Genomic DNA, 274249 nt, shown 5'->3' on the forward strand with positions numbered 1-274249 from the left:
GTGTTAAACTATTGGATTAAATGAAATTAATATATAAAACTTACAAAATACAAACTACAAAAGCTACTTCAACTATCATTGGTCCCAATTATTTTTGAGAGGCGCATTATAATACTATAGTTGGTGGACTTAATTATGATATTAATATAAAGTACATATTCTCCTGAAGTATATATTTATTAAAGTAACAAAGGTGTAGCTTTAATTATATTTCTCATTAAGGTCTATAAAAGTTAATTAAGAATACATAATTAAATAGATGGAAACTAACAAGATGGAGAGAAAGCTAGACACCATGCAAAAATTTGATCAATGCATGGTTGTGTCGTGATGTTCACAAACATGTTTATTTCATTGAATTTTTATTTGAAATCGTGTTTATATAGTGTTATGTCTTTCGTACAAATGGGAACATATAGTCTAAAGAGAAATTACACTATATTATGAGAGTAATATATAATTGATTCAATTTCATCCGGAAACCAAATGGTCTGGTATTGGAAGGCAGTGGTGGAGCCACATATATTACATATTGGCACTTCTTGGCTTTTATGCTATTTTACTTATTTATATTTTGATATTTTTAGTCAAAATTTTGGTTCTGTCACTGCTGAAAGGAATTCAAGTCAGATTCAAAGACAAATTTGGAATTTAAAGTTTACGTGTTCTTTTAATGACTTCAAGCTATTGATGACTAGGTTTACAATTTAAATATTTATATATATAAACAGTGGTTAAGCAAATATTATTAGGGTACGTAAACCTATATTAAGCAACACTTTAAATTTGTCCCTGCCCAATGGGACGTTATAGAGGTGAAAGTTAATTGAAGCAAATGAATTGAAGTGTTTTTTTTTCTTAATTGATTTAGCTAGTTAGCGTTTGACCATAAATTTTGAATCAGATTTTAAAAATTTATCATCAAATATCTGTTTGATCATGAAATTTGATCAAATTTTAAAAATTTGATCTTCAAATATTTTCAAGTTCTCAAAAAATTGAATCATACCAATTTTTGAGTTTTTGGACTTTCACTTGCAAAATTTTATTTATATATTTTTTCAAATAAATATATGTCCAAACAAATTCAAAAACTCAATTTTTCAAATTAATTTGAAGTTTCAACTTTAAAATCTATAATCAATTATAGGATCGATCTTGGGATTATAACACAATAAAAATGCATTATATTAAATCGTTGCGACCATTTATTGTTTGTGTTTTAAAAAAAGAAAAAAAATGAAGTGAAAAGAATACATTATCACACAATTCAAAATAAATAATCAAGTACGTAGTAATTAATTAAGAATATGATAACTACTTAAAAAAATGTTTTTTTTTTGTATTGAGAATATAAAATATATTTATATAATTGAATTGTTTAATTATATAGTAATTACAAGTAATCTTTTATGATAAACATTACTCGGGTAATTGAATTGTTTAAATTGTGTATGTAATTTAAATTCTAAGGAATAATATTGTGTATGTTTATATAAACATTTTGTATGTAATTTAAATTCTAAGGATACCAATGGAATTTTGGACATATAAATCCATTTACACTTAGATCTCGATCAAGACCTAATTCTTAATCATTGGAAAGTTTTATGCAACTTAATTACTACTTCCGTCCCATATTAGATGGACACTTCCAATTTTACACGGTGATTAAGAAATCATTAATACATTGAAAGATTTTATCATTTTATTTAAATTGACATCCTTAGTAAGATGCTCATCTAATATGGAACGGAGGGAGTAATTATTAGACCATCTTAATTTTGTCTAATTTTATCTAATTAAGGTATAAGTTTCATAAAGCTAAGTAAGAGAATATGATACGAAGAAATCATTAATATTAGAAAGTAGATTGAACTGATGTTTTTCCATTGTTAACATTTGACCAAGTGTCCACAAATTACTTCTTCATGAAGAAATAATTTATTTATTTTTTAAAAAGGAAACCCACCAATTAGTTACCAAATATAAATGTAAATAAATGCTAGTTATATTTTCAGAATATACTGTTATGGTAAACATTGATATAATTAATCAATTCACAAATCTCTGACTCGATTTGCTAAATAGTTAGTCATTAATTGTGCAATAGAAGAAAAAAAATATACGTCATAATTAAAGAATGTTTTCACACAACTAGTATAAATAACCCTATGATTGTGTGATTAAACAAAAACAACATAATATGGGTAATCCCATGCTATTATTAAAGATTTTGAACCTAGACTTGTTTTGACTAAAATATTACTCCCTCCGCTCATTTTTACTTGCCATGTTTAACTTTATGGGAGTCAGTTTGACTAATTTTTAATTTGGAGCCAAATTGAATTAGGTTAATTTCATATTTTATATTTTAATTCAGCTATTCAAAAACTATATGAAAAATATTATAACTTGCAATTATTCTCATATTAATATGATTTGAAAAATTCATCTTAAAATATTGGTCAAAGTTCATACAGTTTGACCCTAAAAAGAAAATATGACAAATAAAAAAAAAAAAAGTGAACAATATAACTTGTGTAATCCTAGGTTATAATTAAAGATTTTGAATCTAGACTTGTTTGACTACAATATTACTCCCTCCATAGATTTTTACTTGTCCTATTTCGCTTTATGAGAGTCAATTTGACTGATTTTTAGAGTCAAATTGAATTACGTTAATTCATTAATTAAAATTTTAAATTTAGATATTCGAAAACTATATGAAAAATATTATAAGTTGTCGTTCTTCTCATCTCTTAATATAATGAAAAAATATGTTAAAATATTGGTCAAAGTCATATAGTTTGACTCTAGAAAAAACAAAATATAGCAAGAAAAAGTGAATGAATGAGACAAAAACAATATATATAACCTGTGTAATCTCACGGTGTAATTAAAAAATGTGAATCTAGACTTGTTTTGACTATAATATAGTAAGGAATATACTTTTTTCCCCACTTTAATTCCTATAAATAGGCTCAAAATCTTCCTTCATATACTCCCTCTTCTCCGACAGAAAAAATAAACTGTGGCAAAAGAAAGAATTTCCTCTCCATAAATATAAGGTAATTTTTTTTCCTTTTTCCTTCTTCTTAATTTGTATGTAATTTCCATTAATTAACACAAGCTTATGATAATTAAGCATCATTTGTTTTGATTAAATCGAAATGTTACTCTAGCCACATATGTGGATTTTCTTGATTTGGGTACTTTTTGTTTGGTTAAGTATTTTTTATTAGTATTCTTCAAACATGGTTGTTGTAAACTTCTTCACCAAAAATGTCAATGTTTAATGAATTATGTTCAAGTCTTTAACTACTAGAAATTTAGTTTTATGAGTTATACCATATTTACTTGAACTTTTTTTGACAATAGTCGTCAAGTTTAATTAGATCTTAGTCCTACTATACTCTATATATTTTGATTAATTAAATGAGTGAAAACCTTAAAAGATTGGAATCCAAATCGTTAGAATAATCGATATATATATATATATATATATATATATATATATATATATATATATATATAAAAGATGGTCTAGATATTTTTTTTTGTTTCAGATTGACTGAAGTTATGGAATTGGCAAGACTCTCATCTATTGAAGGTGGAAATGATTTCTCAATTGAGTATGCAACTTGGCTGGTAAGTCTTTTTAATATTTTTTTTATCATAAGGTGAAAATGTTAATTCTGATTATATATTAGTAAATCTAACTTTGATTAATCAAAGTTGAATTTTGGAACAAATTAATTAATTCATTCAGGTGGAGCATCCTTGTGCATTGGAAAAATTTGAAGAAATGATGAATATAGCAAAAGGGAAAAAGATAGTAATATTCTTGGATTATGATGGCACTTTGTCTGATATTGTGCCTAACCCTGAAGAAGCTTTCATGACTGACAAGGTATATATTTAATTAAATTCTCTCAATTTTAATAATTTACTTGTCTTGTTAATTTTTTGTATTTGAATTCTCTCGAAATTGTATTCACTCTTATATAAAAAGTATTTACTTGCAATTAGCCAATTCAATAGAGATTATCGGTTTTATTAAAGGAAGATCAAATTTTTCATAATCTCATAGTAATTCTCCACTTTTTGACCATATATATATATCCTTCTTTAATTATAATAGTAAGATTTATAACTCTCATCTTAACATTCATTTCTAGTCAAGACATTTAAAATTAGGTAAAAGAGGGAGTGTGAATTACTTACTTAATTAAAATGCATTTACGTGGAGAGAAGAATGGGATATATATATATATATATATATATATATATATATATATATATATATATATATATATATATATTATATTATATACACTCCCACTAGCTAGGTTTTCTTTGTTTTTTTAGTAGCAACAATAAAATTTTCTCTATCTAACTTATAGATCATGCGTGTTCGAGTCGTGAAATCACTCATTAATGCTTATATTAGGTTAGGTTATCTACATCACTCATATTAATGCTTTGTGCACCAACCATCGATCGAATTGCCCTTTTGATAGTTGCTTGAGATTGGTTTATATTAATACATATATGATCAGTGAGGGTTTATATAACTGAGTAGAGGCATCAAATCTATGTCAGTAGTTTCTATTTTGACAAAAAATATTAGTTTAGGTCAAAATTCTATACTTATGTTAAAAGACTTCACTTAATATATATAAAAATGATTTACCAACGTCTCCTATATTAAAATCCAATACTCATAAATTTAAATACAAATACTGAATATGTTTTTGTTACCGACTTAGTCTTGTTTGGAATTAAAGTATAATTGTGGTTGTTACATCACATGTAAATATCTCTATGGTATTTATACAACTTTTTGTAATTATTGAATTAATTGAGAATTTAATATAAATTGCAGATGAGAATGGCGCTACGTGAAGTTGCTAATCGATTTCCTACAGCAATTATCAGTGGACGAAAACGTGAAAGGGTTTGTATATATTTTACTTACTTTAATTATTAATTAATCATACATAAAATTAATAATTTAATAAGTCAAATTATAATTAGATATGATTAATCCTACTTACTTTTTGTGTGTGTGATTTTAGGTACAAGATTTTGTACAATTGAAAAATGTTTATTATGCTGGAAGTCATGGACTTGATATTGAAGCTCCCTCATATTCAACAAATTCAAATGAAATGGTTGTTTTTTTCTACAATGAATTTTAATTGATTGTGTGTATTATCTGATATTTCAAAGTCGTTAATTCATTGTTGTTGGGAATTTCAGGATGATAAGGTTGTTCTCTATCAATCTGTGATTGAGTTTTTGCCCGAAAAACAGAAGGTATATATAATGATTTTCCAGTTAACTTGGAGTTGAAAGTTTTATAACCTTTCTTGATGGTGAAGTGCACATATTTATTTAGAAAAAAATAATTACTATTTTTTTTCAATAAATGTTTCTTAATTTCTTTCTCTAAACATTTTTTTCCCTATGTATGTTTCAATTATTAGATTCTTAATCTGTTGACTGAGACAACTAAAGGTATCAAAGGGGTCAATATTGAAGACAACAAATTCTGCATTTCTGTACACTACAGACATGTTCACTCAAAGGTATATTATTTGCTACATAAATCTTAATTTGCATGCGAATTTTTTTCAATAAATATTAACTTATGAACCCATAATTATTTCCATATTAAGAATTTTACATGTTGATTAACTATGAACCCAAAATATTTTAGGACTTTGGCGCAGTTGAGAATATCATTTCTGTTATCTTAAAAGAACACCCAAACTTTCGTGTATCAACAGGAATAAAGGTAATCTTTTTTCAATGAATTTATTAAATATTTATGTGTTATATCCTGTTTAGTCAAATTTTATGTTAAATTAACAAAATTATACAAAACATTTTTTTTAATTAATAGGTGTTTGAGATAGGACCAAATATTGTGTGGAACAAAGGTCATGCATTGGAATATTTCTTAAAAAATCTTGGATTTGGAAACTCTGATAATGTCTTCCCAATATATATTGGAGATGATCGAACTGATGAAGACGCTTTCAAGGTAAATTATATCTTCCATTTTGCATAAAAATATCTAAACTTCAACGTGTTTGTTTTTTAAAAAATAAAATTTACATATTCAAAAATATTGCAGGTATTGCGGAAAAGAGGACAAGGTTTTCCAATTGTTGTTACTGCTACTCCAAAAGACACCAAGGCTTTGTACTCTTTACGTGAACCAAAGGAAGTTATGGAATTTTTGTTAGGTCTAGTGGCTTAATTTGGAGCAATAGAAGCTTTTAGTCGATTTAAGTTTAATTAGATGTCTTTAATATAATATCTAGTTAGGTGATCAAGAGGTCACAATTCTAATATTACAATTGAACGCAATTTATTATAAGTCATGTTTGACTGTTGCAATATTCATAAGTCGTGATTAATGACTTCTTGATTCAATAATGTGATTGTAAGTTTATATTTAACACAGACAATTTATATATAAGTCGCATTTTGTTGAATGTTATATCTACATTGCTATTACTGTGTGTTTGGTAGGGAGGAAAATATTTTCTTTCCAATTTTTTCATGTTTAGTTGATCAAAATATTTGGAAAATTTTTTCTCTAAGAAAACAAGTTCCTTAAAAACACTTTCCTAATAAAATTAGGAAAAACAAATCGCATAAATGACTTCCAAATCTATTATCCCCCCCCCCCACCAACTTAATCCCCCAACCTCCACTCGTTGACATTCCACCCTCTTCCACCTTGGAACTCCCACTCCCTATCTCATCTCACTACAATAAAAATAACTTTTATCGGCAATAAATATGCATATTAATAAAAAGGTGTTAAAACATTTACTGGCTTTACCTACATTAGTTAATTGTCATTAGATCTAATGTCGCCATAGGCTTTAACGATATTGACAAAGAGTGTTAATTGCCTATAAAAAGTCTTTTTAGTGGCAATTAATCTATTGTCGTTAATTAATTGCCGTTAAAGATCATTTTTGGTATTCTACCTCGCCTCTATAATGTTTTAAATATAAATGCTCTTCGAATAATATTTTTTACTTATTTACCAAACACTAAAGAATAACTAAAAACGCACACTTGTTTTCCAATAAAACTTTTCTAGAAACTGATCAAATAAAAAATAAAACTACAAGCACTATGGATAACAATTTCCAAAGAGAAGGAAATTGCAAATTCCATACATAGACTATATATTATGCTCTTCTTATTTGAATTAAAAAACAAAACATGAAAATGTAAGATATCTCAACTTATTAAATTATTCAACATTTATTGCATTTGGAGCTTTTCAATCCAAAAGTTGACAGTTTGCTCTTTCCAAATGTTGTTCTCAAGGTACAACTCATAAAAGCTCACTTTTCCTCCCACTTCAATTGTCAATGCTGCTGTACTTCTAGTACCATAACATCCCTATATATTTACACACACAAAAAGAAGTTAATAAAATGCATGAAAATTGATTATCCAAATATCAAACTAGTTTGAGTTAAATCATATGTACACTTCTATATATCATAATTTATCAACCTTTATCCTCATATATTTGAGTTAGTTAAAATCGAACAAACAAATTATTCATAACGTTAAAAAAAAATATCAATTACCAGTGGAGTGTCAACTTCGACGAAAATAGAGCTAAGTCCCAATTCCAAGTCTGTAGAACAAATACGAGGCAATTTGCATTTATCAGCTTTGATGGTGTCTCTCATCAAGTTTTCTATCATCTCTTTGACGCAAATTTTTTCGTCATTCGCTTCGTAAGCATCCAACATTTTGTCGAAATTCAATTTCAATCTCTGAGCCTGAAATTAAAAACCAAAAGCATAACATAAGCTTCGATATATATAATTTATGTATATCGACTAGAGTCGATAGATATTTTGGGCCAAACCGGCCCAAATTTGTAGAAAGCCCATTAGAATTGTTACCTTGGGCCAGGGAGAGTCCAGTTTTGCATTGGACAGCACATGTATACCTGGTTGTACTTCTTGTATTGTCATGGGCTCACCTTTGGGCCTATTTGTTACGTATACCATTTTTTTAGTTTCAATATCTGCCAAAATTAAATTAAACCCATTGTATTCATTCCCTTCAATTACCAACTCCTTTGCAAACTCCATTGGGCTTTTTTGGCTCTGCACATGGCAATCAAATTTACAATATTTAATTTCTTTTAAATTCACCATATACTACAATTATTGCAATTGAGCGAATGATATTTTAGAAAGAACTTCTCTAACTCAGTAAAATCTGCGTACATTCCACAAGTGAGGTGAAAGTTCATTGAATATGTCGTTATTATCACCATATACTACAATTTAAATCTTGATCTATTAACCATATACTTCATAAGGACAGTATTTAACGTTATTTAATCTTGATGAGCTTGATTCCTAATGTTCTAAACTTCTAGTGGTACTAAACTCATAATCCTTTTGAAATTATAGATTCAAAAATCTAATATTAATTGAAAGTTGATGATTTTGACACATTTGTGTTTTCATTAGAATTCAAAAACTACATCTGTCATGATGTCGCCTTTCCTACTAAATAAATGTACAAAAATTCTTACATTATTAGGAATTTCAAAAGTAAATATAAATAATTATCAACAATGTAAAGTAAAATTAATAACTTTAGAATTGAGGCAAGTAATGAACTTAAACAAGTTAAATTGCAAAATAATATGATTTTCTTTTTAATTATATATATTATCAGTACGTATAAGTTAAATGTAGTAATAAATGATACCAAAAAGAATCTAAGTCTAAGATTCTTGGCCTCACATGACTTGATAAAAGAATCATATGTTTAGATCTCATCTTTCTTGGATATAATAAATCAAAACAAAAACTTACATATACTGACTGTTAAGAACAAATAATAATTAGATGTAATACGGATGCTAGCAAAGCAAACCTTGAATGACCATGAGTAAGAAGACAAACGAGAAATATACCATAAGAGAGATAAACATTTAACGTGGTTGGTCAACTGACCTACGTCCACAAGAGGAGATGAGCAATCCACTATAAACATGAGAGTACAAATAATCGAGAGAAATAACCTCACACAATTCACTCGGAATAAAAAGAGACACAAAACTCTCAAAGCCCATTAGGACTACATTGTGAATGCTACCAAGTTAGAAGGAATAAACCTCTATTTATAGAATCATTAACCTTTTCCTATAAGAAAAATGACCAGCCAAATATGGAGACATTGTGTTTTTCTTTTAGGAAAAGAAAAATCTAATTATACTAGGAAAGTCAGGCAAACACCTAACACTGACAATGTAAAAATGAATATATGTACCTGAAGAAATCGAACGGGTAGATCACCTCTGGTTTTGGCATGAGGGTGTGTATGAAGTTCCAAAACATTAGTAAGAAAAGCCAATTTACCATTTCTTGAAGATGCCAACCAAGTGCCACCACCAACTTCATCTTTACCACCAACAATTTCTCCATCTTCCCACCAATGAACTTCCTTTGTTGGCCTATTATGATATTCATCTCTATTCAACAATAATACAAATGAATATCTACTATGTGCTTGCCAAATAAACACTGCTATACACATCCTAATAATTTGTTTTACTTTGTATAAAATAAAAACAAGAATAAGATGAAGATGATGTTTGTAGTCACATGGTTTATATAGTATACTACTAGTCGGTCCTTATTCTAGTACCTACGGGCGCACTACTAATTTAAGTTTTATGACTTTAATATGTAGGTTCTTTTATCATTATTATTATTATTAAACTCAGTATGCCTTTTTAAAGTTTAATATTAATTTTAATTTAAATAATTTTTTACATATAAATATATATAATGTGTTAAAAATATTGGATTCAGATGAATTCGAAATTACAGTATTATTAGAAGTAGGAGGGTATAAGTCAAACCGTCAAGTTAAACTGAATCGACAAATCAAATCAAATAAACAAAAAAAATTGGCTTGTGGTTTGATTTGATTGGTTTGACGTTGAAAAAAAATAAACAGATCATTATTGATTTGATTTGGTATTAATAAAAAAAAAGTCAAATCGAATCATAATCAAATAGACATAATATACATATATAATTTTATATTTTTATATACAAAAAAAAATATTTATTATAATATGTTTTGTAAGTATTTTTTAAATTAGTTTATAACTTTCAATGTCTACATATATTATTTCATATCTGGGCTTGCAATAACTAAAAAAATTTAATGCGTTGTGTCTTTTTATGAGTTTTTGATATGTTTTTTCTAAGACAATGTCTTGAAGGTGCCATTGTAAATCTTTTATTTTTTCAATTTTATTTATTCAACTGTTTTTGAGATGTCATTAACTAATATAATCATACGATCAAAAAAACAATTTTTCGACACTAATTCACACGATCAAAGGAATAACCTCTTCAATTTGATCTTTTTTTTTTTATCATGTACTTGTAAAAAAATGGGGAAAAAAACAGAAAAATCGAAAGAATAAACTAAAATCAAAATAAAAAAAAATCAATGATAAATTAATTTAATTATAAATTTAATAAACTCAACAATTAATTTAATTATTTTTTAATAAAAAATCAAATCAATCAAACCTATATAGCCCCTAGCTACAAGCTACACTAATTAAAGTAGATGAAGATAATTAGTTGACGGCGGTATTCCTGAATATTCTTAATTAGTCAAGTTGATATATATCTTGTTCTAAGTCGAAATTTAGATACTAAATTTTTGAAGTTATGTTATTAAATTTATTATCTTTTTAAAATTATGACTGTTATAAGATCGTCGATAAAATCGGTGTTCCGCTATACAATTAGCTATTATTTTAAAATTTTAAAATAATCACTATATATTTTAAACTTCCAAGTAGTAAAAAATAATTATTTGTCATTTTTTCACCACTTACTTTAAAATACTCGAGTACTACTAAGAATAGGACGGCACAATTATTAACTACTATAGTATATATTATGTTTGGTTCTTCAAATTGTATTTGGCTTTTTCACTGGATATATATATATGAATTTAGCAAGATAATGAGTCTGTCTATCGATCAGTTCGGATAAGTTTAAAATATCCATGTTTATTGTTAGTAATTTTTTAACCTATGAAGGCGAGTGTTGAAGTAATGATAAAATTATTTTTATGTGATTTATAAATTATAAGTTATAGGTTCAAATTATTAAAATATATTTTAATATTTTATTAGAATAGATTATATATATCACACTTTTAGATATATGTCTTTACTTTAAATCTTGCGTGAATAAGAAATATTTATTTTGTGCACCTAGTTTTGCATATATAGCCAAAAAAAAAATCACAATACCGCTGCCAGCTCCTAGTTCAAGCTACAAGTTTATCCCCTCCTCTTTTTTTTCCTTTTTTTTTTCCCACTTAATTTTTTGGTATCTAGTTTAAAATTTTAATCAATTTGAATTAAGTAAAACTCAGAAAAACTATGAAATTTATCCCATTTAACCCTTAAAATCTACTCTATAATTAGGAGCTAGTACAAATTAAACCAAAAAAAAAACACCTCCCATTTGAGACAATTACTAAAGTTTGGTAATCAATCATTCTATTAATTAACTTCTCCCTCTTTTGTTGTTATATTATTATTGTACTTAGTACTATTACTTTCTCACCTAGCTTCTTTTCAACTAAAATGTCAGCTATTCATTATTCTGGCATAAAAATTAGTAACTACTTCCTCCTCCATAATTTACGTGGCATTGTTTGAAAAATCTCAAATCAACAATTTTTTTCTTATTAAAATGTTATTATGTGTCTTTTAGGTATGTAGAATTATCAATTATTATGATTTGCAATATTGTTTATGCAATATTTCATATCATCAGCTTCTGTCAACAATTGAGTCATATTAAGAGGTAGGGGTGGGCCGAAAAAATATTGGGAGAGGTGATTAGACACGACATGGCACAACTACAGCTGACCTAGGACATGACCTTAGATAGGATGGTGTGGAGGATCCACATTAGGGTAAAAGGCTAGTGCATAGTCACGGTAGTCTATCGCATTAGTAGACGCTTTAATACACTATAATTTCTTATTCTCTGATGTCTGCTATTAATTATTACTTTCCGTACTTTTATTACTTTATTTTATTTGTAGCGTCCCCGTTATGTGCCTTATCATACAGCTTTGAACTTATTGACCTCTTCACTTTTTAGCCTTATCTAACGTCTTTGTATGCTTTATTAGGCTGAGGGTCTCCCGAAAACAGCCGTCCTACCTTGGTAGGAGTAAGGTCTGCGTACAATTTACCCTTCCTAGACCCCACGCTGTGGATTACACTAGATTGTTGTTGTTGTATCCATATTGTACAATTATCATATGTCATCACGTTAAAATCTAATAAAAAACTTGAAATAATCTATGATTTCTTTTTTCATATAAAAAATTGTTCAAGCTCCTTACCATAGCAATCTTGATAGGGTACATTCCGAAGTGAAAAACAATAGCTTAACCTTTCTCTTTTGGGGCCTAGGGAATTCGATCAAGAAATTCCACCCGACGACCTTAGAAATGGATGATTTTGATGAATATCTGACCTAGCTTGTCTCATGGACAAATCTTCAAAATCAAAAATAAAAAATAAAAAATTGTTAAATTTAGGAAAAATTACCCTTTTACACATATTCTAATACCATATTTACTTATATTCCCTATTATACCCAAAAAATTCAAAAATCCCTCCTTTTCCTTTAACTCTCTCTTCCTCACTGATACATCACTCTTCCTCCCTAAATCCTCGCCCTAATTCGCTCCTCTTCATCAGTTTTTGAGATTTTGAATTTATGAGTACATCTGTTACTCAATTTCAAGGTTCTAACTAAGGTATATTTTAATTTTTCCTTATATGGAATCTCACTTCATCCTCATTCAATCTGATTTCTCCTAAAATTTGTATCGTTTGATTTCTTTTGTAAATCTTTGAAAAATCTTCTAAAATTGATATCATTTGCTTTCTTCTGCAAAATCTTTCTGTTTTTGTAACTCATATCTTCAATGATGCATATGGAATCCGTTCATGGTCTCAAACAGTCAAATAAAAATCAAGAAATTCTTATTTCACCTGATTCTGATTCATCTTGGGAAGGTTACGACAAGGTTACATCCAAACATCGTAACGATCCAGCAGTAATGGATAAGCTACGTGAGAAATTGAAGTCGAACGCTCCAGTTAAACATGCACCCAAAGAACTAGACAACAAGATTGAATGGGTTACAACACGCCTTAATCTCCCAAAGGTATGGGTTCAATTAAGGTTTTTTTTAATGAAGTTTTTATGAAGGTTTTTTGATTCTGATACATATCATTTATGTATCAGCTTATCATGTATCAAGCGCTAACTCTTCTGATACATAGTGTGTTTTTTAAAAGCTATTTGTTTGGATATTTACTACTTCTGATACATCGTGTTTAAGTGTCAGTTTCTATTGTATCAAGTTTTAATGATTCTGATACATCTATATTTATGTATCAGATTATAATTTATAAAGCGTTACTGCTTCTGATACATCTTCTGTATGTATCAGAATCTCATGTATCAAATATTTTAATGCATATGATACATCGTATTTATGTATAAAGTTCAAGTTGTATTTAACCATTTTTCATGTCAATGCAGGGAATGGAATACGCCATCAAGAAGATCCCATCCCACCCATTGAGATTCGGCACGGCATATAGGGCTAATTTTCTTGATGATTTTGAATCATCGATTAATTGATGAAACGCGAATTTTGTTTTGAATTGATGCTCTGTTGTTTTCCTTGGAGTCGATGCTCTGTTTTTTGGCTTGAAACTTCATGTACATAACTGTTGCCTTCTTTAACCAATTAATCCCAATAATTAGATCAGTAATTGATTTAAAGAGTCAATCATACCTTATCTCAATCTACTATCCACAAATAGATGATGTGCATTAACTACTTTACAGCTAAAGTTGATGTATCAGATACATAACTTATGTATCAGCAAAACTGAAAAAATAATTAAAAACGACTTCGATTTGAATTGATGCTCTATTTTTTCCATTCGAGACGATGCTCTGTTTTTTTGCTTGAATCTTCATGAACATAAAAGTTATTTTTTTAACAAATTAATCTCATTAATTAGATCAGTAATTCAATTAAAGAACCAATCATACCTTACATTAAGATATTAACCATAAATAGCTGATATGCATTAAATATTCTACAACTAAAGTTGATGTATCAGATACATAACTTATGTATCAGCAAAACTGAAAAAAAATTGAAATCGAATTTGGTTTGAATTTATGCTCTGTTTTTGGGCTTGAATCTTCATGTACACAACCGTTATTTTTTTAACCAAATTAATCTCATTAATTAGATCAGTAATTGATTTAAATAACTAATCATACCTTATATTAAGATACTATCCATAAATAGATGATCTTCATTAATTATTCTACAGCTAAATTGATGTATCAGATACATAACTAATGTATCAGAAAAATTGAAAAAAAAAGGAAAATCGGGTAATTTTGATACAATGAGGGATGTATAGTAATTAGACTTTTCCATTATGGGATTTAGGTAAAGTTTATTTAAATTTATGTATCAAATGAGGTCAAAAATCCGAAATTCATTAATCTTCAAGTTCAAGGTTATTCTCCTAAATCACTCGAACTCAATTATGCAATGGGCCTGATCATAAATCTGTATTAGAAAAGCCCAATATTCAACATGCACATGCACACTAACAATTAACAAGGTAGTATCATTTTGTTTGGGCTGAGATGATTTTCAGCCCAATACCAATATAAAGAAGTTATGAATGAAGATGGCCCAGAGGTGGAGAGCACGATAAGTATCGCTTCATTTTTAAGTAGGGATTACACAAATTTCACAGTGTCAAGAGTTAATTATATCACATCTTTACTCTTTTATAAATAACAAAAATCTCTTAAATTTGGTGGAATCCGGATACATTCCAAAACGTCGCGTCTCGATTTCGGATACATCACTCAACGTCCTGATACATCGCGTAGAGTGATGTATTCAAAAATATGAGAGAGTATAATTTTTTTAAATGGTGGGAAATTTTAGAAAATATAATAAAATAAGTTATGTATTTGTAATATTTCATCTCCAAACTAGAATTTTTCAACACTAATACAATTAATCAAATCTTAAAATAGATACCAAACTTCAAGTAAAAAGAACTCTAGAATCCGTTCAACTCCCTTTTCTTTTGCAAAAGATAAAATTATATGTAGAAATCTTCTATCAGAATATGAGTTCACGAATTTATAATTTTAATATATGTGATTTTAAGTTTATCCCATCATTTTAACAAATTTATTTACCACAATATCATATATATGCATATGTAGGCGATAGGTCGACAATGTTCCAAACCATTTTGAAGAGATATTTTCTCGTTTTATCTTCCATATGTACTTTTTGACATCTTTAGCGAGTGTTGGTCATATTTAATTTTATCAATCATAGATAATCGCACATTTATATCTTCATAACAATATCTAATAGATATACACGTAAGATTTTAGTAGCCCAACATTCATTATCACAAATTAAATTTATCTTTAATTTTTGTAGGCATTTTGTATCACAACACTTTGAGTAAAACCTTTTTAAATCTCAACTATCTGATTTTAATTATATAAATAACATTTCTATCTAGTGCATTCTACTATCTTGAAATTACAAGCCTAATAACTCTAAATTATTTACATTTTGGACTGCAATCTCATCTAGTCTCTCACGTTAACTTCAAAACAAGAAATGGAAAACAAACTAACATATTATAAAATATACAATGACAAAATATTAAGTATAAATTATAATCCAACAGAGAGGGAATATTATAAAATACATACTAACAAACAATAGCCTCGTTTTAGCTAATGTGACTTCACTTATCTTTTTATTTTGTTAAAAAGTATGTATTTCATCTCCAAATTTATAAATAGTTTAAATTATACTTTTCATTTTCTATAATCAAATGAATGTTTAACATAATTAACAGGAATATCACAAGTTTCCAATTTTTGTTTTGTTCCTTGCTAATCAAATAAATTCTTATAATTAATACTAATAGTCTTTAGTATTAATCGTGTAATTTCTCATATTTAAATGTCTTTGTATTATCTATGATTTTCTATACTTTGATTATTGTATTTTTTTAAATTATATTCTATCTTTTCGAGATACGGTAACATGTTTTCTATTTTGTCACGACTTCTTTCCTTTTTTTTTTCTAATCTGCTTTAAAATATATTTTTTTGAGTCGAATGTTTATCAAAAATAATTTTTTTTACGTCCAAAATAAAAGTAAAATTTATGTGCACTCTATCTTCAAACTCCACTTACGAGACTACGGTGGTTAAAGTTGCGTATCGGTCGATTTTAGTTCGATTTTGAAGTTCATTGATTCGATTTATTGGTTATCAATTTATAGACACGCTATAAAATCATTTATATATTGACTTATCAGTTATCAATTTATTGGTTATTTATCGTAATCGATTTAATCGTAACACAAATGAAAATCATTAAAAATCACTTAGAAACAGTGTGACAAATAAAACGAACCATGCAAATAAGTTGACAATTGCATCTTGTTCAAAATCAAACACTGACACATTATAGAATAACCGAGAGTTTGACCCAACCAAAAAAAAAAGTACAAACTAAATCGTAAGTTAAAGACTTTATATATCGAATAGTATAAATATAATTTATTAATTTACTATTAATTAATCCATAAAAAAAATTCTCAAATCATTAAAAAATTAATAACCCAATAATAAATAAAATCAAAATTATTATTAAAATCGACAAATCAATAACTCATGAACAAATCAATAACTAAATGAAGACGCTAATAAATAGGAGTCACGAGTTATAACGCGCGTGAGTGAACAACTGTTTCGTCATATTAATGTAACGCCTCGGTGACGCGTTACCTTCAAAAATATTTTAAAAACATATGAAATTAAATTATAAAAAAAGTATAAGGATACAAAACAAAATAAATAAATAGTTTTTATAGAGAGAGAAAAAAAGTGAGAAGAAGTTGTTAATGGGTAAGGTAACAACAATAGCGAAAACAACAAGAGAAACAGTAGCCATAGCCATGGAAATGAAGAGAAAGAAGAAGAAAGGTAGGCCATCTTTAGCAGATCTTTCAAAAAGAGAAAATAATAAGCCCTCTGTTGTTCGCCGTTCTTCTCGCCGGAACCCTAATTTTGAGTCAAATTCTCCGCCACCGGAGTTTGAGGAAGAAGACGAAGAGGAAGACGAAGACGAGGATGAGAGGAAACAGAAGAAAGTCAAGTTGGTTGTTCGTTTACCTCAGCAATCGAATCAGAATCAGAATCAGAATCATAACCAACATTTAGAGAATTCGTCTTCTGCTGCTGATTCAGAACCTGAAATAGGCGATAATCATGAGGTGTCTGTTGATACAACGAAGATCAGCTCCGTTGATCGTAGATCTGATGACGCTGTTTCTGATCTGGTACTGTATTTTGTATTTTGGATTTCGGTGGTGATTTTCCCCCAATTTTAATTTTTTTTGGAGGGGAATTTAATTTATTCAAAATTAAAATTAAAGCGACCTAATTCAATGTATTTCTATTTATGGAAAAAAATAGGAAGAAGATGGTTGTTCTTCTTTTTTGTTTTTTTTTCGTGGGAAGATTTTCTGTGCCTCGATGTGATCCTATAACCTTTTTTTGGGATTTGGCGCGTAACCTCAACGCCCCTTTTTTTTCTTCAAGATCTCAATGTTTTTTGACTCGGTCTACATTTTTCTTCTATATTTTTACCTATAGAATTGATTTTTCCTATTTTTTTTACTATAAATTTGAATTTGGGTACTTTCTAGTTTTGGTTTATTTTCCCTTTCCAGTTTATAATATATATATACTTCTTCTTCTTCACCATGAGTTGTTGAGAAAGTTGAAAGATTGGTCCTTTTTTCAGTTTTAGTTGTTAGTGTTTTTCACTTGTACTTGATGTGTCTTTTTGTGGAGACATTTTGCTCCATTATCAACTTCAAGGAGACCCTTTAGTGTAACTTTCAGTTTTTATGTATCTCTTTTAGGTACCCACTTAAATTTAAGTTTATAATAATTGTGCTAAGAATCCGTATTGTTGTGTTTAAATTTGCAGGAAGAAAAGCTTTTGACAGTGACAGACACTCAGCATGGTTACAATCTAATCCTTTTTAACATTCTTCGAAATTGACAGAAAAAGGGAAAATAATTGTTGGGAATTCCTAGTAAAAGTTCGTTTTTTATGAATTTAATTTGCTGATGTTTATTCGTGGACAGAATCCCCATTGGTGTCTGGACCCACAACACCTTTGCCAGACAAAAAAATATTGGTGTTCATTCTTGACAGACTTCAAAAGTATGTTTTTTCCCCTTTTCTCTGTGGATATCCTTGTATTTCTTGTACTTGAGCTGTTTCTTTTGGTTCCATATTGTTTACTTAAGCATTAGCTTCTTTCAATAATAAAAATGCAGGAAGGACACTTACGGTGTATTCTCTGATCCCGTTGATCCGAATGAGGTACTTTTCTAAACAGGTCGAGTCGTGTTGAATTGTAACTATATCCTCTATAGATGTTGAAATAATTTCCTTGCAGCTACCTGATTATCATGAGATTATAGAGCATCCGATGGATTTTGGAACCTTAAGGAAGAAACTTGATGGAGGACTCTACTCACACCTGGAAGAGTTGGAGGTCAGTTATGGATTTGCCAAGCTGAACTTTGTAGCACTGTTGCTTGTATTTGGATTATAATGGATTCAGTTTGGTGACACCTTTTATGGTCGATTGATTTGAAATACCTTCAATTGCAGTGTGAGCTGAGAACAGCACCCTTAACTTTCCTGTTAGTATATTTTTGATTCGGTTATAAATGGTTGGAGAGTTTGTTAAAAATCAAAGAAAAGTGTAGTAGATAAAGGAATATTAAGAATTTTGCATTACGTTTGCCAGTATGATGTTGCACTGTTTTAGGAATAATATCTGGATATGTGTAAGTTTAGAGAAGAGTGAAAATAGTTGGCATGTTTTACATTTGTAATAGGAGAAGATGGAGGGCTAGGTGAGTTTTCCTAAAGATACCACAGAAATACTCTTCTTTTTGGATTTTGATGGTTAATTGTAGTGTCCAACAGTATTCTCTTGCAGCAGGAAACTATAATACTAACACCGACTCTGTTTTTCATGTTGTCCTTTGTAAAAACTGAAGCTCAATGGACTTGTTTCTTTTTCTCTCTCTTTGTTGAGTTTGTCTTTTATGTTGGTGTAATCAGCCTTTTATATAAAATCTTTTGACTTAATCTTTGGGTGTTCAATTCTTATTGATCTCTTTCATTATTTGAACTTCATATGTATTTTCGTGTTTAGCGTCGTGAGTTGGTTCTTGCTGAAGAAGCCAAAGAGTGTCTAATATTTTGCATTCGAAATTTGGCACTTGCTTGCTGGTGAATGGAATACTCTATATTGTCAGTTAACGTTCTTCTCTATGATGGTTCTTTAAGGTGGCCAATAATTTAATATCAGCTTGTGCTAGAATAGATAAAGAGCTACCTAGTGGAATAAAAAGCAAAAAAAATAAAAAATATTCCTAAGATGTAAAAAACACACCAGCACATTCTTAACGTTACACATCAATAAAATTGTACTCTTATCGGAAAAGAGAAAATTAGAATGAAGGCCAAAAGAAGATGGCATATACACAAGTCTCGACATTCGAAGTTTTGAGGATTTGGAAAGTTATGTTGTTTTACAATTACTTTCACTGGATAAAGTAAAGTTTGTTGAATTTAAACACAGATCTTTTCATATTTCTTGCTTCCTATGTTCATTTGTGATGCGTCTATCTCTCTGATAAATCATTTGGGTGTGATTTAGTCAGTTGGAGGGGATTTTGTTCATGTTTCCACCTCTCAAAAATTGTTGTTAGAATATAAACAATTGAATATAATGTTGAAATCACTGACACTATTCTGATTCACGCAGGCTGATGTTTTCTTGATATGTTCAAATGCAATGCAGTATAATGCTGCAGACACAGTTTACTATCGGCAGGTTTGTTTAGCATCCTTCTACTCCTTTTTTTGTTTTTTCATTGTTTCTGATTTATCCTTAACACTTCCTACTGTAGGCACGATCCATTCAAGATCTGGCGAGAAGAGATTTTGAAAATTTGAGGCATGAAGGAGAGGATGGTGCGCCACAACCTAAGGTAGTTCGTAGAGGCCGTCCTCCAAGCAAAAACCTCAAAAAGTCTGTTGAAAATTCACCAATAGATCGTGTTGTCCCTGAGCATTCTTCAGGTGCTACTCCTGCTAGTGGGGATGACAAAGCTATTGGATCTAATTCTTATAATCTAAGAAGGGGGCCAATGTTTTCTACCACTGATGCATCTTTTGCCCATCGCTCGCGTAATGGTGAAAGCTATTCTGAATGGTCAACTGATTGGAATAATGAGTTTCCAGGTTTAAACTTAACACCATGTTCAATCCTCTTCAATTTTTTTAGATGAAAAATGACTAATTATCTTGTTGATTGCAGCTAATATCTTGAGGGCTGACATGAAGTATGGAAAGAAACATTTTTCTATTGATGAGAACAGGCGTGACACATACCAACAATTCCATCCTTCAGCTTCCTGTAGGGAGCCATCTCTCCTGTGGAATACTGACGGAGATATGAAGCAGTTAATGGCTGTATGTACCAAGAGCTGACACTACTACTACTCTATTTTTAAAATTTTTCCTTTGCGATCAAAGAGTATAGGGAATACTTAGCTCTAGTCTTCCATTGAAATTACTCATTTCTATCTGTTATAACTTACATTTTTTTTTTCTTAAAATCAAGAAAAGCATGTCCAGTATTTGGCTTCTACATACTGGCCCACTTTGTTTGTCCAATTTCTACATTGACTTATATATTATCTATATTCCATAATTTAGTTTACTTCATAGGACAGGTCAGGATAAGTCAAACAACTGGAGATAACCAGTTCCCTGCCTGATCTCTTATCATTCTTTTGTTTGTCATCGTCTCCATCCTCCTCCTACCCCCATAAAGTTGCTTGCCAACCCAAAAGCCTTCTTTATCTCTTTGCAGAGATGTTACGTTAGTCTTTGCCTTACCGAGACTAAAAATGCCATCTCGCTTTATTACAGGTAGGTGTTCATGTGGAGCAGCATGCTTATGCGAGAAGCCTTGCAAGATTTGCTGCAAATCTTGGGCTTGTTGTTTGGAAAGTGGCTTCTAAGAAGTTGGAAAATATTTTGCCTCCTGGAGTAAAGTTTGGTCCTGGATGGGTGGGAGAAAGTGGAGGGACAATAGAGCCGTCGGCTTGTCCAGCAGGGATCCAGAAGTCATTTGATAATTCGACAGCTGATCACCATTCTAGTAGACCTGTAACACCAACACCTCCTGGATCAAGTTCTGCTGTAATGTGCAATCCTTCTGCTGAAATCATTGAAGCTGTCAAGAGATTGAATAGTCAAAATGAGCTTACCAGACAGGGTTCTGGTGATGGGGGTTTTTCGTGGGTAAATCCTGCGTCTACCCCAGCTCCACAGAAAGCTTTCCTTCAGCCAAGAAACGGTTTCAATGGCATGTTTGGGCATGAGTCGTCACCTCAGGCGGAGTTGTCAAGGTTTTCTGCATCTAAAGGACAGGCAAGCCTACAAGAGGCCAGTAGGCCTAATCAAGTACTTGGAATGCTTCCAGGAAGAGAGAATCCATTTAATCCTACACTTTCTAACCATGTCACTTCAGCAGAAAATAAGTTGTTAGAAAGCTGGGCAACATTGTATTCTGGAAATTCATTACCACAAGGTAAAAATCCCGACTTTTGTACAGAACAGAATGTGAGGCTTCCTGGTGAATCAGGGCCTGAATCTTCTGTTCAGCAGAGGAGCAGAATGTCAGTTCCACCTGACCTGAATGTACAAGTCCAGACGCCGGGATCCCCTAGTGCTAGCTTACAGATTGGATCCTCGCAGCAGCCAGATTTAGCATTACAACTCTAATTTTTATTAAGCCCTGTTGTTCTCAAACGAGATAGAACACAGGTTTCTATGATTGACAGTTGCCTGAAATTCAGGGCTTCATTGTAGTAGGAACTTATGGAAAAAAGTTTGTACAGATTATGTTTTCAATTTTTTAGAGTAAATCTAGGGTTTTTCTTAGGTAAGATTTTGAAATTTTGAAACCATGATCCAAAATAGAACAAGTGATCATTGGCTTGTTATCCAACTGCAGAATATATTCTGCAGTTTGTGACAACAATAAACTCCTTTCCATCAGGGCATACATTATTAGCTTGTTCACATGAAATTTGTTCCTAAAGGAAAAGAGGGACTTCTTCATTTTTCTCTCCTCATTTCTTGAATGATGTTACTCAAAATAATAGTTCAAGTACAATGCGAAGTCTCACAAGTGGTAGAGTGTACGCAGATTTTACATTTACTTTTGTGGATAAAGATACTGTTTACTAAAAGACAAACAGTTGAAATAACTAAACCCAAAATTCTGACTTTTCTTCGTGAAGTGATATTAACTAAACTCTAATAAATATTATTACAAACATTTAGTTTCACTCATTGATGACCTAAGTTTTGCAGTTCTTTAGCTTAAGATTTGCGCTTTAATAAATTTTCCATAGTTTCAATCTATGTTTAGACTTTTAATTATTACTATTCCAAATTCAACGACATAATTTGAACCATAATTTTTATTATTATCTTTTGTGAAATCATAAATATAAATTTATAAGTAGTGTAATTCATTTCTTAGAAAATATAAAAATTCAATTATTTTGAAGAATGAAAAAAATCTTTTTTTTTTACTTAATATGGAATAAAATTCACTCAAATTAAATTCTTCAATTATAAAAGGCCAAATCTCCTCCTTTCTTCTTCAATTGAAATTCCACCATTTTCCTTCTTCTACTTATACAGACTATATGCATTCATCCAATAAATCACCATTTTTTATGACCTTTCAATTCCTAAACTCTAAAAGTGTCTTCGTTTAATGGCCGGAAAATTATTTCGTTACAATTTTCTTTACATTTTTAGTTTCTTCTTCTTCTTCGCTACTCTCTATCACCATTTTCTTCAAAATGATTACTCTGTTGTTTTTTCCGATCAATTTTATCCCACCACTATAACTTCCTCCATAGCCAATTTAGTTCTTCGTGGAAATTTCCCCTCTTCCTCTTTTACTATTCCGTCTCTTTCAATTCTCATGCCTGACTGGGAAATCTACGTCATCGTTGATTACTCCCCTCTGAAACCCCATCCTCAAGATTCTAATTTTTACTGTATTTTTGATACAGGAGAGGAAACTCCGGCGGTTTCCGCAGCAGAGCTTCCATTTCCGGCAAGGTGGGTGTTCAAGTGCAATTTCCCAACAAGGGCTCGTCGGAGTTTGCCTTTTAAGCAACCCATGTTGAGAGGTTCTTCTGTCAATGGTTATTACCGGAATTCACCTTCGCCGGAGCTGTTCCGGTGGACTTTTCTCGTCTACGATTCTCTCACAACTGAAAGCGACGTCGTTCTATTCGTTAAAGGTTTGAACAAACGCCGGGGCATTAATCGTAAACCCACGGAATTCAACTGTATTTTCGGCGACGCCGTGAGAACCGCCGTGACGAGCTCGATACAAGAAGTTTTCCGATGCAAGCTACCGGATCATTTCGCCGGGAAAGAGCCAATTAAAGTTTCAATTGAAATTGTGGGACCCACTCCGGCAGTGGTCCCCACCGTAGCCTATTATACACCGCCACGTATAATTTCTAGTTCCAAAAAAGCTAAGCTTTGTGCTTGTACAATGGTGTACAATGTGGCTAAATTTTTAAGAGAATGGATTTTGTATCATTCAAGAATTGGAGTTGAAAAATTCATACTATATGATAATGGAAGCGATGATGATTTAGCCGCAATTGTTAATGAGTTAATTGAAGAAGGCTATGATGTAAAGACTCATTTTTGGCTATGGCCAAAAACTCAAGAAGGTGGTTTTTCCCATAGTGTCATTTTTGCAAAGGACTTATGTTCATGGATGATGTACATTGATGTTGATGAATTTGTATATTCTCCATCATGGTCTAATTTAACTCAACCATCAAAATCATTGCTACCTTCTATATTACCAAATTTAGAAGATGAGAAAAATGTTGCACAAATTAGCATCCCTTGTTATGAATTTGGACCGTCGAATCAGAAGGAGCATCCAACAACAGGATTGATACAAGGCTACAATTGCCGGAGAAAAACAGAGAATCGACATAAGTCTATAGTATTACTGTCTGCCGTGGATCAATCTTTGCTCAATGTGATTCATCATTTTAAGTTGAAGACGGAATACAATGTGAAGAAACTGAATGTTCTAGAAATGGTGGTGAATCATTATAAATTTCAAGTTTGGTCTGAGTTTAAGGCGAAGTTTAGGAGGAGGGTGTCAACTTATGTTGTCGATTGGACTAAACCATCGAACCTTGGTTCGAATGATCGAACTCCAGGATTAGGGTACAATCCTGTTGAGCCTATAGGTTGGAAGAGCAAGTTTTGTGAGATATATGATAATGGTTTAAAAGATTTGACATGGAGATGGTTTACAATCGAGTCCCTTACCCCATCGGAGTATTACAATAGGTCCGACTAAATGTGACACTAGAATTTATCATGATAGAATGCAACATAGTAAAATAGCTTTTCTTTGATTCTTATAGTTTTCTCTTAATTTGTTGTTCTTTTGATTCTTTTTGAGTGTAAGTTGATGTATAATTGTTGGTTGCAATAAGTGGGATAGATTAGGAATGCCTCTTATTCTTCTCAATAGAATTTACAACATTAATGTTACTATATTTTTTTCATTAATGGAGTGTTATGTTTTTGTTTTTGTTCTTTTGAGTGGGTACAATTAAATAGAGTGCACCGCTCCTATTATAGTAAGACTACTAATTAATCCTGTGTTTAAACTTTAAACTATAGTGATTCCCATTATTGAATTGGCTCTTTATTACTACTACTTAATTAGATCCTACAGTTAATTAATTTGGTGTGATAAATATTAACTAACATCAAACATGGAAATGTCTTTTTTAATGTTAAGTAACATGAAATAACGTATATAGTAATACTGTATATTCATGGTAAAATCTGGAATTAGTCTCCAATACAATACAATATAGCATCATCTTAAAGAGAGGAAATAATTCTCTATATACTCACTCCGTCTCGAATGATCTGTTGTGTTTTTTTTAATCGTCTTTTAAGAAAATATTAATTGGGAATAATTTTGATTATCTTATCCTTAATCATTATTCATTAAATATTTATTCTATTTATATGTCAACACCCCATAATTAAAGTATTTATACTCTTCAAGATAAAATAATAATTAAATTTTATCTTAAATTTCTCAATGATAAATAATTCAAGACTACTATTTTTAAAAATTGAAATAGATAATTTGACAAAGAGAATATTTAATCCACCATGCGTTGATGTGATGAATATAGTTTTGTGAAAGAAAGAAGTCAAGAACAATACTATGCAATATGGGTGGTACTTCAATTGTACATAAAGTAGCAAATTCCTACAAACTTTATGCTAACTTGTAGGAGTAAATTTGAAACTTTTTAGCTCTTTATTTTTTCCCTACCTAGTTCACTTCACTCTCTCAAAAGTAGATCTTATCCTTTGATTGTACAAAAAGTTTGGTCCCCTTAAGTCTAGACTTTTGGGTTTTCAATTTAGTGGTTCCACTAAATTATCGTATATATTTTTCCCAACTTTACAAAGAAAATCAATCAATCGCACCAACTTAATAATTCGAATTAAATTGAGAGAAAAAATCGATTAATGATTTGGTTTGGTTTAATTGGTATTGAGAAAAAAATTTGATCATAATTGATTTGATTTAATTTTAACTAAAAATAAATAAAACAGAACCAAACCATCCCAATATTACATGTACAAAATGATTTGGTTTGATGTTTCAAAAATACGACAACTCAATTCATGTACATTCCTATATCTCACCCTCTTCAGACCCAATTATAAAATTACACCTAGTACGATATTGTTTGTTGTATTGTTTACATTAGATCAAGTAAATTTAACTCAGAGCATTAATTAGATTGAAGTGAATAATAACAATATAAACACAAAAAAGAAAAATAAATAAATTTAGAATTGGGCCATGATTTGATTTGCCAACTCTCCTGCATGGGCCTCATCCATGCTGCAGGCCCATTAACTCATTCCTTTGCATATAAAAGCCCAACTAACTCATTCTTTTTGTATATAAAGGCCCAAAGATCATGACTAAGTTAGATTTGGGCCTACTTCAACAATCTTAGCATTCAGTGTGCAGCCCAACTGAGAGGCCCATATTTGCACCATATCACCTCTAAACAATTATACGGGCCGAAGTGCACACATATTCGATTTTGAGATCATCATTTAAGTCATGCTTTTAGTGCGTAAAACTTTACAAATCTTACCGATTTCAAAAAATGAACACATATATTAAATATCGATGTCCAGATATAGTACCACGTGAAATTCTTACAATTATATGACATCTTTTCTTTTCTTTTGGCCTTTTGAGATGATGATTTCACCAACAGTTATTAGTTAGTGTTACGTAAATCTAATAATCGAAATGTTGTATGATTTGATGATGGTTTCACTCTCATATTCAATTATTATGTAAAACTGTGATCATTTCAAACAAAATTCGAAGTAATTAAAAAAAAATACATTTTCACAAACTACTATTTATTTCACCTTCTAATAAAGCATTTTATTCAATTCATCTTCTACATCAATTTTTAAGTTTAGAGAGAAAATTTTATGTCAAACATATCTACAACAACAATAATATATTAGTTATAATCTCGTAAGCGAAGTTCGAAGAAGATAATATGCACGCAATCTTATTTTTACCTTATATAAATAAATAATTATTTATATATACCTTAAATCAAATAAAATATATCAAAAGTTCAAGATTAAATTTTGAAAGTAATATATTCCAATTGAATGAATTATGAAGTATGGTCCCATCTCCACCTAAATATTAGGGACCCCCTAAATTCCATGCAGAATCAATAACGGCGCTAACGCGTTTCTAGATCATATTTGTATATTCCTTAATTGTTATTATTATTCCAAATTATTTTTAAAAACATATTCTTCAATAAATAACTTCTTATTTTTTTCTTTAGTCTATTTCACAAAAAATAATTGTTATAAATTTTTATATTTAATTTTTTTAAAATTTTATATTTCATTAAAATCAGATAAATAAATTAAAACGGAGAATCAAAAAGTCTGATTGTCGCAACTGTTGTCTGTAACTAGGAAATAAATGGACCAAGAAGGACGGGAGGGTAAATCAGTAATTTACATTCATTTCCCTCACCCAAACGTTTAAATGCATTGCCATTGAAAACGACCTGCAACTATAATCAAAGAGTGAGCTTTAATGCCCCATTTTTTCCATCTTTTGCTTTAATCAAATTTTCCCCACTTTAAATCTATACCCAATAAACCGCACTTAAAAAAGATTATATTTTAAAAATAAATTAATTTTTTTTGGTGGGTGGGTGGTAAAGAAGGGTTACCGCTAAAGCTGGCGTTGAATGAGGAGCTGGAGGAATTTTTTCTGAATTTAGGAATTTTTTTGGTATTTTTTTACTTTATATTTTCATAGGATTCTTGAAGATGACAGATATTTAGGACCCATTTTTGGTTTAATGTTGTGTTTTTTTAGCTTGGTTTAATTTTGGTAATTTATTTAAATTAGGATTGTTAAAAAGTTAAGATTTTTCCTTTTTCTTACGTGTTTTGAACTGACTTTTTAGTCATAGAAGATACTACCAAATATTTAGGACCCATTTTTGGTTCAATGTAATATTTTTTTAATTTTTTTTACTTTATTTATATTTGTTTGGTTGTCTTTATTGTATTTGCAGATCTATGAATGTGAAAGCTTCAATCTTTTTTCTCTAATATTTTTTTTTCTTCATAGAATAATTAGGTTTTTACATTTCTAGAGGGAAAAGGAATCGACCCTTTTTGTTCTTATTTCTTCTGAGCTTCAAAATCCTCTTTCTTTATTTGTTTTTTGGTCCTTTGAACTGTTCCGTTCATTCTGAAGCTCTTATATTGTAATTCTAGCAAACAATTGAGGTGGGGTTTTGTGGTTTTTGAAAAAATCTGTTTTTGTTTGTGAAGTAAAATTGGTTAAAAAAGCTTATGAAGAAAAAAATGGGCTGCTTTTCTTGCATGAGCCTTAATCGTAAAGATGTAAGAGATTTTGATGAAGATATGGGTTCAAGATCCATCAAATCTTCAGGTTTGCTTCTTAGATTTTCCTTTGTTGTTATCTACTTGGATAAAAGATTCAATTTTTAGCTTTGGATACAATGTAGGAACTACTGTCATAGTATAATTTTTGTTTATCATTGTTGCCTCCGTTTCAATTTTTTTGTCTTGTTTTGACTTGAAACGAAGTTTAAGTAAGTTAAAGAAGATTTTGAATTTTGTGGTGTTAAACATGTGACTTTGTTTGTCTTGTTTTGACTTTTAACAATGTGACTGTTGAAATTAGAATTAAATAATTGTTAGAAAAGATAAGGAAAGAGATTATTTTTTTTGAAACAGACTAAAGAGTAAAGTAAGACAAACAAATTGAAATGGAGGTAGTATTTTTTTTGGCTGTCACACAATGTGGTGTATGTATGTTTATATCAGTTCCTGTTTTTGTGATTCTAGAACTGTAAGGGTTGTTAGATACTTTATGTTAGTAATGTCTGAGATTTGAATTGCATTTGGGAGATATGGAGTTTGATCATGTTATGTTTTGAATTATGGGTTTTGTTGATGTTTAGGGAAAGGTAGAAAAGGATGTTCGTTAGGAGGGAAAGGTGGGGAAAGTAACAACCAGAAGGGCAATGTCGCACGCGGTTTCACTTTTAAAGAACTTGCCTTAGCAACCCAGAATTTCAGAGAGGCTAATCTTATTGGTGAAGGCGGTTTTGGAAGTGTGTACAAGGGCCGTCTTGAATCAGGCCTGGCAAGTTTTCTACTTCCGCAAGCACTTTGGCTTTTGATTTTCATATATCATGCTAACTTTTTATTCCCTGAAAAGGTTTATTGTTTGTCATTCTACCTGCCCGAAAGAAACAGGGGAGGGGAATGTTTTGCATAGATGTAAATTTGAATGCTATGTCCTAAGAAGTTGAAAAATTTCTATGATGGGCTGCACTTGATGACCATTTATTGTTCCTTTTGTTCTTTTGATCTTGTGAACAGGTTGTTGCAATCAAACAACTTAATCTTGACGGTCTTCAAGGAAACCAGGAATTCATTGTGGAGGTCCTCATGTTGAGTTTACTACATCACAAAAATCTTGTTAACTTGATCGGATACTGCACTGATGGAGACCAAAGGCTCTTGGTTTATGAGTACATGCCAATGGGTAGCCTGGAGAATCATCTTTTTGGTAATTTAATTTCTTTCCACAAGTAATTTAACTGTTTGATTTCACTTCTTTATTTACCCGAGTTTTGTTAGTCAAGTTATTTTCTTCCACTTGCTTCAAGGATGTGAATCATGAAATCTTGATCCTATGTCTGTAAAAGATTTCTCATATTTTCAACTGCATTCTAATACTATTATGGCTATATTACATGACATTAGCTTTTGCTTGCACAAGATTCAAACGTGAAATTGAGATTACCGGCCTTATATCTTCAGGATTGCTCTCATTGGTAACTGTAGTGGAAGGTGCTGGACAAGATCAAGTCCTATCTGTGTGCTTGAATTAGTATTTTGTTATGAGTGACGGATAATTTTTATATACTACTAATTTCCCTGTAATCAAATAGTATTTCTTCTAATTTTGGAGTTATCTTGCTTGATAGTGCTGTACTCTCAACAGTATGATGTTACTATTGAAATTGTAGATTTGGAACCCGGAAAGAAGCCACTGAGTTGGAGCACAAGACTTAAAATTGCTTCCGGTGCAGCTCATGGACTTGAATATCTTCATTGTGAAGCAAATCCCCCTGTCATTTACCGTGATTTGAAATCTTCAAACATATTGTTGGACAATGATTTCAACCCTAAACTGTCAGATTTTGGACTGGCAAAGTTGGGACCTGTTGGCGAAAACACCCATGTTTCGACACGAGTGATGGGAACCTATGGATACTGTGCCCCTGAGTATGCCATGAGTGGAAAATTAACTCTGAAATCTGACATCTATAGTTTAGGTGTTGTGTTATTGGAGCTAATAACAGGGCGAAAGGCTTATGACAACACTAGAAAGGCTGGAGAACAGAACCTTGTTGTTTGGGTGAGTTTATATTATCTGGTGTACCTCCATATTAATTTCCGTCTACTTATAGTTCCCGCTCAAATATTTTGCACTATGGTTTTCAAATTTTACAATCTATATTCAATAGATAACCTTAATTGCTTGTTCATTGCCGTGTTTCATGTATTTGAACTAAGCTGTTGCACATTTTACAAACTAATCTTGTTAATTCTCTTCCAAAATTTACACGTTGAGCTTGTCAGTAGATTGGGTCACAACCTGATTCCAGTAGATTATTTGCCGCTCTTTGTACTTCAATTGTTGTATTTTTTGGTTATAGTTACTGTGCAGAATGATTTGGCAGGTTTTCTATAGTATTTTGCCATGATTTCTTTAATTCTGTTATTTCCTTTTCTGTACTGCTTTTATCTGTGTCCCGGGTAGGGGTAAGGTTTTCATTGGAATTTGGGGTCTCACGTAAGAATTTAAGTAAAGTAGTCTGCTTAAAGAGTTTAGCCGTCATCTCAACTGAAATAATAGCTGTTGATGAAACTTTAGATCTTACTAAATTCAAAGTATTATGACAGTTTTTAAGATACGTCATCTTTGATCCCATTCTTTCTTTAGCTTGCACCCAATCTTTATATTCAGATTCTTGATCCGAGAAATTCTTTGTTTGGTTGCAGTCTCGTTCCTTCCTAAAGGACCGGAGGAAGTTTGTTCATATGGTTGATCCTTTGTTAAGTGGTCAGTTCTCTGTGCGCTCTTTGCACCATGCAGTTGCAATTACTGCAATGTGTATCCAGGAGCAAGCCAATTTTCGCCCCATCATCAGTGATATTGTTGTCGCACTTGACTATCTTGTCTCACAAGCAGAAAGATCTGATTCACAAGGAGGTGGTTCACAAACTGGAAACCAAACACATCATCACAAGGAGAATTAAACTTCAGTTCAAGAAAACAAACTTTTGTTCCATATCAAAGCCTGTTCACATCAAATTGCTAAAGTTCATGATGAGAGCTGCTGACAACATAATGGAAGTGGAGGTGCATCTTTGTTTGGATGTCATATTAGAGAAGTATTGAGGTAAGAAGACATCTCACATGCAATGTGCTTCCCCTGAATATGATGAACTGTAAAGAAGTTGCACAAAATGTTAACAAAATACTGCTGTTATGATTTTGTTCCAAGCGAAAGTTAGTTAAATATATATATCTGACCCTTTCACTGTATTGGATTTGCTTAAGGTAGGTTAATGGAGATAGTTTATAAACGTTCTTTTACGCGTCTCTTGTCTACATATTTTCTTTTTTCTCCTCTTTGGTGTTTTGGATTGAGGAAGTTTCAGTTTCTTCTAATCTTTGTTTATTATAAGAACTTTGAAATTGATATGTGAATATTATACCTTCAACTGCTTGTGTTGCAAATTTGTTGAAGGTGAGACAAATTTGATAATTGTGGACTTCTATGAACAGATGCAAGTTGTAGTAGGTGGAGCTATAGTATAGTGTGGGCTGTTTCATTTCTCACTTGACTTGTATCCACACATGTCTAATGTTCTTCTTTTGCTATCATAAAAGATTTGTTAAAATGACTATAAAACTTTTTGGTGTTTCAGATGATTTTTCCTTGAGTCAATGGAGCAAGAAAAATGCAGGCTTCTCTTCTCCCTGTATTTTTGCTGCAACATTGGTCAAGATTGAGTCTTGTTTCACATTATTTTGATATTCTTAAACACAACTTTATGGTCAGGGCCAGTGACGGAAGTCAAAATTTTCACTATATTATGAAAATTTAACACGGAAAGAAGTCAAAGGGGATCAACATATACTATATATACGTAAAATATAACTTTAATCGTGTATATACAATTTCATTTTATTTTCCATTGAAGGAGTGAATCCCTTGGCCTTACCTGGCTCCGCCTGGTGAGGCTGTTTATTAATTTGTTTATAGAAATAACCTAATAGTAAGGCATGATGGAACTCTTTTTTATAAGAGTATCTACCACTTATAGATAGTACAAATTAATTAGATCCATTTCTAATCAACAACAGTTTTAGATAAATGTTGGGCTAGCAAGTTAGGGGCCGTTTAGTTGCTGGATAAGGATTGAGTTATTTATGTATAAAATGCTGATAAGTTTTATCATGTTTGATAGTATTTTTGTGTAAGGTATAAAATTCAACACACATAATACTATGTTTGGTTAGAAAAATAAAAAATCACGCAACTAATACATGTATAAGTTATGAATCAATTTTTGTATTTTTTTATGCGGGCAGAAGATGGAATAAGTTATACCTGAGTAACTAATACATGAATAAAAATACAAATTGACAACTTTACCCTTCACTGCTTTCTTCTTCACAAATTTTCACTAACAATGGCGTCTATGGGTGGAAAACGCTTTTCTTTAACCGGATCAAGCAGCAGAAGAAAGAACGACGGCGTATTAGCTTGAATTTCTCATTCATCCATTGTTACAAAGGGAAAGCAAGCAGCTTGTGGTGCGACTTGTGTGGGGAAAAAACTTGCGAAGAGTACTGGAAAAGCTGCGTGGCTTGTTGCTAACTACGTTTTTGGTTCTGGGTTTGCTGTTAATTATTGTTATGGATCGTGAACAGCAACTGAATGATCTTGATCTTCAACAAGCTAGTCTTCTTGGTGCTTCCCTTGTTACAACCCAGAATTGATTTTGTTGTTGTTTTTTCTTTGTTTTATTAAATCCTGCATAAATAACTAAATTCTGTATAAATATATCCTGCATTATTAATACATGCATAATTAAATTCTGCATTACTAATATCTGCATAACTCTAACCAGCAATCAAACGACCCCTAGTGATTGATTCAGATAAGTTTTACATTGGTGATTAGCCTATCACAGCCCTTTTTAAATTAAACAGATTAAATGGATGAACTAAGCTAGTATTATGGAAGAGTGCAATATTATAATTCACATGATATACTGATGATACTCTAGAATTATTTTTTACATACTTTATTATTTTAAAGTCAAATGCAGCTAGTATTTTATAATGGAATACATTGGAACCAATGAATAATATCAATGACAATTGTATATGTGAGATGACATGAAAAACAATAAGCCATAAGTGAAGGTAGAACACTAAAAAAAAAATGGATCTTGGTATTTGATATTCATATCAGGATATCGAATTATTTAAATTTGCTCACATAAGGACTATTATAGCAATAATAATAACAATAAATTCAGTGTAATTCTTAATCTTTTAACAAATTGTTCCATATAACACGGTTGATTATTTAACCAACTTATCTTTAAACTTTGACGACACCTTCTTTTATCATTTACGACTTTGAATAAGTGTGATTAAAGAAGAAAATATCCCCTACTAAATATTTTTCTATCTTGATTTGAGTTTAATACAGCTCATATCCAAGATTAAAATGTGATACATAGAATTTAGTCCATAGTTTTACAGAGTCAACCAATTCACACTTTCTCTTCTTCTAAGAAATTTCCTCTAGCTCCCGACTTTTTAATTTAAATATGAATATATATTCCACAATTTTCAATCTTTCTCTACTTAATTATCTTAATTTTCTCTAATATTTATCTCTGTTTGTTCTGTTCAATTCCCATTTATTGAAATAAAATAATGTTTATGATGTGTTTCACGTTTTATTTTGACATATATAGAAATTATTTTATTATAAAGCTACATTATTATCATATCAATTTGCCTGATTTAATTTGTATTTCTTTAACCAACGACAACATATTCATTATAATTATAAAATTGGAATATGGTAGACTATAAATCTTATATCGAAAAAAGAAAAAAAAATACAAACAGCACTTTGGAAAAAAATATACAAAAATAAAGAAAACATCAAAACTAATAAAGAAAATATCACGGAGCAGAGTAATTTGTATTCCTTTATCCATAAAGTCAAAATGTTAGAAAAATTTCGTGAGACATGTCTGTTGAAAAGAAGTATTATAAAAACAAGATAGTAATAAAATTAAACTCTGTAAAGTAATGATTTAACGTTTCTTGTTTTCTTTCATTTTCTTGTCTTTTTTGTTGAATAATATGAAATTCATCACATGATTGCGTCATTGATTACACATGAAATTCGATAGAATGTGAAAAGTATTCCCTTCGTTTCATTTCTATTTACGTGTCACAATTTTAAATTTCACATCTTTTAAGAAAATAATCAATGAACATAATTAATCATTTAATTTTCATATGTTGATTAATTTATAGTTAATAACGCTCAAGAATAAAATTGAAAGAATAGTATTATATGTATTAATTTTGTTAAATAACAAGTAGTAAAAACTATTTATTTTTAGTAAAGACGATATATAAATAGGGAGAGCAATTTATCCTCCCAAATAAAACATTATCAAACATTATTTTGTTTGTTAACGTTGACAACTTATTCAAAATGTGTGCCAATTGTGTGAAAAAATCTGTTTAATGAACTTTGATAAATTTGGATTCGTGTCGAGAAGACTTATTACAGAAAGGGTAATTAACCGTTAAGGCGATTTCATACCCAATATTCGTATCTCGAAATTTCTGATTAAGGATGAAGAAGTAAAATAAATAGTATATTAGCTATTCTTTGTATGTTAGTTTGGAATTTTCTTTTTTAAAAAAATGGTTTTTGAAAAGTAATCAATCTTTTTCCAGAGGCAAAAATTGGCTGACAAAATAGATTGAATTTCTATAAGTCAACGGTAATGTTTTTAATTATTAAAAATCTCTAAATTAGCAAAGATAATTTACGGGTTTAGTCAAGTTTGAATTTTTATTAACCAAAAGGGATAATTGCACTTGTAAACCCTTAATATTAGTAGTAAATCATAACTTTGGTCCTTGTAATATTTTCACTAAGTATATTTTAATGTTGGCTACTTGACTTTATCAAGATGTTTGCTAGCTTTTTTTTCCTAACACGTCTAACTAATTGTTGTATTAGTTAATAATTTATGATTAAATTTATGAAGATTAATAAATATAAGAATACTAAATAATAAAATGCGCTTAATAAGATTCCAATTACCAAATCAGATTATTATTCTTAATATTTTAGTAACGTAACACTAAAAGTGCAAATTTTTACAAATGACCTCGAAGACCCTCGTATTTGGCTCTGTTTGTCATTCGGATCCTTCTACTCACGATTTTGTCAAGTGAATAGTTAAAGTTATTAAAACGTATTATTTTAAACCCCTTCGATCATGAGTTTCTCTCAATCGCGCTGATGTGGATAACACATCACTACCCACATCAGATAAAAATTGTCACATAGATAAAAATTGCCACATCCTTTTAATCATTACAAATACAATTTTCTAAGAAGAAAATTTTAAATTCATCTCCAAAATTAGTCTTTTCAAATTAATTATCGGAAAAAATGTCTCTCCGACCACTTTATTCAAAAATAATCACCGCCAACAACTAACAAGTTGTTTGCTGGAAGATCTATTGAAATTGAAATTGGAGTAAAAAATTATCTTTCTTTTCTTTCTTTAATTAACTAGAATAAGTCTTAATCTTTCACATACTTCTATTTTTTTTCCTCTCTTCTAAACCTTTTCATCTATTTGTTATTTAAATCTTGTCTTCCCTTCTTCTTTTTTTTTTTTTGTTTTTTATCTCTTGTAAATCTTTTGTGTTAGAAGAAGAAAATAGAGAAACAAGTAGATGATAGAAAGAAGATGGAGAAAGACAAAAGAAGTGAAGAAGAAGTGGGGAGGTAGGAGGGTTGGGGGCAGCGATGGCTGCGGCAAAGAGTAAGAAGAAGAAGAGAAACAGTGACCGGAAATGGGGAAGATGTGGATCTTTTCTCTTTTTTTTTTATTTATTAAATATCATATTTTTCTTTTTAATTTTAATATTTTTTAACTAAAATTTTGTCTTCACTTACTTTTAAATGCGTGTAATCATGCATTTCATCCAATTCAGCAAATAAATGCCACATAAATTTGGTCAATGGTCATAAGGATTTAAAATAAAGCGTTTTAATAACTTTAAGTGTTCAATTGACAAAGCCGAGAGTAGAATGGTCCAAGTGACAAACAGAACCAAGTACAAAGATCTTTCAGCTCATTCCACTCTAAAAAAAAAATACATAACTTTTCTCACATATCGTGCAAACACTATAAGTTAATTAATGAAAAAAAATAAAGTGACACCTAAAGTTGTTTTGAATTTTTAAAAAAGACACATTAATTATGTGGATGTCCTATTACCCCTAAATAATTTTAAATTGATATTATTAAAAAAAAAATCCACCTGGCATAGAGTGTGTATACACTCTCTCAAAGAACGTGAGCAACCGAAAATAATGAATATAATTTTATTTTTACAAGTATTTTGTTATAAAATATAATTTCTTGTTTTTCTTATTATTTTTCCTTTTCTTTTTTCTTTTTTCTTTTTTCTTTCTTCTTCAAAAATTCATTGTCATCTCCATTGGAACTCTCCACTTTCAATGTCACATTTTTACCATAACTCCACCCTCCTTCTTTTACTACTATTAGTTTCACTCTCTTCAATTTTAAAACTTTATCTAAATATTTTTTACACTTCGAATAATTTGATAAACTCATTAAATTTCAAGATAATTAGGAGGTATCAGTTCAAAATTATTTAGGGGGTTAATAGGACGCCCGCATAATTAAGATGTCTTTTTAAAAATTGAAGACAACTTTAAATGTTACCTTATGTCTTTCTCTTAATTAATTATTTTCATACAAGATGTACATACATGCATGTGTTACACATATGTCATTACAGCTTCAAAATGTTCCCCCTATTTTGGGTAAGGGACAACATATAAGCCAAAAATAAATGTAAATAGTGTGAAGTGTAAGTAGTGTACCCATTGAAAATGAAAATTAAGTCCCAAATAGATTAATATAGTAATGAATAAAAAATAAAAATAAAAAGTCCCATTGACTGAGTCTAATAAACCAATTCTCATCTTAATATACTATCTCTTTCATTGGCCATATATTGTTTGAGCTAACACGACTTTATTAGAGTACTAATGGTGTTGACACTATTTTTTCCTCCAAACAAGATTATATTCAAATTTTGGAAAATAAGCATGCATTAAGGATGTGTTTGATACAAAAGAATTATTTTTCATGGAAGATTTTTCTCGTAAAATAGGTGAATATTTTACTTATTTTTTTAAATTTGATATGTAAGTAAATTAAAAAATATTATTCTAAATGTATTTGTATATAATTTAACTAGATAAATATTATGATAGAGGTATCGTGTGTGGGGGATGTGTTGTGGTGTAAGGTACAGTATTTTACGAATAATTCAAAGATTATAGCAAGGTGGTTCGCAGGGGAAAAATTAGTCAATCATTGATTTGTTCAAGCACATAAAATTATTTCCAAATTCAACAATTTGCCTTGATATTTTTACTAACATATAATTTTGGTCAGACTTTTAAATATATGCAAACTGTAACTATTTGTAAAATGTAATTTACGTGTATTCTAAGTTAATTGAGATTACTAATTATCTGGAAGTTATCAGGTTATTTGATAATCCGATAAAAATAGTATCTAAGCTGATATTATTGTTTAAAATTTATTAATTATACAAGAAATTACGTTGGTAATATATATAACTTAATTTTATTGGTCCCTCCTTCCTTTCCTTTCCCCTCTTAAACATTATACATGTATCTGGTTATAATTATATTTATGACCCTTGCAATGGGTCAGAATGTGGACTAATATTATAATTTACTTTCTGGATTTAATGGGAGTATAAAGTCAAAATTTTCTTTTAAATTTCAAAATACTATTGCTTGTTAATTCTCTGACATATTCTTTTAATTTTAGAAAGTACATATTATCTACGTGTGTGACGCGGTATAGTTGACTTCTTATTATTTTTTTATTTTATTAAAAAAGTTAAAACGCACCTCTTTTGAGAAAAACTAACAATTTTTTTTTTAAAAAAAACTCCTACATTCAGGTATCTTGTCTTATAGAACAAGTCAGAGCAGTAATAAGATTAATTTTATTATAGATTTCAGCACTTCTATTTAAATACATAATTTTTTACTTATAAAATTCATCATCTAAAAAAGTTTTTCAATATTTAAAACTTGTCAGCTAATCTAACTGAATTCATAAATCATTCCATCCTTAAGGTCTTAGTTTTAATTTTTGATAATGATAAAAATCTTGATAAAGAGCGACTTTTTCTTTAATAAGATAGAAATAATGCTTAGCTATTCGAGGAAATGAGATCTTTTCATCACTAACAAAATAAATAAAAGACAATGATTTTTTTCAATCTCATGTGTAAAATAAAAAAAGATTTCTTATATATAAAAATGAACTTCTTTAATAAAAGACCATAAAACTAAAAAAATAATTACAAGTGATGTACAAAATGCAATCTCATCCTTGAAAAATAATAGCCATACAAATAAAACTAATTCAAGATAATATTCTTAAGTTTCACCTCTGAAAATCTGAAACTCCATGACAATACTATTTTGTTAGAGGAAATAAAAAGTCACTATTAATGAATTTTATCTTTTAATAATAAATCTGACACGATGCAAATTTAAATCACTGGTGGCCCAATGAGATTGAGAAATTATCACAAAAATCAAAAGAAGTTGTTAGAGAAACTTATTGGGCAAGAAAATAAAGGAGTTGGCTGCAAATGAAACAATAGAATTAAATAAAGTGGCAATACTTTTTTTTTAAAAAAAATAATACAATATAGTCCTTGTGTTTTTATATACAATGTGGATATAAAAGAGGTATCCCAATTTTCATTTGGCTAACTATCTTTCCTCCTTCTTTCCTTCTCTCTTTCTAAGAAATTAATTCACACCACTACCAAAAGAAAACTAGAAACTATTCACCATAAAGATTCTTATTATTTAGTAGCAACAACACACAACTACTTCTCCCAAAAATATTAGAGGAAAAGAACAAAGAAAAAATGGGAAATTGTTGTCACAAACCTGTGGATGTTGTTCCTTCCACTCAAGTCAGATACAATCCATCAGGTATTTTAGTCTGTTTCAGAAAGAATATTTTTAATTTTTATATTAGAAACTCTCGTATTGTTGTTATAGCCAAAAAGAAATGTTTGAATTCGCAAGTTCTAAGTATACGTTTGGTATATATATCAAAAGTTTTCGTTCATCAGCTTAAACTCCATACTTGATCAAACACTATCTGAAAGGAAATGTAGGTTGAAAGCATGGGCGAAACAACCCTTCACCGGAAAATAATATTGTAGTATATTTATAATATAAGGTCGAAATTGGTTTCTTATGTACATATGTTGATTGTTGAATCTTCTTGATTTCTTCCTGTGTTCACTACTTTACTTTATATTTTGAATTTTGATTCGTGACTACTCAAGAGTATCTTTTGTTTCCTAATGTGCCATAAAAAAGTTTTATTTTCTCCTAAATGAAAATTCTCTTTGTTCCGTAATTTGTTATTGTATGATAAAAATGTTTATGTAATTTATTTTTCAATCCTTTGCTAGTAATCAAGAAAAATATTAGTACACCTCCAGCAAGTAACACAAGGACGGTGGTGGCGGAGCCTAGCGGAGATGGTGGTTATTCGGGAAAAGTGGAAGTTCCGGCGAGTGGAAAAATAATTACGCCAAATTTAAAAATGTTTACTCTAGCGGAATTGAGGAGCGCTACGAAGAATTTTCGCCCCGATACCGTGCTAGGAGAGGGAGGATTTGGTACAGTCTTTAAAGGATGGGTTGATGATAAAACCTTTGCACCTTCTAAAGTTGGAGTTGGTATGCCAGTTGCTGTTAAAAAATCTAATCCTGATAGTGAACAAGGTCTCAAGGAATGGCAGGTATATAATTTCTTACTATATATATCTTCTTCGACTTTTCATGTATTTATAATTTTTTGAAGTATGATATCTTAAATTTATTAGACCGTCTAAATTGGGTAAACCCCTTGAAAGAACAAGTGGAGAGGGGTGGGAATATGCAATACCTTAAATTACAAGACCTTTGGTTATTTGTGCAAAAATATACACTTAACAACTAATTTTTGCTTTAAAAATGCTCTTTCCAAATTTAGAAATCGCGTTGGGTTGAAAAGAATACATAATCTTAAGATTGATCCCAAAATTTTTATTTGTGAAGAAAAAAAATTAGTGCTTATCTTTGACGGGTGTTAATTCGACCATCGCACTATAAGAGTGGTCCATGCATTCTTTTTATTCATGAAGCAATAATGTTGATCAGAATATAATTTCTTCCATTTTCTCCCATTTTTTACGTTCATTGAAAGCTAGGGATATACATGCTAGCATGTTCCACCAATGGGAAATTGACAATTGACTGCAATAAAAGCCAAACACTAAAGATATTAAATTTTATGTTTATAACCAACAAAATAGACCCCTACGAAGTCAAACTTGTGCTTGATTTGAAAATTCAGCTAGGTTATATTATTATTATATGCATAGCGAAGCCGATTTATGGGTTATATAATTTTGATTCAAATTTTATATTTATCTTAAAAAATTTATAAAGTATGTATAAATTATTAATTTAGAATTCAAAAAATAAAAAGATGACTAAAATTTTAAATTCATAGCCCTTAAATTTTGATTTCGCATTTGAATATATTGTATGTGCCCTTTGAAATTGATTTTCTCAAAAAGTATGAGCTTAAATAGTCTTCTACATACATACATCTCTTGATTTTTTATAATTATCTATAGTTTTTTTTTTTTGGTCAAAATAGAAGTTAAATTCATTGCCCTTAAAAATGATTTGAAAGGGCAAATTTATTAAGTCAAACACAAGGAAAAAGCCTCTCGACTGCACTCATATATTTCAATTGATAGAAGTCTAACTTGAAAAGGATTGGATCTATTAATTTGAACGAACAACGCAGAAAAATAAATCTTCTTTTTTGACTTAAAACAAAAATTAAAAGTAACAATTATATTCGATTCGAAAATCTTATTGGTCGCAAGTGATTCATTGTACACTGGCAATTTATAATTTGGTTGAGGATGCATTTATTTATTATGGCTTAGATTGAGATATCTAGAAATCAACGGTATGAGTCAACTTTCTAATTTGAAATAATAAAATAATAATTGTCAACTATTGAACAGTTAAATTAGTGAACTGTTACATTAAATACAAATCATTACATCATCAAAATAGCGATAGCTATAATAAATATAAAAAAATCTGTTATTAATTATTGTCTATAGAAAATTGATTATTTAATATTTGTTTTTGCAGGCTGAAGTAAAGTTTTTGGGAAAATTTAGTCATCCAAATTTAGTAAAACTAATTGGATATTGTTGGGAAGAAAAAACATTTCTTCTAGTATACGAACACATGCAAAAAGGAAGCTTAGAAAGTCATCTTTTCAGAAGTAAGCTCTTTATAATATTGTTCAAATTTTATTCTTTTAACTCGATTTAATTTATATATACTGATATTATAAAAAAAAAAATCATTCAATTATATTAGAAGAAGGTGCAGAAGCATTGTCATGGGATACAAGGCTAAAAATAGCAATAGGAGCAGCAAAAGGACTTGTTTTCTTACACACCACAGAGAAACAAGTTATTTACCGCGATTTTAAAGCTGCCAATATTTTACTAGACACGGTAATTCTTTTTTTTTTAAATAGAATATACATAAATCTTATTTCAAATAATATTGTTTTTTACTGATAAATGTTGGTTTGAATTATTGGGACAGAATTATAATGCAAAGCTTTCAGATTTTGGACTAGCAAAAATGGGTCCAGTAAATGGTGACTCACATGTGACCACAAGAATTGTTGGCACTTATGGCTATGCTGCCCCTGAGTATATGGCCACTGGTAATTTATACTACTCCCACTTTAATTAAATTTAGATTTGTACGAGGAGATATATCCCTAGCTTGAAATTTTAATTAAAATTGAAAAAAATACTTATGAGTTACTATGTGAAGGGAAATTAAAGCTTAGCTTTGACTTCTTAAAAAAAATTATATTTTTGGCCCCAAACTTTTCTATGTTCACTTTTGCAAATTTGACCTGGTCCTGGTGAAAAAAATCAACGTTTATTAAATGTGAACTCCTAAATGATTTATTTATTAATATTAGCTGGCAAAGCTAGTATCAGCCACTTTTTTTTTGTCTTTATATTCCTTATTCTAATTCTTAAAAAATATTGAATCGTATCATTTTTTTGTTTTTTTATTGAAAAAGTCTTGATTCCTACACCTTATTTGAAAGTCTTATCATTTAGATTATGTTTCTAGTTAAAAATATAGTCTTTAAAAATTACTCTTTCGAATAACGCTAAGACTCAGGTGTGTTTGTGTTAGATTGTCCTTTAGTATTTTGCATTAACTTAATCTTAAAGATTCGGAGACAAATTTAAAAAAAGTCTATTTTAGTAAACAATTTTTCAAAAAAGAGACAATTGACGAAAATTTCACTTTATTTTTGGCAGGTCATTTGTACGTAAAGAGTGATGTATACGGGTTTGGAGTTGTGTTACTCGAAATACTTTCGGGCCAGAGAGTACTGGATCTTACCAGGCCCAGTGGACAACATAATTTAGTAGATTGGGCTAAGCCCATGTTACCTGACAAAAAGAAGCTAAGGAAATTAATGGACCCAAGATTAATGGCCCAATACCCATTAAAGGCTGCATGTCAAATAGCACAAATTATATTACAATGCCTTGAACCTGATCCAAAAAATAGACCTTCCATGGAAGAAATTTTGGAGTGTTTGGAACAATGTGACGGGATCCAAATGAAACCGCAAGTAAAAAATATGACGAGAAATCACAACCAAGGAGGGCATCGGTCGCCTCTCCACGTTAAGAAAACGAGTAGTGGTAATGTGATTGGAAACCAAGGCTATCGAGCTCATCCGAACCGTAGCTATTAGCTATTAAAACTCGAAAGGGAGATCAAGTGGAGTTCAATGGTTATATGGCCTATTACAAATGTTCTTTTAGTTATACAATCAATTTCACGAAAGATCTTTATGATTTGTGTGGGCTTTTGTTTATCATAGGCCCATTCCAACTTTAGGCCCAATAGGTGAGGCCCATTAAGGGGGCCCACTAAGACCTGTTGGTAGTTTGAAATGGTCTTAGGTCATCATGAGAAAAGCTGGCATTTGTCTGTATTCAGACTGAGGATAGTCAACTTCAACAGAAAAAAGGAATTCCACTTATCACTATAATTTTTTACTTTTTTAGAAGAAAAAAAAAGCTTTTTTACTTTTTTGAATAGGTATGATTGTATTGCCTTTTGTCTGTATATTTTAAATTTTTTGGATCCATTTCTAAAGTGATCATGTATCATATTCTTAAGGTCAATATTGATTTGCCTTTATAACTTTCTTGTCTTTATCCCTTGGGTCACTCTCACCTTCTAAGAAAGGGCAAGTATATTCATTTTAACAAGTATATATGTATTAGGGTGTGCTCGATATATACATAGAATTTATTTTTTTAATTATCTCATGCTCGATTGGTCAGGATAATGACTTACCTATGTCAAAACAAGTTCTACAAATTGTATTCCACGTTGATTGTTTCTTTCTCATCCTCCAATACACCTCATCTTCATGTTCATACCCCTTCATTCTGACCTCTAGTAATGCTTGTCTAAAACTAAACAGAAATCTTAATTAGTCGAGCCACGAAACGAATACTGAAAGTAAGAGAATGTGTTGAGATACAGTTGCTTGAAAAATACTCAAAAAGTGTATATAAATGATTTAGAATGCAGTAAGAAATGATTAGAGAGTGCAAAATTGATCATTTTGGGCCGGGTAGCTCAAGGGTCTTTTCAGCAGTCCATTTACTTGCAGGCCCTCTAATTATTTCCACATACTTTCCTATATAGCACGTCTATAGGCAGAATTCATCCAATTTTTTTTTACGTTCATTTTCTTAAATAATATAATATATAATATTAATCATCATTTCTCATTTTCTCCTCTTCTCTTTATCTTTCTCTTTCTCCCTTTTTTAAAAATAATAATTAATTATTCTAATTTAAATTTAATTTTGGATTGGATATTAGGAAAATGATGATTTTACTATTTTTTAAATTAGCTGATTTTTTTTTATTAAATACATATATAATGCATTCCTAACACAATAAAGAAAATAAATATAAATAATAATTATAATACATTTTAAATTTAATATATTATACATATTATAGGCATATTTCAATGCACGTGATGAATATATGACTAGAATATTTTTAATACAATAATATATTCCGTTAATAATAGAAAAAATTAAAAATAAAAATAATATTTTTTTTAATTCAATATATTATGCATATTATAGGCATGTTTCAATGCACGTGGTGAATATATAACTAAAATATTCATAATACAATAATATATTTTAGAACCATTAATAAGAGAAAAAAATAATTATTATAATACATTTTAAAATTAATTTATGATACATATTATATGTATCTTTCAATAAATGTGGTGAGTATATAATTAAAATATTTTTAATACAAATATATTATAAGTATTATATGTGAATTTTAAATATTTTGGTATTATTTAAAATTAATTTTAAATTAAGATAATTAATTATTACTTTTTTAAAAAAAAAAGAGAAAGAGAAAAGAGAGAGAAAAAAATAGATAGGAAATAAAAGAAGAACAACACAGAAGCAGAAAGGGGGCAGAAGGGGGGGGAGATAGGGGGGATAATAGGTTGATTTTAGTTATTAATTAAGATAAATATGTTATAGATCGTAATAAGAGTTCATTTATGTAAAAAATTCTTTTTTTTTATTGAAATATAAAATTTAGAAAGAAAATATTTGAATTCTATAATTGAAAAGTAAAAAAAAAAAAGTGAATAGCTTTTGATCAAAAAGGAAATATTATTTCATAAAACACATAATTTGAAAAAAAAAAAAGGTATGAATAGTATAACCTCCATACGTTTACCCTTAGTTTATTACGAAAAAATAGTTTTTTCAAAAGGAATTTGGTTTAGCAAAGTTGATAAGCACCAAGTATTATAAGCAGTTACATATATATATAAAAAAATAATTAAAAAACAGTTGATTCATTGCTAAAATTACTACTTTTTCAATGACTCTTTTAATACACAATCTATGAATACATGTTTAGTAATTTTATAGTAACCATATATTATAAAAATTCATATATACATCCTCTTTTTTTCTTTTTTTTTAAAAAAAAATTGGTCAACTTTAATCAATGCCGCCGGAAATATTATGAAGATTATAGCATGATGAATTTTATTCAATTAAAATTTAAACATTCTCTAATGAATACTTTTCTCCTAACAAAATAATTAGAATATAAAATAATCATTTTTCAAATCCCAAAGCTAAAGTGATCTACTAATTACAGAAACATGCGTCTAAGTGTGTGCAGTCCCTTTAAGAATAAAGTTGAATTTGTATAATATTAGTAATTAACTCTTCTTAAACTAAAAAAATTGAAATTCAACCCTCAAAACAAAATTTAAATGAAAAAAGGGACCTCCATGCTTAATCATTGAACTATTGAGCCCATAGATGTAAAGTTGTCTTCTTATAAATCTTTAGGGATTAATAAACATTAAAGCCCATGATGTTTCAACATGATCAAAAGTACCTATTTAACATGCTATTCTATCTTGTCATAATTATTACTATTTATCAAATCTGTTCCATTGCATTACATACAGGGATTTTGTCATTTAAAGTTGATAATTATTTGTTACACAAATAATTTACATATACTATTTTCTTCTAATGGAAGTAAAAAACTTAATTTTAAATTATTTATTTTAAGTTTTTTATTAAAAAAAAAGGGTAATACATATAAAGGTATATTTGATCCTTCTCATATATAATTTATTTTTTGATTCAACAGTTAATTTGAATTTATTATTTCGATGGTCAAATTTATTTTTAACACTACTTTTATTTTATAATTGCACCAATTTTTTTTATAGATACAAAAACTAAATTAAAATATAACAACAAAAAATTAGTTTTAAATTATAATATAGCTGCAAAAAAATAGGTTTTAAATTTTTCTCTTTTTTCCATTCACACTTTTTTTAGAAACTCAAATAAAAATAAAATAAGAATTAGAAACTCAAATAATGATAATCAAAGAAGTTAAAAAATAATTCATGTGTGAAAAAGATTATATATACCCTAAACTTTGCTAACTAAAAAATTCACATGTATGGGTATATATTTTTATTTTTATTTTTTTTGGTTTCTCAAAAGAAAAAAATGCCCCATACATGTTTTTTTAAAAAAAAAATTAAAAATCATTTTTTTTTCACTTTCTTAAGATGAAAAGGATATATGTGAGCTATTTTTGTAGCGATGGAGGATAAATGCGAGCAACTTTTGTAATAATGGGGATATATGTAAGTCATTTGTGTAACGAAAAATGTATATATATGAGTCACTTTCATAACGGGGATATCAATTCTAAATAACAAAGTTGAGGGATATATCATGATCTTTTTCCATGTATATATTTATATATGTTGGCTCTATATATTATTATTATGCGGTAATTGAAAAGTCTTGTTTTGCCCTTCAGCTGTAATTTGACGATAATTTTAAATCATAATCAAAATTTGAACGTATGAAATCGATCCTTCCATAATGGAGCTCTGTTAACCTCATTACAAATATCAAATAATTTAGTAATAACGAACTGAAAATATAATTAAGCGACGAGCAAAATAAGATTTTTGCTCTTGTTAAAAATATAGTGTGGACCCTCATTGATTGAGGTATTCAGTGTGAAAAAAGATATAATTCCGGCTATATGATTAATAATTTCTTAAAAAGAGATAAGTGTAAGATTTTGTTTGTTTCAATAATGCGCCTAAAGGTTTGGTCAATATTTTTTGTTTGTTCAGATTGAATATTGGTATCACTTGTATGCTAGTAGTTTTAAAATGTTTCTCTTTGTTCATATTGAATCTTAATTAGTACTTTTTTCTTTCATTTTACTTGACTTTTATATCAAAAAAGAACTATTTTTTTTTACTTATTCATCTTAACAAATTAAGAGAGTTTTATTATTTCTTTGGTGCAACTACAATTTTTAATAGTAATAATCATATAAAGTAGTATCAAATCAACAAGGATCAAGTAATATAAAACAGAAAAAAATATCGACTAGTCAAGTTTATAGTACTGTGATTTTCAAGGGGCTTTTTCATGCATGGTCCTTCTTGTTTTTTTGTTTTTTTTTTCCTTTCTCATTTTCACTTAGAGGCGTATGATTTCCCTAGTGTGTTACATATTTTGGAGCAAATTTAAGTGAGATGGTATTATTATTATTATTATTCACTATTTATTTTGCATCTGAACTTTGTTGAAACTAAATTTGACAGCTTGTGAAATGTGAATCCTTACAAAATCATTACAGCAGTGGAATTTTTTGTTTTTTTTCGACAGATATATATATATATATATCCTTTTCGGCTGAAATGTTCGACATTGTAGTTACACATATTGTCTCTAGAAGGTATTACACAATATAATTGTAAAATGCTATTATATTGTGTATGAGAAGAAAGTATCTTCTATGTATAAAATTCTGAAACTTCTCCTCTAAAAAAAAAGATACTTAAGAAAGTGTTTTTTTTTTCACCAGGAAAATATTTTTAACGTAAAATATAATTATAATAATATAAAAATTGAAGATCGTAAATTCTAACACTAACAATGCATGAAACTTTTTTCGAGAAAAAGTTCTTCAAGAAACATCGATCTTCAAACAATAGTCATAAATAGCTTGCTTTGTTTTTTTCTGCAACTTTAGACCTAACTTATAAATGTTATTTGGACATTTATTCGTGACATCATTGATGATCGGAAAGAATCCATAAGTATTGTGGCGGAATAGTAATTTCTTCTTTAATTAAAAGTTTTGGATTTGAGTCTCTCTAGTACAAAGTATTATTTGTTAGAGAGTATTTTATCTATAAATATAAAACTTTTTTAACACGACTCTTAATTTAATTGGATTTCAATGTAAACACTGAACTTCAAATGAAAAATCAAAAGAAATAGATGACTTGAAAGGGCTTCGAAGCATGTGATAAAAACTTATTTGAATGACAACTTGATATATTATTAATGTTAAGAAAAAGAAATACAACAAACTTTCTAAAGATAACAATTATATATGTAGAATCTTCGAAAACTCAATTGGACCACAAGAACATGACATGCTTAATCTAGTTAGGAAAATTATATCTCAATTATGCAGATTATGATGTGATATGAATTTATGATCAAATTAGAGAAATAATTACCACTTCCAAATACGCTGAATATATAGTCAATTATATATATTATAGTACATTGTATTATTATTTGGTATATTTTAATTTCATTATTATCATAAACGTATACTATACTGTACTCCATGATTTAATTGAGATGTGTTTGGAACATTCTGTTTGAAAATTGAAAGTATTTATTGCATTAGTGATTTTATTTTTGGAGTTAGGAAGGTCCAGGTACTCTACTATTTTGCAGAGTTCCAGAAAATAACCTCTCTTTTTTTTTCCAGTCCAATTTAAATAGGAAATCTATTTTCATTAATGGATACATTTACTGCTACAGTGTATTAATTAAGCTTTCTATGGTTATTGGAAGTTGATGGGCGGTTGCTACTCATTTTCCAACAATAATATAGTCCAAGTGAGGTTGGTAGAATGTACAATGTCACCTAGATTGTTTCGATAGATCATCGATTTAAAAAAAATAGAATTTTGCTATTGATTTTTTATTTTTTAGTAATAATTTTTTTTTTTGCTATTAACAAAAAATATATATGACACAAACACGAAATAGATAGAGAGTTACTTCTCCACAGCTAATTTTGTTTAACCCAATATTTCAAACTTGTTCAATGTTTAGTCATTTTTAATGTAGAAATTATATTTTAATTAAAAAAACACGATTAAAATACACATAAAGTTTGAAACTTGGGTAAGTTTTCGCATTTAGATTGTGAAATTCTGAAACCCATGAATTAATTTTTGGATTTGACTTTGTAAATATTTGAATTCTAAAAATCATCCTTCAGAGTTGTTTCCTATTTTTCTTACAAATATTACTTTTAAATTTAAAAAAGGATTACTTTTCGATTACATCTGCCAGGGTAGTTAAATTTTGATTCACCGTTCAAAAATTAATCATCCCACATGATTTTTTAGATACAAACCGATTTATCTTTCAAAATGGAACTTTTCAAAAAAATAAAAATAAATTAATTATTATTTATGGTTTTGAAAATAAATATAGAATATTAATTGACAAAAATAGAAGGATCCACTACTACTCTATATTTTCCTTAAGTACATACAAAAGTTTTTAAAACAAAGAAAAGGGAAAAGGAATCGAGATCGCGCGGCACAAGGAAGTACAAAAAAGAATGTAACACAAACGACTTTTGAGCCAAAAAAATTGACAAGTGAATTAGGGGAATTTGAGAATTTGAAACGTACACTATAAGTTAATTGGCTCCTCAAGGCCCGTTTTAACATTTTATGAAATTGAATTTTTATTTAGATATATAATATGAATTCTTCAAAAAATACATTGTCAAAATTTCTTCAATTTTTACTAAATAAACATTCATATCGATAAATCATCTATTTCTGTAGTAGCGTATGGGTTTAGAGGTAATAGGTGCATGATCCGAGGCGTGGGCTGGCGAGCCCCAAACAAAAGGAATAAACGTGATGATTAACTTCATATGAGTGTCAATCATTTCCCCTCTCTTTACCCCCGTTTCCATCTCACTACACGCCCCCTCTCTTCTTTCTCACTCCCATTTTTGTTGACAAATGAGGTTTGGTCAGGTAGTTGAGGGTTGATACAAATATTAATAATTCTCTTTCTATTGAATAATGAATCATAAATGTTATTTGAAATATTGATGACTAACATGCTCTGTTTTGTAAAATTTAATTAATGTTCTCTCTGTCCATCGATCAATTACTCCTCTTTGACTTTATCCCAACTTAATTAATTCGTAACAAAATAATCTTACAATTTTCTTTTTCCATTTATGGTTTATGATGGCTATAAACATGACTTAGAGCCCGTTTGGATTGACTTTAAGTTGGTCCCCCTTTTCAGCTTTTGGACGTGTTTGTCTAATGCTAACTTTAAGCCAGAAAGTTCTTAAAGTCAATCAAAAATGAAAAGTTAGAATTTCTAACTTTTTTTTTTCTAAGTGCTTAAAGTCATTTTCTTTGACCATGGAAATTACTTTTATATCCCTTATATTTTAACTAAATTTCCAAACTACCCTTTTTATTCTTTTAACCCTAAAATTCACATAAATTTCCTTATTTAAGCACTTTTATCCAAACACTCAACTGCTTTTTTATAAAAATAACTTTCAGCACTTTAAAGTTCTAAAAGCACTTCATACGTAAAAGTTACTTATTTTAAGCTCATCCAAATGGGCTCTTAAACTCTAATGTGGATGATTTGTTTATTGAAGTAAATCTTATCGATGGACGGAACAATGACAGAGTCACATAGGTTCAAAGGTGATTAATTGAATAATTTTCGCTGAAAAATTATATTATATTATATATATAAATTTTAAATATTATTAATAAAAATTTTATCCCCTTTCTTTCTTTTTAAAAAACTTTATACATATTAAATCTAAATTAATTGAATAAATGAATATCATATACCATATGAAACACCAATAAAATTGCAAAATAATATGGGAAAGTTGTCAAAAGAAATTGTGATCATTTATTGGAATAAAGGTCATGTCCCACATATTTACAAAGTTACATCCATCATCATTAATCCCACTAACAAAGCTTCCCAACTTGTAAGTACCGATTTTGCCCCTTTGTATGTATCCAACATTAAAAAGAAAAACAGAATAAATAAGCTCCAGTGATCTATGTTAAGAAACAAGGAGAGACCAAAAAAAAATAAAAAATACCGTTCACTTTTATTTGTCATATTTCATTTTTTAGGGTCAAATTGAAACTTTAACTAACATTTGAAGACGTATTTTTTTTATCATATTAATATGAAAAGAATTGTAACTTATAGTATTTTTCTTATAGTTTTTGAATATCTAAATTTTAAATTGAGTTAATCTAATTTAATTTAGCTTTGAAGATTAGTATAATTACGAAATGTGACAAGTAAAAATGAACGGAGGGAGTAATTAAGTGTTTGGTACGAGAAAAATTATTTCTCCGGAAAAAACATTTTTCATGATGAATTTATGTTGTCATGTTAATTACACACACTAATATAATTAGAGAGAAATTAAAAATCCCACAAAGTGAGTGTGGTGGTTGAACAGCCGAAAATGATATTAAAAAAAAATGACTCAAATGTTTGAACTCCTTTGGTGATTCTAGAATTGACAATGCACTCACTCACCTATCTATTATTTCTCTTGATCGTTGGTTTTATATTTGATGTTCGATATTTTTTTTGAGACGTTATTTATCTAATTAACATCGCATAATATTATTATTATAAGGAAAATATTCTTTAATAAGGTTTTATTTTTTTCATTTTCAAAATTCAAATATTTTTAATTAAGAATGAAAGAATTTTATCCGCGTCAACACGATTTTGTTGGTGGTTTTAATTTGGTATATGAAATTTAGTGGGAAAATTCCAAATTTTCATATCTGCCATACACGGGTGGTTTGGACCTAAAATTTTTAGTGCTCTTTGCAATTTTGTCCACAATTACAATTAACTAGCTGTTATGGACGACATGGAAAAAAAAAATCAGCCATATTCAGTGTTATTCATTACCCCAGTTACATTATCCACTTAAAGAAACTTATCTATTCTTCGACTAATTCACATGGAAGCAATTTAAATGTTCAACTTGAACCTATATGACATGCTCAATCAATAAATTCACTTCTGTCATGATATATTTCATATATTACCCTAAATAGATGTGATATTTATAGAATATGATTCACTTTCAAAAGGTACGAGTGATGATCCGGAGGGAGCATTAGATGTAGATTTCATATAATTGTAAAAAAAATTATCATTATTTTTTTCAACAGCTTGTAAGTCTGAATAGAGGAGTGGGTACCTTTTAGCTGCAACATAAATGACAAAAAGTTTTAATTAAGTCAGATAATACGCCATACCACTGCACATATTACGGTTTTTTTTGTTTGTTTTTGGGTGTGTGAGTTGATTTTTGTCAATTAATTGTATAGGTGTGGAATTTCAATTTTATCAAAATTGCTGATATAAATGTCAGGTGACGAGACGTAATAGGATAAGAAAATGATAGGAAACTAAAATTCTTTTCCTAGATTAATTATTAACTTGACTTGATTTATAAACCCCCAAAAAACAAGTAGAAATTATAATTATAGTTACATTAATTAAATAATTAAAAGCTTTAGTGGCTTACAGCAGAAAATCAATTAACATGAATTGATTAAAGAAAAGCAGTCCTCCTAGTATTCCTCATGATTGTCTCTTAACTGTTAATAACTTCTTGTATGAGTTAATCCGTGATTTAGTGGCAATTTAGTACTAAACCAACTTTATGTGTAGGCGTTGAACTGTACAACTAAGAATATATGTCTGCCTCAATATCTAATATATCCAAAAAAACATTTTTTTAATTGTAATGTCCGGCTAATTTACGCATATCTCAATTAATGTGTCACACCAATAAAAATATCGAGTAACTCTATAAATTATAAATAAACCATTTGTTACACCCCACATTCTTGAGCTCAGAATGTTTCTTAAGCTTCATAGAAGTATCATGTGGGCCGGATAATCTACGACACTGTCAAATAAATCTAAGAAAAGGAGAATGAGATACCTCATAATAATAGGGAAGAGTGGAAATAGAGTTATAAGAATCCGGAAAGAGTTGGAGGCCAAGTAATGGGTCGTAGGACTCGACTTGATTGCGTAAGCTACCGACTTGGACGTCTTACATAACTAAGCTACTTGAGTACACGTCGAGCTTAAGTATCAAGGAATGCATAGGCTCTTGAAGTAAGACGAGATTACGAACTCACGAAAGAGAAATAAGGAAACGACGCGCCTACTCGAAGCAAGTAGATGATGCACCTACTTGGACAAGCAAGTGATGCACCTACTTAGGGTCAAGTATCTGATGCAGCAGCTTGGGGTGGACCCTACTGCCACATGGCACATGTGATTGGCCGCATAGATTGAGGTGGCATCCTAGGAGGTTGCCACGTGTCATCCCTAGGGGGCTGCCACGTGGCACCTTCTAAAGGGGTATATATATATATATGTTATGTGACTCTTAAGTTCAGTTTCTATCCAAAACATCAGCCAAAGGTGAAGAAAAAAAAACGTGGAGAACAAAAAAGGGAAGGCAACCATGGTTTGGAAGAATTAAAGGTAAGTTCTTCAAATTTTCCTCTGTAAATTAATTATCTACGGTGTTCCTCAACCACGTGGAGGTGTATATGTGTACCTTACGATGTCTACAGAACCATATCTTCAGTTTTACACTTGGAACAAACAAGAGAAAGTTGAAGAAACACGTTAGAGGCAAGAAGAAAGGGGGTATTGGTTTGGCCCTTTGGAGGTGAGCCTTCGAGTTTCGTTCCGTGAGTTGTTTATTTAAGATATTCCACGGTTATATAACGGTATTTAATAGCATAAAATCGCAATTTGGGGCAGCGAAGAAGTGGCACAAACAGTCCACTCCGTTTCAGCACGCCAAGAGATTTCCGAGAAAAGTTTTGGCGAGTTTGGCCAATTTCGGGTAAGGTATGACCTTTCCTTTCAATTTGAAGTTTATGGTGTTGTTATGAAGTGTATTATATGTTGTGTTAGTGGCCGTAAATATAAAAATATCATAGAGATGCTTGACGTTAGAATTAACCTAATTTGAAGTCGCTATAGTTTTAATTGTAGTCGAAATAAGGTGTTATGCGTGTGAGGTGCTGCTGCAGGTGTGGGGTGTTGTGTTGCAGGGCCTAAAATTATTCTTAAAGGGGTGTGGGAGCTGCTGGTTGCAGCCATCCGACCCTCTATTTCGTATAGTTAAAGGTTTTGCAAAATGGAAACTAGAAACCCTATTTTGGTATCGTGGTTTCGAGCGAGTAATTTGCAGTTTGTGTTGTATTATGTTGGTGTGAACTGCTTATACATGTGCTACGGGTTGTTTTTATTGGTTGGATGTAGTTATTAGGAGTGTAATTGGAAATTCGGATATGGCATATTATAGGGGAGGTGCTGCCCGATTTCCGTTAACTCCTTAACTAGTTAAGGAACTAGTCGAGAAGACGAGCGAGGAGTTGAGTTCTATGAATACTCATATGTAACCTAAGATGCTGGAAAGCTAAGGGTTGTTGATACTTGCATTAATTTCATGTTACCTAGGTTCAAGGAGTGACGAGGCGAACGGGATAAAGAGTAACCCGTAAGAGGTATGTAAAGCTTGTCTCTCTTTTCTTTTGGGCATGTCTTAGATTTAAGTAACAAATGATATGTGTATGAAGCCGGGGGTAATTCTATTCATGAGCTCTAAACATGATTCATGATTCATAATTCGTTCTCACTTCTGAATGTTAAGACTTTTAAAGTAAGTTAAGCCCTCATTTCTCAAGTTTTCTATATGCTGAAAAGTAGTATATGTAAAGTTTATCTCTTTCTTTCTTTTGGCATGTCTTCAAGTTAAATAATGAATGCGATAAGCTAGAGGGTAAATCTACTCATAAATACCGAGCATAATCCACAGTTTTTATGTACTCCTTGATGAAAGCACTCTTACAGTAATCGAACTAGGGCTTCTCAAGCCTTCCATACGTTAGAAAGGGATGGGTATGTGAAGCTACCCTTTCTTCTCTTTTGGTATGACTTAGGTGTAAGTATTATGTATATAAAATTGGAAGTTATTCCACTCTTAAAAACTCTAAGTGTGAGTTAAGGCTCTTGTTCACTTTCTACTGATTAGAACTCCTGTAACAAGTTGAGTCATTACTTTTCAAGTCTTCCATGTGATAGAAAGTGGTACATGTAAAGCTTGTCTTTTCCTACTTCTAGAAAGACTTGACTATAGGTACTATAGAACATGGATTTGGAGATAGCTCCACTTATAGATTCTGGACATAACTCATAACTTGTACCCCCTTTTGAATGATAAGGGCCTTGAAGTAGTTAAACTACGACCCTTGAGCCTACTATAGGTTGAATAGTATTGGGATGTGTAAGCTCCTATACCTAGGGGCTCTTGAACATGCTTTATGGTGATATCTAAGGGATGTTTGATATGTTACAGTTTTTTACGTGCACGTATATGCATTATGATATATATGGATCGGCCCGAACGTACCTCAACATATTTTGCTATGTAAGGATCGGCCCGTACGTTCTACGACATGTTGTGCTGTTTATGGATTGAGCCATTGTACCTCGACATTGTTACACGATATACGAATCGGCCCGTTATTTCTCGGCATTATTATGCGATATGCGGATCGAGCCGTCGTTCCTCAACATTATTATAAGATATATGGATCGGACCGTCGTTCCTCAGGCTGTAATTTCTATATACATGGATCGGGCTGTACGTTCCACAATGCTAATGGTATATATGTTCTTATGATGACAAAATGATGTAGTTGTTACACAAATCCTCGAACGGGCCGGATACAGTACGTAATGATAGTATGTATACCTTTATTTTTATAAGATGCAGGTGCGGTAGATAGCTAGATGTTATACTTGCCCCTACATCCCTATTTCAACTGTTGTCTCAGTTATGATGTTTTATGCTTTATATACTCAGTACATATATCGTACTCACCCTCCGTTCTCCGGGGGGCTGCGTTTCATATCTGCAGGTATAAATATTCATTTCAGGGATCCGCCAGCTTAGAATTTCCACTAAGCTATGTCAGAGGTGATCCACTGTTCTGGAGCCCAATTTTTGGTGCTGCTCTGCTAATGTATACATTTGTTTATTCAGGGGTACGACGGGTGCCCTATCCCGCCATATGTTACTGTTAATATTCTTAGAGGTTTGCAGACATGTATGTGGGTTGTACATATAAGTTTTGTTCAGTTATGTGCACATGGTGAATGGCAAATGTTAAGACGTTATAGCAGCCTTGTCGACTTGCACGCCTTTTTATGATAAGATACCGATGAAAGTGGCTACATGTACATAGAAATGATATGACCCACTGGGGTTCTTATGTATAGTTCTTATATTGATTGTTATATCTGATAGTTAATTATACGGGGGTCTAGGTCGAACCCCAGTCGCGGCCTACGGGATTGGATCGTGACACCATTCTTGGAGATATCTTGTAAATATGACTTTAATAAATAAGAATAAAAGGAAAACCTAAAATGTTTCAACATGATGTAACATAAACGATTAAGTATCTATTTGGAGTTGATAGCTGTTAGTAATCTGTATTGTAAAACGTTGAAACAGTAACAATAATTTCTGAAAATAAAAGACAAAAACTGGACAGAAACTGAAAAAAAGAATAGTACCTGAAAAATTATGTAAGAAAAAAAATCGAGCTCACTGAATGCACAGTGTGTCCTTAAGGAAATCATCTTCCTCAATGTACCCGAGGTTTTTAAAATCTTTCCTCCTAAGATAAAACGATTTACTCACCAAAAATAGCGGTACATCAAATTAAGGTGACTGCGAACCACTCGAAGGCAGTATATCACATATTTTTTTTAAGAAGTGCAGAAAAGAATAAATATATAGCTTGTTTGCAGCTTTTCAAAAAAGGTTGCAACCTTTCGGAAAATTCTGCCTGTTTCACGGGTCAAGATTTTTAATTAATTAATTAATTAATAATTAATTATAATTAAAGAAAATTTAGTCCAAAAAAATTATCAATCAAATCATTTGGCCGAAACCGAGACCGAGCCGAGCGACGACGATGACGGCGCGAAGGGAGACCCTTTTCTTGACCCTTTAGCAACATGAATGTGTGCTTCTACTTTTAAGTAGAAAACCTTTTCTTTCCACCACTTATGTGAGACAAATGCTTATTTCATAAAGCAAGAGGGAACAACTGGTTTTTTTCTCCACTTCTTTTTCCCTCCATTTCCCAATCAACCTATCAATTAAACCCAACAATTGCTGGTTAGAGTCATGCGTGATTAGTTATAAAAAAATTTATATATTATTTTATGTAGGCATCAGTTAATTAGAATCTAGTTATTCATGTATTATGAGTTTGAGAAAGTCTGAATTTGAAAATATTTGTGAATGATATGATAGATTAAAATTCTCATTTATGATAATAATAATAATAATAATAATAATTTACGGCTATAATATATTTTAGCTCTTCGAATTTGGAATGAAAAATCATTGATTTGATGGATCGTGATCCTTTTTAAAAACCAATAATATAATTGCGAGTCTTTTTAAAAATTATCTACATTAGGGTAGAAGGCTAGTACATAGTGGTTTTATTCTACCTTATTCGTAGGCGTATTAACGCACTATGATTTCTTGTACTCTGATGTATGTTATTTATGGTATTTGTGTTATTATCCAATAATAATATGTACTGTTTTTTTTTGTGCTTTGATTATACTATTGTCTGGACCGTTTTCGTCATTTACTTATTTACTCTAATATTCTTGTCTGACCTTTTTCTATGCTTTTATTGAGCCGAGGGTCTTTCGGAAACAGCTTTCCTACATTGGTAGGAGTCAGGTCTGCGTACACTTTACCCTCCCCAGACCCCACAATGTGGAATTTCACTGGATTGTTATTGTTGTTGTTGTATATTAATGTAAATTGAAGATACGACATATAAAGAAGTAGCTATAGATATTCGATGATTAGTTAATAATACATCGTGTGGGCTTAAGATGTATCCTCTGTATACAATATATTATGTAATAATACAATATATAAAGAATTAGATATTCTTGGATTTGTTAACGTATATCTAGACATAAGAATAAATTTTATATATATTCATCCTTTTAGCTTACGTCGAAACACGTGTGACTAGTCTCTTAAATATTCAAGAGTTGAAAACAAACATTAATTCCCAAATATTTATACTATTAATAAAAATAAAAAAAGGTAACACGCAAATGTAGGGGAATTAAATTAGAGGTCATAAATATATACTACTATATGTTTCCTTTCAATTTTTTTATTAATACTATTGGTTTTAAAGTCACTGTCACCAAAGTCAGTTTGGAGAATTATACAAGAAATGTAGTGTGAAAGTTAATGGGAATCTTATCCTTAATTATAATTGCTTCAAAGTATCAAATTAACTTTGTTTTTGAAAGTTTGTAACCAATCTTTCATGTCTCGTGTTCACATAGTTATTTCTTTTGGTATTCTATTCTTTTATCTTACTTTATTGTCCTTTTCAAAAAATAATTATAATTACTCTCTCTTCAATATTGACTTGATACATTTTTAAAATAATAATAAACAAAATGACAATTTACTATTATCAATTTTTGACTATATAAATTAAACGCTTTCGAAAATGCATAATTAAAAAATGACTATGGTTAATAACAAAAATAAATTAGAAATTAAGTGATAGATTATCTCTTGATTTTCTAAATGAACAAGTAAAAGGTGGACATCTACTTTTAGTATTATAGAGATAGACAATCAAAGTGGATGGAGGGAGTATTCAATAGTCGAAATTCATTGACCTGTTAATTATTATTTGCACGATAGAAAATTCATTTAAAAAAATGTGCCTTATCAAAAATCAAATAAAGTAAAAATATATATTATCGTAATAATATAGGTATATATTTAAACACATATCATGTATTTTTTAATTAAAAAATACGATACACAAGTAAGTTTGGTGAACTAACTATATGCTTTACACGAGCAAGAAAACTATAAGCTTAACTCGTATATTTAGCACTTTCTAAGTAGTGATGTTAAATTTTCCAATTTTATCAAATCAAAATGACTTTAATCCTCCTCCTCACACTCACACTCACACTCACACTCACACTCACACTACTAGTTTGTTGTAATGTTGTTTGGATGATTGTTATCTATTTTATTGTATTGCATTGTTAGTTTAATGCATATTTTGATTGTTGCTTAAATTTTGTTATATCATATTATTTAATTTTATCGTTAGATAACGATAAATAGTTTTATTGTATATAATTAAATTTGGTGTGATCGCGTTGTTATTTTTTTTTCTTTTCTTATTTTGTCTCTACCTTTTATTCTTTACCTCTTTTTTATAATATATTTATTTTTTAAAATTATTGATATATAATATTATGGAAAAACAATATAATTTATTCATCTATATATTTATTAAAATAATATAATTAATACGATATATGATAAAATAATATGTATGAGTGTAATCTCTAATCAATATAAACGGTAAAAATTGTCATGCGCTTTTACATGATGATTACTCAAATCGCAAAAAGAAGAAATCATACGGTTTCGGTTACGCGAGCCTTGAGGAAACATAATTAAAACGCAACCAGACAATACGTAACCGAAAGCAAGGCTAATTTCGTCAATCCACTTACATTAGTATTAAATTTTTATTTGTAGTACTATACAAAAGGGGTTTATCACGGGACCTCAAACTATATCTTATATATTTTTTTCAATAGACGTAAAAATAATTAAAAGAAACAGTTAAAATAAGATTAAAGAAGTTAATTGAAGATTTGATATGTTTTATTTTGTACTTGAATAACTATTTATATAATAATTTTTATTATGTGCGAATTCAAATTTAATCGAGTAATTAATTCGATCAGAGAGAAAACTTGTGAAGTTCCAGACTGGAACAGTTTGTAGAATATAATACTAGTGGCAGTATAAATGGAAAATAGACCGAGTACTTTAATTATCCTTTTCTCCTATAAATTCTGCGAGTGCTAAACATTCATCCTTTGACTCTCTCTTTCTCTTTCTGGTCTGTACAGAAAAGAGACGGACTTTTGTACTATAAGGAGTAGTTTAACAGGGGAGCAAAATCTTCAAAACTAACCGGAGGAGTTTTTCCGGCTCCAGCTCCGGCAATGGAGGAGTTCTCTTCTTCTTCTTCAATAGGAACAAGAGCAATAGTGTTTCATTTTCTCAGGATTTCTTTCACTATTTCGCTCTTTCAGGTTTGACTCATCATCGTATTTGAGCTGAAGAAGAACGATTTCGCCGTTAACTGAAACCTATTTGACTTCGCTTGAGTAGCAGCATATTGTGTATAATGAACGAATACTCGCGAGTGAGAAGTTGAAGAAGGACGCTTTTCACTGTTGTTTGTAAAATTTCTGATTGGAAACAAAATGATTTTCGTTTTTTTTTCTTTTTCTTCTTTTTGATTTCCGCTTTTCAATTGAAAAGTTTGAATTTGGTTAAGTAAATTAGCTGTTTTGTATGGCTTCCTTTCTTTGATAATCTGGAGCTTTTTACAACATGAATCACATATTGCTAAATTTCAACCTTCATGTGGAGTTTGAACAATGTCGTCTGCATTTCTGGGCGTATTTCAGTAGTATGTTAGTATTTTCGTTACTTCTACTGAATTGTGCATAATCTCATTAGAGACATATCAGATTTCTGCATACAGAGAGAGATGCGTCGAAAGTTAATGCTAGGCATAGACCTTTTTGATGCAATAAATGAAAATAATTTATATGATTTGAGTAGTTTTGAAAATCTTTTTTTGAATAGAGCTGAGTTACAAGAAAATTTACCTGTGCAGGTCTTGTTTATTGGTTATACAGTGACTGCACAAACGTCAAATTCCTCTGGAATGTAAGTTTCATGCATTTCTATATTTAAGTGAATTTTGGTACTGATATCTTTTTTCTGCTGTAAGAGAACCTATGTACATTTGGATCCCAAGGTAGCCAGCTGCCTTCTTTTTATCGAAATGGAAGGATGATGATTCTTGATTTTGTTTGTAAAAATTCCTAGTCTTGGTTTCGATTTTTCCAGATAATACTTTTCGTAGACATAACCAAATGATTGCTGAATTTTTCCCATTCTGTGATGTTTCTGCTGGCTTACTTTAATCTGGTTGACAAATTTCAATTCATGTGACTGACATTCAATGTTGGTCAAGTTAAATTAGTTCTTATCTTTATTATAATCATGAGCATCTAGGTAAAAGCTAATTCAGTTCCTGTCTTTAATAATTATACAAGTTCTTGAGTAGATGAAGTAGATGGTTGAAACTCTTGAATTTAATCTGTCTCATTTTTCATGAATTTTATGAAGTGCGAACCGTTCTAGTTTGAACTCTTCAATTTTTTTACTTGGTTAGACAAAGGCATGCTGAACGCTATTGCGCTATGTATGATATTTGTGGAGCACGCAGTGATGGGAAAGTTCTGAACTGTCCCTTTGGTTCCCCTTCCGTGAAGGTAAATTCTTTTATTTGCTTCATCATATTAATGGAGGTTTGGTGGCTATCCTGAGCTGGCCATTCATAATTGTTGGCCTCGACAAGATCTGGCCCCTCTCATTCCTATCATATCTGTCTTGCTGACGTGACTTCCCTCCCATTCAAAAGGAATAAAGGAAATCATGCATGCTTAGATGCTTTAATGTGGTTCTTTTAATTGTTTTACTCCAAAACTGTTTGGATAAATTATGTTCGCCTGATATTTTAATGTTACTATGTACAATATCTTGTGCTTTGCAGCCTGGTGAGCTACTTTCATCAAAAATTCAAAGTTTGTGCCCGACGATAACTGGAAATGTCTGTTGTACGGAGACTCAATTTGACACCTTGCGATCACAAGTCCAGCAAGTAAGATTTTTATGGTGTAAGACTTTTCCATAATATTGATTTTATTTTGGATCTTGTTTGCTCTCGCCAGCTCCTAGTGTTGAGAATGCTTAACAGTAAAGATAATCAGGAGTAAAATTTTGATAGCTCTGAGTTATGTGTAAATAGTGACAGTTCTCTTCTCCAATTCTTTCTCATTTTGAAATCCTCTTCATCCCCTTTCTCATTTTGAAATCTTTTGTAGGCAATTCCCTTTCTTGTGGGCTGTCCAGCATGCTTGAGAAATTTTTTGAATTTATTTTGTGAACTTACATGCTCTCCGAACCAGAGCCAGTTTATCAATGTCACATCTATTTCCAAGGTAAGTTCTACCTACATGGCCATTTTGTTATTTTTAATTTCGTCTACACTGTGTACCAGTTGTTTTAAACACTTCCAAGGAAAGATGATTTAATCTAAAATATCATGTTTTGTATGTGGCACCAATTGTCCTAAATTGCTTTGAATAGGCAATTCATGATTTTCTTGTTTTCAGGTCAAAAAGAATTCTACTGTCAATGGAATTGATTTTTTCATAACTGATACTTTTGGTGAGGGGTTGTACGAATCTTGCAAGGATGTAAAATTTGGTACTATGAATACCAGAGCTATAGAGTTCATTGGTGCAGGTGCTAAAAATTTCGGAGGTAAATTGTCTATTCCCTGGTTCCTGACTTTGAAATTTGAATATATGCATGTCTTCATCCTGCCATGCCTCAGTATTTGTAGTTTTTGGCTTTCTGTTACCATTTTCAGGAGGGCCTGTTGCATGGGGTTGAAGAGGTCACACACACACACTGTTGCTCTTTTTTTTTTTTTTTTTTTTTGCGAGAGAATTGGGGTGACGTGGCTAACAATATGTTATCTTTTATCTTGCCTGTAATCTGCATGCTGTGCTGACACTTAATTTGGCAGAGTGGTATGCATTTATTGGAAGACTAGCACCTCCTGGAGTCCCTGGATCTCCATACGCAATTAATTTTAGACCAACTGCTCCTGAGTCATCTGGAATGAAACCTATGAACGTGTCTACGTATTCATGCAGTGATACATCACTAGGCTGTTCATGTGGTGATTGCCCTTCAGCTTCTGTTTGCTCAAGTTCAGCTCCTCCTCCTGCTCAGACAGAAGGTTCTTGTTCAGTTAGAATTGGGTCTCTCAAGGTGAATAGAGGCCCATTATATTGGGTCACATGACATATTTGCTTCTATAGTTTATACACATGATGGCTCAGATTGAATTTCAGTGCTGAGAATAACTTGTAAAATCTGTCTTTTCTGCATAATTAGAACAGCAAGAAAAAAAAACAAGTTTTATGCAGTTCCAACTCCTGATTGGTGCAGGTGAAGTGTATTGAGGTTGCTGTCACAATTCTGTATGTTGTATTAGTCTCCGTTTTTCTTGGATGGGGCTTTCTCCATAAAAAAAGAGAAGAGACTCCGGTTTCAAGAACAAAGCCATTGATCAGTGCCACTAGAAATGGTGTCATCCGCCAAAGCAGCAGGCAAAAGGATGAGAATATTCCCATGCAGGTGAATGCCAATTTGCAATCTCTCAGTGATTTGTTTGCTTGTCGCCTTTCTTACTTTCCATATAAGTGCTTCTTTCCTTTACAGTTTGTCAAAATGTGAGTTTGGTGAATCATACATATCTGTAAAATGTGTCTTTCCTCTTGAATACCCATCTTAGATACTTCTCCAGTTACATGGAGTAAAGAGTCTGCCACCTAACACCATTGAGCATGGGCCAAAAGCTGTAGTTTAAATACTGTAAAAGGTGGCTGGGCTCTATATGCTTCTTTCATTAATTTTTTTTTATAAAAATTGTTGTTCTATTTGTTGTAATAGTTTATTAGTTGACTTTTGGGTCGTAGCTCGCCTGATAATGGGTATTTTCACCACGAGATATGCCTATATCATCTCCTCATGTTTATAATTCATTTGAAATCTTCAGATGCTTGAAGACGTCCCTCAAATTTCAAGTGGTGTTCAACTCTCAATTGTACAAGGATATATGTCAAAGTTCTACAGGTGATTCACTGTGCTTTTACTCATTTATGACCAGTGATTGGTTAAGTATTGTTCTTCCAGAAATGAAACGTTTGTGTAAACAACCCCTCTTTTCCAGGAGATATGGAACATGGGTGGCTAGAAATCCAATCCTTGTATTGTGTTCATCGTTGTTCATCGTCCTGGTGCTCTGCTTAGGCCTTTTCCGTTTTAAAGTTGAGACAAGGCCTGAGAAGGTATGATGTGTCTTAGCTGTCTAAATTTCCTATTAATATCATTTCATCCACTTAACAAGATTGTATTTGTTTGTATATACCATTGTTTTAATATTCTTTAATTTGTTGCATTACACATGTCCTAAATTCCACATTGGTACTTTCAGCTATGGGTTGGCCATGGGAGTAGAGCTGCAGAGGAGAAACTATTTTTTGATAGCCACCTTGCACCATTTTATAGAATTGAGCAGGTTCTGCTTCATTGTGCTTTCTGCTAGATACTTTTGTCATTGCCTCTATGTTGTTAAGTTAGACTTGGTAAAATATTCACGATTGTAGTATTCAATAGTTTACCCTTTGGATCCAGTTACAGTTTGAATGTACTTCAAACTATGTTTCTCATGTCTGCCGTTTTTACTAAATTAGTATCCTTAAAACTCAAGTAGCCGAGTCCCACTTTTCCCATTTATCAGGGTTAAGGGAACTTTAACGTCTCTTCTCATTTTCTTTCCTTTTTTGAGGTTGGGGTGTACTGAATGACCTTTGAATCTCATGGAAATTACTATCACCTTATAAAATTTGCAGCTCATAATTGGTACAATCTCGGACGCAGATAATGGAAAGTCCCCTCCTATTGTTACTGAAGACAACATGAAGTTACTCTTTGACATACAAAAAAAGGTAATTCATCTTCTTGAATTTTGTTTTATACTCGGAGGAATCATGCTCCCTTTAGTTACCTGCAAGATGAGTGAACATCTTTTGACTTCCGCTTTATGGTCTTGGGCTTCACATAATTTAAGCAATTGAGAATTACTCTATATTCTTAATATTTCTTCTTTTCCTAGAAACTAAGTTTGCTCCATGTTGAACAGATAGATGCAATCCAAGCGAACTATTCTGGCTCAATGGTATCTCTGCCTGACATTTGTATGAAGCCACTTGGCACAGAGTGCGCTACTCAAAGTATTCTTCAGGTACAACTATAATATATCTCATTGTAAAGCAAACATTAACTGAAATTTCTTATCGCGATTAATATTTTAAGACAAGTTCTCTAGTTTGTTGCTGATCTCTTACTGAAGAATGTCCTGATCTGAAGATTGTGTCAAACATTGAGTACTTAAGGGAGAGAAATAAGAGAAGTTCCTTGGGCTGTGAATGATCTTTTTTGCTTTCTCTCTGCTCTTTGATTGACTGTAATGCCTCTCTGAGTTGAACATGCCATTACTTAGATGTTGTCTGCTGTATGATTTTCAGTTAACTTCATGTTCTTCCTTCATTGTCAAAATGTTATCTATTTATCTAATCTCTAGTGATTCGTCTGCTTCTGTTAATTGTCCATGATGGCAGCTATTACAGATGTCTGTTGTCGACATCTCTGAGTTTCCCTTAAAATGTACTTGCAACTGATTCCCACTTATGTGATGTGCAGTATTTCAAAATGGATAGCAGTAACTTCGATAGTTACGGAGGTATTGAACATGTTGAGTACTGTTTTCAGGTATGTTCTGATCTAACTTTGTAATGCAGTACTGATTTACTTTTACTTTCCTTTTCCTTTTGTCTCTGGTCACTGTTATAATATTCTTCTTCTTCTATGATTTACCGACTTTACCCCTAACTTGCTTTTCTGGTCCACATTGTTGTTTGCTGCATCCATTCAACTCCATATCATAGCAGACTAGCATTAAGAGTTGCTACTGCTGCCTGGAGATATATTGTGTTGTTTAAGCATGGATAAAGGTAGAGCATATTCCTCATGCACACATCAAGTCGAGATATCCATGCTCAAATTAATTAACTGCAGAAATTCTGGGATTTGAATGTGTGACATGTTTGAATAAAAACAAATTATATCAGATCGACAGCCCTTTTATTTTAATCAGCAGATGATACCCAGGGACCAACCCAATGCATTTAACTCTAAACCAAGCATATCCAAATGTTCATGGTATCCCGAGTATCCTTATAAACTAACTCAGTGCTATAGACTCTGTGATGCCGTTGTTTCTTTTTTCATATCCATCCTGAGCTCAGGAGAGGAGTAAGTTGCTTCAAATTGAGTGGATAAGCAAAATAAGAGAGGTCCTTCAGCTTGTGTCTACTCGGGGTTCTTATGATATCTCTCCACCATGGAACCTGGATATTCAAACAGCTTAAGTTTGTAAAATCAGTCAATTCTTTTCGTCTTCAGAAGAATATTAAGAAGCGAACAGCTACGAAAGTTTGGCATTGGAGTTTAAAGCACTGGAAATAAATCAATGTTCTTAGTTTTCCTTATAATTTGTGCCTCAATCTTTGACATCCACTTTCATTTCATACTTCTTCACAGCCTGAAGCAACAATATTAACGCTCATGATCAATCTTCTTTTGCTGTTTCCTTTAGCATTATACTTCAGCAGAGAGCTGTTTGAGTGCTTTTAAAGCTCCACTTGATCCAAGTACTGCTCTTGGTGGTTTCTCTGGTAACAATTACTCTGAGGTACCTCTTTTTTCCCTTCGTGCATTAAATTCGTGATTCAAATGACTGATCACAATGTTGGTGTAAGTTGTAACCTGATGATGTAATTTTTCTGTGGCAGGCTTCTGCTTTCATTGTGACATATCCTGTGAATAATGCAATTGATAAAGAAGGCAACTATTCTAAGAAAGCAGTGGCCTGGGAGAAGGCTTTCATTCAGTTAGTGAAGGTTTGCTTGTTGTACTATGTTCCTTTCACTAATGATTCATGCTACAATGTGCATTCTAAGAACTCTAAAAAGCTTGACAACATTTTCTTTGAAAAGATAAAAGTACGAAAAAAAGAAAGCTTGATAACAAGAGGAACCATTGAGAGATACTAAATGAAAGTTTGAGCATCCTTTTCTAATTTTAAATTACCTTTGACTATGTGGTCTAATCAGTTCTGATACTATGGGCAGGATGACATCTTGCCAATGGTGGAAGCAAAGAATCTGACCCTTGCCTTTTCATCAGAAAGTTCTGTTGAGGAAGAGTTAAAAAGGGAGAGCACAGCAGATGCTATTACTATCTTGGTAAGTGAGTGATCCCTTAGAGTTTCATATTTATTTTGGCATGTATTCCTGACTCACCTTAATGAGTATTATATCATCCACTTCCTCTGTTGCTCATCTGTTTCTTTTTGTACTTGCTCTGTTCCAGATAAGCTATCTTGTGATGTTTGCGTATATATCCTTGACGTTGGGCGATACTCCCCGTTTCTCTTCTTGTTACATTTCCTCTAAGGTACCTTGCTTTTGGCCTTGCATGCCATCAACCATAAGTAATACAGACTCATGACTGTAGTGACTTTTACTATTCAGTCAACACATTTTAGATTTTTGTAAAAGAACATACAATGAAAATCAACAATAACGTACTCAATGGTTTCTTCGACTTGTTCATTCTCACTAGAAAGATAGTGTTTATATTAGTCCTGTTTGCCTTTCTGACATTTGTTCTGAATTTGATGGATTGTTGTGTTCCAGGTATTGCTTGGTCTTTCAGGAGTTATACTTGTTATGCTCTCTGTTCTTGGATCGGTTGGTTTCTTCAGTGCAGTAGGCGTAAAATCTACCCTCATTATAATGGAAGTCATCCCTTTCCTTGTCTTGGCTGTAAGTTGAATTTCGAGAGTCTCCTTTTTTTTGACTTTGTATGTCTTTATGTGTTGATCCTTTTTCTTAAAAAAATTTACTTATTAACCTTCCTTTTGCTTTATGGTCATTTTGAATCACCATATTTTCTCAGGTTGGTGTAGATAACATGTGCATTCTGGTGAATGCTGTTAAGAGACAGCCAATGGAACTGCCTTTAGAGGGACGAGTTAGCAATGCTCTTGTGGAAGTTGGACCATCAATTACATTAGCCAGTCTTTCAGAGGTTCTAGCATTTGCAGTTGGAAGTTTCATTCCAATGCCAGCATGCCGCGTTTTTTCCATGTTTGCAGGTCAGGAACAGCCTGATTCTTGGTTTAGAGAGTTGCTAATATTATTTGAATATCTGCCATCCCTGCGTCTGGGGCTTCTCTTATCCCTTTTCTGTTTTTGTCCTGCAGCATTGGCCGTTTTGTTGGACTTCCTTCTGCAAGTTACTGCATTTGTTGCCTTGATTTGTTTTGATTTTTTGAGAGCTGAAGATAATAGAATTGATTGTTTCCCATGTATTAAAGTGTTTGGTTCAAATGCTGATCATGAAAAAGGTAAATCTGGGAGCTTTTCATCAAGCTGTCAAATTTTCTTCCTATCGAATGAAGCCCTTATATCAAATGATTTTGCAGGTAATCAACAGAGAAAACCTGGATTGCTGGTACGGTATATGAAGGTAATGGATATATGAAATGTTTCTAAAATTCCATCCATTGTGCTCTCTGAACATCAGCTTATGATCTCTGAAATGCTTTTAATGTTATCTAGTACAAGGTTTGTTTAAATTTTAAATGAAAAGGTTGCATTCTCATATAAACTTATATACAATCATGTGTATCGATCAACAATAACATCTAAGATTGTTTTACTTTTCTATTACTATAGATGTTTGATACCCTTCGGGGTGACCCAGTGCTTTGGGCTTGGGACTTCTATGTTGGAGGTCTCAATTTCGAAACCCCTTGCCTGCGAAAACAAGGGGTTTGCCTTCTGGGTCGAGCTCGTCGCATCGGTTTGCCTAGTGTGGATTACCTCTCCTGTGTGGTTTGCGAGCTATTGCATAGGAGCAGAGTTTTTATTTGATCCTGCTACACTAACTTTACCCTTCAAAATCATACACTTTTAAGTTTGACCTTGCAAAATTTAAAAATATGACTATCAGGAGGAACTCTGAAGATATTGCTCATATTGCAGCTATTATTTCAAAGATATCTATGAAGTACTTATTTACATATAAGCCATATAAGATCTTGAAGGACTGGATATTGTTTATGATTTCCATTGATTCTTTTTTTCTTCTTGATAAGTAAAATGTCATGATAAAGGGGAGATTTGAAATCTTGATTAAGAGGACTTCCGTTCTACCAGATCTGTCATGTCATCTGGACATGGCTGAGTATTGTAAGGGGAAAATATCACTATCATCTGCATCACATACAGAGATGTGCTCCGTTTCCTCGTAAAGCCTGTGATTTCTTTGTCTCAACTTTAGTAGTTATTTCCCAAGCCATATTTCTGCTCTTGCTTCCTTTCTTTTTCCAGCACCCAAGTAATGCCTCCTATGATTTTAATCGATTATTTAACTCGTGCGTCAACATTTTGACCTTGCGATGGTAGAGATCTTGGTAGCTTTATGGGAATTCTGTACATCTTGGTAGCTTTATGCTGCTGATGATCGTAGAGTTCTCTACATTTTATATCTTACACTAATTGGCGATCTTTGATAACTGGAGCTGTTTTAACTTGTATTTGTTAACAGATTTGATTTATTTTTATTTTTTCGGTTTTAGGATATTCATGCCCCCATCTTGAGTCTCTGGGGAGTAAAACTTGTTGTAATATGTGTCTTTGCTGCTTTTGCATTGGCGAGTATTGTAAGTTGCACCACCTTTTTACTATGTAATCTTCATCTCTTTCTACTGGTTTTATTATATTGAGCAACTTGGTAAGGAAGTTTGATCACCTTATGCTTATATCCTTCAAGGCATTATGTACAAGGATTGAACCTGGTTTGGAACAACAAATTGTTCTTCCCCGCGACTCATACCTTCAGGTTTAGTAACCTAAGTAATGTGCATTTACAAATCTGGTTTTCATAGAGTTTCTAAGTATGATATATGTTATTTTGTGCAGGGTTACTTCAATAATATCTCAGAATACCTCAGAATTGGACCACCTCTGTACTTTGTTGTCAAGAACTATAACTTTAGGTACTAGGAATAACATACTCCTTTTATTTAGCAAGATGCTTCTCAATATGCTCACTTGTGTGTTGTTTTTACCTTTCCTTAAATTAGAGAAATTGTTATTGGAATTATTTTGCATGCCTATGGCAAAACTCTTTCTTACCCTGTTCAAACTATGAACAAATTGCTTGGTAATTGGCTTTTGCATGAATTAAATGTCAGAACTTTTAGCTATTGTTGCTGGCAGATGTGAATGTTGAACTCAATAGTTCTAATGATTGAGAATGTTATTTTACTTTCTCAGTTCTGAATCAAGACAGACAAACCAGCTATGTTCTATCAGCCAATGTGACTCCGATTCTCTGTTGAATGAGGTAACACTCTTGTTCCTTTTGACGAATCATGTGATTGAAACGCTCTCGAGTCTTGTGAAATGGAGTCTTCCTGTAATTAAGCTGCATGTAGAATTTGTCTCTCATCATCCTGGATGGTATATTTTCGGTAAGTTTTTCGGCTGCTGGGTTGGGGAAGGGATAGCACTTGGTTTATAGCTGACCCCTAACCCCTTAGCTCATCCCACTTAAAGATCGTGTGCCTTCTAAAGTTTGTTGCATATGTTCTCATTGATGCCACTTTATGGTTTGGCCATCTTTTTTTCTTGAGGAGATAATTTTCCTCAGCTTGTTCTGCGTTACTTTAGCTTAACTTTGTATTTCTGCAGATTTCCAGAGCATCTTTAGTCCCAGAATCAAGTTACATCGCTAAACCGGCTGCTTCATGGCTTGATGATTTTCTTGTTTGGATATCTCCAGAAGCATTTGGGTGCTGTAGAAAATTTACAAATAGTAGTTTTTGTCCCCCTGATGATCAGGTACGATTACTTTCTTTCTTAAGAAGCATCTCCAAATAATTTACAAAGAGTTTTTTTCTTAATATAATATCATTAAATAAAATAGTTACTTATTAATACTTTAAAATAATAGTAATAAATTCTCAATATAAGCATCTTTTTCCTTTCAGCCCCCTTGTTGTTCACCCAGTAGTGGCTCCTGTAGCTCGAATGGAGTATGCAAGGATTGCACAACGGTAATCCAAATAACTCTTATCTGATATACTTTGTTATGTATGCACAACGGTAATCCAAATAACTCTTATCTGATATACTTTGTTATGTATGCTTTATATTACAATGTGCCAATAAGCAAAATGTATTCTTCAGTTTCAAATATCTTTTTTACTTTGGCTTTTGAGAGATACTTTTGGACATAATCCACATCAAGCTTGAATCATGTGGTGAATACCTCAGTTTCATGAAAATCATTAAGCCAAGAGAAAACTGTTGAATTGATTAATTGACTGACATTTGGTATCCTTCAGTGTTTCCGTCATTCAGATTTAGCAAATGGTCGCCCTACAACTGAACAATTTCGAGAGAAGCTTCCATGGTTCCTGAATGCGTTACCTTCCAGTGATTGTGCTAAAGGAGGCAATGGGGCATACACCACTAATGTGGAGCTTGAAGGTTGATTTATATGTATATTTGGTTGTTTCTGTTGAGCGTGATGTAGATCCTTGCAGTCAGTAGCAGTTGTTCCACTGAATCAGCTCCCATTAATTATATCTTTATTCTTTTTGTTTTGTTCATCAGGCTACGAGGATGGTATAATTAAAGCATCAGCCTTTCGTACATATCACATGCCTCTTAACAAACAGGTATATAATCATTCACAACCCTTTACCTTATAGTTCACTAAACTTTGTCTAGGGGTCCATGTGTTTGATCTTATCCCGTCTTCTTCAGGTTGACTATGTCAATTCTATGAGGGCTGCACGAGAATTCAGTTCAAGGGTTTCTGATTCTCTAAAGGTAATTTCTGAACACAGCATAATGAAGTATTGGTATCATTTTCAGGAGCTTAACTGTGAGGTCTCTTTTTGTTGTCTGTACTGATTTTTTTTAATGACAACTACCAAGATTATCTCTTTCCTTTTGATTTGTTCATCTATCAGCTTATACATTCTGGTGATAAACTAATGGTACCAAAAGGCATGTTATAGTTGTAATATGAAAGTTTTAGTAAGTTTAGGTGAAAAAAAATCATTGTGGAACTTTCAAGAGATTCTGGAGGTTAGATATTTGTATATCGTGTCTTGCAGATTTTATATAACTAGAAAATAATTATCTGTACTTATAAGATTCGAGGTAAAAAGGAAGAACAAATTAACATTGTGGCAGAAATGGAAATTGTGCCCAAGTGAAAGAGTTTTACACCCTACAATTAAACCCCATAATAAGCTGCTTCTGATCTGTGATTTGTCCCATTTTCTTCTTCCTGGCAATCACACACTTGGCATGCATTTCCATAAAAAAAGTTCTGCGTATTAGACATGACTTAACTCTTTTTCTTGTGCAGATGGAGGTTTTCCCGTATGCAGTGTTTTATATGTTCTTTGAGCAATATTTAAGCATATGGAGGACAGCCCTAATTAACTTAGCGATTGCTATTGGTCAGTGTTGTCTCTCTGCACTTAATTTAAGGCACCTTTCAGCTGTTGTATGATATAACTTTGACTATGTGGATATTATGAAATCTTTTTTTCTCCTTATATATGCTGGATATCATTTCTATTTGGAAGCATTGGGTAGTTTTAAAATGACTAAAATCATTGAGAGACATTAACTATGTATTTTTTTTTCATTTTCAACAGGGGCTGTATTTATTGTATGCTTAGTTATCACTTGTAGGTTAGTAGATTATCTCTTGGAATGTTATCCCATTCCTTTCCTTTCTTGGTTTCTGGAACAAAGCACCTTTGTTTTTTGTATCTGTAATATTAACTCTGTTTTGTTTGACCTTTGTTACATCTAGTTTTTGGACTTCAGCAATTATCTTGCTTGTGCTGACCATGATTGTTCTGGATCTTATGGTATATTTTCTTCTTTGAACAATTGTTTGAGTTCATATCATTGCACCTGATTTTTTCTCTCTAGCAGTGACATCTTATATCGTTTTGCAGGGAGTAATGGCAATTCTAAAAATCCAGCTCAATGCTGTATCTGTTGTTAACCTTGTGATGGCCGTTGGTATTGCTGTTGAATTCTGTGTCCATATAACACATGCCTTCTTGGTTGGTCTTCTATCAGAGTGATCTATCTGGTCTACTTTTCTTGTTTTTAATAATGAGAGAATGAAGTTCAACTTGAGTAGGTTAAGTAAGAGAATACTGTATATTAAGCAAATATAATTGTCTCAAAGGATTGAGAAGGGAATCTGTGTCTGAGTGAGTAGAATGACTAATAGGTTCAAGTAAATCTTTATGCCTCTGAAGTGAACTGTTTGAATGATATCTTTTGTTATCAGCAATGAGCCTCCTGCAGCGAATTATACATGTGCGTCAAACCTTAGCTTGGGGTGTCAATTATGACCCCACTCTTTCTCAAAAAAAATAAAAATAAAGATTATGACCCCACTCATGTAATAGGAAGTCAAAACATCTTATTTGGCTCTATTTCCCTTTGAGAAAGGTTCCATGTTTTGTTATCTTATTGTATTTTCCTGTATGTTCTGTTAGAGTCAGTGAGGCACCTATAGTTCTCTCCTTAACATTCTTCTGCACGTTATGCAGGTTAGCAGTGGAGATAGAAACCAACGCATGAAGGAAGCACTGACTACTATGGGCGCTTCTGTATTCAGGTCTGGCATTCTCTACTATCGAAGAAGCTAGAGTGGATTATGTCTTCTGATCTCTCCTTATGTTGGAGCGCGTAAAAAAATACATTTGATTTTACTGTTCCATTTTATTAATTAAGTGAATCTATCTTCAATGGTCAAGTCTACCTTTTGACTCTTATCAATTTGATTAACAATAGTGTGTCAGCATGTTTATAAACAGATGTAACTACGAGTCCTTTCTAGAGCAGTAATTAAGGGCTAGCAGGATATTGACATGATATGAGTACATTTCCATGAATGTTCGAATTTTAGGACATTATATAATATAAAATGAGGAGCGGTCAGGACTATGGCTAGTCATGTCAAAACAAATTTGAAAAATAGTAATTAAATGGACCTGTAATGAGCTGTTATAACAAACTAGAAAAGGATCTAATTCCATTCAACCTATGCCTACTGGCACATTGAATAGCTAATGGGCCTAAAAGGGCACGATGGATTTGAAGCTGTTATTGCAACAGAGGAACACAATGAATATCCGTCTTTTAAATGTGGTAGATATTGAAGAAAATATATAGCTGTCAAGGAATTCTCACTTTTGTTCTATTCTCATCTTTTGCAGTGGTATCACGCTTACAAAGCTTGTTGGTGTAATTGTTCTTTGTTTCTCAAGGACAGAAGTTTTTGTGGTATGTTTGCTTGCATACAATGTCATAAATGGAGTGAGCTACTTGTTCTGGTTGCTTCACCTTAACTTACATTTTGCAGGTTTACTACTTTCAAATGTACCTGGCTTTGGTTCTTCTTGGTTTTCTACACGGGCTCATATTTTTACCTGTAAGTGTCTTGAAGTAATAACATCCTCTTTTCTTCAATATTCTGTCTCACAACCTTTTATTGATGCGCTATTAATTGTTACCCACAATCTTTTTCCTAATCTTGATTTTTTACCTAGTGATTAGAACTAGTAAGTTCCGGCATTTTTCTTTAAGAAGCAAACGAAAAGTTATGCAAGAAAATGTGCTAAATAGTGTTGCTACACAAAAAATAGATGTCTGGAAATAATTCATGGAGATTTTGAAATTGACGCAAACTTGGCTATGCCTTCTAAGTAGTCCACTTGCTCCTTTGCAGGTACTATTAAGCGTTTTTGGTCCACCATCAAGATGTGTGCTTGTAGAGAAGCAAGAGGATCGGCCATCTACATCTTCCCAGTTCTAATCTAATCAGGTGTAAAAGAGTCTCCTCTGTAGGAAATATATTCTTTTTTTTCAGAAGCCATGACTTGATGTTTGATCCATGAGATAGCTAGCAGGATAATTGGTGATCTACCTACAGCACAATTCTGATACAAGCTAATGCATACTTTTGTAGGGATACATAATCTTTTCTTTTTCTCTAGATTTTGGGTTGAGAGGGGGGGGGGGGGGGGTAGTAGAGGGAGCCCTTGACTGTTCATGGCTGCATGTATAACCTTCTGGAGAACACATCAGAATAGTTTCGTTAATTGTACATTAATACAATTATATTCTCTGTAAAAGAAGTAAAAAAGAAAGGTATATATACATATCTTTTGTTTCTCAGTCTTCATTGTGGCCTTTTGGTATCTCTTTACTTTCTGCACTGCCTCGTTTATTCATGGAAGTTTACCTCTTGGAGTGTTTATGTGAAGAGACTTCAGTTTCTTTTTTGTATTTTTATTTTCAAATCCTCCACTTGAAATGGATGGAAATTTGCAAGAGAGGCTCACTTAACAAAAATATGGACATATAATGGATGGAAATTTGCAAGAGAGGCTCACTTAACAAAGCATGGAGTTATCTTGCTTTCTTTAGGAATCTTAATAGGATTTTACAGAATGCTACAAATAATCATCTCTCATTGGAAATTGATTGGAGGCTGAAAAATCACACACTTACAGACATTTCCCATACTTATTTTATGCATAAGTTTCCCCAGACCCCATGTTGTGGGATTTCACTGGGTTGTTGTTGTTGTTGTATTTTATGCATAAGTCAGATAGAAATCCTCTCAACATTTGCCCATTATGCTCAGATCATTATTTTTTGACCATTAAAACTTCTAACAGCAGATCCCAAGTATGGTACAAATGTGCAATATAGAATCAGAATCAGCAAAGAGAGAAAGGTCAAATTCTAAACTCAGACAAGTGAGGGTTGCTCAGTTGGTTAAGCACCTCTACCCACGACCGGTAGGTCCTGGGTTCGAGTCACATTGGAGGGGAAGTGTGGAAACACTATAAATCCTCCAAAATGGGGGTAAAAAAAAAGAAAAAAAATAATAATTCTAAACTCAGCATTTAAACTTTGGGCAATAGGTTCATCTGAACTCAGTATTTTTGACACAAAACCAATATCATACGCAAAAAATAACTAAAATTTTAACAAATTATTTATTTGAATTATAATGAGTTTTAAGTACTCTAGATAAAACAATAATAGCCTTACGGCTCAATACTAATTCATAACAGTCAAAGGGATTGACTAACATGAAAACTCAAACAGAATGAATTTACAATTAAGCAACCAACATTTCTTCCAGTCTCATACCAAATCTAATCCTAAAAGGAAACTATATTCATTTTGGCAACTACTTGCAACTAGGGGGTATACCAGTTGTCTACTGTACTAATATAGGACTGCTGCTACCTAAAGAGCTTCCGAAATGATGCTGTGAATCTTGAACTAAGATGAGCTTGATCATTTGGGAAGACATACAAACATCAATACATTCTTCCAAGTCTGCATCGCATGTTAATAGAACCCACTCGGAGTCATCATCCAAGTACTTGAGTTGAAGTCCACTAGGATCATCTATGCCAAACCGCCTTGTAATTTCTCTCAAAAGATCACTGTATCTCCAACTGTTTTGCATCCGAAACCTAATCTTTTCTTCTCCGTGTGTTACTTTTACACGTGGAGCTTCTTCTTGAGATATCGATGGACTCTTATTCACTAGAAGGCTTTCTGATTTAGGATTCTCAGCGACACAGGCATGGCTTTGAGATCTTGGTATGGTCTTCAGTGCTTCACTTGATAAATGAAGCTCTGGTTCACTTTTAACCCTTTTCACTGCATTACCTACAGACTCTTCCTGTACAATTACATCTTCATCGCCAACAATATTCAAAGGGTGAGATTGTGGCTTTGTCCCGGATGAACAACATTGACTTGAACTTGAACTTCGGCTGCAGGAAGAGGTGGGCGACTTAGATGCATCAGGATTGGGGCTCGTAATGCATCCCTCTTGTTGCGTGTTCAAGGCTGTTTGATGTTCATTCGACTTTGAGACTGCAAAAGGGCTCATTCTTGATGCATTTGGAGATGCCAACTCTGGGAAGTTTGAATAGAAGGACTCAATTTGTAAAGTGCCAGAGGCACCCTGAACGGAATCAATAACACGTTGGATCTTTTGTAAGGAGTGACCAACCTTCTTGATCTTTCGAGAAGGCCAGCGTTTAATTCCATGCTGCCTGCATATCCTCTTCAGAGTGGTAGGACAAACTGTATTTCAAGAGAGTATAGGTAAGGAGGGGAAGGAAGAAGCAGCAAAAAACAATAGGATCAGCTTAAAAGTTTAAAAAATATATATGAGAAAGTAGAGTTATAAGTGCACACAGCGAAATTTGGATCTTATCCATGAAAATTACTCCCACCGTTTCAATTTGTTTGTGTGGTTTTGACTTGGCACAGAGTTTAAGAAAGTAAAGAATACTTTTGAATCTTGTGGTCTTCGATTAAAGATCGAATGTACCAAAATGTCCTTTAATCTTGTGGTTTTAAACATGCCATTTGGAAAGTTTCAAAAAATGTTCTTTTTGAAACGGACTAAAAAGAAAAGTACGACTAAGACAAACAAATTGAAATGGAGGGAGTATTAAGTTACTTACCACCAATGCTCTTTGCAGCATCTTTTAGGCTACCAGCAAAATACTGCTGAAGAACTTGCAAGGTAATAGTCTTCTCAGCCTTCGCACGTCTCCTGTCTCCTGTTCTACCCAGATTTCGAGAGACACTCTCCTCATAAGCAGAATTCTTACGGTGCCTAAACTCCACCGAATCTTTCCTCAGCATTTCATCTGTTTTTTCATCCTGGAATGCAGACATAACAGAACTCTCCTGGAACTCTTCGTCACAAGAGGTCCACGATGTCCTTTCTTGAGAAGTTTCAGTGTGCTCTTTATGTTGCTCAACTGTGTGGTTTGCCACTTCGCCCATAGAAACAGTTTCTTCCTGCAACTCTTTGTCTGTCACAACCCTCAAAGTCCGGCAAACATTTTGTATGATGATTGATAACGAAGTAAGCATTTTTCTATGTTCTTCAGGACTTCTGCAGTCTGAGGGTAGAAAGAACTCCAATACAAAATCAGATGAACCAGTTGAGATACTACGCAGACGTATAGCTACTGCAGCTTGCAGTCCAAACATTTTTGCATAATGAGAAAGTGGATACTCCGACTTGCTGTAAGAGGTAAGATCAGCTGAAAAGCATGGTTGATTAGTCATGAATGCTCTCCCAACAACACCCTGCCCTTTGAGCAAATGGTGCTCAGAGCAAGCTTCATGAAAACCTTGAATGCGGGGGTCAGCTACATAGCAAGCAGAATCCTCTGTGGAAACACAATGAATAAGGTTTTCCTCAGAATGGCGGCAACCCCCTTTGCCTTGTTGAACGCATGGAATCCATGTCTGAGCTAACGGCAATCCATGTGTCTCACATGCAGACTTCAGAACCTCATGAACTTCAGGTAATGCGGCTTGGTAGCTCAAATCACATACCTGATAAAAATATCTCATATATCATGCTGAAAAAGATTATGGTCTTCAAAAATACAATATTTTGCAAATTCAGACCAATTACCTTGGCATCCTGAGCAGTTGAAACTTCAGAAGTCGAGAGCTCGACAGCCTATTAAGAAGTTTGGGAGAATTTCAGAAAACTGGACCCTCACTATATTTACCAAAGTGTGGACAAACAAGCAATTTCGTGTGGAGAACAAAAGCAAGACTCACGCACACTAAATACAAACACCAAAATATCGTGATAAACAGAATGCAGCTTAGGTACAATCTGACCCCTAACCAAGAGCAGTAATGAGGATTAAATAAAGGACAAAAACATCAAATGATTAGAGAAATTAGCAAAGTGAAGATATACAACAACAACATACCCAGTGTAGTCCCACAAAGTGGGGTCTGAGGAGGAGAGAGTGTACGCAAACCTTACCCCTACCTTAGAGGTAGAGAGGTTGATTCCGATAGACACCCGGATAAAAAAAAAACAGTTCAAAGCAATCCAGAAAAAAGAAGTACAAGAGACAACAGATAGTAACAATAGTACCTAAAACAACAAATAGTAACATAATAGTACTACAACAAAATAATATTATAGTCGAAGTATAAATAGTAATAGAAATCAAAGGACAAGAAACTACAAGAGCAATAATACGACTACAAGAGTAATATTATCGTTTCATTCTCACAAAAAAAAATTAAAAAAACTACTATTGTTGTCATAATCTCTGTAACTTCCATCGAATTTATATTCATTTGGGGATTGATGTTTCAGAATTCAGCTTGAGTCTTTGTGAACTATATTTTTATACATGAAGCACATAAAGATATAACAGATTTGGAAGCATATATGCACAGAATATAATACTTAGCATGAATAAACACATGCATATATAGTTCCACTACTTAGCGGAGTAGGGTAGTGAAAACAAATTAGAGGGAATTGATAGTTTCTGAGAGATAAAGAAGACAAACCTCAAGAGCTTTGCACATACTTTCAAGGTCTGAGCGATACTTGATCTTCTGTGTGGTCATGACAACTTCAATAACACCCAAGCAGTTACGACTGCCTTGTTCAAATACGGGAACAGCAAGAGTGCCACGTACATCATACTGCTGTGCATGTTCAACACGCGGATATTCTTCACTTCGGAAGAATCTAACATCCGGCGTCCACTCAGGAACTTTATCTGCAAACACTCGTCCTGGCAATCCAACAATCTCCTTGGAATCTTCATTTGCAGGAAATTGATAGTTTACAGAGACTTCACGGTAGTTAGCAAGCTGAGGGCAATTGAGGTCTAGTAAGAAAGGTTGATCAGTTGTGCTGAGCACACGCCTGCCATCCCTGTTTACTGGTACCCATAGTTGAAGAAGGATATCCTTGTCCCTCGAGCAATCTCTTATGTACCCGAGTGCCCAAAACAATCGATCCATTACAGACGATGAAGCTTTGGGTCCAATCCACCACCTTTTGTTCAACTCAGGAGCTTCAACAAAATGGTTTTCAGATAGACCTGAAGTGCACATGGCATTGTTCATATTCTCACCAAAAGACTGAACTTTAGCATAATTTAGTTCTTGGCAATGGTTTGTCGACAAATTCTCAGTTAAAGATGGCCTTTGCTTTTCTTGTTGGGCATCCTTTGATGAGATTCCATTAAATTCTACATTGCTGGCATCTATAGTTGTAGGCCACATAAAAGAAGAGTCAAATGGCGTGTTGAAGATGGTTGGACTATGTTGCAAGAATTCATTACCATCAGTAGTCTCCAACCAACATCCCTCTAAAAAGAGTCCATCCATGTAATCCAAATCCATGAGATAATCAGATGGGGTTGTCAACAACGGATTCGAAGGAATAACGCGTTCATCCATTGAATCAAACCTGTCTTCAAATTCCAAAGATCAGTACTGTACTTGATCCAAATTTTTGGTAATCACTAATCAGTCCTTCTAGATACAATCTAACTTTAAAAAGCTCCAGTCTTGAAAAACCAAATCTGCCAAATTTATGTTCTCACTGAGAATCAGCAGTAAAGCAACAAGGATAGAGGAACCAAAGAATATAAAACAAAAACAACAAAAAGAGGATATTTAGCTCCAAGAATCAAATATATGAAGAAATCAACATATTCCACCAAGTTGGGTTTTGTAATCTTGGTATACATATCTTATTCCAAAGTAAAAAAAAAGTAGAAGAAGAAATAACCAGCTACCACCAAAATATAGATCTATACAACAGTGTCTCAAGCAAAAGAAAGTTGCAAGAAATGAGGCCAAAAAGAAGAAAATGAAAACTGCACATCACTAGATTACTATGTACATGAATAGGCTTACATAAAATTCAAGATGAACTAGTTATATGTATGAGACATAAAGGCAAAACTGTTTCTAGCCATAGGAAAGTGTGTACAAGATGATTTCATCCAAGTTGAAAACATAGACAAAAGATGAATAAGAAGAAGAAGAGGTGGGAGGAACTCACTATGAAAAAATGATTCTTGGATATTCCAATTTGCAAAGGTCAAAACTTTGCTGAGAAAATTTTCTTGTGGTTGTCTAAGAAGCAACAACAACATCAGCAACAAAACAAAAACATATGTAGGGACTAAATGTCCCTCTTTAGATCTTTCCTCTTGAAATCCCCTCCACAACCCACAATCACAAATTATTCTCTCTCTTTCTATCTATTTCTCTTACATATTCTGTCATTAGCTCTTTTGAATATGATTCCCTTCAAGCAAAGTCTGCCTACAAGAGAAGATTCCACTTACCAAGTACTGACCCCACCACCTAATCCCCCACCCCCCACGCCCACCCCACCCCAACCTAACCTCTGGGGATTCCCATTTATAAAGTCAACCTACAAATCAAGAAACAACCCCATTTTAATCCAAAACTCAAAAAAAGTAAGTAACAAACATTTATTAAGGTAAAAAGATTTGATTTTTACAATCTTTATTAGCTCAAGAAAACTCAAAATGGGAAAAAATATTTGATTTTTATAGACTCTTTAATAGCTCAAGAAAACACAAAATGTAAAAAAAGTGTTTTTTTTTTTGGTGGCATTGTGAGTAGAGAATTGTGTGTTTGCCACTCCCCTATTTACCCCATTACTATATTTAGATGCTTTGTGACGTCCCCCCTCGAGAAAATGTTAAAATAACAATCAACTTGCAATTTTGCAAAAAGGAAAACAACTTTTTTCTCACGCGCAGCGAATGTCGCGTGTAAAAGTGACGTAAGAAACTTCAAGCACAAAATAAGAGAATGTGATTGGGGCGTGCTTCTACTCATAATTAGAGCGCGTGATAGATTAGTAAGAATTTATTAATAGTTTAATGTCTTAAGTATATGGGTAATCAGATTCATGACAACATTTTTGTGTAATTTTAGGTAGTGTTAATACAAATCTCAACTCCACAACCAACAACACATTAGGACCACGAGGACCACATTTAGGAAGACTTCATTAATTCCAAGTTGAAATTAAATTATATACTCCCTCCGTAATATATTAGATGGACATTTCCAATTTTATACGGTGATTAAGAAATTATTAATATATTGGGAGATTTTATCATTTTGTCATTTGTTTATATCAATGCAATATACATAGACTATTGAAATAGCTAGTATTGAGAATTGTTTGCATTCAAAAGACCATATTAATTGTAGGAGTAAAATAGGAAAAATTTAATTAATTCTATCTTGATTTATTAAGTGATCGAGTAGTATGAAACAAACATTTTTAGTAAGATATCCATTTAATATGGGACGGAGGGAGTACCAATTATTATACTCCCTCCGTCCATCTTTACTTATCCACTATACTAAAAATAGATGTCCAACAATACTTGTCCAATTTATGAAATCAAGAGATAATTTACACTTAGTTTCTAATTTACCTTTATCATTAATTAGTAGTTATTTCCGTATTGCATTTATTATATTCAAATAGATATATGGTAAAAATTACCTCTCTATTTATAATTTCTTAAGAATTGTACAAAATCAATAGTGGATAAGTAACAATTAACGGAGGTAGTATTATATAAAAGATAACTATGAGTTCTCACTCACTATATAAAAAAATTCATTTAATTGATCTAGGTTAAGAATTAAAATGTAATTACTTTGTACTTTTGGTTTAGTGTGTGTCATTAGGAGGACTCGCATGAATTGTCAGAAAAGAATATAGTTTAAATTTTTCAAAAAAAAAAAAACAATGGATAAATATTACTCAAAAAGAGATAGAATAGAAAAATATATAAGCATGTGAAACTCCATTGAAATGATAACCCATCTTCTTCTTGTCAATTTCCCTTTTTTTTTAAAAAAATAATTACACATTTTAGAGTGATTTTTTTTTTGACTAATTACCATTATTATTCTGCTTTTAGTTTTCTTCTTACATGTTACTTTTGATTATAAATTATAAATCCTTTCTTTCCTTGACTACAATTATTGTTGTTCTTATTATTTAATTTACTGTCTTATTATGTCTAATATTCTAAAATTAACCAAAAAAGCGACTCCACTTGGTTGAGTATTATTTATGAATGTAATTAAAGAAATGGAACCAAAGAATATGTAAAGAAATAGCAAGTTGTTCCATCATACTCACTTTGGAATCATCACTGTCCAAATTAAAGGGCCCTTCACATGCTAATCCTCCAATTAACAGAGATTAAGTTTTCCTTAAAACTTAATTAACAAGGAAATAGAAAGGGTTTAACAATATATAGCAATTCCGAACTTGTGACACTTGAAACGGATAATAATTAAGTTGTAATCGGTAAATCGTATTCAAAATGTAATGAATGAATAAATTGGTGACACTATCGTTTAAATTGTAACAAATAATAATTAAGTTGAACCGATAAATTTTATATGTTCACATTGTAATAAATAAAACAATAAGCTAAGTTATTTTAGAGTAACGCATATAACCTTATTTAATTTGAATTTTATTTATATTCCTTGATAGTATAAGATTCTTTTAACATCTTGAAAAATGAAGGAAAGCTGAAAATCAATAGAAACCCATTATATTTATAGGGGATAATGTAAAAATTATTTATACCATAGTGTAAAAATATTGAATTCATATTTTTATTTATTTATTTGTTAAGTTAAAGAATATTAATTCCTACTCTGGCCGATAATGAAATTCCATCCACACAAAACATTTTATAAAAAGTTTGTTTTCTTTTTGGCTTCAAGTCAACATGATGAGCACTATCTTTTAAATTATATACTGCTACTGTTTTTAAAAAGCATTTGGGATCATACGTAATCAATATATGACCTAAACAAATAATTAAAAACCCAAAGATTTGATCCAAAATATATATATATTACTTTTTGTATGTAATAACTTTTTTTATTATAATATCACGTATTTTTTCTTCTCTCTAATAAACTCTGTATTTCATCAAATTAAGATAGGTAAAATTAAAAAAAAAAAAGAGAATATATATATATATTTTATACGACGATGCTAGGCGAGATATAAAAATTAAGAAAGAAATGTTTTTGGCATATACTAAAAAGTAAGCTTTGATTAGGTTTTACTCTTTAGTGAGTTATATGTGATACGAATTTAAATTATATTAATCAAGCTAATAGATTTTAGACAAAAACGACTCGACCTGAATACCATACTATTAAAACAAAAAAGAAGAAGGTATTTTTAGTACTTATAATATCAACCATGACATGATATTTTATGCCTATAAAAACATAAGTATTTGCTAAAGGTATATTTATAAATTTAAAATTATATTATAGCAACTTGTGGGTAGCTATTTGATCAGCAATATTTATTTTTATATTGCTTCTACTATCAAATTACTCTTAATTATAATTACTCTTAACTTATGACGTATCAAGCCTATTTGATCTGAAAATTAAATTTGATTGTCTAATTGACCATGAGTTTTGTTTTTTTTCATTTGATCTTTACATTGTAACTAATTTTTAAACTATTATCTTAATATTTCCTCAATTTGCATGATTATATATTATTCATAGAATATAAAAGTCAAATTAATATCTTATACTCCATAATCAAATGATATCAACATAATATGATGAGTATTATCTTGTATAGTTTTTGCAATTTTTTCGAGAATTTTAAATGCATTTCAATTAACCATCCAAATAAATATGAATTCGGTTCAATGTTAATAAAGTAGATATGGAAATCATAAAGTGTATGCAGACTTATCTCAGAGGTAAAGACGTTGTTTTCAATAGACTCTCAATTCAAGAAAAAAAAAACAGTCTTAATTATCTCGCTAGCTTAGCCCTCAATCCATGTATGAAAATCTTAAACGACCCATCTTAAAATGAAAGCAGAATACATTGAACTAATCTCTTAATTAAATTTTCCTGTTAGATACTTTTGAATGTAATTTTGTAAAAGTTTTTGTGCATATTCTTTAATATCTATGACTTATTCTAAGTGATTCACTTATCTACGCACACATAATAATTTTAATTGAATCTAAATCTTATAATATTATTATTGAAGAAAGTTCGTTGCCCACGTAGTAAGTTGACAATATTAAGAGTTGTACTTGTTGTGGAATCGTGATTACCTATGCTATTAGTTTTAGCCCCAACCAATAATATTAGTTTTAAGTGTTTGTATTGCAGTCTTCAACGCTTATCTTCTTGCTTTGACTTTATCTTACGATATTTATGTACACCAAATTATCATAAAGATTGATTAAAGACTATATTAATGATAATTGTGGACAGATTTCCTATTGTAAATGGTCAATGAGGATTCTGCTAAAGATACCAAAGCAAATTTGTGATTCTGCTTTATTCTATGTATCGTATATCGATTTTTTCAAAGATTAATAATTTAACACATTAGGTATCGTGACAATAATAAACATATATAGCTGATGTGGCAATGATTACTCTCTCCTCAATACGGTGGCGTACATAGAATAGAATTTTGTGATATTATCATAGTCACTCTAGACATGTCGAATTATGATTTTGTTAGCCTTCAAAAAATATTGTCAATCTTTAATAATAAGATTGCGTTTTGACACTACCATCCGGGTTCAATCCCGAAATTTAGTTGCGATTACCTATACATTTCAATTTTTTATTTTTTTTTACATCGTTATACATAGTCCAAATAAAAAACGATAGAGTTTAACTGAATTCGCAAAATCCGCCTTATATCCATCATTTATTTCTGAAATGGAACAGCTGTTACCACCCCTTTTTGTTCATTTCTTGATGTATTTGCTTTTTTTTTTTTTTTGATAAGGTAAATATATGGCAAGGATGGTTAAGTTTTAGCATGTAAACTGGGTGAGTGAAACAAAGTATAATAGAATGAAAATGATCAAAATATAGTACTTGAACATACAACTTTTAACTTATTTAGAGTTCCAACAATTACTACTAAGCCTCAGTCCCAAACAAATTGAGGTAGGCTAATATGAATCCCCATTCCTTCATTTAAGCACAGAGGATTGAGAATTAACATACAACCCAATCACCAAAAGAGAATACTCTATCAAAAGATGCACTGTTTTCTTGGATTACTCCTTACAGGACACAACACATTTGAATATACTGTTATTGCCTTCACATTGGAGGCGTTACATTGAGACGAGATGTGATTTTCTGACCAAGAAACTTGTCAGCCAGCAGCACATTTCATGCAAAGGATTGTAATATTTATTTCTCTCAGTATCTATATGGGCCGCGACTAAATAAACATCTAAGGGAAAGAACTCAGACCTGTGTATTTTTCATGAGTGAGTTGAGAATCGAATAGAGACCTCAATCCAACTGCAGGTAGATCTTTCTTTTCTTGCCTGCAATAACAAAGCCAGCAGATAAATAGAGATGCTAAAAGCCCCACATATGAAAAGGAAAAGAATACAATGAACAGGACAAACCAAAATATATTTCCGGTGGACTTCAATAGGGAACGAACTCCATGAAACATAGCCTCATTAACTACATTTTCATATGTAAAGGGAAGCTTGCTGATCATTCATCATTCAAGCTCTTCACATTAACAGAGTTATCACTGGTGCCATCATAGCCAGGCACGTGCCGAAAAGCATCAGATAACTTAAGTTTACTACAGTTGGAACTCTATGGGTGTGTAATCAAAGCTGACGACAAGAAAAAAGCGCTAGCAGAAATGGAAAATATCTATATTTTTATATGGACTTGATGAGGTCTGAGATCGTTTGGACAAAATCCAAATAATGAACCCAACTTGACAGCAGATGCTCGTGATTACCAGGGTGAAGAATAAATAAATGAAGGGCCATCTTCACACTCCCCCGTCAACAAAATGATCAGAAAACAGGACTAGGAGAAGTGGGCAATATCTATATTCAACAGTGGACTGGATGAAATTCAAATTGGTTGGACAGATCTGTCTTATGAAAATCGAAGTTCAAAATTTCAAGCTGAACAACAAATAGACAGAGTGTCAACTGCCCACGCTATTCGATCAAGACACATGGAGGAAAAGTGGAGAATATCAATATTCTACAGTGGACCAGATAAGGTCAAAAATTGGTTGGTCACAACTCAAACCTGATTTATGAAAATCGACTTCACACCAAAAATTCAAGATTCTCAACATCACTAATAAAGTACAGAGTGGATCACCTTGTTGTGCTTCGTTGTCAAGACACAAGGAGGAACTGTTTAATTCTCTGCATAACAACAAGGACCAAACCTTGACAGGAAATAATGCAGCATCCAGTTAAAACATCACAAGAGTTAGAGTAATCCACACATGCACCATTAAAGTAGTGTAGGAACCAAAGGTCATTTTTCTTCACAACATGGTGTCATAATCAGATTGAAGTACCTACTCCTGCCTTTCTAAGTTCACATATACATACATAACACAACAACTAGTGTAATAACATGCTTGAAACCCTTTTTCCCTGTGTAATAGATAAACATTTTTACTTTTGCAATTCACTAAAAGATTACTGTGCCAACAATTAGCAGGGGAAAGGTGCACTATACCTCTTCATCACGATACATGAAATTCATGAAACCTTCATGGTGATTAAAGTGACAAGCACACTTCGGAGCATATGCTGGTGGCTGCAGATAGTTTGGCTCGAGGCAGAGTCTCTTGGTATCAGAGTATGAGAATTTCCTAGTCAGGAAAATCTTTATCATCCGAATAATAAATACCAGGGACAACAATGACAGAGCAAAAAGCAAGCTGCTCGTGGACTAGTTGCATGTTAAATAGTCAAGGAAGATTCTGCTACGATACCAAACATTTCTTTGTTGAGAAAGATAACAGTATACTAACCATCAGCACAAAGGCTGTGTTGGAGTCATATTTATAATTACAAATGAAAGCAGAAGTGTGGCCTTGTTCTCTTACAAGAATCCTAATAATTCTAATAAGAGTTTTAGTTTCCTCACCACTGTTTTCTTCACATCAAAGTTAAAATAACAAAATACAATTCATTTTCATTCTCTGGATGGAACTGCTTCAATCTTCAAAACACCTAACCTTCATTTTCTTCCACACAGTCCACCATATGCATGCTGGGGTGTTCTCCACCACTTCTTCTGACTAACATTACCTCCCACATTAATCCAGCACATCATAAGATACCAAACCATTTCTGAATCTGCTTTATTCCATTGTATCGCATGTTCTGATTCACTGTATATCAATCCAATTTTTATTTTTTTTAAGAAAGTCAATCAAATTTTAAGTCTCAAGTCTCAACAATGAAAAACTACACACTACCAATACCAAAAATTATACAGATTCGCCACATATCATTCAAAAATGAGTTTTCAACAATGAAAAAGTTCACCCTTCACCAAAAGCAAGCATAAGCATCATCGCAAAAACTAAGTGTATTCTTCATATATAGAGTGACCAATATGCAAGCTACTTTATTTAACCATATTTAGTGATAAACAATGATATTTAATTATATTTAGTGATCATTAATAACTGCAATTACACTCTTAATGAATTAGATAGTAACTTCATCATAACAAAGTGTATTCGTCCTAAATGGAGTGATCAATTGATTAATTTGATGTGAACTATTTCATTTAACCATATGGAGTGATCGACAATATTATTTAACTATATTTAGTGATCAATTAATACCTCCAATTAGATTCTTAATAAATTAGATAGTAATTTCATCATGATATATGATCAACTAAGTGTTATATTATCCCAACTACAAATTACAAACAATTATAATAAGCCCACCTTTGGGCTTCAATCACTTATGCACCACTCTATACTGTCTGCATTCTTGACATTGTGTTGTCATTCATCAAGGTGTGTGGAGTTGTCACACTAGTGCTGATTATCAAATGCTCAATAAAGGCAAGTGAGTATGATGCGCACGCGACACTGGTGTCATTTCGGGGAAAATTCTCTTTCCGCCCATTAAAACTCCATCGTTCATTGAGCAAATTTTTTGGCAAGTGATTAAACATGTCACTTTGCTTCAATAACTTGGGAAACAATTCCAAGACACATTCAATCCGACAGAAGAAATCCTCCTCTGTATAAACAGGAATATTGCATCATATACATTTATGACTCCCTCTTCGATCATGATCTCAAGAGTCACAAATGTTTTTTATCCAAGTTTATCACTAAATATAGTTAAATAACATTATTTATCACTAATCAAATTAGTCAATTGATCACTCCATTTAGGACAATTACACTGAGTTCCAAAATTTAGGTGTTGGGAGTAGCTGATTACAGGTATTGGTTATTCAGAAACCATTGGAGATACCTACTCTTTGAACTGACAGAGGTAAATATAGAATCTAGAGTTTGTGGGTTAAAAATGAGTGTGATCTTATATGTACACATTTTAAATATGTTTTGCATATATATACACACACAAAAAAAAAGTAGATTCACTTTGCATACATACACACACACACACACACACACGTAGATTCACAAGAGAATTGTAGGTTGCATTGAAAGTTAATCCTGTTATTAAATACAATTACAAGATGGAAAGACATGTTGCTATCCTTTTGCTCATTTCTGAATGACTCAGATTTCAGATGTTTCAAGGGAAAGTAACTTTTCGGAATGGTTATTAAATGACCCTTGAAACTCTCATTGTCAGTTGATAAGAAGTTTAAGCTACTACTCGTATTTATCTTACAAGTAACAATTTAGAAAGCCCAGCATGTTGAAGTACAAACAGTTCCTTAATGTAGAAAAAATCCTCCCGGGAACATCAGAACACATATGATTTGATTAGTCCAATTGCTGTTTTTCAATAAACATAATACAAACTACAGAAGTTGTAGACCAACCACAACAATGCTGACGAACTGAATCCCACAGACAATGTGAATTCCAGTTACTTCTATGATAATAGAGCCCTAGGTGCAAGAGATAGCAAAAGCTGTTCAGGTCTAACTACGGTCAGTAATAAGCCTCTTTTTTCATTTTGGGAATAAAATACCAAAAAAAAAAACTTTACTTAGAGAAGAATGTTGCTAGCAGGAAGACTGAATAAGAAGATACTTGGGCAGCTGCTTGAAGTGCGAGCGAGAATAGCTAATTCACACCCTTAGAATCTGAAGCTTGTTGGAGAAGGCAATGGCAACCCAATCAGGCTGGGATGAGGACCACTGAAGCTGCTCGATTTCCGCACCTGCAGTATAAGCCAGAATTGGATCCAATCCACCTTCTATTGGCTGACCCATAGAAGAGAGATCCCAAATAAGCGCCTGGGAGTCGTCGCCAGCAGTACAAATGTGGCAAGAGCTGTGAGGAGCCCAGGCAATGGCATTCACACTAGCCTGGTGCCTCTGTAGTTCCACCACGGGAAGTGTAGGGAAACGAATGTCCAAAACTACAACCTTTGCACTGTCCATTATTATGGTGGCCATGTACCTAGGATCCTGCTTGTTCCATCCAAGGCGTACAAGAGGGGTATCCGGCTCGGAACTCTCATAGATTATCGTAGAATGCTCCTTATCACGAAGATCAAAAACCCTAACGGAGCCATCAGCTGAAACAGAAGCAAAAACTCCAACACCACCCCAAGCAATATCGTAAACCTCCTTGTCATGAGCAATTAGCTGGGTATCCACAGTCTCCCTCTCAATATCCCATATAGTGCAGGTAGTATCGATGCTCGACGTACCAATTCGCCTCGGCTCAGCTTCATTCCAGTCAAATGAGGTTAACGGGCCGGAAAACTCACTGTTCCGGTTGTTATTAAGTAGGCTCTTGATTTCAACCCGACTATTATCACTAGCGACCCGCCAAATCCGAAGATAATCACTGGATGTAGCGATAAGGTCCGGCTTCTGGCACTCCTTATCAGGTATGAAGATAACTTTAGTAGGCGGATAGGGGTGCTCAAATGAGAGTTTCGGGTCGGACCGAATCTCACCATTGGAGTCATCAAGCTGCACAATCTCAACTCGGTTCGGGTACTGCTCAAGCAAGCTAGCGATGGCGAGACGGTACTTCTTATCCTTGCGAACACTCCAATTCATAGCGTATATGTGCCATGGAGCCTCGTAGGTGTAGATCTCGGAGCGTCTCTGCTGTTCGTCGGAGCCATCTTGCTGGTTCGGATCGCTGCTCGCTCCCATTTCTGATTTCTTCCGCCGCCGACCGAATTAGGGCTTGAAAGAAACAAAGATTCGGAATTTAATTGATCGGAGAAGAAGATTTAAGAGCCTAGTCCACCACATATATATAATTTCAGAAATTGCACTTTACTCCTTTAGTTTTACTAGTGTTTATGCACGTACGGCTATTTCATGTTAATTAGTAAAAAATCAAATTAGGAATTGCACTTACTCCATTAATTTTTACTTTCAAGTGTTTCATTATGTAAGCAATTCAATCAATTAAATATATCAACTCTTTTTAATTATATATTTAGGCTGCAATAAGATGTAAAACCTCATATATGTTAAGATTGATGGTATATTTTGAAAGATATGATATATTTTACATTATTAACTTATTTGATACGTATGAACACGCATAGAAATTTTAAAAAAATATGAGTCAAAAGTGTCTTATATGAACGTTTTCTCATATATTCATGTTCTCAAGTATTCTACTGTCGATGAATTCAATCACAAAATAATGATAGATAAAGTTTAAATGAGATGAAATTAATATACATATTTTCTTTTCGATCAGATTTTATAGGTGGGATAAAAACAAACTAATTTTGAGAGAGAATTATAAATGAGTTAAGAAGGTCCATCGACATGGTGTTTTGTGTTTCTAAAATAGTACTCATAAAATTTATAGGTGAGACCCCATCTTCTAGGTGAGACCCCATCTTCTAGTAGTTTAGAACATTTCTTTTTAAGAAAAGAATTAGTAATCGAATTCTCCAAATTATTTTTTTCAAAGGTCGATGCTTTAACGGGAAGTGACTGTAAATTAGTTATCAATATGTATATCCATCCGCGGTGAAATGCACTTCAAAAGGTAGAACATAATGAAACTGAGTAAAGATACTTGAGACTAAAACGTTTAATTTATTCAAGTGACGGCAACGTCAGAATTAATACAAGAAAGTTTGTTTGGTACAAGCATACAACCCCAATCACCAAAACAGTACACAACCAAAACAAACATTGTTTTCTTGGATTACTTCTTCACTACAGCAACACATTTGGATATACCGTTTATCACCTTCACATTGTAGGCTTTACATTGAGACGAGATGCGAGCTTCTGACCAAGAGACTTGTCAGCCTGCAGCATATTCATGCCAAAACAAACATTATTATCAGTGTGTCCTTCAGGATAAATGCGGGGCTAAAGAAACATGTAAGGGAAAGAACTCAGACCTGTGACCAGTATGAAATCCAAACACTGCGAATTTCATGAGTGGCTCGAGGATCGGATAGAGCATCAACCCATCTGCAGATAAATCTTTCTTGCCTGCAATCACAAGGCCGGCAGATAAGTACTTACTTGATAGGTGTGGTAAGTTGGTGAGTGAAAATAGCAAAGGAACTAGACTACCTGTCCGGTGCCCAAGATCTGTAATGTTCTCCTGGCTGCTTGAAGTTGTTCTCTTTCTCAATGATGCACTGCAATAAACTCGTCACGGTTTACAATCAAGACCACATGGAGGAAACAAGACTAGATAAAATGGAGAATATAGATATTTATGAAAATCAACTTCGCACCAAAAAACAAGATTTTCGATGTGAACGATAAAATAAACTGTCACCTTTTCACGTTTTCCTGTCAAGACAGGAGGAGGAATTGAGTACTGCTCCGCATGACGACAAGGATCAAACCTTGAAGGGAAATAATTGACCTGTAAAAGCATACAGCATCAGGTTAAAACATCAAAAGAGTGTGAAGTATCAATGCACGCACTCTTAAAGTAGTGTGGCAACCAAAATTCACAACTTGGCTTCATAATCAGACCAAAGTACCTACTCCTGCCTTCCTTAAGTTCACATAGACAACTGAACAACCAGTCTAATAACATGATTAACAACCCCTTCTCTATCCTTGTGAAGTGGATAAATATTTCTACTTAAGAGAATCCACTAAATATTACTGCACCCACAATATGCATAGCAAAGATGTACTATACCTCTTCATCACGGTGCATGAAATTCATGAAACCTTCATGGTGATTATTGTGATGAGCACACTTGGGAGCGTTAGCTGGGAGCTGCAGATAGTTTGGCCCAAGACGGTGTCTCTGGGTATCAGCATATGAGAATATCCTAGTCTGGAGGAGCTTATCATCCGAATAGTGAACACCAGGGACAATAATGGCAGGGCAAAAAGCAAGCTGCTCATTCTCTGCAAAGAAGTTATCTATGTTCTTATTCAATACCAAGCGACCAACTGGTTGTAATGGCAAGATGTCCTCAGGCCAGATCTTGGTTACATCTAGGGGGTCAAAGTCGAATCTGTCTTCATGATCAGGATCGATAGTTTGGATGAACAGTTTCCACTCGGGATAGTTCCCAGCAGCAATTGAATCATAGAGATCCTTGGTGGCGTGACTATGATTTGCTCCACCGACCTTAATAGCTTCTTCATCCAACAAGCATTTGACTCCACAAGTTGGCTTCCAATGGAATTTCACATAATGTGCTTTCCCAGCTTTGTTGATCAGCATGTAGGTATTAACACCGAAACCATCCATGTGCCTGTAATCTTGTGGGATACCCAGATCATCAAACAGGAAACTGAACATATGAAGACTCTCTGGATGGTGAGAGAAGAAATCAAGGATCCTCCAGTTCTCCTGAATGTGAGTCTTTGGATTTGGTTTTAGTGCATGAACCATGTCAGGGAACTTCATTCCATCACGGATGAAGAAGACAGGGAAGTTGTTTCCAACCAGATCAAAGTTACCCTGAAATACAAAAATGAGCACAGATGCAGAGGTAAAGAGAAGTGCAGTACGTTTGTTCAGCAACACGAACAGAAGACAAATACCGATTCAACAAAAACAATTCATGAAAGCAGCACATTCATGTTCAGCAAACACAAAAGAAGTGCAGTGCCTTCACTGTTCAGGAAACAGAAAATGGCCATTAAGTAAATGGTTATTTACATCAGATAAAAATCATGAGAACAAGAACCAGGGAAGAGAAGAAACTTGATACACTTAATTGATTTTGAACACTCTCTTTTACAAGTGAATACTCCCTTCAACATCGTATTTTTTCGAAATCAATGAGTGACCAAAACCATTCCAATACAGCACCACATAAATGATTTTATGATCTAAGCATGGTGTTTGGGCTTATAAACAGTTGCAGTTGGATTGCACTGAGATTGAGAGAGTGAATTGAGACTATTAATCTGAACAAAAGTGTTGCTGTCTAATATTACTCAAGAGGAACAACCAAATGGAAAATCATGCAAATTAAGCATCACTAAAGGCTCAAACCAAACACTTCTCATATAGAATATTTAACCTTACTTCAACCTGTTCTATAAATCAATTGCTGATTCCAAAGCCAGGGAGAAATTAAATATAAGCTTGTGTTTCGGCAATGCTCACTACTTATCAGCTTGACAGGCATATGATTTAGGGTACTGATAAATAACAATCTGTAATGAAGACATTGCAAGAAAAAGCTAGCATCTGATTAAAAATTACCTCTCTGGTGTAAAATTTTACAGCGAATCCTCTAGGGTCCCTGAGGGTTTCAGGGCTTCCACGCTCGTGGATAACAGTAGAGAACCTCACAATAACAGGTGTCTGGACCCCAGGAGCTCGAAGAAAATCAGCACATGTAAGATGGGATATATCATGTGTGACTTCAAAGAAACCCTTAGCACTGGCACCTCTGGCATGAACAACGCGCTCTGGGATTCTCTCACGATCAAAATTGGCAAGCTTCTCCACCAGATGATAATCCTCGAGAAGAATTGGCCCTGAAAAATGAATAACGTGTTTCAATATTCTTATCCATGGTGCGAAATCCACTAGAACTGGAAAATGATGCAAATTTTATTCTGATATTCCTAAAACAGAAATCTACAGAATTTTATTTGTACTGATCTCATGAAAAGCACCTCTATTACACAGGACATATTGCATGATTTGAAAGATGCAAGGAGCTCTTTAGCACTTTAATCAAGTTCTACCAATTCTTGCCTGCTTCAAATTATTCAAATGACATAGAAATAGTGAAAAATGATAGTCTTGAAGTTCCCATCATGAATTGTTTCCATCTTTCTACCATCTACATTTTCTATCTTATTACACTATTTTCTGCTGACTGTTATGAACGATGTTACTCATACTATGTTAAATAACTCTTCAAAAGAGAAGAGTTTCAAAGCGTATGTCCAAGAACAAAAGTAGTAAAGCAATTCATTAGTTGCCATTCAATAACTGACCATCTAGATAACACTTTTTCTAGATCAGGTGACACATTCACTTTCTGACCTGATTCAGAAATATAAATAGGAACATATGCACCCAGAGATGAAAGACACTATATTGTCTCAACTTCTATCATCTTAACCATTAAAGTAGCTAACCAAATGCATGCCCCTAAAACAACAAGATATATCAGACTGGAATCTGGTATCCCTCGCGCACAAAATATTACAAGCTAGAAGGAATAATTGTTCTTATCAATCAACTAAGCCTTAAAATACCCAAACTAACTTCTGTGCTGTCAACTTATCAATCTCCCTTCCTTTACAAGGTCGGGAATATATTCTTATACCAAAAAATAGAATAAAAAAGCAAACTTTACACACCAGAAGAAAGATAAGAGAAGGAAAAAAGTACCTCTAGCTCCAACAGTCAAGGAAGAATTGTTGTTATACACTGGAGCACCAGAATTTGTTGTCATGAAAGGGGAATTGGCAGCACTTGAAGGACGATACTGCATCAAATCTCACAATCATTAATCACGAACCTCAAATGTTCACATATAATATATATACCAACCAAAAATCCACCGGAAACGCAAGTAAGTCTAGTTCTATCAATTTCCAAAAAGTTGCACTACCAAAAATATAAACAAAAACTAAACTATCTTCCACGAATACCCTTACCAAACCATAAAAGATACGAAAACAGGAGTTAGATTTCTGGTTACTCAACTAATAGTTATTATCTCGAATATCATATCAAACTACACACACTAAACCAAACTCTCTTTTAAATCAACAAAAAAGAGACCCAAACCAAAACATAAAACTAGGGCAAAATGAGCTTCAACTGCCAAATTAAACCAGAAAAACTCAAACAAACCAAAAAAAAAATTCGAAATCTCAATTTCTCCGCATACATCCTACGCATACCACAATCAAAACGTAAAAAAAAAAAGGAAAACAAATACGTTTCACACGATAAATAACAATCCACAAATTCAAATTTAACAACTAACAAAAAAAAATCCTTTTTTGGAAAATCAAAAGAAATCATCAGCAATCATACAGATCAAATTTTTAAAAAAATCTATAGAGTACAAAAAAAATCTTCAATAGAAATTGAACAAAAAAAAATACCTTGTAAGGATCCATGGCGAAAGAAGAGAAGAGAATTTAGACCGAAAGAGAGAAAACTGAAGAAGAAATTTGCTTTTTTTTTGAGGGGGGGGGGGGTGTGTGAAAAAAATAAGTGATTTGATATTTTATATATATAGAGCTTGTAGGGCCATTTTTCAACCGCCTAAAACTCTCCTTTTTTTGGCTCGCGTTTCTATTTTTTTTTTCATTTAAAAATAATATCCACTGCTTATCTACTTTTTTTCTTATTACGAGTAGTTTTTTTTTCTTTTTTTCTGGAAGTGAATAAATTATGTACCAAAACATGCAAAAAAATATTATCTTATTTGGAGTTGTAAAATTACAAATAATAATAATAATAATAATTACGTCTCAATTTAAATAAATTACTATCGATTCTCAGTCCAAATAAAACTGAAGAGTTTGAATTATAAGAAAATAAATTTTATTGAATCTGTATAAAATATATTATCTGTTACTATAAAAGTTTGAATTGCAATAAATTAATTGTGTTAGATTGTTCTCTTACTAGTAGATGTCACCTAACTCTTTAAGTATGGATTACACATAATCTTCAAATTTAGTATAACCATATCTCTAATCTCAAGAAAATAAAATAATTAAAAGAAGAGGGTCCACAAATCATATTTTGTGCTTTACCCAATCATTTTTTTCCTCTTTTTGTAGGGTTGATTAATAAATGTCTTTTTCTTAGGCCATAATTTTAATTATTTCTTTTTAAAAAAATACGTAACTATAATTCTTAAAAGTAAACATTAGACTCTAATTAATATTTAATTACATATTGCTTAATTTTATAAAATAAAATATTAAATTATCATTTAATATTTAAAATAATTTTTTTTTATAACAGTTTCCTAAGAAATATATATTAATATAAACGTGTGATACAATAAATGAAATCTGAAACAGCGCAATTATTTTTTCTTATCTAACTTTTTGGAGTTTATCCCAAAGCCAATTCAGCAACCACTTAAGGACCATTGATGGGCTGGGCCTCTGTGATGATGCCACGTGTCAAATTGGACCTAGAAGTGCGTGCACGGCCCAGAAATATTCCAAATGGGCTTATGAAAGCTATGTTGGACCTTTTAAATGGGAACGCAGCAGAATTGATAAAATTCTGTTCATGGGGATTAGTACAATATGGGCCGTTCTGCTCAACAATATTACTAAATAAGTCCTTGTAATTTGGATTATTATGATTAGTTGTTTCTTTTTTAGTGGTTGAGACCAAATCAGTACCAAGTAGAGTTTTGAATATACTTATTAGGTACAACAATTTTAGTTAATTCGAGAATAATCAATCATATGAAAGGATGTAAAATAGGCAACTTTGTTTTAAAATGTCATTTCATAGTCATTACATTTTGAAACAACGATCAGAATGTAATTTCATAAATGAAATTTATATCTAGGTTGACTTTATCCATATATATTATCACTATGTGTAATTCCACAAAAAAAAAATTGAGAGAACAATATGTACATATGTAAACTTTACCCTTACTTTGTGGCAAGAAAAACACTTATTTTTTATAAATTCTAGACTCAAGTAAAACATATTCAAAATAGGTAAGAAAATGGATATGATACTAAAGAAGTTATTTATAGTGATTATTATATTTAGAATGATACAACCAATTGTATCTTTACAAAATCTTTTACTTCCTTAAGAACCTGGCTATAATGTGATTTGACCAAATTCAACAAGTTACTATATTTCCCACCTTGTATTTTTGTTGACTCGAGGCATTATCAAAAATAATCTCTTTACCTTACAAGAGAGGGATAAGGATAAGGTTTATGTATGTTATATCTTTTCTACACTTCACTTGTGAAGTCATATAGGTATGTTGTAGTTACTATCTTTTCCATATTAAGAGCCTATACTAGTGTTGACATTTACCAGCATTTGACTTCTAAGTTGTTTTAACTGGGTAAATGTTTTCTAACTGTCAGTGTATATAACTTTACTTTATAATACTCCATCAAGAATATGCAAACTTCAAATATGTGGATGGAAAAATGTACAAATAGTATGAACTGATTATACCCAAAAGAATACCAAAGTCCAGTGTTTGATAACTTCTTGATCTCTAGAGGGCTAGCTAATCAAAGGAAAAAGCTTGCTATAAAAAAAAGACTATTGATGTCTAAAGAAGCCAATGTCCAACAGCCTCCGCTCAAGATCTTGTCCCTCCACCCGCGGAATAGAAGGCTGAAACCAGGCCATGCATCATTGCAACACGAATTATTGCCATTAGCTTCGTACCCATCATTTCTTAGTTGGGACTAACGGAACTGTCTGTGTTAAGCTGGAAAACAGGGTGGATTTTCCCAAAACATTTAAGGCCTTCACTCGTTGCATCTCCTTTCCTGCATTGAACATAGAGAAAGGGGAAGTTTTATTGAACTGTTCAAGTGTTGGTCGCTTTTACCTGTACTTTCTCAACAGATCTGAAAAATGTTTAAAACTACCAACAACAAATGGATACCATTAGTGTGGATAAAGAACTCACAAGGTAGTAAGGTTCAAGGCATAACTTGACTCATTTGAAGCTAGTGACGATTATGTAAAGCTTTGAAACCATATTGCAGTCGGGACTTCCTCATTGTACACATTACCACATAAGATGGCTAAGTACCTACCTCCAGACTCTCATTCTTAATGTTTCAATTAAATCACCTCCTAACCAGTGGCGGAGCTAGAATTTTCACTAAGGGAGTCCAACATATGAAGAAGTAAACACACGAACAAACCGAATGGATTCAACATTTACTATATATACATAAAAAAATAATCTAACCATGTATAAACAGGTTCATCCTTCTGTTTTATTTCTTTTGGATTGGGCCACTTTTGGGCCTGATCCATGTATAGTTGCTGGCTTCCTTTATAATAAATAGGCACCTTTGCCCCACTTTTAAATTATTTAAAAAAAAAAAAAAAGAGGCTCATCCGAACCCCTCGGCCCTACCTGACTCCGCCCTTGCTCTCAAGGCAGGGGAAGTACATCTTGCATAGAGCTTCCCCACACAAGCAGATCATATTCCCACTCCCACATGCCTTAGTTGGAATGGTGGGGAAGGGGATATTAAACTCTATTATAAGCATCAGAAGTCGAACAAATACTCTTCCTGATGGAATTTGAATTTATAATAACATGTCATGATAAAATGTCATGCACTGGAGAGTGTTGGGTGCTTGATTCAAACAGAGACAGGGTTGGACTTAGTGTCCAAGTCATGGATTCATCATAATCCAGTAGCTTTGAATCCTGCATGATACAAGTACAAATAATGGATTCCGAACCCAGTATATCAAATGGATGTGGTAGAATTTCGAACTCCAAACTCATGAAATTCAAATCTTGGATCCGACTCTCTAAACTGAGAGAAATGATTTTCTAGTTTAAATTTAAAGGATAGATATCTCACCCACAAGAATTACTTTAGAGGATTCATGTATCTAAACTAGAGAAAGAGACCTTGAAGATCTAAAATAATTTTTGGTAGCAACTAATGAAATTTCAGAAAGGGTCGATTTGAAACCAGCCTCAATGTCTAAATGGATGTATCGACTCAAACCAAACTCCAAACTGCTAAATAATCCCCACCAAACATCTCTAGGAGTCATTTTGTTGCAGAATAAGTCTGGAATACATGGAGTAAGCTCAACTGCTCAACACTTGATTTTTTAAAAGTTCAACATCAAGTTACGTTAGCCAAAATGAAGGAGGAGATTGAACTAGCCAATGTAACAGCATCTACCAAAATGCAAGAGGAGAGTCTAAGGACTTTAGTAACCTTGAATAAGGTCCACTCAGACATAGTCCCACTTTTTGACTGATAATCATAAATACATACTCCTTCCGTTTCAGTTTGTTTATCTGGTTTGATTTGGCACGGAGTTTAAGAAAGTAAAGTAGACTTTTAAATCCTATGGTCTTAAACTAAAAATATGTAGAATGTACCAAAATGTCCTTTAATTTTATGGTCTTAAACATGCCATGTGGAAAATTGAAATTAAAGAGTAATCAAAAAGGGAAAAGAGGCATTCTTTTTTAAACGGATTAAAAAGGAAAGTGAGACAACAAATTGAAATGGAGGGAGTATATAAATACACATATCAATAAAAAGCAGGCTTTCACCAAATTAAGCAAGGGTTTATTTGCGACTAAAAGTGAAGTTTTATTATGCATGCATACATCTAACCATGTGAACCATTCAGAAACTCCCCCATCTATGAAGGGTAGGGAAAAAAACCAACAGTTGAGTGTCAGCTTACCTTCCTCTATTGTCAACTGGATAGCCCTTTTCTCCAAGTCAACAGCATGTCTGCTAAGCTCAGGTGGTGACACACGCAGAAGCACTGACAGAAACACAAATCATACAAACAGCATAAACAGGAGTCAAAATGAAATTAGTCAACAGCATGTCTGCTAAGGTCAGGTGGTGCCAAACGTAGAAGCACGGATAGAAACACAAATCATACAAACAGCATAAACAAGGAGTCAAAATGAAATTAGTCAACTGCTTATAAGCTATGTAGCAAGACTCTAAGACTCACTCTGAATGTAATCTGCTTGGTTCGCTTCATCACACTGTTTCAGGAACTTCTGCAGACGAATGAAATGTTCTGTCAATTGCTGATCATCCTCCACCTTGACATCCAACGTATACATTGGCTGGGGAGAAAACTTAGAAGAATCAATTTGAGCAGCATGAGAGTTGTGGGCAGCCTTGCCAAGAGAATTAGGAATTGACGGTCCACCATGAGAAAATGTCATCATAGGTGTCAAATGGTTTGGTGTTGCTACAGGAGGATGACCATTACTACCTTCCCTCTGGTGATTTTGTTTTTGAGGAATTATCCTCTGCAACTGACACAGGTTCTTTGAGTGAGTAGCCTCAACAATTTTGTCCACATTGTTCTGAATTCTTCCTTTACCTAGTTCTAGCTCAAATCTTCGTCGAGCATTTAGTATATTGTCATTTGTAGCATTGCTGCTCAAAGATATGCTAGGATTGGTATTTGAAGGACGCTCAGGTGTAAGCCTCTTAGTTCCACACACCCTAGTTGGATCTGCAATGGGTCTTGCCCCTAAAAAATGTGAATTTTCTTGATGGTTACTCATCAAGCTACTTTTTTGATTCTGCACATCTCTCAAAGCTGTCTTTCTTGTTACACCAGGAAGCTGCTTATCCAACGCTGGCATACCAGTTCCACCAGTGGTCACACCACTATGAAGGGGCTCAGTGTTGATCATTTTGAGATTATTCTCGATACCCTTCGGAAGCAGAAAATTATCAGAATGAAGCCTGATCAGAAAGAAAAGATGAAAAAATATCATACTCCACTACCATAGTGTTACAAAGACTCAAAGAAGATGATAGAAAGAGAGAAAAAAAACAGAACTGGAAAAGAGGTGTTGCTATCTCGGACAGATTTTACCTATGTGAAAAGGATTTATCATTGCCTTTCAGTAAAGCATACTTTATACACTGCACGGCAATCTAGGAAGTGGACTTTATTCTTACAACTATACAATATTAAATGGTATTTCCAGGGGATATTATACAAGTGTTTTACAAATGGAGGGACGGGGAAGACACCAGAAACTACCAGAAAGAAACAGAACTCAATTCCTTTAACAAAATTTTGGGTGCTACCTAATGATATAACAAGTGATGTTCTGAAAGAGAAGAAAACAGTGCATCAGCTAAAATATAATTGCTTATACTTTTTTGTTTTATGGTCCAAAAGTGAAGTAGTACATGATACAAATCAGTTACTCCGAAATAGACATCATCAGCTCCCTGTGTAGTTAAGTGAACAAAAGAGACAGAACCAGTACATATGAGAGCCTGGAGAAGTGGGTCCTATATTAGGAGAAAGGCCCACTGATGAATGAATGTCTTAATAACTGAAGATAAAGATACCAATATACCACCTCTTGTTTGTAAGAAGTCATCATCTAGTACTTAATAAAAATATAAGTTAATTTCTTCATGTTTGGTTGGTCAAAATCATCAGAACACTTTTTCTAGGAAAAATAGTTCTTTAAAATTGAGGAAAATAGCTTCCCTAATAGAAGTAGAGATGACATTTCAAGCTCATTGTCTCCTCCCCACCCATCAGCACCCCCAAACCCCACCCCATCCTACTCCCCTGTGTTTTGCTATATACGTATAAATGCTCTTAAGATGATGTTTTTTTTGCTTATTTACCAATCACTAGAAAGTAAGTAACAAAAAAAAACACTTGTTTTCAAAAGGAAAACATTTTCCTTCATACCAAACACACCCTTTAGTATAACTATTTCAAGAACATTGATTGAAAACCAATTCCATGAGTAAAAGAAGTATATAAAATTACTATAAAGCTAAAGCCGAGAAGCACTCATTAGAGCTAACTCGTACAATAAACGTATGGCTAAGCAAATACAGATCTGTATCAAAATATCTAACAGACTCCTTAACACAAATTCAAAATTCATTTCACTAGAAAACCATAATTTTTACATCTAAGGCCAAAAATGAACATACATTTCCTGTCTATAAACAAATAGCACCAAATAGATAAAAACATTTCTCGGCAAACAAAAATGCCAAATACCCACAAACCACTTCAATAAGATGATGAAGAGCAAACAAAATTTCTAAAATTCAAAAACTAAAATTCAACTTAAGACAAATTCTTTTTTACTTCATACTCCAAAAAGGGGAAAACCCAAAGCACGTACCCATTACCGAAATTAAACCAATAAATTTTTCTATACACAGAAGAATCTACTTCCCGGACCTTGCTAATGCAGGATGCTTTGTGCGCCACGTTGCCCGGAAGAATCTACTTAATTTGCAATACCCAGAAAACAACCCCAACAAGGCTAATCCACTAAATCTTCGTTTAAAACAAAATCCACCTCCGAAAATCTTCAATTTTTGCCCATAACCATGAATGACAAATTAAAGAACACATTTTTCAATTTTCTTCATATAATTTACATTAAAAAAATCAAATTTCAAAAAAAAAAAAAAGGTTATGGCAACAAAGATCGAAACGTTTTGGTAGATATATCGTAAAAAAAGAGTGAAATTGTTGAAAAAATACTTACTGTAAATGGTGTAAATCAGAGACTGTGAGCAAAGATGGAGAGACGGCGCCAGTGAGAGGGGTTTCAAAAGAGGCAACTTTGGCTCCAAATATTTATTACTCCCTAAGAAATAAATAATTATTTCATTTATTAAAATCATCATAAATATCTACAACAACTTTATCACTTTTACCGTTCTGTCCACTTTTATTCGTCCGCTTTAAATTTTATACATCTTGTAAAAAATAATAATTAATATAAATATTTTACTTTATATTAATTAATATTGTTAATCATAGGCCTAAAAAAAAATAAAAAAATTGAAGACAAAACATGAAGAAAAATATTTTTTTATTTTAATATGTTAAGGTGATAAATAAAAATAAAAAATATATTTTTAATTTATTGAACAAATAAAAGATTGTGGGGTAGGGGGTATTTCCTAAATGCCCCTAAAAGTAGTTAATTTACTTGATTTGACATAATCCTTGACCAGAATTTTGATTTATTCATGAGACTTTAGTGACTTCTTTGTTTTATTTATTTTTTATTTACAGAAATGGAAAGCAAGAGAAATGTTCTTTAAATAAAACTCTTTTTCAAATTATAGAAATTTCAGGTACAGTATTGGTGAACAACTATAACAATAATAACAATATAAGCAAGGTAATTTCATAAGTAAAAAATAGAGAAAATAGAATATATACAAATTTTATCTCTATCTTTATTGAATAAAGAAATTTTTTTTATAGACACGCGACTCAAAAGTTATTTGTGAACAACTATATAACATAATATGTACCCATTTTTGAAGGATCCGCCACAAAACTCTCTTGATTTTTTGAGAGTTTGAGTAATATAGATTTCGTCACTATTTTCGTGTGACTATTTCTTTTAAAAATTTTGAACTATGTTCGGATCAGTTTGTACATATTCACGAGGAGCACGACTGTTCTAACATGTACATCTTATCTCACACTGATATGGTTATCAAATTCACGAGAACCATGATTATTCTAACATGTATATGCTATCTCAAACTGATATATATATCAGATTCATGAGAACCATGACTATTCTAACATGTACATGTTATCTCACGCTCATATAGTTATCAGATAGAGACGAATTCAAGATTTATATTAATTGATAAGTTAAACTTACCACTTGATGTTACTCTTGCTTATTATTGTTACTGTTTTTTTCCTTCTTCTTTCTTTGAGCAAAGCAAAGCACCATCTTTATTTTCTTGAGATAGTGATAAAATATGCGTACACATTAATCTTTTCAGACGCCATGTTTGAAATCACATTAAGCTTATTGTTGGATCAAATTTTATTTTTAAAAAAAATTATAGTATTTTTTCACATATGTATATATCTATTCTATCTTGAATATATTTGGTTCAATTAAACTTGTTGACTATATATTCCAACACAAAATCACATAGTTAGGGGTGTTCATGGTTCGATTTGAGTCGGTTATTGATTAAAATCATAACCAAACCAATTTAATCGATTTTTAAATGTCTAAAACCATAACCAAGCCAAGTAAAATAATAACCACCGGTTTGGTTCGATTTTTACTAGCCGGGACAATTCAAATATTCTCTCTCTACATTCTTCAAATTTCTTATGATGTTCTTATTTTCTCACGGCTCACGAGAGAGAACTTTGTTGCATATTGAGGGAAAGACATGCTGATGGCAAATCAAGTGGACCAAACTTGCAACGCAGTTTAGATTTAAAAAAACAAGTCAAATAGAGGTTTCAAAATACAAACAACTTTGTCCATTAAAATGAAAAAAATTACATATTTAAACTAAACTAACCAGAGAATCCATAATATAATCAAAAGTACTTCGACCATCTTAAATTAATAATTAAAAGATATAAATTATCTTTAATTATTTATGAAAAACTAATATTATACATATAAATAATTATAAATTTTATGTATATAATTATCGGTTTGGTTCGGTTATTTTTTACTATAACCATAACCAAACCAAATATTATCGGTTTTTCAAATTTAAAAACAAACCAATCCAAACCAAACCAAATGCCGATTTTTTTATTCGATTTGGTTAAATTTTCGGTTTGGTTTTGGTTTTAACCAAAACTGTGAACAGTTGTACACATAATATGTGAATAGTAATTAAGCATTTAATTGTTTGCACTAAATTAAAATTACCAATGCGAAAATATTTTATTTGAGTGTGGTTGTCGACTAATTAATATATTTTCCATTTTTAATTGTCATTTATTAATAATGTAAAGTCAAAACATTGAACTGTTAAAATTAACTCGCAGGCTAATTTGTATAGCCTCCAAACTCCATACCAAATTGCCTAATTGTTTTTCCTTAGGTTATAAGTACATCTAGATTACCCTCTATATTGGAAAACCTAATATAAATTATGACGTGGATTTAGAATAGCATTTCACTACTTTCGGCTCGAATCATTTATACATATGAACAAAATTAAAAAAAAATATTATGATGAAATAGATCATATTTTTTCTAAATTCATCGACTCTAAGTTTTGAAATTGTCTTTGCTACCATTTATTTTGGAGTGAAAGTAAATAAAAGTTGCTGCAAAAGGGAGTCAAGAATGGCTGCCAATCTGCTGCAAAAGGGAGTCAAGAATGGCTGTCAATCTGTAATGAAAAATGTATACACGTTTTCAGCAATTAAGTCTTCAAAGGCTGCTGGCTTCTTTGACAAACGCGTAGAAAATTAACGCGTAAATTTTCTACGCGTTTTCATCCTCCTATAAATAGAGGACTTCCTGCCCTCATTTAAATCATCCCAGAAAGAGAGAGTAAGAATACAAAGAGAGTTTTACACCAAGATAAATATTGTAGTCTTGAGTGTCCTCTTTAGTAGTTGTTCCTTTTACAAGAGAGAAGTGTTAATTGTTGTTTTCTCCTTGTATTTAAGAGCTGTGTACTCCATATTTTATAGTGAGATCCTTCTACCCCGTGGTTTTTCCCTTCTATCATTTAGAGGGATTTCCACGTAAAATTCTCGTGTCCAATTTATATTCATTATTTTCATCATATCAAACTTTAGTTGTGGTGCTTCCTCCCCCTAACAGTGGTATCAGAGCCCTCGGTTATTCTGTCTATTTTATGCGAAGGTACTATCTGTGAATAGTAACTTTTCATGAATAGTAAAATTCGGTGAATAGTACTATTCACGTGAATAGTAAATTCGGTGACGGTACAATTTGTCACGATTGTTCACAAAAATATTCAGAAACGATCTAGAAGGGTGTGAAGCAAATAACAATGTCGAGTACAACAAAGTTTGGCGTTGAAAAGTTCAATAGGACTAATTTCTCATTATGGAAAATGAAAATAAAAGCGATATTGAGAAAAGACAATTGCTTAGCTGCAATTGAAGGCAGGCCCACAGACTTTGTTGATGACAGCAAGTGGAACGACATAGACAGCAACGCAGTTGCTGATCTACACTTGGCACTGGCTGATCAAGTGTTGTCTAGTGTAGCGGAAAAGCGGACGGCGAAGGAAATATGGGATACTCTTACGGGGTTGTATGAGGCCAAGTCTTTGCATAATAAAATCTTCTTAAAAAGAAGATTGTATACTCTTCGAATGGCAGAGTCCATGTCAGTTACTGAACATATCAATACTTTGAATACTCTGTTTTCGCAACTTACAACAATGGGTTGCAAAATAGAGTGGACTGAACGTGCGGAGCTTCTACTTCAAAGTCTGCCTGACTCGTATGATCAACTCATCATCAACCTGACGAACAATACAGACAGTCTAGTTTTCGATGAAATTGCAGCTGCTGTCTTGGAAGAAGAAAATCGGCGCAAAAATAAGGAAGACAGACAAGCAAGTTCGCAACAAGCTGAAGCTTTGATGATGGTGAGAGGAAGACCAACGGAACGTGGCCCCAGTGGGAGTCACAATCATGGCAGATCTCAATCAAGAAGTAAGAAGAATATCAAGTGCTACAACTGTGGCAAGAAAGGGCACTTCAAGAAAGATTGTCGGTTCAAGAAGAAGAGTGAACACCCTGAGCCATCAAATGCTCAAGGGAATGTTGCATGTACCTCGGATGATGGCGATATTTTATGCAGTGAGGCAATATCAAATAATGAAGGCAGAAAACGTTTTGCTGATGTCTGGATCATGGACACAGGAGCAACATGGCACATGACTTCCAGGAGAGAATGGTTCCATCAATATAATCCTATCTCAGGAGGATCTGTGTTCATGGGAAATGATCATGCTTTGGATGTTATTGGTATTGGGTCCATCAAAATAAAAATGTATGATGGCACGGTTCGCACCATCCAGGAGGTACGACATGTAAAAGACTTGAAGAAGAATCTATTGTCTTTAGGACAACTAGATGATAATGGATGTTCGTATAAGACTCATGGTGGAGTCATGAGAATATCCAAAGGAGCGCTTGTAGTGATGAAAGCAGAAAAACTTGCTGCAAATCTATATGTGCTTAAAGGTGAAACACACCAAGAAGGAGAAGCATCAACCGCGTCAGCAAGTTCATTTGAAGAATCAACGATGATGTGGCATCGTAAACTTGGCCATATGTCGGAACGAGGTTTGAAGATTCTTGCTGAGCAAAAACTTCTTCCAGGGCTCAAAAAGGTTTCACTACCCTTTTGTGAGCATTGTGTTACCAGTAAGCAAAATAGACTGAAGTTTAGCAGTTCCTCTGCTAAAAGCAAAGAAATACTAGATCTGGTTCACTCTGATGTCTGGCAAGCACCGGTGGAGTCTCTAGGAGGAGCGAAATATTTTGTGTCATTTATCGACAATTACTCCAGGAGAAGTTGGGTGTATCCAATCAAGAGGAAGACAGATGTTTTTTCAGTTTTCAAAGAATTCAAAGCGCGGGTGGAACTTGAATCTGAGAAAAAGATCAAGTGTTTGAGGACAGATAATGGAGGAGAATACACTGGTGATGAATTTAATAACTTCTGTAAACAAGAAGGTATTAAACGGCAGTTCACTGTGGCATATACTCCACAACAAAATGGAGTAGCAGAGCGGATGAACAGAACCTTGTTGGAACGGACAAGAGCTATGTTGGCAACTGTAGGGTTGGAAAAACCATTCTGGGCAGAAGCAGTCAAAACCGCCTGTTATGTGATCAATCGGTCACCATCAACCGCAATTGATCTGAAAACACCAATGGAGATGTGGACAGGAAAACCAGCTGATTATTCTCGCTTACATATATTCGGAAGTCCTGCTTATGTTATGTACAACACCCAAGAAAAATCGAAGTTGGATCCAAAATCCAGGAAATGCATTTTCTTAGGGTATGCTGATGGAGTCAAGGGGTATCGCTTGTGGAATCCCACAGCCCGCAAGGTGGTAATCAGCAGGGATGTTGTATTTGTTGAAAACAAGATACAAGCAAAAGAAGGTAGCACTTCAAAAGAAAAATCAGAGACTACTACAGTTGAAGTTGAAGAAATAGAAGAAGTTCCAGTTTCTTCTGAAGCAGCACCAGAGCACGAAGAACAAGAGCAAGCTGAGATCGAAACTCCAAAAGTTCGACGGTCAACTAGGGAGAGAAGAGAACCAGCTTGGCACTCAGATTATTCTATGGAGAGTAATATTGCATATTGTCTATTAACAGAAGATGGAGAGCCTTCAACCTTTCAAGAAGCTATGAAAGGCCAAGAATCATCTCTGTGGGTGGCAGCAATGCAAGAAGAAATTGAAGCTCTTCATAAAAATAAAACATGGGATCTTGTTCAATTACCACAAGGAAGGAAGGCCATTGGAAACAAATGGGTCTACAAGATCAAACGCAATGGTAATGATCAAGTGGAGAGGTATCGTGCAAGATTGGTGGTGAAAGGATTCGCTCAGAAAGAAGGTATAGACTTCAATGAGATATTTTCTCCGGTGGTTCGACTCACAACAATTCGAGTGGTCCTGGCGATGTGTACTACATTTGACTTGTACTTGGAGCAGTTAGATGTCAAAACTGCATTTCTTCATCGAGAGCTTGAAGAAGAAATTTATATGCTTCAACCAGAAGGTTTTAAAGAACAGGAAAAAGAGAACTTGGTTTGCAGGTTGAACAAATCTCTATATGGTCTCAAACAGGCGCCGAGATGTTGGTATAAGAGATTTGATTCCTTCATTATAAGCCTTGGATACAACAGACATAGTTCAGATCCTTGTGTTTATTACAAGAGATTTGTTGATGAAGATTTTGTTATTTTGCTGTTGTATGTTGACGACATGTTGGTAGCAGGCCCCAACAAAGATCGTCTCACAAATTTAAAGGCACAGTTGGCTAGGGAGTTTGAAATGAAGGACTTGGGACCAGCAAACAAGATTCTAGGGATGCAAATTCACCGAGACAGAAATAATAGGAAGATTTGGCTTTCTCAAAAGAACTACTTGAAGAAAATCTTGAGACGTTTCAAGATGCAAGACTGTAAGTCAATTTCTACCCCACTTCCTATTAATTTCAAGTTATCCTCAAGTATGTGTCCTAGTAATGAAGCAGAGAGGATGGAGATGTCTAGAGTACCGTATGCATCAGCAGTGGGAAGTTTAATGTTCGCCATGGTATGTACAAGACCTGACATTGCACAAGCAGTGGGAGTGGTTAGTCGGTACATGGCTAATCCTGGAAGAGAGCATTGGAATACTGTTAAGAGGATCCTGAGATACATCAAGGGTACCTCAGATGTTACAATGTGTTATGGGGGATCAGACTTTACTGTTAAAGGTTATGTTGATTCAGATTATGCAGGTGATCTTGATAAAAGCAAGTCCACCACAGGTTATGTGTTTACTCTTGCTGGAGGAGCTGTAAGTTGGATTTCAAAACTGCAGTCTATCGTGGCTACATCTACGACGGAAGCAGAATATGTAGCAGCTACACAAGCTAGCAAAGAGGCAATATGGATGCAGATGTTATTGGAGGAGCTCGGCCACAAACAAGAGAAGATTGCTCTATTTTGTGACAGTCAGAGCGCTTTGCATCTTGCAAAGAATCCGGCATTTCATTCAAGGACAAAGCACATACGAGTTCAGTATCACTTTGTTCGTGAGAAGGTGGAAGAAGGCAGTGTGGATATTCAGAAAATTCACACTAATGACAACCTGGCAGATATGTTTACGAAGCCGATCAACAGTAACAAGTTCATATGGTGTCGATCTTCTATTGGCCTAGCAGAAACGTAATATTGTAGTAGTTGGGTAGAAAGGATGGTGTGAAGACTTAATTGATTCTCAATTAAATCTTCAAGTGGGAGAATGAAAGTCAATAAAAGTTGTTGCAAAAGGGAGTCAAGAATGGCTGCCAATCTGCTGCAAAAGGGAGTCAAGAATGGCTGCCAATCTGCAATGAAAAATGTATACACGTTTTCAGCAATTAAGTCTTCAAAGGCTGCTGGTTTCTTTGACAAACGCGTAGAAAATTAACGCGTAAATTTTCTACGCGTTTTCATCCTCCTATAAATAGAGGACTTCCTGCCCTCATTTAAATCATCCCAGAAAGAGAGAGTAAGAATACAAAGAGAGTTTTACACCAAGATAAATATTGTAGTCTTGAGTGTCCTCTTTAGTAGTTGTTCCTTTTACAAGAGAGAAGTGTTAATTGTTGTTTTCTCCTTGTATTTAAGAGCTGTGTACTCCATATTTTATAGTGAGATCCTTCTACCCCGTGGTTTTTCCCTTCTATCATTTAGAGGGATTTCCACGTAAAATTCTCGTGTCCAATTTATATTCATTATTTTCATCATATCAAACTTTAGTTGTGTTGCTTCCTCCCCCTAACATGGAGTCGCTCAAAATGTAGCTCACTTCCTTGGGTGTATATTTAGCCATGTTACATCTCCATGTTTTTTTGAATTTTTATAATTGAAATATCATAATTAAGACTTGTTTTATGTTAATAAAATCTTGAATTTACCAAAAATAAACAATTACCTACCAAACTCATTTTGATATTGGAGTTATTTGTACTTTTAACTATATTTTCTTCATAATGTGTCAACAAAATATTTTTGTGGGATAAAATAATTTTGAGACTAAATAATCTACTTATTACCAAATGCAGGTTAAAATAATCGCATAAAATATCCTAAGATTTCTTATCCCACCAACCAAACTACCCCATATTGTTCTGTTCCCATATTTGCTGCAAAATCAATAGTAACATAAAAATAAAAGTTCACACACTAATTATAAATGAGCTTTTCCTTAAGGGGTTTGATTTTGCATTTAATAATTTACAAGCTTTCAACAGGAAAAGAAGAAAAAACAATGTACAAGGAGAACTAAACAATATTTACAATCTCAAGAACACACATTTTTCAAGAATTCTCCATTGATTTGCATTAGTCACATAAAAACAATCACATCCATCTAATTAACACTAGATTGTAATGAATGTTCACAATCTATAAATTATGTTGTTCGGACTCTCGAAAATTGTTGATGAACCTGTGTCGGATTCTCTAAAATGCACTAATTTTTTTGGAGTATCTGACATGCACCTGTCAACATTTCTGAAAGAGTCCAAGCAACATATATAATCTATGATCATACCTGGATTACAAGGAGAAAGATTCCTGCAAAAATTCTTCTAACTTCGCCTTGAATTGTTGCAGAACGTTTTTCACAGAGATAACATTTTTTTTCTGAGGAGACACAAACCATCAACGAGCTCAATTAGCACTCGTGTTTTCTCTCTTTTTCTTATATGATATAATATATATTTGGACATGGATCCGAGTTGACCCACATGAGCGAGCCAAATTCAATTCCACCTTAAGGAGATGTACATTTGAACTTTGCATTCTCAATATGGAATCTGCTCAGTTTTGGTCATAAGTTGTAGTATTGATTTTGCTTTCCTTTGTCCGCGATCAGTTCCCTCTGTACCTATCTCTACTAAATATTCATATACGCCATATTGAAGGGCAGCAAGCATAAGATTTGAATTATAGGTACTTAACTCTAAAAGCACAGCCACTGAACATTCCTTGTTCTTGGGAGTGCCATCCTTCATCAAATTTACAAGAGTTTCGATGAACGAAAGCTTTCCAATTTCCTGTCTGCCTTCTGGATGAGTCACGAGAATTAACAATATTGACAATGTCTCATCAACCATGTCTAAGTGTTTTTCCTCTAGTAGTTGAAGTAATGGTGCTACAATCCCAGCTTGGATCGCGATGCTTTTGTTTACGTGGTTGAAACATAGATTGAAGAGTGCAGTAATAGCATCTTTCCTCCCTCTGATTGTTCCGTTTTTTAACAGATCAATCAACGGTGGGATGCCATTTAATGAACCTATAGCTACTTTGTTTTCGTCAAGCATTGATAAGCTAAATAATGCTGCTGCAGAGTTCTCTTTAGCACCAACACTTCCATTTTGCAAAATCTCAATTATTTCAGGAATCGCATTTTCTCTGGATATAAGTTTCTTGTTTGATTCATCGATTGACAAGTTTAAAAGAGCTGTCACAGCATGTTCCTGGATTTTGGAATCCGGATAGGAAAGTAGCTGCACGAGCGGTGGGATCCCTCCATAATTGGCTATCAATGTTCTTTTCTCTGGATTTTCTTTCGAAAGCATTCTTATCTTTGTCACAGCCTTTCGTTGCACTTCTAAATGACTAAAAGATAGGTTTTTAATCAACGCCAATAGCTTTTCATCACTTCCAGCAGAAGGACTTTCGGGGATCGTAGGAAGCTCCTTTGTTGGAAGTTGAAAGTTATTTTTCGAACACCACTCTTCAATTAAATTCTTTAGAGCAAAGTTTGGTGCCAATGACAAATGTGTCAAAGTTTCCCCAGTTTTTGGACATGTATGATGATTTGAATCCAACCATTGTTGTATACTCTCTCGTTCATACGTCTGCAATAGATCACGAGTGAAAAAAAGAAAACGAAAAAGATGCTATACATATAGAACAATTAACTGGTTTACTCACCAGTCCAGTTGAGATAATAACCGGATCTGTCATAATCTGTAATGTGATCGGACAAAGAAATTCGTTTGGGATAGCTATCGAGGTTGATTTGTCGAGAGCTTTAGGCATAACAGGTTCATTACAAGAGCCAGTTTCTTCCATCCCTGCTAACTTTTTCAATTTGTCTAGAAGATCAACGATTCGTTGTGTGTTCTCAGCATTGTGTGATCGTCTTTCTTTAATCACTTCTTTTACTGATATCATTTCAGCCTTTAGATCCTCAACTGTATGCAATTCCAGTTTTTTCGCTAGCCTTTCAATACTAGCACTATCTGCATTACGATCATTCTCCGTGGACAATGATACCATCAAATCCATTGCGAGTTCCATATCTTGAGTATCAATTCGCTTCTTAGACCTTTTAAATTGAATGATCATCAATTCCACCTGAAATGTATCGGATAAGTAAGAAAACCACTTATTTTTCCAGAAAAATACTTTTCTTCGTACGAGGAAAAAACTAACCTGTTCTTTCTCTTCATCTGAAATACCAAGTTCTTCGTAAGGCATTCCATCCAAAGTCTGGCTTAATTTTTCATATACAGAATGAAATCTCCTTATAACAGCCTCACTTTCCAAAGCCTGCATAACAGCATGCGAAAAACCAAGAAAATCAATCCCCAAAACATGTAATATTGCCATTTCTAAACTAACTTAAGCTTCTAAACTAGGTGCACACATAAATTAATTGGTACCATAGCATGTCGAGAAATAGAATCAGGTGCACACATGAATGGGACATAATATAATTAAGTAATGTCTAAGAATTGATTTCTCCAACTTTTTAGATACGACGGTCACATAGATTAATTAACATGTATAATAATAAAACATAATGATGATTATAATAATAATAGAATTAAGGATAAAATTAATTACCAGGTAAAGCTTGCTACCACAATGACAAGTTTTTAACAATTTCTTAGCAGAATGAAATGCCTTCTTCATTTTCACCAAACATTGGATCCCTGATTCAGGAATTTTTCCTTTGAAATCTCGAATTTCTTCCAAAAGGGGTAATAAAAGTTTCATCCTACGTACAAGATTACGACTTTCCTTTCTTTGAGTCCTCCTAAATTCTCCGTAAGAACTTATAGTTTGAATTATACCCATAAGTTCATATACCAACTCTCTTTTATCTATAGGGGTTGTAATTAGATTTGATTGATCATTTTCTTCATCCATTTTAAACCCTTGTTCAATATCTTCTTCTCCAGCTGACACCATTTGAAAACCTCCAAGAAACAAAACCAATAATATTAAAAATCTATGAATTTTGGATTCAATAAATTATAGGTTGTTTCATGGAGGAAAGAAAAATCAAAACCCTAATTAATTAATTTCGAAGAATTTTTCAGGATTTGATTTTTCTCCTTTTTTGGTCAATGTTCTGTCTCTGAAAATTTGACGCGTTACATACGGCTCTGAATTTGAGGAAAAGAAACAAAATTTGTGCCTTTGAAAATAGTACTTACTATATTAAGCTATAAGCGACACGTCACCATTTATGGCTTAACTTGACATATTTATTATCCTAAGCGATTCTATGCAAATACGAAATAGAAAATCCGACTAGAAGTATATTTAAGATTTCAACGCTTTACAAGTCACAAATTATGCCACACTGTCCAATTTTGAGAGTCAATTAATCCAGATGCGAGTTCGTAAGTTTTATTTTAATAATAAAATAATCTCTATCAAAACATAAAATTTTAAGGCTCCAATTCAAGATCTTTGATTTATAATGATATTAGAGATAGGGATGGACAAGGTATTGTATTTTAAAATTCGATATATTTTCAATAATTAAGAACTAAGAGTACTATATCATTATCATACTAAATTAGCTTGGTATGATTCGATATTTCTAGTAACAACTATCTTTATTAAACAATTCCACGAAAAGAGCATTTCAATCTAGCTAAAGATGCAAAGTTTAAACAACATTACCTAAAATTAAGCATAGTCTTGTTATGCTTTCACTATGATGCAAAGTTGAAAAAATATTACTAAAAATTAAGCATAGTCCTTATTTTTGGCTTTACAATTTGCTGATACATATTTATATTGAATAATCTTGAATATAATATATGGATTTCATATAATATTACTATAAAACTACAGTGCTGATATATGATATTTCGATATTTATTTTATAAATATCAAAAAAATTAAAAAGCATATCATATACCATAATAATTATATAGCAGTATAGAAAATTTCGATTTTAATATGATATTTGATATAAATCATACAATGACACTCGTGGAGGGGTATGTACTGCCTTTAAATGTGGTACACTATAAGTTTAGTTCTTCAATAAATATTTAATAGCTAGTGGTCCGAGTTTTTGACTAGCACTGTCTAACGAATATAATTTTTATTCTAAACAATAAAACATTCAAATAGCTTATCTCAGGTTTATACATCCACAAAAGTAATTCAAATAAATAATAATTAAAAAAAACTTTGAAACGAAAGACTTATTTTTGGGTATAATTAAGATAAGGTAACTAATATTTTAAATTTATAGCACATTATTTAAATTAATTCTTTGAATTTGGTTGAGTATATGAGGACAAATAAATGACGCAACGCTTCAGCAGATAGTGCTTGAACAAATTTATTCATGACAATATTTAATTTAGTGAGAAATGTAATATATATAAATTCAAACTCGTGATTATTATTCAAGCTGCTCGATAAAATTGTGAATCAACTAGATCCGTCTAAACTGTATGAATGGATCCTTCAATTAATAATTATTATAAGATAGATTTTTATATTCTTCATAGGCTTATAATTTAACTAGAGAAACTAAATAGATAGATGTAACATTTAAGCAACTAATGCTTGCAGGATTTCATCCATAACAATGTTTTTTTGTAAATTCGCGATTATTGTTCAAATTGACATTTGATAAAATAGTTGATCAATCTGCCATCAGACTCGTCCAGACCATCTTAATAGCCATCACTTAATAAACTCGTACAATATCAAATCTAAACATGATTATCCTTTTAATGAACACTATTTTAAAATAGAGTTTTGTATTCTTCAGAATCTATTAATTAAATGGAGAAACTAAATAAATAAACCTGACACGTAAGTTGATAATGCTTGTCGGAATATATTCATGCCAATGTTTTTTTATTTATGAGTATGCAACATAAATTCAAATTCGCAACCAATATTGTTCAAGCTGACGTTTTGATAAAATAACACCTTAATAGCAATTATCTTAATAATCAATTCTAAACACGAATAACAATTTACCTATTAACTAGTACTTTCTCTGTTTATTTGTACTTGTTGAATATTGACATAACACTTCTTTTAAGAAACAACAAATATAATAACAATTTTATTATCACTTTTTGAATATTATAAAAAAATGACTATAGTTAACATAAATCATGAACTTATTTTTTAATTTTCTAACTGAACAAATAAAAATGAACGAATGGAGTAAAACCATAAAAGGATAAAACAGAATTAACCATAAGGAGTAAAAGTACATAATATGATGATTAGGAGCAAAAATTTGAAAGAAGGGGGGGGGGGGGGCAAAGATGACCGTTAGGCCACAGCTCGGAACTTCGCGACCTTTCATCCAACGGCTATATTTTACTAGCCGTTACTTTCAAAATATAAAGAAGAAAAAAAGAAAAGAAAAGAAAAGGCGTGGCATGTGCAGACATATATCCGATGTTTACGATTCAATTCTATATACCCATTTCTCAAACTCTCTCTTTTTAATGAACCCGACGAAGAAAATTCAATAGAGAGACTTTTTCTTTCGGAAAAATCTTTGATAAGTTCCATGGGGTTCTTCTATTAGTAGTCTTTTTTTGATTTCCGGGATCTTTTCGGGTTGTTTCCACTCAAAGATTTGATCTTTTTTCGTCTAGTGTTAATCAAATTTGCAGGTTGTTATTTGGGTTTACATGAAATGAAGTTTTTGTTATGTCCAGCTTGATTCTTTATGATTTTTCTTGGTTTGATTGTTGTTTAGATTGATGGGTCATTCGATTTCTCAATTGGGTTTTTGATTTTCTTTTTGTTTTGTGGATTGATGTAGTGAAGATGGCTGGATCAGATGAGAATTACCCAGGAGTGATCAGGCCTTCAAATCTTCAAGGTGAGTTTAGTTTCTTTTGTTCATGTTTAGTGTTCTTGAATTAGTGTTTGGGTTGTGTTTATTGATTTCACTGTGATAAAACCTAATTTTTATGAATTGGAAAATGTATGGTATTGTTATTTAGGGGGATTGAGGCCTGGTGTTGGAGGAAAAGTGCCTGGAGGATTGGGGCAAAATAGGAGGGCACTAAGCACAATCAATAGGAATGTAATGGGAGCTCCCCCATTACCCTGTGCTGTTGTCCACAAGAGAAATGGCATTACTGAGTAAAAACTTCTTAAACCCGAGAACTCGATTCTGTTTCTATTTTTAATCTTGATTTCTCTACTTGTTTTAACTCTTCATTTCTTTTTAGAAACAAAGTCAATGCTGCTAACAAGATCCCTCCTGTTCCGATTCATCGTCCAATCACAAGGTTTGACTCTAATTCTCTTGGTTGCATGATACTAAGTAGATGTTTGTCCATGCTCTTACACCTGATCTTGATTCCTTGTTAATTTGTATGTGGGGTTATTGACATTTCAGGAAGTTAGCTGCACAAATAGCAAGCAAACAGCATCAACCAGCAGTCGAGGTACACTTTCAATCCCCTCTTGGTTTATTTTAAAACTGAGCTTCTGTTAACATTGTATTTTTCCATAGGTAACAAAGCCACCAGTCCCAGTGCCACCAAATAGAAATGAATCAGAAGACTGCATTATTATCGATGCTGAAGATTACAAGACCAGTGGTCATTCAGCCGTGCCAATGTTTGTGCAACATACAGAAGCAATGATGGAGGAAATTGATAGGATGGTAAACTGATATGATTTTTATATCTTGATTCTGAAAGTTCTTGTGGATTTCCATTGATGCCGTTTTATCTTTGATTCAGGATGAGGAAATAGAGATGGAAGATGCAGAAGATTGGTCAATTGTGGACATAGACAGTTTTGATAAAAAGAACTCACTTGCAGTAGTGGAATACATCGAGGACATCTATGCTTACTACAAGAAGGCTGAGGTAGAGATGTTATCTCCACTCTCCATATTTGTTTGTAAGAGTTTTTCGTTTGTTTATAACATGTACATGCTCATTAGGATTATGGCATGTTGTAGAGCTTGCAGAAGTGTCATATTTTTCACCTTTTTATGATCATTAAGCTTAATAGATTGCCACATTACTCACAAAATCTAATCTAATTCCAATAATAGATACAGAACATAGAATTTAGACATGCACACACGGTATGCTTAGGCTGTTTCTGTTGTGATGCTAATCTATCAATGGATGATTATTAATTCAATTTTGATATGCAATCTGGAAAGAGAAACGGAGGTGTTTACCCTTTTTCTTTAATTGCAGATCGCTAGCCGCGTCCCTCCAAACTATATGGAACAACAATTTGATATTAATGAGAGGATGAGAGGCATCCTCATTGATTGGCTGATTGAGGTATACAGTCTTCTGTTGCGTGTCATTTCTGAATGTTATGAAGTAGAATTTTGGGTGTTTTTAATCGTCTACTCCAATTTAAAGGTACACTACAAGTTTGAACTGATGGAGGAGACCTTGTATTTGACTGTGAATCTCATCGATAGATTCCTGGCAGTTCGGTCAGTGATTAGGAAAAAACTTCAACTTGTTGGAATAACAGCTATGCTTCTTGCCTGCAAGTATGAAGAGGTTTCTGTACCTGTAGTGGAGGATCTTATTTTGATCTCTGACAAGGCTTACACCAGAAAAGAAGTGCTTGAAATGGTTAGTTAAATAAGAGACCAAAATCATGAATCTCCATTTTGTTCTGGCTAGCTAAATGATTTCAACCGTCCACAGGAAAAGTTGATGGTGAATGCCTTACAGTTCAACATGACAGTGCCTACAGCATATGCGTTTATGAGGCGGTTCCTTAAAGCCGCTCAGTCTGATAAGAAGGTCGGTTAAACTTCTTTGCTACGTAGAATGAATATTATATGAAGAAGTAGCAACATTCTGAATCACTGCACATATAACTTTTTGTTAATGTTTAAATCAGGTGGAGCTCGTGTCGTTCTTCTTGATTGAGCTATGTCTAGTTGAGTATGACATGCTTCGATTCCCACCATCAATGCTTGCAGCTGCTGCTATCTTTACTGCACAATGCACTCTCGGTGTGTCTAAGGAGTGGAATAAAACCTGTGAGAAGCATACCAGCTATGTTAAAGATCAGCTTTTGTAAGTATAATTTTGATGAATATCTATTTATTGACAAATTAGACAGAGATGTTTGATTGTGTGTCCATCAATTTTCTACAACAGGGAATGCTCGAAATTGATGGTTTCTTTCCATCAGAAGGCAGCAATTGGGAAGCTTACTGGCGTGCACCGGAAGTACAGCACTTCTAAATATGGCTATGCTACTAGATGTGAACCAGCTTCTTTTCTATTAGATCATGGTTTTAGGATTGTCTAAGAGGGAAGAACACATGATGGAACTGCATGCTTGCAGTAGTTGATGAGCAACATAAGTTGCCCCAGGCTCTGGGGGGAGGGGAGGGTGTTTGAGTTCTTTTGCTGCTTGAGAGAACCATGCTTTTATTTGTTTATTTGGTCTTTCATTGTACATTGTTGGTAATTTGTGAAACTTTGCTTTTTACACCTTCTCTCTATACATACACTTAACATTATATAAGACTAGAAGCTTGTGGACACCCTATGTCGTTAACCTACTATATAAGTAAAGAAAAAGTTAGAAACTACAGTTTCTTTAGTGAGAGTATCGGAAACAACTTTTGATGTTGTTGAAGAATAGATAGACATATGCATCCTTTCAAGACAGAGAATATGATGTTGTTGAAGAATTGACATTGCATCCTCTAAAACAATGAACTTTATTAATAACTTATGACAAAATATGTAATTCAAATTAACTCATGGAATTTGTCAAACTATTTTTAAAAAGATTTTTTCTATAATATAGTCATAATAAGCAAAGAGTTATTTGTGATCGACACTTGACTGAAAGAAAAAATAACGGTAGTGTTGACAAAAGAATAATTCCGTTGCCGGGACTTGAACCCGGGTCTCTCGGGTGAGAGCCGAGTATCCTAACCAACTAGACTACAACGGATGTTGCACATTTTAACGTTATGTTTGATTATTAAACCAATATCTTCGCCAAGTCCCATTAATTGATCATAACGATGTCGTGGAAATGCTAAAAAAAAAATTTCTTTGGGCAAAAAAAAATCTAATAAATACTTGTATAAAATGAATTAGACATGTGCAAATTTGAAAGTTTGATTATGAAATTTTTTTCACTTCTTTTTTGGAGTTAAATTTAGAAAATACAATTGTTCATAAAATTTCTAAATTCAACTTCAAAAATAAGCATAGTCTAATTATATTCTATCTTTTTCCTGATCACACTTATAAAACTACAAATGTATTAATGTTGTATAAGGTAATACGGTAGCTCCACTTGGTTTCATATATGTCTTAACACATTTTAGTTGATGATTGAAGGGACACATCTACTGAGCTGTACAGAGTAGAGTTCCACTTCAGCTTGACGTGGATGACAAAGACAACTACAAATAGAAAATCTAAACTGTACGTAATTCTCAATGTTTTTTGTTTAGTCCCACCTAAAATTAGCTATTATCCATGAATTTTTGCTATTTCCAAAGAATCAAATACCCAAGTTACAAGGCTCTTTGTGTTCTGTCACTATCCAATCAAAATCCTTATTCCAACTTATCTTCTTTTGTTTTGTTTCCTTGTCTGTGTATATAATTGCTGCATGTGACAGTTGATTTCTTTGATCTACTGATAGAGATAGCTATATATCAAGATATTATGAGGTAATAAGCAACCCCACCATGCTATTTCTGTATTATTCTTGAAAAATTCCTGCAAAGATCAGATTTTCCCCCTTTTTTGGACCACCCTTTTGCTGGATGCTGAATCTTGTTACTGATTTTCTCTCTTCTTGAAATATTGTGGTCATTTTTCTTCCAAGATCAGTTTTTTCCCTTTTTTGGACCTACCCTTTAGCTAAATGATGAATTTTGTTGTTGATTTTTTCTATTCTTGAAATATTGTGGTCATTTTTCTTCCAAGATCAGATTTTTTTTTTTTTTTATCGTTTTTGGACCTACCCTTTTGCTGTATGCTAAATTTTGTTGCTGATTTTCTCTATTCTTGATATATTGTGGACATTTTTCTTCCAAGATCAGATTTTTTTCGTTTTTCATGATACCCATGTGCTGGTTATTGAATTTGACTTTTTTATTTTTTTGGGTGTGATCTGGCAATGAGGATAAGAATGTGGTGCAATCACAAGTTGTAGGCTGATTTTTTTTTGTTTGATTGATTGTATGGTGTCTGTAGATTTCTGGATTGTTTTCAGATGGTGACCTTCCCAACTATCTCATTAATCTTTTCTGTAGATTTTGAGATTTCAGAAGTGGCACCTGATATATTTAGAAATTGCTTTCAAGGACATCTTTTTCCTTTTCTTTATATCTTGCTGTCAAATGTCAAAGCCCTTCCTGGATCCCATTTGATGATTCTTGCCTATCACAATCTATTGAGCAATTTTATTTTTTTTTGGTTACTATCTGTCAGAAGCTATATATATAGCTCATTTTTCCTCAATCTTTTCTCATATTGACTATTAATCCTCTGGCTAAAAATATGGTTCATTGCCAGCATTATTGTGAAGTGAGTAAAGAAGAATTGTTTCCTCCGGGAGAAATGATGGAGAAGAAGCAGAATAAGTTTCTTACTGTGGCACCGTTCGAGTGTGCCTGGCCTAATGATCTGAGATTTAGAGAAGCTGGAAGAGGTTGTGTAGCTTTTGATGCTTTTGCGCATAATGATGTAACAGTCGTTTTCCGGGAGCAGGTAGGGAGTCAGCACTATCACTACAAAAGGGATAACTGTCCACACTATACTGTAATCATTGGTAGTCATAGGAACAAGAGATTGAAAATCGAGGTTGATGGAAAAACGGTGGTGGACGCCGCTGGTGTTGGTCTTTGTTGTTCTTCAGCATTTCAAAGCTACTGGATTAGTATCTATGATGGATTGATTAGCATTGGCAAGGGAAGGTATCCTTTTCAGAATCTTTGCTTTCAGTGGCTTGATTCAAATCCCAATTGCACCGTTCAGTACGTTGGTCTTAGCAGTTGGGATAAACATGTTGGCTACAGGAATGTTAATGTACTACCTGTCACACCAAATCATTTATCTCTGTGGAAACATGTGGACTATGTTGAGCATGATTTAGGAGAGGATGATTTAGAACAAGAGTTAGAAAATGGAATTGCTAATTATGAAAGTTGGGGTCTCGGAAAGTTTCTTGAGAATTGGGAGTTATCGGATATGTTTTTCATTGTTGGAAAGGAAGAAAGGGTTGTTCCAGCTCATAAGTTAGTTTTAGAAGCATGTGGAAATTTTGGTCTTGGTTCATCAGTTGAAGAAGTTGTTCACCTGCCAGACATGAGTTATTCTGTTCTTCATGCACTTCTTCAGTACATCTACACTGGACATACTCAGGTGAGTCCTAACTTTCTGGAGATTTCAAACTATTATCCTTCCATTATATTGTCTGCTAAACATTGGATAACATACCTAGTGGTTATTACTTTGTTGAGTTTCAGGAACTAAAGAACAGAAAAAAAATCGTGTTTACTATCCAGACAAGGAATTAAATCAAATGTTTCAGATGGAAGAATCAAAACTTATTTATCAGACTTTACCATGAACTCGTTTTTAAAGTTTGCTCGATGTGACTTTTGTGTATAAACCAGCTTTTCTTTTATTTTGTTCCTCTTCCTATTGTCGAACTTTTTAAGACTATCGACTTCAGCCAAATCTTAAATCAAACCTACCAAGCGTGCCTCGAACATTATGCATTCCACTGAAATCAGCCAAATCTTAAATCAAACCTACCAAGCTTGTCTCGAACATTATGCATTCCACTGAAATAGGTATAGATGTGTGTTGTGCGCATGTGTATGGGATGTATATTTCCATAGTATTGTTCTATGCAACTATTAGTTTGCTTGAATATTTATCTTATAGTTGCCGATTCGCTTCTATATTTGAACATTGTAGATTTTGGAGTCTGATCTCTGCTCATTGAAGTCTTTGAGCTTACAATACAAAGTGATGTCATTGGTGAAGCAATGTGAAGAGATCCTTGAGCGAATTATTTCTAATAAGCAACTCGTTGACTCAGCTCAGCTTGTAGACATATTTTATCCAAGCTGGCTCCAATGCAGCAAAACTTTTCCGTATGGGTTGCCAATTGATAGAGAAAGGCTTGAACGCTTCCTCTCGACTGGAGAGTACAGTGATCTAGACATTTATGTTGGAGTTCATGATATTGCTTTGCGATCACATAAGGTGATCCTTGGGTCATGGAGTACTCCTTTCACAAAGGTAATTAACATTGTTAACAGCTTCTCTTTGACTAATTTGTCCAGCTTATTGCCTTTAGTAGGAAGTAGTATGTCAAATCCACTAGCGAAAAGTATGATTTTTGTGTCTTAAATCCTGTGAAAATTTCTGTTACTTTCTCTCTTCATTAGAGAATTTCCTGACTACAACATCCTGGTTCCACCATTATTACCAGATGTAAGGTTTTAGTTGCGTTGAATGGACCTCTGCCTTGTTTCTTCAATTCTTGGACTAGACTAGGATAGATTACACGTTCATCTGTTCTGAAGTTCAAATTCAAAGTCAGCAAGTTTGTAGTGGTAACCTTTTTTATTGAGCATTTTTTGTTGTATAAATGTGAGGTTCTTAGAGAAATCATTCCCATAAGAAAAGAAGATTTTAAGATCAACATGTTAATATGGATTGCTTCAATTTCTTAATTGTAGTTAGCACCTTGAAATAACAGTACGAATTCAGAATCTATCATGAATCAATATCCATACACTATGTGTGCTAGTTCTCTGCATTTCTTTCTTGCATCTTTGCAACTCTGTTTAAAGCAAAAATTTCAGTTGTGTTATTTAAGTAGTTTAATGTTTATCTTCTGCATGGCTTTTAGAATACTGAGATTTTTTTCGAATTGGCAGATGTTTACAAATGGAATGAGGGAGAGTGTTTCTTCAATGATCTGCTTAAAAGATGTTCCTCTTGAAGCATTCAAGATTATGCTAGAATTCATGTATAGCGGAGAACTTAATAAAGAAGCTACTGCGGGAATTAATACCTTGTTACTTCAGCTACTTTTACTAGCCGATGAGTTTGGGGTGACACTTCTTCATCAGGAGTGCTGCAAAATACTTCTGGAGTGCCTCTCAGAGGTAATCTTGTGATTCTCTCTTCTTTCCATACATACTTCCTCTTGTTGCTAAACCTGTATCTGTCATATGCATGTTGAAAGTGCTAAATGTCAGACTACAATTAAAAGAGTGGAGAAGTGATGCAGTTTGGAGTTGTGAGCGTGAGCAGAGCCGTTTTATGAAAATGAGATATAAATATTAATACCTTTCATCTATACATTATATGCAGGGATGGAGTTCTATTGGAAGAAGGTTCAAGAACTTTTTCTATTTTGCCAAGTTTAGTGGACGAGGAAGAAGACAGTTTGGAAAAGTCTTTGGGTCGTGATCTGTGACACTAACTATTGATCTTTGTTGCAGGACTCAGTATGCCCAATTCTTCAAGTGATATCATCTGTTCCCTCATGTAAACTCATCGAAGAAACCTGTGAGAGGATATTCTCCATGCACTTTGATTATTGTACAACTGCAAGCATCGACTTTGTCGTGTTAGATGAATCAAGTTTTAGCAATATCCTTCAGGTGATTATCATTCCCTCCTTATACATGAATAATATGAAGAATGTTGCGATTTTTTTGTACTTAAACAAGTATCTTCACTTGGAGAAAAAATCTGGATTATCTAGTTGGATTAGATGTCTGCAAGGGGGAAATATTTTTTGATTACAAAGGGGGAAATATCTTTTGCAAACTTTACCAAGTACAATATAATTGTGGGTCATATTTAATGTTTCATCCCTTGGACAGAAGAGTTCAGATGATAAGATCTTTGGGAACATTCTTGATGAGGAAGAATATATTAAATTCACTTTATTTAGAGATGCACTAATAAATTTTATATGCCATTGAATTGGCAGTATACCTCTCTCACGATAAATGATCTGTTTTCAGCATACAGATTTGACGGTGACATCTGAAGAGAGAGTTCTCAATGCCATCTTGCTTTGGTGCTTACAAGCAAGAGAACTGCATGGATGGGAAACAGTAAATGAATTGATGGTAAATTCAACACCTGAGATCCTTTTCGGAGAGAGACTTACGTCTCTAAATGAATTTCTGCATGTTGTGCGGTTCCCTTTACTTCCACTTGATTTGCTGAATAAGGTATATACCTTGAAAGTACCTCACTTCCCCGTCATTAAAGATTAATATATACTATAGTTGGCCTATTGAATGTTGGCTTTGTTGGGAATCCTGCAGTTTGAACGGAGTAGCCTTAGCCAGCAGATTCCCACTTTTGACCATCTGGTATGTTGCAATCCTTTAGAGAAAGATTACATGGCATGGACTAATACATTTATAATATTTAGTATCTTTACTCATTTCGATAGCTTTGGAGAATAACTCGTATACTATTTACTAGGTTAAAGAGGCCATAAGATTTCTGGAATTTGGGGTCAACGATTTTCAAGGAAGCCAGAGGTGAGTATACTTAAAGGTTTAATTAAACCACCCCGTGATCATATGGTATTGCAATATCCTCGAAGGAATGACCTAGTATATTTAGCATCTAATAATTGAAGGAACTATTTATCGGTCTGTATGCGTGCTAAACCTGTCTATTTCAATTGGAGGATGACAATAAAAAATGTCTAAAAGCTGACGCTGATGAACTGCTGTATCTTATGATAATAGATTTCAGCATAGAAAATCAAGTTTTAAGGAGCTGCTCTACATATGCGATGGAGACAGCAACGGGGTCCTTTATTTTGCTGGCACATCATACGGGAAACACCAGTGGGTAAATCCTGTTTTGTCCAAGGTAAACCAGCAGTTGCAATATGCAATTTACCTTCTTTCTTTGACTTGTTAATGTTCTCAAAAAATATACAATCGTTTGCCATCTCATTTTGTCATCTGTTTAACATGGGTAATTCATGTTTCAGAGAGTTATTATCACTGCAAGTAGCCCAATTTCAAGATGCACCGATCCTAAGGTGTTGGTATCGAGGAACTTCCAGGTATGAATAAGATGACATTCAGTTAGTGTGAAGGATCTTCTCCTTTTAGATTGATTGGAGAAAAAAATATGTTCTTTTGTTCCCTCTCCCTCTTTTATTTTTCTCACCGATGGCATGAAGAAGATGCAGTAGGTACACAAAAGAGTGTGTTAGCTCCATAATGTGAAGGATGAAATATTTTTTGTTCTCAGGGTACATCTGTTGCTGGACCTCAGATGGAAGGCGGAAGAAACAATTCGTGGTGGATGGTTGATATTGGTACGGATCACCAGGTTAGATTTATTGGTTTGTGTATAATTTAATTGTGTGTGTACAATGGCCATAGAGGAGATGAAAAAAGTTTTTGTAAAATAAGATGTATGTTGTAACCTAGACAATCACTTGTCCGTGCTGATTCTCAAATTCAGCTTTATTTTGTAATTGACTTGTGAAAATGAACATCGACAACTTGCATTTCTCATTGTAAGGGCATTGCACGATAACATGGTTGTCTAGAGTAGTGCTGGTTAGTATACTTCGTTGAACAAGATATTAAAAGTGAATGCTCATCTACTTTCTTTTCTTTTTTTAAACAAAACTTTTTGGTGTTGCGGGGTTTCTCTTTTGGTTTCGTTGAAAGTTCTCTCTCTCTCTCTCTCTCTCAGTTGATCATTCTCAAACTGTGCGTCAATACCCCTGATTGATTTTCCCATTTGGTATTCAATTAGACGATAAAACATCTGATGCATTTAATATTTGATGAATTGATGCAGCTCATGTGCAACTACTACACATTAAGACAGGACGGATCAAGATCATTTATCAGACGCTGGAACTTACAGGTAAACAGTGCACACAATGTTCACAAACCAGCATACATGTCATCTCTCGTAGATCTGTGGATGTACTCGTCTATAGATTCTACATGTACACGGTGTTAAAAGTGGAGTTACAATAACAAAATTTTACGCACTGCATTTTCAGGGCTCTTTGGATGGGAAAAGTTGGACAAACCTTAGAGTACATGAAAATGATCAAACTATTTGCAAGCCAGGTCAATTTGCATCATGGCCTATTACTGGTCCAAATGCATTACTTCCTTTCAGATTCTTTCGAGTTCTCATGACCGCTCCTACTACAGACGATACAAACCCATGGAACTGTTGCATCTGCTTCTTAGAACTCTATGGCTATTTTCGTTAGCTTGCTATCAGTTTGAACATAGTTTTTTTGTCATATACAGTCAAAATGTTGTATGGTTTTGGTATTCCTCAATGATGTTTTACAGTGTTATGATATCATTTGTACTTCTGTTAGGTGATTAAAAATGTTTCTTTGCCATAGTCGATTGACCTCGTAGCGTGCCATGGATAATTGTTTGCAGTTTTTGGAAACTATGGTGAAAGTTTTTTTCTTGCTTATTACATTAAACAGAAACCAGAGGATTTGTTGAATCAGTTTTTTTCGTCACATCATCATAATAAACCTCGAAAATCAAGGGGAAAGTAAGCTTTTTTTTATCTCCTCAGTAAAAGCGAAAATCGAAAGAACCAACTCAAAATTCACTTACAATATATTATAGTTAACTATATATGCAGATCGACCTAAAGGTGATTTCGAATAAAAAATTAATTTTGCCATCAGCTAAATTATAAGTTTCGAATCGAAAGAATAATTTTCTTCCTAGCTAATTTACCGTAAGTGATTGAGGGCATGGATGTAAAGGATTATTATTATTAAAAGGGATCTGCATCATCACAAGTGAAAACAGATGTACACAAAACTTAGACCGTTCATGTTCAATCAACTTTTGGAGGTAATGAAAAATCCAATTTTTTGTGTTTATAATTCCTGAATTTTAGAAAATACCAATTTTCAATAAATTATTTATGTATATATTAAGTGGATTTTTTTTAACTCAAAAATATATTAAATTCAACATTTATTATAAATATATAAAATAATTTAAATTTTAAATATATCGTGTAATTTTTTTCCGCCTCGACCCTAACAAGATAATCATATGAACGGTGGACATTACAATTTTCAATATATGCCTTGACATCAACAAAATCATTAGTGTAGTTGACTTGTAGTTGCATTTTAGTAAAATGCTAATTAACGATCCATATTAAACTTCTCATTAAGTGTGATTAGAATTTAGAACTAGTTATTAAACTATATACTTTGCCAGCTATGAGTGATTTGATGGCTCATAATTTAAAGTTTTCCATTTCAAGCTAAAATTGTCAATTATTCTAGTGTAAACTTATGCACTCAGTGTAAAGTTAAAGTATTTATACAATCAAATCAGTTAAAATTAAAGATAATTGCAAATAATTTTATTTAATATCTTAAAACAAACAATAAATAACATAATTATACCGTCAATATATATATAACTTAAAAGTTAAACAATATGAATTGGTACCTAAATATAATACATATAAGCCATATCAATATATATGCACCCTTATTTCTATCTTATGAAGGCAAAATAAACTATTTTCAATAGTCGCTCGACTCAAATACTCATTCATTTTTATTTAAAAATCTCGATTTCAAAATTTGAATATAAAATCACTTTTATTAGAGAGCACTAGCTATCCTCCATAATGTAGGAACAAAATAATATATATATAAGTGTTTACCTCAAAAATGATATTGGACTCGTCATTGTTAGGAACATTTTACATCTTAATGTAGGATTTTTTGATGCAAATTTAAATTTAATCGGATCTTAATCAATACTCAACTACAAAACCAATTAAAAAAATACACTTAGCCTTCAAATAAACCGTTAACGTGCATGAATTTCATTCGATGGAATAATTTGATCACGTGGAGGTCCAAACAAGTAGAGTTATAAGAATAAACTGACAAATTAATTTCTTTCATTTGGCCCACTACTGAATTTTAAAGATATTCATTTTTCATCCCTTTAAGTTCAATTTGATTGCCAACTATATTTTATTTTAGTTATCAAACTTAGACTAATTATTGTACACAATTTGGATAAATAAATTATTTTACACAATTTAGATAAATAACTCTTTGATCGTATAAGTATAAATCAACAGCAATAACATATTTAGTGTAATTCAATAAAATAAAATTTAGAAAGAGCAAAATATACGCAGAACTTTCTCATACTTTTGAAGTTGAGAGGTTGTTTCCGATAGCCTTGGTATATGAACATAGATTCCACAAGATAATATTAAGGTGTTTTTCTTTCATTTCCAAAACTAGTGGGGGTCTTAGAGAGATATTGATAAAGTGAAGGACCACAAAGTGTCATATGTTTTTTATATATATAATTAAAAGCCATTAAAATGAGGAAATCAAGAATCATCAGTAGTAGAAGCAAAACACTGTAGTTTAGGCTCTTAGCTGAAGAAGAGTGATCAATGGAGATTAATTTCAATGCTTTCTCAAAACCCATTCAAGAATCTTTTCCATCTTCGTCATCCAAAGTTTTTCCAGGGGTAATTTTACTAATTTCATGTAAATTTCTACTAATTTTAGCCTTTTGATTTCATTTTCCTTGATATTTCTGGATCATCTCCTTAAATTCTAGTTAAATGGGGTGTCTTTTTGTTTTTTTCCAACATCAATATGGAAGAAAAATGATCCTTATAGAGCCTTATGTAAGAATATTAGTATCATGTGACAAATTTGCAAGATGGTTGAGTGTATAAAATTGATAGATGGAAGGGGTTTGTGTGTGTCTGGGGGGAGGGGGGAGGAGGCTATATTTAGAAAGAGTGTTCTAGGATGTTATGGAGGACACATTTAGAAGGTTGGTTAGGTAGTTGAGTGTTGCCTAGCTTATTCTTCGATACTAGTAGTCGTGGTATTACTCTGGTAGTTTCTTGTTATTTGATCTTTGTTATTATTTTCTGTTTCTTGTACTTTGATCATCGTATTATCTTGTTGTAGTTATTGTTCCTTTGTAAGAATGCTTTGACATGGTTCCTTTAGTGTTTTGTCATGGCTTCTTCATTCTCGTTGCTTTGACATGCTTTTATTTGACCTGAGGATCTATCGGAAACAACTCTCTATCTCCCAAGGTAGATGTAAGGTCCTCCCGACTTCACTTGTGGGATTACATTGTGTTTGTTGTTGTAAATTAATTATGTTTACATAATAAGTGGATTTTAAAACACAAATATAGGGTCAAGGCCAAAATTCTGAACCCGCAGGCATGCTTGTAGGTCCGTCCCTGGATAGAAGAGGAGGAAAAGTAAAAGATATACTTTAGTACTCTACTACCCTATTATTAGATTAGAGGGTCCATTATATGACCAGGAAAATGATAAAAATTGTTTCTTTATGAAAGTTAAGATTTGATATGGGCTTTACTGGAAACAGAATAAGCTCTAATGCTGAGATAGCTACTGAAGTTTGTTTTTCTAGTTTCTTAAATTTACCAATATTAGATTAGTTCTCTCTATCCGAAGTTAGCGCTCTTATCGCACGAGTATCTTCTGATTACCTGGTTGTGATGTTTCTATTTTTTACATATTTTTTTTTTGGTGTTGAACTGCAATTGGAAGTGTTCTATCATATGAGATGGATAATTGAGAATGTGTTCTTTGTATGGATCTTGAGAAGCTCAAATGCTACTCCAATAATTTCTGTAAATTCAAATTCATTTTTGGCTACCACGAGATTAGGATATGCTGCATTTACTTGTTCAATTATAGTGTAAGATTTCTTATGTTCTCAAGATATCCTTGTAACCTCAAGAATTTCTTTGACAGGCTTCTAGAATTAAGATATGTTTTCCTTCTCAACATATTACTGGACTGAAGTTTGGATCTCAGGAACGGTCTTGGGATATTTCTTCCACCCCAAAATCAAGAGTTAGAAAAGATGAAAGGGTATGTTTGATAATTTGATATGGTTGCACGGATAATATAGAAATGGTCGAAAAATTCTGGACTGGTGTTCATGCCATATTTGATCTGTGCATCGTGTGGAGGCGTAAAACATGTGTTACTTAGTCCCACCAATTTATAGTACCTTAACTTGGGAAAGAGAGCTCTTTACTCCCGTGTGCATTTGTTATTTTCATTACAATTTTTATGACCATGGTGTTTCCACATTACCAACTTCTTTCATTGTGATCTGAACTGTTTTTTCCGTTTGCATTTTAGCTCCATTAATGCCTTTCTTCCTTTTGATATAAACTAACTGTGGTGCATTGCCTGCCTAGATGAAGCACAGTCCAGCTATTTCTGCTGTTTTGACCGATGACAGCTCGACAATGGCATCCCGAGAGGAAGACGTTGAGACTGAAAGTATTGACCTCCTAAATTTGGATCCAGCTTTGGAACCTTATCTAGATCACTTCAGATACAGAATGAAGAGATATGTGGATCAGAAAATGCTCATTGAAAAATATGAGGGAGCCCTTGAGGAATTCGCTCAAGGTAACAGCCAAAAGTTGTGCTTTAGGCAGTTTGACCTTATTTTGGAAGATGACTTGTTTATACCTACTTTGACTTTGCTAGAGAATTTTGTTTACCTGGGAGTAAGTACTGGCTCCATTTAGGTGGCATCTGGCCATTTTTTCAATCTTTTAACAAGCTGTTTGTTTGGGTCTTCAAAAACCAGACAATTTGTTTGGAGAAGTGAAACATCTCTGAGTGTTAGTGGCGGAGCCAGGATTTTCACTAAGGTGATTCAAAATATAGAATATATGCACACAAAGAAGCTGAGTGGATTCAACATTGTACTATATAAACATAAAAAAGAATCTTAAAGCAATTTTACAGGAAAAAAATCTTCCTCTTGTTGCTTTACAATTCTGTTCTACAATCATGTGCTACTCTTTCTGTTCAAAATAGCTTCCTTAATATTAAAATCATGATACTTCTGTTGAGATTTAGCAGGTTTCTCTTGTGTAAACTGCTCTCTTTTTTCGCAGGTTATTTAAAATTTGGATTCAACAGGGAAGAAGGTTGCATAGTCTATCGTGAATGGGCTCCTGCTGCTCAGTAGGTCCTCTTCTACTACAAAATATTAGTTTCCATCATCATAACAGATTTACCTATTAAAGCATGGTGTTGCAGCATCATTGGCTTTTTGCATGTTCTAATTGCTACGAAAGTTCTGCTTAACCCATCCACAATGCAGGGAAGCAAAAGTTATTGGCGATTTCAATGGATGGAACGGTTCCAACCACATGATGGAGAAGGACCAATTTGGTGTTTGGAGTGTTAGAATTCCTGATGTTGACGGTAACCCAGCCATTCCTCACAACTCCAGAGTTAAGTTCCGTTTCAAGCATGGTAATGAAGTTTGGGTAGATCGTATCCCTGCTTGGATAAAGTATGCTACTGTAGACGCCACAAATTTTGCAGCACCATATGATGGTGTCTACTGGGACCCACCACCTTCAGAAAGGTTTTGTTATTCATACTTTGAAGCTGAATTTTGAACACCCCCATCACAGGCATTTAGATTCATGCGCTTACTCGTCTTTTTTATGTAAGACATTTTGAAATGCAAAAACTAGAATAATGTGTCTTTACTAATTTGGACTTGATCTATACTTTTCCCGTAACAAAATGAGTCAATCTATTAGTGCTTGAGAACTTACTACTTCGGCAATTAAACAGGTACCACTTCATATACCCTCGCCCTCTCAAACCCCAAGCCCCACGAATCTACGAAGCACATGTTGGCATGAGCAGCTCTGAGCCACGTGTAAATTCATATCGTGAGTTTGCAGATGATGTTTTACCTCGAATTAAGGCAAATAACTATAATACTGTCCAGTTGATGGCCATAATGGAGCATTCTTACTATGGATCATTTGGATATCATGTTACTAACTTTTTTGCTGTGAGCAGTAGATCTGGAAACCCGGAGGACCTAAAGTATCTGATAGATAAAGCGCATAGCTTGGGTTTACAGGTTCTGGTGGATGTAGTTCACAGTCATGCAAGCAGCAATGTCACTGATGGCCTCAATGGCTTTGATATTGGCCAAGGTTCTCAAGAATCCTACTTTCATGCTGGAGAGCGAGGATACCATAAGTTGTGGGATAGCAGGCTGTTCAACTATGCCAATTGGGAGGTTCTTCGTTTCCTTCTTTCCAACTTGAGGTGGTGGCTAGAAGAGTATAACTTTGACGGATTTCGATTTGATGGAATAACTTCTATGCTGTATGTTCACCATGGAATCAATAGGGGATTCACAGGGAACTATAATGAGTATTTCAGTGAGGCTACAGATGTTGATGCTGTGGTCTATTTAATGTTAGCCAATAATCTGATTCACAAGATCTTCCCAGACGCAACTGTTATTGCCGAAGATGTTTCTGGTATGCCCGGCCTTGGCCGACCTGTTTCTGAGGGAGGAATTGGTTTTGATTACCGCCTGGCAATGGCAATACCAGATAAGTGGATAGATTATTTGAAGAATAAAAATGATGAAGACTGGTCCATGAAGGAAGTAACATCGAGATTGACAAATAGGAGATATACAGAGAAGTGTATAGCTTACGCCGAGAGCCATGATCAGGTATTACAAATTTATTTCTACACTAAACAATTCTCTGAACAATTGTTAGATAGAATCCAAATATACGTCCCAAAAATGTAAAGTACTTCTTTTGCCACGGGCTTCAGAATATTGGTAGCCATTGAATCTCATGATAAGTTATTTATCAGGCTTTTTGATGTTCTCTCTTATTTTGTCTGCTGGAAACAGTCTATTGTCGGTGACAAGACCATTGCATTTCTCCTAATGGACAAAGAGATGTATTCTGGCATGTCTTGCTTGACAGATGCTTCTCCTGTTGTTGATCGAGGAATTGCGCTTCACAAGGTTTGTCTGTTTCTATTGCATTTTAAGGTTTATATTTGTTAGTCATGGAGATTCTCACACTCTTTGTGAGGTAACCACTAAACGTAGTGTAATCATTTAAAGTTTATTTTAAAATTTGTTGCAAACACATAGTTTTCAGGGTTCTGATGGATTATACAATTTTCTGTTAATCATTTGTGTTACTTATTCATGCTTTTTGTTTCTCTTTTTAATATCCCTCTTATTTTGAGGTCTTTTTTTTCCATTCACTTTTAGCTTCTAACCGCAGATGATCCATTTTTTCACGATGGCATTAGGAGGAGAGGGATACCTCAATTTCATGGGTAACGAGGTACAGCTTACAGCTTTAGATATTTTGTGATAATTACAATTAGTTTGGTCTAGTGGAAAAAGATGCATTCCTCAAAAATGGCCTGAGCTGTTGAGCATGCAAAGGGGTAGAAGCATAGAGAAAAACAGCACGATGAGTATTTTCATTGTCTGGGGATTTCTGATATGTTGCGGAGAACAAAAGTTATTTTAGAAAAGTACATTGTTTAATCCTTTTTTATTTAGAAAATTAAGGTATTGCATTTGCAAGTGTATCTGTTTTGGAGTAATTGTGAAATGTCTGACGAACTTTGTTGCAGTTTGGCCATCCTGAGTGGATTGACTTCCCTAGAGAGGGCAATAATTGGAGTTATGACAAATGTAGACGCCAGTGGAACCTTGTGGATAGCGAACACTTGAGATACAAGGTTCAGTATTTTGCATTGCAGCTTGTTAAATATCTGTTAATTTTTAGATGGCTTACTTGTAAGTCTACTTGGCTCAGGAGAGGATAGCTCTCTTCATCTTGTCTGCTTATTTTTCCAAAGAAAAATTTCTGATTTTCGTTTAGAGATCCAAGTATTAAATTCATATACACTAATTACCGCCTCGTTTACTGCCAGTAAAGCCTTGATGAGCAGCTTAAGTTGACTCTTTGAAGCTATAATTTCAGGCTGCCAATCCATGGCCTGCTATATTTGTTGATACTTTCTTTTTCTTTACATGAAGTGATACTAATTGAATGGCCTAATCTGATATCTATATTTCTCCGTCTTTCCTCCCCCTCATGTTGAAATGCAGTTCATGAATGCATTTGATAGAGCTATGAATTTGCTCGACGAAAAGTTTTCATTCCTCGCATCAGGAAAACAGATAGTAAGCAGCATGGATGATGATAATAAGGTACAATCATCTAAAGTTGAAATGTTGGGCTTATGAATGCTGTAATTCTATCCAAGGACAAGTAGAAACCTTTTTACCTTCCATTTCTTGATAATGGATTTCATATTATTAAATCCAATAGCTAGTCAAATTCGGTAATAGCTATACTGATTAGTTACTTCACTTTGCAGGTTGTTGTGTTTGAACGTGGCGACCTGGTATTTGTATTCAACTTCCACCCAAAGAACACATATGAAGGGTATATATGTTTACTTATCATGAAATTATTGCTCTGCTTGTTTTTAATGTACTCAACGAGTTTTATGGAGAAGTAACTGAAATGAATCATTTTCACATTGTCTAATTTAACCCTTTTTCTGATCCTCACATGATGAAAACAGGTATAAAGTTGGATGCGACTTGCCAGGGAAGTACAGAGTTGCACTGGATAGTGATGCTTGGGAATTTGGTGGCCATGGAAGAGTAAGGAGTTTGCTTGAATAACTTTTGATAATAAGATAACAGATGTAGGATACTGTTATCTCGCCATGGAGAACTATAATTGTCTCACCCATGTTTAGTTGCATAAAATATCCCGACTCGTGGACAGCGTTACCTGGTACTTGTTAATCAGCCTTTGTTTTTGGGCTTGAGTCACTTTTGGACTCTCAAATCTTTTATGTTGACCCTTTTTATTCAATAAATGGGTGTGACCTGCATTTTATTTTTTAAAAAAAAATAAAAAAAAATTTGGTACCTGTTGCTAGTGGTAGGTGGTAGGTATCCCATGGAATTAGTCGAGCTGTGCGATAGCTGACCCGGACACCACAGTCATAGAAAATAATAATATCCGACTCTCTAAGTTCGAAGTGTTTGAGCATCCTGCCCTCCCCCTGTGTTGTTTTGTTAATTCAAAAAGGGGAAAACTATTTATTGATGATCTTTGTCGTCATGATGACATACAATATATTCTCATGACAGGTTGGTCATGATGTTGACCACTTCACATCACCAGAAGGAATACCTGGAGTTCCAGAAACAAATTTCAATGATCGTCCAAATTCCTTCGAAGTGCTGTCTCCTGCGCGCACATGTGTGGTACAGTTCTTGCCGCGACCTCCCTTTTTAATGTGGTTTTGCTCATTAGTTATTTGAATGCATGGAAATATTTCCTGAAAGACCTTAGTGTACACATGTTAACTATTTATTACCACAACAATCACCAGTTAAAGGCTTAAAGCCCTCTGAATACTAATTTGAAAGGTAGGAATAGCCATAATCAGATCCAATTAATCTTCTCTGTTTTCTCTTTTTCCCACAACCCATGCATGTAGCTTGCTCTTACATAAAAATTAGGTAAATAATCAAAATTGAAGTTGACGGGAACTTAAAACCGCCCTGAAGTATAGCTAGGAATAGTCATAAACTCATAATCATATCCACCTTTGGCGTCTGCGCTATATAATAAATTCCAAAATCTTCTCTTCTTTTTTTCATAATCAATGTGTGTAGCTAGCCGACCCCATCTTGTTTGGGACTGAAGCGTAGTTGTTGTTAAAACAATGCGTGTAGCTTTCACTTATATGGACAACACAACTATTTGTGCAAGTCAAAAAATGCAATATTCTTTGTGCAGCTTTATATTTAGGATAGTTAAATAACAAATGAATTTGCTAGTAGAAAAATAGTAGGGAAAGACAATTTTTATATTGAACTAAGTTAACATCATTCAACTTTCTTTTTGCTTTTTGCCTCTTCTTCGCCTTGTTTGTGAAGGCTTATTACAGAGTTGACGAAAGCATGTCAAAAACTGAAGATTACCAGACAGACATTTCTAGTGAGCTACTACCAACAGCCAATATCAAGGAGAATGACGAGAAACCTAAAGATTCACCATCTGTAAAAATCAGTAACATCGGTCAGACTGTTGTAGTTTCTGTTGAGGAGAGTGACGAGGAACATAAAGATTCACCGTCTGTAAGCATCATTAGTGATGTTGTTCAAGCTGACTGAGATGATTCAGATGCAAACGTCTGGGGTGATGACTAGCTAGTCAGATGGTTGATCGACCCTTCTACGTGGGTGATCTTGGTCCACGTATGATGTCTTCAGGATGGTAGCATCGACTGATATCATTGTAGTATTTTTTTGTTTTGGTTAGTATTTCCTCTATGCATATTATTAGCATCCAACAAATGTACTGGTTGTAAATAGAATAAGTGCATTTGCATGTGTATGTTTCTCTGAAATTTTCCGCAGTTTTTGGTGCTTTGCCTTTGAAGCCTAGTACTAGTATTTATATGTTTATAGTGCTATTATGTTATTGAGTTTTGTAATAAGAAAGCTAAGAACATTCACATCTATAATGTTAGTAGATTACAGTCTCTTTCTGTTCTTTTTGGTTCATGCTTTCCAAATCCAAAGTCATCCTAAAGGCTTAATACATAGCCAGTCGCTCAAACTTGTCAAGATATTTCATTTAGACACTCAAATTAAGTCTTGTTTCAATTGAATACCTCAATTTTTAATCTAAGTGTTTTAATTAGACATATTCAATACAAATTTTGAAATTATTTTTGTGTGTTCTCATTCATTTATTAGGTAGTTATGTTAAACATATGAAATATGTCATCTCCTTTTATTATACGCATTCGCCTAATAAATCATAAAACCTCATGTGTTTTTGATGCATACAATTAAATGATATGACATATTTTATGTAGTTAACTTAATTAATAGACGAATGAAAACAAGTGCAATTTTTTTTTTCAAAATTTGAACTAAAAGTGTCTAATTATAATATATTATTTAAGAGTTGAGGTATTCAATTGGAACATAACTTGGTTCGAGTATCTAAATGAAATATTTTTGCAAATTTTAAAGGGTCAATCTTTTAAATTTTTCAATAAATTTTATTTCGAGACTTATTCTAATTAAGCATTTAAACCCATGATGAAATGTTTACGTTAGACACTTTCTGCTCAATTTTTTTTTGTTCCATGTTCTCAATCTTTAATTATAAACATTAGCTTTAATAAGTCAAAAATAGATTGATTTTAACTGATATTGATGTATATAATTAAGAGAGGTATCATATTATGTTTTTAACTTATTTCTGAAAAAAATTGAACCATCTAATAGAGATCAAGATTTTAAAAAAAAAATCTAAACACAATACCAATCGGGTCCCGATTAGAACTCTCGGGTCAGTCTTGCTAATGGTGGATTGATCTCTGTAAATGGGTATATTAGCATTGAACTGAAAAAAATTTCAATTTTGAGATCAAAAAAATGGGGGAGAAGAACAAGTACAGTATAATTATACCCACCTACAATGAACGCCTCAATATTGCTCTCATCATCTACCTCGTCTTCAAGCATCTCTCGTAAACACTCTTTTTCTCTCTCCCTTTTCTTTTTTGCGATCGCTGATGTTAAAGTTCTGTCATTTTGGAAATTTTTGCGTCCGGCGAAAATGGTTTTTATGATATATCAAAAAAGAATTGTTTTTTTGTTTTCATATTCGATCTACTGTAAGCAACTTAAATTTGGTATGAATTGGACTTGTGTAGAGGAATTTAATTGAAATTGTGTGAAAATTGTTACTTTTAAGGTGGTTTGTGTGATATCTCAGCAGTGATAAATTCGATTAAGGATGATCCATATGAAAATGGTTATCTTTATCATCAAAATCAAGAAAAAGGGTAGTCAACTGTACAGGAGAGAAATTAGAATAGAGTACAAATCAAAAATGGAGAAGAAAATAGGAGAGAATGAAGAAAGAAGGCAAGAGAGTATATAGAAGAAGCGAAACAGAGATCAGAGAGAAAGATTCGATGATAGAGATCAGTATAGGAATAAAAAGGGAGACGGGAATGAGCAATATTCACATTTCCAAATACTTTCTTTCTCCGCCCTAGCTTACTGTCTTCTTTTTTTTTGTGCGTGTGTGAGAGTGAGTGAGATGTTCAGTTACTCCTCATGTGCTACCCATGTGTGGGTTCATAATAGTTTGATCGAAATTTGAGTTAGATGGACAGGAGCATTTGTAAAGATTGTACCTTTTAAGCTGGTTTTTGTGGAATTTAATATAGACAGTTGGGAGTTTTCGTGAGGATTGTAACTTTTTATATTTGTTTGCTCATTGCTAAGAATATTGATACTGAACCACGAGACAATAGGCTTTGGCGAAGAAGACATTGTTATAGAGATTGAATTATATAGATGTTGGATCCTGTTTCATTCAACCGCATTGTTGTTTATAGTGGTGCAAAAAAATGTACACCATGACGATCCCATTTTGAGGACTAAAAAAGTCATTTTTCCCTTGTATTTGAATTAAATCTCAGATTATTTTTTTCTATGCAGTATTTAAAGGTGATAAAATCATGTAAATGCATACGCAGACTCTTATCACAATTTTGTTTTTTCTTGACTCAGGGATGTTGATTTCGAAATAATAGTAGTGGATGATGGAAGTCCAGACGGCACACAGGATATTGTTAAACAATTGCAGAAAGTATATGGAAAAGATCGTATTGTTAGTAGTTTCTTACTTCACCTAGTTGTTGCACATTACACTTCCTTGATCATACCTATTTATCGTCTCACTTTGCTCATTTCTCTTGTTTGCTACAGTTATTGAGACCTCGACCTCGGAAACTTGGTCTAGGTACTTCATTTTAATATGATAACCATGATTTAATATGATAACCATGATTTTTTTTATACGAAGATGCTAGCCATGAATAGTCTCTGACATTCCTCTTATCTCAGGCACTGCATATATTCATGGTTTGAAGCACGCGTCAGGCAATTTTGTTGTTATTATGGATGCGGATCTTTCTCACCATGTAAGTAAGATTGAAATTAAGGGCTTCGTTTGGTTTCCTTTTTTATTTTGTCTTTTTGTTGGAAAATGTCCTTTATCTATTTTGTTGGGAAAGGAACAGAAGGGGGATATGTGGTTTGTATTGGGTTTCTTTTATGCTTGATGTCATGGAAAGAAACGATTCAAATTGCTCTGGTAATTCACGGATCATCCACTGTTTTGAGTGTGTATATCGAATAATTTAAATTTATTTTGTGGATTAAGCGTTATTTTTCACGCCCTCAGTGTTGCACTATTGCATATCTTCTCTGTGCCTGCACTGATGTACTTTCCCCTGCATCCAGCACTCCTCGATACAAGAACAAGGGACATCTGTTCCTTGGACAACTGAAACTTGATAGTGTAGGACCAAAATATCAGTGACTTCCTGAATTTAATTATGTGACCCCATATATGATTAGTCTGTCTCACAATTAGACTCGGATTCTCTTTTCTTTTTTCCTCATCTTTCCTTTCTCTTTGCTTTTTTCATTATTATTTTTTGGTTGGGTGGGATGGGGTCTCTGGAAAGCATGTGTTAATGTTGAAGAGGCATAAGGTGATGCATTTTCTGTGCACTGATACCTTATTAGGTGAATGTATGAATCTTTATACCAAGCTTATTCTTTTGTTTGAATTTTAAATTTTATTGTTGATTCTTTTATACTCTTTTTTACAGCCAAAATACCTGCCAAGATTCATCAAGTGAGTATTTGTTTTCTTAAATTTCAGTTGTCTTGTAACGGTGAGCACTAGAACTATAATTCAATTTTTTCGTCTAGGAAACAAATGGAGACAGGTGCCAATATAGTTACTGGAACTCGATATGTTTCTAGTGGTGGTGTACACGGATGGAACCTTATGCGCAAATTGACGAGTAGGGGAGCAAATGTCCTTGCACAGACACTACTTTGGCCGGGTGTATCAGACTTAACTGGATCCTTCCGGTATGGTTTCACTTGGACGTAGAGGAAAATCGGTAGTTCGACATCAATTGTAATGAGTGTATTTAGAAAATGTACTTTGCATAAGGGTTTGTTTAGATTAGGATTACCTCTTAGTGTCTGGACTTTGGCATGGAGAATAGAAATCTATTAGTATGATGGATTGGAAGATAATAATTATAATTGATCAAGACATCTTATTATTCTACAAACTTAAAACCATAAGGTAGGAAGTCCACATAGAAAAGGAAGAAAGACACCATACTTTTGTATGGGAAATTGATTTGGTCTCAGGTATCATTGTTTTGTATGTGATTTTGTTCTTAAGAAACTGAATGGTCACATGTTTTACTGTTAAACTAGAGCTTCCATTTCCCTTTTATACACTGTAATGCTCACAACTTTTGTAATTTGTATAATTGGTGTCTGAAACTGAATTGGTTGTTTGAAGGCTTTACCAGAAGTCTGCACTAGAAGACATCATAAGCTCTTGTGTCAGTAAAGGATATGTTTTTCAGATGGAGATGATTGTCCGGGCTTCAAGAAAAGGTTATCGCATTGAGGAGGTAGCTACAGACATGGATTTACTGTTGAATACTAATTAATCCGCTGCATTAGCATTTGTTTGCACCAGAAAATCTTATCTCTTTTTGCATCGTGCTATTAACTGCATAATTTATGATGTCCTAAATGCTATTCTAATATAAATAATGATGCAACCTAATGGCAGTTGTCAAGCATTTAGTTGTATGCTCTCAAACCCGCACTCTCTCTTTTGAATGCTCTGGCGAAATTCGTGCATTTTTTGTACTCTCGCTCTTTGTGTTTTGGCCTCTGAATCTGTTACACTTTGAATGAGTGGTCCTTGCATTGCGATAGCCTTTCAACTGAGGTTTTTCATTTTGAGATTTTTTTTGGGGGGGGAGCGGAGGAGGGGGGGGGGGTTTCAAGTTCTTGAAAAGATCTCAGTCTTTGTCAGCAAAGTCATTCCTTTTTGAGGTGAATTTGTAATTATCAATGGAGATTCTTTATGACAGGCATCTTGAACTGAGATTCTTGGGACTTAGTTCTGTATCTGAAGTTGGTCTAAGTGACATAAAGTTGAAGGTAGATCTGCTACCGAGTTGGCTGATATTGGTGCTTTGTTTATTTCATCATGTGATTGGAATGGGGAGAAAGCGTTACCAGCCATGTAGAACTCCAATGTTTGGTTACAGAGTACCAGTAGCTAATTAAGTCTTATTTCTGTTGGTTAAATTCATTAGGGTCACTGTGATTAGTTAGCTGTTGAGACATGAAAAATGCTGGAGACTCAACTATGTCCTTCTCAGGTGTTATCACCTTTCTGGGAGGAATGATGATGAGGAACTGTCTACTCCTCCAAGGTACACCAAAGTTATTGTGATGGAAAACACCAGAACCTAGAGTATTTTGGTTGGGCTTCAGGGAGTTGTCAAGAAGGCTGTTTGGCTTGGTGGTTGGCATTGACTGGTCCTGAAAAAGGGGTTGAAGTCAAACTACAAGGAAATGCATTGAGTGTGCAGGGGATGAAGAAGGTGATGATTATGAGTTGAGCAGTGGTTCAGACATGGGTGAAAAAGAAAACCATAAACTGGTGGTTGAGTACAGAAATGTGAGCCGTGGCAATTGTAGAGAAGTTGAACCTAACTATTTGCAATCGAGGTTGAACTTGGCAAAACTTGGAACTGGTTCATTATGAAGGTACTGGCTAAACTTCAACCTTGCACGTATTAGCCCTAACCCGAAAAAAGAACACCTGTTTAGTGCTGTGCAGCTGCCTTTCTTGGCACGACGAGGTACAAGTGGTGGTGGAATTTGTCCGGGCAACCAAGAGAGACTACGATCAGCTGAGAAACATTGATATTTGATGATAGTGAAAGTTGAAGGTTGGAATTTCATCTGCAATATATGCATATAGAGAACATATTATGAACCTCAAGTTCAGACAATTATAGACTACTAATGGAGACTGGGAGCTTCTTTGGTTGCTATCCCCCAATTGTCTCTCGGATCCTAACCTTGTATTATGCGGCTGTGACTTTGATATTTATAACCTTTATTTCAAGAAAAATAATTATTCGACATGCAGGAATATATTCTGATTCTTTTGCTGCTATGAGAGCTCTCTTCATTGTCATTATTATTATTATTGTTTTTCCTCTGTCAATCACACCCACCCCCACTCCCACTCCAACCCCAATTTTTTTGCTCTTTTTCATGTCAGGTCTTCACAAGTAGGCACCGCACCTGCAACCACTTCATTGTTTGGTTTTATTTGTATGTTGTACTTTTCATCTTTTCAAAGGTTAGCCTGAATTCAAGTTTGGATTTTGCTATTTGTAGGTTCCAATTACTTTCGTCGATAGAGTATTTGGAAGTTCTAAGTTGGGAGGATCTGAAATAGTGGAGTATCTAAAGGGCCTTCTGTATCTTCTGGTTACAACTTGATATGGATAACAAGCTGCATGATCAGAGAAGCTGAAGATTTACGTTGTTTAGCAACCTGTGACATTTTGAAGACTTGAACTAGGACCATATAACAAATTCTTTTTTCCTTTTGCTTCGCTTATATGACAAAAATTTTGATGAATGAGCTATTATATGTTGGAAAGAGTGTTTCTGCAGTAATCTTCAATGCTACTTTGGCTTATTTTTGTGGATGCTGCTTTCCAGTATTGGGTAGTACACTTGTGCAAGTCGCATTGATTTCGACATCTGTGAATTTAACTTGCATTTTCCAGCTTATATAAATGTCTACCTCTGGCGGAATTAGTGAGGGAAATCTGGTGTCCTGAAGTGGAACTCCAAGTGTGATGTATGAGATGAATATATTGGTTAGTTTTGTTAAGATTAGTTGGGGCTTCTCATTTTTCTTTGTTCTTCTTTCCTTCTTTTTGTCTAAACTTGCTCGTGTTTACACAATTTGCTTGTTACATTGGCTTCTTCCTTTTTGTAGAACAAATAATTTGGATCAATAAGACATATTACCTATGAGATAAATTGATTGAAAATAAACAGGATAAATTTTTGTTTTGGAATATGAAGATTGCATGAATAAAATGCACAATAAACTTAAAGATGCAGCACAAAAAAGAAAATTCATATAACCATCACCCATGAAAGTGAACTGAAGCTATCAGCTACATAGCTTCTTCATTGTACTTCAAACATCAAACACCCTAATCTGCATATTTTGCCACAGAACTAAGTAAATTTGCCATCCACGTCCATCAACAAACTACTATTAGTTTTTTTGTTCAATAGAAATCTATGGGGGGGGGGGGGGTTATCAAGCATCTGTAGGAGGTAAAATCAAGTTCATTCCAACTCAAATTTTCCCAACTCTTCTGGCTGCAGTTCTCCTCTCTGATAACCCCACAGACTTGTCCATGCTGATCGGCAAAGGAGGCTTCTTGTTCTCCTTACTAGCTGTGCTTCTCAAGAAATACCTCGGAGTTTCTCTCCTCTCTGCAATTGGCGTAGAAGCAACAACTGATTTCCTCGCGCTTTGGAACTTCTTAGGCTCTCCTCTTTTCTTGGAAGATTCAACTCTAACTCCCAAATCATACACTGGTTTCTTCTCATCCCCGGTGTCACCGCCCTTCTTCCTCTTCAATCTCTCATTCCTTCTAGCAGAATACTCTTCATAAAACCTCCCCCTTTCGAATAAAGGACTCCTCTTTGAATTCAATGAATCAGAGTTATCAGCAGCATTCACATCCTCGTTACCAAATTTGTTCTCCACCATTTTTGCCAAAGCCCTTAATTCACAAGAAATGGTACGGTACTCTGGACGAAGTTCCCATTCTTCTACACTGCTGCTCGACCTCCTAGGCAACTGAGTTTTTGCCAAAGAACCTACATACAATATAAGATCTTAGCCTAAGTAAAGAGAGAACATCAAAATTGAGAAAGAAAAGGGTGTCTTAGATTTTGTGGTTGTAGTTCCAACTACTGTAGTAAGTATATGAGTATTGTTCCCTGTTTATATTCAATGTTTTTAGCCAAAAGAGATGTCCCCAATAGATCCATCTAAACCAGAGAAGAAAACACAATAACAACAGCTATGCCCAAATCGGCTACATGAAAAATCTCAAAAACCCATTTTGTTTTGGTAACAAGGGAACCACAGCCGCGCTCTGGTTAAACCTCGTTCCAGTGTATAGCTCGCAAATAACACAAACCACACAGTAAATGTAAACCACACTAGACAAGCCCAGGGGCGATATCGAACCCAGGACCTCAATGGGATCCCCGCTCAACCCAACTCGGCCACCAACTTTTTTTCTTCTTTCCCCTCAACACCCATTTCTCTTCATTCCAATACATACAAAGCTCAAAAAAGGCAAAGGGGGTCTCACTTTTTTGTCTACCAACTCTAAATGCAGTACCAATTGTACAAATACTCAATAGTACCCATTTCTCTTCATTCCAATACACACAAAACTCAAAAAAAGAAGCAAAAGGGGTCTCAATTTTTTATCTTCCAACTCTAAATAAAGTACTAATCATACAAAACTCAACAGTCAACACCCATTTCTCTTCATTCAAATACACACAAAACTCAAAAAAAGCAAAAGGACTCTCAAATTTTTCCTCCAGCTCTAAATACAGTAACAAATATACAAATACTCAACACCCATTTCTCTTCATACACACAAAACTCAAGAAAAGCAAAAGGGGTCTCAAATTTTTACCCATTTCTCCTCATACCAACACACACAAAACTCAAAAAAAGCAAAAGGGGTCTCAAAAATTTTGTCTTTCCAGCTCTAAATACAGTAGTACTACTAATTACACCAAATACCTGGTGGGGTTCGAATGGAGTTTGGAGTAGATTGAAGAACACGGCGATTCCGAAGGCCAACAGGTGATCTAGTAGCAAGTGGGGGTTTACGGTTTGATCTCATCATCATCTTGGACATAAAAACCTAATCAAAACTCAAAATTCTTAAAGGGGAAAACACAGAAACTTAAGAGGCGGCGGAAAATTGTGAAAGAAGAGAAAGAAAATAGTGTTTTTTCTTGGCTTAGTGCTTTGAGCGTTCTTGTATGGCAATAGTTTATTGTTGTTAATTTTTTGTCCTTTTTTAGATGAATTTGAATTTGACCGTAAAGTAGGGAGGAGCGTTCCAACGGTCAAATTCAAGGATCGGACGGTTACAAATCGTCTGATATAAAACAAAGAATTGATCAACCTTGTGCTCACGATTTTGCGAATCGAATTCTTAAATTCATTAAAACGCAATATTTTTGTTTGCTCCATTTGTCGATTGGACATTTTAATCACAACTTTGAATCATTAACTCATTAAAACACAATACTTTAAACATATCTGATCATTGACCAAACTTATGTGACAGTAATGTTGTTGAGTTGGACAAATGTGTGTAATTTAAAAGTGAGTGAGTATAATATAACATTAAAATCTCAAATATCTCCAACACCAAGTCATCTCAAAAAATAAATTCAATCTTTTTCTCTTAGATCATCCAATTCCAGATCCTTAAGCACCAATTGTACTATCATCCAAATCTTGTTAGTCCACGAAAAATCAGCCTTTTAAAAGAAATCACTCGCTGAAACTTCGTCGTCCTTTTATCACCTTGAAGGGAGGTTTAAAACTGAACTCTACATTGATTGAAACGATCAATGAGTTGGTTATGTTACAACCAATGTTAGTTGTCATCTAATCGAGTTTCTAAACGAACCAAACCTCGAATCGATTGGCCAATATCTTCAAAGAATTAGCTGCAGGGGAATGTGTGACAAACATTCAAATTAATGTTTATGAATTTGGTGTATGTATAACACATAAGGTTCTTGATGGAGCAGGGCTTGTACATTTCTGAAAAATTGGGCTGGATTAGTACAATATCCTAATTTAATGGCAAATTAAGAGACACATCTACGACAATGTGGAGTTCATTGTTCAAGAAGGCAAATTTTGTCACAAAAAGGTTTCATCTTCAAGATTGTAAGCCCCTATCTCTCTCCATTCATCTCCTTGGGAAAATATATTCGTCCAATCATATGTGAAATAGATATGATTAGGCTTCACTCCTACTAACTTAGAAGAGTCTACGGAGATCGATGCATTACACCCCACAAATATTGCTTTGTCCCCCAAGCTTTTAATCTCTTTTGCTTCTCCTCTGATTACATCTATTTTGAATAGTCGAAATTATTTGTCTTCCACCCATTTGGTACATTTTTTGTAATCATCAATTGTTGAACAAATATGAGTTCACCTGACACCTCAATGAGAAAGTACCGTCTTGCATCAATCGATAAATCCACTATCTGAACAACCTCTCGTGGTTTTACAATATGCTGAGGATTGGTAGGCTCTGGGATGTCAATAACTGAGACTAGGCACTATTATATTTGTGTTTTGATGATTTAACAAATTATGGGACCTAGTAAAGGGATCTGATCCCATAAGTAACGTCGACCCAAGACAGGAAGGTGGAAGTTAGCTGTAAAGCTGCAAAAGCTGAAGAGGTAAGTGGGCACAACAACAGAGGTTCACATTTGTGTTTGATGATTGAACACATTATGTGACCTAATAGAGGGACCTGGTCCCATGTGTAATGTTTGTCCAGGCAAGAAAGTGGAGTACAGCTGTAAAGCTGTAAAAGTTGCAGAGGTTGGTGGGCGTTGCAGCAGAGGTGAATATTCTCATTATATGTATCAACAAATCATGGGACCTGATAGACGGACCTAGTTGCATAAAAACAGAATGTCAACAACATAATGGATACTAGTTATAAAAGTTGTCACTGCCTGCTGTGCAGAGGATAGCAGACCTGCTCCGCCAATCAGAATGCACGAGGTTGTTTTTGTCCCTACGTTAATACTTATCCTTGGACAAGAAACAACCAAGCTTTTACAATCAAGTCAATACACAAAGTAAGAGCCATTTCAAGGAAGAACAACTTCCTCAAGGCAGCAAGGGACCTAATTGAGCTTCTTTTGAAGAATAGTTTTTAGGTTATTGCTTTGTTGTAAGTTTGTATCTTTTGTGCTAACTATTGTAAGATCAGTTCCTACACTATAAAGGAACATTGATCAGTTTGTTTGTCATTTTGACTTCATTGCTAGAGTTAGCTTTGAAGTGGTTAGAAAAGTCTACATTAACCTAGGAGTGGTTGTGTAGTGGGCAATATATGTATTGCTTAGTTTCCAAGTCATTGCTAGAGTTAGCCTTGATCTACTTCAGCTAAGATTTAGTTGGGGTAGTGGGCAATAGAAATATTGCTTAGGCTCAATGTCTTGTGATAAAGTTGTTGCAAGCCAAGGGGTGGAGAGGGTTAGTATCTAGTTACAATAGGTTGTAATAGATAATTTTGTTTTTGCACCTTAGTGAAGATTGGTTGCTAAACCCTGTGGGACAGGTCGTGGTTTTTCTCCCCTGAGCAAGGAGGTTTCCACGTAAAAATCTTGTGTGCCCTTTACGTACATTATTTGTCCTTACATTGTTATTCTGTTCAGGGACCTGGTTCCTGAGTGACAGTGGACGCATCCATTCTAACAGCACCACCCATGGTTGACATAGAGTTGTCCATTAAAGAATTGGATATGGACAAATGCACCAGTCTCTTCAAGAATATGAATTTTGGTCCAACAGAGGTCTCCAGGTCGCCAAAAAGCCAAACGGTATGTAGGGAGACCATAGCAAATTATCAGAACATAGTCAGATGTTAGGGACGGGCTAGCAGATAATACAACATGGTTGATGGTCACAAAGAGACGTTCTGATCCCTGATCTCTCAAGCCAGTAGGCGGAGGAAGCTGAATTTGGGCACGTGAAAAAGGGTGCAACAAGGTCATCTCTCCTGTACCTGTTGTATAGTTCACAGTGAAAAGCCATCCCTGCGTTGGAAACACATTCTCCCTCTAGCTTCTGGGAGGAAAACTCTGCAAGAAATTTTCTTCTTGGAAAGAGAGTAGAATTTTCAATAATCGTCATCCACATTAGCAGCCAGCATAAGCAATGGAGCTTGAGGTGCTAACACATCAAAATTTTCTTCGGTACCAGCACATCTCCATGATTTACAAACAACACCAAATCTAATGAAATCCTCCATCACTGTAACACGCTTTGCTATCATAACAAGTAGTTCATATGGAAGTTCTGACCAGCTCGCCATACTTTCCAATAAAAGGGATGAATGCTTTCTACATACATAGGACACAAAAAGCTCATTTAATCAAGAGAAAAGTTTCATCAACAAAGCTAATAAAAACAGATAAATCCAATCATATTGAACATTTCCTCAGAATTGTTAAAAGAGAACAGATACAAGAAAAGAAGACTCATAATGAGTTGTAAGGAAGCATCTAAAGATCTCTTTCAAATCATTTTCCCAAATAAAATAATCCTCAAGGACATTATCATATCAAGAAAGTAGAAAAACATCTACCTCTGTGAGTAGTCAAAACTAGTAGAGAACTCAGTGCAGAAAAGTATTTTGAGTATTCAATGAAAGAAGTCAGCAGCCTTCCAGCAGGTGAAAATTCAAAAAGGTTCTGCACAAGAAAGCTCAAGCATACCAAGCAGTTCTCAGTTGGAGCAAAACTTAAGGCTCTCTAGATGATAAGTTTATGTACTACAAGTCCGGTATAACATGTCTCTGCATTACTAATCTTGCATTATAATCTCTATATAACTTGTCCTTAAACCAAACGACCCCTAAAAAAATAGTTTCTGCACAATAAAGATGTCAGGAATTCTTAATTTGTGAAGAAGATAGGTTATTGAGAAAAGTTTAAATTGACACACTAGAAATTGCTGGAGTAGAATGTAACTCACGAGTGACATATTCTATTTACATGGATCACTCAAGGTCCAAGGATATATTTTATCAGGAAAGTGAACTATCTTTGACCTGCTTGTTTTAAGGCTAAACTGTTGCCCAATATTTAACATGCTATTAAATGGCTTATATTGGCATCTACATTACTAAAAAGGATCCCTTTTAGATGTTCTTTATCATTCTTGTCTTAATTTGAATCAAGCTGCATTATAAAACTAGTTTGAAAAAACCAAATTCAGTTTTTTGTATAATTTTAATTGAGTAAGTCAAATATTAGAGTCTCTCAATTGTAATATAATTGTTGAACCCTATAAATAAACTTATAATTTAGTTGTTAGTATGTTTTCCTTGCCATACACTTCACTTGGTTTACCCTCTAGGGTGCGACCCTACTCGCTCCCTGCATGATTGCGCACCTGGCTGTAGGTATAGATATGTAGATATGGTTTATACTAAAAAATGACCTAGAATCATATTTACTTAGAATCAATGGACCATTCTTTTTAGGGGAAAGAGCCAAATTTACCCTTCTACTTACAAATATTAGTCACATCTATCCTCCATTACACTATGTGGCTAAATCTACCCATCCGTTAACAAAATTTCCAATATTACCCTTAACCCTAACAGACTCCCCTAATTCCCAGTTCCCAGTTTCCTTGTATTGAGAACACTTCTACATCAGAAATTTTTCCCTTTCAATGTTCAACGGAAGACTGCATGATGAGGACGTAGACTAGGAGTGGGTAGCGCAATTCTGTTGGTACCAAAGCTATTTATTAGTCATCATAATTTTGTATTACTACAGTAAGATTGTGCGATGACAATTTACATCTTAATTTTGTATTACTACAATAATAATTACTCTGTCGGTGAATGCATCAAAATATTCTTCTTTAATTAGACCGTTTATATTATATTACTAATATTTTGATGGCTATTACCACATTTAACTGAAGAGGGATTGAGTCCTCACAACATAAACTAAGAAGTTAGACTAATGGAGGCTGTCATCCATGTCTTTCGATATTTTCATATAAAAGTTAACAACTTAACATGATATTAGTTACTAATATCGTTAATCTGTACTAACATTAATACACAATAAAAATTCAATATTGTGATTGTGATTGTGTTGTAGTTGAGTTCCTGTTTATAATTATGGGGATATTACAGTGTTTTAGATAGGAGGGTGTGGAGGACCCACATTAGGGTAGAAGTCTAGTTCATAGTCTCGTTATTCTTCTCTATTCATAGGTGTAGTAGTGAATTACGATCTCTTGCGCTTTGACTTCTGATTTCTGTTATTTCTGTTATTATTTATTACTTTCTATGCTTTGATTACTCAATTTTACCTGTGACGCTTTCATTATTTATTTAATCGTTATTTGTTATTAGTCTTTATTTATTTGTATTTATTTGTTATCTATTTGTTATTTGTTTGTTGTTTTTCTCATAAAGCTTTTAATTTTCTATTCTTATCTAACATTTTTTATGCATTTATGCTTTTACTGAGCCGAGGGTCTCCAGGAAACAGCCGTCCTACCTTGGTAGGAGTAAGGTCTGCGTACATTCTACCCTCCCCAGACCCCATGTTGTGGGATTTCACTGGGTTGTTGTTGTTGTTGTACAGTGTTTTAGAGTTCTCTCACCTTGGTGTTGCTTCTAATTGTGTTGTTCTACACCATGTGAGTAGTAAACAACATACCCAGTGTAACCCCACATACCTTTTAACACTAGGCTACACCATGTATGTAGTAGAATGGTAAATTTAACCTTTTTCCCTTCTTTTTTAAGGAGACTTTTATCAAACAAGTGATGTGCGTAGGAAGACAAGCAAACAACAGAGCATTATAGTAAACAGGACATCTACATATCAATAAAAATGCTACTAATCTAGTATAAATGAAACATAAATCAGTAAATTGGAGGCTGAGATTCGTAATACTCACAGAATACACTTCTCTAATTTCCGTGATTGCTCTGTAAGTAAAGGGGAATATGGAAAATCTAGGTTTCGAATTAAGAGTAAATTTCTGACGCGGAAATCAACTAAAATATGGAGCTTTTAACCCAGCCGGAAAAATACTCACTTCTTTTTAATAAATAATTATTAATTTTAGAAATATTTTTTATTTATTATTATTTATAGCAATGCATAGTAAAGCTGTGATAAATCTACACTATATATTAAAAGTGAATTATGCATGTGATATAAATGTATTATAAGTGTTTTTAATATATATGATGCTTGTTTATTAAGAAAATGACATAATGTATTATAAATGTATTAAAGTGTATGATAAATGTATTGTTCATCAATAAAAATTGTATTATAGGTATTTTATAAATTATTCTCTTTAATATGTATTAAAACTATATTATAAATATATTATAAGTGTTTACTGAAAATAAAAATATTATTGCTATAAATGGTAAATATTTTCTTAATATAGTACTCCCTCCGTCCCATTTTAGTTGTCATGATTTCCTTTTTGAAAGTCAAACTATATGAATTTTGACTAACATTTTAAGATATATTTTTTTATCATATTGATATGAAAAAAATTGTAACTTATAATACTTTTCGTATAATTTTTAAATATCTAATGTTTTACTTTATAATATTGAGTTAAAGTAATATAATTTAACTTTAAAAATTAGTCAAGTTGACTTTCGAAAAGCGCAGCATAACAACTAAAATGGGACGGAGGTAGTATAGCTATGTAAGTTTCCCTAATTTTATATATGGGGGGGTGGTATTTAATTTTTGCCATTTAAATTGATGTTTTTTAATTGTTATTATTCAGCACTTTAAGTAATAGAAAAGTAGTCGAAAATGTGCTTGACATAGAAAAAAATCGCTAGGCAAACGTTTATATTTTCATATCATAATATAACACAAGTTAACAAGTTATGTCGCTTAATTTCTACTGGACTTATGTTGTTAGAGACATAAGTTCAATTCAGAACTCACAAGTTATTTCTTATTTGGCATAATTTAGTTCCTACATTACGTATGTTAATAGAGACATAAGGACTCTAAATTTATGTCGAGGATTAGATCCTACACAATTAATATCGGATAACTTAATATAACTTAAAAGAAATCAATTAAAAAAGTCAACATTGGACCTAAAAATATATTCTACATAACTCGTACAATAGCTACATCTTCAATAGAATCTAATTTTTTAATTGGAACATAAAAATATATACGAAAAAAATACTAAAGTTCAAACAAATATTATATATTGAATTCATAATTTTAATACTATTAGTCAAGTGTGCGTGTTTTGCATGTGTGTATCGCGTTAATTAATAATAAATCTATATAAAAATAATGAATTGTTATATGTACATTATATCATTAAGTATAATAATAGATAGATAGATGAAACATGAAAATAGTTCAAATATTATATGAAAATTTATTATATAGATAGATAAATAAATAAATGTATGACAAATAATAATTCAAAGCTATCATAAGTAATAATACTTATCACTTATTTTATAAAGTAAGAAAATAATGTAGCTAATATTTTATTATAAAGAGAAATAAAGAACTTTCAATGCATTACTTCATTACTTGAATCTAATGTAATTGTGTACTATTTCCTTTAAAAAGATGTGAAAAATTTGTTTAACAAAATTTTATAAAAGGTAAAGTTTAAAATTGATTTTAAACTCCTAAAAATTTGGTCTCCCTACTTATGTAAGATACAACAATGATTTAATAAGAATTTTTTAACAATTATCAAAGTTCTAAATATTAAAAAAAAAATTATTATTTTTACGGAAAAAATCATTTTTTCTCAACTTCAAATTTAGTGAGGTTAGACTATGTCAATTTTGTATATTCATTCAATGATTAACAACAATAACAAGAAGAAGAAAAAGAAGAAGAAGAAGAAGAAAAACAACAACAACAACAACAATAATAATAATAAACCTTTGATTTTTTTGACTATTTCATTCGGTGGCAAGATGCTTGTTTCGTCAAAATTTTTAATCAGAAATAATTTTCATGTGAAAGAGAAACACAAGAAATTATCAAAAGAGGACAATCAATTGTCAATTGTTGATTATGTATAATTGATATATAACCTTCAAAGATATTAACTAAAAGAAATAAATAAAAAAAGATGAGGATAATGCAGGTAAGAAGACGACTTGAATCAAAATTAAAATAAAAAGAAAACGTAAAAATTAAAAAAGCCAAAACCTTATTATAAAATTTTTATCACCCTTTATATAGGTATCACCTATAAAAAAAATTCTTATTTGGTTAAGGTAGTAATTTAGTTAAATTAAAATTTTAATTCCATAATCCAACCTTCATGGAAATTTCGGTGGGCAAACTTAACTCCAATTCTCAATTGGAATTGGAACAATTCTTTGCTGATCCGCAAAGTCCTTTATGGACTAACCAAATAATTGGTAATAATTTATTTATATATCATATATAAATAAATTCTAGACATATTATATTTCTCATATAAGATAAAATTTTAATTGATTTAGAAGTGTTAAATATTATGGTTTCTTGTCTTAGATTAAATTGGAACTTTAATTAATTTTAAATTTAAAATATTAGGAAAATAATTAAATAATAATTACTCAAAAAAATAGTGAAAAGACGATTTTGTATAAATCGGAGCCTTTTAATAAGGGGCAAAAAGTTCAAACAACATTATTAAGGACTTTCGTGCTTTTAATATAGTATAGATAACAAGTTCAGTATTAAAAGGTGCTCATAAACTTGGATTAACGAGACAAATGACTACCATCTTAAAAAGCAATGTGATGCACAAAACATACCGCATTAGTAGAGTTTGGGGAAGGACCACCCCGATGATAAAAATCAGTTTCCAACGTATATAAATTAAATCCAATTCAATAAAATATCTACAATAATTTCATTTCATAAGAAACATAGATTTTTTCCCCAAAAGCTATATTTATATATATCAAAGCACCAAATCTTTCTTAATCACTCACGAATTAGTGAAGAGATTAATAAATGTCGTGTCTAATGTACTGTAACGATAATGCCAGAGAGTAAGACTAAAGCAGATTCTGCAGTTTCCTCATGGTGCAGCGGCAATTTGTCATGTTGGTTGATTCTGAATGTTTGGAGTTGAGTATAATTCGCACGATTATTAATATTTTTTTTAAAAAAAAATATACTATTAAAAAAAAATTATTACCATCAATATGAAACTTTTTTTGCACACTCAGTATTTCCTCCCTCAACTAAATACTACATAGTTCTTCACCACGTCTCATGAGTTTATTTGGAGATTGATTGTGTATCACCTACATTATCCGAATATTTATGGCTATCAAAATCAAAGTTGACATATTTTTTTCTAAAGTACTCAGATTGTTTAAGATATTCTTACATCTTTTAATTATAGTACGTAACTTATTTTTCTAAACGACTACCAAGTATCGATATAAAATTTTGCTTGCGTACCCAAAAGTCAAGACTCACAAATTGGACTAATCTACATAGACATTGCCATCAAATGTGTGGGGTTCAGCCCAACTTACGAGATGCTATTTTTTCAGGGAGTCCGACTCTTTAATCGAAAAAAAGACCTGAGGGAGAAAAAATACACCTCTTGTTTGAAACTTCAAAAGGTGTGCAAAGTTTTCAAAAGAAAATATTTGTGATTGAAGAAGAAAAAATACACCTCTTGTTTGAAAATTTAAAAGGTGTGTTTTTTTTTTAAAAAAAAGAAAATCTGCTTTTGAAAATTGGCAACCGGTCCATTAATACATCGTTCAAAAATTGGACAAAGTTTTCTATAATTAATGATTCCTTTTTCCAACCTTTATGTATAGGACAAAGTTTAATAAAGATGCTAAGTAGCATCTATTTTGTCTCCCTAAAAAACTTCTTTGTAAGCTCTTCCAATTGTTCAACTTTCAAAAGCCAAATATGATGAAAGTTCAAGTTATTTCAAGAGAAAATATCCAACCTTTATCTCCAACACCAAATCACCTCAAAAAATTCAATCTTTCTCTCTTAGATCAACTCATTCCAGCTCCTTATGCACCAATTGTACTCTTTTATCCAAATCTCAACGACGTTCGCGTTTGCGAAAAATCAACATTGTTAAAGAAATCACTAGCTCAAACTTTGTCATCCTTTTATCCCCTTGCAGGGAGGTTTAAAGATGAACTCTCTATTGATTGCAATGATCAAGGAGTTAATTATGTTACAACCAATGTTAATTCCCATCTAATCGATTTCCTAAACGAACCAAACCTCGAATCAATTGGTCAATTTCTTCCTTGTCAACCCCCTTTTAAGGAATTAGGTGCAGGAGATTGTGTCACTAACATTCAAATGAATGTTTTTAAATGTGGTGGAATTGCAATTGGTTTATGTATAGCACATAAGGTTCTTGATGGAGCAGGGCTTAGTACATTTCTAAAAAATTGGGCCGGACTAATCCAATGTCCTAATTTAATGGCTAATTACTTTTTCCCTGCTGAAGATTTGTGGTTAAGAGACACATCTATGACAATGTGGAGTTCAATATTCAAGAAAGGAAATTTTGTCACAAAAAGGTTTGTTTTTAATGACTCTGCTATAGACAACCTTAAAAGAATGTCAACAAGTCCACATATCAAATATCCTACTAAAGTTGAGGTTGTCTCATCTTTCATATGGAAATGTTTAATAGCTGCATCCAAAGAGAAAAATTGTTCTAATAAGAGCTGTAATTCTTTGCTAACACATATAGTGAACTTGAGAAAAAGAGCAGCACCAGCTTTACCAGAGAATATTCTTGGAAATCTTATTTGGATATCTAGTGCAAAAAATACCGCGAAACGTGACATGAAGTTGCCTGATTTGGTGAATAAAGTAAAAAAATCTATATCAAGGATCGATGATTGTTATATTAAAAGGCTACGAAGCGATGAAGGGTGTAGTCTGATGAGAAAGTCTCTAAAGGAGATTGGAGATTTTTGCTCAAAAGGTGCAAATCACTATGGTTTTAGTAGTTGGTGCAAGTTTGGATTCTATGATATTGATTTTGGATTTGGAAAACCAATATGGGTGAGTACTATAAGTTCAAAGTGTTCATTTTTCATGAATCTTATTATACTTATGGAATCAAGTGCGTGTGTTGATGGAATTGAAGCATGGGTGACTTTGGATGAAGAAGAAATGAACATGTTAGTAGGTAATCAAGAACTCTTGGTTTTTGCTTCCATTGACCCTAGCCCTCTTCCTCTCTACCTTCCAAGGTAGGGTTTCTACGCACACTATACCCTCTTCAAACTCCACTCGTGGGATTACACTGGGTATGTTGGGGGTAAGGTTTGTGTCCCCACACGTGGGGATTATATTGGATATGTAGAAATAAGGTTTGCGTACACTCTACCATTTTCAAACTCCAGTCGTGGAATTACACTGGGTATGTTACCTTGTTGTTGTTGTAGACCCCTCTTACTGCTTCAAGTTGAAGTCTTTGGCCTTAAAGATGTAAATATCCATGGCTCACTTCAACTAAGTTCAAATATTCCTCTCCCTCCTTCTAACATTTTACTAATAGTGAAATGAGTAGCCTTTTTCTTTCTTTTCTGTAATTGCAATAAAGAATCATGGACATATAAAAATAAACACTGAATAACAATTGCAAATACTAAATAGTAATACTACTGAATGTACATATACAAGAGCACCTCCTTGGACCACAAGAGATAACAAGAACTTGGAGGAGAAAACATCCCACGTTCGAGGCACAAATCATCCCGCGTTCACGTACATTTCAAGGGATGTGATGCACATAGTCTACCCAAGCATTAGTGACTGTTTTCAAACAATACATAACATATAGATCACAGAGAAACAAGTCTTTACACATTAAACATTATAGCTAGAAGGAATTTTAACCGGAAGATATGCTGAACTTGACAAAAGAAATGGGTGCAGAAAATGCTTCATGATCTATATATGACAAATGACGAGTATCATGAACTATTTATTTTTAGTAAGTATGACAAGTAATTAGGAACGTAGAGTGTTATCGTTGTTTTGAATTTGGTTCAAACATGTTATTTGTCGTAAATGAATTAAGGAAATATAACAAATTTGCCGTGATTTGAGTTTAGATCCAAAATCTACCCTTATCGTTAGTGGTCTAGCTTAGGGATGTGGTTGGTTCGGTTCGGTTTTAAATGTTATCGATTCGATGTGCCAATATAAATTTGAAGATGTTGACACCCAATTTTGATCCTCCACAACGCAAATTAGCTATCGAATTTCTTTGAATTTCGAACATTTTTGAAACAATTAGCTTTTATAAAAATAAAAATATTATCATGTTATTTCTAACTATTTTTATCTTTTTATAAATTTTAGTATAATGTACACATTTCTATATAACTATATCTTTGATTACTATTTATGTGATTATTTGAAAATCAACTCAAAAAGATTTTATTTTTAACTAAATACAATGTTAGTTAGGTTAGTTTAATTATAGTTTATAGTTTTGAAATTTTTAGTTTTTTCTAAAAAAAAAATCTCAATCTCCCACATCGAAAAAAGATTTTGGGGTTTTTGGAGCCTATATAAAGGGTCATATTCTCATTAAGAAGAAGAAAGAAGTAAGATGTTCTTTTAGCCACCCAAAGTTAGAAATTTTCTTAACTTAGTTAGGATTTTGGACTCTTGTCCCCAGCCTAAAAGTTATGAAAATTTCTAATTTTCAATCTATATTTTCCTTCTAGGAAAATAGGAGATTGAAATCGAAATTTAGGCTAAAGACGGAGTTCTTACAACGTCGAACCCACGAAGGTTCGAGTCTAAATTTTCAATTTTTTATTTATGGATTGGAGTTCCGTCAAGCTCTTGGATGGTGGTGAAGTCGTCTTCCGCTCGTCGTCTTCGGTCTCTCTGCCCGAAGAGAGATAAAAAAATTCTCAGCTTTATTTTATTTAATTATTTCATATTTTATATTTAGTTGATTCGTACTTTTTTTTAGTATGTATTAAGAATAGTTAGATTAATGATAGAAATTTCTTATAGTTAGCATGTGTTGGACTAATTAACTAGCATGTGATAGAATTATTTCATGAAAACACTTAGTTTTGTTCATTATTTTTTCAGGTAGTTTTCTTTGACAATATAGATTTTCATGTTTTCAATTTTTTTTCCACATGATTTAGATAATAAAAATATGCTTAAGTTATTATTTAGTTAGAACATTCATGGCCTGATTGATTTAATTCTTTCTTTAAAATTTTAGTTAGTAAGAGTATATATTAATTTTGTGTCTTTTAGTTACTTGAATATATTTCTTCTTTCCATTTTTTTGTCTACATATAATATATGTTGTTAGTCACCTCTAAGATGCCATCAATTTGATACTCAACATATCATGATATATTATTTGGTTTAGCTTAAAATGAGTAGATGCTTATGTAATTTTATATTGATGCATGTGATATCGATTCGAGTCCATCTTTGGACTCCATCCTTGCATATTGTTGAGTTTTGAGTATCCCATCATCTTGCTCAAATTGCTGAAAAGTTGATACATGAAAAGAAAGCTAAACATTCATAGTTTGAATATTGATATTGGGCTATATACACGAAATACAAGTGGAAAACAGTATCGTATACACTGATATACAGTATTTATACAGTCTGATATGCAAAAAAAAATATTGTATACACTAATATACAGTAAATATATAGTCTGATATATAGTGATATACAGCAGATACAGGGAACAAACATGTGGTATACAATGTGTATACAGTTCGATATATAAAGAAATAATATTGTATACACTATATACAGTGTAGGGGAGCCTTGAAGTAACTGGTAAAGCTGATGTCATGTGACCAGGAGGTCACGGGTTCAAGCCTTGGAAACAGCCTCTAGCAAAAATGCAAGGTAATGCTGCGTACAATAGATCCTTGTAGTCAGGCCCTTCCCCGGACCCTGCACATAGCGGGATCTTTAGTGCACCGGGTTGCCATTTACACTATATATAGTTTGATATACAGTGGAATTGTGCTTAAGGCCCAAAACGCAGATAACCCAACAACTTAGTCCAGGTGTACAGAAATTAAGTGTCAGACAATATTTTCATGTGTTATTTATTGTTTATTTATATTAATTCGGATTATAATAATTTATTTACTTATGTTATTTATGCTTGCTAAGTTATTAACATGAATTTGTTTATCTTTAGAAAAATTTAATTAAGTTAAAACAAATTAAATAACATAACAGTAGATATGCTAAATCATTAAAGATATGGATTATTGATTTATCGCTTATCCGTTTAATTACAAATTATCATTATCGAACAGTTACACAAATAACCCATTACCGATATTAGTTTCAATTTGATCTTAAACAAAAGCGAACCTTTAAATTAAAGGCAGAAAAATGTGGTATGAAACTGGTGGCTATATCAAACCGGTGCTTAACCGGGGGAACTTTCTATGCTCGAGTAACATAGGTTTTTTTTTGGCCAAACCATCAGTGACTCCTTAAAGTTGGCATCAAGTTTCACTTAAACACCTTAAGTGGGCGATGTTCACTTTAGACATCTCATGTAGGGTCCCGCTGTATTATTTTAACACTTTTTGCTCACATGGCAAAGTAAGTGTCATACACTCCACAATAGCGTGTGAAAGGCTTCATTTAGCCATTTTTTATTTTATTTTCTCTTCTTATTCTCCATTTCTCAAACCACCATCTCCCATTATTTTTTCAAGCTTAAACTCCTTCAATGGAGGTCGAAATTTTTATTCAAATCCATTTTAAGCCATTATTTTTCTTCATTGTATTATTTTTCTAAATCTACCATCACCTCCCTCCACTTTTTCGCCGGAAAAATGGATACCAACACCCATATTTTATATTTCTTCTCACCATAGCCATTAATTTTATCACTATCGTAAGAATTTTTTAATTATTTTTTTTCAAATTTGAAAATCGCACCACTATCATCTTCTCATTTCTTTTTTAGATCCAGTAATTATAATTATGAAAAAAATAAAAATTTAAATCTAATGAAAATCCTAAAATGAAAAAAAAAAGTAGGGAAGAAATTAGGGGTTCACGGAGGTGCTGGGAAAGTTTTGGAAGAAAGGAGGAAGGAAGGGTGAGGTTTAGAAATATGTATTTATTATTATTATTTATGGCTGAAATTTAGTTTTTTTTCTATAATGTATTTTTAAAATATTATTTTGCACTCAAATGCCACGTGTTCTTTTTTGATTAGTTATAGTGTCAGATCATTCGCGAGTGTGTTACACACACTGTGTAATTTTAGTTGATTGTTAAAAAATGTTAAAATGACACAGCGAAACCCTATATAAGGTGTCTAAAGTGAACATCGCTCAGTTAAAGTATCTAAGTGAAACTTGGTGTCAACTTTAAGGGGCAGCGATGGATTTGACTTCTTTTTTCTTGTTTTGACGAAAAATATCGAAAATACCCTTACGATAGATAAACACATAAAAAAAGCGCGTTAGGAATGCAATTTCTAGTCTCATATGTTTTTTTTAATAAAGTCTTGTTTTACATGTAAGTTACGAGCAAATATATATTAGGAAAAATCACCTAATAAGAAACATCTAATTACTCTGTATAATAACACATTGATTATCATTGCATAAATGCTATAACAAAGTCAAGGATTATTAATTTTAATTCTAATATTACTAATATACTTGTGTTCATTTTAAATGAATTAGCCAAATACAATCTACTCATCAAAATCATTTCTTAAATAAATTAGTTAAACAAAATTGTTTTTTTTTTCAAAAGCACTTTTCTAAAAATCACTTACTTTAATAAAAGTGTAATATTTTACTTTTTGAAAATCAAACTATGTAAATTTTGATTAATATTTTTATCAAATTGACACGAGAAAAAATTACAATTTGTACTACTTTTCATACAGTTTTTGAATATTTAAATTTTATTTACAAAACATTAAGTTGGTCTAATCAAATTTTGTTTTAACGATCAATCAAATTGACCATCTCAAAAAGCAAAACATGACAATTAATTTGTGACGGGGAGGTATTTAAGAGTTTTCAACAAAAACTTAAACTAGAAGTCTCTGGTAAGAATGGGAGAATACATCTAAGCCCTCTAACTTTATGTGTATGTGCAAGTAGACATTTAAATTTGTATAGAGTTGAACATGACATAATACACATAATACACCACGTAGGATGTCGCGTAGGACGCCAAGTAAGACACGTGTGTTTACTTGTTCAACTTTATGCGACTTTAAGTATTTACTTATGCATACCCAAAGTTAGAGGATATAAACGTCAAATAAGTCCAAAATTAAAGAACATGTTTATGTATTATATATATTGTATTCAAATTCTTAATCTAATTATTTAAAAATATGTTTTAATAAAGAGATAAGTGTCAAAAACATACCTAAACTATTTTCCTTTTTTGAGTTTCATATTTAAACTATTAGGAGTGTGAGTTTCATACCTAAACTATCATTTATTAATTTGAGAAACACATCTCTCTCTTTTATTCCACTCTTGTCATGGTGTGTATACTACATTCTCTCTTTCATTTTAAAAAAAAATTGTCACATCACAATCCACTTGAACAAAATATTTCACATTGACAAAAATTAAACAAATTATTAAAAGTTAAAATTAAAGATTAAAGTATTACTATCCCCTCCCACTCTTCCAAAAAAAATAATTATAAAATAAAATATAAAATATTTTTCTTATCCACTCCACCACTTGCTCACACCATAACCCCCCCCCCACCCACAATGTTTTTTAGTTTTATTTAAAAAATTTAAATTTCTTTTATAAAAGATTTTTAAAAAGAATTCTTAATTCACCCCCCCTCAAATAATAATTTAGTTATTATTTTAATTATTTTTTCAAAGAGAAATTCTACCCCGCACCACCCAATCTCCTGCTTCCAAAAAAAAATCTCATTTGTGTTAGATATACACATATGATTCTAGAAAAGTATTTTTTACTTGCGACAAGACTTTTCTTAAAATATAATTTTTATTTCTGTTATATTTGGTACGCAAGTAGAAATAATATTTTTCTAAAAAAATATGTACATATCTAACTCAAAATGAAAAAAAAGTAAAAAAATAAAAAATAAAAAAATTAATAGCGGAGGGTTAGATGGAGTGGGTATAATTTTTTTTTAAAAAAATAAAAATTATAACATTTTTTAGAAAGGAGCGGAAAAGGGGGTGAAGTATGAATTTTTTTTAAAATATTTTACATAAGAAATTTTAAAATATAAAAGGACGGGGATTGTCTGGGCGGGGGGGGGGGGGGGTGAGTGGCTAAGAAAAATATTTAATTTTTTTTTAAAAATAATTTCTTTTTTTTGGGATAAAAATACTTTATTCTTTAACTTTTAATTAATATTAATGGTATCTTTAATTTTTGTTATGGTAGAATATTTCATCAATGTGAAATGCTATGTGACAAGGTTTTTGACAAAAATAGAAAGAGTAGTGAGAGTTTTGTGTTTCTCAAAATAATAAGTGATAATTTATGTATGAAATTCACACTTTCAATAGTTTAAATATAAAATTTAAATAAATAAATAAATTAAATATATTTTTGACACTTATCTCTTTAATAAATAGTTAATATAGTTGACACAAAAAAAACCAGGAGCTCTCCAAAAAAGAAAGAGCAGGTAATAGAATAGTTTATCTCAACAAAAAATAATGCAAACATTATAGCAATTGACTGAATTGCCCCAAAACAGCCAAATACAAAGAGACAATGATACTGGGATTGGATCATGAATAATGGGAACATGCTGAGAAGAAAGACCAAGCAATCATAGCCGTTGATCTCTACAAATCAATGACGCCCTGACCAGTGTCGTCTTCTTCCCATCACTGCCGGCATCTCTTTTCTTTAATAATTCCTAAGTTTTGGGGTTGTGAAGAAACCAAAAAGATTTGGGCTTGTCGAGAAAAAAAGAGGTGATATTTGGGGTTGAATCAAACAACAAAAATCACCGGATGTTGGTGTCTGTATCTGTAATATAAATGGGGTTTCGTCGTCGCCGACGTTTGTATTCGTTACCCATTTCGCCGTTAATCTTGTTTGGAGTTGTGTTGATTGTCCTGTGTTGTTCGTTTGTCAATGGAAATTCTAATGCCACGCAGATTCCTATTACTCCCATCAATCACGATCTTTATCATACAAGGTAAATATTTGATTTTTGTGATCTAATTTTGGTAGTGATTTGTGGTAACTAGGATTCTTGAATGGTGTAATTAGGTTAGTAGTTGAATTTCTTAAGAGTGGAAATGAACTTTTATGGATATCAGTTTCATTAAAGCTGTGCAATTAATTCAATTTTGATACAACTATATTAAGAAAGGTGAGAACTTTCTTCAACTGAGGCCGACTCCAACTGATTTGGGATTGAGGGTAGCTGATTGATTTGGAATTTAATGAAGGTGGGCTAGGAGATTCTAGTTCACAATGAATTTTTGGTGATGTTAATGAATGTGAGTAGCTTAACATCTTATTTGACTGAAGTGAATCTTTATAGATATTAGTGGGAAAAGGCTGTATGAGAGGCTCAATTTTGATTGCTGAACTTTAAATGTTATGGATCAAGAAAGGTCCTTACTTGTTCCACTGCTTTTGTACTTTATTTTTTTTTTAAAAAAAAAATGGGAGGTGGGGTGGGGTGGGGAGGAGGTGGTGAGGTGATCTGTGCTTCAATTTTCAATATATTAATTTATGGTATCTTCTAGGGGAGCTTTGTTGGAAGAGATAGAAGCGTTGGTCCATAGACACCCAAGCAAGCTCTCTGTGAGTTTCCCCTATCTTATACCTTTTCAAACTTTTGTCTTGGGAAAATTGAATTGAAACTACAGAAATATGCATCTTCTCTTAATATCTCATCTTAATTCATATTTATGCAGATGGAGACATTTTCCACTCAAAACAAAGGGTATCATGCAGAAACAACTGTAGTTACTTATTGCCGGAACAAGAAAGACTGTGATGACAGGTCAAAGCTTAGGATCCTTCTTGTAAGTTTACTTTCTCTGGTCCGTTATTAACTTTAGAATATTGTACTACCTTCCCAGGGTTTCCTAGTTAAGATAGTTAACTTGTAAGGAAAAATGAGAGAGGAGGGGAAGTAGAGTGTTATCTTTGAAAAGACTATGGGGTAAATGCTTTTCCAGACATTATACTGATTTGGTCTTTAGTTAGAAAATCTCAGATTGGTCATTGCTGGTGTTTTTGACAGATAAATTGCTTGTGTTCCAGAGTTTTGGCCAGCATGCGAGGGAGCTCATTACTACGGAGCTCGCGTTGCGGATTCTTTCCATTTTAAGTGAAGAGGAATTCTTATCTAGTGCTTACCCGCTTAATTTAAATAACACGCTTGATAAGCTTGTCATAAAGGTAAAATCCTAGTCTATTTGAAACTCACAGTCAAATAATGTGAGTAGTTCATATTTGTGAATCTATATTTAAGTTGTTGAATCAGAGAATTAAACCACTCCTAGTTGAACAGGATCTATATTTACATTCATCCCCTGTTCAAGTGTTTAGGTTCTCAGCTCTTTTAGTACCCTTCTAAAAAATCCGGCAGAACTCCTTTCATTTTGAGGTTCTTCCATTGTGCACACCTGCTGATGCTGGTGTGATTTTGTGATCCCATCCTCCAATGTACTGAAGCATTTTGTCTAGGAGATTCTCAATTAGTCATTTTCTGAAATCTTTATCACTTTAAAGAGTAACCAAATTCTCTTGAAAACTAATGTTACTTGGGAATGCTTTTATTCGTCTAATCAGGTTATTCCAATGGAGAATGTGAATGGGCGTAAACTTGTTGAAGCAGGGGATCTCTGTGAAAGAAGAAATGGTATAGCTATTTATCTTGCCAATCTGATCACGGAAATTAACTCTATAGAGAAGTACCAAGAGAATTAGTTTCAAACCTTTTTTTGGCAGGAAGAGGAGTTGATCTTAATCGGAATTGGAGCGTGGATTGGGGCAAGAAAGAGAAGGTTTGGTCTTTAGACTCCATTGGTAGACGATTCGTTGTGTTTAGATATTGTGTCTTCTTTACTGGTGTATGGACAGGCTGTATTCCTTTTATTGTAGGTTTTTACTTATGCCATCTTGGTGGTGCTAAAGTAATATTTGCACTTAGTACCAAATTAGCATTGCTTTACTGGATTCTTGTGTATATGTTGTTTGTGTTTACTAGTTCAAATTGATGCAGCTATGTGCTTATACAGCTCTTTGTCCCTTTGATCTTTCCTTTTCAGGATTATGATCCCTATGAAGAGAATCCCGGGTCTGCCCCTTTTAGTGAGCCCGAGACACAAATTATGCGGAAAATATGTGCATCATTTGAACCACATGTATGGGTTAACGTGCATTCTGGAATGGAGGCAAGTATGCTTTTGTTAGTATGTCTTGCTGCTGTTTGCGTATCTGAACTTTTCTGCATATAATAAGGATACCATTTACAAGCTTTCCTCGTGACTCATTTTAAAATTTAGGGCATAGAGGAGACCTTGTAGGACTTTCCCAGACATTTTGCAAGGTGCAGCTCCTTTTAATAGATTATAGCTTGTGCCTGATCTTCCCAAGATTCTGTTTAGGTAAAGTCATTAATTCAAACTACAATAGGATGATCAACTTTAATTATTTGAAAATTTGTGAGTATCGACTCTCATAAATTAACTGGTCAAAGTGAACAAATAGACGTATGTCAGGAGTAAATTATTGTCTTCATGTTTATGATGTTTTTACTGTTTTTGGTATATTAAAAATCAAATTTCAGGATCACAGAATTATCTTCTTCATCTCTATTCAAAGAATAATAATGTTTTCTAGTCTCTTTGTGAATGAAATACTTATTCTGTGCTGTTCATGTAATTATTTTCAGGCTCTATTTATGCCATATGATCACAAGAACACGACTCCGGAAGGATTACCTTCTCAGAGAATGAGATTAATGCTTGAAAAGCTGAATCGTTTTCAACTGAATGATCGTTGCTTAGTTGGATCTGGCGGAGGCTCTGTCGGGTTTGTATCACTTACTCATGACTTTTATGTTTAGCTACTTGGCTTGAGAAAGGAACACAAGTGCTTTCCTGTTAGATATATGCAATATGCTCACCATTTATCTAGCAGTGAATGTATTCTGTGTTACTGCTAAAAACAGATGTTAGGCCACTTATGGATAGAGGAATAATGATAAAGTTACATCACAATGTTAGGCATGAAAAACGTGCACATCTGATGTCTTCCCCTCTTTGAAGTAAATACTAGGGTCACCATTCACTTATTATCTAGCTTTAGATGTAAATTTTCCTTACCTCAAGTATAACATTATGTCACTAATACAGATATCTAGCTCATGGGACAGCAACTGATTACATGTATGATATTGCAAGAGTGCCCATGTCTTTCACCTTCGAGGTTTGTTTTTGCATTTTTATCAATTTATATCCGTTAAAGTCCTTTTTCAATGTCAAGCATTTTTAGTGATAATTCAATGACCGATATGTATACATGATGCATGTATCTATTGGTTGGCAGATCTATGGTGATGGCACAGCCTCGTCAAGGGACTGCTTTAAGATGTTCAATCCCACTGACATCACTACTTTTAATGTAAGTTATACCCTCTGTTCCATTTTAATTTTTATGTAACACTCCTTCCTTTTTAGTCTGTTCTGAAAAAGAACCATAAAAACAATTCAACTTTAAATTTCACATCTTACCTTTAATAACATAATTTGTAGCCACAAAATTCTTGAACTCCATGGTCCATACACAATCAAACACCTTCACACAAAATGCATGAAGGGGGAGTATTATGTTTCGTAGATGATGCATTTTCTTTGCCATGTGTCCTATTTTTTTCCCAACAATAAGTGTTGACAGGAGTAAAACTGTCTTCCTCAATTCATGTCATAATGCTCAGCCATTTTCACTTTGAATTGCAGAGAGTTCTCAATGACTGGTCTGCTGCATTCTTTACATTGTTCAGTTTCGGCGGGGTCCAGATGAAGGAACTTCATCCAAATGCAACTGGATCCAGTTTCGAGAAGTGGGTTTCTATCGATGATTATCTGAACGGTTATTTAATGGAAAGGAAGAGTAGATACGGGAAGAAAATGGAGGTGCTTGAGCTGGGAATGCAGGAGATTAGGACATACTTTAGATTGTTCTTGTTATCATCTGTACTTCTGATGTTTATGTTTTGTTCAAGAATCTCAAAGAGCGGCCGGCAAATTGTTTCTGCTATGTCCTTGTGATTCTGTGATGGTATTCTTTGCTGCCCTTGAGATTTAGCTAAACAGTTTTGAAAGAGCTAGAAAGTGAAAAAGGGGCATGCCAAATTATTCTTTAGCTGTGTAATTTTTTTGCCTAATTTCTTTTCCTCTGTTTATTTATAGAAACGGTAGAGCTTAGGAAGGCTCTTGTTGAAGTTGAAATGTTGAATTGTTAACATTGTTTAGTTGGGAGTGTGGATAGATAATATAGATTTTTGCCATGTCCTATGAGTTTTTCCTCGTTTCTTTTTGTGGTTTCATCTTGAACCAAAAATGCCTTTTAAGACCTAAGTCGCGCAGACTCTTTAATTTGGTGCTGCGCCAGTGTTGACATAACATGGGCGTGGGATACGTACCGGATATGCTCAATCAATTTTGGATATTTCAATCAAAATTGATTGAGAAATTTGCGACATTATAACGTCCGCAACTAGAAAGTGATTTAGTTCAACATCAATATTGAAGGTGAAATAAACTTTAATGACTATGTGGTAGTTGTACCAAAAGAACACTAATGAGATAATCATTATATATTCAACTTGTTCTCAAAATTCGTGCATTCATTTTCTTCCAAATAATCCACCATAATTTAGACATATTTTTATAACTCTATTTTTAGATATTTAAATTAATTTAAGTTAAATTTGTGCATCTGAATCCGTACTTTCGAATTTTAAATTAGATCATGAAGAACAAAAATTTCACTGAAGGTAAAAGAATTACGTGATCTTTTGTTATTTGTCTAAAAATTAGTCGATATAATTATTCGATGCTTGACTAAGAAATAGTAGGAATTTCTGAAACTAATCGAAGTATGTGTAAGATGAGCTGAACCGATTAATATTTTTATTTTTTTTTAAAAAAATGATATGAACAAGGAAAGTACTTAAAGAGAATGAGTAAGTGTTTAACCATGATTAGTGAATATATTATCTATACATATTTAATTTTGTATAGTACCTTGCTTTTTTATCAATATAAAACTATTTTATTTACCATCTTTTTTTTTAATTTTAATATAAATTAAATAGAAGAGAACTTTATAATTACCTTTCCCAGAACCCAAAACTCAAAAAGAAACAAACAATGAAGAAATTGCCAACATATAACCATTTTGATATATACTAATTTTACTATACTCGATTTTTTCTTTATTTGTTTGAAATACTATATTTTTATTATAGAAAATAGAATTGTGCCACACTGTTCCTATTTTCAGAAGGGTGGATTTGTATATTTGTTAAACTTTAAGGAAGGTATTTGTAGTATTATCAAACTATATGGGAGGAAACAGTAATTTTACCCAAAATACACATATATATCAAAACAATTTGGAATAATAATAATAAAAAAACCTTAAACCCTACTGAGCTGATTGCTGGCTTTAGCTGATGGGCTGCTAGGGTTTATTGTTAGAGAAAAATTGATTGCTGTTTGCTCAATCGTAGAGAAGATGGGAGGTTCTCGAGCTCAAGTAAACAAGGCTCACAAAACTCGATTCGCGTCAAAGTCATCTCGCAATGTTCACAAAGTTTCTACAAAAGGTTCAATTTTTTTCTCTAAATTGTGTTATTTTTGCTTAATTTATGTATTAATTATCTCTTGGTTACGTTTAGATAAGAGCAGAATTGCGAAACCTGATCGCAATCTCTCTAAGGGAGCTCGGGCAGCTCGGCTTCAGCGTAATAAGATGGTAATTTTTTATTATCAATTTAATTTTTTCTGTTTAGCTGACTCTTAACTAGTTTGGGATTGATAGATTATAGAAGTAAGAAAAAGTTTATTGCTTTCTGGGTTATCGAGTTATCATGTTAGGGGTCATTTGGTATGCAGGATAAGGTGGGATATACCAGGATTAAGATTGGGATTAAAATTATACTATGTTTGGTTGAAGAGTATAAGTTTAATCCCAACCTTAATCTTGGTTATGAGGTGGGATAAATTAGTCCAGTATTGTAATTGCACGACTAGAATCCCGGGATAGCTTTGTCTGCGAACCAAACTACCCCATAGTGTTATATTCTAAAAAATGTAATTTTGTAGATGAGGGAGCAGAAAAGAGATGCTCTTTTGAAAGAAAAAAGAGCTTCATGTGGATCAAATAGTCCTCCCAGAGTTATTGTAAGTATTCTTCTTTGTTTTTTTTGTTTCTTTCTTCATCTTTGGATTCCTATCTATCCCGGACGTAATCCTTGATGTGAAGAATAAAATGAAAAAGGTTTTTCCTTGCTTCATTTTCAATTTTTCTTAGGATTTGGTCTATTCCACTCATTTAACTAAGAATAAGACCAAAGATTTTCAAATTTTGAAAAATAGATAAACAAGTTATCAACTGGAAGATTATTTTTTTTCTGTTTTGTTGAGTAAAAGATTTAATTAGTAATATTGAATTGGTTTTAAAACAGTTATTATCTGTAATCTATTCCATGGTCAGCTGGAGTGGAGAAGGAAGATGTTTGTTATCACTTATCAATGTTTTCTAATGATTGTTTATGTGACAGCTTCTGTTTGGTCTATCCGGATCAGTTGACCTTGGTGCGCTTGAACAAGATCTCCTGAAGCTATTGTCTGCAGATGGAACTCGTGTTGTGTTTCCGGCAGTTGCTTCCTCCGAATATAAGCTGAGAGCAACGGTAGGAAGTGCATTGTGGGAACTCCCTTTATCTATTACTAGTTATTAAACAATACACAAAAGGAGAATATTTGCATTATTGAATCGGTCTCAGGTTCTAATTTAGGTGAAAGTATCATATTATGAGCAAACAGAAACAGAAGCTTAACTATCTCTGCAAACACAGTTTTGTTAAGTTTAATCAATAAATCAACTGACTTCTGCGGGATGGAGTGATATGTCAGATTTTTCTTTCCATAAGTAAGTAAAACACATTACTGAATAGTATTAAGAAGATTCTGAAATTTGTAGAGAGTTCGAAAAGCAAAATCTCGGTTCCTTTTCTAACCTTACATAGAACATCAGCAAGCTAGGGAAGTACATTATAGGATAGTAGGTGCTTTGACTGTACTTAAGAATACGAGTAAAAGGATGCTAGGGTTCAGGCATGTGTGTGCCATACCAAAATACCAAAGAAACAACATAATTACTCTAAAAATGAATTTTCATATCACATTTTTGGTGTCAAATCTGATATCAGAGGCAGCATACTATGAATTGTTTGTCAGTTGATAGTTAAATGGTTTTCCTTGCTTTGACTTGTTTGTTCTTCACAGAATGTTTTGAAGAAGTTTAACAGTAAGTTATTTTGTCTAGGTCTTAAAAGCTCCTCATGGTGATCTCTTGGCTTGTATGGAGATGGCCAAGGTATGATATGTGCTCTGAAGTATTTCCAGGTTTTGATTGCTCTTAAGTTCTTTTCATCAAGGATGCTTTAGTTTGAAGCTTTGGCAATTGCAGGTTGCTGATTTGATTGCTTTTGTCACATCTGCAAGTTCCTCTAATGAAGAAGATTGTTATATAGATGCATTTGGCTCTCACTGCCTTTCGGTCTTTAGAGCCCTTGGTCTTCCTAGTACTGCAGTACTGATTCGTGTAAGAATTAAGATACTTCCCTGAAAGAAAGACCTTTTTTCATTTTCTTGGGAATGGTTTAGTAAATATTTAAGGCGTTGAGACTTGAACAAGTTTTCTTCTGTGTTTTAGGATCTGCCCAGTGAGTTAAAAAAGAAAAATGATTCAAAGAAGGTGTGTACAGCTAGCCTGGCTTCTGAGTTTCCAGAGGACTGCAAGTTCTATCCAGCAGATACAAAGGATGACTTGCATAAGGTAATGGTTTGGAGATTGTGTTTTATTGCTTATAACAGCTGCATGCTAGATGTCTTCTGACCTATTTCTATCTTAGTCTAATTAACTTATGAAATCATTGCTTTTTCTTCTGGGTCATGGTTTGCTGTTTGTAGTTCTTGTGGCTTTTTAAGGAGCAAAGGTTCTCAGTACCTCGTTGGCGTAATCAGCGGCCATATCTAATGGCTCAAAAGGTATGGACCTTCCGGCATCCATTTCCCCATTTTTTTGACAGATTTTATCTCCTTTCAAGGCCCCTGGCTGGTAAAACTTTCTTTGAGCTTTTTAGATTAAGTATATTCACCGAGGAAAAAAGGGAGCAAAAGCAATTATTCTCCCAACATTGTTACATTTCTTCATGCCTAGGGCCCTAGACCATAATTTTGACTACCCAATAACTGAAATGTATATAGCTCATGATTTTGTCTACTCAACTTTAATTTCAATGCATGCGATTCTGAATTTGCTTTGTTCTCAACTGTGGTTTTGGGCTTATGTACTTCTACAGATAAGTTTGTTAGTTTATGATTCAGGATGAAGTTCTTTCTTGGCGTCTATTTGTGTTTCAGGTCGACATGGTAGCTGATAATTCCATTTCTGGAAAATGTACACTCCTCCTCTCTGGTTATATTCGTGCTCGTAGCCTGTCGGTGAATCAGCTGGTAATTGTTTTGCTTCAGCATATAACTTTGAGATACTAAAGAATTGTCCTTGACATTAGATGCTCTTGGATCAGGTTCATATAACAGGTGCTGGAGATTTTCAGTTATCCAAGATCGAACTTCTAAAGGATCCATGTTCCCTGAATGTGAGAAAAGGAGGGGACTTAATGGAGTCTGATGACATGAATGAGGCACAGGTGCACTTTTAGTTTGTTTTACTTAAACAGACACTCTTTGTGGTATTGAAGAAATTATTTGATAAAGATGCGATTTAAAACTGTAAAATAGTGATTTCCTATTGAATCTACTCATTTATGCTTGAATTTCTTTGGGCCCATTTCTTGTCTCGCGATTCTTCCCTTTCTTTGGACACCAAAATACAATTTATTAATGAACTTGATCAGCTTTGTCCTTTCACTGATTATCTATGCTCCTCGTAGAAGGCATTTTACTCACGAAGTTCAACATTTCAAAGTTGTGTATAGACGAAATAAAGTGCATATTGAAATATATAGAGGTTCAAATGCTCAAGTTACCATAAGTTTTGTTATACACTTGTACTCAAATAATGGGATACCTATGACATTGTAGCTATGTGCTCCTAGTGCAGCTGTCATCTTTCTTCCCCCTTTTCGGGATGATGCATTTTCGAAAAGACCAATCCCTCTCCTTGAGTGGCGCAACATGATATGCAAACATCTATTCTCCCCTGACCCTGCTGTAGTACATTTCATGGTTTCTTGAACAGAATACTTTTTGTTTTTCCGCTTCTTATCCCAGCTACGTCTTCTAATGTAATTCAGGTCCTCAGTTGCTTGATGTCTGACCCTATGAAGCAAGAGCCTTTACTTGTTGAGAATTTCCCTGATCCATTGGCTGGGGAGCAGGTATAATTCTATTCGTGGTACAATTTTATTGTTCATTCTATGAAAGCAGAAGTTGACGAAGGTTCATAGATGAAATTCACGTGTTATATCATTTTACCTTGTGCAATTCTTTTGTAACTACTGGATTTTCGGTTCATGAGGAGATGCACTTGTCTCATCATTGTACCTACTTGTGCCATTCTTCTGTGATCATTTATAATTTGTACAAATACTTGATGTCTATTTTGGTCTTAATCAGACATGGCCTACTGAGGCAGAAATGGCTGAAGCAGAAAGAAATCAGGAGGAAAGAAAGCTGAAAAGGAAAACTCTTCCTAAGGGCACTTCTGAATACCAGGTTCATTTTCTGTCAATATTTGCCCAAACATGTATTCTTTATTGTAACCTGGGCATATTGGTTTATACCAGAAATAATTAGTTGACTTGCAGGCTGCTTGGATTGTAGAAGATTCGGACGCTGATGTTTCTGAGAGCGAGAATGAAGAAGATGATGGTATGGTGTTGGACGAAGGGGAAAATGCCTTTAATAGACAAGGGTGTATGAATGAGTTTGAACTCGATGATGACCAGGCTTCTCTATCACTTAAGTCGGATGAAGAAACTGAGACTCATTCTATGATGATGGTGGGTATACCTATTTATCAACATAGACAGGACTATATGTTTTCATTTATGGCATTGTAGCATTTTAGTAAGTAAAGCTGATAAGATTAATCCGGATGATCAAAAAGGGAACAGAAAATACAGGATGTTAACTACATATCTCATGAAAAAAAGGATTGCAATAAAGCTAATGGTGGTAATTTCCATGAATCATATATATGTTACTTATAATTCTTGGTGATTAAGCCTACCATTTTAACTTGAAGGGATAAGCAGCCTCAGATCTTTCCGTAGTTGCTTTTGAGGGGACAACAAAATATGTAGAATTTACACAACAAAATGTGGAGTCTATCTTTACATTTCAGTGATACTTGTTATTGTAAATAAAGGCGTTTTAAGGCGATGGACATACATGCCATGTTTATGTTGAAATATTTTCCAATTATTTTGTAGTCCAATGTGTTTATTTAATCTTTCCATACATTTTTTATTGCGGTTGTATCTGATTTTGACTGCTGACTGTTTGGCTTATGAATACAAAAGCATTTGAGTTCTCTAAGCAATGTTAATATACATAAGCAGTTTAATCACAGATATCCCTCCCTAAGTGTGTTTTGTAAGTTGGATGCTGGACCTATGTATTGTGTAGGATGGTGAGAACCTGACTAAGGAGCAAATGGAAGACGAGATGAGAAAAATTAAAGAAGCACATGCTGAGGATGAAGGTACTTATTTGAATTTCCACTGCTTAGCAGCTTCCTACGTTTTTGTTATTCGGAGAACATTCTTTGAAGTTCTTTTTGTTGCGGCTTTTGCCTACAGAATTCCCTGATGAAGTTGATACTCCATTGGATGTCCCTGCTAGGAAGCGGTTTGCCAAGTACAGAGGGCTTAAATCTTTCAGAACTTCCTCCTGGGACCCCAAAGTAACTTCTTCTGTTAATTGAATAATTTGTGTCTAGAAAAATCTCTGGACGTGATCTAATTGCATTAGATCTTGGATGGGATTGCAGGAATCTCTACCTCAAGAGTATGCTAGAATATTTGCATTTGACAATTTTAATAGGACACAGAAGCATGTACTGTCTAGAGCCCGAGAGATGGAACAGAACATTGATGAATGTGTACCGGCTGGTTCATATGCAAGACTTCATATACAGGAAGTTCCAATTGGTGTGGCAAACAAGTTAAATCTTGGAACGAAGACAATGCCTGTGACCCTGTGTGGTCTGATGCAGCATGAGTCTAAAATTTCTGTCCTCCACTTCAGGTACCTCATCTGGTTATATGCTTTTGTAATATTTTCCCCCTTATTTCTTTCCCTAGTGGTTTTATGTGTGATTGTGTAAGGACTTAAGTAGCTTTCCTTTTGCAGCTTAAAAAAGCATGACAGTTACACTGCTCCAATAAAAGCTAAAGAAGAGATGATATTCAATCTTGGTTTTCGCCAGTTTGTTGCAAGGTCCTTTTCTTTTGTGTAATAATCTTTGTAGCCTTTTGCCAGGTTAAGTTACTAATGTTCATTGACTTCTTTCTGCGCCCTTCCCCCCTGATTACAGGCCGATATTTTCTTCAGATAGTTTTAACGCTGATAAGCAAAAAATGGAGAGGTTTCTCCATCCCGGGCGTTTTTCAGTAGCTTCAGTGTATGCTCCTATTTCATTTCCTCCCCTTCCTTTAATTGCCCTGAAGATTAAAGACGATGGAACTCCTGCCACTGTTGCTGCCATTGGCTCTTTGAGAAGTATTGACCCAGATAGGATTATTCTAAAGAAAATTATTTTAACCGGGTAAGTTTCCCCTGACATTTTAATGGGTGGCTTTGGATAATCAATTCCTCGTTTGTGTAGGAGGGGTCTGATTTTTAAGGATGACAGTATAATGAAGTATTGCTATTTTAGGTTTGTTTAGTTGATCAGCTTCTCTACCTATAACGCTTGCTAGAGTTGTGATTATAGCTCCATTTCCAATCCACCATTTTTAGCCCTGAAGTATTGGTGGGGTTGCCTGAATTTCTATTTTAGGTTTTTCACTGTTTGGTTGTTATATGCTTTCATTTGTTTACACTGGAAGAGATGTCTTAGATGTTTATTTCTGGAACTTTTCTTTCTGAACAACTTAGATCTGTTTTTTGTCTTTCTTCTGGCCAAATTTGGTTTATAGACTGAACCTACTTAGTACCATAATACAGAACCGTTATGCTTTTTTACTAGGCATATCATGACATGTAATTTGTCAACCAAAAAATCTTGTTAATTGTTTATGCGAGCTGGGATCTTGGAGAAGTTAAATGAAGTGTCTTTCTACTTATTTTTTTGCATCATTTTTATTTTAGAATTGGAGGGTTTTGTTAGTCCTAGAAATGTCAAAACTGATTGTAGAGAGAGCTAGTAGGTGATATTGTTAACCTTTTTTTTCACAAGATATGTCATCTATGTTGCAGTTACCCTCAACGAGTATCAAAACTGAAAGCAACTGTAAGATACATGTTTCATAACCCAGAGGATGTCAGATGGTTCAAGGTATGCAAACAATTGACTTTTCTGTTTTCTTATTTGTCATGCTATTCACTTTTAACAAATTTCCTGGACCTTTTGTAGCCTGTTGAAGTTTGGTCAAAGTGTGGTCGTCGTGGTCGCATCAAGGAACCTGTCGGTACACATGGTATGTCTCTGAAATGTGACTTGAAGTTTCTTGAGATATATGCAGAAATTGTCCACTCTTCTATCCAAACATATCCCCTCCTCCCCTCAAAAAGTGAAGAAAAAAGAGGGAAAAAAGTTTGTCTTGGTGTTAGAATTTTCCCTCGTTTTTGTGCATTAATGCGTGATGTTATTTGTACTAATCATGCATAAGGTTATCATTTTCCCCTTGATTATGGGGTCTGTGGCCAAGGAAGCCTATCAGAGAAAAAAAACAAATGCGCTTGCTCTGTTGCTTGAATTGTGCCATTTTTCTTCCTTGAACAATAAGCTCTACATGTTCTTTGGTTCTTTGAGCACTCAACTATCTACAGCTTGTTGGTCAGCAAGCATGATCATTCCATTGCCTTTCTACTATTTGTGGGTGCCCGAACAATTTGACCCTTTCTAGATGAACACTTGTTTGTCGCATGCTCCTACTAAGTGACACAAGTGCAACTGTTTTAAGTCTGTTTGTTATTTCCTTTTGGATGTATCTCGTCATGGATTTAACTTAAGCACGTAGCAGCAGGAAATTTGCCTTATTTTCCAGACTAATCCCACTTCTTATAGACAGTTGCCTATAGTAGTTATCTTTTAACTGACTTGACAACGTATACAATCTTGCACTGTTGGTGTATAAAAGTTAAAGCTGACGTTGTGATTTTTGTGCAGGGGCAATGAAGTGCATCTTGAATGGAGTCCTCCAACAGCATGACACGTTATGCATGAGTTTGTTTAAACGAACATACCCAAAGTGGCCGGAAAAGTGGTTCCCTATGACAGATGCTTAAGAGAAAGGTCGGTCAACAGGTGGCCCAGGTCTATGGTTTCTCTGATGTGTGGAGGAGGAAGAAATCATATTTGCTGCACAAAGGGAATGAAGCTCTGGTTCAGAATGGGTTACTATTTAAGTTTTTTATGGTTGGATTGGGGGTGGTGGGGTAATTTTTTCAACTTTGTTTCCTTTTCTTTCTCCCCAGAGTTGGTCAGAAACCAGTTTATAGTGTATGTATAATATATGGTAGCTCATTTTTTGGTGCCACAAAACAATCCTGTATCACTTATAAATTAATTCCAAATTGCGCACATGAATTTTTTGTGCGTATAAATTTTGATTCCTTAGCAAGTTTTATACCATGTTTTAATTATGCTAACTCAGCTGTTTTACTGTATTTTATATGTAGTTCAGCCTAGGCACAGAGAAGGTATATGCGCGGGTTGTTGATCCATTCTTAAGAATTCTAAACAGTTAAATATATGACGATATTTAGCTTTTTTAATTGATCCTAATTGTTTAGTGAAGTAAAGAGATGTGAGAGGTCGGCTGAACATTGAAGAAATCTCGAGAAATAAAAGATTCGAAGAATTTGGGGTGGGAAAAATTGATTAGACATGATATGATACAATTTTAGTTTATTGAAGATATGATTATGAAGGTACGAAAGTTGAGGATTAGAGTAGAAAGTTGGTAGATAGTCGAGTGTTATCGCACTTTATGTGGAGTAGCAGAGGCTACCCTCATCTCCTCTCATCCTTAGTAGTATTATTTCGTAGTCATCTAGTTTCTCATTCTCCGATGTGTACTATTGTCTTTTGTTTGAGTCGAGGATCTATTGAAAATTACCTCTTTTTGTACAAAAATATTCTCTCCGAACACCATTTGTGAGATTACAGAACCTGCTTTGATTCCCATTTCCCAGTAAGAAATCGACACATATATACAACTCTTAGATTAAAATGGCATGTTTTAGCCAAATAAAAGCCTAAAAGAAATTGGTATTTAATAACCATACTTGTATTCTGCACAAAAATAGGGAAGGAAATTTATATTCACACCCATCTCTCTCTTCAAATTATATTATTTAAAATATAAAAAATATTTAGTATCATCTCTCTCTCTTCTAACTTCCAACCATTTCTCCTTAAAACTAGTAAAATGTTTATTTAGAATTATTTATCTCCTTATAATTAGCAAATTCTTTCACCGTATTTTTTCAACTCCCCCTCTTTCTACTCTTTCTTTCCTTTTTTTCCTCAATCTTTCAAGTTTTAGGATTTCTATCTTCTTTTAAATATCTCGATCAATTACAACACGATATTTTTTCAAGAAAATAAAAATAAAATCGAACACGTCCAATATATGCTTATATCTACATTTTATGTGATGAACGTTGAAATCTATTGCAAATACATATGTATTCAATTTCGCATTTATTAGTAGACATAAGTATATTTTGAAGCTATTGATGTGTATAGATATATTAAAATATATTAATACATATAATTAGATTTGTATACATATTGTCAACTGCGTGTAGAAAATATCCAATGTGTATACATTCAATTGAAAGACGTATACATAGATTGTTATAGAGTTCTGTCTCAATGTATACGAATATATTCATGTTTCACATTAAACAAGAATCAAACTTTTCTTTGACTTGAATATCAAAGTAAGTTTACATGTGTTGAAATCAATGTTGTAGGTGAAAAAATTTCAAATTATAATTATTATCCATACCCATAATTGATGATTTTCAAACTCATAGCCGTTTCAGTTCACCATTTTCTCCAAGAATTTCATATTGTCGTTGCAATCTTCATCACTTTGTACATATTTTGTCTTTTGATAATAGAATCTTCGTCACTTTTTACATATTTTCTTTTGAGATTAAACATTCTTACCCATTGAAATATAACAGAAAGACAAAATTTGCAAAAACCCTTGTATTTAATTACAAGATAATAAATGTAGAAACCTTCAATTTTCTTTTAAAAAAATATCGCAAATAATCAATATAAAAAAATTGATGTGATTTGAGGAGTTATTGTGAAGAGTTTCAGTTGAAAAAGTTTCACTTTTCAAGGAACAAATCGTGGTTATTAAGGGACAAAATAAATATAAAAAAGTTAGGCAATATAGAAGGATATGCATGTACGAAGAAATTTTAGCGATATGAAATACTTAAAAACTGTAATTAAATAAGCTTTTGTTTAATGCAATGAAGAAAGAATAAAAGAATAAATTTACATATTCAAAAAAGGAAGAAAATCCAACAAAAAAAAACATGTATGAGAAAGATGAGAAAAAAAGGGAATAAAAACCCACTTCCTAATAAAAAGAACATGTAGCTACTAAGAAGCCGTTTGGATTGGCGAATAAGCTATTTTCAGCTTTTTTTGAGTGTTTGGCTGACCACTTAAAGTCTAAGCTCCAATAAATAGTTGAGTTTATTTGGATGAACTTATTTTAAGCAGTTTATAAGTTGAAAACGGCTTATAAGTCAAAAAAAAAAAAGTTGGCCTGCACCTATTTTATTTTTTTTAACTTATAAGCAGTTTTCAACTTATAAGCTGCTTAAAAATAAGTCAATCCAAACAGACTATAAATGTATTTAAAATTAAAATCTCATTTCCCAATAAAAAATAAACACGGGGCTACCAAATATCAATTAAAATTAAAAATAAAATCTCTTTTTTGTTAAAAAAATATATGTAGGCTATATGGTGCCAATTTGTAGTATAACATGTCATTATTAGGGGAAATTTCCATAAATGTACTAAATTAAGAAAATATTTACCATTTACAATAATAATATATTTTTTTTACTGAACACTTATAATACAATTTTAATACATATTAGCGAGAATAATTTATAAAACTCATATAATACAAGTTTTATTCATAGATAATTTATTTATCACATACTTTAATACACTTATAATATATTGTGTCAATTTCTTACCAAACAAGTATAATATATTTTAAAACACTTATAATACATTTATATTGCATGCATAATTCACTTTTAATACATAGTGGATATATCATAATATTTTTATAAATAGTAATAAATAAAAATCATCCCTAAAATCAGTAATTATTTATTTAAAAATGTTTTTCCTAGTAATTTTTTCCCAATGGCAGAATAACAGAGTTATTGGACGGCCGAAGGTATTTGAAATTTAAGTGGGCCGAAGCCCAATAATGCAACCACAGAATGAAGAGCCCATGACTATACTAACTGGGTAGGAATCAGCTTCGAGAAAGCAAAAAACCAGTCGCCGGAAACACCGTTCTCGCCGGAGGGGTAGCTATACTCGCTAGATGAATGAAGAGCCCATGACTATACTAACTGGGTAGAAATCAGCTTCGAGAAAGCAAAAAACCAGTCGCCGGAAACACCGTTCTCGCCGGAGGGATAGCTATACTCGCTAGAGTGGCCAGACTTGGTGGAATTTGCAAACTAGACGTTCTGGAAAATTTCTTCGTGCTGTTAATAGTATGAACTCTTTGAACCGAAAGATTTAAGTTATTTCACAGGCAGCATTGAGAAGATGCCTAAACTTCTGTAAGTACAATTCATATTATGTGAAACTCATTCAATTGATTGCTTGTCTCTCGGATACACCACTTTTTTATATGTGTTCTTACCAGATCGAAGGTCCATGCCAGTTCGATAGTACAAAGATTTTCAAAATTAAATGCTATTCGAAATGTAAGTAATGTGTTACTCAGAAGGAAAGTTTATGGCATATAATTGAAATTTTTTCCGTTAAAGTTGATTTTTTTGCTTGAAAGTTTGTCTTGCTACAATTTGTTGAATTAGATGAAGCACGGAATTCTATATTATAGAGTTTTACTTTGTAGGGAGGAAAGGAAGTTGGAGGCTACAGCCAAGCTATGAGAACTTTTACTACCTCAAATGGTATGAATCATCAACTTGTTAATATTTATGTATGTGAATATCCCTATTTGTTTGGTACACGGGATTGGTGTATCTATGTAGACATGAAAAGAGGATTTGTTTAGGATATAATTTTAGCTTTTCTTTTTTCTGTATAAGAGAAAAATGTAGGCATAGTACTCTAAATTATTAATATAACATAGCGTTTCTAGTAAAAGATTCTACCTACAGAACTTATGTAGGAATCTAGTATTATTTTCTATGTGATAGAATATGGAATAAGAATTTGTGTATTAGCAATACTAGGAAAAAGTTTGTTCTTGATTAGGGTATTGCAAAATTTGCAATCTCTACAAAATAATACATGACAATTCATGTATAGTTATTCACAACATAGCAATCCCTATACTGTAAGTTGTTTTTGTATGTTAATTTGGTAAGGTCAAATAGGAAATGAATGTTGAGGAGGAAAGAGTTAATCTTTTGCTCTTTTGTTTAGGGCATGTTGGGGAGCCAGTTCCAAGATTAGGGCAAAAACAAATTGTTGATGCACTTGTCTTGGGAGAGAGAAGAAGAGCTGTTAGTCTTCTCTATGAGTTTAGTCTCGGAAACAAAAAATTAAGTGCTGATGATTTTGTTTCTATACTGCAAAGTTGTGCAAGATTGCCTGATCCATTAGTAAGTATTCAAACAACGTCCATTTTCTTTCTTCTAATATGACATGTAAATTTGTGCCAGAGAAGAGTTATATGATGAGCACATATTGCAAATTAATTGCCACTGATTGTTAAATGGTAAATCAACTATACTGTATGTGTTACTTTAGATACCCAAAGATTTTTGCCACATTCAGTGCCAACTACCTTAAAATCTCTTACATTTACTAAGAACAAATTAGCAGACTTTCTAAAATGTCATTATTGCATGTATTTTTTGTCTCCATCTGAATGATAACTTGAAGTTTGTGGCTTCTTCTTCTTCTTTTTTTCCGGCTGTAGTTTGTGATGGAGACTTGGAAGATCATGGAGGAGAAGGAAATTGACATTAGTGACAAGTGCTATTCTCTTGCTGTTCGAGCACTCTGTAAAGGAGGTTGCTTAAAGGAGGTACCAGAATCCCGGTTTGATTTCCAGATTAACAATAGAGTGGCAGCTAGAAAAATTTATAGAATAGCTGTTAAATTTCAAGTCTCAATGGTATACTCTTTACTTGTCAGAAAGATGAATGTTTGTGAGTTGCCAGACCTTTGATTGGACAACTAACATCTAGGTGCTTGATGTTAATACTAAAACAAGAGGACATTTTTTGGTTAGGCGACTTCTTGTTGATTTTTTTGGAAGTCCAAAAGACATCCTGTCTGAATGATTAATTATCCATTGTACTACTTGCATCATTATTGAGAAATTATAATTGCCTTTTCCTTATCGTCTATCATTTTATGTTGTTCTGTCTGATATATCTGTATCAAGACACTTATGTCAATACTTCCTTTTTGTAAATTTTGTTCATAAGTTCCATAGTGTAATGTTTTTCTTTCTTTATTTTCATTCAGGCGCTCAGTTTGATGAGTATTATGGGAGAAAACCCAAATTGTTATTCTATGTTGCCTATTTATAACAACTTCCTAGCTGCTTGTTACGAATCACAAACAGTAGATTATGCTAATGAATGTATGGATTTGATGGAGCATCAGATGGTGGGAAAGAATGAGATAACATATGCTCAGCTTCTCAAGGTGCGTCTAGAGGTCTTTCAAAAGAAACATTATCATGTTGTAGTTAAAGTTTAAAAGCTTAATTTTTCTCCAGTTGTCCCTCTTATTATATTTACCAAGAACAATTTTTGGTGATTTCATGCTAATTCTGGTCATAGTACTGATTCATGATTCTGGTGATTTGCTGTTTCTTTTCTATTTATAAGACCTAAAAACCATGGAACTTTATGTAACAATTTTTTTTTATATTAACCAGTCTGTTAAAGAAATCTATTAATCCAATTCTCCACCTATGTAGTCACAGGTAGATCAACAGCCCATGCTTTGATGTAAAACCAAGTATTCACTGTTAATTAGAATGTGGCACTTCCAGTAGGTTTCATTCCTCCAAGTGATTTCTGATGTCTGACAGAAATATAATGTGATAGCTGATTGTGAAGCTTGAGATTATATGATATGCAGTATAATTGCTTCTTATTTAGCATCGGTTGGTTAACTTAACATCTTCTCCTGCAATAATTATTTGGATAATATTACTTTACTTTCTGGTATTTTGCCTATTTTCTGTTTTATGTCATCTCTTGTTCTTGAGAAGTGCTTTGGAGGTCATTTTTCCATTGTCTTAACAAAAAGTAAAAAGAGAACTTGTGCAATCAAACCTTTCCTCCACCAGGGGTCAAGGCAAATAAACTATTCACCTATTTTAATCAGCTCCGCACTCTTCATTCCTAACCAAATTAGCTAGTATGCACCATTCAATCAATTATTTCTGTTTCATTTTGTGCTGAATAAGTTTTTCAAATGTCTTAGGGTTCCTATATTTTTTGTCATAGGATTGAAGATCTTCCTGTATACTCTCTTTAATTTGTAATTAGGAACCTGTAACATGTTGTGGCAGGTTTTAATTTTTTGGAAATAGAAATACAAATTGTTACTGTCTCAAAAAAAACAAGTTTTTCAAATGTTGAATATAGTTCTGAAGACAGCAGTTTAATGGTTTGTCTGACTAAATGCTGTTCTAAGCTCATTGTTTCAGCTTGCAGTTTTGCAGCGAAACCTGTCAGCTGTCCGTGAAATCTGGAAGGAATGTAGTAAATTTTACAGTCTCAGTATTCTCTCTCTTAGGAAGTTTATATGGTCCTTCACGGAGCTGAGAGATCTGGAATCAGCCTACACAACCTTACAGCACATGGTGAGATTGGCTTTTAGGGAAAACTCTTGCATTAGTAGAACTGCTGAGGGAAGGTTTTGTGATTTAAGATTGGATATTCCAGCACCTTCCACTGGAAACTGGAGTTCCATTGATGTATCTCTCGACACCAAGGGTAGCAGAAATTTTGACATGGAAAGACAAAGTCTTGGCAGCATGGAAATCAGCGCAGTAAAAAAAACATTAAGTGCTTCTGTTATGAAGCTTTTGAGGTGGTCCTTCAATGATGTAATGCATGCTTGTGCACAAGTTCAAAATTGTGATTTGGCTGAACAGTTAATGTTACAGGTATTACTACAATATCCATTTGCTCTGATGTCTCATCTGGTTAATGTTAGAAATTCTATGCAGGATCGGAAGGATAGTCCTTAGAGCCATATGGCTTAGGCACATATCATTGTTTAACACAAAAATATGCTAATAGAAATTGTCTCAATTTCATAAGGGAATTTCCTGTCTGTTTTACACTAAGCTATCTCTTTTCTTTAGATGCAAACTCTTGGTTTGCAACCATCAGGGAGTACATACGATGGCTTCATTAGGGCAATTGCTACCACAAGAGGCTTTAGTGATGGAGTGGAAGTGGTAATATATTCTTATTTTCATGGGAATCTTCATTTTTTTCCCTCCAAGAGTAGTACTTGCTTTTGGTTTTCTCACTTTGATATGATGTAATTTGTCTAATTTTGCAGCTAAAGGTTATGCAAGAGAAAAATATTAAGCCTCATGATTCAACTCTTGCTGTTTTAGCAGTCATCTGCAGCAGAGAGTTGGAACTCAATCTGGCAGAGGCTTTCTTGGATGAGATGTCCGAAATCCAAAGTCCTCATCCTTGTAATGCTTTCCTTGAAGCATGTGATGTCCTGGTAAGACAGTACATAATTATTTCGAAAGAAACAATATAATTGAAAACATGTGATCATCACTGGTCCCATCCTTAGATCAGTACAATAAGAACTGGTGAGGGTTTGACTGTCAATTATGTAGGTTCCTGGATGGTTCAATAAGGCCAATCAGCTCGTCCGTACTTTTCATTTTTGCGAGTCGAACTATCCTTCTGAACATATTTTTGCTTCTTTAGATCTTGATGTTACCGCCATATATTTTGCTATCTCATGAGTAGTGTTGTAAAGAATATGAGATTTTTGAGCTAGCTCTAATCAAAAGAGTTTCATGCATCAAGCTAAAAAGTTGCAACTACCCTCTGACTTAAATCATTTTAGGATTCAAATATGGATCACACCCTCTTGTTGTAACTAGGCCAAGATATATTGCTTTATGATCATTTAACTTCTGCAATATCCAGCATCGTTGTTTTGGCAGCGTCTTTCAGTAGAAATACACCTGTCTTGTCAATCATATTAGACTAATATGTCCAGTTTGTGATTCTTGTACATATTAATATTGTAGGATCAGCCTGAACGAGCAGTCCAGATATTGGCTAAGATGAAAAAGTTGAATCTCCAGCCAAATATCAGGACATATGAGTTGCTATTCTCACTGTTTGGTAATGTGAATGCACCTTATGAAGAGGGCAACATGCTGTCACAAGTGGATGTTGCTAAAAGGATAAATGCTATAGAAATGGACATGATAAAAAATGGCCTTCAGCACAGTCATCTGTCATTGAGGAATGTGGTAAATGATACTCTTCCTCAACTAAGACAAATTTTGATATTGATTTACTTGACTACTATTTTACTTCCTAAGCTGAGTAGAGATGATGATCAGCCCAATATCTGCACCAATAACTGAATATGTGATGTCTTTAGAAAGATGGTCATTCAGGAGTCTGGTAGTTAACTTTGATGGTGAAATCCGTTCATTTTACGATGATTAAAAGAGCTACTAAGGAATGGATCATTTTTGTGATGGCATATAATTTACGTATTCATCCTAGGATTGTGATTCCCAAGTTCATAAACAGGCTGCAACTGAGATTGCTTCTATTAACATGACACTAGCAGATATTTCTCAGTATGTATTAAAATGATTCACATCATACTTGTCAACTTCACTCCAAAGGACTTCCTAGTTTGTAATTCCTGGTATATTAAACATGTTGTTTCATTGTTTACCTGTCTGGAAGTGTTGAATGTTGTAAGTAATTTCATGGTTTATCTGTCTGGAAGTGTTGAATGTTGTAAGTTGTTTCATGGTTTATCTGTCTGGAAGTGTTGAATGTTGTAGTCTTTCTTATGTATGCTTCGTGACTTTTATTGGTGAAGGCTTTCTATCGAGGAAGCAATGAGAGAAAAATGAACTTCTGCCTCCAGCATGAACCAGGTTTTGAATGTATATTTCCTTACAGAGAACATATTAGACAGGAGCAACTATTCCTGGTTGCTGTTATGTACTCCCTTTAAATCGTCATAGCAAAATAACTTGCAAGGAAAGATAAACTTTGGGTTACTATGCTAAAACTAGAATCTGAACATGTTGTCTGATGACTAAATTTAGTATGGTTTGAGTCACCAAACTTAAAATATTGGAGATGTAATAGTTTATTCAAGCTAATTCCTACTATGCTAATAGCTTATTTTTATTTTTATGTGTATTTTGATAAAATATTTCTCTACTAAATTTATCATTAAGTTTTTATTAAAATATTTTATACAATTGTCAAATATTGTACTTGTTTGTGTTTAAATTTTTTTATCTCTTCGATATGGTAAGCCTCACCCTCCTCCAAATCCACCTACCCAGGAGACCAATAGTGTTTTTTTCACACTTTGCTCCCTTAGTGACTAGAAAACCCCAACCTCATGGTTAAGATGGAAGAACCTTACCACTAGGCTATCCGACTTCCCACCATTTAGATATTAGTTTATCATATATTGAAACATGTGATATAACATCTAAATATCTCACCATTTTCAGATTCCGTAATAAGTAAATGCCTTCTCACTTAAGATTTGTAAAGCATTTTAAGTGCCACTTAATGTTTGAACTGTCTTCTATTTCCCTTATCAACATATTTAATGTCTGAAATTCAGTTCAAATCCTGAATTGATTTATCAATCAGCTCCTCAGGTTGCAATTTTTTATGCTTCTACTGCAGATGCTCTACAATTTTGTGCCCCTATACTTAAAGAGGACTTTAATGCCAGTTATAATATCGACTCAATGCTTCAGTGTAATATCCATGACTTTTACTCTTCTTTATTTCCAGTTGAAAGCACTTGGAACAGAAGGGATGGTAAAGGAGCTGATTCAATATTTACATGCTGCAGAGAACCGGTTTTCTCGTTATGACACTTATATGATAACCCCTGTCTATAATACAGTTTTACACTCCCTTGTTGAGGCTAAAGAGGTAATCAACCTAGTGTTTCTACTATATAAGCATCTATTTCATAGTTATATTAGTTATTTTGTCTGCTGACTGAGTCTATTTTTTTCTTTTCAGAGCCAAATGGCAAAACGAATATTCAAGTCAATGGTGTCTTCTGGAGTTCCACCTGATGCTGCAACATATAATATCATGATTGATGGCTGTAGCATTGTTGGATGTTTCAGATCTGCACTTGCCCTGATCTCTATGATGTTCCGCAATGGTTTTAATCCTCAAGCAGTAACTTTAACCGGCCTGATAAAGGTATTAGTTTAGCCTTGTTTAGCTATTCTCACTAATTGTGAAAGCTGAATCACTAGAAAAATAAAAAGTTAACTTGCACAAACTTAAGCCTAACCTAGCCTTCTTTATTTGGTTAAAAGGGCTTTTCATGAAGTTGCCAGTATGTGTTTCTTAGCACTTATTCTGCTAACTTTTAACCATTTAGAAATTTTGCCAAGAAAATCAGTCAAATGATTTACTAAACCTTGAAACCCGAAACCACCATAACTAGTTTTTTCTAAAAAAAAGCTGCAACAGTTTGGTTTGGATGATACTTAATTGAGATGGAAGGGGCTTTCTTTGGACGAAAATATTGGCCATTGGTTGGGACAGAAGGCCTTGCCACAACTATCACTTATATTTCATTTAGTGGTACACAAGATTTTAGCTGTTGGTGAATAGAAAGTGTTTTTCTTCAGGTGAATCTAATACAAGAATTGATAGATGGCTAATCCTAATTTCATGGAAGCGTAGTTATTGTTCACCAAATTATCCCCCCCCCCCCATTTGAATATATAGATATGCAAATGGCACCCACTGAAACTGAGTTCTTTTCTGCTGTAGATATTGTTGAGATCTGAGGACTTTGATGGAGCACTAAAATTGTTGAATCAAGGATTTTCAGAAGGGATCCAGCTTGATGTACTTCTATATAACACCATTCTTCAAGTGGCATCTGAGAAGGTAATTAACAAAAATTCAACCATCAAGGTGTTGAAACATTATTGATAAAATTTTGCTAGAATTAAAAATCATTTAATGGAATAACTATTAGCTAAACTGTGGAGAAGACAGAAGAATTGAAATTTTCATAGTCAAAATTCTCAAAATGGAAGTCAATGTTTGCCGACTTAGAATGGGAAAAACTGATTAAAACTCTCAAACTTCATGATTAAATTAGCAAAAAGACCCTTGGGTTTTATTTGCATTTGCTTCCCTTTTTGCTGATAATTTCTGTTAGATTTCTTCTAGAAGAGCGCCGGAAACTTTCTTAAAAATGTTAATCATAGATGGCAATGGGAAGGAGGGTTCTAGGGGGGAGGGGGAGAAGAAACTTGCTTGACGGTTAGCAGGAGTGGAAAAGAATGTTAGTTTTACTGGAAATCTTCATAGAGGAGTTGGGTTAAACTTTTAAAGAGCCAGCAGTGGGGAACCTGAGGTACTAAATGATACAAAAGCCCCTTTTACCCTGTTATGCAGTTTCAACTTTAGGGTACTAGAAAAGTGGACAACTTCTTGAATAACCCAAGGAGGAAAATAGGAGAATTGTGTGAACTCACCCACTTCTCAAGTTAAATGAAAAGTACAGCTGTATTCATCACCTTTTAGTGCTTGAAGAAATAAGTACTCTTTCTAACTAGGTCATGAAATTGTTTTTTCCAGGGAAGAATAGATGTCATCGAGCTCATTGTGGAGCAGATGCACCTCCAAGGGGTTCTTCCAGATCCATCAACTTGCAGTCATGTTTTCGCTGCATATGTAGACCATGGATTCTATAACACTGCCATGGAAGCTTTGCAAGTTTTGAGTGTGCGAATGATTGCTGGGGGTGACAAAGATACAGATGAAAAACAAACTGAGCTTGAAAATCTAATTCTTGATGAAGACTTGGAAGATGAGTCACAGATTCTTGAGACTTTCAAAGACTCGAAAGAATATCTTACTGTTGCCTTACTGCAATTAAGATGGTGTGCCATTCTTGGATATCCAGTAACTTGGTCACCTTCGGACAGTCAATGGGCCAGGAGACTTTCAAGTAATCTTGCTTCAACAAGCGGTCCTCTATGAAGGTTTCATGGTTCCACATAGGTGGGCTCTTCTGATCTCGCAAATCATCTAGTATGTCAGTTCTCTGTTCTGACACGCTAACTCGTAATATATTAATGATTGGAATGGGTTAATGAGGATATGGTCCTCATTTCAATACCAGGTGTGTCATAGGTAGTCAATTCAGAATCTTCCCAAGTATGAAATCCTGACAATTTTGCGGGTTTATGCCTTGCTGATTGTACAGCAATAGCAGCTAAAAGGTTTCAGCAGAAAACAATAAGAGAATTCTGATTGCAAATAATCTAGTTTTGGTAGGAACTGACTGATCCATTCATTTTGTTGTACCAACGGGTAGTGTACATTATTGTTTAACAGCCAATAATACCTCATTGTAGTAGCTTGCCAAAAAATGATTAGTCTCTTTATGTCAAAATGTTTGTTACTCTCTAGCATTAATTATTTGTCAGTTCCACACTTGCTCAGATAATATTGTTACTGAAAGAAGAGATAATAAGGGTAATTCAAAGTGTGCGAACATCATAATCGTGTAATTCATAAGTGAAATCTAACGAAGGTGGTGTGTTCACAAAGTCGCAAACCTTACTCCTAGATAGAGACTCTTTCCATAGACTCAATTTTAGTGTTCTAATATCTTGTCTAAAATACCCTTCATAATTGTTTTAAGAGCCAGATTGGATTGATTTTAAAAAAATGACTTTCAAGTCAAAGAATCATTAAGGATTTTGGGGGGGGGGGGCAACTTTTGACTTCTTTTTATAAATTTTAACTTATTTTTACTTTTTTGATTTGCCAAACAGTTTCAAAAGTTAAAAAATAACTTAAAAGCTGATTTGATCAATTTTTAACCCAATCCAATGTCTCCTACAATCAACACTTTACTAATTGAAACAGTAAGAGGATTTGGGATTTAAATATTTCCTAATGATATAGCGCATCTAAGCACCTTGACACAAAGGGACAAAGGTATAATTTTAGTAAGTTAAATAGGCTAACACAAGATCCCGCTTTTCAATTTTCAATTTCAAGTCCAAATACTCTCATTGTTTTGTGTTCAAACCTACACAAGAAAAAGGTCCAAATGCCTTTTGATCCAATTTGAAAACCTAATCAAATCTGAAATGTCAATAATATTTGAGATCTAAGCTTTCTTCTAGACAAAATTTCTCATTCCCATACACACAGAGAGGTACACTTTAGAGGGCAAGGAATCAGGATAACTCAAATAAGTCAGTGTATCAATTTATAGTACATTTCCTTTGTATGAATGTTTTAATGATGCTCCCATTCCGAGAATAATAGGGGGAGCGGGACTGGGAGGTGAGTGAAGAAAATGCACTAAAACCAATTTCCACTGTTGTCCTCCCAGATAGTCATACAAGCCTGATAAATTTTTCTATTGACCATGAAAAGCTCATGAAAAATGCATGTTGCTTCAACTTTTTTATGCTTGCTATATATAGAAACTTTCCAGAGGTGCCTAAATATTTTCACCCGGAGGCAGCTCAGCGAGCTTTGGAGGAGTACCTAGTACCCGTTCCATATCAAAGCGGACTTCAATATTCCTTATGCTATAACCAACCACCATGAGCCAATAAAGGAGTTTGGCAAGTTCTGGGGCACTTGTCTCAGTTACACTAGTCTGCATTTCATATGAAAGAAGATAAGTACACCAACAAACCTTGTTATTTCCACATTTGCATATCATAGAAGTTAGAACAGGCAAAAGTACACATACTTAGGTTTTGCAGGCTTTGCCTTTGTTATCTTATTATAAGACATGACGAATACACTTGTCTTATTTTTCAAAGTTTTTAAGGAGAACATCATTGTTAATTAGGTTTTGACACTTCTTTGTAGGATCCCATGGATATTAGTCTCAATAGATGATAGCTAATTTGCTTTGGTCAAAATAGGCACAAGGTGACGGAAGTTTTGAACACATCCCCATCATGGAAGATTTAAGGGCACACAAGTTAATCACATTGATTGAAGCGAAAACTAAGTATCTTTTTTTGGTAAGGGTGATATTCAAACATCCTTTATTTATGTACACAAGTCATGCCTGCCTGAAAAAAATTAGAATCTTAGCAGAAATGAATCGAGAAAATGACCAGTGCAACTGATATTTCTTTTGTAATTGAAAGAAGCAGTATCACCAATACACCATTTAATAAGTTCGACAAGCAACCTATGAAATACCTTCATTTGACTAGGATCTGAAACAGCTAAGAGGCGCTTAATGAAAGCATTCATGGCGAGCACAACATCTTCTCCAGCTGTACTGGTTAGCTCCTGAAATATCTCAGTATACAATAAAATGAATAACCTTCTAAATTAAGAATTAACAATTTTATATAAATAAATAAGTACACACTCAATCACTAGGTTGTATCTTGTCTGTCCATGGGTTAAGCAGCAGTTCAAGATTTGTGAAATAGGTATTCCTTGTCTATAGTAGTCATGTAAAATCAGAAAAACCAACACAAAAAGGAACAGCATTTTAGCAATAACTACTTATGCTAAAGCATCCTGGAATGTTTAAATACCCTCCCACCTACATTAAATCATCCTAGAATGTTCAAATACCCTCCCCCAATTCAAGTAGCAAGCATGCTGACCTTGATATTTTGGGGCTCAAGAGTCTTTAGATATTCCAACAGCTCATTATAACCATTACCAGATTTCCTTTCCATTTGACGATTCAATTCCTCCACTTCTGCTTCAAGTAACTCGATATACTTCAAAGCATCTATTTTTTCAGGACCTGTAACATTATTCCACCTTATGACTTCTCCAGTCACCTTTTTCTGGGTACCAGATGCATAATCTGGTGAATCCTGAACATTCAAAAGTGTGATAGTTACTCATCAGAAATATTAGCTTTGCAAGAATAGGGATTCAAAAAGAAGTTCTAATAATCAGAATGGGCTTCACATATAAAGCAAAGGAAATGTATCTACAGATGAACCAAAACTGAATAGAGGGAAAGAAAAAAAAACAATATTATTATTATTTTTTAAAAAAAAAGAGCATCTGTGCAATGGATACTTGAGACAACATGATAGCAATTGTAAGAAGTCATGAATGTAAAATCACCAGTAAGACCAAGATCTTCATTGAAAACTTCTAGTCGATAGTATGATATAACAATTCCCAGGAACTATAAGCTTAAACTGCATTTGTTTTAAGCAAGTCTGCAAGTAGCAACCACTCTGAAGGATTTAAAGGTCCCGAAAGTAAAGTGAAAGGGAAAGCCTGGTAAATGATATGTGAAGAGTGGGAGTTGATTCTAAAACATATTCAATACCCAAAAAGTTATTTCTTGACTTGATTGGTTAAAGTTTAGAACAAAATAAAAACAGAATAAGGATTGTAACACTCTATGTTCCATCAGCATAAAGGAGAAAAAGAGGTAAAATACAATAAATAAGCAAAACATAGATGCGGAGACAAACTGAAGATTCTTATGAATAGGTTTGAAAGTTAAAAAGCTAATAAAACATTTCCATGTAATCCAGTCGGCAGTCACAATTCTATTGTGAAATCATGATCTTTAGACTCAAAAAGATTTGCTTTTCCAACCAAACTTTTATGGAAAAGAAAGAAAGAAACCAGAAATAGTTTTAAGAACAGATTGATATCATTCACCCTTCCATCTCTTGCATTAGACACAACAAGTTGCCTACTTAAAATAAGACAATGGATGATCTCTTCCTATCAGCCTTATGGAGAGAAATATCTTTAAACTTTCATTTGCCTGTTTTGTCTTTTTACTATATAGTGTCAAATGTCTTTTATCCTCCAAGACGTGCTAAGAAGCTTCTACTCGATGAAAAGGCACGAGTAACTCAAAAACAACCAAGACAGGTTGAAGATGACTATCTAAATTGAAAATGATACATCAATCAGCGGTAAAAAGAGTAATTCATTTGGTCCCAGAAAATGACAACGAAATCAATTAACAGGAAATAGCATACACCAGGAAATAACTTACCTTTTCCTCCTGTGCTTCAGGAAGGGCAGCCTGTTCCATACTTTGTTGCAATTCTAACCGAAATTGAGCATTCCTAAACATATATCCAGTCATCAACACACTATACATAAGCTGAGCAAGATTTTCAGCGACCTAAGTGAAAGTCAACATCACCCAAAATTATCATCAGCTCCAGAGATTACATATACGTCCCTAATCAAAGAATGTCTCATCTCATATATCACAGCTTGCAAGCATTGAGATCATAGCCACTTACCATGGTTACAGTAATGGCGAAAAATTGTGGAGGTAATGTTCCAATCATATTTGTCACTGTTTGGCGCATTGCCTCAACTACCTAGCATATAGATCAATGATCAGGATATGTTTACATTAGTACTTTGAATTTCAAACAAGTTTCAAGTTGTCTTAACTGTTTCAGTTACATGCACTTAACAACAAAAGGAATAACTATGCTTCAATCCCAAATTAGTTAAATCCCTTTTCATCTGATAAAGAGTCGAGTTCCTCCACATCCATTCCGCTCTATTTGGGCCAATTGTGTCTGCTTAATCAAGCAAAAAATACCCAAAAAAACACAAACATCTTCAAAGTAGGAAACTTGATTGTTAATACCTGTTGTGGTGCCTTTTTCACAAACAACTCCATGAATTCTGGTTGTACATTTTGCACATACTCCAATAGAATTTCCCTTCTGCTCTTGTGCTGCAATAACATTCACTAAATTTGAAAAATTTCTGACGGACTAACATTTCAAAATTTTATATTAATGGATAGATGAAGTACAACAATACAAACACTGAATACTGCGTACCATAGAGCCATTGGGAGATTTGGTATCATTTTCGTTGTTATTTTGAGGTGAATCGATGGATTGAGCTCTCAAAGTGAATTTTTGTTTGCGAAATGTTTTCTTCTGGAAGCTAATCAGAGAACAAAGCCGCCGTCGACTTCCGACAGATGAAGAACCATAAGACTGTAACAGAAACGTTGGTTTCAACGTCAGCGAGGACATTGTTAATTGTTTCTTTTAGATTGTTTTAAGTGAATTTATTTTTTCTCGTACTAAAACCCTATTATCTCCATTAACGATAACACATGAAAAGCTTGTTGGAAGAGAAAAGAATCGAAGCGTCACTGTGAGTCAGTGAGTGATGATTCTGGGCCTTTCGGGTAGCTTTCTGGTTTCTATTGGGCTCACTTATCAGGTCCATTATGTTATTTGTGAGACTTTGGGCTCTTTTCTTGAAGAAAAACTACCGAGTTTCTTACATATTTTCTTGTATTTGGTATGTAAGTAAAAAATATTATTTTAAAAATATTTGTGATCTCGACAAATATCATGGGAGGGGTTGGTAGAAGATGAGGTGTTTTGAAGGGTGTAGAGGATGCAATCAATATAAAATGTTATTTGTGAAATTTGTTTCTTCTACTTTCAATAGGAAAGTCATTTTCTTCGTTTTTAGATAATTTGTTATTTTAGAGAAAATGTTTTCCATATTGTACATATTATGGTCGAGTTTCACCATATTAATTATGGGTGTATTTGGTACGAGGAAGAATATTTTTTAAAAAAAAAGAAGAAGAAGATTTGATCCATATTCAAAAGCTTGAAATGTAATTTCTAAACAAAATCTCTTTTTATTATGTGTCTTTTAATATATTTTTTTCCAAAGTTTCTTGAATGGTAAATATGAATTGAAGATATTTAGCTATTTACAAAAATTGAGTAGAGCAGAAACAATTTATTTTGCTTCTTTCATCTTTGAATAGAAAATTATGTGACATATTTACATTATTGAAATTCTAGTAGATTATATATTTGGAGAAAGGAAATGAGCAAACATAACATTATTCATTTTTTATATATATAATTGTTAAAGAACAAGTGGGTGGCTGTCTACTTGTTTACTTTTTCTCGTAAATGGACAACTTATTTTTTCTTGTAAGTGGGCAAGTTGCCCAATAGTGTCATCTTTTTGTCTATAAATTGCACGTTGCAATTTAAAGAGAAGAACACACGGCTTTCTCAATTCTTTCAACTTTCTCTCCGTTTTTTGTTTTTCCTCTTATTCTCATTTTATTTTGCAAAGTTAATTTATTTTATAACACATTATTAGTATAAAATTTTATTTTTTTTCCAGAAAATTAACTTCTATATCAGGTATACATGCTGAAGAAATTTAATTTTAGTTGTCTTTGTTATTTTTAAATTAATTTTCATCATGTCAAACTTGTCAAAATTGGAATTTGTGGGCACTTGATATTTCTGGCAAAAATTATTTGTCATGGGTACTTGATGCTGAAATCCACCTTACCGCTAAGGGTCTTGGTGATGCTATAATTGAAGAAAATAAAGCATCAAGTCAGGATAAAGCAAAGGTTATGATTTTCCTTCGTCATCATCCTAAAGGTTGAATACTTGACAGTGAAAGATCCACTTGAATTGTGGAAAGATTTAAAAAGGGAGGTATGACCACCTCAGGGCAACGGTATTGCCAAGGGCTCATTATGAATGGATGCACTTACGGTTTCAAAATTTTAAAACTGTAATTAAATATAATTCTACTGTATTTAGAATAACTTCTCAATTAAAATTATATGGGGAAACTATAAATTATGAGGACATGTTGGAAAAAACACTAACTACTTTTCATGCCTCTAATGTGATATTATAGCTGCAACTTTGAAAAGGATTTTCAAAAATACTCTGAATTGATCTCATGCCTTCTGGTGGCTGAGCAACATAATACCCTTTTAATGAAAAATCATGAATCCCGTCCCACTGAAAATGTTTCGTTACCGAAAGCAAATGTGGTAGAAGCACATGACCAGTCTAAAAGAAGACAAAATAAAAATTAAGGTCACAATAATGTGCGTGTGCGTGGGCATGACAATGACAGAAGACGATATAATAATCGTCGTGGTGGTGGTCAATATAAAAGGGAGAAAAATATAAGTTCTCAAAATGGACCTTCAAGAATTAATTGTTATTGTTATGGTATGAAAGCCTACTGGAAAAATAAATGTTGGACGCCTGAGCATTTTGTAAGACTTTATCAAAATTCCTTCAAAAGAAAGGAAAATAGAGGTGGTGCCTCTTCTTCTAATGCTCGGATAGAGTCACACTTGGTGTTTGAAAATAATATTGAGGTAAGACCTTTGCATAATAATAATATTGAAGCAAATCTGATTTTGAAGGATGACGATTTTAATGACCTCAATGATATTACTCATTTGGAGGTTAAAGACTTCTTTAAGGATTATAATTGATGTTTAATTTCATTGTATGATTTTCAATATGTTATCGTTTTTATGTACTTTGAATTATCGTATTTTTACGTTTATCTATTTAAAAAAATGAGGACTTATGTTTTTTAACAATATTTTCTAGCAATATTGTTACTTATTTTATCTCTTATAATATATTTATATTTTATGAAAATAAATAAATTTTTCAGTCTTCAATTGGATCCAAGATGAGTACGATATTAAAAGAAAATAAATATTTCTGTCATTTAATTATGAAAAAGGCCTATGTCAATACAATATCTGATAGTACAAAATTGATTGAAGACTCTGAAAAAGCGGCCTTATTACTACCTGAAGGAATGATATTGATAATTGATAATGCATTATATTGTAGTAAGTCTCAAAGAAACTTGTTAAGTTTCAAGGTTATTCGCCAAAATGACTATCATATTGAGACTGCGAATGAAGGAAAGGTTGAATAGCTTTATATTACTACAATAAATATGGAGAGAAATTGTGCATGAAAAATTACCTGCACTTTCTTCTGGATTGTACCATACAAATATTGGTATTGTTGAATCGCATGCCATAGTAAACAAAAGGTTTACTGATTCTAATAATTTTATCATTTGGCATGATCGGTTGGGCCATCCCGGTTATAATATGATGCGCAAAATTATTGAGAATTCAGATGGACACACTTTGAAGAATCAGAAAATTTTTCAATTTAAGAAATTCTCTTGTGTTGCTTATTCTCAAAGAAAACTGATTATTAAACCATCAGCAACTAAGGTTGGGAATATATGTTGGGTATGAATCTCCTTCTATTATAAAATATTTGAAATCTATTGGTGGAGATTTATTTACGACAAGATTCGTTGATTGTCATTTTGATGAATTAGTATACTCAACATTAGGGGGGGCACATAAGCAATTGAAAAATGAGATAGATTGAAATTCATTATCACTATCTCATTTAGATCCTCAAACAAATCAATGTGAGCAAGAAGTTCAAAAGATGATTTATTTGCAGAATATTGCAAATCAACTGTCGGATACATTTACTAACCTTCCACGGGTTACAAAATCGCATATCCCAACTGCTAATGCTCAAGTTCAAGTTGATGTCCCGATAGGACAACTTGTTTAGGCAATGAATCTAGGCCACGCTTAAAACGTGAAAGACCAATTGGTTCCAAAAATAAAAATTCTCGAAAAAGAAAAGGAATAAATGATCGAGATGATCATAATTTGAAGGCAAGTGCTCAAGAAAACCCAAGAGACACAACAAATGGTGATACCACAAAGGAGGTTCAAGTACCTGAAAATAATGAGAATGAAGAAATCTCAATAAGTTATGTCTCGACAGGAAAACGATGGAACCAAAATGATATTGTGGTCGCTAATATTTTTGTTTATAATATTGCCATTGAAATAATGCAACAAGATAAGGATCTTGAACCAAAATCTGTAGATGAATGCAGACAGAGAAATGATTGACCAAAATGGAAGGATATTCAACCGAAATTAACTTCACTTGAAAAACGTAAAGTTTTTGGATCAATAATCCGAACACCTGAAGGTGTCAAGCCAGTAGAATACAAATGGATTTTGTGCGTAAACGAAATGAAAAGGGTGAAGTCGTAAGATATAAAACACGACTTGTAGCCCAAGGTTTTTCGCAGAGGCCTGACATTGACTATATGGAGACAAATTCCCATGTGGTGGATGCAATTACCTTCAGGTATCTAATGAATTTGACAGTTCATGAAAACCTTGAAATGCACCTAATGGACGTGGTCACTGCCTATCTATATGGCTCATTGGACCACGACATTTTTATGAAAATTCTCGAAGGGTTCAAAGTGCCTGAAACATACAAGGATTCTCGAGAAACTTGCTCAATAAAGCTTCAGAAATTCTTATACAAATTAAAGTAATTAGGCCTTATTACTACCTGAAGGAATGATATTGATAATTGATAATGCATTATATTGTAGTAAGTCTCAAAGAAACTTGTTAAGTTTCAAGGTTATTCGCCAAAATGACTATCATATTGAGACTGCGAATGAAGGAAAGGTTGAATAGCTTTATATTACTACAATAAATATGGAGAGAAATTGTGCATGAAAAATTACCTGCACTTTCTTCTGGATTGTACCATACAAATATTGGTATTGTTGAATCGCATGCCATAGTAAACAAAAGGTTTACTGATTCTAATAATTTTATCATTTGGCATGATCGGTTGGGCCATCCCGGTTATAATATGATGCGCAAAATTATTGAGAATTCAGATGGACACACTTTGAAGAATCAGAAAATTTTTCAATTTAAGAAATTCTCTTGTGTTGCTTATTCTCAAAGAAAACTGATTATTAAACCATCAGCAACTAAGGTTGGGAATATATGTTGGGTATGAATCTCCTTCTATTATAAAATATTTGAAATCTATTGGTGGAGATTTATTTACGACAAGATTCGTTGATTGTCATTTTGATGAATTAGTATACTCAACATTAGGGGGGGCACATAAGCAATTGAAAAATGAGATAGATTGAAATTCATTATCACTATCTCATTTAGATCCTCAAACAAATCAATGTGAGCAAGAAGTTCAAAAGATGATTTATTTGCAGAATATTGCAAATCAACTGTCGGATACATTTACTAACCTTCCACGGGTTACAAAATCGCATATCCCAACTGCTAATGCTCAAGTTCAAGTTGATGTCCCGATAGGACAACTTGTTTAGGCAATGAATCTAGGCCACGCTTAAAACGTGAAAGACCAATTGGTTCCAAAAATAAAAATTCTCGAAAAAGAAAAGGAATAAATGATCGAGATGATCATAATTTGAAGGCAAGTGCTCAAGAAAACCCAAGAGACACAACAAATGGTGATACCACAAAGGAGGTTCAAGTACCTGAAAATAATGAGAATGAAGAAATCTCAATAAGTTATGTCTCGACAGGAAAACGATGGAACCAAAATGATATTGTGGTCGCTAATATTTTTGTTTATAATATTGCCATTGAAATAATGCAACAAGATAAGGATCTTGAACCAAAATCTGTAGATGAATGCAGACAGAGAAATGATTGACCAAAATGGAAGGATATTCAACCGAAATTAACTTCACTTGAAAAACGTAAAGTTTTTGGATCAATAATCCGAACACCTGAAGGTGTCAAGCCAGTAGAATACAAATGGATTTTGTGCGTAAACGAAATGAAAAGGGTGAAGTCGTAAGATATAAAACACGACTTGTAGCCCAAGGTTTTTCGCAGAGGCCTGACATTGACTATATGGAGACAAATTCCCATGTGGTGGATGCAATTACCTTCAGGTATCTAATGAATTTGACAGTTCATGAAAACCTTGAAATGCACCTAATGGACGTGGTCACTGCCTATCTATATGGCTCATTGGACCACGACATTTTTATGAAAATTCTCGAAGGGTTCAAAGTGCCTGAAACATACAAGGATTCTCGAGAAACTTGCTCAATAAAGCTTCAGAAATTCTTATACAAATTAAAATAATTAGGGCGAATGTGGTACAATCGTCTTAGCGAATATTTGCTAAAAGAAGGATATAAAAATGATCCAATTTGCCCTTGTGTCTTTATGAAAAGGTCTGAATCTGATTTTGTCATAATAGCAATATATGTTGATGATTTAAATATTATTGAAACTCGAGAAGAACTTTCAAAGGCTGTAAAATGTCTGAAAAAAGAGTTTGAAATGAAAGATCTCAGAAAGACAAAATTTTGTCTTGGTCTACAAATTGAACATTTTACAAATGTGATATTTGTCCATCGGTCAACATGTACTGAAAATATTTTAAAGAGGTTTTATATGGATAAAGCACATCCATTGAGTACCCCAATGGTTGTGAGATCTCTTGATATTAATAAAGATCCATTCTGACCTCATGAAAATAATGAAGAGTTTATTGGTGCTGAAATACCATACCTTAGTGCAATTGGTGTATTAATGTATCTTGCCAACAATTCTAGACCAGATATAGCTTTCTCAGTAAACTTGTTAGCAAGATTTAGTTATTCCCCAACGCGAAGACACTGGAATGAAATTAAACATATATTCAAATACGTCCGAGAGATAATTGATATGGAATTGTTTTATTCAAATGAATCCACGTCACAATTGATTGGTTACGCAGACGCGGGATATATGTCTGATCCCCATAAAGATCGGTCACAGACAGACTATTTATTTACATGTGGTGGTACAATTATATCATGGCGTTCAACAAAGCAAACTATGGTTGCCACTTCTTCAAATCATGCAGAGATAATAGCTAATCATGAAGCAAGTCGAGAATGTGTTTGGTTAAGATCTATAACTCAACACATTCAAGAAACATGTGGTCTTTCTTTGAAAAGAGACGTTCCAACAATATTGCATGAAGACAATGCTGCATGTATAGCTCAACTGAAGGGAGGATACATCAAATGAGACAGAACAAAACATATTTCACCAAAATTCTTTTTTACTCATGATCTTCAAAAGAAGGGTAAAATAGATGTCCAACAAGTTCGTTCAAGTGACAATTTAGCAGATATGTTCACCGAGGTATTGCCAACTTCAACCTTTGAGAAATTGAGATACAAGATTGGAATGCGTCATTTTCGAGATATTAGATAATGTTTTCATCAGGGGGAGTATAATACATTATGCACTCTTTTTCCCTTAGTCTAGGTTTTGTTCCAATGAATTTTCCTAGCAAGGTTTTTAATGAGGTAGCACTTAAGGCGTATTATCAAATGTGTGTATTCTTTTTACTTAATTAGGCTTTTTCCCACTGAGTTTTCTCTAATAAGATTTTTAACGAGGCACATTTCACGTGGACATCCAAGGGTGAGTGTTAAAGAACAAGTTGGGTGACTGTCTACTTGTTTACTTTTTCTTGTAAGTGGGCAACTTATTTTTTCTTGTAAGTGGGCAAGTTGCCCAATAGTGTCATCTTTTTATCTATAAATTGCACTTTGCAATATAAAGCGAAGAACACACGACTTTCTCAATTCTTTCAACTCTCTCTCTCTCATTTCTGTTTTTCCTCTTATTCTCACCTTATTTTACAAAGTTAATTTACTTTATAACAATAATAAATATAAAATAAAACAATATGAAATAGAAATTAAACAAATAGAAATAAAAATATAAATCTAAACTCCAAAGTAGAATTTTTCCAAATACACACAAGTATTATGTGAAGTTGCTGCGAGTGTGTTAGAGCTACGGTTGAAAGTTCCAAAATATCAACAACACTTTAAGATCCGCAATAACCAGGAAAAAGCTCTCTACGCTGCGATTCAATGCAAGGAGGATCAAATGGAATCGGTTATGGCCTCAAATATCAGGTTAATCGCAATTTTTTTCACAATTTTCATAATTGTTTTCCTCTTAAACCCTAAATATTCACTGATTTAGGTCGTTTTTCTGTTCAGGCACGATGCATCGCCGATGTGAAAGCTGATACGGATCACACCAGTTTCCTCACCGGAACTCTCAGCCTCAAAGAAGAAAATGAGGTACTCAATCAGCTTCATTTCCGTAATTTTTCGTAATTCATCGTGAATTTCCTAGTAATTTGGCAATTTGCAGGTACATTTGATTCGGATTTCTTCAGCTGGTACTGAGTTGATATGCGAAGGTCTCTTTTCTCATCCCAATGAGATCTGGGACCTCGCTTCGTGCCCCTTCGATCAACGTATTTTCTCGACTGTTTTTTCTTCTGGTAAGTTTACTCGACTAATGAGTCTTATTAGTTCTCTATCTCATTTTCGTAGATCCGAATGCACATAGTTTGTTGTTTCTTCTGTTGAATTCTTAGATTTGTTAGATTGTAAGTGGAATTTAGTATCTGTGCATCTGTCAGAATGACAGTTCTCTTTAAGCTTGATCATGAGGAAATTCTATCTTCATTGTTTTAGAAGTTAATGTTGTCGATAGTGTGGAATGGATACAAAGGATTTGCATATTCGCGCTAACTAATTTGAGATTGATGCATAGTTTATTGATGTTGATTGGTTGAGTCGCACTGTTCATGGTTATGGTGTTTTGATATTTTTGATAGAACTAGTATTCATTGGTGTTTCGAGCAATAATTTGTTTTATTTTTATTTTGTAGCGTTCTTTTAATTAGATCGTAAGTTTAATTTATGATCTTCACTTGTCTGTTTAACCAAGATCACAAGGAAGTTCTTTGCATTTGAATTGCCTTTCGTGAAGTTCATTAGAAGTTAGAACGGTAGTGTGGTTGGTATTGCTGATTTGATGTTTATGATAGAACTAGGTTCTATGATGATGGCATGATGCTCTATTTATTTGTAGGTGAAACATATGGGGCAGCAATATGGCAGATCCCTGAGTTGTATGGCCAGTTGAATTCTCCACAACTAGAGAGAATTGCGTCTCTTGATGCTCATAGTTCGAAGATAAAGTGGTAAGTCTTTTTTAATATGGTAAACTTGAACTGCTTACCATAGCCCCTGAGCTCAAAAGATTTACATGCTTGTAATATAAAATAGATATTGATACTTAGGAGAAGAAATACAGGATGCATTGTTGTGCAAAATTCTGCTTTTATTTTGGTCATCCTAATAATCATTCCAGTGGATCCTTGTAACTTCTAATGCTTAATATTGTAACATACCCAACCGACAGCAGATTCGATTTATGAAAAAAAGAACTCCTATTATCATTTCCTTTGCCACGTAAGTACTCTTCTAATGCCAAATGCTACATTAGCTCCTATGCTAAATATATTGATGATATGATCTCCAATTGTTACACTGTTTGCTGATATTATTTCTAATACTACCCTTCGACAAAGCTAACCTAATTATCTCCAAAAGTTGTGGAATGCCATGATTCAGGAGTGCTCCAAATATATTCAGAAAATGTAGTTCTTTGATTTTGAAGGGGAAATCCTAATCCTTCAAAGTCATAATTTTTTTCTGTGTTCAGTTTCATGTTTATTCCATTTTTTGTTTTGTTCTCCGAAATGAAGCAATTCAGAGGTTATTGGTCTCAAGTAGCAGTTCTACTGCATCATCAAATTTTTGCATGATCTTAAAGTACCTTGTGCTCTTTGAGATGGTGGTCAAGTAATTAAAATTTGATTGCTGTAGATTTCTAACAAATTGATTTTTAAATTTGTGCTTGTGATGTTTTAAGTAGTTAACAGTTTACGATAATTCCCTTTTGGTCTATCATGCTTCAGAGGCTCATGCCTTTTATTCTTAATTTTTCTATTAAATGGTGAGCCTGATGGAGTTACATATTAAATCGAAGAATTATCTATTTCATTTGCTTGGACACTAAAATGTATTACAAATGGTGGGCAGCACACTTTGGTGGCCAACAGGAAGGCATGACAAGTTGGTTAGCATTGATGAGCAGAATCTTTTCCTCTGGAGCTTTGATACTTCAAAGAAGAATGCACAGGTATATTCCAGAATATGGCTATACTTAGATCTGGCCATATAAAAATTACCAACTAAAATGCATCATCTTGATTTTCTTTTAGTTTTCACTTCAGAAATGTGCTGCTCGTGTTTGGTCTTCCAGTTTACATTTTTTTGACCCAGACATGCTTTGTTGAACAGTCATTTCTTTTATGCTACTGCAAGAAGTATATCATTGTTTTGTAGAAGCAAAGGCACAGTACACAATACTGTCATTGTGTATGAATGTTTACCTTATAGTTTGAAAGTGCTGTGAACTAGGAACTTAGGCATAGTAATACTCTTGTTATCACATATAGGGTAAAAGCTGATGAATCATTTGAAATGGCATATATGATGGCTAAAAGTTCACTGGTGCTCCTCATGGCTAGAGGTTTAAGTACTGAACTGTTTGATTACTTAAAGTAGCTCACTCAAAATAAACTTGTAAGTTGCATTCTATAGAGTGCTTCTGTTTCAGCTAAGACCTAGATTTTACTGTCCTGGAAATAATATTATCTTGATGATGTTCTTTTGGTTAGCATATCTTTACGCTCTTGTTGGAAATACAGGTAGTCTGTAGTTTACCTTAGGCTTCTATGAGTCTCATCTTCGGATACCACCGTTCTTTGCTGCCAGAGAACCTCAAGCATAGTTGTAAAAGTGTTGTTACTTCTGATTCGTGGGGCTAATTTTTATTCAGGTCTGCTGCAAAATTTAGGTACAATCACAAGAATCAGCAGGTGTGCTACATTCTTTATCTGGGGGCGCCTGGGATCCCCATGATTATAATGCTCTAGCACTAACAAGTGAATCATCAGTCCAACTTTGGGATCTACGGACAATGAAGTAAGTGAACATGGTACTTGATTCTCTATATTCTGTTTCATTGGTTGTTGTTAGTCTCTGATTTCTTGTGAATAATGTCAAGATAAATCATCCAAGAAAAAAATGTAAGATAGTGCTTGGATGGTAAGTAGCTAGCATGGCATGGACAACTATGTCACTTAGGACAAAATCTACTTTGAAATAGGGGCAAATGAGAATATTTTCATGTACTTTCTATGGCTTAATCTATAAGAGAAAACCCCCCATAAAGATCATACTCCTGTAAATTTCATAGGATCCAGTGTTATAAACTATAGATCCAAATCAAAGTTTGTCATAGATTAAGAAAGAGACTGAATTGTTTCAAGGCCCAAAGATAACGTAGTGCATGCTTATAACAAAAAGGGTAAAAAATTTAAGGCACAAAAGTTGTTCACTTCGTTATTGAATTGCTTTTCTATGTATGTATAAAGCTTTTTTTTCTGGGTAAGTTAAGATTTTATTTACCCAGTGGAGATGTGTACAGCTCAAAGAAACAGAAAATCGACCAATCTGGACATTGTGTCCCCGAACTGGTGAAGAACTCCTTTCCTTCTAATTTCTATAATCCTATACCCTTTTACACTCTATACTGGATACTGATTCACTCGAGTCACATAGCTTGCTAGTTTGGGCACATACTAGCTCTGAAGTAGACTCTTGTATAATCGTTCTCAGGATAGCATCATCTGATCTTTGCTTGGCTTGAAAAATTCTATAAAGCTATATCTTCTTTTGTCCATTTACTCGAATGATTATCAAGGAGCAAGGGCCCTGTTTGCACAATTTACATCATGGTTAATTCTACTGCAGGAAAACAAATTCAATTGATCATCCCCATGTACGTAATTTGGATTACAATGTGAAGAGAGAGCATATGCTTGTAAGTACATAGCTTTCTGAAGTTATTAAGTTGCACTGGTCCCTTGATATGTTATCCATTTGCAAATGAAATAATCTGTTTGTGTAAGTGTCTATGAACGTGTGAAGTATATCTGCTTTTTGCCTGTATGCATGCTTGTTAACATTAACAATGTTAGGAGTTTGACACTCTAATGTGGATTCATCTTAGGACCCTTTTTTCTCTTTTCCTTTTTGATTTTTTTATTCTAACATTTCAATTTCAATATGGAATGTGGAGAGGTACTCTTGTTTCTGCAAGAAGAAATGGATAATTCTTTTTGTTCTTTAAAGTATAATGTCTTCGACTTTCTACTTTTTGTTTCCTGCTAGCGATCATTCTATGGATACAGATTACATGAGATGAATGTCAAGACATGAAAAGTACTTCCTCTAAAGTGTATGGCTGTGGCTTTATGTTTTTAATGACTCTATTTCTCTTTCACGCTTCTGGTTTTTTTAATGCTTTGTTGTTTATTTCTGAAGAAGTTCCCATACTTGTGTTTTTAACATCTCCATCTACCTAAATAGAAGTATGTTACCCTTAACATGCCCAGTTAAATATGAAGATGATTATCCTCTGTGTCCTTTTAACTTTTTCTGTCGATTAACAATGACCTAGTTGATGAATTTCTCTGTCGTTTTTGGAACACTACTTTTTGTTTCTTTGAAGAGAAAATAAGAAGATACCAAATAAGACATCAAAGTGAAATATGAATAGTTAGTTCATCTTAATGAATCTTGTTTTGTCATCTCTGCATGCTTTTGCTCTCCATTTTTTAATAAGATTCAAAATAGATACACACAGGAGAAAGTGGTAGTATTAGTGTTCTATGTGCGGGGTAATGGTATCATGACTTTACGACCTTTATTTTCTACTGTCTGCTTAAAAGGTTCAAATTAATTTGGTCTTAGCTTCTTTTTCTTTTCCCTGGGAGAAAGCAGGTGGTCAGTGTCAGTGAAGATGTGTTTAAATTCTGCAGGTCACGGCTGAAGATGAATCTGGGATACATATATGGGACCTCAGAAGGCTGAAGTTTCCAGTCCTTGACCTCCCTGGACATACTCACTGGTACTACTTTGTGGCAATAATGAAGCTGCTTACCATCTCTTTAATTAGTTGAGTTCTTGATATAAGATTATTGCTGGTCCTTTCAATGTTTCACTGCCAACTTTTCTGGTTAGGGTTTAGGGTTAGAAATTTCTTTCTGGATTTCCGTTTCCGTATTAAGTAAATGCAGTTGATGTTTGTTCACAGGACATGGACTGTCAAGTGCAATCCCGAATATGAAGACTTAATTCTGGTTCTTTCTCTTCATTTCCTTTATCTGTTTGTCTTTCCTACGTATGTTGAAAGCATACTTGTGCACACACCAACTGAGCCATAATTTTTATGCTGAGTTTCCCCAGAAAATATAAGTAGTCTATCTACTATTCATATGGTTTTAGTATTAAAAACAAGTCGCGTGTGCTACCTTGGTCATTGATGTTTTGTTGCTGAAACAAAATCTTTGGCAGAGTGCTGGAACTGATTCTGCGGTCAATCTGTGGCTGGCTTCTCCTCCTTGTGGTGAAAAACCAACTTCAGAGAGGTCCTTTCCATAAACCCTCCGCCCTTTCTCCGTAAAAAAGAAAGGGAAGAAAAGCCCAAAAAAGAAGAAGCACTTGAAACATATCTTCTCTCATTGTATCTCATAAAGTTTGTGGATTTTCAGCTTTGACTCCCCTAATAAGCCAGTGGATCCATTGCTTAATTCATATAGTGACTATGAAGACAGTGTATATGGTAAGTACACACTTGCTGTTGCCTTGTCAGCTAAGTTTGTAAGCAGCATTTGACTAGTCCATCTTGGTTGTAGGACTTGCTTGGAGCTGTCGAGAGCCATGGATATTTGCATCATTGTCGTATGATGGAAGGGTAAGCCCTCTAATTGGTATTTGTCAGAAGAATCAAGAAAAAAATATACATGCCTCTGGAAATTAGCCAGAAGATTTTGCAATCTTGAACTACTCTTACTTTGATTTGCATTAACAATAGGAGATATTGCTGCAAATGCTATTGGATTTTTTAGATAATAGGCAAATAGTAAATTTTGTGCCCGAAAAAATTTAAATACTAATAATCTTTTGTTTGTTTTGATAACCATCTTTAGCTTGTTTAATCAATACATTTATTTAACATCATGGTTCTTTTATTTTATATTTATAAGGAATATAAAGTGAAGTTATAATTTTCCTTCTGGTTGCATCTGTATCGTTTCTTGTGTTGGAGTTCTGAGTTCAGATTTCAGGATGACATAGAAAATGTTCCCATGAGTGTGCATGTGTTCTTTGGCAATTTGCTTTTTATTTCTAATACATGTTGAATAGTCTAACAGTTGTTATAAGTTGAGAACTAGCATTGTAGCTTCTGAGAATTGGCACCAAGTGTTTTGTTGTTTTAATTTATTGTTTTTCCTTCCTTTTTCCCTGTGGTGGTGGTGGTGGTGGATAAGCAGGTGGTTGTAGAATCGACGAAGCCTCATCTTCCAAGAAAATAAATCAGAACAACCCAAAGTAAGTATCGACTCTTGATCCACCTTTTGACCTCATTATCCCTTTGCCACTACTCATCTCTTTTTATGTTTGTATCACTCCAGTATGTCCCCCTCCAAATCTGTCTTCTTGAAATTGAACCATGTGTTCACGATGGAGTTAACACTGCTGAGGTGGAATGTAGAATTTTGCAGGAGGTCCCTTTCATTTTATCTAGTATGACGTTTGCAGTTCATTTTCATGCGTAAGCTTCTTAGTCTGCAGCTTCACTCCAGATTGAATTTGCTTAAACGTATGGCACATGGTCATTTATATTTTCCAGTCACTATAGTTTATGGTTGTTATATCTTTGCACGTTTTAGAGGGTCAGAATAGAGTGATGTCGTATCTTTGCATCTTTTAGATTCTCTCTCCCGTGGACATCCGACTAGGTACTCATAATGGGATCCACTCAACGTAGACTTATTCTTCTGTGGCCAAGTGTTAAGTTCTATATTGATGACCACTTTTCCTTGAACACACGCAGAACCGGGTTCAAGTAAAAGTTTTAATCTTTTACTGCATTCGTTTATTTTCGCGAAAATATATTATCGTAATGTTCCAAAAAAAACTTGTGATTGCAGTTAGTTTTTCAGGCTGATTAGTTGATTTGTCTATCATATGCCTCTATTGATTTGGGGTAAACGTTGATCCTGATACGTGTTTACCATTTAATTTGTGTTAGCGATGTGTATGATTCGTGGATGATACAAAAACAGAAAGTGCCAAATATTGTTTGAAAATGCAGGGGAAAAGATGTGGCTATAAATGTTTTCAACCTTTAGATTTCCAAATTGGAAATTTGTTACCCGTTACTAGTTATTGAATTGACCCAAAGCTTATCCAAACATACAGTGCTAGCATATCTACAACTTGTCAAAAGTGGTTCGGTTTCCTAGTTCAACAGCAAAAGTCAGGTCAGAAATCATTTTTAAACAAAGTAATCTTTTTTCATGTACACGTGGAGCTGCTTTTCACCATGTAAGGTGTGTCAGTAGTCACGTGTTAGGATGTTTGGTGAGTCAGCTTTATCCACAGTTTTCAGTTTTCAGTTTTCAGATTTCAGATTTCAGCGTCAGCATGTACCTCGTGCCATGTCATCAGATACTTTCTTGTCAACACGTGGTGAGCAGGGTATGGTTCTACCATTGCACCAAATAAATGATTCGTATGGTTAATTAATTTTCCTTTTGTTCAGCGTCATTGACTTTATTGCACCAAGTAAATACTTCTTCCCCTCAAAATTAATAATACCGACATTCTTTTTGTCACAAAAAGGAAGATAAACGTGATAACAGTGGGAATAGTAAGATGTGAGGATTGGAGTATTTATCATTTGAGATGCGAATATTATCGGAGTTAGGCCTGTATAATCTCCCAGCTATACATTTTGAAGCTGAAATTTTAAACTTAAAAAAATGAGTTGTGTTGAAGTTGTGATTTTTTGAACTAGAAATTGTGTTTGGACATGCATTTTACTTAAAAAAACATTGAAACAAAATTCAAATCAATTGTTTATTTAAAGAAGAATTACGGTGGGATTACCTCATACAAATTTTGTTAAGAAAACTTGGAAGACTTGAAGTAATTAATGAGCAACTAAGAAAGCAAACTCGAGGATGTATATTCGAGCAAATATGAGTGTTTACATCGATGCATCATGCATGTATAGTTGTCCTTAGCCTATTCTTTTTAACAACAGTGATATTTGGGGATGTTCAAATCCATTTTGATCATTGCATTACTATTCTGTTACTTCTCTCACCAGCATAGGTGCACAACAACTTTGTCCACTAGTGATGAATGTAGTGTTTGAACTATGAATTCAACTAAGCTCAATACTTTTGACACATAACGCAAAAATATACAAATATTAGTTTTGAACTCAATCATAAATTTAAATATAAGTTCAGTGCGAATTGAATCTATTAAGTTTAAATCATTGATGCCTGCTAAAACTTAGGTAAATAATGGAACTCACCTACTCATATATTTTTTGTCTTTACTAAAAATAAATCCAAATCTACCCATCTTATTTAATTGATCACTAAAATCACACCTTAATTACTGATGGTATGCTGCTTGATTAGTTTTGTGAAAGGAGACACAGGAAGTGGCAGTTCAAATAATTGTATTATGCTGTTCCTGCCTGCCATGATTTGGTTACAATTATTATTCTTTGCCAATTCCCACATGCAATAGTTTGCGTCTGCCTTATTTAATTGCTTGAACAAGTGGAGACAATATCAAAGGGATCATTTTTCTTGTCTTTACTATTTTTAGTTCCACCAACTCACAGGCAATTTTTACAGTTCTTCATCAGGTAAATATAAATATCTTGGTTCTAGTGAATAATTAGTGAGTAATACATAAGTGGCATGACTAAAAAAGTAAAATAGAAAAATGACATCATTATAGTATATATGCAATGAACAAAACACTAGTAACCATAATGAATTGCGAATTCAGATTAATTAGTAACCTCCTAATACAAATACCATATCTTCTTACCAAAAAAAACCATAAAATATCTTCATAACAAAGTCATCTTCAAAAGATAGCAAGCATTATTACATACATCTTCAAAAGAAAGCAAGCATTATTACATACATCTTCAAAAGAAAATAAGCATTATTGCATATTTTCTTCGTGCCTTTTTAATTGTCATGTATATTAAAATAATTGCTTTAAAATAATTGTCAATTTAAAGAGAGAATTAATTATTATTTTTCCAATTTCCTCTATAGCATTAATTATTCTAGAATTAAAAAACACATATATAAATAAAAATTAAATAATTAATAAGGAATATATTAAGAAAACAATACTTCTAATTTATTTTTTTAAAGAATTATCTTTAATTTTATCATGACAATTAAAAAAGAATGGATGAAACATTGGTGAATCATATTTGTACTTACCATTTTTTGGGTACAAAGTAGGTCCCACAAAGCTGATTCACTATGTGAGACACGTGGCAAATCCATTGTGGCAAAATGGATACAAATCACAAGTCAGTGGACCCAGTCGGAAATTCGCAGTGAGCCCCACATTTCTCGAGATCATCCTCTTACTTTATCTAATCTTACTTTTTGGTCCCTCACAGTCAAATTATTTATCTATAAGTAGCTAAAAATTCTCCTAATTTTTCTCTACCAATTCCATTTGATTTCTAAAAAAACATTATTCACCTAACTAAACTCTCTGTTTGTCTCTGAATCTCCATCTGAACCTCACTCTCACTCAACTTTTAGGGCTTTATCAACACATTCTCTACCTCAAATGGCATTATTTTGAACAATAATGGCGGCTTCGGCTTCTTCTAGAGGATTCACAGCGCCCATAAGGGCGGCTAAGCTGCCCAGAGTTGAGGTATTGCCCACATTACGTAATGGGTTTGTGGAATTTCGAAGGAAGAAGAGGAGTAGTACCGGAGGTTTCTTCAGTATAAAGTGTTGTTGTTCAGACTCTGTAGTGCCAATTAGAGGTGGCAGTGGTTCGGGGAATGGTGTTGATAAAGGTGATGATTTTAGGTTGGATTCTAAGAAGATCAGTACTAATTATATGAGGATTCAAGCTTCTTCGGCAATGCCCTTTGCATCTCCTCAGTAAGTCATCTTTTATATTCAGTACATTTTTTTTCCAATTATTCTTCATTGATTGGTAGCTTGAGCATCAATTTGTCACAAACAGCAAGAATAGACGGTTGAATTCAAAGGAGAATTAGAATTTGTAGAAATACTTTTAGAACCCTGAAGGAGTAATGTAATGAAATAGGGCAAATTTAGCAAAATGGATATTGAGGATTCATGTAGGAGACCCAAAAAGGGTGGTGGTTAGTTTTTGTTATTGAACTTTTTTTAATTTTTTTTTGGTTTGTCATACGGTGTCCGTTATGCACATTGTAGCCCAACTAATCCGGGTTCTTCAGGGGAGTTCTCCCTTCCAAAGATTTTAGCCGAGAACTGTAGTTAAAGAAGGAGTAGCCCCATCCGGTGCTTCACATCCTCTGGTGGTGGTTGTTGAACTTATACCTAAGGTTCTTTTGAGCTATTTAGTGTTTATTGCTATGTCGGCTTGCAAAACTGTTAAACAATTTCATATTCAAATTAAACCATTATCCATGATTAAGCTGAATCACTTCAAGATTGGAGATTGATTAATAGTAATCTTTTTATTATTCTAAGAGCTAAAGTAACACCTTTTATTAGCTTTTTAGGATGATTTAGAAGTAATGTGATATTTGTAAATGAAAGAAATTAACTTAAAATGTTATTTGGTAGAAGCTGATGAGACATCACATGGGTTTGTTTGGACAGACATTATAATTAGCCCAAATGAAAACAAAAAAAAATATTTTCTTTCTGCCATTGATATGGTGTAGAGATTTGTATGTTTTGTTCTTTCCGATTCTGATACAAAAGAGAATTTTTTATTGTATTGTTTATTAACACCTGAACCCTTTTCAAATATGTTGCTTTTAGCAATCTGGATACCAACCTGTATATGATTATACTGAGGTTTTTTGAGCTCTTTAGTAGGTTATTGTTATGTCGACTTGCAAAGATTTTTGAACAATTTTATACTCAAAAGTAATAGATTCTATTGCGTCGGATTTAATACATGCTTAAACTGCACTTTCTCAAGGTTGGTCAGACTAGTTAATAATAATTTTTTATTATAAGAGATAAAGTCATAACCTTTACGAGTTTCTGGGATATTCTAGTTAATTAAGAAGTAATGCGTAAGTAATTAGCATTACTTGTCATCTGGCAGAAGTTGATAAGACATCAAACGGGTTAGTTTGGATAAATGTTGAAATTTGTCTAAATGGAAACATAAGGAAAAGGTTTTCTTTCTGCCATTGATACGGTGTAGAGATTTGAATGTTTTGTTCTTTCCGACTTCAACACAATGGAGAAGCTTTATGTATTTGCTTGTTAACATCTGAAACTCTCTCAAAATATGAGGCTTTTAGAAATCTCTATACCAATTTGTATAGGATAAGCTTTTTCTTCTTTTTTCTTCAAAGGCAACACTTTGCAAGATGGATTTCATTATCCTTTCTACTATTTAATTCAGTTAAAGTCTTATATTGCCTCAAAACGAGTGAGAAAAAATACCAATGGAAACTCTAAGCAATTTATAAAATCTGCTTGTTCCATTTCGTACTATGAATTTCACAATTGATTTGGATGTATCTTTATGTCAATGTAAAGGCGTGAAGAAAAAAAATTGTTAACCGATTGTTAAAAAGATTTTACGTTTTGTTAATATCACTTCCTCAGTTTATGCTACTTATACTTGTTGGATGGCCAATAACAAGCCTTTCATTATAGTCTTGATAATCTTGATGTGAATTCCAAAGTAGTGTTTGAGTTTCTAGTATCTAGAATATCTCACGGTCTTTCCATGTTGTGCGTCCTTCATATTTGATTGAAGTAGCTGTTTCTTTTTTCTAATTTATTTTCTTTTCATCAACTTTTCTTTATGCAGGTCTAGATTTGTTTCAAAGCCTGAAAAATTCTTTTCTCGATGCACCCCAAGAAATTCAGGCCCTAAGTCCCGTGACTCTCCACCAAAACGAGGTATTTATGGCTCCTTCCTTTCTGGGTTTTACAAAGAGTGTTTCTCTTTTCAGATGATATTGATAATTACTTTAGTCGCATAACATTTGTAACAATCTTTATGACACCTAATGATAATTTTTTTTATCACCCTTCCTTTCTATAGACACGGGTATTGCTAATGAGAAAGATTGGGGTATCAGTCTGCTAAATGATAATGTCAATGAAACTGGAGTAAACGAAGACGGCAGTACATGGTATCGGGAGAGTGGGGAAGATCTCGGTGACAATGGATACCGATGCCGATGGACAAGGATGGGTGGTCAGAGCAGTGATGGTACCTTAGAATGGAAAGAAACGGTATACATGTTCTTAATCTTGTGATTAGTGTATGGTTGTGTTGTTGTGGATCTTGAAGATTGTATCGTAAAATTATATACTCGAAAACCTATTATATGGGATCACCTTTTCCAAGGACTGACATCTCACATTTTTTGCATAAATTAATATTTACCTGATGTGCAATCTCAAGAGTATTATTTGGAGATTCCTCTAGTTTTGTTGCCTCATAGGCTTGTGAACATCAGAGTTCAAAAGTTTGATGGGCTATTATACATTAAGAGTAATGCTCTAGTATTCTATACATCAACTTTTTGCTTCTTTGATTTTCGAGTCGTGGAAAATTCTATGTTCGTTATACTTGAAGCAAGATTAAAGTTTTTCTTTTTTGTGTTTCACTTTAAAGAAGCTGTGATCAGGAAAATGGTGATTAATGTCCTAAACTTGTTGATAGGTTTTGTACTCATATATTAGTTCCTTGACATTTCTGCTCGTTGCATTTTTTGATTAGTGTGTGAGAATTACCAAAATCCAAGAATAAATGCTACGCACTAAAATGAAGCGAAAACCTTAACCCAGAACTGTAATGCCTAAACTACATTGATGACACAAGCACAAGATGTAGAGGTTTAGCTGAAGGAGAACTACAAGAACTTTTTTCATGTTTCGTCATCACATAAATCAATTTTCTTTGCTGGTTTGAATGCACATGTTTTTCTCTGGCTGGGCTTGTGGACTGTTGAGCCAGTGATAAGTGTCTAGAATATGGGGAATGTTTACCTATCAGAAAATTAATTTTATGTCCTAAACTTGAACACAATGCACTTTTTTTATCGGACTCTGGGAATGATTGGCTAATAATATGACAGACAGACTATTAAAAGGTTAATTGATTAGCCATGAATACTTTATGCTGATGGAAAAAGTGCCGCCAATAAGTTCTTGCATCCTCTTTAACAAATTATTGTTGAAGAAATATTTTGAATCCAAGTTTCGTTGTAGACATTATTTTATAACCTTATCAAGTACCATCCCAGGTGTATGCTTTTAATTGGATTTGTTGATCTCCTTGACAGTGGTGGGAGAAAAGTGATTGGACCGGATACAAAGAACTCGGTATGACTTTTTTACTTTAAATATGTATAACATTGCTGCGAAACAAAGCCCGTATTCTTCCTAAACCCCCTATTCTTAGCATGACGGATATTGAATAAAGGGACGACTGAGGGGGTACTGATTTGATTTGGTTTAAATTTTATATCTTACAATTGTTTTTAATGATTGCACGGTCATCCTTTATTTTGTATTTCATGAAACATTAAGGTTTCCTTTTGGATAATTGGCAGGTGTTGAGAAATCCGGGAAAAATGTTGAAGGGGACGCATGGTGGGAAACATGGCGGGAAGTTCTTCACCAAGATGAATGGAGGTTATATACATGTTTTCTTAGATTTTCTAATAATGTAAGCTGTTGAGTATTGCTTTGCTGCTCCGGGAGAATTATTCAAATAATTATGCTGCATTTTCAATCTACAGTAATCTTGCTAGGATTGAAAGGAGTGCACAAAAACAAGCAAAATCAGGCACTGAGAACTCTGGATGGTATGAAAATTGGTAAGAGATTTTGAGGGGAATAGTTAGTTTACATGGTCATGAATACATGCAGAATAATTTATTAAGCATTGATATTTCATATGCAGGTGGGAAAAGTATGATGCGAAGGGTTGGACAGAGAAAGGGGCCCACAAATATGGCAGATTAAATGAACAATCGTGGTGGGAGAAATGGGGAGAACATTATGATGGAAGAGGATCTGTTCTTAAATGGTACGTACTTCATTTTGTTGTGTTTAGTTTTCAGCGCCCGACTCTTGCCTGAACATTATGTGGAAGCACTTTTGTAACTAACTAATAGTTTTTGCTTTTACTGATGTTATACATTCAATGTCACCTGAACAATGAAAAAAACTTTAAAATATGCTTGTTCAAGACATAGTAGTAAACTAGAACTGCAATAATCTGCTTTGGGTTCACACTTGCAGTAGATAAAGCTGTGTTTATGCTGTACTTTGGATATGCTACTGCCTTAGTTCCAGAATTTGATGGTGAGATAATCCTGACATTGGGCATCATTATATGTCCGAACTTATGGGCCCTCTAGAATCGAACCTTCATACAATTGAAACTTGAGTGATATTAAACAACATAGCTTGAAGTATGAGGTTTTTTAAACATCTTATTGTATGCTCTCCTTTTCATGACATTATTATAATTGCTTGTTTCTGACCTTTCAAGAATTGGTAAACCTTGCCCTTTTTGAAAGGGTGACTGAGTTTGTTAAAACCTTCTTAATAGTCTTGAGTTGTTGACAAGGTGGTTTATGTTGCTTATCATTGCATACTCCTTTTTTCAGGACAGACAAGTGGGCAGAAACTGAGCTTGGAACAAAATGGGGAGACAAGTGGGAAGAGAAATTTTTTGCGGGAATTGGTTCACGACAAGGGGAAACATGGCATGTGTCACCCATCGGTGATAGTATGTCTACCTTTTGTTCTTCAGTCACAACTTTACATTTCAAAAGGACTTAGGTGCTAAAACATAAAAATCATTTGCTACACGTTTTTCCTGGTGTAAGTTAAGCTGCAGAAAGAAATTCCCCAGCTATCATAGGAGAAACTGTGATCTCATACTTATTTACAACACTCTGTACATCACCGTCCAAGTAGGAAGAAACATGTTTTTTGGAAATCATTGAAAAGGTTATGCATAAGCAAACAATTATAGGGTGTGAATCTGTATGTTGCATCTTAAAACAACCGCAACTACATAACATGGTATTTGGCGGTTTCTCAATGCCTATAAATCTTTTACAAAGTATCTCACACAATTTCATGTAATCGTAAATTGTCTAATCTTGGATGGAGTATTTCATTAGATAGAAGAGTTGGTATAAGGTCATAGTATGTATTACTGTGTTTCTTATTTTGAGTTTCAAGGTAACCAATTATCCAATTCTCTTCTTATTTTCTTTTTCCTCATTATCCAGGATGGTCCCGGACATGGGGAGAAGAGCACTTTGGAAATGGGTATGTCACAATTATGAATTTGAACTAAAATTCAGCTTATTAGATGTCCATTTCCATGGCGCTTTTACACTTTAGAAACTTGTGAATAATGTTGTTTCCATGAATCAGCAAAGTGCACAAGTATGGCAAGAGCACAACAGGTGAAAGTTGGGACATCGTTGTGGATGAAGGAACTTATTATGAGTAAGTCATAGTTACTTCTCATATAAGTAGGATTTTACTTATAACGTTGACATTATCAGTATAATTATAGCAAGTTGCCTATCTTATTATTCAAATAACTTGTTCCTCTTATTATGGATAGTTACATGTATCTATTCTATTACGATGTTAGTGAATAGAAGTTGAACTCATTCATGAATAGTTTTTACAATACTGAACTAACATGTGTTTAACTTGTACAATTTATAGGGCTGAACCTCACTACGGATGGGCAGATGTTGTAGGCAATTCAACCCAGTTATTGTCAATCCAACCTCGAGAAAGACCGCCCGGTGTGTTCCCAAATATGGATTTTGGTCCATCTACGCCTCCAGAAGATGAGTTGCCTCCCAACTTGTCACAATGACAAGCTGATTTTGTTTTGAAACAAGGTTGATGTTGAATGTTGGTAGTTGGCAAATTTTCAGATTTTGATTGTAATTGTTAATTCTAATGTAACAAAACATACTTTGCCTATTCATTTAGATCATTCTTTTAGAGATTTAAATCATTTTCGCATCAGGATTAAAATGCTTTCTACAATATATGACTTTATTCTCGAGGTTCAAGATTGAAATCGTTGGTTAAAGATGGAGATTACTTACCACCACACCATGCTTATAAATGCTTTCATCTTGTAAGTATGGGTTAATTTGTTTTAAATACAAAATTGGTACTTTTATATTAAAGTTAATTAATATTTCATAAGGCTATAAAAATTCATTATTGAAAATATAATTAGAAATTTAAGTTGAAATTTTTTAAATGTAAAAATGATGGATTGTGATGAGATGATTGAGATAGGGGTGGAGCTAGGTAGGGTCAAGGATTTTTTTTGGATTTCTTTTGTTTATATACTTTTAAATATGTTGTGTTTACTTTTGGATTTCTTTTGTTTATATACTTTTAAATATGTTGTGTTTACTTCTTTATTTTGAAATTCGTAAGTAAAAATTTTAGCTCCATCATTGGTTGAGATCCCTTCAATCTTTGAGGTCCTGGATTTGTGCCTTTAAAAAAATATTGAGAATACCATCCCTAGAAATGAGCTGTCAAATGTTTAAATTTAAATTTAATCGAGTGTCAATGTAAGTATGCGTAAAAGAAAAGAGAAAACAAAAACTTCTCTATAAAATATGGCGTCAAGCATGAAAAGCTATACGTGGCAGTATAGACCTGATGCAAAAATTCATGATCCACGAATAAATTTATATTATATAGTGTTTGGTGAAGTAAATAATTTGTGCTAATTACATCTGTCATAAGCCATGACTTGTGTCGTCTTCATTGAGATTAACAAATATAAATATTTAAATTAACCAACAAGAGATTAGTGAGATAGGGAATATATGTCCATTGCTAGATCTACTTTACATGTTTACACTTTTTAAACCTTTATTCCCTCTATATTTATTCCTCGATTTCCATAATTAATTTATCCTCCATCTGCATTTCATTTATTTTTTTCTCTCAAGTTTTATTTAACAAAATTAATAAAATTTAAAAAATCGAAAAATTATTTTCGAATAACTTTCGCCGTGTAAAATTATGATAAAATGATAAGTATTTTTTTATAACTAGAATTAGGGATAGACATGGCATGATATATACCGAATTACCATACCATACAGAATTTTTTGATACCATAGTTTTGGTATTATGATATTTGGTATGGTATATGGTATACATTTTAAATTTTTTTGGTATTCGGTATTGGTATTTGGTATTTAGATATAACATACTGAAATATCGAATATCATACCGAATTATATAATTACATAAATAACATATATATATTATTAAAATACTAACAATTATGCAACCTAGTATTAGTATAAATTAAATGTTTAGAAGTTAAAATTTTGACTACTCTATTTTGATTGAAATGTATTTTAAATGTAATTGATTAACAAAACAAATTGTTTGTACTTTCTTTTAAGTATATGTTTCTACATGTGCAATATTTTAGTATGATACAATTAACACTATTTTTTGAATCGTCAAAATCATAATATTCTATTATATGAGTATATATTAGTCGAAGCTAACAAACTATGGTAACCGATTTACCATACCACAACAATAACAACAGCGACCCAGTGAAATCCAACAACATGGGGTCTGGGGCGATTTACCATACCACAAAATATCAAAATTAAATTTCAAAATACTAAACCATACCGAATTAAATTAATATGATATTAATATAATAGTTTTAAAAACCAAATACCGAAATTACCATATCAAAATTTCAAATAGGGTATTATACATACCATGCCTACCCCTACCTCTAACTAGAAGTGTTTTTTCAAGCCTTGGAAACAGCCTCTGGCAGAAATGCAAGGTAAGGCTGCGTACAATAGACCCTTGTGATCGGGCCCTTCCCCAGACCCTGCGCATAGCGGGAGCTTTAGTGCACCGGGCTGCCCTTTTTTTCGAGATTCATCATCACCACATTGTGATAATTATCTTCTGAAATTTTTACCCAGAAAAAAAAAACGGAGTCATTCAAATGTTCATTCATGATTCAGCCAACCTTGTAGTAAATTAGCAGTAGAAAAGCTTCATTTGGCCGTGCATGGCGTGAAAAAAGCTACAGTCTTTATAGAATAGGAGCAGTAGCAGGGGAAGCAGCAGCACAAGTTGCAGAAGAAGAAGATTCAACTTTTCCATTTATGGAAGAAGAAGCGAAACCAGAGGAGATATCGAAGAAAGAGATTCAGAAATGATGAAAAAATGCTCTAAATGGGTTTCTTCAGATCTTGATTGGAAGCTTTTACTCTTGATTCTTCCTCCACTTTCTCTCCTTTTCTACTTTTCTCTTTCCTCCATATCCGCCATAGCCAGTAACACTTTTTCCACTTTTACCCCTCTCAAATCTGTTATCAACAATAATGCCCCTCCTCCGCCTTCTCACAACTTCCTCCCACCGGTTTTTGCGAATCAATCGGAGAAGAAAACCGGTTTGGATCGGTCTAGAATCGATGAGTCTCTGTTTCCGCCGGTCTTGTTGAATCGATCAGTAACGAAGGAGGAGTTGGATCGGTCTAGAATTGCTGTATGCATAGTGGGTGGTGCTCGTAGGTTTGAATTAACTGGGCCTTCTATAATCCAGAAAATTCTGAAAGAATATCCGAATTCTGATCTGTATCTTCATAGTCCGTTGGATTCTAATGCCTACAAATTTTCCATGTTGAAGACTGCTCCTCGAATCTCCGCCATTAAAATTTTCAAGCCTAAAACCATTAAAACGACTGAGTTTCAGGTTCGAGTTCTCAGTGCTCGTGGCTCACCTAATGGTATTCAGGTATAATCTTTTTTGTTTTTTGTTCATATATGCATTTATTTTGTTTGCTTAGCTTAACTAGTCGCTTTGAAATCTAATCTCGAGGTAGAGGAAGGTTTGCGTACACTTTATCTTCCCACTACGCTGGTGGCTGGGTTTGTTGTTGTTGTTAGCTTGACTAGTGTTTGAGGTTTAATTTAACAAAATTCCTAAAGGAGAATGTTATGTGGCGTAAGAGTTTTGTTCTTTAGGATCATAACAAATACTTTAGATATTAATGGTGTATTAATTGTAACCCAACTTCCAATTTTGGAAGGTTGTTAATGGTATTTGTAGCTAGTGGCTCATGTTAGTTAGTAGTTGACGTCGACTTGTTCTGGTATTTGGTTTGGTTTGATTTGGTGAAATGTGACTTTGTCTGTGTTCAAATAACAAGAAGATTTACCTATAAAAAACTTACAGTACGTTTATGACCAGTACAAAAGTTCTGACCTTTTGATGAATCTTTAGGATACTAAGATAAGAGTAGAGTTATAAGTACATTGATTCATATAGCTGACCTCTACAAGTTTGGTATTGAGATGTGTCTGAGAGTGAGATATATATGATCTGATGAAATCCGGCACCTTTAGTCGAGGTGAGCACATACTAGCCCGAACACCGCGGTTATTAAAAAAATAAAACAAACATTGGTGAGAAGAAGTTTGCAGTTCTGCCATGACCGAACCTCAATTCTTTTCTTCTGAAGTGAAGAGACAGAAGAGAAAATGTATGCGATGGAAGGTAGGTAGTTTAGGTCAAATTTGGTTTACCTCCTCAGCGTCTTCACCAATTCTGTGGGCTCTAACCATCACAGGTTTGTGAGGAAGAAATTAGAAAATGTTGAAGAATTTGATGACATAATCCCTGTTTAGTTACTTTAGAAGGGGAACTGTTGATTGAAAAGAAAAATGAGATTATTCTCAAGGATCACTATTGAATGGTTTACGAATTCATGATATTTTTCCATTGAATAGGACGCTGGTCCAGATTAATGGTAGTTGAAATATTACAATGAAGTACGCTTGAAGAGTAGGCTTGACAGTTGATATGGTGTTTACAAGTCTAACATCTATACCTTTACGGCTTTACCTAAGTCCTAATTTGAGTAACTAATTCCAGCTCTAGCACTTTATCTAAGCAGGACCACATTGGTTGGATTTAAATTGCTATTTTGTCATTGTGTGTCTTTCTTGCCATTTATAACATTGATTTAATGATTCATTGTAAATTGTGAGATACTACGATAGATCCTTGAATTCTTAATGTATTAGCACTTAACTCATATTGCAGACATTAATTCAAGGGTTAAATGTTTTTTTCCTCTAGTTCTTTCATACATATGGAGTGTAAGCCGATCGTGTCCACTACTACTGCTATATCTGCATCTGTATAGTTCACCAAAAGAAAGAAAAATACATATAGAACCAGATAAAATAAAGGACAGCCTCACTACTACAAGCTAGACTTGTCTCTGCATGGTGTCCAGTCTGTCCAAGGTGGAAAAATGTTTGGAATCTTATAAAATGAAGATCGACAGCTGAAAAGATGTTGAAGAGTTTCCTATAGTATTTAAAATCTCATAAAAAATGAAAGCAGCGAGGAATATGTAGAAATCATTCCCGGCTTTCCGTTGGTTGTTTATTTTGTCTTATTGGAAACAACTTCTCTATCTCTGCAAGGTAGAGGTAAGGTCTGCATATACTCTACCCTTCCCAGACCTCACTTGTTGGAGTACATTGGGTATGTTGTAGTTCTTGTTATTATATTGAAGAAAGATCAGCATACTTTCAAGAGAAAAAAAGGAATTACATTTAACAATGTCAAGTGGGCAGTATTTATTTATTTACTAATACGTCAAAGATGGAAGGTTTACTAAATAGATTCAAGTTATAATGCTTTGGCTTGAATTCATTTAGTAAAACTTCCATCTTGAGTCTTGACGTACTTATCTTTGTTAATGACAAATGCTCTTTAATGCTTTGGCTCTACAAGGCTCCTAGGCTGGAATGCTAATAACCTACACTAGCTTTTTTATAATTCCCAAAAATTGAAACCAAAATCTTACTATTCTGTATGGCAGGGCCTGCTGCAATATTTCAACCTGGTTGAGGGATGCTTGACGATGATTCAAGCCAACCAGCACAAGAACAACTTCACTTATGATTGGATAATCCGTACCCGAGTTGATGGCTACTGGAACGCCCCACTATCACCCGAGGACTTCATTCCCGGCGCCTACTTAATCCCTCCTGGTTCATCTTACGGTGGCTTAAATGATCGTTTTGGCCTCGGTGACTACAACACTTCTGTAGTTGCTCTTTCGCGACTCTCCTTGATTCCTGAATTGGATGCAGCCGGATACCATCTCCTCAACTCCGAGGGTGCATTCAAGTCCCAACTGACTATCCACAGAGTTCCCTACATCTCTAAGCGCCTCCCATTTTGTGTTGTATCAGATCGTAGCTATGATTTTCCACCACCCCGTTTTGGTGTTCCAGTCGCAGCACTTTCTAGTCCAGGTCCATTAAGTGGTGCCAAGTGCCGGCCTTGCACTCCTTCATGCACTGACCATTGTGTTGGGCTCATGATGAACAAACTGTACAAAGGATGGAGCTGGACTGATTGGGCCAATAACACCCTTCAGCTCTGTGATGCTCATGCCGAGTGGGAGAGTGGTTGGCAGAAAATATTCGACCAAGTGGCAGGTAATAAACTGGCTGCAGCAAGACAACGAGTTGATGATCTAAAAATGGAGCAGTGTGTGAAAGATTTCGCGGAAATAATGAAAAAGACTGCTTATTGGGAGGCTCCTCCAGTGTCTCAAATTTGTCGATTGGATTTATCAGCGCCTACCTAACGTCGAAGCAAATCGCCAAATCCATTATACTATAGGTAAACTATGTATAGTTTTCTAGCCCCACGCAGTTTTTTTTTACATAAAAGGTTTTTCATTCATTTTTCCTTCCTCAGGAAACAAAAAGAATTGTAGAAATTACCTTAGATGTTCTTGTAGACGATGGTCTTTTTGTTGGATATCTTATGGATACTGTCTAATATTGTAGCTTTATGGAGCAAGCAACTTAGAGAAATGGAGAAAAGTTTCCTGTTTTTTGTACCTCAAATTTTGTTATTCAAAATTGCGTGATTTCGTTGTGTTGATGGCCTATCGGAAACAGTTTCACTATTTCACAAAGTTAGGGTAAGGTCTGTATACATCCTAACCTTTCTAGATTTCACTTGTGGGATTATAGTGGGTGGGGTATTAAGTTGTGTGATTTATTGCAGGATAATTAGCTAACCAGACAAATTTATACACTTTATTACCAAACGGTAAGAGTTTAAAATTTATATCAAACATAACTAGAGTTTTTGAAATTCGCCTTGTATACAATCATTTTTGAAGTTTGTTTTGTATCAATTATACAACAATTCACTATGTATATCAATGATACAACAACACAACAATTTGCTTTGAAACAACTATTCACTTTATATATATTATTGTATCACTGATGCAACGAATTGTTGTATCATTGATACAGAGTGAACTTCAAAATTATTAATACGTAAAAGCTACTAAATTCAGAGTATTTTGTTTTGGGCCTCGAATCCAAAAACTTATAAGTAAAGATTACTAGGGAGACTACTTTTTAATAAATAATAACTGATTTTAACAATATTTTTTATTTATTATCATTTATAGCAATATATAGCAATATTATGATATATCTGTAATGTATTAAAAGTGAATTATGCATGAAATATAAATGTATTATAAGTTTTTTAAAATATATTATACTTGTTTGGTATGAAATTAACACAATGTATTAAAGTGTGTGATAAATATATTATCCTTGAATAAAACTTGTATTATATGAGTTTTATAAATTATTCTCTCTAATATGTATTAAAATGATATTAAAATTATATCATAAATATATTATAAGTGTCCAATAAAAAAAATATTATTATTATAAATAGTAAATATTTTTTTAATATAATATATTTAAGTAAGTTTCCCAACTTATAATTTGATTTGGGCCAACCATTTGAAGGCCCGCTATGGATTAGTCTTAAGTCAAGGGCTAGTAGGCAAGTGCATGGATAGTTAGGACAGTTATGGACCACTATTTAATGCATAATCGATAATTACAAAATATTTAATGTTTAGTCGTTTCATAATTAACTTTAGACTTAAAGTATTGAAGTTAAAAACCCAAGTCTAATGTTATAAACTTCAAATGTATGGGTTGTAAAGTTGGAGATTGTCAACCTTAATGAGAAAATAATTTGAAGTTTGACATATGGTTTGTACAGTTCAAACTTCATTTCTAAAGGCTAACGTTAGGCTTGGAAGAAAATTTGAATTACAAAACCTAACTTCAGTATAGCTAATAATGTTGCATGAATTCAAAGGTAACAATAATAAATTAAATAACAATATATTCAGTATAATTTTATAAGTGAGAAATCTGTCAAAGATACGTATACCACCATTAAAATGTGTAGATAGAAGATTGAATTATTCTTCTTTACTATGATTATTGCTCACTTAAATCTTGTCTTGTATTATTCTTTACTACTATTAACTTTTTTTGGATACCACGTTTCAGGTAGGCTGCCAGCTAACACTTCTTCCAAAAGAGAATAAATTCCAACTACCAAACTTCTTAGAGTTAATAATTGGTTCACAATATGAAAAAGTTCTTAAGATAAAACTGAAGAAAGAGAAATAAAATCAACTTATATAATTCATAAAGACATACAGTTCTAATTCCTTAATAATCCAAGTAAATAAAAGCTGGCTCAAAAGCATCTCCATAAGGATATTGAAAAAAAATTATATATATATATATATATATATAACTACTCCAGAGTGTAAAGAATTTCGACAAGAATATAAAGTAATGGAACCAAGTAATTGGCACGTTCATTATTCATGAAGTAAGGGAAAATGAGAGAAATGAAAACGTGATTAATCAAATAATTCTTAGTTAAAGAAAACTAAAATTTTCTTAACAACAAACAACTAAAAAAATCAATTCTTGAACCAATGATCTATCGAAAATCGTCTCCATGCACAAAAATAGAAATAATATCTCCTACCTCCTATTGATCCTCAAATCTCACTTATGAAACTATACTGATATGTTGCTATTGTTGTCGTCATCGTCGAACAACTAATTCTTATAATATTATTGGATTTAAGGCATGTATAACACAAAGCAAACAACTACCCCAAGCATGTCCAAAAGTTTGATTATTCGTTGACGATATGGCTCTCCAGTTATTTCAAGGTCAACATTTAACAACTGATTGTGGAGATATTTTATTACCAAAAATAGGTGCTATATATTCTTTTTATTCCTATTTAGTTGTGATGTTTGCTAAAAATATATAGATGTTCATTTGTCTTTTTTTAGAAAATCAAACAAGAATTAGTAAATTTTTACAACTAATTATGAAGATTTTTTTTACTTATTTTCTTCCATTACTTTTTTAATAACTAATTTACCATTATCAAAACAAATCCGAATTCTAAACACCTAATGTAAAAAAAAATATTTGAAATAGCACGATAACCAAAAGAGACATTTAGTGACAATATTTTTTTCCTTATAACAATAATTATATTATTGCTACTTAATAATTACCACAAAATTCATTTGTTGTAGCGTTGGGCAGGAGAACTGAAGTAACAATAAATAAATAAATAAATAAATAAATAAATAAATAAATATATATATATATATATATGATCCACCATGTGTGCATTAAATAGATGTGGGCTTACAAGCCAACATTGACAGCCAAGCTATGTAACATTTGTTTGGTACTCTGGCTATCGTTATATTCTAGAATATTGATCAAAATTTATATAGTTTGACTCTTAAAGAAGTGCGATAATATTTTGGGACGTAACCCCTCATTAATGCCATGCATCCTCTATGAGTAATGATCCATTCGATAAAGGTTTTAAACTGTACTGTTTATGATTTTACAGGCTGTCCTTATTCTGATTCTTTGCACTTAAACCTACATAAGTTAATTAATTAAGGCCTGAAAAATGGCTGCTAATTAGACAAGATAGAATTAATGGCCTCAAGTTGAACATTAACATAATCCCAAAATATCATAATAGATCTTTTCCTGCAACCGTCATTACATTGGGCTGATCAAGGAAAGTGACCAATTCATGCATGATTCCACGTACCAAACATTTTTATTATTATTTTTTATGATAGTAGTGTTCGAAATAATTTGTGTTTATAGAGTGTATATATCAAATAATTTTGATATAATTGTAGTATGTTTGATCAAGCTTAGCTTTTTCAAGATTAAAAGTGTTTTGAGCAAATTACAAAATATAGAAAATAACGAAATTATTTTTATGTATGTACAGTAGATGATTAAATTCTTGTGATTTTTTTATATTTTGAATTTTCTTGTGAAAAACCTCGCCCAACGAATGATTCTTCGCATACTTTCTAGTCTGTTTTTACTTGTTACGTTTGCTTATCTAAAATTAATCTGCATGGATTTTTTATCGTATTAATATGATAAGGTTTGAAATTTATATAACATTTTTCATATAGTTTTAAAATATCTTTGAATTTAAAATATTGAATTTATCTAATTCAATTTAAGTCAAATTAAAAATTAATTAATTTTATTCTTGTAAAAACGAAACGCGACAAATAAAATATATAAGGGAAGTATTTAAATTTTAATACAGTATTATAAATGGAGGAAATCAATACTTACAAAAGAAGAACAAGATCAGATTATACGTACAAACGAAAGGAAAATCAGGAGGAATTTCTAAAAGTATCATGAGATTTCTTTGATTTTCACGCTCTTCGATTTTATTTATTGATAATAATATGCTATTTTTATATTTGCTTGTCTTCTACATTTTGGATCCCAAAAAACTTGACTTTGCGCATGGTTTTCAATCATATAATAATATTTGCTGATCAATTTCAACTGCTAGCTAGGGAAAGAAATTTACATCAACAAATCAGTGTGATTTCATAAGTCCGAAAAAATAGAGTATGCACATATTTTATCGCTACAAATTTCGTAGAAATAAAAAAAATAATTTTGATAAATCTTTGACTTAAACAATGTATGTCAAAGAGTTTGATGAACAATCACAACAACAAATTAATTCGAAATGCAAAAATTTACACAAATCGGGGTCTTTATTACGTACCTAATTCAATTATTAAACTGCATGTTGCATGCAACGTTCTCTGTTATTGCATGGAACCAATAATGTCAATGAATAAACATAAAATGATATATTGTACGCGTAAGAACCAAGTTGCTTTTTAGGAAAGAAAGTTTTATATATATATATATATATATAGCAATGATAGTCTGTTTTCTCTATTACTTTTAGCGTGACTATTAAAACTTTTAAATTTGTATTTATTCAACAAATTTCAAAATTATTAAGTTAGAATCGACGCTATCAAACTTGATTGAATCCATGCGATAGCAATGATGGTCCGTCTTGTATTACTTTTAGCGTAACTATTAAATCTTTTAAATTTGTATTTATTCAATGAATTTCATAAGATAATTATTAAGTTTGAATTGAAACTATAGAATTTGATTGATTACCTACGAAAGTCTAGCTCCGCGTGCTAATCCACTAAAAAACAAGGGTATTTTACTTAAATTTCATAGTGAAAAAGCCTAATTATAATTTATCTCGATTTTTTTGGTAATTATCTGAATTCCCTCTTTTTTTTCAGATTTCTGATACATACGAATGATGCTGATACATCGCGATTTGATACATAAGTCATTTTCATGATACATCGCTAGTTGATACAAACCAAACATTGTAATATCAATAAAACTTATGAATCAGCTTATAACACCTAATATATCATTAACACAACAAAAATTGCAGTAAAACTTATGTTTTACTGATACATTTTGTGTTTGGTTTGTATCAACTAGAGATGTATCATGAAAAGGATTTATGTATCTAATCGCGATGTATCGACATCATTCCTATGTATCAGAAGAGAAATTTTTGAAATTTTTACAAATGATAAAAAATAATTAAAAATATAAAAATATAAGGTGTGTAATTTACTAATTTTTCCAAAAAAGGAATGTAATAGCAACTACCTCGAGGCCCAAAGTTACCAACAAATGGAATTAGCTATATAAATTTTCATTAACTATATTTTATAATTGAGATTTTATATTTAATTGTTAAGTGATTGTTTTGTTATTGAGTTTTTAACATAGATATTTTTATACTATATATATTTAGTACATTTTTCAATATAAATATAGAATATATTGAATTCTCAAAAATTCGCACCCGGTACCCTAAATTAGCTATCGTGAAGTTAAGTTGTGTGCTAATCCAGCTAAAAGCTAGTACTCTCCTTGTATCAATTTGTTTAGTCTATTATTGTTTCTAGTTTGTTTCACAAAGAATGATCACTTTTTCTTTTTTCCAACTCTTTAATTCTAACTTTCCACGTACCATGTTATGACTACAAAATTAAAGGACATTTTGATACATTTGACATATTTTAAATTTAATACCATAAAAATCAAAAAAAATCTTTATTTTCTTAAACTTTATATCAAATCAAAATAAGTTAAATAAATTGAAACGATAGGAGTATAATAATTGATGTTTGCTTAATTTCCTTTGATTGAGGGTACGCGTTTTAAACGGACACGTGAGGTTGGTTTGGTCTATACTCTAAATTTCGTAATCAATTTCACTGCATTATAATTAATTCAACACGTTAATTGGAAGTCTTTTAGATCTTTAAAAGACAACTCACATATTAATTTTTAACCTATAGTAATGTTTTCTTTTGAGCAACTTGTTTGCACGAGCCTTTTTAAGAAGTTGTTGTAAGACTTGTCGGAAGTTACTTACAAACTGAACTATTTGTAAATTGATTAATTATAAAAAAAAATTGAATTTTTTCTTTATTATAATAATAATATTTTATTTTTTTGAATAGTGTATTGATACTTATATTTGCAACACCAATTAGTGGAACAAATTTTACACCAAAGTCCAAGAGGACATAGATTGAATAACTCAAGACATCAATGATCTTACAATGACAACATATTAACCTATTTAGTATACGTAGTCTTGTGAATGTAGAGAGATTATTCGAAAAAAATAATTGTGTCTTAATTCAGGAGGCTTCAACTTATCATTAGTGATTAGAACAACTATCAACTAGTTTGAAAAGTTGTTCCATTTAGTAATGAAACTCACCATTTCGAAAGTAAAAAATAAAAAACTTAGATCTTCTTACTGTTCGAATAATAATGCCAAATATAGCCGGACAAATTAAAGAAATATAGTAGCTGTATTTATGGGCAGTATAGATATACATATAATAGCTGTATTAATGGGCAGTATACATGTACCTTACTAGTAACAAAAAAACAATAATGTCTGAAAAGAAAAGAAAAAAAGAAAAACTCAGAAAATACTAAAATAGGAGTATTATGAGACCAATAATTATGAGACAAGTGGTGGAATAATACAAGAAATCAAGAATGTCACTAATTTGACTTGTTTGCTTTACCACCAACAAAGTTCTTCACCTATTAAAAAAAAAAAAAATTAAAAAACTCTTGGGCTTTTAGCTTAATTAAATTAGAAGACTTAGTAGTAGTATTAGTGTCAAAAAATTTTATAGCAAAATACATGTATTTGCACACATACAATATGTTATTCTAACGGATAATTACCCATATACAATATTTGATTATAACTTTATGTATATATGTTTAGCCAATTGTGTATGTGAACTGTGATGTCTGTGGCTTTTAGATATACACATACTATACATAATGAAATCGCATATTCTTATTATATTATGTAAGTTTTTAAAAATACTACCGTAAGTAACAATCTTATATATATAAGAGAATTCTAGACTCGCTGATGTGGCATGCCTCATTGATAATATATCTAAATTTTTCAATTTTTAACTATTTTCCCTCTATTAGAAACACTTAAAGATCACTTTTGAAAAGTTCCTTCATCTAACAGTCACTTTGAAAAATTCATCTAATAATCACTTACGTTCCATGTTTAAATGCTTGAAAGATAACATTCGTCATTATTGACAGCCGCATACAAAACTGAAACGGCACATAGTTTTTCCAATTGCATTCGTTCCTTCCACATATTTTTTTGTCCTCATGAGTCTAAATATTGTTGACAGTAATTGTTTAAGTAATACTAATTTTATATATTGTTTTTAGCAATAGATTTTAATTAATTTTGTTCTACATTATTTGACAGAGAGCTATGGAGTGAAAATTTCAAACTCCGAAGGCAGACAAATAATCAATGTTGCCTGTCTGACTGGGGCAAAAGATATTAAGGCTACTATTATGTCGAACTTTAAGAGTAGCATTTACCTTCGATTGCATCTCAAATTTGGCCGAGAATGCAAAAAGCTTATCGAACCAAAGACACATACAATGTAAGCATTTCTTCATGGTTGATAAACTCTTTTTTCTTATTATCAACTTTAATCAATATTTATTTAAGAGAGATTGTATTTTAAGGTAACATAGTAAAAAAAATTCTTTAAATTAAAACACCACAAATAATATTTATTTATTTAAAAGTTTAAGCAAATAAGAGTTTTATTGATTAAAAAAAGATATTTATATAATAGCGCGGGCAAATTGTCTAGTTATATATATATATATATATGAAACGAGATCGTTAGGATAATTTTTGAAAAATTGAAAAGAGGACAGGGTGTGAGGGGCACGTGGTGTGTAGGCTCCAACACAACAGGAAAACCAAAAATAACCTGTGAAATTACAGAAATACAGATCATCATCCCCATAGCCACCTTTACTAACGGGATTTTGCCCTTTTTTGCTTCCCCCAAAACAGCTGGATTTATTCCTTCATCTATTCTCTTTTATGTTCTTTAATTAATTTAGATATACGCATCCAAAAAAGGTAAAAATTAATTACATGATCATAAAAAAATACTAGTCATTTTGCATCTACCTAATATTAACTCGCCAAATAGTAATAATGTCACGTATAAATGAGATGGTTCAGAATGGAAGGAGAATAGTAATACCGTAAAACCTCTATAGATACATATGCTTGAGAACGAAAAAAAAAATTTATTTATCGAGATTATTAGTTTATCGACAAATACATAAAATATTTATTTATTGATAAATAAATATTTATTATTTTAGAGAGTATTTTGCAATATGTGCTATAAGAAAGAAAGAAAAATATTTGAATTAAAAATTTCAAAAGTTTAAATCTAAGAAACTAAAAAGTGTAGTTTTTGCATATTTATTATTTAAATCTAAGAAAGCTAAACGAATTTAATGAAATTTAATGTTTCTGATTGTATTCATGTATATAGAATATGAAGAGATTTTATGTTAACTATAAAAGGAAAAAGCTATATGTTTAAAAATTATAATCCAAGTATAATGTCTTCTCATCATTTGAAAGGCGTACAAAAATCATCTTTAACCAATAAAATAAAAAACGCAATATTTGAGCATAAGAAAGAGAATCCAACTATTTGAAATAACAATTGCAAATTGTTTTCGGCATTGCAAGATCCGATCAGAAGAAAACAATGTTCCTGAACCACAAGTTGGTGAATTGGATGAAAGTAACCAAGAAGTTGGTGAATTAGATAAAGGTATCCAAGAATTAAATTATGTCATTTCTAATTTAGCCTACAGAAATGTGATGGATGTTGAACATCTTTTGAACTATCCTAACGAGAAGAAAACACAATCAACTATAGAATCATATTTTAAAAACAAATAGTTATTGGTCTAGTATTATTGACTAATTAAATATATATAAATTCTTGATGTATTCTAATAATTATTACTTTATATTTTTTCTGGCCTTTAATACTTTATTTTTAATTATTATCTAATGCATTTAGCGAGAATATTACTGGCCCAAGTCGAGATCGGAGAAAAATATTTATTTAGCGAGATTATTACTTTATCGAGGTTTTACTATACCATTTTACCTGTCTAACAAAAAATTGGAAATGAATATTTAAATTTGTCATCCGTTAATAATTGGAGTCAAATTAAAAGATTGTTTCAAATATATTCTTATTCATTAATCGTTAACTATGCGAAATAATCAAATTTGCTTAAATAGTCATTACAAGATTGGTCCTAACTTTTCTACATGTAATATACTTTTTATCAAAAAGTATGTAATGAGATAGAAAAAATATTTTTGAATGATAGAATAAAATAGAGTTAATATAGTATTTACCAGTACTACTACTATTATTTTGCACCTACTCAATTAAATATTTAGATCCACTTATTGTCTCCTTTATAAACACTTGTCAACTATCCAACTCCTCACAAATTATAATTTCTTCTATTTCTCTCTAAAAAATGGGAAAAGAAAAAACACAATCAAAATCCAGAACAATGGCTCCGAGAATGGTGGCCAATTTCCGCAGATCCCTTTCATTCCCAAATCACCCAAATCATTCAAACAAGCCCAAAAAATCCTTCCATGTCCGATCAGCTAGTCTTCCATGTCGATCTCATCCTTTAATTTCTCAGCTCAAAGATGATTTAAACGGGCTCAAATCATGGGCTTTTAAGCCCGAAAATCGAACTTCAATTTGGCTTTGTGATGGCCTGAATCAACTGAAAATTGTTCATGAATCTCTTGATGATCTGCTTCTGCTTCCACAAACTCGCGAATCTCTCCATGGGCATTCTGATTTGGTCGAGAAGCTTCTAGATGATTTCCTTCACTTCATCGACGTTTATGGAATCTTCCAGACGTTGATACTCACTTTCAAGGAACAACATTTAGCAGCTCAGGTATCTAGAATTAAACGTCGATAGAATTATAATTTTTTTTAATTACTTAATTATATTATATCTCGACAAATTATGAGTCCGTGGCCAACCAAATGTGTAGCCGCACTAATCACTTTTCCATCCTATTTTTAAAAAATAACCACGTTTATGAAGATTCAAATTTCAGAAGTGGCTAATTTTCAAATACTCTTGTCCGCGCCTTTGCACAAAATGGCCTTTTTAAGGCCACAATTAGCTGAATGGGCTAAAGTCTATTCTTTGACTGATAATTCACTAAATTCAGGAATTCCACCTTATTCTCAAATCTGGTGGCTTGATTGACTCGCACTCATCTTGCGTATAAATTTTGGGGGTTCTAACTTCTAAGTCCTGATAATATATTATACGAATTTGTGTGATCATTTTATAATGTATAAAAGTTCAAATTATTATGAAAAAAATTGATTTTTAATTATTATATTTAATTATATTATGTTTCAACAGGTAGGTGTGAGACGCAAAGATCAATCCAAGATTGCTTCATACGCGAAAGCATTGAGAAAAATGGCTAAGGAAATGGATAGACTCGCCTCCAACGTGCAATGTATAGGGAAATATATCGTACCTCAACAAACTGTACCAATACCTGATGGAGATGCAGAGTTAGCAGAAGTCATGAAAGACATAATAGAAGTAACACAATTAGTTTCAATTGCACTTTTCAAAGGACTTGGAGTATCAATGGCATTTCCAAAACCATCTTGTTCATGGATTGCATTAGGAAAGAAGACGAAAAAAGTGAAAGAAAATGAGGGAATTATGGAATTTGTAGAAATGGAATTGGAAAACTTATTGAGAAAAAACAAAGGAGACGAAGAGGTGAAAATTGTGTCTAAAAAAATGCATGAATTGGAAGATTGTATTTGTGGAATTGAAAATTGTGGGGAGAAAGTGTTTAGGAGTTTAATTAATGCTAGAGTTTCATTGCTTAATGTATTCACACAATAGAAAAAGAAGGTAAAGGGAAAAATTAAGATGATGCATACATGTATATTTTGCTTCTTTTTTTTTCTTACTATTGTCTTTGATTAATTTGTTGTTGTTATAAAGTTGATTTGTTTAATGATGGGAAAAAAAGGTTTACTATTGAATAGAGAATATGCTTTGACATTGATTTTAGAGTATATTCGTGGATCTATATTGTGTATATCCTACTCTTCTGCATATCTTACTAGTTAAATTACGCTAAATATATTATTATTATTATTATTGTAATTTACATTACATAATTGGGATTACTATGAAATTTTTGATTCACTTTTTGCGCCTTTTAATATATTATTATTATTATTGTAATTTACTGTACATAATTGGGATTACTAGGAAATTTTTGATTCACTTTTTGCCCCTTTTAATACTTTGAGTAATACATTGGAATTCAAACTTCAAACATGTCACATTACTAGTATGACTTGCAAATCACTTTATGTGGAAAAATGAACTCGTTTTAATTGAAAAGAAAAAGATTTTGCGGATCAGTGAATGTTGAATTATAAACAAATATAATCTCATAAATATTATAACCAATCAATATTGAGATAGTCTTTCTCAACTAATCAATCGAAAGTCATTTTAACATGAATCTTGTGAGTCCTATCATGTGAGAGCGAACATTTTTTTGTTTGAATATAGGAGTAAATTAACATCTAAAATCCCAAATTTGTAGACTTTTAAATCCCAAATTCCATACAATTTTACTTTATCCAGTTTTTGATTTTCTACCTATTTGATCGTCAATTCTTGAACCAATTAAGACTTCACCTTAAGACCTTTTTTTAAAAAAAATGAATAAAGAGTAATGTTACCCTGTTAAAAAACAAAAAACATTGCTGGATCTATTGTATGAAACAACAAATTGCCCATTCAAATAACCCTATCTTTTTTCTCTCTTTTTTTCTAGCTAAGAATCGTGTGAATTAAATTATTAAAGTGATATATATTATTATTCATAAGGTATTAAAAAAAGGCTGCTGGCATATTAAAGCACGCGGTGTAACATGTGAAGTGAATTATTCATCTTTATAAAGAAAAAAAAAGGACTCTCTCCTTTGTTATTCATCTACAACCGAAAAAAAAATTAATCCCCAAACAATAGATTGACAAATAATATTGAACAAAGCAACTTGCACATGATTTGTTTTGAATAATTGAGATCATTGTTTTCATTAGTTTCATTAATTACTATAATTAATGAACCAATCATTTGTTCATGATAATGTCTGCTTTAGTTTCTCATAATACAGTCACATTGAATTAAAGATAATAACATATTTTGTGTAATTTGATAAACGAATTCTGACGAAAATGGAGGAATGCATACCTTACTTCTATTTTTGTGGGATAGATAAGTTGTTTTCGATAGATTTAGGCTCAAGAAAATTATTTTTAAGAACATATATAAAAAAATGCACGAGTAAAAAATTATGATAAAAATGTTGAAGAAAAAAAAGTATTGACGATAAAAATAGAAAAGGTACCAAAGTAAAAGAAAAAACAATAACAATAAATTAAAATTTTAAAAATAAGTTATCACTGGCATAATAATACTAATAATGGTAAGGGAGTAGATAGATGCTCTAGATTAGAAGTTTGCTTTACCACTAAGAATTCGTTCTACTACTTACTATTATCTACTTTAATTCTTAACCTCCATGCTCTTCTATCTAAGATCATATCTTCGATGAGCTGAAGAATTGTCATGTCGTGTTTAATTAATCAACTCTATCCAATTCTTCTTTAATCTACCTCTGCATCTCCTTGGAAATTTTATAAATACAAGTTAAATATAAATAAATTAAATTAAGTCTGCAGATATGCCCATCTTTGGTCGAACAAATGCCAGAAGATGCAAAGAATAATTGTTCTCTCTCCATAAACACATTAACACTAATAATCTTTCATTAGTTAACAATAAAAACATATAAACAAAAAAAGAAACATGAATTCATGTGTTTGTGTCTCATTGTCTTTAATTATATGATGATTTAATTTCTTCTAATTAAAGTACTTTCATGTGAAATACTTAAGAAATTGTAGATTTGTCCTTAGTGAACAATCATGTCGCTAGTTGATTTATTTTCAGATCCAAAATATTTGTCATTTTAACAAATTATTTCTTAACGGTTTGCAAATATCCTTCGGAAAAAAGAAGAAGGAGATAATTAATTTTGGACTCGAGAAAACATTTTTTAATTGTAGTTCTTCCTTTTTGGTACATTAATAATTAGTTCTTCGTTCAAACTTGAAATAGATATTTTCTAAAAGGTGTGGTTATTTGCTTGAGAATTTTGGACAAGAAATTCAAATTCAAATGTTGTGAATATGACTTTTTGGAGGGAAGAATATGTTTGAAGGCATTGTAATACTTTTGGAAGAGAAAATCAAAATACACGAGAAAGTATGTAACAAGCGTCATTTGATTTTCTCTATTTTTAAACAGTATTTCTTGATAGTTTCTTATAAATATTTTTTTTTCTTTTTTCTAATGTCAATCATATTTTTTTCAAAATATAAAAAGTTTTATAATTTATATTAAGTTCTAGTCATATTACCCGCACAAATACCCCTTTCTCCTTTTCTTTCACCTTTCAACAATTGTTGACTTTGGAACTTAGCTTGCACAATAATTAACTAGCAAGTATAGATACAAGAAATTGTTATTATAACAACAACAATTACATCAATTCCCATTAAATTGGAGTCAATTATATAAATATTCATCGTTCATGTTACTTTATTTAAGCACATTTTTAGTCTTCATTCCTCAATTGTGCCAATCACACCTGAATTTGACCAGCCAAAAGACAACCAAATTCAAAACGAGCATAATATTACATGATACAAGCAATCATTCAAAAAAGTCAAGCTTATGCCTGTAGAATGAGCAAAAAATAACTAGCTTGCCTAAACTCAAACTTAACGTCAAATCAAAGCAGAATATAACATAAAAAAAGGTGCAAAACCAATAATAAACTATGAGATAGTGATAAGGTATGCATACACTTTAGCCTCCTCTGACCTTACTTGTGGGATTTCACTGAATATGTTGTTGTTGTTATTAAAATGAACTTCAAAGGAGTTCCTTTTTATTGAACATTATTTTATTTTCTGATGGACAATTTCAACCTTCTAAATTAGAACTTGCCGAAAAGTTGAGTATATTGAAACCACGATCCAAATAATCTTCATAACAATAGTATACCTAGTATAGTTTCATAAGTGGAGTTCAGAAAACGTGGGATATACACAAACCTTATCTTTACTTTCGAGAATAAAAAAGTTATTTCCGATAAAACCTTAATTAGAAAACTATTGAAATAATCTCTAATATTTTGAATTCGAAAATGTCGCAAACCATATTAGGGACACTTGATATAAAGTTGAAGAAAGTTCATATGGTTTAGTCTAAACAATTAATGTTGAAAGACTTTATGCTCAGTATTGGGTTGAAATTAATATAAATTTGACTGGATTGGGCTTAGAGACCAAAAAGTATTCAGCCCAATAGTTGAATTATGGGCCTTTATAGGGGGCCGTGGAAAATTGGAAACTGCGAATGCTGTAATTGCACGCAGATCCCTACGAAGTCGAGACAACGTGGGTGACAAATTTTGCATTTGCAAGAGACACCCTCGCACGTGAAGGTCCAAGAATATAAAATTGTTTTAAATGTGGTACGTGTGAATCCCGTTTCTCAAACGGGATGCACACTTATATAAGAGCATAGCCACCTTAATGGAGTTGGTGTAACAAAACATCACTTTGTTAATTTTTTTATTGCAATAATAATATATTCAGTGAAATTTTAAAAAAATAATGTGAACACAATCTTATTCCTATTTTACTAAGACAGAGAGGTTTATCGGTGAGTTTTCGGATCAAGTGTAACGAAAATAGTATGAAAAGAATATATGTTTTGTAAGTAGACATTTGGAGAAGAGGTCAGAATTGTGGTTTCAAATCACCATTGTTTAACATATGATTTGGAATCATGATTTCAAATCACGATATCAATTCCCCAACTCTCCATAAAAGTAGGATTTAAAATTTCAAGTTTTGATTTCAAAAAAATTTAAAACATAAAATTTGATCCATAAGTTTATATTTTGTAAAAAAATAATAACATCATTTTAAATTTTGTAAAAAACTAAATTCATGTTGGGCGTGAAGGGATTATTCGTACCATATGAAATGATTATATTAAAAAATAACTAGTTACTATTATCGTTGGTCATTATATCTTTGTAAAATTATCTATATTTGAAAATTTATAATCACAAACATTTACTTATAAGATGAACATGGAGATATGTAATTTATCAATATAACGTCTTAAGATATTTTGATTTTATAAGAATTGTATGGTAATATTCATAAATTTGTGGAATTTTGAAGTTAATGAGAAAAAAAAATACATTTTAAAATATTCTAATACATATATAAATAAAAATACAATTTCAAATCAATATGATTTGAAATCATATCAAAACAAATATAAATTAATTTGAACGTCACAAAATGTGAAAATATCTCTGAATATAGGTATCATCAATAGCAATATGGAATGTCAAATGTGTTTTTTCTAAAATATTTTTGATAAAAAATATTGGAAACTGATAGTGAAATTTTTTCCAAAAATTGATTGAAAATATTTTAAAGAAAATTATTAAAATCTATAAATAAATATTTGAAATATTTAGTATTGTGTTATTAATAATTTTTAGAACTAATAAGTAGACATCACATTCTATGTTATTTAAAGAAAAACTGCAAATATGTTTCCAAAAACTAAAACAAATATATATTTTTAAACTTCAATCCAAATCCTATTTTTTCATTTTTTTTTGGGGAAATATATGGCCAAAATGGTAGCTAAATCTATCCTTAAGATATTTTACCGCGAGATTTTTACAATCAAAAAATTACTAAATGGACGAAAACACCCTCATAACTTTTTTATTTTTCAGGACAAAGCTAAGGTACAAAGAAAAAACACAGAAAGCTGTGTCAGAGCAGAAAAAAGGTGTAAGAGAAAGACAAATGAGTCAATGAAAGCACAGTTTTTTTTTTTTTTGAGTTTTCACTTTCACTTTGCAATTCTTCCCATTTCATCTCTCTAGCTGTATATTAATCCCCAAAAAAAAAGGAAAAAAAAAGCTATTTTTATGATTAATTTATTCATATAATAAAGTTGTATTCCTTTTTTTGTTTTTTTTTTGGTTGGGTGAGGCATAAGATTGGTTATGGTGTTTAATTGAAGGGATTCTTGATTTGGGTCATCATGGGTTGTTGTCAATCTTCAATCTTGAAAGAGCTTAGCTCGGAAAAAGATCAGCGTCATGGGTTGAGTAACCCACGAGCTTCAAACGGCACCGGTGCCGGAGCTGCCGTCGGAGATGGTGGGGTTCCGGTTTTTTCTGAGTTTTCGCTTTCTGAGCTTAAAGCAGCTACTAATAACTTCAGTTCAGAGTTTATAGTTTCTGAAAGTGGAGAAAAGGCTCCGAATATGGTTTACAAAGGGCGTTTGCAGAATCGGCGATGGATCGCTGTTAAGAAGTTTACTAAATCGGCATGGCCTGATCCTAAACAGTTTGCGGTATTGCCCTTTTTACTTCAATTTTATTTACGGTATTGCCCTTGTATTTTTGGAAAGCTAGGGTTTAATGTGGATTGGAAATTGACCTAAATGGATTTAGCTGACTTCAACTAGTTTAGGATTTGAGGCATTTTTTTTTTTTGTTTAAATTATGAGGTGGGGAATCGAACCTTCACCAATAAGATGAAAGTTGGCCTAGCCTACAAACCAAATGAGCTACTAAGATTCCCCGTGTTATTGTTAATTGTTCTGATCTTTTGTTGTTGTTGTTGTTGTAATTAGGATGAAGCATCAGGTGTTGGGAATTTGAGGCATAAAAGGCTGGCAAATTTGATTGGGTACTGTTCTGATGGGGATGAGAGGTTGCTTGTAGCTGAGTACATGCCAAATGATACACTTGCAAAGCATTTGTTTCACTGTATGTTTATTGTTACTGCTTTTGTTTTTTGGTTTTTAGCTTCAATGCAGCTTATCTATGGGAATGAAGCAAAGAATCGAGATAATTTGACGGTTGATAGTTAGAGATAGGCTTAATATAACATTAACTACTTTGCTCCAATAAGTGTTGGGAGATATTAACGTTACTTTTTGGTTTATTCGTAATTTGTATTGTAGCTAGTAGTTATCATCTCCTTTGTCGTATTAGCGAGGCAGAGTGATTGCTTGGGGCATTAAAACATATTTTTTTGTCATAAAAGACATAACGTGGAAATAGAGACGTTTGCTGGGGAAGAAGGGGGGGGGGTGTAATCGAAGTGCTTTTTATTTTTTATGGGTGTGTTTTTGTTGTTATCTTCTTCATACATAAATTTAGTGATATACCTGTTATTAACATATCTTGTTTCTTGCTTTGTCACTTTATGGATTGTTTCTTCCCTAGTTAATCTGATATAATGTAGTGGACTCTTATATTGTATATTGCTTCATCTCATGGTTTCTGTGGTAATGCATTTGCTTTGTCCTTTCTTTGCAGGGGAGAATCAAACCCTTGAGTGGGCTATGCGTTTAAGGGTGGCTCTATATATTGCTGAAGCATTGGATTACTGTAGCAGTGAAGGTCGACCACTATACCATGACTTGAACGCATATAGAGTTCTCTTTGACGAGGTACTTTGATGGACCTCTTTTTTAGAGCTTGAAATGTCCTCATTACATTCTAGGGTAATGACTAAAGTAAACTTCTGAATTTACTTGTACCATTGCGTTAATTCTATAAATGATTTTTGGCAGAGTGGCGATCCCCGTCTTTCTTGTTTTGGGCTGATGAAAAATAGCAGGGATGGTAAAAGTTATAGCACGAACCTTGCGTATACACCTCCTGAGTATTTAAGAAATGGTAAAGTTTTGAACTTTTTGTCTCTGTTGAGTTTTGAAGTTTTTCTCTTTGCACTATTACCATGGATAGTGATGCTATGTGGGACTGGAATTTTGTGGCTGGGTTAAATCTCACAAGACAGTCATTTTGTGATGTGATGTTTTGATTGGAGCTGATTTAAAAAGAGACAATGATTCCACGCGTGTTAAAAAGTAAGAGGATGTATGAGTAACTTTGCTGATTACTATTTACTTATCAAATGTGTAAATCAAGAAACACGTCTTACTCCCTGGATGACCAGATTGACATGTCTACTTCAATAGTGTATAAAATAATATCTCATCTCAAATCTATATGTAGAAAAATCTTAAATTTGTTGATTCTTTGAAGTATTTATGAGTCCAATACTTCGTAATTAGTGCCTGCCTTTTTATCTACTCCTTGGGTGTTTACAGTAAACTTTTACAAAGGAGCAAAATTAGTATTCACATCCTGATATTTAAATGCAACTGTGTTGCTGTGACCTCTTGATACACGAATAAATAGTAGACCGGAAGGCTGTTAGACAAAGTTCTGTGACGTGAGATAATGAAGTAAATTCCAACAGAAGTTGTGAATGTTGTTAGCAACTGAATTTGGTGCCTTGTGCACCTCCTATAACCTGATATACGGTGTGTCATAATTTATCTTTAACAGATGATCTCTTTCCATATGAATTAATTATTCCTGACCAAGATATTCAGAATTTTGCTTGATAGTAATCGGCTACTGGAAACTGATAGCTTGGTGTTGGGGTGGGGGTGAGACTGTATCTCATTAGGGAAGTTCACAATTTAGAGGCGATTTCGGAATTCAAATCCTACGTAGCCATGTACTCTCCTGATGCTTCTACATTTAAGTTCTGGTAGTAAGTTACGTCCCTGCTTTTAGTTCTTTTCTTTTTCTGTGAAGGGGGTGATGGAACTTGAATATGACAATTGAAAAAAAGGAAGATTCCATTATGAACTGCCTGAGTGATTTTATTGATATCCATCACTTTCTATTTATTATCATTCTCATTGTCAACTTATATTAGGGGGATCAACAATTTCTTGTCTATTTGCAGGAAGAGTCACTCAAGAAAGTGTTGTTTTCAGTTATGGAACTGTCCTTTTGGACCTGCTAAGTGGAAAACATATCCCTCCTGGTCATGTAAGTTTCCTAGAATCTGTTTCTCAGCTGTACATCCATCTCTTCTTGCTCCAAGTCTTGGGGAGTGTCACCTTATCAATGATGGGAGCATTATTTTAGGCTCTGTGGTGTTGTATTCATGTGCTGGTACTCTGGAAATTATTTGTGAAACGAGCCACTAATTTTAATTCCTGAGACTATGTACGAAATTTGTTGCCAGACCAGCAATAGGAGGTCTGTCGGACATTAGGTTTGGAACATTAGGAGTTTGAAACTGTTTTGACTAGACATCCACATACATCTTGTGTGTCTTCACTTCATCTTTCAAAAGGAAGAGGATAAATTCATTTGATGTTTAACATTAATGTATAGTATATTTCTTCACTTTGTCTTGAAGAACATTTATTGGCGTCATTGTGTTTACCTTATTTCTCTTTTGCAATTCTTCCCCTTTTCTATGGTAAACTGTTTTAAATTTCAAATTTGAAACTTATGTGCTTAGTTCATTCCTTTATGTTTCAGGCACTTGATATGATACGGGGAAAAAACATTCTTCTATTAATGGATTCACATTTGGAGGGAAATTTCTCGACAGAAGAGGCAACTGTTGTATTTGATCTGGCTTCACGATGCTTGCAGTATGAACCCAGGGAGCGACCAAACACCAAAGACCTCGTTTCAACACTTGGTCCATTGCAAAGTAAACCCGATGTTAGTCCTACCACCATAATCTACTCTATTTTTCTTGATGTCATGTTTTCTATCCTTTCCCCTTCCAAAGAATATGGAAAATAAAAAGCTCATATTGTGATGAATTTGTTGGGTTATCATAATTACCAAATATTATTGATGTAATATTGCTTCCTCATTTCTCCTCCATCTTAAGATGCTCCCTTGTCTTTGTCTCTCGTTATATGCTGTGTCCACGTCTTCTTTTGTCATGAGTAATTGCTTCTGCTGGGAAGTTTAACTCTCTTTTCATCTAATTGATTGCTTTGTCTTATTCAATTAGAGGTTGGAAGGAGTTTCTGATATTCTGGTTGCAGGTTGCATCTCATGTAATGTTGGGTATTCCTAAGAGTGAGGAAGCTCCACCAACTCCACAGCACCCTCTTTCTGCAATGGGTGATGCTTGTTCTAGGATGGATCTCACAGCTATTCATCAGATTTTGGTAATGACACATTATAAAGATGATGAAGGGACAAATGAGGTAATTCTTTTGACCAAAACTGCCACTGCAGAAGCGTCTGTTTCTTTCACATCTTTATGTTGATGCTGGATGTCCAATGATGCAGTTGTCTTTCCAAGAGTGGACTCAACAAATGAGGGATATGTTAGAGGCAAGAAAGCGCGGAGACTTGGCGTTTCGGGACAAGGACTTTAAAACTGCCATAGATTGCTATTCTCAGGTATTTGCATTCATCTCATGAGAAGGGTGTCAATCTGCAATACTGGTGACAACTTGCAACTTCCTTTATTTCAAACCTAGTAAGGTCGGTATTGGCAATAAAAGACTGACCTAGACGAGACTTGAGGTAGACCGAAATATGCTTCATATTAGCTCCTGAATTCCTTTTATGCAGTTGGATGCCATAAATAGTTATTTCCTTGATTAATAGAGACATGCATCTCCATTGGGGGTAGGAATGACAAGTCTTCTGTCACTTCTTGTGTGGGTCGATTGACATTCCTAAGTCTCTATCATGTATCGGATTTAGAACTTTAAAATCAGTGTTTTTGCCAAAAAAACAGTTTCCTTAGATCCATCTATGCTCGACCATTTAATAGAAAGACCAAAATCTGAATGTGGCCTGTGTTTATGGTGTCTTTTCCACATCCAATTCTATACTGTATGTAATCTCGTTGACATTTTTGGTTATTGGTGTGACTGCTGAATCTTCCTTGGCCAATAATCCAAGGGATAGAGTCAATCCTTTCTTGAAATCTGATTCCCTACTGTAGCTGATCGTGTTCACCAGGTTGTATTATTTGTGTGCCTGGTAAATCTGCCATGTTAAATAGAACAATCAATCTATACGCCCCATCCAATCAGAGGGAGAGCCAGGATTTGAAGATTATTGGTTCAGGATTAGTCCCTTTTAAGTTACTGTATGGATTCACAATTAACTTTTTAAGGAAAATGTAGGATTTAAGCCAAAGCTACTGGGTCTGGCCGATCCTACAAATCATATTCTAGCTCTGCCCCTGCATCCAATGATAATATTGTAGCATGACCTTTTTGAGGATGAGATTAATGCAGATGTGGCCAGAAATTTGCAGCTCCATTGGATGTTTTACTGCATTGCCTTTTCTAGCTGTTGGATTAGTAGTATAAATGTCTTGTATTCCCTTTATAACTCATGGTTAGCTAGCAGATGATGATCTAGCTGCATTTGGGTTAACAGAGTGCTTTCGTTAGCTTATTTATTTGCATAAGATGGATGAACTAAATACTACTTTGCTTTAGGGCAATCTGCTTATTTCTTTGTGCCTCACTGCAGTTCGTAGATGTGGGAACAATGGTGTCTCCAACTGTTTATGCACGAAGAAGCCTTTGTTATCTCATGTGTGATCAACCAGATGCTGCCCTTCGAGATGCAATGCAAGCACAATGTGTTTACCCAGACTGGTCGACAGCATTTTACATGCAGGCAGTTGCCCTATCCAAGCTAGACATGCACAAAGACGCAGCTGACATGTTGAATGAGGCTGCAATTCTAGAAGAGAAAAGACGTGGGGGACGAGCATCTTGATAATATCCTCACTTGTATCATTCTTTTGGTCCTATCAGTTATTCTTGTCTTCACAAAATTAGCCCAAATTTCTGTATCATTTGTTTTGAGTGGATTGTCTTAGAACTATGTGTAACAAAGGAAGAGAATCATTTGCTCTGTTGGTATATGCGCATGTCAGTTTTGCACTCTGATTTGTCAAAATATGAAAATAAAGTTCTCAATGTGTACATTTGTATGTATATTTGTTAATACAATAGAGTGGTGAAGATATATAGGTGAAATCAGGAAATGTATAGCTCAGCCTTGCCATCAATGAAAAGGCTCATGAACTCTTCACCATCAACAGTTTCTTTCTCTATCAGCAGCAGAGCAAGCTTGTGCAGGATGTCGATGTGAGTTGTGACGATTTGTTTGGCTCTTTCGTATGCTTTTTCAACCAATTCCCTTACCTCAGCATCAACAATATCGGCTGTTGCCATGGAGTAGTCTTTCTGGGTTGACATCTGAAATTAAACGACGAAATTGTAAGGCATGACTAACAACTTACAGCAAGGAAACGAAAAAGACATCTTGCATGAATTATGTACCTGTTGTCCTAGGAAAGGGTTTCCTCCACCTCCTCCAATGGCAACTTGGCCTATCTTTTTGCTGAAACCTAATCTCTCAACCATCTGCCTTGCCACTCGTGAGACTTGCATGAAATCGTTAGATGCCCCAGTTGTTACATTGTCTTTTCCAAAAATAACCTCCTCAGCAACTCTGGAAGAGCAGGGGATTCAACAAACAGAATTGGGCTTTTTAGAATGTTGGGAGATAAGCAAGGTCATGGATGAATTATGAATAGAAAAAGACTAGCAATCCTATAACCCATATGAGATGAGCTTAAATTGAGCGACATGGTCAGATTCATATATCCGACCTCAGCCTTTTGAGATTAAAACGTAGTTATTGTAGCAGTATCAAATCCTATGTAGCAAAAGATTAGTGCGGTCTAGTTAAGTAACTATACAAAGGGGAAAATCGTATGACACTCATGTTCATCCTTTCAAAATGTATCACCCCTCCCTCTTTATATTATCTTTGACATTTTATCTTTCCATATTATAAGTTCTGGAGTAATAAGCATTTATCCAGGTATAATAGGTAAAACTGACCTTCCACCAAGTGCAACTGCCATTTGATTCTCTAAGTAGCTCCTGCTGTACAGGCCTGACTCAAGTCTTTCTTCGCTGGGGGCAAAGAAGGTGAGACCACCGGCTTGGCCACGAGGAATTATAGATATCTTGGCAACAGGATCATACTCGGGCATAAGTGCACCAACCAAGGCATGGCCAGCCTCTGTAATACAAATGTACAGACAATTAAAAACAGAACAGAGTGTAACTAGATTATCAGGAGGATGTTACTACAAAGTGTGTTATTTAGTTTTGCCGTACCATGATAAGCTACCAGCTTCTTCTTCTCATCTGAGACAACAGCATTTTTCTTCTCCGGGCCAGCAATTATCCTCTCCAGAGCATCAGATATCTCATCTTTACTTATTTCCTTTAGGTCACGCCTAGCTGCCAGGATGGCTGCTTCATTCATCAAGTTTTGCAAATCTGCACCGGTGAAACCTGGTGTTCTCCTGGCAATCTTATCAAAGTCCACATCCTTGGCAAGGGCCTTTCCTCTAGAATGCACCTGTCACGCAGAGTAGTAAGACAAGCAGTTCAGCAAACGGAAGACATTTTTTAAAGCGGAACACCTCAAGCTTGTTCGGTAAAACTTTGACTAAGTGAATATCTTCTCAATAGATCATGCAAATAATAACTGTTTGGCCACGAGAATTATTCACTTTTTTCCGTAGTGTTTGGTCATAAAATTTTCAAATCCAACTTGGAGTTGGATTCCAAATTTGGAAAAGTACTCCAAACCTGGTTTCCAACTCATCTTCATAAATTCCAAATAAAGTACTGTCTTTTCTCCTTTGCAAAAAAGTATAACCAAGCACAACCATCTTCAACTTCATAAATTTCAAATAAAATGAGAATTATTTGGAATCTATGGCCAAACGCCTACTAAAACACTCACATTACCTCAAGGTAAACATGTATCACATTATTTTCTGCCACAAGATGTATGCCCGTAAAGAATGGAGAGACAAGTTTGCTAATTTTGATCTTTATTTATCACAACTTTTAATTTTCTTCCAAAGTATGATGAATGAGGAAACCAACACCAGACAACAACAAGCATAAAGTTGAAACCAAGATAATCTCGCGAATTACTTCATGTATAAATTCAGAAATTATAAGTAAGAACCATAGCATTTCGCGATTCATTGGTAAATCGATTTTGATTCTCTATTAACCAATATTGTGTAACTATTAACATGGTTAAAACAAACTGTTTGAAGTCTAGACGCAGCATGGTACTCTTTCTACTACTATGTTAATATAGAGGCGGTTTCAAAATAAATATTTTATCGATATAGTATACTCAAATTGATAAAATGAATAAGAAAAATGTTGGAAGTAAACTAACCTGAAGAATCCTGACTCTACCAGCAACATCAGGCCTGTCCACAGTCACTTGTCTATCAAACCTTCCAGGTCTCAACAAGGCAGAATCAAGAACATCAGGCCTGTTAGTTGCAGCCAAAACAATGACACCCGAATTTCCAGAGAACCCATCCATTTCAGTCAAAAGCTGATTGATAGTCTGCTCCCTCTCATCATTTCCACCTCCAAGTCCTGCACCTCTCTGCCTTCCCACAGCATCAATCTCATCAATAAACACAATACAGGGCGCTTTCGATTTTGCCTTCTCAAACAAATCCCTAACTCTAGAAGCTCCCACACCCACAAACAACTCAACAAACTCTGATGCTGCACAAGAGAAAAATGGCACACCAGCTTCACCAGCTACTGCTCTAGCTAAAAGGGTCTTTCCCGTACCTGGTGGACCAACCAAAAGACACCCTTTTGGTATCTTAGCACCTAAAGCAGTATACTTATCAGGATTTTTTAAAAAATCAACCACTTCTTGTAACTCCAATTTAGCTTGATCAGCACCAGCAACATCGGCAAAAGTCACTCCAGTTTCAGGCACCTCCTGAAACTTGGACTTGGACCGGCCGAAATCCATCGGCCCGCCAAGTCCTCCAGGCCCGCCCGGCCCGCCCTGAGACCGCCTGAAAAGGAAAAACAACCCAGCAAAAGCAATAATCGGGAATAACAAATTCCCAATAACACTAAACAACCCATTACCCCCTTCACCTTCAGAAACTGATATATCAACACCATTCATCGCTAAAATGTCGATTAAATCCGGGTCATTAGGCACAATTACATTAGCTCTACGCCCATCTACAGCTGTAAGCTGAAGGGTACTTCCGTCTTTACTAAATCTGACCCGTTCAACTTTACCCTTCTTCACAGCATTCAAGAACTCACTGTACCGCCATTGAGTACCTTCTGGAAGGTCAGAAGCGGGCTGCGCTTGGGTCTTTGGAGCATTCAAGATGATATTTTGGGAAAAGGGTAATGGATTTGAAGTACTGGGTTTAGTTGCTTCAGCTTGAATCACTTGGGGTGGTGCTGTTGGGGTTGTGTTATCAAGAGCAAAAGCATGTGGGGTGATTGAAGAAAAGAGTAAAGCAGCTAAAGCAGCTTTTGATGGAACATTCTTGAAATTATCTGAATTGGGTTTTTTGCTGAGAATTGATTGTGGAACTATACACTTCCTTTTGGAGTGAAAGTGGAAATACTTTGAGGTTTTAGGTGTGGGAGGAGAGATAAAGATTTGAGAACCCAAGAAATTGGAAGAGAGAACAGAATTAGCCATTGTTGGGACAAGATTGATTTGGTGTGATCAATCTTTGTTCTTAAATTTGGGGAATTTATAAAGTTTATTTTTATTTTCTAAAAGAGTTGAGTCTTCGCTAATTCTTGAGAAGTAGAATGGAAGCCATAGATTTGGATGTTGGTTTGGGTTGCTTCTACGTGTCAGCAATGTTATCCAGTTACCTTTGATTGATATTTATGTGGGAAAAATAAATACTCTTCATTTTTATATTGAGTTCGAATTTATTGATATAACATAACTGTCTTTATTAGAAAGTAATTTATAGAATTTAGATTTAATCAGATCCAAATTCCTCGTGACAAAACAAAACAAAAAAAGTTATCGAAATGCAAGAGACCTGAAGGCTAGCTTATCTTCACTATACAATAGCACAGAAAATTGGTCCTAATGATGATGTAGAGTGGGTACAAGGCCCATTGGATCATTTATCTTGTCATAAATAAGAATTTGGCCCAAGCCCAAAGGAAGGTTTCTCTGTTATGTAGGTGAAATTTTCACAGGTTGTCCCCTTTTGAGATAGTTGTTCAGTAATGATCCTTCTTTGCACAAAGTGAAAATCTTTTGAGAAAATATTAGACCGCGATCTAAAATTTTGTAAGTAATACAGATATTAAACAACAGTTTCCTAAGGGATATATTTTTCAAGAAACAGTCTCACAAGCTTACTGTTGCATGTAAATATTACATGATTTAATGAATAGATTAAAGGATTGGTACACTGAACATCCAGCCTTTTGGGATTTGATCAGACCACAGATTAATCTCAAACGTGTGCAAATTGATATAAATTGGATATGACAGGCTTTCAAGATTCTTATTGCTCCCTAAAAACCTCTAATATCAGCTCACAATTTCACAAAACATGTTATACAATGGTGGTTGTGGAATATTTACGTACTACATTATTAAAAACTGTGTACATGAATGAGACACAAGCAGACTAGGAATAGTAATTATTCTCTTGAGAATCAAACTATTGTAAACTTAGTTTTATAGTAACATTGGTGCTATGTCAAGAGAAAAAGAAAAGAAAGGAAAAGGAATAGTAACAAGTATTCGTTGCTCACAAAAATAAATTTGACATTTTGCTTGAATTATGTGTGACTACACTGTGTTTCCTAATCCATCTTCCAGTTCTTGACTGCTCAATTCAAATGTCTCGAGTCTTTTAAATACATGTTGTATTTGTGAATATTCTGTCTGCTTGATTTGAAGAAGAAGCAACTCCATGTCAAACTTCTTTCTCCGTTATATATGCAATGTTAATTAGTTGTCATGTTTTCGATCCTTTAAAATTCTCCTACTTTTGCTCTTATGTCTCATCATTCTTAAATCGCGTAATACAATAAGTTCCATCTAATTGTACCACTAAAATACTCTGTTTACCACCATACATGTCACCATCGCACGAGCAAAATATCATTCTCTACTATATTATGTGGGGTTTGAGCTGAAATGACTGCTCAAACAAGATATGAAAGCCAGGGAGGGAGCAAGAGGAATCTTAACATCTCATGTTCAATTTAATAATTAATCGCACACGTTTGGGATGTTCAACTTGTGCATTTAGCTTTGTTTAGTCTAATTGAGATTTGGCACAAAAGAGATTTTATAGCTAAGTTTGTAACCTTCATATCAGATAGTTTTTAGTTTATCCATACGCTACGATTTTCCACATTTTCTTCTTATGTAAGGCTTCTGCACACTTTTTCCCTCCGCTCTATGTCTTCATCCCAGATTCTTCATTCTATTTTTCTTCTAAAGCAACTTGTGATATATCAGTTACCTTGCAGCTAACCGTAATTCTGTCATCTTTTCTTCTACGGAGTGTCTTATTCACTATCTGCACACGGGGATTATTGTTGGCTGGTTTCATAAGATTGCAGATAAGCAAAGACAGAGGAAAAATGTCAACCTATGTAGATAAATATTCTACAAGTACTCTACTTGAGGTGAAGCAAGTAAAATCTTGACAGTTTTACAAGTGACAAAACATTATTAATTGATCTTCATGTTGTAGCACCAAGAATTTTTATACTACAAATTTATTAATTCAGATTGCCCTTAATCTATGTTATGTTTGCTTTAGTCTATATAAGGAAATTAATAGTACTCTCAAGTTACTTTGATATTCTCAAAAAACATAACATACAATAAAATTATGACAACAACAATATCCAGTATAATTCCACAAGATGAAAATATGTGACTAGGCACACACACTATAGTACTTAAAAGATTTTACGAAAACAAAACCAGAAGAGCTCCATGTAACTCTAGTTGCTTCTTGAAACCAAAACAACAACAAAAGAAAGTTGCACCAGAAATAAGACCTTCATTACCTTATTCAGCAAGCCCTGAAAGAACTTCAATCTTTAATTTTTGATGGTTGTTCACCCACTCTTATGCCTATTTGGTAATCTTATGGCAACAAACACATAAATTTTGTTCCCCATTGTATTAAGATACCTCATATAGGCATGTCTCCAAGATGTTTTCAATGATAGAGTAGCCCAAAATGCCCAGAAACCTGTGATGACTCCAATTCCCATGCTAATATAGAATGATGATTCATCAAGCCAGTTATCTTCCTCATGCTGATGAATGGAGGTCACGTCTTGTTCCTTGAGAGTGTTACAGTGAGTAATGTCCTCACGAAAATGTCCTGAGCAGCTTCGGAAAAGTGGTGTGCCGCACAACTCTGGATTCCCAATATAAGAACTATTCTCGAAGGTATCAAATTGACGACCTATTGGAATTTTCCCTGTCAAACTATTGAACGAAACATTGAAGAGTTCAAGAAAGAGAAGCTCCGCCATGCTGGAAGGCAAGAAGGATGACAGGTCATTTCTGGAAACATCAAGAGCTTCCAAAAATTGCATTTTACTAATGTCACAAGGAATTGCTCCAGTTAAATTATTCCTTGATAAGTTCAATAACCGTAATTGACCAAGGGTGGTGATTTCCTCAGGAATTTCCCCTGATAAATGGTTATCTGATAGATCAAGAATCACAAAAGGGAATAAACTAAGACTAGAGATAAAACTATGATCATAGCCTCTCTCATTCAGCATCACAATCACATACTTCCTGTATTCTTCATAGGGACCATAAACCAAGGAAGGGATCTCCTCTACCCCGGCCATCGTGAGGAAATTTTTAACACACTTTGGAATGGTGCCTGATAGGGCATTGGTGCTAAGGTCCAAAATAATCAAGTTTTTGAGCTGGCAAAGCTGTAGGGGAATGTTTCCATTGAACTTGTTCTTTCTTAACGAAAGAAACATTAGATTTTGTGAAGTCTCCCCTAAGAAAGATGGTATGTTTCCAGACAAACAATTTCCGGCAAGATCAAGAATTTTTAGTCCTTGTAAGTTCTTCAGCGACAAAGGCAGATTATTGGACAGCCTGTTGTTTCTCAGAATCAGATGTATGAGAGTTGCAAGATATCCAAAAGAATGAGGTATTTCACCAAACAGATGATTATTGCCTAAATTCAATATTGCCAGATTCTTCCCATATCTCCAACAGTCTGAAAGTGTTCCTGATAGAAAATTTCTCGACAGGTCTAGAAACATAAGAGAATTATTCACGACAAGAGATTCACATACAGGGGAAATGGTACCATTAAAAGAATTCCGGGACAAAATCAACACCTTCATCTTTGGCGAAAAATGAGGTAGAGGACCATGAAAGTTGTTTTTGCTCAGGTCCAGTTCTTCAAGACTAGTAAGTCTTGATGTAACTTGAGGCACTTCTCCTCTGAAATAATTGAGTGAAAGGTTCATGTGTTGTACCTTTGGAGAGAGATTCCAGAACCAATCAGGAACTTCATCTGAGATATTACTATGAGAGATATCGATAAATGAGAAATCCTTTTGTGTATGAAGCCACAGGGGAAACTGTGTACCATGTTGGCAAGACATCAGGCCAATAATGTCAAGTTGAAAGGGAGGCATCCAAGTTGCAGTTATATTGAGGATAATTGAGTTTGATGACAAGTCTAACACTCGCAAATCACTGAAATTCAAGAAATGTTCAGTAATCGAGTCATTGAAAGAGTTCCGAGCAACATTGAGGACAACTAATTGCCTAAGTTGCACGATGCTTTTTGCTAAAGGACCCTCCAGATTATTGGATGAAAGATCCAAATGTTTCAACTTTGAAGGCAGGGTTAGTGGTAAATTTCCTTCAAGAAAATTCCTTGAGATGTCAAGAAAAGTAACTGAAGTCATGCCCTCAAAAGACGGAAGCTTGCCTAGAATAAAGTTTTCAGAAAGATCAAGAACTCTAAGTGAGTACATGTTTCCAAAGGCGGTATTTGGAAGCAAACCACGTAGCTGACTTCTTTTGAGATTAAGATGAACAAGACTCTGAGAGCTTGTGTTGACTAACCAGCTAGGAAATGGAGCATCCAGATAGTTTAATGAGAGGTCAAGAACCTGAAGGGATGTGAAATTTACAGAAACAGGAAGCAATTTGGGAAGATGACAAGCAGACAAACGTAATTCCATGAGAGACCTTAGGAAACTGATGTCATGTAGCCAGTTTTTGGCATTGCTCAGGTCAACTCCACTCAGGTCAAGAATCCTCATATTGGAAAGGTGCTGAAGCCATTGGAGACTATCGACCCGTAATGAAAAACCATCACCAAGATCAAGAAACTGCAACCGCGACAGATTTCCAAGATGCTCAGGGATTGATCCCCTAAAGTTGGTTTTGTGCAAATTGAGATACTCTAGGTACTTAAATTTGCAAATGATAAACTCAGGAAACAAGTCCTCAAGGAAATCATTTTGGCTCAAGTCTAAGTGTCTTAAATAAGGCAAGCCAAGCAAGGATGTCCCAAACTCACCTTGCAAGAATTGCTGGTGCAGGTCAAGAGTGATCACGTGTCCGGTTATGTTGTCACATTCAACACCTTTCCAGTTGCAGCAATTTTCCTCGAGCATCCAAGACGACATCATCTTTGACTGTGATGGATTCCTGAAACCCTGTCTGAACTTGATAAGAGAATTTTTTTCATTTTCTTTGCAAACAATGTCTGAATTCATAGCACTAGATAATAACAATCCATCTAATATAGTACTACTACCTACAACAACAAGGACTAGAAGTAATAAATTTACACCTTCCATTGGTGACTAAATTATGCTCAATAATCAGAGAGACATTTATGAGCCAATTTAATACAGTATGAAATTTTTTAGTAGAAAGACTTGTGTTTTGGTCTTAGAAAGACTTTTGAGTCTGTCAGTCGACCTCACAGTGAGTTTTTGACCAAAATTATCCGTAGTGTTTCGCTCAAACTTTAACTTCATCCTTATAATATTTCCCTTAACTGAAAACATCCTTTTAAATTTTAAAAAATATATCTCCGTTAAGTTTTCCATCCATTCCCAAAGGAACAGAAGTTTTTTTATTCATGTAACCTTTTCCTCTTTTTTTTTGCATGTAAGTTCTTCCTTCCTAATTGTGATCAATTTATTATTGAGATTGAGAATATTATGTCCTAATCTTTCTCCTTTTTTTCTCTTACCACCAAATTCTTTTCGATGGCAATATGGAATTTACCTAATGCATATAAATTTTAGCCTTACCTGTATAGCAAGGACTCTCAAAATTACTATACAAAAAAAATGTAACGATGCGTTGCAAATAAGTTGGACTCGACTATAACGGTATGAATTATTAGTGCATACAAATAATAAAACAGTTAGAATTATATTTTTGAACTACAGTAACTTTATTTTACTGCTCATTTTTGAATAATTCCTAGTTAATAGTTGGTTAACTAGTTTTTCCTATTTATTAATAATTAGTTTATTAAAATATATTTTGCAGAGATATTCTACGCTAGTTTATCATTATCTTTTTAATATTTTTGTTTTTATAAATGTAGAGTTCAAGAAAGCAAACAAAAGTAATTATCTTTGGCCTCATTGCAATATTTTTCTCTTAAAGTCTATCTCTGTTATTTTCTTACCTTCTTTATTAAAAAACCAACAATTAGTATCTAGAGCCTTTTTCTGGAGGGTCCTGTGAGTGAAAAAATGAATTTCGAAAATAGTTTTTCATGAATGGCTCATCCTATTTTTGATGGTGCGAACTATCAACTATGGGCTGTGAGAATGGAAGCCTACTTGGAGGCTCTTAATCTTTGGGAAGCATGGAAGAGGATTATGAAGTTAATCCGTTGCCTAATAATTCCACCGTGGCCAAAATAAAGAGTCACAAGGAAAAGAAAATCACTAAGTCCAAGGCAAAAGCAACTTTGTTTAGTGTTGTTTCAACAATTCTTTTTTCGAGAATCATGACTCTCACATGAACAAAAGAAATTTGGGATTATCTAAAGAAAGAATATAATGGAGATGAAAGAATACGATGGAGATGAAAGAATACGAGGAATAAAGGTATTAAATTTAATGAGGAAATTCGAATTGCAATGAATGAAAGAGTCATAAATAGTCAAGGAATACTTTGACATATTGTTTGATATTGTTAACAAGGTAACACTGCTAGGTACTTAATTTAAAGATTCAAGAATTGTTGAAGAAATTCTTATAACAGTGCCAGAAAGATATGAAGCATGCATAACTATTCAAAATTACCTTGGCAGAATTGTTAAATTCTTTGCAGGCACAGAAACAAAGGAGACTTATGATGTAAGATGGCATGGTTGAAGAAACATTGGCAGTCCGCCACAAAATTCAAAGCAAGGGTAAATTCTTGAAAAATTACCCACCTTGTCAGCACTATGGCATGCAAAAATGGACATCCTCCATATAAATGTTGGAAGAGATCAGATGCACAGTGCAAGATATGCAAACAACTTGGTCATTAAGCTTTAATTTGCAAAAGCAAATTTTAAAAAGATGAAGCAGTTTTCCAAATCACCATTGAAGAAGAAGAAGACCACTTATTTGTGGCAACCTATTTTTCAACTAAAAAAACTGATTTTTGGATGATTGATACTGGTTGTACAAACCATATGACATATAACATAAAACTTTTTAAAGAGCTTGTGTCTATGGAAAAGAAAGTCAGAATTGGAAATGGAGACTATATTCCTGCAAAAGGAAAGGGTCCGGTTGCAATCAATTCAAGTTTATGTGCCTGATATTGATAAAAAGTTTGTTGAGTGTTGATCAGTTAATGGAAAAAAGATTTAAATTATCATTTGGGGACAAATATTGTCGGATTGATTATATTCCACTAAGCAAGATATTTTACAAGTTGAAATGAGAGATAAAAGTTTCTCATTTAATCCAATAGAAGATGCACACAAATCTTGCAGGACAAAAGATGAATTGACAGATTTGTTCATGAGGCCAATTCCAGCCAACTCTAGAATCTGTAGTTCCTCAAATAACTTTATTTTAGTGCTCAATTTTTGAATAAATCATAGTTAATAGTTGGTTAGCTAGATTTTACTTTAAGGCTAAATATCTAGTTAGCTCCTTAAATTTGACACATTTTATAGGATACCAAGTATATGTTGTGTCAAATTGTGTCTCATGGTTGTTTGAAGTCTTCCAGAGAACATCTCTATCACTATCTTATCTTTATTATCTCTTGCAAAATTTAAAGTAGAAAATGTTTATTCTCTTGCAAGAAGCTATATGACATTGGAAACAACAGGTGGAAACAACTGCTAATATCCTGTAAGCCGAGAAGCAAAAGGAGAAATTTAGGTACCATTTTTTGTCAACATCACACCTTTCATAAACCATGCTTGTGGAATAAATTTTTCTAATAGTCACTCAGTTATAAGCTCTAATTAATACCATATAAACATTGTAGAAGTGATGAAAAAATGCTATGTATTAATTGTTAAAGGTTGACCTGGTAAACATTGAAATGAAGTGGGATAAAAGAAGAAAGAAAAGACCTTGACTTGGAAAATTAACACACTATTCATCTCTTGAGAATTTCTAAGCTACTATGAAATAAAAGTCACATACACTGTAGACAATTTCTTCTTTTAATTTCGCTCTTTAGATCTCTTTTGTTGTTTTCAGCCCCACTGTTGTATTTAGTATATCAAATGTCTTTTTCCACCAACAATATCTTTTCGAAAAATATTTTCCACAATTTTTTACCTATATTCAGTTTTAGACCGTAAGATTCAAAAGTTTTCTTTTGCAATCTTAAATTCCGTGTCAAGTCAAAATCAGATACTCAAATTGAAACGGAGGGAGTAGTAACAATTATCAGAAGGAAAGCATAGAGAAAACGCTGAAGTTGTTGGTTTGTGGAAAAATCTATTGTCACTATACATCAAATTGTCAATCATTCAATTCAATTGAAAGCTGAGTCATCCTTAATTCCATGTTGGTTTCAAATCACAAGGCTGCCATCCGGAGTGTCCAGTTTGTCTCCAACAATGCGGACGGCAACGTTTCAACCATCCCGCCTGCCAAAACTGCTTGACACAGCTACAAAACCCCTTTACTGGTACAATTCGCTGTCCAGCAGCATGTTAAACTCCCCAACCCCATTTCTTCTCTCACCAACAACATTTATCTATTACGCTTCTCCACTCTTCCACAAAACAACTCCTCAAAGGGTTCTCATGTTTCAACCCAAAAATCCCTTTGTGGTCTCATGAGTTTTACTCAAACTGGAAAACAGAGTCAACAATTATCAAAGCAAGTTTAGCTCAATTCATGTAATGTGTAAAGGTTTATGGGTTTTGGTACAGTATGGATAATCATTGTGTCTATATGGTTTCCGAGACATTTAGTGGGATTTTGTTAGGGAAGATGGGTGTGTTAAGGAATGCACTTCGATCTTGAGAAAAATGCTGAGGAAAAGATCAGTAATGCAGCTGAGTTCGTCATAGTTTGTTTGGATAGTTCTTGTTACAACTTACAACAGCTAAGTAGGTGACTTTTACAATATAAGTAGACATTTTAATAAAAAATCATTTAGTAAATACAACTTATAAATCTCATTCCTGAAATGTCATTTGAACTAACCATGTAAGTCAGACCGGCCATTCACTACAACAAATAAAGGCTTTTGCACTACCTATTTGGCTATTTTTATCAGTAATAATATAATCAGTGGCAATGAGAATTTATAACCAGAACTATATATAACTGTCGCTAAATATTTTTGTGATAATATTAAATATTGCGCGCTCTTAACTAAATGTCTATTTTGTTGTAGTGGTTACCTCAAGTTAATTTCGGAGTCATTTCACTCAAATCAGGAGACTTATGCAAATCGCATTTCTTGCTTGCGTTTTACATATTTTTGGAATTTTCACAAAAATTACACAAATTTTGAAATTTTGCAGCTAAAAGTGTACATTTCGGAAAAAAAATCCATGTCACTAAAAGTCAACCAAAAAAACTAGTCAATACTGTTTCTTGGAAACTCTCCCCAAGCCATGCACGCATGGTTAGAATATAATCTTAATAGAAGATTTCATGTCTTAATTAATCAACTAGAAAACAAAAACACAAACAGTTGTGAATACTCTAAAATCATGTTGAAATACTCCAAATTATGTTGATTAATGTTTCATAATGCTCCCTAATTAGTCTTCATAAATATATTCTAAATACATTTTGTCTGCATGTCGACAATTTAATAAGTACCAAACTGGCATAATCCTTCTCCCTCGTGCATGTATCTGCCTCTACAACTGTTCTAAATTTTGGAACAATAAGATCTTACCCAAAAAATATAATATTTTTTTAGTTTTATTTTATATGACAGTATTCGATTAAGTATAAACTTAAAAAAGACGTCTTGAATTATAAATACATACTCTATGACATGATATTTCTATGACTACAACATGTCATTAAAGTCAAATGTGAAGTTAATATAAAAATATAACGTTCTTTTTCGAACGAATTTAAAAAGCAAATGGAATCATTGGAGTACTAATTAATTTCTTCCATTTCTTGTATTTTTCATTTTGGGAGGAAATTTCTTTGGGGACAATATTATTAAGCTTCTTAGCTGTTGCCAATTAGAAGACAAATAGTATTAGTACAAAAAAGGATCCTTCTTGTCCTTTTTCCTTACAAATCTCTAATTTCTAATCCCTTTTTTTAGATAAAACTATAAAAAGGATACAAGTGCAAAACATTCATCTAAACAATATCATCACAACTCAAAAAAGCTTTAATTGAATTCAAACAAATTTTCAATGGCACTACCAAATTTTGATGCTCTTAGAGACTTGCACGATTCAGCCAACGACTTGCTTCACTCATCGGTGATCAAACGAGAAATCGTGCAGGAAAAATGAGTCTACGATGTTTCTGAAACATCATTAAGGATGCTTGAAGTTTGTGCCACCACAAAAGATGTCCACGACCTGAAGTCCACGTTCAGAAGAATCAGCATTGGTGATAATAACAAATTAACAGTACCTTTCCATTGTCAACGGAAAAAGTTGAAGAAAGAGATATTAAAGCGCTTGTATTCCTTACAAGGGAATAAAAAGCTCGAAATTATCATTGGGATCGGAAAAGAGCTCAGAAAGTAAGAATAATAATTTAATGATAGTTGTGAACGACGTGCTTAGGGAAGTGAAAGTTGCTGCTATGTCAATTGTAGAGTCATTGATGTCACTTATGTTAATGCCATGTCCAAATAACAATAAATCAAATAAAGGGTATTTTTTTGGATCAAAGTTAATGAGAGTGAATAGTTTTAGTTCTTGGGAAAAATGTGGTGCCATGACTCTACAATGTGTGAATAAGAGATTGGAGGCAGTGGAGATTGTTATTGAAGATATTCTTGAAGGAAAATTAGAGTGTATTATTCGACGTCTTATTAGGACAAGAGTTTTACTTCTGAATATACTCACCTGTTAAACGGCGTATATAAGTTAAACCATTTAAATGATGTGCAAAATATAGGAGCCAATTAAATATTTCTGCTGAGCTAATTGAAGCAATGAATGCAGATTCTTGAATCTGAATCTTCGAGATATTCAAAGTTCAGATCAAACTAATTGTAACTGAATACTCAATTCTTTTATTTGTTTCAGGTGAATAAGATAGAGGCACTTCAGCTTATATATGTCAATTATTGTCTTTCTCTGTCTGTTTACTTCTGATCAAATTTTCAATCATATACTATTGATTGTGATGATTCTTAGGTTCATCTTACTGTTTGAATCTTTAATAGTTTTCTCGAAATACTTTTATTTGCTATTTAACATTTTAAAAATCCAGGTTACATAGATCTTATCGATCATCATATGAATTTAAGTTGCATACACCATTTTTGGAAGGTGCATTCTCAATGTACAATAACAACATATCTAATGTAATCCTACAAAGCCAGAATAAAGAGGGCATGGTATGCACAAACCTTACCCCTACTTTAGAAGAAGAGAGGTTGTTTCTGATAAATGCTCACCTCGAGTAAAACAGTTCAAGGTGCATTATCAACATAGTTAAATTAAACTCTTAACCTGCTAATAGAAGACAAAGTTAACAAACATTAAATCTCGTCGTATTGACAAATTTTGCTATACTAATGTTTATTAGAAGACTTCTTCAATATTAATACTCGGCGTCTAAATAATTCCATTCAAACTAACCAATGAAACTACGTTGTCGAGTTGGAAATACAAACAGAGAAGTCGTTCACAACACTGCAAAAAAAATGCGCCAAACACTTCAATGAAAACAAAAAATGATAGCTCAAAGTTAAACTAAAACAAAGCAACTTATGAATCAAGTCACATTCATAAACAATTCTCCACTTCATAGGATTTTTATTGAACACAAAACACAATTGTTTTGAGAGATTCAACTGAGTTTTCCAAGAAATACATTAGCATTGACCATATTGGTTTACAATCCAGCCGCAGCTTCTACAGCATACCTGCAAAATCAATTAGCACGATTCATCAGAATGGACTAGTCAAACAAAAATAGAGGATGATAGCTCAAGACTTTGAAAGTCAGGAACAGCCCACTTGAAGATACCAAATGCCACAAAGATTCAAACAATAAATTTGAAATTGACAACACATTATGATTTTCATAGGTTTTGAGTGTCTCAAAATCTCAACTCAGTACTAGCAGCGAATATCCGAGCATAAGCAGATAATGTAGAGATTGCAAAGGTGGGAATATGCTGGTGCAGGTGATATGATCTACCAACAATCAAACTCGTCATATGAACCACTTAATTCTGCTGAAGAAAAATATTTTGACATGAATCTCTGCTTAAAAAGTTGACATTTCCAATTTTTTCAATACAGGAAAACACTCTCTGATTATATAGTTTCCATTTTAATTAGTAGATGAAGATATAGGTTATATTATGACTCTTGACCAATACATGTCACTTCGGAATATACATAAGGCTTTGGATTAGAAGCATCATTTACAAATAGCAAAGATAAAACAACAGACTTCTCCAGCCACCATAATGTAAAACTAACCAACCACATTCGCAAGTAACATTCTAAGATACTATAGTTGCGAAAACCATACCTAATGGTCATGACCATGGCCATGGCCTTCCCAGGGATGCCTCCAGCCCTAAGCAGGAAAAACCACATTAACAATCACCAAAATGGTATACAGTAAACGAAAAGGTAAAAAATGATGAAACAATATTGAGACTCACCAACACTACAGGACCATCTTTCTTGGCCCGGTAAAGAATCCAAAACCTGAAAAGACAAAATCTGGTGTCACGGATATAACTAGTGATTCAACACAGACCTCAACACCTTGTAAGTTTTTTTAAGCCATTTATAGGCAACCAATATATATTCTCTCATTATAGCTCATAACATTCTCCATCTATTAATAACGAGTCATCCCGCCAATATTTTAAAAATATGTTGGCACATTATTATTATGTTTTGACAACCATGGTTTTCGGGCCACCTGGATGCATCTTGACTAATTCCACGGGGTACTTGCTACCTCCCACCAGCACAAACATAGAGTAACTCTATCCACCAAGGTTGACACATGAGAAGAAATCACCTAATGATTTTGCCTTGCTAGAATTTGAATCCTAGACCTCCTGATTCTCAACTCATTTCATTGACCATTAGGCCACATCCTTGGAAGTTGTTGGCACATTATTATATACTTAAGTTCTATAACATTTAAGATATCCATCCTGCTGTATACCCTGACTTTTGCTTACTAGTTAAATGCCAATAAAATGCAAATGTCTAAGGATAGACATTACTGATTAAAATCATCAGCTATTTCTCTCTTGTTTTTTTTCAAATGAAGATCAGCTATTTCTCCTATTACAGCTGAACAAACTAAACCTCCAACAGGGAGCATGAGATAGCAGTGCAACTGAATTTAATTAGCCACCAAGCACAATTTCACAAATAAAAATTGGAGAATGAGCCTTTCCACCCATAAAGCCCAATGAACAAGAGCCGGGGCAGTGGACAACCCCTCACATTACGGATTTTCAAAGTGAACTGAAATAGACCGTGATTATTCATAGTCGACCAGCCCAACTTTGGATTGACATGTAGTAGTAGTTTTTCTTGTATTATAATTGGCTTCCTTTCTTCAAAATCATTTTTATGGGGAAGACTCAGTTATTAACATTGCCCGCTGAATGCTACTTACGGGATGTCTAACATGCCCAATGAGCCACTACATGGTACATTTATGGGTGGTACATCCACCTTTGCAGGCAATAACTATTACGAATAAAATCATATGCACTCATTATATGAGCCTTGTAATTGTCTAAGTTAACATCTTGAACAGGTCTTAGCCAGTATTAGCTAAGAAAAATAAATAATGTGTTAAACTTCAATCAGAGTAAATGTCATACCCAACAATGGATCAACCCATATGTTTCAAAGAAGCAATTACTTTCCAAAAACTAGCCAAGTTTGGATGTGTACAGCGACTTCTATCACATTACCATCAATGTGCTTGAAGACAGTTTGTTGACGGAGTTTGGTACAATCCCAGTGTTCAATTTTAAAACATAACCAATTTTGAACGTTCTAAAATTGGGGATGAGCCAGACCAAAGATAAAGGGGATGAGGAACTTATAACTAACATTTAACACAGGTAGTTATACTCTGAGGTATTAGAATTGAATCTCACTCTTCCTTGTGATTCAAACGAAATAATTTTACAGTATTATACAATTTTTTCTTCTTATCAACTCAATCATAATGTCCCTTGACCTGACAAAGAAACAAAAATTTTACTGTAGGAAGCCAGTCCGATATGCCATTACCTCAAACCTTAGGATTCGTAACTCAGCGCACAAATGCAAAATAGAATAATCATGTCTTGCCAACCAACCCCCAAAATGCCCCCACTCCTAGAAAAAAAGAACCCTTAAACGCACATCTGCAGATTAGACTGGACATCGCACATCTGCAGCTTATCGCGGACATAACCCTACATAGGAAGATATGGAGATCGAGGATGGGGTAGAAGGTTCGTAAGTAGACGAGAGTTGTCTAGTTCTCTTCAACTATCTTATTCTTCGATTTTAGTATTACTTGTTGTTTCTTTGGAATCAGTTACTACTGTTATCTTCGTCATTGTTTTTTAGCGTGGCTTCTTCACTGATGTATTTGCTTTACATACTTGATTTTTGATATGCTTTACTTGAGCAAGGGTCTATCGAAAATAACCTCTCTACATTCACAAGGTAGGGGTAAAGCTACGGAGACATCACCCTACCCAGACCCCACTTGTGATATTACTTGAGATATGTTGTTGTTGCTGTTGTAAACGCACAATGATATACACTTGGACATACCATCTCAGTGCAAAAGAGAAGAGTAAAAAGCACAAGAAAAGATTCTACTTTTACTCGAGGACCAAAGAACTAAATCAGATAGATTACCAAGGAATCAAATGCCAATCAACCACACCTCAATTTCAAGCCAACCAGGGTCATCTATATGAATCATTTACACCTATTACATCCGACTAATGCCCACTTCATGCCAACAAGAAGGAAATTCAGCTTTTACTAAAAAACCATAGAAATAGATCAGATAGCTTAACAAGGAATTAAATGCCAATCAGTGAATCAACCACACCTCAATTTCAAGCTAGTCAGGTCAGCAATACATATCTTTTACATCCATTACATTCTATTAATTCCCATTTCACGCCAACCCAAGGCCAGGACAAATAGGAAGAAATCACCTAGTGTTTTTGTCTCAACTAGGACTTAAACCTAAGACCTCGCGATTCTCAACATACTTCATTGATCACTACGCCACACTATGAGTGCCATAAGGTTCCCCAATACAGATTCCAATCCACTCTAATTATTAGATCTCTGATCCGAAAGCATTACAAAATCAAAAACCATACCGCTCGTAAAATCAATCGAAAAAAGGGGAAAATGACATGAAAATAGAAAGGAGCTAGGGTTTGGGGAAATTACCACATGACGGCACACAATCCCTTTCCGGTGACAGAGTGCCAACGCTTAGGTTGATGTACAGTGATGCCCTTGAAGGTTACGCCATGTCCGTCTCCACCTCCCATCTCTCTTTCTCTTCTCTTCCTTAATCGCTCGCTGCACCCAAAAGCTTCAGTGGTTGAATAAACTGGGGATTACAAGAGCTATTCGGGTTATGGGCCTAATTACAAGACAGAAATGAACCATACCCCTTGTAACTCTTTTTCTTTTCTTTAGTTTTATTTATTTCTTTTTCTGTCTCAATTTATATGATATAGTTTGACTTGATACGGAGTTTGAAATTTTTTTTTGAAACTTATGGTCTAAAATAAGTCAAAGATGCTTGTGTGAATATAAATCATTTCATTAAGAATACAATGAACATTTAAAATTAAATCGTTACTAAATATAAATTTGTGTCTTTTTGGATTGACAAAAAAGAAAAGTGAAAAATATAAATTCAATATAAATTCAACATATGATTTTTTTCTCTTGGGAGGGGGGGGGGGGGGGGGCGATATTGTTTGTATATTGTGTTTTATTTGATTTTCTCTAAACACACTCAAGCACAATTGATCCAAGCTTGCATGAATCTTGTTCAAAAGAGGGGGGAGGAAAGGAATTGAATTTAATCCTTCAAAAACAAGTGTAGGACGAAGGACTGTGGGGAGAACTGAATTCGATCCTTCAACTATATACAAAAGACAGAGGACCTCAATCAACCAACTGAGTTGCCTCCCCCTCCCCCCTCCAAAAATAGAATATGTAATGCACTAATCTGAATTTAATCGAACTCCAATATAAATATTAAACATCGGATGGAAAACAAAAAAAAATAGAGAACATCAAAGGGAGTAAAACTAGAAAAGTATGTAAAAAGTATCAAAACTTCAAACTTGTCATCAATATATGTTATAGTACATTATATATAATACATAAATAATCTTCATCTCCTACTCTATTTTCTAACCTATGGAAGTCAATACACACTTTCAACTAAACTATCACATTGCAAAGAGGAGAAATTAGGAGAAACATGTGTTCCTTTACATGTATCAATAGAGGAAATTGCTTCACCAATTTCATCATTATTATGTTTTGTTCTCAACAAACATAGAATATAATCCATCAATCCATTCTCACAAGGAACTTGCAAAGGGCCATTCACATTTGAACCATACTCTTCTTCAGCCATTTCAAGTAAAACTTTGAAAATTGGATGATTTAGATAGTACAATGGCACAACAAATCTCTTCCCTTCCTTTGTATACACAACAAATTGACCTTTCCTTCTTTTTCTCCACTTTGCTATAATGTTACTTAACCTCTTAGAAGGACTCTTCATTTAAGTGCCTTTGCTCAATTTCTAAAAATCCTTAACAAACTTTGGAAAAAAAGTTGAAACAACTTTAATACGCAAATTTCACGATGAAAGCAAGAAAAGAAAGAAATTATGAGTGTATATAAATTAACTATGTCAAGAAGTTGATGATCGAAATCGTGGAATTATATAGTAGAGGAATAACTAAAAGCTAAAAAGCAAGAATTATATTTATATATACAAGAATTAATAAGGTGGATGAGTAGTTTTGTGTGTGGATGGGAGTGTGAAAGTGATATATGATCTATCTACATTGGATTGCGCTATATATCCGATATGGTGAAAGACAAATTCAAGGTAAAAATGCAAGTGCAAAAGGCAATGGTCTAGATTTGTCTCAATGGTCTAGATTTGTCTTGAAGTGGATCTTGTTTTTTGTTACAACTAGATTCATGTACAAACGTTCAAATTGCAGCATCGAAATTTTGAATTTATGTGAATTCAATAATTTTTATTCAAATTCTATATATATATTAAGAAATTCATCATATTTGTAAATATTTGACTGTAAATCTAGTTATTATCATGTATTAACTTGAGATTATTATAAAAACTAATCATAAATTTCAAATTTTGAATCTACATATGCCAAATTATGATTATTGGTGCCTATTGCAATTGTCAGCTTTATGAAAATTAACGTGATTAGATTGCTCATACGTTGCATGTGGATATAGAAATTTCTTACTAATTCTACAAGTTTTATAATCAGTCATATGAACGTACAATTTCATGTGAACGTGAGCCAAATAGTGTTGAATAGCTTTTAGTTATATAGTTAATATATTAAGTTTTAAAATGATAACGTGACCTTAGTACATATGGCACAATAGACTGCAGCTTTATGGTCCGGTCTTTCTTCGAATTCCATGCATAACGAGAGGTTAGTACATTGGTCTTTACTTTACGTATCTTTGGCGGTGATATGATGATATATGATTAATAGAATAGAGTCTCATTAGCTTAATTATATTGGATCAAGAATTTACCATAGCTTTAATTATTTGAACGAATATGGAGTGGATATAAACACGGTTATCAATTTTAAATCACCCAAAGTTTCAGAATTTAAAACTATCCTAGTGACATCAGATAACTCATATTATTCATGAATATAGATAACATCTATTACTTTTTTTTATGTTTTTCCTAATCAACTAGAGAATCATGATCAATGAAGATTTATATAATTGATTCTATTTTTTTGTTATCACAACATATTTATTGTACATGTTGCTATTGTATCCTGCTAGCAATCCTAGTGGCTTGTGGATTCATCATGAATATAGAAAACTTCTATTACCTTTTATTTAGTGTAATGCTAGTTTAAGATGATTAAAGATTAATTGGAGAAATATGACCGGCCGTAAGAATATACATGTAAGCGACTTTAATTTATGATGATATATATAAAACTTTAACTCAAACTCAAATAAAATTTAGACTTATAGTCAAGTAAACCAAATCGTTTTCCTTATATATATTTGTTGGGGTTATATAAAACCCCACTATAAGATCATTTTGGGGCTTTTAATCACTACTAAAGATTAAAGTAATAATTAAGTGAAATGTGTGTATAAAAGTAAACCTCAAATAGTGGGCTGGTGGCTAAGTAAGATGTCTTTTGTCAAAAGTAGTGTTATTTTTTCTCTGTCCTTTTTTCGTATTGTTTATTTTATACTATTATATTTGGTGTGCATTCAATAATTTAATAGCTTTGAGAAGAAAATGTGGTTTTGAGTACCTTATCTAATGAATTTCTTTGTGATTCATGATGATGAAGTGCATCATTTCATTTTTAAGACTAATTATTTTGTCAATTACTGAAAATCATATCTATAGATAAACTTAATATAGCAACAATAACATACCTAAATCTCACAAGTGGGTCTGGGAAGGATAGAGTATACACAGACCTTATCACTATTTCACGGAGATAGAGAGGCTGTTTTCGAAAGAACATCGGCTCAAAGTAACAATCCCAATAAAGGGAGAATCACAATATATATATAATAGCTAAAACGAAAGGTGATGCAAATTCTATAAGACAAACATAATACCAATATCAAGATAATGGGATAATCAAGGGCAATAACAACACAACTATAATGGCACGCCTAGACCTAAGACCAATCTGAAACCATCACAGGGCAAGACAAATATTCTACCCCTGCTGGCCTTCTTTCCTTACTGTCCTTCTACCCTAATACACGACATCCACTCATTTCTATCTAAGGTCATGTCCACGGTGATGCAAAGTTGCGCCATATCCTGTCAATCACCTCTGACCAAAACTTTTTCGGTCTACCCTTACCCCTCTGCATAGCCCCCAAATCCAATCGCATGCCCAAACCATCTCAGTCTTGCTTCTTTCATCTTGTCTGCCACAGAGTCCACTCTCCCCTTATCTCAGTCTTGCTTCTTTCATCTTGTCTGCCACAGAGTCCACTCTCCCCTTCTCCCGAATAACCTCGTTCCTAATTTTATCACTCCTAGTATGTTCACACATCTTCATCTTCGCAACATGCATCTTTTGAACATGAGAGTTCTTGACTGGCCAGCACTCCACACCATATAGTAACGATGGCCTAACCACCATTTTGTAGAACTTACCTTTTAATTTTAGGTGGTACCTTCTTATTACATAGGATTCTAGAGGCAAGCCTTCATTTCGTCCATGCTACCCTAATACGATGCGTGACATCATCGTCAATGTCCCTAATACTCTGGATGACGGATCCAAGATACTTAAAGCTTTCTCTCTTGGGGATAGGTTGAGTGGCAAGCCTCACTTCCATACCCTCTTCATCCATTGCAATACTGAATTTGCACTCTAAGTACTCTGTCTTGGTCTTGCTTAATTTGAACCCTTTGGACTCCAGAGTTTGTCTCCAAACCTCCAACCTTTCATTAACTCTATTCCAAATTTCATCAATCAAAACTATGTCATCCGCAAATAGCAAACACCATGGAACCTCCTCCTGAATAAACCGTGTCAGCTCATCCATCACCAAAGCAAAAAAAAGAGGACTCAGCACAGATTCCTGATGTAGTCCCATTTCAACAAGAAAGTGCTCTGAGTTACCTCCCACCGTCCTAACCCGAGTCTTAGCTCCATCATACATATCATTTATCGCCCTAATATACACCATCGGAACACCTTTGGCCTCCAGACACCTTCAAAGAACATCCCTCGGGACTTTATCATAAGCCTTTTCAAGATCGATGAATACCATATAAAAATCCCTATTTCTTTCCTTAAATTTCTCCATCAGTCTCCGTATAAGATGGATTGCTTCAGTAGTCGACCGCCTGGCAATAAAGATAATTTAACTATAGATAGTATAAAGCAAGCATCAACATCCAATAAACATAATTTAACAAAATTAATTATTCGACCAACTTTTATACAAGTTTGTAACTTTTATATTCTAATTTTCACAAAGCTTAAAAGGTGGTCTCCAAAAGTAAATCTTAGAGGTTTTTCTTTCCCCGTTAACCTGCTTAATTACTAGATAAATAAAACATATCAAAATTTTAAAGAATTTAAGTATTTGTATAATTAAGCATATGTATAGGTTACTTATCACTTATTCTACATTATCACTTAAATATTTTGTTAAACGTGATAATTATTTTTAAATATCTTTTATACCGTCAATACATATTATGCATGCATGTCCTTTGTCGGAACAAAGATTATTTTTTTTCAACAATCAAGAATAATAAGTTAATAAGGCTAAGTTACAATACAAAGAACCCCATGAGCAGCCTTATTCAAAGCAAAAATAAAGTTGCTTAGTCACAATTCAAAAGTTGGTCACCTCCTTTATTTTGCTGTCCTTTCATCATACATGCATTACCACTAACAACTTTATATATGCATTTCTCTTTTAACACACACATATATATATTGATATTTTTATAATGAATATAATGATCATATTTAATAAATCTTATTTGCATTCAGTAAAAAGGTATGTCCCCAATTACCAAACTCCTTATTAGAGCATGTGATCGAAAAACATTGATTTATAATTATGTATTTGATATAATTAATAGTAATATTTTGATTTAAATTATATATTTGTAGCTTATATTAAAGCACGTTGCGAAATACTTGATTTGGTATTATGATTATAGGTGGAATAAAATTTGTTAAAAAACAAAATAATATGTATAATATCCAAAACTCAGTAAGCAAAAAAATTATGATCTAAAACTAATAAACTAAAATTCTTAATTCGACTGGGATTATACGAAAACAAAATAGACTTGTACATATGTTGATTTTCTTGCCTCATCTTAATTATATCACATCTATAGTCAACAAGGAGCTAGCTAGTCAAAAGAACTTTTCAAGTGAAACATACTACAAACACCACTACGGTTGTTGCTCTAGTGGGTTCTATAATATTCAAAGTTGCAACCCTCTCTTTATATCCTTGGAACATAAAAAATAAAAAAGGTTGTTGAAGAATTATTTTAGCCACATCCTAATTAAAAGGCTTTTTGCCAACTTTGAATATTCTAGTTATATATATTTAAAACAGTACACTAAAAGAGTCAAGTTGTAAGTAATACCACCAACGACTTAGGAGCAGTGGCGGATTCAGGATTTTAAATAAGGGGGTCCAAAATTTAAATAAGTAGACACACGACCTAATCGAAGGGGGTTCGACGTCTATTTTATATACATAAAAAATTATTTCAACTATGTATAAATAGTATAATTTTCCGTCGAAGGGGGTTCGGATGAACCCCTCGCCACAAGGTAGGTCCGCCCCTGCTTAGGAGTCACTAGTCATATTATAACTCTCGATTCACATAATTATATTCGATAAAAGAAATTAATGAAAGAAATATCCTGACACAATAGTTAAAAAATCTTGACTGTATCGATCAATTTTGAAGAATACTATTATGTTCTTCTTGAATTTCTTAATTTAAGATTAAAGATTAATTTTCTGTTCTTGCATGCCATGTATATAAGTTATTCATTTCTACCTGATCATAAATAAAGCATGTGTACCCTTTTTACCATTTAGATGAAGTAATTCAACATGCATGAAATCGATCAGAGCTAGCATACAATAGTTCTTACGTTTATACAAGAATAAAATATTTCTACGTGTAACAATAGGGTCACACACGAGGGACGTGTAATATACAATATAATTAATTAATTTTTTTTGTGTCGTCCAATTTAAGTCCTAATGCATTTTTCAAAATACTGAATTTATTATATTTAAAGAGTGGTATATTGTAAAACTATCATTTTATTTATTGTTCTATAAAAAATGTATTAAATCAATACTGGACAAATAAAAATAGACGATGAAAGTAAATAGTATTCCATGATGGCTTAAACTTTTGGTTGAGGTGATCGTACCATTCAAAATCAACATCAAGAGGGGGGAAAATAGGCACCTATTGTACGGCCCTTTATTTTGAGTTTATTTTCCAATTTCAACAATCAAATTATTCAAAACAACATCATTTAATTTAGAAATTGGTTTAAGTAGTTTCCTGGAAAGAGAAATTTTTGGCAACAAACATATATATACATTAATTCAAACATATATACTTTACTTTTCCAAGAGTCACGTTAATTAAGCTTTTCTAAATAGTGAAATTTCCTTGCACTTGAAGCTGAAAATTATGATAAAAGAAAAAAAAATTAATATATATCTTCCTAAAAGTGGAACTCAGAGGTTTCTTTGCATCTTCATTTGTACTTCAAGAAAATTTGCTCTAATTTTAGTGCGAAGGGTACATTCCATAGTTCTCAAAATTATGAAATTTAGTGTATATTTATTTTTCAAGACAAGATTATGATATTTTTGTCTAAATTAAAGTAGGCGGCTCATGGAGTGATGTCTTACTTCTCATTTGAATAATTAAGAGATAAACTTAAAAAACACACATAAATTATTTTATTTTTTTGAGTTTTATATCTGAGGAGTGTGAGTTCATATCTAAATTATCATTTATTAGTTTGAAAAACACACATCAGTTGTGTGTGTAATTCACTCTCTTTACTCTCTTTATTTTTTTGAAATTTTTTTATCACATCGCATTCCACATGAATAAAATATTTCACCTTCACAAAAATTAAATAAATTATTAATATTAGTAAAGTCAAAGACTAAATATATATACATATTGAATATGTTGAACTTGAATTTGATTTAGAGTCAATGGCTTGAATAGCTTGATCTCGAATCTTCG

At 33.2% G+C, this 274249-nt stretch overlaps 29 protein-coding genes, 1 non-coding gene and 4 pseudogenes across 41 annotated transcripts; 22 read left to right on the plus strand and 12 right to left on the minus strand.

The window, feature by feature from the left end:
* Positions 1-3574: 3574 nt before the first annotated feature.
* LOC129904246 (probable trehalose-phosphate phosphatase 6) lies at positions 3575-6283 on the plus strand. The gene is made up of 9 exons (XM_055979788.1): positions 3575-3651; positions 3773-3913; positions 4889-4960; positions 5082-5177; positions 5266-5322; positions 5493-5594; positions 5726-5803; positions 5912-6052; positions 6146-6283. The coding sequence occupies exons 1-9, from the start codon at positions 3583-3585 to the stop codon at positions 6269-6271; spliced, it is 882 nt and encodes a 293-aa protein (XP_055835763.1). The 5' UTR covers positions 3575-3582; the 3' UTR covers positions 6272-6283.
* An 865-nt stretch (positions 6284-7148) lies between these two features.
* LOC129903415 (uncharacterized) lies at positions 7149-9633 on the minus strand. The gene is made up of 4 exons (XM_055978967.1): positions 9343-9633; positions 7956-8162; positions 7632-7829; positions 7149-7437 (listed from the first exon to the last, which is right to left on the minus strand). Exons 1-4 carry the CDS (start codon positions 9607-9609, stop codon positions 7297-7299), a joined length of 813 nt encoding a protein of 270 aa, XP_055834942.1. The 5' UTR covers positions 9610-9633; the 3' UTR covers positions 7149-7296.
* Positions 9634-17072: 7439 nt separating this feature from the next.
* LOC129902737 (uncharacterized) lies at positions 17073-22402 on the plus strand. Its single transcript, XM_055978113.1, has 9 exons — positions 17073-17569; positions 18226-18262; positions 18387-18465; positions 18582-18627; positions 18704-18802; positions 20090-20158; positions 20235-20568; positions 20645-20799; positions 21262-22402. Exons 1-9 carry the CDS (start codon positions 17132-17134, stop codon positions 22117-22119), a joined length of 2115 nt encoding a protein of 704 aa, XP_055834088.1. The 5' UTR covers positions 17073-17131; the 3' UTR covers positions 22120-22402.
* A 659-nt stretch (positions 22403-23061) lies between these two features.
* Positions 23062-24917, plus strand: LOC129902628 (glycosyltransferase family 92 protein At1g27200-like). Its single transcript, XM_055977965.1, has one exon. The coding sequence runs from the start codon at positions 23126-23128 to the stop codon at positions 24755-24757; it is 1632 nt and encodes a 543-aa protein (XP_055833940.1). The 5' UTR covers positions 23062-23125; the 3' UTR covers positions 24758-24917.
* Positions 24918-27616: 2699 nt separating this feature from the next.
* LOC129902629 (probable serine/threonine-protein kinase PBL21) lies at positions 27617-32967 on the plus strand. Of its 3 annotated transcripts, none has more exons than XR_008770128.1 (6): positions 27617-28462; positions 28998-29182; positions 29422-29611; positions 30075-30466; positions 31114-31514; positions 32862-32967. XR_008770128.1 is itself a non-coding variant. In XM_055977966.1 (5 exons), the coding sequence occupies exons 1-5, from the start codon at positions 28363-28365 to the stop codon at positions 31369-31371; spliced, it is 1125 nt and encodes a 374-aa protein (XP_055833941.1). In that variant the 5' UTR covers positions 27617-28362; the 3' UTR covers positions 31372-31705. The 3 variants fall into 3 exon arrangements, 1 of the variants encoding a protein (XP_055833941.1); XR_008770127.1 differs by lacking the exon at positions 32862-32967 and adding an exon at positions 32047-32107; XM_055977966.1 differs by lacking the exon at positions 32862-32967 and having other exon boundaries at positions 31114-31705.
* On the plus strand, positions 32673-33124 carry LOC129902630 (mitochondrial import receptor subunit TOM9-2-like; annotated as a pseudogene).
* A 6148-nt stretch (positions 33125-39272) lies between these two features.
* LOC129903425 (probable serine/threonine-protein kinase PIX13) lies at positions 39273-43969 on the plus strand. Of its 2 annotated transcripts, none has more exons than XM_055978981.1 (6): positions 39273-39494; positions 39986-40317; positions 41735-41870; positions 41972-42108; positions 42203-42326; positions 42946-43969. In XM_055978981.1, the coding sequence occupies exons 1-6, from the start codon at positions 39428-39430 to the stop codon at positions 43389-43391; spliced, it is 1242 nt and encodes a 413-aa protein (XP_055834956.1). In that variant the 5' UTR covers positions 39273-39427; the 3' UTR covers positions 43392-43969. The 2 variants fall into 2 exon arrangements, with proteins under 2 accessions (XP_055834956.1, XP_055834955.1); XM_055978980.1 differs by having other exon boundaries at positions 39275-39494; positions 41969-42108.
* Positions 43970-60356: 16387 nt separating this feature from the next.
* On the plus strand, positions 60357-75634 carry LOC129902156 (uncharacterized). Its single transcript, XM_055977222.1, has 39 exons — positions 60357-60645; positions 61239-61291; positions 61803-61902; positions 62184-62291; positions 62515-62631; positions 62806-62956; positions 63225-63472; positions 63653-63841; positions 64263-64339; positions 64437-64554; positions 64701-64784; positions 65119-65214; positions 65409-65510; positions 65969-66037; positions 66924-67019; positions 67120-67227; positions 67459-67572; positions 67700-67783; positions 68026-68154; positions 68288-68486; positions 68595-68738; positions 68817-68860; positions 69975-70058; positions 70169-70237; positions 70318-70394; positions 70675-70744; positions 71092-71241; positions 71391-71456; positions 71748-71892; positions 72019-72083; positions 72172-72237; positions 72785-72878; positions 73080-73116; positions 73241-73298; positions 73389-73499; positions 73998-74065; positions 74667-74733; positions 74813-74881; positions 75179-75634. Exons 1-39 carry the CDS (start codon positions 60556-60558, stop codon positions 75263-75265), a joined length of 3903 nt encoding a protein of 1300 aa, XP_055833197.1. The 5' UTR covers positions 60357-60555; the 3' UTR covers positions 75266-75634.
* An 800-nt stretch (positions 75635-76434) lies between these two features.
* LOC129902414 (protein NLP4) lies at positions 76435-81601 on the minus strand. Of its 3 annotated transcripts, none has more exons than XM_055977646.1 (5): positions 81347-81601; positions 79834-80750; positions 78926-78973; positions 77955-78843; positions 76435-77568 (listed from the first exon to the last, which is right to left on the minus strand). In XM_055977646.1, the coding sequence occupies exons 1-5, from the start codon at positions 81438-81440 to the stop codon at positions 76685-76687; spliced, it is 2832 nt and encodes a 943-aa protein (XP_055833621.1). In that variant the 5' UTR covers positions 81441-81601; the 3' UTR covers positions 76435-76684. The 3 variants fall into 3 exon arrangements, with proteins under 3 accessions (XP_055833621.1, XP_055833624.1, XP_055833623.1); XM_055977649.1 differs by having other exon boundaries at positions 79834-80746; positions 81347-81471; XM_055977648.1 differs by having other exon boundaries at positions 79834-80861; positions 81347-81435.
* Positions 81602-88188: 6587 nt separating this feature from the next.
* Positions 88189-91589, minus strand: LOC129902082 (WD repeat-containing protein LWD1). The gene is made up of 2 exons (XM_055977115.1): positions 90425-91589; positions 88189-88558 (listed from the first exon to the last, which is right to left on the minus strand). The coding sequence occupies exon 1, from the start codon at positions 91504-91506 to the stop codon at positions 90463-90465; it is 1044 nt and encodes a 347-aa protein (XP_055833090.1). The 5' UTR covers positions 91507-91589; the 3' UTR covers positions 88189-88558; positions 90425-90462.
* Positions 91590-92395: 806 nt separating this feature from the next.
* On the minus strand, positions 92396-96985 carry LOC129902081 (catalase isozyme 3). The gene is made up of 8 exons (XM_055977114.1): positions 96895-96985; positions 96170-96266; positions 95024-95301; positions 93494-94270; positions 93119-93208; positions 92908-92975; positions 92730-92823; positions 92396-92634 (listed from the first exon to the last, which is right to left on the minus strand). The coding sequence occupies exons 1-8, from the start codon at positions 96907-96909 to the stop codon at positions 92575-92577; spliced, it is 1479 nt and encodes a 492-aa protein (XP_055833089.1). The 5' UTR covers positions 96910-96985; the 3' UTR covers positions 92396-92574.
* Positions 96986-98911: 1926 nt separating this feature from the next.
* On the minus strand, positions 98912-104126 carry LOC129904346 (uncharacterized). 2 transcript variants are annotated; one of them, XM_055979910.1, is made up of 4 exons: positions 104037-104126; positions 101489-102209; positions 101207-101290; positions 98912-99294 (listed from the first exon to the last, which is right to left on the minus strand). In XM_055979910.1, the coding sequence occupies exons 2-4, from the start codon at positions 102186-102188 to the stop codon at positions 99194-99196; spliced, it is 885 nt and encodes a 294-aa protein (XP_055835885.1). In that variant the 5' UTR covers positions 102189-102209; positions 104037-104126; the 3' UTR covers positions 98912-99193. The 2 variants fall into 2 exon arrangements, with proteins under 2 accessions (XP_055835885.1, XP_055835884.1); XM_055979909.1 differs by having other exon boundaries at positions 101489-102240.
* An 8158-nt stretch (positions 104127-112284) lies between these two features.
* Positions 112285-115404, minus strand: LOC129903401 (U-box domain-containing protein 15). The gene is made up of 4 exons (XM_055978951.1): positions 114909-115404; positions 114495-114611; positions 113991-114416; positions 112285-113914 (listed from the first exon to the last, which is right to left on the minus strand). The coding sequence occupies exons 1-4, from the start codon at positions 115254-115256 to the stop codon at positions 112856-112858; spliced, it is 1950 nt and encodes a 649-aa protein (XP_055834926.1). The 5' UTR covers positions 115257-115404; the 3' UTR covers positions 112285-112855.
* A 2297-nt stretch (positions 115405-117701) lies between these two features.
* LOC129904637 (G2/mitotic-specific cyclin-2) lies at positions 117702-120791 on the plus strand. The gene is made up of 12 exons (XM_055980211.1): positions 117702-117958; positions 118111-118170; positions 118295-118436; positions 118526-118585; positions 118696-118744; positions 118813-118965; positions 119045-119173; positions 119516-119605; positions 119690-119911; positions 119987-120085; positions 120186-120364; positions 120449-120791. Exons 2-12 carry the CDS (start codon positions 118116-118118, stop codon positions 120600-120602), a joined length of 1332 nt encoding a protein of 443 aa, XP_055836186.1. The 5' UTR covers positions 117702-117958; positions 118111-118115; the 3' UTR covers positions 120603-120791.
* Positions 120792-121186: 395 nt separating this feature from the next.
* TRNAE-CUC (transfer RNA glutamic acid (anticodon CUC)) lies at positions 121187-121259 on the minus strand. Its single transcript has one exon. It is a non-coding gene; the product is annotated as a tRNA-Glu (tRNA).
* Positions 121260-121654: 395 nt separating this feature from the next.
* On the plus strand, positions 121655-128827 carry LOC129902575 (BTB/POZ domain-containing protein At2g30600). Of its 3 annotated transcripts, none has more exons than XM_055977900.1 (13): positions 121655-121741; positions 122843-123691; positions 124253-124579; positions 125224-125454; positions 125794-125955; positions 126325-126537; positions 126634-126681; positions 126797-126855; positions 127069-127195; positions 127320-127394; positions 127586-127666; positions 128147-128215; positions 128358-128827. In XM_055977900.1, the coding sequence occupies exons 2-13, from the start codon at positions 122888-122890 to the stop codon at positions 128574-128576; spliced, it is 2415 nt and encodes an 804-aa protein (XP_055833875.1). In that variant the 5' UTR covers positions 121655-121741; positions 122843-122887; the 3' UTR covers positions 128577-128827. The 3 variants fall into 3 exon arrangements, with proteins under 3 accessions (XP_055833875.1, XP_055833873.1, XP_055833872.1); XM_055977898.1 differs by lacking the exon at positions 121655-121741 and adding an exon at positions 121788-121992; XM_055977897.1 differs by lacking the exon at positions 121655-121741 and having other exon boundaries at positions 122061-123691.
* A 1874-nt stretch (positions 128828-130701) lies between these two features.
* On the plus strand, positions 130702-138787 carry LOC129904407 (1,4-alpha-glucan-branching enzyme-like). Its single transcript, XM_055979969.1, has 14 exons — positions 130702-130858; positions 132137-132256; positions 132592-132808; positions 133306-133375; positions 133515-133784; positions 134000-134906; positions 135096-135212; positions 135481-135543; positions 135842-135949; positions 136323-136424; positions 136595-136662; positions 136805-136886; positions 137385-137501; positions 138180-138787. Exons 1-14 carry the CDS (start codon positions 130781-130783, stop codon positions 138414-138416), a joined length of 2556 nt encoding a protein of 851 aa, XP_055835944.1. The 5' UTR covers positions 130702-130780; the 3' UTR covers positions 138417-138787.
* Positions 138788-139562: 775 nt separating this feature from the next.
* LOC129902890 (dolichol-phosphate mannosyltransferase subunit 1) lies at positions 139563-144910 on the plus strand. Of its 2 annotated transcripts, none has more exons than XM_055978334.1 (8): positions 139563-139789; positions 140844-140922; positions 141042-141075; positions 141180-141256; positions 141953-141978; positions 142056-142220; positions 142669-142783; positions 144582-144910. In XM_055978334.1, exons 1-8 carry the CDS (start codon positions 139695-139697, stop codon positions 144684-144686), a joined length of 696 nt encoding a protein of 231 aa, XP_055834309.1. In that variant the 5' UTR covers positions 139563-139694; the 3' UTR covers positions 144687-144910. The 2 variants fall into 2 exon arrangements, with proteins under 2 accessions (XP_055834309.1, XP_055834307.1); XM_055978332.1 differs by having other exon boundaries at positions 139566-139789; positions 140844-140943.
* LOC129902892 (uncharacterized) lies at positions 143169-144575 on the plus strand (annotated as a pseudogene).
* A 328-nt stretch (positions 144911-145238) lies between the features above and the next one.
* LOC129902891 (uncharacterized) lies at positions 145239-147367 on the minus strand. The gene is made up of 2 exons (XM_055978335.1): positions 147046-147367; positions 145239-146096 (listed from the first exon to the last, which is right to left on the minus strand). The coding sequence occupies exons 1-2, from the start codon at positions 147161-147163 to the stop codon at positions 145567-145569; spliced, it is 648 nt and encodes a 215-aa protein (XP_055834310.1). The 5' UTR covers positions 147164-147367; the 3' UTR covers positions 145239-145566.
* A 563-nt stretch (positions 147368-147930) lies between these two features.
* Positions 147931-153098, minus strand: LOC129902981 (putative F-box protein At1g65770; annotated as a pseudogene).
* A 3909-nt stretch (positions 153099-157007) lies between these two features.
* On the plus strand, positions 157008-158330 carry LOC129902343 (stemmadenine O-acetyltransferase-like). The gene has a single exon (XM_055977562.1). It carries the CDS (start codon positions 157008-157010, stop codon positions 158328-158330), a length of 1323 nt encoding a protein of 440 aa, XP_055833537.1.
* A 6501-nt stretch (positions 158331-164831) lies between these two features.
* Positions 164832-169577, plus strand: LOC129903909 (uncharacterized). Its single transcript, XM_055979431.1, has 11 exons — positions 164832-165287; positions 165847-165904; positions 166018-166128; positions 166370-166507; positions 166901-166970; positions 167060-167115; positions 167380-167505; positions 168006-168145; positions 168469-168541; positions 168662-168736; positions 169072-169577. Exons 1-11 carry the CDS (start codon positions 165127-165129, stop codon positions 169381-169383), a joined length of 1320 nt encoding a protein of 439 aa, XP_055835406.1. The 5' UTR covers positions 164832-165126; the 3' UTR covers positions 169384-169577.
* A 1178-nt stretch (positions 169578-170755) lies between these two features.
* Positions 170756-179158, plus strand: LOC129902723 (uncharacterized). The gene is made up of 21 exons (XM_055978099.1): positions 170756-170945; positions 171018-171094; positions 171445-171522; positions 171903-172034; positions 172670-172720; positions 172814-172948; positions 173060-173182; positions 173317-173394; positions 173770-173862; positions 173937-174059; positions 174666-174749; positions 174988-175086; positions 175179-175373; positions 176002-176077; positions 176175-176278; positions 176366-176622; positions 176728-176814; positions 176912-177142; positions 177796-177874; positions 177953-178016; positions 178709-179158. The coding sequence occupies exons 1-21, from the start codon at positions 170855-170857 to the stop codon at positions 178825-178827; spliced, it is 2376 nt and encodes a 791-aa protein (XP_055834074.1). The 5' UTR covers positions 170756-170854; the 3' UTR covers positions 178828-179158.
* A 2872-nt stretch (positions 179159-182030) lies between these two features.
* LOC129902178 (pentatricopeptide repeat-containing protein At1g76280) lies at positions 182031-191490 on the plus strand. Of its 2 annotated transcripts, XM_055977258.1 has the most exons (14): positions 182031-182388; positions 182475-182535; positions 182688-182745; positions 183224-183402; positions 183723-183830; positions 184277-184459; positions 185475-185936; positions 186138-186233; positions 186341-186514; positions 187059-187286; positions 188821-188964; positions 189058-189246; positions 189829-189948; positions 190648-191490. In XM_055977258.1, exons 1-14 carry the CDS (start codon positions 182375-182377, stop codon positions 191050-191052), a joined length of 2421 nt encoding a protein of 806 aa, XP_055833233.1. In that variant the 5' UTR covers positions 182031-182374; the 3' UTR covers positions 191053-191490. The 2 variants fall into 2 exon arrangements, with proteins under 2 accessions (XP_055833233.1, XP_055833234.1); XM_055977259.1 differs by lacking the exon at positions 182475-182535.
* Positions 191491-192185: 695 nt separating this feature from the next.
* On the minus strand, positions 192186-196194 carry LOC129902180 (uncharacterized). Its single transcript, XM_055977260.1, has 7 exons — positions 195864-196194; positions 195665-195754; positions 195306-195386; positions 195050-195181; positions 193674-193892; positions 193255-193347; positions 192186-192694 (listed from the first exon to the last, which is right to left on the minus strand). Exons 1-7 carry the CDS (start codon positions 196062-196064, stop codon positions 192533-192535), a joined length of 978 nt encoding a protein of 325 aa, XP_055833235.1. The 5' UTR covers positions 196065-196194; the 3' UTR covers positions 192186-192532.
* Positions 196195-203500: 7306 nt separating this feature from the next.
* LOC129904708 (WD repeat-containing protein DWA2-like) lies at positions 203501-210636 on the plus strand. The gene is made up of 14 exons (XM_055980287.1): positions 203501-203688; positions 203776-203859; positions 203933-204065; positions 204662-204773; positions 205678-205777; positions 206498-206625; positions 207457-207526; positions 208527-208615; positions 208802-208847; positions 209062-209135; positions 209259-209329; positions 209403-209461; positions 210042-210099; positions 210183-210636. Exons 1-13 carry the CDS (start codon positions 203644-203646, stop codon positions 210081-210083), a joined length of 1053 nt encoding a protein of 350 aa, XP_055836262.1. The 5' UTR covers positions 203501-203643; the 3' UTR covers positions 210084-210099; positions 210183-210636.
* Positions 210637-213258: 2622 nt separating this feature from the next.
* Positions 213259-219787, plus strand: LOC129904707 (protein EARLY STARVATION 1, chloroplastic). Of its 2 annotated transcripts, XM_055980286.1 has the most exons (11): positions 213260-213725; positions 215614-215705; positions 215851-216044; positions 217100-217139; positions 217370-217451; positions 217559-217636; positions 217723-217848; positions 218435-218556; positions 219068-219107; positions 219216-219290; positions 219519-219787. In XM_055980286.1, the coding sequence occupies exons 1-11, from the start codon at positions 213421-213423 to the stop codon at positions 219673-219675; spliced, it is 1311 nt and encodes a 436-aa protein (XP_055836261.1). In that variant the 5' UTR covers positions 213260-213420; the 3' UTR covers positions 219676-219787. The 2 variants fall into 2 exon arrangements, 1 of the variants encoding a protein (XP_055836261.1); XR_008770482.1 differs by lacking the exon at positions 219519-219787 and having other exon boundaries at positions 213259-213725; positions 218435-218651.
* A 1947-nt stretch (positions 219788-221734) lies between these two features.
* LOC129904628 (uncharacterized) lies at positions 221735-225752 on the plus strand. Its single transcript, XM_055980204.1, has 2 exons — positions 221735-222615; positions 224717-225752. The coding sequence occupies exons 1-2, from the start codon at positions 222034-222036 to the stop codon at positions 225491-225493; spliced, it is 1359 nt and encodes a 452-aa protein (XP_055836179.1). The 5' UTR covers positions 221735-222033; the 3' UTR covers positions 225494-225752.
* A 9277-nt stretch (positions 225753-235029) lies between these two features.
* On the plus strand, positions 235030-236645 carry LOC129903021 (uncharacterized). Its single transcript, XM_055978496.1, has 2 exons — positions 235030-235518; positions 236002-236645. The coding sequence occupies exons 1-2, from the start codon at positions 235078-235080 to the stop codon at positions 236503-236505; spliced, it is 945 nt and encodes a 314-aa protein (XP_055834471.1). The 5' UTR covers positions 235030-235077; the 3' UTR covers positions 236506-236645.
* A 4909-nt stretch (positions 236646-241554) lies between these two features.
* Positions 241555-247600, plus strand: LOC129902442 (serine/threonine-protein kinase BSK1). The gene is made up of 9 exons (XM_055977680.1): positions 241555-242152; positions 242435-242570; positions 243126-243259; positions 243383-243488; positions 244573-244658; positions 245160-245348; positions 245684-245848; positions 245934-246047; positions 247140-247600. The coding sequence occupies exons 1-9, from the start codon at positions 241838-241840 to the stop codon at positions 247389-247391; spliced, it is 1497 nt and encodes a 498-aa protein (XP_055833655.1). The 5' UTR covers positions 241555-241837; the 3' UTR covers positions 247392-247600.
* LOC129902441 (ATP-dependent zinc metalloprotease FTSH, chloroplastic) lies at positions 247538-251405 on the minus strand. The gene is made up of 5 exons (XM_055977679.1): positions 249900-251405; positions 248810-249056; positions 248528-248711; positions 247961-248132; positions 247538-247876 (listed from the first exon to the last, which is right to left on the minus strand). Exons 1-5 carry the CDS (start codon positions 251199-251201, stop codon positions 247655-247657), a joined length of 2127 nt encoding a protein of 708 aa, XP_055833654.1. The 5' UTR covers positions 251202-251405; the 3' UTR covers positions 247538-247654.
* Positions 251406-253341: 1936 nt separating this feature from the next.
* Positions 253342-256393, minus strand: LOC129902440 (receptor-like protein EIX2). Its single transcript, XM_055977678.1, has one exon. It carries the CDS (start codon positions 256358-256360, stop codon positions 253616-253618), a length of 2745 nt encoding a protein of 914 aa, XP_055833653.1. The 5' UTR covers positions 256361-256393; the 3' UTR covers positions 253342-253615.
* Positions 256394-261353: 4960 nt separating this feature from the next.
* On the plus strand, positions 261354-262301 carry LOC129903869 (uncharacterized; annotated as a pseudogene).
* Positions 262302-274249: the final 11948 nt, after the last annotated feature.

The sequence above is a fragment of the Solanum dulcamara genome, chromosome 9 (assembly GCF_947179165.1).
Source record: "Solanum dulcamara chromosome 9, daSolDulc1.2, whole genome shotgun sequence".
Taxonomy (NCBI): domain Eukaryota; kingdom Viridiplantae; phylum Streptophyta; class Magnoliopsida; order Solanales; family Solanaceae; genus Solanum; species Solanum dulcamara.

What these genes read in the sequence shown, in the direction of transcription:
- LOC129904246 (XM_055979788.1), top strand. Translation starts at nt 3,583, where the DNA reads ATGGAATTGGCAAGACTCTCATCTATTGAAGGTGGAAATGATTTCTCA. An exon ending in CAACAAATTCAAATGAAATG is followed by an intron (nt 5,178 to 5,265) that starts GTTGTTTTTTTC and finishes TGGGAATTTCAG; the next exon opens with GATGATAAGGTTGTTCTCTA. An exon ending in CTGATGAAGACGCTTTCAAG is followed by an intron (nt 6,053 to 6,145) that starts GTAAATTATATC and finishes AAAATATTGCAG; the next exon opens with GTATTGCGGAAAAGAGGACA.
- LOC129903415 (XM_055978967.1), bottom strand. Translation starts at nt 9,609, where the DNA reads ATGTGTATAGCAGTGTTTATTTGGCAAGCACATAGTAGATATTCATTT. An exon ending in TGGACTCTCCCTGGCCCAAG is followed by an intron (nt 7,830 to 7,955) that starts GTAACAATTCTA and finishes TTTTAATTTCAG; the next exon opens with GCTCAGAGATTGAAATTGAA. An exon ending in TCGAAGTTGACACTCCACTG is followed by an intron (nt 7,438 to 7,631) that starts GTAATTGATATT and finishes GTAAATATATAG; the next exon opens with GGATGTTATGGTACTAGAAG.
- LOC129902737 (XM_055978113.1), top strand. Translation starts at nt 17,132, where the DNA reads ATGGGTAAGGTAACAACAATAGCGAAAACAACAAGAGAAACAGTAGCC. An exon ending in ATGACGCTGTTTCTGATCTG is followed by an intron (nt 17,570 to 18,225) that starts GTACTGTATTTT and finishes TTAAATTTGCAG; the next exon opens with GAAGAAAAGCTTTTGACAGT. An exon ending in TTGGAATAATGAGTTTCCAG is followed by an intron (nt 20,569 to 20,644) that starts GTTTAAACTTAA and finishes TGTTGATTGCAG; the next exon opens with CTAATATCTTGAGGGCTGAC.
- LOC129902628 (XM_055977965.1), top strand. Translation starts at nt 23,126, where the DNA reads ATGGCCGGAAAATTATTTCGTTACAATTTTCTTTACATTTTTAGTTTC.
- LOC129902629 (XM_055977966.1), top strand. Translation starts at nt 28,363, where the DNA reads ATGAAGAAAAAAATGGGCTGCTTTTCTTGCATGAGCCTTAATCGTAAA. An exon ending in AAGATCCATCAAATCTTCAG is followed by an intron (nt 28,463 to 28,997) that starts GTTTGCTTCTTA and finishes GTTGATGTTTAG; the next exon opens with GGAAAGGTAGAAAAGGATGT. An exon ending in GCCGTCTTGAATCAGGCCTG is followed by an intron (nt 29,183 to 29,421) that starts GCAAGTTTTCTA and finishes TCTTGTGAACAG; the next exon opens with GTTGTTGCAATCAAACAACT.
- LOC129903425 (XM_055978980.1), top strand. Translation starts at nt 39,428, where the DNA reads ATGGGAAATTGTTGTCACAAACCTGTGGATGTTGTTCCTTCCACTCAA. An exon ending in AAGGTCTCAAGGAATGGCAG is followed by an intron (nt 40,318 to 41,734) that starts GTATATAATTTC and finishes TTGTTTTTGCAG; the next exon opens with GCTGAAGTAAAGTTTTTGGG. An exon ending in CCCTGAGTATATGGCCACTG is followed by an intron (nt 42,327 to 42,945) that starts GTAATTTATACT and finishes TATTTTTGGCAG; the next exon opens with GTCATTTGTACGTAAAGAGT.
- LOC129902156 (XM_055977222.1), top strand. Translation starts at nt 60,556, where the DNA reads ATGGAGGAGTTCTCTTCTTCTTCTTCAATAGGAACAAGAGCAATAGTG. An exon ending in TATATGTCAAAGTTCTACAG is followed by an intron (nt 64,340 to 64,436) that starts GTGATTCACTGT and finishes CCTCTTTTCCAG; the next exon opens with GAGATATGGAACATGGGTGG. An exon ending in TAACTTAGCGATTGCTATTG is followed by an intron (nt 72,879 to 73,079) that starts GTCAGTGTTGTC and finishes CATTTTCAACAG; the next exon opens with GGGCTGTATTTATTGTATGC.
- LOC129902414 (XM_055977646.1), bottom strand. Translation starts at nt 81,440, where the DNA reads ATGTTGTTGTTGCTTCTTAGACAACCACAAGAAAATTTTCTCAGCAAA. An exon ending in CCAAGAATCATTTTTTCATA is followed by an intron (nt 80,751 to 81,346) that starts GTGAGTTCCTCC and finishes TGGAATTTGAAG; the next exon opens with ACAGGTTTGATTCAATGGAT. An exon ending in GTATGTGCAAAGCTCTTGAG is followed by an intron (nt 78,974 to 79,833) that starts GTTTGTCTTCTT and finishes ACTTCTTAATAG; the next exon opens with GCTGTCGAGCTCTCGACTTC.
- LOC129902082 (XM_055977115.1), bottom strand. Translation starts at nt 91,506, where the DNA reads ATGGGAGCGAGCAGCGATCCGAACCAGCAAGATGGCTCCGACGAACAG.
- LOC129902081 (XM_055977114.1), bottom strand. An exon ending in TAAAATTTTACACCAGAGAG is followed by an intron (nt 94,271 to 95,023) that starts GTAATTTTTAAT and finishes TTTGTATTTCAG; the next exon opens with GGTAACTTTGATCTGGTTGG. An exon ending in TCATGCACCGTGATGAAGAG is followed by an intron (nt 93,209 to 93,493) that starts GTATAGTACATC and finishes ATGCTTTTACAG; the next exon opens with GTCAATTATTTCCCTTCAAG.
- LOC129904346 (XM_055979910.1), bottom strand. Translation starts at nt 102,188, where the DNA reads ATGATCAACACTGAGCCCCTTCATAGTGGTGTGACCACTGGTGGAACT. An exon ending in CCAAGCAGATTACATTCAGA is followed by an intron (nt 101,291 to 101,488) that starts GTGAGTCTTAGA and finishes TGTTTCTGTCAG; the next exon opens with TGCTTCTGCGTGTGTCACCA. An exon ending in CCAGTTGACAATAGAGGAAG is followed by an intron (nt 99,295 to 101,206) that starts GTAAGCTGACAC and finishes TGTTCAATGCAG; the next exon opens with GAAAGGAGATGCAACGAGTG.
- LOC129903401 (XM_055978951.1), bottom strand. Translation starts at nt 115,256, where the DNA reads ATGGTGTCAGCTGGAGAAGAAGATATTGAACAAGGGTTTAAAATGGAT. An exon ending in CAGATGAAGAGAAAGAACAG is followed by an intron (nt 114,417 to 114,494) that starts GTTAGTTTTTTC and finishes GATACATTTCAG; the next exon opens with GTGGAATTGATGATCATTCA. An exon ending in TTATTATCTCAACTGGACTG is followed by an intron (nt 113,915 to 113,990) that starts GTGAGTAAACCA and finishes GATCTATTGCAG; the next exon opens with ACGTATGAACGAGAGAGTAT.
- LOC129904637 (XM_055980211.1), top strand. Translation starts at nt 118,116, where the DNA reads ATGGCTGGATCAGATGAGAATTACCCAGGAGTGATCAGGCCTTCAAAT. An exon ending in ATTCATCGTCCAATCACAAG is followed by an intron (nt 118,586 to 118,695) that starts GTTTGACTCTAA and finishes TTGACATTTCAG; the next exon opens with GAAGTTAGCTGCACAAATAG. An exon ending in GAAAAGAAGTGCTTGAAATG is followed by an intron (nt 119,912 to 119,986) that starts GTTAGTTAAATA and finishes AACCGTCCACAG; the next exon opens with GAAAAGTTGATGGTGAATGC.
- LOC129902575 (XM_055977897.1), top strand. Translation starts at nt 122,828, where the DNA reads ATGGTTCATTGCCAGCATTATTGTGAAGTGAGTAAAGAAGAATTGTTT. An exon ending in GTTTTAGCAATATCCTTCAG is followed by an intron (nt 125,956 to 126,324) that starts GTGATTATCATT and finishes ATCTGTTTTCAG; the next exon opens with CATACAGATTTGACGGTGAC. An exon ending in TTCCCACTTTTGACCATCTG is followed by an intron (nt 126,682 to 126,796) that starts GTATGTTGCAAT and finishes ACTATTTACTAG; the next exon opens with GTTAAAGAGGCCATAAGATT.
- LOC129904407 (XM_055979969.1), top strand. Translation starts at nt 130,781, where the DNA reads ATGGAGATTAATTTCAATGCTTTCTCAAAACCCATTCAAGAATCTTTT. An exon ending in GAGTTAGAAAAGATGAAAGG is followed by an intron (nt 132,257 to 132,591) that starts GTATGTTTGATA and finishes TTGCCTGCCTAG; the next exon opens with ATGAAGCACAGTCCAGCTAT. An exon ending in GCGAACACTTGAGATACAAG is followed by an intron (nt 135,950 to 136,322) that starts GTTCAGTATTTT and finishes GTTGAAATGCAG; the next exon opens with TTCATGAATGCATTTGATAG.
- LOC129902890 (XM_055978332.1), top strand. Translation starts at nt 139,695, where the DNA reads ATGGGGGAGAAGAACAAGTACAGTATAATTATACCCACCTACAATGAA. An exon ending in TACCTGCCAAGATTCATCAA is followed by an intron (nt 141,979 to 142,055) that starts GTGAGTATTTGT and finishes TTTTTCGTCTAG; the next exon opens with GAAACAAATGGAGACAGGTG. An exon ending in AAGGTTATCGCATTGAGGAG is followed by an intron (nt 142,784 to 144,581) that starts GTAGCTACAGAC and finishes TGCTATTTGTAG; the next exon opens with GTTCCAATTACTTTCGTCGA.
- LOC129902891 (XM_055978335.1), bottom strand. Translation starts at nt 147,163, where the DNA reads ATGTCCAAGATGATGATGAGATCAAACCGTAAACCCCCACTTGCTACT. An exon ending in CTCCATTCGAACCCCACCAG is followed by an intron (nt 146,097 to 147,045) that starts GTATTTGGTGTA and finishes TATTGTATGTAG; the next exon opens with GTTCTTTGGCAAAAACTCAG.
- LOC129902343 (XM_055977562.1), top strand. Translation starts at nt 157,008, where the DNA reads ATGATGAAAGTTCAAGTTATTTCAAGAGAAAATATCCAACCTTTATCT.
- LOC129903909 (XM_055979431.1), top strand. Translation starts at nt 165,127, where the DNA reads ATGGGGTTTCGTCGTCGCCGACGTTTGTATTCGTTACCCATTTCGCCG. An exon ending in CAAAGCTTAGGATCCTTCTT is followed by an intron (nt 166,129 to 166,369) that starts GTAAGTTTACTT and finishes CTTGTGTTCCAG; the next exon opens with AGTTTTGGCCAGCATGCGAG. An exon ending in ACGTGCATTCTGGAATGGAG is followed by an intron (nt 167,506 to 168,005) that starts GCAAGTATGCTT and finishes AATTATTTTCAG; the next exon opens with GCTCTATTTATGCCATATGA.
- LOC129902723 (XM_055978099.1), top strand. Translation starts at nt 170,855, where the DNA reads ATGGGAGGTTCTCGAGCTCAAGTAAACAAGGCTCACAAAACTCGATTC. An exon ending in GGCTTCAGCGTAATAAGATG is followed by an intron (nt 171,095 to 171,444) that starts GTAATTTTTTAT and finishes GTAATTTTGTAG; the next exon opens with ATGAGGGAGCAGAAAAGAGA. An exon ending in ATCCATTGGCTGGGGAGCAG is followed by an intron (nt 174,750 to 174,987) that starts GTATAATTCTAT and finishes GGTCTTAATCAG; the next exon opens with ACATGGCCTACTGAGGCAGA.
- LOC129902178 (XM_055977258.1), top strand. An exon ending in AAGGAGGTTGCTTAAAGGAG is followed by an intron (nt 183,831 to 184,276) that starts GTACCAGAATCC and finishes ATTTTCATTCAG; the next exon opens with GCGCTCAGTTTGATGAGTAT. An exon ending in TTGAAGCATGTGATGTCCTG is followed by an intron (nt 186,515 to 187,058) that starts GTAAGACAGTAC and finishes TTAATATTGTAG; the next exon opens with GATCAGCCTGAACGAGCAGT.
- LOC129902180 (XM_055977260.1), bottom strand. Translation starts at nt 196,064, where the DNA reads ATGTCCTCGCTGACGTTGAAACCAACGTTTCTGTTACAGTCTTATGGT. An exon ending in TCGCCATTACTGTAACCATG is followed by an intron (nt 195,182 to 195,305) that starts GTAAGTGGCTAT and finishes ACTTTCACTTAG; the next exon opens with GTCGCTGAAAATCTTGCTCA. An exon ending in CAGATCCTAGTCAAATGAAG is followed by an intron (nt 192,695 to 193,254) that starts GTATTTCATAGG and finishes TATGAAATGCAG; the next exon opens with ACTAGTGTAACTGAGACAAG.
- LOC129904708 (XM_055980287.1), top strand. Translation starts at nt 203,644, where the DNA reads ATGCAAGGAGGATCAAATGGAATCGGTTATGGCCTCAAATATCAG. An exon ending in GTTATGGCCTCAAATATCAG is followed by an intron (nt 203,689 to 203,775) that starts GTTAATCGCAAT and finishes TTTTCTGTTCAG; the next exon opens with GCACGATGCATCGCCGATGT. An exon ending in CATTGTCGTATGATGGAAGG is followed by an intron (nt 209,462 to 210,041) that starts GTAAGCCCTCTA and finishes GTGGATAAGCAG; the next exon opens with GTGGTTGTAGAATCGACGAA.
- LOC129904707 (XM_055980286.1), top strand. Translation starts at nt 213,421, where the DNA reads ATGGCGGCTTCGGCTTCTTCTAGAGGATTCACAGCGCCCATAAGGGCG. An exon ending in ATGCCCTTTGCATCTCCTCA is followed by an intron (nt 213,726 to 215,613) that starts GTAAGTCATCTT and finishes TTCTTTATGCAG; the next exon opens with GTCTAGATTTGTTTCAAAGC. An exon ending in CTTCACCAAGATGAATGGAG is followed by an intron (nt 217,452 to 217,558) that starts GTTATATACATG and finishes TTCAATCTACAG; the next exon opens with TAATCTTGCTAGGATTGAAA.
- LOC129904628 (XM_055980204.1), top strand. Translation starts at nt 222,034, where the DNA reads ATGATGAAAAAATGCTCTAAATGGGTTTCTTCAGATCTTGATTGGAAG. An exon ending in GCTCACCTAATGGTATTCAG is followed by an intron (nt 222,616 to 224,716) that starts GTATAATCTTTT and finishes TCTGTATGGCAG; the next exon opens with GGCCTGCTGCAATATTTCAA.
- LOC129903021 (XM_055978496.1), top strand. Translation starts at nt 235,078, where the DNA reads ATGGGAAAAGAAAAAACACAATCAAAATCCAGAACAATGGCTCCGAGA. An exon ending in AACAACATTTAGCAGCTCAG is followed by an intron (nt 235,519 to 236,001) that starts GTATCTAGAATT and finishes ATGTTTCAACAG; the next exon opens with GTAGGTGTGAGACGCAAAGA.
- LOC129902442 (XM_055977680.1), top strand. Translation starts at nt 241,838, where the DNA reads ATGGGTTGTTGTCAATCTTCAATCTTGAAAGAGCTTAGCTCGGAAAAA. An exon ending in TCCTGAGTATTTAAGAAATG is followed by an intron (nt 243,489 to 244,572) that starts GTAAAGTTTTGA and finishes GTCTATTTGCAG; the next exon opens with GAAGAGTCACTCAAGAAAGT. An exon ending in CATTGCAAAGTAAACCCGAT is followed by an intron (nt 245,349 to 245,683) that starts GTTAGTCCTACC and finishes TTCTGGTTGCAG; the next exon opens with GTTGCATCTCATGTAATGTT.
- LOC129902441 (XM_055977679.1), bottom strand. Translation starts at nt 251,201, where the DNA reads ATGGCTAATTCTGTTCTCTCTTCCAATTTCTTGGGTTCTCAAATCTTT. An exon ending in GCAGTTGCACTTGGTGGAAG is followed by an intron (nt 248,133 to 248,527) that starts GTCAGTTTTACC and finishes CTGCTCTTCCAG; the next exon opens with AGTTGCTGAGGAGGTTATTT. An exon ending in ACCCTTTCCTAGGACAACAG is followed by an intron (nt 247,877 to 247,960) that starts GTACATAATTCA and finishes GTTTAATTTCAG; the next exon opens with ATGTCAACCCAGAAAGACTA.
- LOC129902440 (XM_055977678.1), bottom strand. Translation starts at nt 256,360, where the DNA reads ATGGAAGGTGTAAATTTATTACTTCTAGTCCTTGTTGTTGTAGGTAGT.